Source organism: Gouania willdenowi, chromosome 21 (genome assembly GCF_900634775.1).
Source record: "Gouania willdenowi chromosome 21, fGouWil2.1, whole genome shotgun sequence".
Classification (NCBI taxonomy): Eukaryota; Metazoa; Chordata; class Actinopteri; order Blenniiformes; family Gobiesocidae; genus Gouania; species Gouania willdenowi.
Window position 1 is genome coordinate 27,749,648 of NC_041064.1, and position 217,824 is coordinate 27,967,471.

A 217,824-nucleotide genomic window follows, 5' to 3' on the forward strand; every position below is an offset into this window, starting at 1 on the left:
TCAAAGACGCTTTACAGAATTAAGGCATTATTCTTTCACTCCACACTTAGTGGTGGCAAACTACTGTTGTAGCCACAGCTGCCCTGGGGCAGACTGACGGAAGCGAGGCTGCCATAGTGCGCCATCGGACCCTCCGACCACCACCAAAACTCACTCACTACGTTCATACTCGGCAATGTAGGTGAAGTGCCTTGCCCAAGGACACACTGACAGATGCGACTGCCACCCCACTGTGGCACCTGGAATTCTCAGTGGTCTCCCATCCAACTACTAACCAGGCCCAGACCTGATTAGCTTCCAAGATCTAACAGGATCGGGCAATGACAGGCTGGTGTGGCCACGTTTTAATGATATTTACTGATATTAAATGAATAATGGTTTCTGTACGTGCTTTGAATCTCCTCAAAAAAAACTGCTATTATTATAATTATTCCCCCCACCCAAAAATTATGTGGGTCCTCATGGTTATGGCAATTGTTATAATAGAGAATGCTATGGTAAGGAGGAAAACAAATTGTCAGAAGTGGGATTTGAACACGTCGCCAGGTGAAGATCAGAGGGATATTCTAGAAAGGAAGTTCAACAAACTCTGAGTCTATTAATGAATTTTGTGTCGTGGCTCAGGTAGTAGTGGGTCGTCTTCTGATCGAGAGGTTGGGGGTTCGATCCCAGTACCTGACTGTGTCGAAGTGTCCTTGGGCAAGACACTGAACCCTAAGTTGCTCCCAGTGGTCGACTAGCGCCTTGCATGGCAGTCCTGTCCCACTGGTGTGTGAATGTGAGAGTGATTGGGTGAATGAGCTGATATGTAAAGCGCTTTGAGACTGCTTCAGTGTGGTGATAAAGCGCTATATAAATCAAGACCATTTACCATCAACATACCCTGCGATGGGAAACTCTGATTCCATTACAGCTGGTATGAAGTGGGTCAATTAACTCTTGAGGATATAAATCTTGAGTTCCATAAGTGCACCTGCGCAATGAAAAAGCCATCATCAATGGAGCAAAGAAAACACAAACTACCATGGCAACAAGCCAGGAGAGAGTGATTTATTCATTCCAATGGTTGAAATAAGCCTATTATAAAAGTGCGTTCACACAGAACGCCACTTCAGCGACTATAGTCACTTCAATCGCCCGTGATGAATCGCTTGTCGTGCTTTTTGGTCACTTCATCACTACATCACTCCAGTGACGGGGAATAATATGAATTGTATGTCTGCAGAGTTGTGGGCTGCACTGAGAGGGCTGATCACTTCTTCTACAGCCGTAAGTTTACAGCACTTATCATAGACAGCTCCACTTGTACTTACGGTTAAAATGATCAACTTACAGAGTTACTAAAGGATGAGTTCACTCACAATATACTTGGAATGTAAAAGGCTTATGCAGGAGTATTCCACTTTCATTTGTCTCCAGTAAGTAGAAGTGTACAACCCTCCCACTGCAGTGAGAGGGCTAAAGCCTCGGCTCCACAGACAGTGACGGCCGCTTTAAGTTGCATCATTTACATTGATTTTTAATGTAATGTAGTCACCAGAGTCGTCTGAACGTCCAAAAAAGACATTCTCGACGTCATAAAAATTAAAACCCAGGTAACTTGATTTGTACACTACATCAAACGAAATAGCCTCCATTCTGTAGGTTGTGTTTTACTGATCGTGAAAACAGGCCACGCTAACCACAGACGTAATTTACGTAGATAACCACCGCTCTAGCTTGGTTTGTCAAACCATAAACCATACATTAATCAGCTGTCCAAAGTATAGGGAGAAAATTGAAATACTTCAACAACAAAGAAATTGATTAAAATTGACACTGGATATTGGGCCGATCTTACAAAAGAATTTCAGAGACAGTTGCAAAAAATCTTTGTTCCTTTCCTTTAATAAGTGAAAAACAGAATACAGTTTTGCTGTTTTTTGTTTGTTTTAAATAATAAAACAACGGTCATCTCTCGTATTCCGATCCACACAACTGACCAGTGGTGGCGGAAAGCATCTACAGGCTCTTACATTATTAGTATTTTCTAGACTTGCTTCATTTATGAAAAAAAAAAAAAAACTTGATATTTCTCATTAGCCTAATCTGTTTTTTGATTGTAAGTACATTGTTTAGCCCCTTGGTTCTTTTTTTTAATTTTTTTTTTTAAATTACTTTATTAATCCCTGAAGGGAAATTACAATGCACTGTTATTTTTAAGGACATGCTTCTCACACACAGGCCCGAATCATACACATGCATAAACAGGACCTGTGGACATTAATGGAGAGATGTCAGAGTAGGGCTGCTTTTACAATGAAGGGAGCGCACCAGAGCAGTGTTGGGGTTTGGTGCCTTGCTCAAGGGCACCTCGACAGTGCTCGAGAAGTGCCCTGGCACCTCTCCTGCTACCAGAACAACTTCCGTATTTTGGTCCGCATTGGGACTTGAACCGGCCACCCTCCGGTTTCCAAACCATGTCTCTATGGACGCTTTGTCTATATCTATAATCTGTATTAATGTGAAATGTGCCTTTTTGTTTGTATATGTACTTGTTCCATAAAAAAAAAAAAAAACGAAACGAAAAAAAAAACTTTATTAATATTATTTTCAGAGGAAGAGGAAGTTCGGTTTGTCATTTTACTTCCGCGGGTCAAACACGTGATTCAATGACATGCGCGTCTATTGTATGCTACGATTGCCTCATCCTTATGAAACCAAAGATGGACTGTGACCAGTTCAGATCATATATTTGTTGAGGACCCAGCTGCTGTACATGTTTGAAAATGTCCTTTTATAGGAATGCCATCTGGTTCATGAAAGGACTGCAGGAATACACGAAGTAAGTAATCCTCAACATTGTCCTTACTGAATGTATCCTAAATTAACGCGTCATATAAATTGGCTTCAGGAATTACAATTGTTTTATACTTATATTTTACAGTTATTTTATACTTATATTTTATAGAAATTTTATACTCTTGTCATTAGTGCGTCTCGGCCTAACGTAGTCATAGTTGCGATATTTTTTAGATATCAATAACTGGACTTAAACATTTCGTCCTTTTACGTGCTTTAATGAAGAACCAGCACATCAAATTTTACGCATGGAGGGTTGAGATTACTCGATCCATCAGAAAACAACATACACTTCTTATAAGCCCTTTCACACTCTGAAACTGCGCATGCGCGACCTGCGGGGGTCACAGGTCGAGAGGGATAAAAACATAAACAAGCTCGTCCACTCAGTTGATAATTCCAACCTAACAGCGTTTGCAATGTTTTTCCAGATATAAATAGTGTTTTAATAGGGTTAATTTTATTAATATTACACACATTCGGACTCGAGGAGGTGTCCAGCGTTATCCGCTGATGCCGATTTCGGCCGATCCGATCACTTTTAAAACCTAATGGGAGCAGCTCAGCAAGGCAGTCCCCTCGCTTCCACCACTGGTGGAAAAAGAAAAAAACACCGACTACCTGCGTCTCCAGCGGGCGGATTCGGACTCTACCCGAGAATGATGCACGTATCCGAGCACTTTGGTAAAACCGGTGGAAGAAACAGTATTAAAGCGACAGGTCTCTTCTGCTTCCACACTCCTCTCCCATTGATGGGACTCACTGAACGACAAGCCTCGACTTCCATGGTCTCCAGCGTACTCTACCCGGGAACGACGCACATATTCGGACTCAGGGAGACCATGGCTTTCCTCTTATCTGAGCACTTAAATAAAACCGATGTGAGAAACAGTATCAAAGCGACAGACCTCCTCTGCTTCCACTCCTACAAGCTTTTAACTTTTGTCATGTATTTACTTTATTGTTGGTTTCTTTTTTGACTTGTGTAATTGTTTTAACAAGAGTTTTTGAAAAGCGCTTATAAATAAAATAATTATTGATGGGACAAGTGAGATTTCCGAGTGTGAAAAGGATGAGTTCTCACTTTGAAAAGGTAAATTTACAAGGTACACCATTAACTAACCAGTTCCATAATTATTTTTATTAAGCTATTATTTTAATTCAATTTACAAATTTGAAGGAAGTGCACAAGATCGACAGGTCGATAAGTGAACTGGAGTAACGCCATCGGCTGAAACAGTTTGAAAAGTCAGGAAAAAACAGAAATGTTAGCTCGTGTGCAGCATTAGCTTTCGCAGCTAACTCGGTCTTACTGCCTCGGAGACCTGGATCATCGTGAGACAGGTTATTTTTACCCTACTGATGTTGTGTTGTTGCAATAGTAATCTTGCTAGTAATCATACTATTGTAACAACAGAATAGTATGTGTTGTTACTATTGCAACAACACATCATCAGTAGGGTTAAACTAACCTGTCTCACGACAGGTTATATATCAGCATAATAATAACTTTTGTAAACCTTTTTAATGATCTATCACCCTCTGTGATAGATCATGTGCCTGCTTTTTATCCTCTCTCCCTCTATGCTTTTATTCTGACACGATCACTTCCGCATGTCGGCTGAAAAATTAGCCAGACCTCGTGTCACGTGACTTCGTTTTTTGTTTCAGAGTTCAGAATGTTAAAAGGAAACAGCTGATTTTCTATTTTCAATTCTAAAAGGGGGAAGAAGAATGAAAAAGACAAACTGCTGTTTTCAGTTTTCAATTGTAAAAAGGAAAAGGAGAAAAGGACACCAACAGTTTGTTTTATTTATTTATTTTTTTCAAATTAAAACGGTAAAACGGTTTTCTTGTATTTTGTATGAAAAGGAGCGGAAGAAAAACCGTTCTTTTATGTTGGTTCACAGATGAATTAGGGATTATCCAACGATACCCAGACCAGTGGCTGAAATAACAGGTCATTTCTTTCATATAATTTTAAAAGACATAACATCTTTTATAAATAACAGCAAAGAATAACAACAGGTTACATGTATTTTGTTTTTTTTATTTTGCAGAAAGGCTGTACTGGAATTAAGTTAGCAGTAGCATAACCAACTTAGCATCTGCATTAATTCACCCCATGGAATTCAATTCAGAGAGTCCAGCTCTTAAGGCTGTTTTATGCTTGACGCATCAACGTGCTGTGTGGAAATGAGACACACACGGAATCCGCATGAAACAAGCATGTTGCATTTACACTTCATGCGGCTTCTGCTACCAAAGTGCAGGGAGTAGTGTATTACAAACACACGCCAACCACGGTACAAAAGTACAGTAGAAGAAGTAGCCGTTGTTTAAAACATGGCGGCGACGGCTAGACTGTGCGTCTACTTCTCCTATTTCTCCTCGAAGAAGAGGAAATTTGTTGTCGTTTGTTACTACTGAGACAGAAAGCGAAGGTGGTCGACTCGTCCTTTAAATCGTAGGAGCCAACCTTCCAGGAACTACAGTCCCTGATGCTGCATTTCCTCTTCAACAAAACATGATGCGCCAATTTCCAGGTATACTGTATATCTATTGGTGATCTTGTTAAAAATGTTTTTGTATGTCAACTGTTAACACAACATAGATCGTTTTTTCTTTTTTTTCCACATGGTTTTCTCTCTTTCTATCTGTACTGTGTATAACCTGAACATTGGCAAAGCATTATTATTTAAAATTATTTGTAGAGTTGTATACTTATATATTCTGTTTTTTATTTTTATTGTGCAAATTCCTTTCTTGCAACATATTTTTCCCTTTTTCTATCTGTACTGTGTCCAGGCCCATATATAAATATATTCCTGTTTTTCTGCTGCTGAACCTCTGCAAATCCCCCCTTGTGGGATAAACAAAGGACACATTATCTCATCCTCATCTCATTGTAATAACAGGAAAAAACCTCAGCGATGCCCAGCAAATCTACAACTACCGTCACTCATGTGCCAGGAGGGTGATAGAGAACAGCTTCAACATACTGGCAGCACGATAGGGAATCCTGGGACAACCGATGGAATTCCACCCACGGAAAACTGAAGGCATGTGAAGCCCTGCACAATTATTTAAGCAGCACAGATGCTACCAACTCCCAGCAACGAGTTCCATCCCTCCCAAGTTCACAGACTCCTCTACACACACGGGGGTGATCCTGTGAGTGGAGGGCAGTGGTAGCAGGCCACAACAACTTGTTGGACATTGGCCGTCTCAGCAAAGCACTCTCGGCTCCGAATGATCTCAGGTCATTGTTCCTGACACCACAGGGACTGGTTCCCTGGCAGGAGAATGTAATCAGAAGGTATGTTGAACAGGAATGAAGAAAATACAGGACTGCAGTGAATTTAAAATACAAAACTGTTTTTATTGCAACACACTGTAACAAAAGAAATAAAATATGCTAAAAAAAGAATTGCACTTCTTTGTGACCTCTATTCTATATTCTCATACAGCACTTGGTAGATTGTATGTTTGACTGCCTCAACTTTGTGTGCTGGGATGGATTCTAGCATGTCAGCAACAACACAGCCAAACCTTGTGTGTGCTGTGTCCTTAATGGTGGCTGTAACAGTGGCTCAATATTCTAAGTTCTCAATATCTACTAATCTATTTTCAAGCAGGTCAGCATCTCCCTTCTTCAACTCTGGTCCGGGCAACACACTCCTTGAGGCACTCCTTTTACCTGAGCAGTAAGACAGAAGTGATCAGAATCAGAAAAAATGTATTTATCCCAGAGCGGTAATTAGGCACTGAGTGACATATAAAGAAACAATAAGAATAATGGACCAACACTAATAATATATATATATATAATGTTATCCAAATAATATACACACATGCAGAAAACATGGCGGTCGTGATACAAGTATATAAATCAGGCCACTTGCGGCCATCGGTTTAATTTAATGTGGCCCCCAAAGTAAATGTACAGTAATCAGTGTTGGGAACGTTACTTTAAAAAAAGTAATTAGTTATAGTTACAGTTACTTTTTGGAACAAAAAGTAACTGTAACTAACTGTAATTTAGTTACTAACTGTGTTAGTAACTAAATTACTCTCTAATAAAAGTAACTCATGACCAAGGAAAGTAACTATTTGCGTTTCTGTTAAAAAAATAATAAAAAAGTTGCTATATGTCAAAGAATTCACATTTTTTAGATGCGTGTGTCGTGAGGTGCTTCATTAAATTTGAGTAGCTTACAGCGGATGTCGACAAAGTCTTCTCTCCTGGATATAATGAACACTTCACATACACGTTCTTGCATTTGACCACAATTAATTTAAAGTAGTGTTTGTATCGTCACCTTAAAAATGGCAACTTTTCATCAGACTGCTCCACGCTCGCCATCACTGCTGCTTCATCCAATCTGCTCTGTGTGTGTGTGTGTGTGTGTGTGTGTGTGTGTGTGTGTGTGTGTGTGTGTGTGTGTGTGTGTGTGTGTGTGTGTGTGTGTGTGTGTGTGTGTGTGTGTGTGTGTGTGTGTGTGTGTGTGTGTGTGTGTGTGTGTGTGTGTGTCGTGTGCGTGTCGCGTGTGCTGGCACGTCGCCTTAGCCAATCATAATCGCTCACCTTGTTTTTAACTCGCCTCCTCTTGCTGGCACATGTGTAAAAAACACTGGCTCTAAGTAAGAAGCCAGGGTTGCTTTCGGATAACAGTTTATTCAATCACTGCATGGAACGCACCGCATTTAACGTTCAGTAACGATAACGGCGTTGTAACGGCGTAAAAAGTAATTATATAGATTACCTCGTTACTGAAAAACAAACGCCGTTACCTAACGCCGTTATTCCAAACACAGACAGTAATACACAAAATTACTCAGAAAAATATATACAATTACAGAAAATGACAACAAAAGTACACCAAAAGACAAGAAAAAAAACTCAGCAAACCCACAGCACTAACAAAAAAGCAAGACAACAGAAATACCAAAAAAAAAAACTCAAACACATGGCAGCACAAATACACAATGACTCTAAAAACATGTTTTACAGGAAAAATACACAAAAGAACAAATGCACAAAATTCCTCCTAATGAGCAAAGACAACATACACAGAATGACAGAAAAAACCACACAAAATGACTAAAAACTCTTTGTTCTTTCCTGTATTAATGCTCATATCACTCATCATTCTAAATGCTGACATTAATGTTGATGATGTGACTCTCCGATCAAACGCATTTTTGTGGCCCCGCTGTGATAAAAGTTGCCTACCTCTGATATATGTAAAGAACAACATAAAAATCACTCGAGTTCAATAGGGGAAAAAATTTTGGCTGCAAAAATTGCGTCATTTGTACGCACGGAGCCGTGCGGACCTCGCGGATAAAGCATAAAACAACCTTTATAGTGGGGTCTCCTAACCCTCTTCCCCTGGTCAGGGGTCTGCAACCTTTACTCTCAAAGGAACCATTTTGCCTCAACTCACCTGGATTAAAGTCCTCCTGGAGCCGAAAAATACCTTCTCAATGAAGACAATACAATGTATTAAATTCTATACAGTTAAAATTATATAGAATAATGTTTGATTTAGTTTGATATGATTTATATTGATCATGTAAATAGCAACTTAAAACAGTTTCAAATAAAAATGAATTGACATCAAGAAATAAAACAGTATCTTGCATCTTCAAATTATTGCACATCTCAGTTTAAATGAACACAATGTTATATAAAGAAGATTTCTTTTTAGTTCATGTATTTGAAACGCTACAAAAAGTAACTTGAATTTGATAAAGCATGATCAAGTGGGCAACACATGCTAATTTCTTGCTACACATGAAGCATGCATATTTAACCTGCACATTGGTGGTTAAACAAATATGTTCCCACACAATTAAAATCTCTATTTTCTTCCAGAATAGTGTTTTTGTTAGTTTAGTTATCTTACTAGGGATTTAAAAGGTTAGCCACAGGTGCAGGAAAGTTGATGGTCTGTAGATGTTGCAGGAGGTGAAGTAGGAAGGTGGCTGAGTCATTGTACAATGTGATTTATTTTAGGTCAAGGAAAACCAGCCTGTCCACTGCTTCCGGCTTAAGACATAATCTGTTGCCTTTAACAACTCCTTCCTGGTTCGCTGGACCATATGTCTGTCATTGCAGAAAAAACGATCACCGATCCGATCATATGAATTCAGGTTTTTTATTTAGGTACTACCTGATACAGATTCATGGGTAATCAAACGGTACCATGTTTCGGGACCTAAAGGCAGACTTTGTGACTGTGAGGGAGTGGAAGAGTTGAAGAATTTCCATGCATGACCTGAACATAATATTGCATGCACAAGAGTGTCATGGCTCTGCTTTTTAAAATGCGATGCAGACTGAGCACTTTCAAAAAACATGGCAGCTGTAAATGTGAGCTTCACTCCAGCACTTAAAAACCTTTTCATTTAGTCTGGTTAACAGTGAGCTGTGTCCCTGCCAACTTCAAAAGAGTTGGAGATTAAACTGCGGAGGAAGGCCACACTGGAACTACGTGAAGCCTCCATCATCATTAGTGAAGCACAGGCATATTTCTTGACTGTGGCATTGCAAAACCCGCTGTAGCTTATTGTCCGCATTCACAGGTGCACAGCGGAAGTGGGGTGCATTCACGCTCACGCGCACGCTCACGTCTGTGTCTACCATTACCCTGAAACGGACAAAAGTGGCGTAAAGCAAAAGTAAATGGGAGCGCATTGCTCCACTCAAGGACTTTCCCTTTTAACATGCTCGGGCTGAATAAACAAAACAAGCGCGCACACTAGGGTTGTCACAATACTATAATTTCAAACTTGATAACGATACTCTGAGGGGGAAAAAAACTTGATACCATTTTCAATACTGCGGGGCAAAAAAATACAATTTAGAAGCATCATTTCTTTTAATAAAGTTAATAATACAAACTGAACAGTACACAAAGTATTTTTAAATTAGTGAAATGTAGTGCTGTGGAGCCGAAGAAAGGGAGTCGGAGGTGGAGTGTTCAGCATAGAACTCCAATCTTTATTTTCCATTAACACAGCTCTTATTCACCACACTAACACACAGGGGTGAGCATGTGTAACACCAAAATACTTCCCCGTGGAAACACCCTTCACAATACCATAAGTTCCCCCCCGGAACTCCTCAGTTATTGGGTGGATTATGAACCTGAAAACATGAGCACCACATGAGCCCCCCCAGAATTCACCCATACACAAAATCACTGTGTCGAGGAGGCACAACGATCCGGCCTCTACGACTCCGCGCACCGAAGGAAAGGGGAAGTGACTCCGGCGAGTCCAAATCAGCAGCCACAGGGCTGCGGGGGGGCGCGTCAGGGAACACTGCAGGGCGATCAGACGAACGAGACACCGCGGGAGGGCGTCCCCGCCGCGGGGGCTGCGCCAACTCCACCGGGAGGCTTAAGTCCAGGTGAAACACACTCCGGCCTGCCACCTTTATCCACCACCAAATGCTTAACCCCGTGATCCAGGACCCGTCGTACGGGGGCTGAAACGGAGCACGATGCGCGTCATGTCGAATGAACACATGACTCGCCGAACGCAGCTCCACCGGGACCCTAGACACAGGCGTGCAGTGCTGAGAAGTAGGCACCGGGGCGAAAGTCTTAGCAATACCCTGCAGAGAGGCACGTTGGACCGACGCCGACCAGGGAGCGGTAGCGCTAGGCAAGAAATCCCCCGGAACCCACAACGGCTGCCCGTACACCAACTCAGCCGACGAGGACTGGAGATCTTCTTTGTGCGCGGTTCTGAGGCCCAGCATGACCCACGGAAGCCTATCAACCCACCCACAGTCCGTGAGGGAGGCCCGGAGAGCAGCTTTCACGGAGCGATGAAACCTTTCGCAGAGGCCGTTGGCCTGGGGGTGATACGCGGTGGTACGATGGAGCTTGACCCCCAAACTCTCCGCCACAGCATTCCATAGATCGGAAGTTGACTGCGAACCGCGGTCAGAGGAAATGTCAGCCGGGGTGCCAAACCGAGCTACCCACGTCCCGATAAACGCACGGGCTACATCAACTGCTGACGTCGCCGCCAGTGGGACAGCCTCAGGCCAGCGGGTGGTCCTGTCCACCATCGTGAGTAGGTAGGTGAAACCATGTGACGAGGGCAGGGGACCCACCAAATCTATGTTAACATGATCGAACCGCCGCTCCGGGACCGAGAAATGCACTAAAGGAGCCTTCGTGTGCCGGTGCACTTTAGCCCGCTGGCAAGCTACGCACACGTCCGCCCAAGACCTCACATCTTTTTTAAGACCCTGCCAAACGAACTTAGCCGCCACCAAACGCACAGAGGCTTTTCTGCCCGGATGCGAGAGGTTGTGGACCGCCTCGAACACCGAATGCCTCCAATCGATGGGAACAACTGGCCGCAGCCTGCCGGTGGACGTGTCACACAGGAGCACTGCACCCGCGTCGCCGTAGGGTACCTCCGCCAGGTGTAGCCCGGAGCCTGAGTCTTTAAGGGCCAACACACTGGAGTCAGAGATCTGGTCTTTTGCCATGTGGACGTAATCGAGCCCCAACTGAACCGTCCCTAGCATGACCCTGGAGAGGCAGTCTGCTACCACGTTCGACTTGCCGGCAACGTGACGTACGTCAGTGGTAAACTCCGAGATGTACGCCAGCTGCCGCTGCTGGCGTGCGGACCACGGCTCCGCCACCTTGGACATAGCGAATGTCAGGGGTTTGTGATCCACGAACGCTGTAAACTCCCGACCCTCAAGCAAAAAACGGAAGTGCCGTACCGCGAGCCAAAGCGCGAGGAGCTCCCTGTCAAACGCGCTGTACTTGCGTTCCCTGGCAGTCAGTTGTCTGCTAAAAAAGACAAGCGGTTGCCAGGCGCCCCCCACCCACTGCTCGTGAACGGCGCCGACTGCGTAGTCCGACGCGTCCGTAGTGATGGCGATCGGGGCCGACGGGGACGGGTGAGCCAACAGCGTCGCCTGTGCTAGTGACGTCTTGACGTCTCTGAACGCTAGATCCTTTTCCTCAGTCCAGTCGATTGCCTGACCAGGGGATTTACCCTTAAGAGCCTCATACAACGGTCGCATGATGTGGGCAGCCCGCGGTATGAAGCGGTGGTAAAACGTCACCATACCAAGGAACTCTCTAAGTGACCGTGCGGACTGCGGACGTGGAAAAGCTACAACCGCCTCCACTTTCGACGCGAGGGGGACCGCCCCATCCTCTGTGACGGGGGTGATGACCGCCGTCTTGGGAATGTCCGCTGGGTGCACCGGAACCTGATGATATCCCAACACAGACCACACGGCAACCTGAAGCGTGGCTGCTCATCAGAAATATGAATCTGGCTTCAGTCTGTCAGAGTAGAGATCCTCTGCATTTCATCACCACTGTACTTGGTCCACATTATAAAGATCATTACTTGGATGGGATCAAACAAGCATGCACAATAAATTATGCACGGTGCAATGAATGCATTGAATATGCTTCGAGACGACCACAGAAAAGGAGAATAGAGCTCACAGAGTCAGGCTGAGTGTGGTCCGTGTTGACGGAAGGCTACACGTCTCGTAATTTCATGAGGCATTGTACCACTTGAGCAGGGCTGGCCTTGCCGCCAGGAAACACAGGTGCTTAGGGCACCATCTGTTGGTGGGGCGCTAAATTGCAGAGAGGATGGAAGAAGTTGCCGGGGAGTGGTGGCCTAGTGATTAAGAAGTGTCACTGGTTCGCATCTCAGCTGGGCCATCACTGTGGGATGTTGAGCAAGTCCCTTAACCCTAACTGCTCCCTGGGCACTATGCTGTGGCTGCCCACTGCTCCTTAGGGATGAGTGATGGGTGTAACGAGCTACACACACACATTTTGTGTGTGTAGTTCTACATATATGACAAAGTATATGTTATTATTACAACTTCCACAGACATTTAGTTCATGGGGAAAAAAACAAGAAAACGTTGTCGGTGGAAAGTCCTTGCCTCAAGTGGAGGAGTTCAAGTATCTCGGGGTCTTGTTCATGAGTGAGGGTAGGATGGAGCGTGAGATCGATAGACAGATTGGTGCGGCGTCAGCAGTGATGCGGTCGCTGTATCGGACTGTTGTGGTGGAGGGAGCTGAGTCGGGGCGCACAGCTCTCAATTTACCGATTTATCGATCTACGTTCCTACCCTCATCTATGGTCATGAGATTTGGGTAATGACCGAAAGGACAAGATCGCGGATACAGGTGGCCGAAATGAGTTTCCTTCGCAGGGTGGCTGGGCGCACCCGTCGAGATAGGGTGAGAAGCTCAGTCACCCGGGAGGAGCTCGGAGTAGAGTCGCTGCTCCTTCACGTCGAAAGGAGCCAGCTGAGATGGCTCGGGCATCTGTTTCGGATGCCTCCTGGTCGCCTCCCTCGGGAGGTGTTTCAGGCATGTCCTATTGGGAAGAGGCCTCGTGGAAGGCCCGGGACACGTTGGAGGGACTATGTCTCTGAGCTGGCCTGGTGTCGCCTTGGGGTCCCCCAGAATGGCTGGAAGAGGTGTGCGTGGATCGGGAGGTCTGGGCATCTCTGCTGAGACTGCTGCCTCCGCGACCCGGCCCCGGATAAAGCGGAAGAAGATGGATGGATGGACGTTGTCTTGACATTTTAAATAAATAATAAATGTGTATACGCTGCATATAGACTTCTTTTTTCTTTGAGGGGTGCCAAAGTCCACTCTCACCTAGATTCGAGAAGGGTTTATTTTCTCGAAGCTTCGCGCGCACACAAAACCACCTACTGGCTATCTTTATAATCACAGACAGCTGTACCTCAACCACAAACAGTGTGATGCATTTAATTTTTGTGTTTGTTAGGAATTTTTGTGACTCTTGGGAATTACTATGAATCGCTTAAAAAAAAGAACAATTCATTTCTACATTAATATTTACATGCCAGAATATTTGTCAATGTATTATCTGTGTGTAATTTTTTAATCCAGCCCTTTCAGTCCTACAACACTTCTTCCAGCCGTTTTCTGACCGTTAAGCCACCGTTCTTTTAACATGTTGATATTAGAGGTGGGAGAAAAAAATCCATTCTTAGATGCATCGAGATTCAGAGGTGGACGATTCTGACTCGATTATTTAATTTCCAGCAATCGAAAATCTAAATTTTAGAGGCCGTTTAAAGGTCTGAACAAAAAGGCCGTGGAACTCTGGCGTGCAGTGCGTTTCCAGAGGGACACTTTAAAGAGGGCACCACAACAAGGAAGCATAGACGTGCGAGAGTTAAGACCAGCCCCGTGCAGCTTATAATCTGATGTTTGGAAGCACTTTGGCTTCTTTAATGTCCACGGTGGAAGTGAACTGAACAAGAGCCACACTGTATATAAGACGCTGGGCTTCTAATCGAAGGGTTGCCGGTTCGAATCTCACCCAGGCCATCACTGTGGGATGTTGAGCAAGTCTCTTAACCCCTAACTGCTCCCCAGGCACCTCAAAAATGGCTGCCCACTGGTCCTCAGGGATGGGTTAAATGCAGAGTACAAATTTCATATCTGTAATAACATACAGTATTTGACTAATAATAGCGTTTAATGAGAAGTCCTATAGCTTTCATCCAGAGGAGGAGGCAAAGTCGGCTGGTGCTGTTGCTAAAAGTACCTCTACTAACCTTCGAACAATTGAACAAGTCACAACAAGTCACCCTCTTCGGAAAAGGTAAAGTGGATGAACAAGTCGATTGCAATATTTATTGCTAAGGATTTACGTCCTTACATGGTCGTAGAAAACCAGCGCTTTCGTGCGCTGCTGCATACTTTGGAGCTGAGATATAGCATCCCTTCTCGACGATACTTTACTGATACGGCCATCCAGAAGCTTTACAACCAAACCAAAACAGAAGTCATAGCATCGCTGCAGAAAGCGGGTAGTATAGCAGTGACGTGATGTGTGGACATCTTATAATCGCACACTTTATCTCTGATGACTGTAAGATAATGTCATACGTTGTCTTTTTTTCTTTTTCAATTGAAGTTACAAGGAAGGCTGCTACTACCTTTGTTTCAAAAAACTTGTACATTTTCAGTTCACATACTTCTTCCATTAGTTTAATAAAGGATAATTAATGGTAATGTATCTCTTTTTTTCCAACAACAAATAATATATATTTTTATACAGTGAGTGGACACAGTGAATACAACAGATATTTTGTGAATAAAACATGCATCAAAATACATTAATAATATATTTAGAATTGAATCGTAGCCCCTTGAATCGTAATGGAATCGAATCGTGAGGTGCCTAAAGATTCCCACCCCTAGTTGATATGTTGTGTAATGTTATTTTTGTCACTTTGGGAAAGTTTTATTGCGATATTGTTTTTTTGGGTGCCGATTTTAATAATTGATTCTGCTTCCCAGTATCGATTTTTTTAAAATTGTATTTTTCACATTTTCGTGGGCAACCACTGGGTGGCTGTAATGCACCAACAAGTGAGCGCAAACATGAGGAAGACTTGCAGCATGAAGAAGAGTTGCAGCACCTGGGACTTCACCTTAGCAAACAAACCAACAACCGTGATTAAACCTGCACCTGTACAATTCCATGGTGAACAAATTTAGATATGACCAAAGCTGTATTAATCTCTGCTCCGGACAAGTAGCGTTATGTCTAACACAACAAACATTACTGTACATCTTGTCTGTCACCATCCGGACAGAAAGCTAAAGCAAGGGCAGTGGCTATCCGCACGGTTGCCGTATCAATATACCAACATTCTATTTTTATGCAGCGCCCCTCATTGGCCAGTTTAGGTCACGTGATAGGTCAGTTATTGGCCAGTGTAGGTCACGTGACTAGGACTAAACCTAACCGTAAACCTTTTTGTTGGAAGGATGGTGGCTGCTGCGTCGCAAAGCAAATCAGCTGTGTGCCGCGGTGTGCACATCACCTGCAGCTTGTGAAATGAAACTCTGACAGAGCTCAGAATGATGTTCATGCTGGTCAACTATTTTAACACTGTGTCCAACGTAAAGCTACAGTTTGATCACACTACAGAGTAAATAACAAGGGTAACATTGATGACAGATGATGATGTCTATTGTGCGCTGATCATTTCTGAATGTAAGTTAATAAAATCAGGCTTTCCACACAAACAAACGTTATTCTGTTGTTAGTATGAAGGGGAAAAAGAGAACATTAACTTGTGGCAGAAAAATTAGGCTGATCTTCACACTGCAATACATTGTGACTTCTCTTTTGGAGCAGCCTAACCACCAGCATGTTGACTGAATAAATTATGATAAATCAGTGAATGACTGAATGTGATGTGCATTGTTTTTTGGAACCGTGACATATTTCTAGAAGTTTAGGATTCAACTTGAGTGTTTGGATATGGAAAAATTTATGACAATCGTCACTGTACTTGTGACCCCACCTACTGCACATTACCACAGCAACCAAACATTGCATCACACATACACACACATACTACATTAATGGCTCCTACAATCTGATTGAGCTGAACTCATTAAAGAGAAGATTACCTCAGCTTTTCCCTCACAAGTACACAAGTGCATATCTTCCTTTCAGTGCTTGTGTCCAATCTCCTCACTGGTGTGTTTTATTTGACCAGGAGCGGATATGAAGCTGCAGCCAAGAATTTTGCTCGAGCTGACCTGGACGTGATCCTTACAGGAAGGTCCTTCATGATTACGGGCGCTAACAGTGGAATTGGCAAAGCTGTGGCGCAAGAAATTGCAAACAGAGGTGAGAGAAAGCTGTTGGACTATTGGTCCCAATTTGTTTGCTTCTAGATTATTGTAGAACTTGAAGGAAAGAAAGCCTTAAATGTGTAGTGTATGTGCTTGTGTATTTACTGTATTTGCATACAGTATGTGTTAATACTGATATATAAGGGATGCGGCCAACTGACCATTTTTCTTGCTTAAAGCTGAGATCTTTTTTAAATATGAAAAAATAACTAACTAGTCTTACTATTGTGTACTGCCGGTGGTCATTTATATACATTAATGTATATAAGTCCCTCCTTTGTTCTGTTGACCCTTATACAAATGGAAACGATCAATAATACAAATATACAAATGTACAAATATAATACAGATATATAATGTACAACAATCAAAGCTGACAGGTTACAGAGATGCATTGTAGAGTTTGATTGCCACTTGCAGAAAAGATTTCCTGTGGCGTTCTGTGGAGCACCGTGATGGGATCAGCCTGGTGCTGAAGGTGCTCCTGTAGCTGACCAGCACATCATGGAGTGGGTGGGACTCGTTGACCAACATTTGTATTTGTACTCCTCCACAATGTTCACACTGACCCCCTGGATGGAGACAGGGCTGACTGGCTTCTTGGTCCTCCTCAGGTCCATAATCAGCTCCTTAGTGTTTGTCACATTGAGCTGTAGGTGGTTCAGCTCACTCCATATGACAAAGCTGTCCACAGCAGCCCTGTACTCCACCTCGTCCTCCTCCCTGATACATCCAACTACTGGAGAGTCATCTGAGAACTTCTGGAGATGACACTTCACAGTGCAGTAGCTGAAGTCCGTGGTGTAGGTGGTGAAGAGGAAGGGAGAGAGGACAGACCCTTGAGGGGCCCCGGTGTTGCTAACCACTTTGTCAGACACACAGTGTCGCAGGCGTACATACGTGGTCTGCCAGTCAAGTAATCCACAATCCAATACACAAGGGAGGATAAAACCACATCTCAGTTAGATTCTCACCCAGTAGAGCCGGACAGATGGTTTTAAAAGCACTGGGAAAAGTTTAAAAAAAACATGACTCTCACAATGCTCGCCGGCTTGTCCAGGTGAGAGTAGACGCGGTTGAGTAGGTAGGTAATGGCTTCTTCAACTCCAACCTTGAGCTGGTAGGCGAACTGCAACGGGTTCAGATATGGTCTGACAGATGGCCAGAGCTGCATCAGAATAAGTCTCTCCAGGGTTCCTCGTGGGAGGTCAACGCAACCGGTCTGTAGTCCTTGGAGCCACTGGGACGTGGCATCTTTGGAACAGGAACCAGGCAGGATGTCTTCCACAGGACAGGGACCCTCTGCAGATTGAGGCTCATGGTGAAGATATTCCACAGAGCTGGGGGGGGCACAAGCCTTCAGCACTCTGGGGCTGACACTATCAGGGTCTCTAGCTTTGCCATCGTGGAGCTTCACCAGTTGCCTTTTCACCTGGTCAGCTGTGATGTTAATTGACCTTTCACAAAACCCCGCCCACAAACAGTAATTGTCCAAACATACATCCGAGCAACCGTTATTATGTAAACAGGGTCCAACATGCTCTAACATGTTCAGAGCAGGCACAATAGTGAAGCATTCATCAACATCAGCAGGCTCCGCTCCCGGAAGTCCTTCTCATGCCGAGTTAGCACCGCTAGCTTGTCCATCTTATTGGAGATAGATCTAACATTCCCCATGATGATGGACGGGAGGACAGGCTGATATTTTCTTCTACTTGGCGCTTTGCCCCCGCCAGCCTATGCAGTGAGACTCGAAATCCCCCGTGACCTGAGGAGAAAATGACGGGGATGTTACGTCTCGCTGCATAGCCTGGCATAGGATTAGCACGGAGTGCTAATTGCTGAACTCGGGTGTAAACAATACGACCAGTATTTCCCAACACGATCGCAAAAATTGCAGACACAAGCAGCAGAAAAAATAGTGCGGTTTGGACGTCCACGTTAGAAAGACATATAGGAACACATTAAGAATAAAAATATAGGTAAAGAAGGTAAAATGAAGGAAAAAGTTGTGGTCAGTTGTGAGTTGGAGCTGCTGCTGCACCCATTCGGTGAATCACTTCGATACTTTTGTTGTTGTTTGTTTTAATATGTTGAATATATCCCTCCACAACATTTTGTAACCCCTTTTGCCTGGATCTGGAGGATATCGTGCAGGTATTGCTCCAGAAAGAGTCACCGGCGGTTCATTTACACGGCAATGGCATTTTGGTGCTTGAAAACGGAACTTTTCAAAAACCGCTATTATTTAATTATTAATATTTAATTTTTTTGATACTTAATCAATATTTTTGTGTATTTATGCAATATTTCAGTGGTGGTTACATTGCTTTCAATGTGTTGCAATGGTTATTTGATGCACTTGATTTTATGATGACAGTGTGTAATGCCTGCAATATTTATGTATGCACAGACATTTTATTTTCATATAATCTGTTCAGGTCAGTGTTTAAACTTACACAAAATAGGAGAAATTATTTTTTCTTATTTTTGTGCATTGTCAGTAACTCAGGGTGTTTTATCCTTAATGTTCTCGCTTACAGTTGTTACAATGTCGTCATTATGTTACTTTGGTTACTTTGAGACTTCTGCACGGTAGTTTCAGTGAAAAGAAACTTGTTGCACTTGATTTTATGATGGCAGTGTGTAACACTGCATTTTCTTTTTTTCAGTGAAAATGGGCAAAAACACTAATACTGTAAATAATAAGTAAGATGTTTTGAAGAAAATGGTTTTGACTCAATTTGTCTTCTGAATGATAAATATCTTCTGATGAACATATTCTTGATTTTTAATCTCTACGTTTAATTTTGATATTAACTGAGTAGAATATCGTGATATATCACAATAATATTATATCGTGACCCACGTATCGCGATACAACCAGAGTCCATGTTAAAAAGGTAGAAATTAAGCCCTAGGAGTAGTAGGAGTGCAGCTCTGTTATTGTCATTCAAATCTGGTGCAGGCATGAAAAACGTCTTCGCTCCACTCCAAGTGATGAAGTAAATCAACACTTTGTTGGAGAAATTCAGTTTAAATCCAAAGAGTGATGCACACAAACACTTTTACACCCCCGAAGTGGATCCGCCAGGACAGGATCCACCGGCCGCGCCCCCACACACACCCACCCAGTACGCCCCAGGTGGGGCCCCAGCACAGGCGAGGCCCCACAACTCACTTTTCCCTCCCCCCGACGCTACACAAGCCGGCCCCTGCGGTCCCCCAAGTGAGCCCCTGGGGAGGGGGCAAAGAAACACGCAGGCCCCCAGCCCCAAGGGCCACCCAGACATGCACGGAGGGGGCAGGAGAGCAACACCAAACCGCCCAGGGACCACAAGAGCACCTGAAAGGGACGCACGCCTGCGTAGAGGCACCCAAAACACCCCAGCAACCCACTCAAGCCACCCAGGCCAAGGCCACTTCACAAGCCCATGGAGGTCCAGGACTACAGTTAGATCAGTGTGTTATTAAAGAGTGGTGCTGGCAGTCACTTGCAGGCTAGATCATCAGGCTAAAAATGAAAAATCAAGATTCAATGCAATTAGAAAAAGGAGTCCAATGCTCCTCAAAGCAGGTTATTTTATTTTTTCTGAGAGCAGACATCTTTTCCATGGAAATAAATTCTATGAGGCGATTTCACCATTGGTTTATGCTTAACGATTTTTTATCTTTCCAATTCACTAATATTGTTTTTTTTGCTATGGCAAGTGCCACAAGGATGGATTGCGATTGGTTTGCTGGAGTATCAAGCATAGTCAGGTCTCCTAACAGACATAGATTTGGAGATAGAGGATTCCTGCAGTCCAAAATGGAGGACAGTTTTTCAGTGATTAGAAACCAAAACTGTTGAACTGGCGAACAAAGCCAGACGGCATGTAAATATGAATCAGCTGTTCCCTGGGTGCACTGAGAGCAGATGTCTGTTGCGGAGAAGCCCATTTTATACATTTTCTGTTGGGTAATGTGGGATCTGTGGAGGACCATGTATTGAATTAGCTGAAGATTTGTGTTTTTAGTCATCTTCAAAGTATTACAACAAATTTCTGTCCAGGAATCGGTGTTCGTGGTGAATGAGAGTTCAGCTTCCCATTTAGTGATTGGTAAGTGATTAGAGTTAGTGTTCAAGAGTGCTCTTTATATTTTTGAGAGTTTTTTTTGTTTTTGTTGAGATTTTTTTCATATATATGGCCAGTTCTGGAGGTTGCAAGGTGATTAAATCTATTGCCGTATTTTTCTTAAATGTCTCTGTTACTTGTAAGTACTGAAGAAAATTACTTTTATTGAATATTATTTATATTGAATGTTTGGGTTAGATTGTTATATGTCCTGAGCTTATTATTTTTGAAGAGGTCTTGGAGATGAATAATTCCGCTCTCTTCCCATGTTTTTAGATAAAGTTTTTCTGTTTCTAAAGTCGAGGTTGTGCCAGATTGGAGTCAGCATGCTAGTTTTTGATTGAACATTTGTAATGTCCAGGGCTTTTCACCACGCAGTTAAGGTGGAGGCAATTAGTGGGTTTTTAAAGCAGTTATGACGTTTGAGGGTCGCAGTGATAAAAGGGAGATCAGAGAGTTTAATATGTTTGAAGTCTAGCTGTTCTATTTCTAGCCAGGTGTTGTGGTATTTTCTTGTTTTAGCCATTCTGTTAAATATAGAATTTGGTTTGCTAAGTAATAATGCGTGAAATTAGGGGCTTCCAACCCACCCTCGGTTTTGTTTTTTCGAAGGGTTGAAAGGCTTATTTTGGCTTTTTTATTCCTAGCATAGAATTTTGTAATTGCAGAATCTAATCTTTTGAACCATTGCCTTGGTGGTTTCAGTGGGATCATAGAGAACAGAGAGTTTATTTTAGGTAAGATTTTCATTTTAACTGAGGCTATTCTCCCAAGGGGTGAGATGGGGAGATTGTTCCATCTCCTCAGGTCTTCTGTGACTTTATCCAACAGCGGATCTAGGTTCAATTTAATTAATTCATTTTGGTTTGGTGATAAATTTAAGCCTAGATATTTAAATGTATTTGTGGGAGAGGGGTATTGTGGGTTTTGTCTTGCCAGGTTCCATGAATTTTTTGTTAATGGAAGGATTGATGATTTTGACCAGTTAATGGAATAGTCTGATAATTTAGAGAAGCTGTTCATTAGTGTAAAAGCTTCTTCTAATGAGGATTGGGGTTCTTCCAAATAGAGTAAAATATAATCCACATAAAGATTAATTTTGTGTTCTGAAATGGATGAGTGGATTCCTTTAATAACAGTATTCTAACGAACAGCTGCTGCGAGAGGTTCAACAAATATTGCAAAAAGCAAGGGTGAGAGTGGGCAACCTTGTCTGGTTCCCCTCTGTAGTGTGAAGCTTTGGGATGTTATTTTGTTTGTGGTTACTGAGGCCTGAGGTTTAGTGTACAGGGTGGAGATCCATTGTATGAATGATTCTCCAAAGCCAAATTTGCCAAGGACAGCTAGGAGGAATGACCAATTGACTCTATCGAATGCTTTTTCTGCATCAAGTGACAAGATTGTTGTTTTCTTTCTAGAGTTCTGTGCCATGTTGATCAAATTAAACAGTCTTCTAACATTGTCTGTTGAGTGTCTATTTTTAATAATCCCTGTCTGGTCTTAGTATATAATTGACTGTACTACTTTCTCTAACCTGGAAGTGAGTGCTTTGGAAATTATTTTTATGCCTGTGTTAATAAGTGAGATGGGACGGTAGCTTGAGGGTAACATGGGGTTTTTGTCTGGTTTAAGTAGTAATTTAATGTTTGCTGTATTCATGTGGCCTCCTACGTAACCTTTATTTTTAATCTCAGTTATTACTCTGAAAAAGAGCGGAGCCAGCATTGACCAGAAGTGTTTTAGGAATTCAGCAGGGAACCCATCTGGACCGGGTGCTTTGCCTGTTGACCTGCTATCCAAAGCATTTTGTAGGTCTTGTAAGGTTAATGGTGAGTCTAAGGTGGTTTTCTGATCTATGGTGAGCTGTGGTAGGTTTAAGTTATTGAGGAAGGTTTTAATATCTTCAGGGTCAAGGTTTAAGTTAGATGAGTATAGGTTTGGATAATAATCATGAAAAACCTTATTAATGTCCTGAGATAAGTTTAAAGTTTGACCTGAATTATCAGAAATTGCTGCTATGAAATAGTTCTCTTTGTTGTGTTTAAGCTGATTTGCTAATTATTTGCCTGATTTATTATTGTGGTCAAAGTTTTTGTACCATAATTGCTGCAAAATAAAATCAATTTTTTTAGATACAATGATGTCCAGATTAAGTTTTGTTTTGGAGTTTTTTCCATAACGGTTTAGTCAGGTTAGCTGCGTATTCTTCCGTAAATTTCTTAATTTTTTCTTTAATCGTTTTTTCTGCAATCTGTTCCTGTTTTTTCTTGTCATCCCTCTGATGACAGCCTTGCCGGTTTTCCAGAGTAAGAACGGTGACACTTCCAGAGAATCGTTTGTTAATAGAAAGTCCTCCTGTAAAGGCCTTGCTAGAAGCAGATCTAGCTATCCAAACAGCTAAACAAAGATCCAGAAACTCCACAGACTCTCGAAGATGATCAATGTCGTTTACTGAACATCTTTTTTGTGAAACTGCAACAATAAAGAAAAACAAGAAAGATACCTGTAAGTCTTGTGCTAAAATAACAATAAAGGGCTATAACTAGCACATTTACATATAAAAGAACCAAATTGCCTCCGTTAGCATAGCGATTAGCATTAAAATTAGCATACAGATAAACACATTTAAAAGCACATCAAAAAACGTCCTGACTCTCAAATGTGCCACTAAAGGTCAATAAATTTAGTGTCTAATCCTTCTCACTCAGCAATACTTACAGACAATGCTTAAACAAACAAAAACATAGGAAAAACCAGGAAAGTGGAGCTGCCTTGTACTGCAGTGAGATCGTTCTGAACAACTTCCTGCTTGAGTTCTTCTTCTACTGTCTCAAATAAAACGGACTTTAAATCAATCAATCAATCAATCAATCTTTTATTTGTATAGCGCTAAATCATAACCAATGGTATCTCAAGACACTTTACAGTAGAGCAGTCTTAAGGACGGACTTCATTTTATGGATACACACATATGCATATATACGTATATACACATACATATGTATCCCACACCCAACATGAATTCATCATGGTGGCAAGGAAAACCTTCTGTTAAGCAGCAGGAACCTTGTGTGGATCCCATTCCTATGATGAACAGCCATCCACATTATGCTGTGTTGCGTGTGTGCAGAGGAAAGGGTGGAGACAGAGTTGTTAAGACTCTGTAACTCCACACTGAGGATCCCACGGACCTGCAAGACAAAAGCCAGAAGGAGTACAGGAGCAAACACACAAGGGAAGAAGCAGACATAGAGGGAGTGTTTGAGAGAGGAATGGGACCCTCTCCGGTCCCTCTCTAACCTAAATGACATCTCTCTTAACGCCCTCTCCAACCTCTCTCCAACCGAGCATGCCAGACCCCCCCACCGGCAGTCTATGCCTATTGCATCTTAACTATGAGCTATGAGCTGGTTCCTAACTAAAAGCTTTACCAAAGAGGAATGTTTTGAGCCTAACCTTAAAGGTAGAGAGGGTGTCTGCCCCCCAAACCGTGGTTGGTAGATGGTTCCAGAGAAGTGGGGCCTGATAACTGAAAGCTCTTCCTCCTATACTACTTTTAGAGACAAATGGAACAACGAGTAGTCCAGCATTTTGAGAGCGTAGTGTTCTGGGGGGATTGTATGGCACTACAAGCTCCTTGAGATAGACTGGTGCCTGTCCATTTAGGGCTTTATAAGTAAGAAGAAGAATCTTGAATTCTATTCTATATTTTATGGGAAGCCAATGCAGAGAGGCTAATACAGGAGTAATGTGATCTCTTCTCCTAGTTTTAGTCAGTACACGTGCTGCAGCATTTTGAACCAGCTGAAGTGTCTTAAGCGACTTGCTCGGGCAGCCTGCTAAAAGAGAATTACAATAATCCAGTCGAGAGGTAACAAAAGCATGGACTAGCTTTTCGGCGTCGCTCTGAGACAGGATAGATCTGATTTTAGCAATGGTACGGAGATGAAAGAAGGCAGTTCTTGAAGTTTGTTTTATGTGAGAGTTGAAGGATAAAGCCTGATCAAATAGAACCCCAAGGTTTCTAACAGTTGTGCTTCGTGCCAGAGTAATGCCATCGAGGGCAGTTAGGCTAGCATAGGTTTCTCTAAGGTGTCGTGGGCCCAGTACAATGACCTCAGTCTTGTCTGAGTTAAGAAGAAGAAAATTTTGGTCCATCCAGGCCCTAATGTCCTTTAGACAGGCCTCAAGTTTAGATAGCTGATTTGTCTCACCTGGCTTCATTGATACATACAGTTGGGTATCATCAGCATAGCAGTGAAACTTAACAGAGTATTTTCTCATAACATTACCAAGGGGGATCATATAGATACAGAAGAGGATTGGACCTAGCACAGAGCCCTGAGGAACCCCGTAGCTTACTTTAGTGTACACAGAAGACTTATTATTCACGTGTACAAACTGGTACCTATCAGATAGGTAGGACTTAAACCAGTTTAGGGCAGTCCCTGTGATTCCAAATAATTCCTCTAATCTCTCTAGTAGAATATAGTGATCTATAGTGTCAAAAACTGCACTAAGATCTAATAAAACCAGCACTGAGAGTCGTCCTTCATCTGAAGCCCAGAGTAGATCATTAGTTACTTTAACTAACGCAGTCTCTGTGCTGTGTTGAGCTCTAAATCCTGACTGGAGGTCCTCGAACAGGTTGTTGTTTTGAAGGAAGTCACAGAGCTGAGCCGCCACAACATTCTCAAGAATCTTTGAAATAAAAGGAAGATTAGATATAGGCCTGTAGTTTGCTAAAGTGCTGGAATCAAGAGTAGGTTTTTTGAGAAGGGGTTTAATTACAGCTACTTTAAAGGACTGTGGCACGTAGCCTATTGATAGGGATATATTTATTGTCTCCAACAAAGATGGGCAGACAAGGGGAACAACTTCTTTAAACAGCTTAGTTGGGATCGGATCTGAAAGGCAGGTCAATGGTTTGGAGGATGAAATAATAGAGTTAAGTTCCTGAAGTCCTATATGTGTGAAACAGTTTAGGTTAGGCCTATTTACATTTAATGGTACAGCAGGCCCAGGTGAAGGCAGGGAGTGGCTAATTTTATCTCTAATCTTGTGAATTTTATCGTTAAAAAATGTCATAAAGTCCTCACAGCTGAGGGCTAGAGGAATCATGGCTGACTTTGTGTTAGCCTGGCGACAGTGCTGAAAAGGTACCTCGGATTATTTTTATTTTCTTCAATTAGTGAGGAGTAGTATGTAGATCGACTATGTCGTAGGCTGTCATGTATTTACTATGGCTTTCTTGCCAGAGAATTCGTGACTCCTCTGTTTTATTGGAGCGCCACATTCTCTCTAATTTACGGGTTGTTTGTTTGAGTGTGCGAGTTTCAGAGCTAAGCCACGGAGCTTTCCTCTGACATTTAATAGTTTTTTCCCTCAATGGGGCAATTGAGTCCAAGGTGGATTTTAGTAGACTAGCAGAGCTATCGACAAGCAGATCCAGTTGAGAGGGGTTATAATTAATATCATAGCTATTTATTGGATGGTGCACTGAGTTTAAGGCAGCAGGAATGGCCTCTTTAAATTTAGCCACAGCACTATTGGACAGATTTCTACTCGTAACTATTTTATTGCACAGTGCAAGATCCTCTAGGATAATGTTAAAAGATATTAAAAAGTGATCTGATAGCAGAGGATTTTCAGGGTAGACTTTTAGTTCATTAATATCAAGGCCATATGCTAGAACAAGATCAAGAGTATGATTTAAACGATGAGTAGCTTCATTAATAGTTTGAAAAAAGCCAACTGAGTCTATTAGGGACATAAAGGCTGAGCTCAGGCTATCACTATCTTTGTCAACATAGATATTAAAATCTCCTACTATCAGTATTTTATCAGAACTGAGGACTAAGTTTGATATAAACTCAGAATTCTGATAGAAATTCAGAATAAGGGACTGGAGGACGGTAAATTATCGCAAATAAGACTGGCTGGCAGGTTTTTGATTCGGTATGAGATAAATTTAGAACCAGGCTTTCAAAGGAAGTGTAACTGGCCTTTGGTTTAGGATATATTAGGAGAGAGGAATGATAAATAGCTGCTACACCACCTCCACGGCCTATGTCTCGTGGCATATGAGTATTTAAATGACTGGGAGGAGTGGCTTCATTTAAACTAACATATTCATCTTGATACAGCCATGTTTCAGTTAAACAGAATGAATCAAAGTTATTTTCTGAGATAAGGTCATTTACTAGTAGAGATTTGGATCTCAGTGATCTAATATTTAATAGAGCACATCTAATGGTTTTATGTTTTGGTGTTTCTAGATTTGAGATTTTAATTTTTTTCCGATTTTTATAATTGATAGCTCTTTTATTTGATTTTATGTTAAAATCATTGTGAAATTTGGGTCGGGGGACAGACACCGTCTCCATAAAATAATATTAATCACCATCACAACAGTTGTCATGGCGATGAACACAGCTATCATAATAGCAATGGGAGGGAAACTGTCCTAAGGCAAGCGCAGAGGGGCGTGGAGGACTCCGGCCTGTGTAACATGGTCTCATTCATGAGATGTCATAAAAGTGACTGTGCCATGTTTTCTGATAGTAGAGATGCTCCCTCCAAAGTAGGGTGGATTCCATCTCTTCCTATCAGGTTCGGTTTTCCCCAGAAGGATCTCCAATTACAATGAAGCCCACCTCGTTTTCTGGACACCACCTCGATAGCCAGCGGTTAAATGATGACATGCGGCTATACATGTCATCACTGGTCAGATTTGGTAAGGGACAAGAGAAAATTACGGAGTCCGACATTGTTTTAGCATAAGCACAAACTGATTCAATGTTCACTTAGGTTGCTTCCGACTGACGACGTCGGGAGTCATTAGTGCCGACATGGAGGACTATCCTATCAAACTTACGGTTACTCTTTGCCAGCAACTTTAGATTTGATTCTATGTCGCCCGCTCTGGCCCCTGGGATGCACCTCACAATGCCCGCTGACTTCGCTAGCTTCACGTTTCTCACTATGGAGTCGCCAATTATCAGAGTTTTTTCCCCGGTGAGTGTGTTGTCCTCACGGAGGGGGGAGAACCTGTTTGAGACGTGAACATGGTGGTGTCCCGAGCGGCTTTTTGACCTTCGACTATGCTTACCACGGACAGTAACCCAATCATTGCTGGCCGGGGGGGAAGCTAAGCTAGAGCTAGCAGGGTCCGCACCGGCTAGGTCCTGCTTGCTAGCTTCGGTTTTGGTATCAGGGGTGCGGAACCGCTTCTCCAGATTGTTGATCCTCGCCTCCATATCTAACAGTACGCTACACTTTATGCAACTACCATTGTCCCTAAAGGAGGACAAGGAGTAACTAAACATCTGACACACCGGGCAGGAGAGCGGAGGGGAGGAGAGAGAAGCCATAGGTGCTAAATTTAAGCTACGCTAAGCTAAGGACAAAAGGAAGTTTAAAGGAGATTACACTGCCTATAAGAGGCGAGATTGCGTTTTACTTAACCTTCGTACGTTTAACTGTACGGTAAAAAATTAAAACAAGTGTTTTCAAGGCTAAAATATCAATGACAACAAGTTTGATTAGCGTTAGCAGAACACAGCGGTAGAGCGTAAACAGGAAATGATCGATACGTCACCACGTCAGCACTTTAAACAACCACTAGATGGCGCATTTTACCAAGCAATAAACATAACATTACTCACAGTGAACATAACACTCCCCGTCTGGGATTACAATGATTCCACATTTAAAATATTCAATGAAAATGTTTTTTCTCTGGGGACAAGAGCAAAACAACTTCAGTTATAGGGCGGCAGAAAACCTTTTTGTTGCCTGCATGAAAAGTTGTTACTTCACCTTTCCTGACGAGTCCATCTTGGCCTGGAAATGTTTTGGTGATTTTAGACATGGGCCACTCATTTCTTTTCACCTGAAAGTCTTTGAGCAAAACAATATCTCCTTCTTTGAGATTTGGTTTCTTATCCTGCCATTTGTGACGTAACTGAAGCATGTGGAGGTATTCTCGTCTCCATTTGGACCAAAACGCATCGGCGAGACTTTGTACTCTTTTCCACTGTTCTTTCAGCAGCATTACATTTTCAAAGTTGCCAGGAGGTGGTGGCAGTGATCCTGTTTTCATAGTGAGCAACATTGAAGGTGTGAGTATGAGGGGTGACTCAGGGTCAGTTGACACAGGAAGAAAAGGGCGAGCGTTCATGATGGCAGACACTTCAGCCATAAATGTTGACAACAGTTCATGAGTTAGCTGTACCTTTTTACAGTCTTGGAACATGGAGTCAAGAATGCGCCTGGCAATTCCGATCATTCGCTCCCAGGCACCGCCCATATATGATGCATGAGGCGGATTGAAGATCCAAGAGCAGTTTTGCCCGTTGAGGTAGTCTTCAATGTCTTTTGTGTTGAAGTTTGTCTTATCCATTTTCAGTTCTCGAGAAGGGCCAATAAAGTTTGTGCCGCAGTCAGATCTTATTTGTTTCACAGGGCCTCTGACTGCGAAAAGACGTCTCAGAGCATTGATAAAACTGTCAGTGCTCATTGCTTCAATTAACTCTATATGGACTGCTCTTGTTGACATGCATGACAACATTACTCCCCACCTTTTAGAGTTTGCCTGTCCTCCTCTTGTGCAACGTGTTACCACTTCCCATGGCCCAAAACACATCAACACCCACGTATGTGAAAGGGGGTGCTACTTGCATTTGCTCTGGTGGTAAGTTTCCCATTTGTTGACATTCTACTTTTCCTCTCAACTTTCTACAGGTGACACATTTGTAAAGAACTGAGCTGATGCTTCTTTTTGCTCCTACTAGCCAGAATCCTTCTGCTCTGATTGCGCCTTCTGTGAAATGTCTCCCTTGATGTTTCACAGCCTCGTGGTAATGGCGAATTAAGAGCATTGCAAGGTGGTGTCGAGCAGGAATGATGAGGGGATTGGTGGTGTGGATGCCTAGTTCAGACTGTGTGATACGGCCTCCTACTCTTAAGAGTCCATCTTTGTCGAGTATAGGGTGCAGCTTCCAGAGGCTGCTTGAGGGGGGTATCTTGGTCTTTTCTTGTATACATTTCAATTATTCTTTGTCGTATTCACTTGGAACACTCTTTACAGCACAAACCTTAGCCTTTGTCAGGTCCCCTTCTGTAGGTTGACAAAGGTGCCAGCCATGACACCTGGAGGTTTGGTTGGAGTGGACAAAAGAACTGACAACATGAATCAAACAAGCTAATGCTTTGATGAGAGTACTGTAGTTGGAGAATCTTTCAAATCGCTTGGGACTTATTGTGCGTTTTATCACAAAAGTGAGACACGTCAGCTGGGGACGTATTTTTGTGTCGCGAGCAGGATCGATAAGGTCATATGCATCTGGAGATGAAAACTGTACAGATGAGTTGACAAGGAAGGCTGGTCCTTCTAACCATGTTGTGCTGCTCAGTTGTGCTGCTGTTACAGATCTTGACCCATGGTCTGCTGGGTTGAGCTCGGATGGAACATATTTCCACTGATTGGGACGTGCTGACTGAGGGATGCGTTGGACTCTGTTATGTACATACACGTAGAACCTTCGAGACTGATTGTATATGTACCCTAGTACAACTTTACTGTCCGTGTAATACTCAATGTTGTCAAATGTAATGTCCATTTCTGCTACAACCAGCTCTGCAATTTCAACTGCGAGTACTGCGGTGCATCGCTCTAATCTTGGAATTGTAAGACTCGGTTGTGGAGCTAACTTTGCTTTTCCAAATACAAAACCCACTTCTGAGTTATCTGGTGTCGATACTTTAATGTAGGCGGCAGCAGCGATGGCTTTCACTGATGCATCAGCAAATACACACAGTTCTTTTTTTTGAGCACTTGTTGTAGAGAGGGATGTATATGGTCGTGGTATTTGGAGGTTTTGTAAATCTTGGAGTGAATCTTTCCATTTACTCCACTCCGCTTTCATGCTGTTGGGAAGAGGTGCATCCCAGTCAGCGGTAGCGGTGTTGAGTTCTCTCAGGATGAATCTGCCTTGGACTGTGATAGGGGCAAGAAACCCAAGAGGGTCGTAGAGGCTATTAACTGTAGAGAGAACACCTCTACGTGTGAAGGGCTTTTGTTCATCATCGACTTTGAATGTGAAAATGTCTTTGCTGATATTCCATAATAACCCTAGACTGCGTTGTACTGGTAAATCTTGAGCACACAAGTCCAAGTTCTCGATGCCTTTAGCTCGGTCCTCTGGGGGAAAGGCCTTTAGGATAGCAGAACGGTTGGAGGTGACTTTGTGTAGTCTGAGGTTTGAAGATGCGAGAGCGAGTTGGGCTTGTCTGAAAATGTGTACTGCTTCTTCTTCCGTAGCAAACGACTTTAGAGCGTCATCAACGTAAAACTCTCGCTCGATAAGTTGGCGCACGTCGCTACCAAAATACACTTCACCACTGGTTGCAGCTCTTTTCAAATCATACATGGCGACGGAAGGTGAGGGACTATTCCTAAAAAATCTGCACACGCATCCGATACTCAACAACTTCGGAGGACATATCATTATCTTTGTACCATAAGAAGCGGAGAAAGTCTCTGTGGCTTGTTTTGATGACAAAACAGTGAAACATGTGTTCAATATCAGCAGTTATTGCGACTTGCTCCTTTCTGAACCTCATTAGCACGCCTACTAAGCTATTGTTGAGGTCGGGGCCTGTAAGCAACACATCATTAAGTGAGACTCCCTTGTATGGAGCACTTGAGTCGAACACAACCCTGATTTTATTAGGTTTCTTTGGGTGGTAAACCCCGAACAGAGGCAAGTACCAGCATTCTTGATTCTCACCAAGAGGGGGCGCAACCTCTGCATGTCCTTTGCTGAGCATGTTTTCCATAAACTCCAGAAAATGTGCTTTCATTTCAGGTCGTTTTCCCAGACTGCGTCTGAGTGACGTGAGGCGGTCATAAGCTAGTTGTCTGTTGTTGGGTATCCATTGCCGTGGCGACTTGAAAGGCAGAGGACCCACCCAACTATTGTCACTGTCCTGATAAAACTCAGCGTCCATTATTTGGAGAAACTGTGTGTCCTCGACTGAAGGGGCAAGTTTATGATCATCCGCTGCGCGTAAAAATCTGTTGGCCAATGCTGTCCATGTTACATCCTGACTCATGAATGCTTGTAGAGGTTTGACCTGAGTTGTGACAGTATTCTGGAACCTTTGTGAATGTCTCTTTGACTTTGATTTGGCCGTTGCATGGCTGAAAATAACTCGTGCGACCATTCTCCAGAATAAAGGTTTTTTAGGTGTTCACTTGTGGGGGTCTGTGTACCCCGTCCAGACAGACGTCACCTACCACCACCCATCCTAGATCGAGTCTTTGAGCAAATGGGGAGTTGCCAGGGCCATTTATTTGCTCTCTGACCTTATGAACCCTCAGTACATCTCTGCCGAGAAGAAGTAGTATGTCTGCCGTGGGATCTATTGACGGGATCATGTCAGCGATCCGTTGCAGATGGACGTGGTGACAGGCAGCTTCTGGGGTTGGGATTTCTGAGCGGTTATTGGGAATGTCATTACATTCGAGGAGTGTTGGCAGATGAAGGCTTAGCTTTTCGTTCACTGATTCCACCATAAAGCCGCAGGCTCTTTTTCCTGCTACTGATGTGAGTCCAGCACATGTCTTAAGCGTGTAGGGGTGACTTGTTCCTTGGATCTGAAACAGGTCAAAGAACTGGGAGCGAGCGAGTGAGCGGTTACTCTGTTCATCTAAGATTGCATACATTCTCTTTGTTTGCTCTTTGTGACCAGCGGGGTATACGTTCACTAGCGTTATCTTTGAGCATTCCCTGGCGCTTACTCCCTCTCCACAAACTCCAGTGCAGCTTGCAGAAACTTCTTGGGTGTCTGCTTTGTCATTCTCCCCGCCTTTCTGTGCGAGGGGAGAGGACGCTTCAGACTCCCAGCGGGCTGCGCCTGGATGGAGAGCAGAAATGTGAGTATTGCTGTCACATTCGGTACATACAATCTCTGTGGTGCAGTTCTTTGCCAGGTGATCAGTGGATGAGCAGCAACGAAAGCAGATGTTATACTTCTTAAGAATCTGTTTGCGTTCTTCCAGAGCTTTCTCTCTGAATCCCCTGCACCTTTTTAGAGGATGAGGTTTATTGTGTACCGGACATTGCTTGTTTGGGCTAACTGAGATTTTGATTCTTTCTTCCTCTGATCTGACTGCTGAAGATACTTGAGTTTTGTGAACAGATATAGGCACTTTGGAAAATCTTTCTTGACCCTGTTTTCTCTCAGATGGAGGTTGGTTAAAGCTGTGCAGGTTGAAGCTGGGGTCAGTTCGCATTTTGGCTTCAGCGCGTATGAAGTTGGCGAAAACAGTGAAGGGGGGAAAGCTGAAACCATGGTCACGTTTGTACTTTGAGCCGTAAGCCATCCATTTCTCCTGTATGTTGTAAGGTAGTTTGTCAACGATTGGTTGGATCCCTCTGGATGTGTCCAAGTATGACAAGCCAGGTAAATAGCCATCAAGCTTGGCAGCCTCAAGCTCTAACAGTAGGTCAGCGAGGTCGTGGAGTTTGAGAGGTTCTCTTGTTGTGATTTTGGGGAAGCTTTCTACTTTATGAAACAGGGCTTGCTCTATGGCCTCTGTGGAGCCGTATGTTTCCTCAAGTCTCTCCCAGGCCATCATTAAACCAGCTTCAGGGCACCTTATGTTGACGGCTTTCATTTGTTTGGCTTGTTTAGCTGAGTTTTTACCAAGATACCGTACTAGCAAATCAAGCTCTTCTCCAGCAGATAGGTCTAAACCTGCTATGGCGCTTTTGAAGGATGATTTCCATGCCCAGTAGCTCATAGGCTGGTCATCAAAGGTGGAAAGGCCTGTAGTCACGAGTTGACTGCGCGCTAGGTATTTGGCAAGATCGTAGGTTGGTTGAGTTGGCACATAATCATTGTGTGTATTGTATGTTTTAGGAATAGTTTGGGTCACAGGTGCGAGTGGTTTAAAGCTGGCGGACGGTGAACCATCGTCAGACACAGCGTAGTTTGATATATCATTTGGTTTGGTTTCTAGCTTTACAACGACAGATTGAGGGGGAGGCGCTGGAGTAACACTCTCTGTCTTTGGTGGAATGGCCTGCTGCGCTGCTGTGACAGCTGCTTGTCCTAAAACATATTGAGCAGTGCGCTCTTTTTGGTTTTCAGTGAGAGATGACCCATATGTTTCACTGCGTGTTTCAAGGCTCATTAGTCCAGCCTCTAAAGTATTAGCTTCTGCTATAGCAGCTTCTTTCTCTTGCTCAGCCCTAAGAGCATCAAGAGTGGCTTGTAAACGTGCTTGTTCAACTTTAATTTCAATTTCTTTATGTGCATAGGAGGCTCTTGTTTGAGCAGCTTCTGCTTTTGCCCTTAGCAGTTCAATACTAGCTTTTGAGCTTGCATGAGATGAAGGCTTTCGTGAGAGGATTGATCGAATGTCACCTTTTTGGAATTTGGATTCAGTCATTTTGAGTTATTAACTTAATATGTAGAGGAGAAAAGTTGATGTGCGGGCTTCCGATAGCTGTTTGCACATTACTTAGCTCTTTGAGATGGCAGTGGCTCCACGTGGCGGCTTCTGTAGCTTTGATGTTTGTCGTGGTGCTGTCTTTTCACTGTAAAGGCCTTGCTAGAAGCAGATCTAGCTATCCAAACAGCTAAACAAAGATCCAGAAACTCCACAGACTCTCGAAGATGATCAATGTCGTTTACTGAACATCTTTTTTGTGAAACTGCAACAATAAAGAAAAACAAGAAAGATACCTGTAAGTCTTGTGCTAAAATAACAATAAAGGGCTATAACTAGCACATTTACATATAAAAGAACCAAATTGCCTCCGTTAGCATAGTGATTAGCATTAAAATTAGCATACAGATAAACACATTTAAAAGCACATCAAAAAATGTCCTGACTCTCAAATGTGCAACTAAAGGTCAATAAATTTAGTGTCTAATCCTTCTCACTCAGCAATACTTACAGACAATGCTTAAACAAACAAAAACATAGGAAAAACCAGGAAAGTGGAGCTGCCTTGTACTGCAGTGAGATCGTTCTGAACAACTTCCTGTTTGAGTTCTTCTTCTACTGACTCAAATAAAACGGACTTTAAACAACCACTAGATGGCGCCTTTTATCAAGCAATAAACATAACATTACTCATAGTGAACATAACACCTCCCATTCTTTTCTTATCATTTTACCAAATTCACTGTCATTAAGTAATGAAGTATTAAAGCGCCATAGAGAGGATAATTTTTGATTAAAGTCACACTTCAGGGTGAGGGATATCGGGGCACAATCGCTAATGATTATAGGATGTATTTTAGAGGAAATCTTATGTGCGATGGAATTATTTGAGAGAAAAAATAGGGTTGTTCAATCTTCATACGTATTGTCACGGCAAATTGCGGTTGACCTGATTTGGAGACATGTTTTATGCTCTGGTTGAATGATGGAGTCCAGTCGAAGCATTGATGATTTTATAAAAAAAAGGATTTATTATAAAAACTAAATGAAAAAGAGTACAAAGATGGACAAAAATGAGTGACCGTCCGGCCGGACGTTCGAAGGACAGAGTGGAACACAGTTCTAACCCTTCACGTATTATTCCCCCTCAGTCCCCCTCCCTCCTCCCCCTAGGAGATAAAGAAGAGAGAGAGGAGGAGGTGAAGGAGACAGTTTCTTCTTAGGTCAAAACAACCAGTTCTCTGGTATCTCCTGATTGTCATTGAGTGCAGCTGTGCTGGAGGTGTGTGCGTGTATGGTGTTTGTGTGTATGAATGGATGTGTATTGGGTGTGTATGTGTGACTATGTGAGTGTGTGTAGGCATGTGAGTGTGTGATAATAGAGGATGCCTCTGTGTCTGGCGTTGATGATTCCATATGTTTTGGGGAAGTTGACCTGACCAGAGAAGAAGTAGAGCTGAAGTCATGAAAAGCACACAATGGAAAGTTACAACCTAAGCCTTAAAGGAATAAGGTATATGAGCTGTTATGTAAAGCGCTTTGAGACTGCTTCAGTGTGGTGATAAAGCGCGATATAAATCAAGTCCATTTACCATTTACCATCATTCTTGCCGAATTGCGTACCATCCCAAGTTCCCAACCTTAACTTTTAACCTGGATTTTCTGTTGAAAGTGTTCAAATTTGCCAATGATAGGGCATGGGTGGTTACCTCTGCGTGGAACGAAACGATGGACACTGTGAAAGGTGATGTTTTTCACGGTTTCTGCCGGGATTTTAAGCGCAGACGACATTAAGTTTTTCAGCAGAGCCGCTGGGTTGTCGTTGGGGATTTCTGGGATGCCTGAGAAGACTACGTTGTCTCGCATACTGCAAGATTGGATATCCAGGACTGTCTCTTTAAGAAGCTTGTTTTCATTTTTCAGTTCTTTTACCTCCGAGGTCACTGCAGATGAAGCCAAATGGATATCTTGATTGACTTTTTGTAATTCCTGAATTTGTTGGTATGCAAATTCCAGGCTGGTTTTCATTTCCTGAAAATCTTGGTGCAGTAAATCGACTACACCCAGCCTCTTATTGATGGATTTTAGGACCTCTGTGTGAGATTCTGCCTCCAGATCTGATGTGTCTGTCGATGTCGATGATTAATTTTTTCGGCGTTTTGCAGACTTACGTGATGTGCTCGCGGCTTTCGGTCCGGTTTCCATCATGTACTCGGCGTAATATCGGTCGATGAACTCTTCGAGGTCCTCCACTCTGGCTGGTGAGAGGACACGTGGTCGGCTCTCGTTTGTGGTGTGGATTTAACGGTAAGAATCGTTAATATGTGCAGGTAAAACAAGTTGGTAGACTCGTCAAGGCAGAGAGCCGCCATGTTGAATTTTCACAAACTGTCACGTGACTCTCCGAATATCTCGCGTGACTTACCTCTCTCCTCTTCCGTCAGCCTGTCCTCTCTTTCCTCCTGTCCTCTCCTTCCTCATCTACACATAGCTCTAATGGGCTGCAATGGGATGATGTCCAGTCAGACACAGTTGTGCCGGGTTGTAGACAACCCCCCACTTCTGTCCCTTCTTGCATAACCCATCATACTGCTCACACTGCTTCACACCATTTACACTGATTTCCACCCCATATATATATAGTTTTTTTTCCCTTTCGGTCTGTGCCTTCTCCTCGCCCTCTGCTCTCTTTTCTGTTTCAGGTGTCTTGATGCTGGAGCTGGCAGTCCCTGATGGATGGGTCATGGCTCAACTAGTCTGGGACACTCAGATGGACTGATCAATGGTTCGCGCCTCAACTAGTCTGGAACACTCGGATGGACTATCCTTCTATCCTATTCTGTTTGCCCCTCTGTTCACTTACCCCAACCGGTCAAAGCAGATGGCTGCCACCTCTGAACCTGGTTCCGCTGGAGATTTCTTCTTATAAAAAAGAGGGAGTTTTTTCTTCCCACTGTCGCTAAATGCTTGTTCATGTGGATCTTGTTGGGTTCTTTCTTTTTTACTATGGGCTTTATATTTTGTTCAGCGCTTTATAAATAAAGTTGAATTGAATCAAACTTGGTTTGACAAAAAATACTTGTTCAAGAATTTTAATGGATTTTTTATTAGCAATAAAAATCAATAACTTCATTATTATGTACAGTAGAACCTAGGTTCCCAAAGTGGGGTACGGGTACCCCCAGGGGTACTCAAATTGTCATAGGGGGTACATGAATAAAAAATGTAACTTGGAAACTAGAATATAAATGGACCAGCAATCCATGCTTTCCCACAAATTATACATTAGCCAATGTAAGACTGTGACAGAGAAACGATCTCATCAAAAAAGCACTAATATGGCGAGAGCTACATTGCTTTACGGATTTACATTACTTGCAGATCATTATTCTTTTTTTTAAATTACTATACATTATTCCTCAACAGGATAGGTAAAATTCAGAGACATATTTTACTGTAGGGCAACATTGTATATGACATTACATCAGTGGTTTTCAACCTTTACAAATTTTTGGCGTCTCCAAAATTAGCTTTTGATAATGTATGTTGTAGCCAGGATTAGTGTACATAGTAACAAGATGCGCCTGCCCAGATATTTTTATACTGCATTTTATTTTAACTACATTTATATCTAAAAAATGTGAGAGTTCAGAACACAATTATTTAAGATAATTGTATGTGTTGTTATAATTTAAATAATAATTAAAATTCATTGAAAAAATTTTTTTAATTGTTTTTTTTTTTTTAATTATTTTAAATTACCAGACATTTTAGGGGCTGTCATTTCAATTCCTGGTCACCTCACATGGGGTCACAACCCCAAGGCTGAAAAATATTGCATTACATTATTATGTATTTCAAGTGTGCAGCAGTTGGTGAACACTATGGCTTCAGGTTAAAGGTCTGAAGGGGAACAGGACTGTGAAAAGTTTGGGACCCAATGCAGTCGACTAATGAAACGGTGCACCATAATGAACAGAACCATTTCCCCATAACAAACATTCTTTGCCTCACAATCACAGCATTTTATCCACTTTCTTTCAATTTCCGCATTCAAATCCATGATTCTGTCTACGATTCTGTTAACGTGGAAATCATAGGGCCCTATTATAGACAATCAGTTCGGCTTAAAGCCTTATACATCCTGCTTCTATAAGCAGTAATTTTATAGTCTCTTAGAGTAATTTTTGCAGCAATTCTATTTTTTAAATGAATGAAAATCATCAACTTGCATGTAGAACTCGATAATTTTGAAGTGCAATTGATATTTATTTTCACCTATTCTTACATTTTTACAGGTATCTTTTTAAACAATTTCACTCTTGTATAATCCACAGGGGGAACTGTCCACTTGGTGTGTCGAAACGAAGGACGAGCCCATGCAGCCAAAGAGGAAATCGTAGACCGCAGTAAAAATCAGGTAATTTTGAAAGAACCATCTGCTAATTCTCCTCCACAAGCAGCTGTGCTGTCCTCCGTGCTGTGTTTGTTGCATCTCGGGTGCTACGCTACTCACTTCCGGGTTCTGTACACTCGCGCTAAAGTTGCTTCTTGCGTGGACTTTTCTTCCGAAAACAATGAACTTCAGCAAGAACACACACCTCGTCTATAGTGTATGTCCTCATAACAAGTAATCAAACACAAGAGGCGGACTGGTACGATCATTGTTCTTAGTTTGCTCTTTCACGCGTTCACACACACGGCTGATGACGTCACATGAAACAACGGGGACAGCGTTTCTGAAGGTCCATTTATAGAAATGTAAACAAAGGCTAAACTAAAGGTTTATCGTTCAAATACATACTGTAACGAGTGCAGCTGTACTTTTGGTGAATATGTTCTTTTTTTATAGAATAATTATTTGTTTTATGTCTGAATTAGTTTTGGATCAAGTTGTTCAAGTTCAAAAGGAACCCTGTAAATATTCTCAAATGTTTGTGGCCAAAATGTCATATGTAATAATAATAATGATGATGATAATGAATCAATTTTATATATCGCTTTTGTATATATTATTATCTAGTGAAAACAATCTATACCTGGTGGATTAAAAGAGAGCTGATATCTCTGGAGGAAGTTCAAGAGACAAAGATAATATAATAGAGTTAAAGCAAACAAATCTGTATTATTTTATTCTTTCACCCAATGAGAATTGGTAAAGAATCGAATTGATAAGCAGTATCGATAATGGAATCAATCGCTATAATCTTATCAATTCCCATCCCTAATTGTGGGAAAGCTCACGGTTTTACAGGAAGGCACACAGTTTGCAGCAAAGCTAACAATAACAAGAATGATGATCATTGAGAAATTCTGTTCACTATTTTGACAGTATGTATTGTCATACTTTTAAATTGATGAAACTTAATACTACAGAACAGATACAGATTATTTAGCTAAAGTGCAATAATTCTAATCAAGTCAGGAACACTGTGTAAGGCAACACAGGTACAGAAACAGCCTAGTAACAATACTTTTATTAATCTCTTCATAAAAGCAAAAAATATCTGTCTGTGTGTGTGTTCCTCATATCTCTGCAGATCAGGATCAAACTGACCTGAGAGTTTAAACATGGTTGCTGCTTGGTGTGCGATAGGGCTGCACAATTTTGACAAAAAATTGCGATTTTTCTGACCGATATTGCAATTGCAATTTGATTTACAATTTTTAAAGAATATTTTATACATTTAAATGCATGTTTTATTTTTTTCCAAATTCCGTTTTATTTTGTTCCAAATTCCATGTTTCTACAATTTTTTTTTAATTCCATTTTTTAGAAATATTAATCATTTTTTTCAGAAAATTTTAGGTTTTAACTCATGTGATGAAACAAAATAAATACTAATAAATTAAAAAAAAAAACCCTTAATTAAACAAAAAACGATGTCAAAAATGTAATTTAAAATAATGAGTAAGATACAATTAAAAGGTATATATAAGTTGTACTGACATGGATTGTTCTGACTTCTCCTTTTTCCCTTCACTTGTCTGCACATGCTGTCAAAGATCAACACTACAAGAAGTGCAATCATTATGAGACAGGAATGCATGTTTAGTTATTGCAATGAAATAAATTAATTTATTTTATTGCTTGATTGTGGCCATCACCAGCCCTCCCTAAGAAAGGGTAAGAAACATTTTATTATAGGGAGGATATAAAAAGGGAGAGCAGTGGTACATCTAGGTGAGGGGTTGGTGGGAGAGGGGGAAGGGAGCAGGGAGGAGAGACTCAAGGCAGGAAATAGAAAGGGTGGGGAAGAATTGATTATTTTTAAAGTGAGTAGACAGTGACGTGCCATCAGGGTAGGCAAGGTGGGCAGTGCCTACCCAAGGGTGAATTGATATTTTGATTAGTTGTTTTAATTATAATATAATTGTAATTTTTTTTTTTCCCATTTCCAATAGCCTACAGTACTTATAAAGTTTGAAAGTGTCCACATTTTGTGCATTTCATAGCCCAAATTACTAAATAGCGCTATTTCCTGGAACAGCTGCACAGTCTCACTCCGCTGTAAGGCAGAGGGAGGCCACGCCCCTCCCAAATGCACGTTGCTGCTCTGCCTCTGTTCCCATTACGTGTTTTTATGTGTTTACGCATACGCAGTCAGTTCCCCAAGATGACAACCATTTACGTCCAAAGGTAGCGTAGAGAGAGAAATTTCCTTAAAATCCTACATTTCCCAGAATCCTTTCCCCACAATCCAGTTCCCACAATTTTTTGCGTGCCGTTTACATTTTCAGTCATGGCGGCCTACACTGACAACGAGGAAGAGGAGCTGCTGTTGTTGCTTGCTTTACAAAAGTGAAGGACATGCAAAGTATGTACGAGGAGAAACACTTTCTGTACTTCCGAATGACGCGAGAGAAGTTTGATGATCTAGTTGGGCACATAGCTCCACTCCTTCTCCATCATGGCACTCACCGCTCACCCATCAATGCTGAACAGAGGACGGTAGTCGCTCTCAGAGTTTTGGCAACCGGCTGCTCCGAGCAATGTGTTGCAGCCAGTTATCGACTGGGCACATCAACTGTGTCTGCAATAGTTTCCGAGGTGAGTACTGGAAAGTATTTTACTCACGTTCGGTTTCCCTTATATCCTACTGAATGAAAATTATTCATCACAACAAATTTGTTATGAATAACCTGTTATTTATCCCCTTGTGCTTAGAAATGTGTGAGGAAGAATCAGCAGTTGTTTTCTTTATGACAATTGTGTAAATAAAGGTCAAACCGACCATGACAAAAGTGAATCAGCTGCACAATAGATCATAACATGTTGAAATATGACAATCTGAGTCACATGTACATATTTATCTAGTTATAACTATGTATACCTATCTATCATTAACCAACTTTTTTTTTCCATCCATCACTTGCTAACAATTCTGTCTAATCTCATCTACCAGGTTCCTTGGATGGGAAACTTCTGAGTACGTTGCCCTCCAAGATCTGGGAGTGATTTCTTCACCTATAAGAGGTATCACTCCCTAGTCTTCATGTGGGAGCCTATGGACGCCAGAGTGATGGTGGTGTCTTCCACGACAGTGAGTTTGGTCACAAACTCACGAATGGCACACTGGACAAACCACCACCTCAGGATGTGCCTGGAACAAACACCACCATCGGCAGTACATCCCACCAAACTAAGCTGATACCATTTCGCCATCAAGAGATATTGTGCCAGGTTAGCGCACACACATAGTAAAATTAGTATATGGCTCAACTTCTATGGTGTAATTGGTTAAAGTATTATAAGATTCTAAATAGAATTCCTGTTCTCATTTCCTATCCCTGCAGGTGAATGGAGAAAGACAGCTGGAGCAGACGACCTCTTTGTCCCTGCGACCAGAAGATCCAGAGCTACCAGGATTGCTGAACAGTGTGCTGTTCGGAACAATCTGCAAAACTTCTTTTCTTTCCCTGAAGGTCTTGTGCTGTGGCAAACTGCCACCATTAGAAGGGGCAGATTGAACATGCAGCAGCATAATGGTGAAAACATAGTAAATGAAAGGCTACATATGCAAGTTTGCTTTTGTTGTTGTCATTTCATGTTAAAGTTTTGCCACTGCTTTTTGCAGTAAATTAAAATGGTCTGTTGACAGTGTATTTTCAGTTTGTATACATTTCTCCTGTTTTACCCATCTCCTACACTGTAGTCAATGCATCATGCACAGAGGTAGAAAGAGTACTGATACTGTATATCCTACTCAAGTAATAATACTGTTGCTTGATTGAAATTATACTCAAGTACAAGTAAGTCATACATAAAATATTCAGTACAAGTAAAAAGGTAGCACAATTAAATAGCACTCAAAGTTAGTTACTTTCATCCCCCGCACGCATTACGTTTCATCTGATTGGTTGGCTACGATTTGATGTATTTGCTTGCTGTCTTTTCATTTCATTTTTTGTAGTCTAACATGGTCCATTGATTGATTAAAAATAAAAATTTACTTAACAGTTAGGCGTTGAAATGTATTGTACTTTATTTCTTTTAAAATGTACTTAGTAAAATTACCGATTTAGAAAAATTATCAAAAGTACAAGTACCCGTAAAAACAACTATTCAAATGATTAGGATCGTTATCAGGCTTCTGCAGTGCTGGATGAGGAGTTGATCATTTGAATCAGGTGTGTTGGAAGAGGGAAACATCTAAAACATGCTGGATAGTGGCCCTCGAGGACCGGAATTGGACACCCCTGCTATACATCAACCGTTTAATATTACAATATTTACAACGACTGGTAAGTCTGCAAGCTGTATGAGGGGTCACTTAGTATCATATATAATCAGGACTGCAGAAAAGATCATTGGTGTCGATCTTCCCTCCATCCAAGACTTATACTTGTCCAGGATCAGGAAACGGGCAGGTAACATCACTGCAGACCCCTCACACCTTGCACACAATCTATTCAAACTCCTCCCCTCCGGCAGACGCTACAGATCACTGTACGCCAAAACTACCCGCCATAAAAACAGTTTCTTCCCCCAGGCTGTCACTCTGATCAACGCTAAACAGTCAAAGAGTGTCAGACCTGTTTCTGTGAAATAACCCTGGAACTAAACATAACAACCCTGGATCAATCTGTCACTGAGAATGTTCATGTACATACTATTTAATTTAAATGTTCACCTGCATTACTCATCACTGCACTATTATCTTATTATTATTGTTATTACTAGTATTATTATCTTATCTTGTTATATTATTTTATTTAGTTTTGCACATGTTTGTCTAACTACTGTTTATATTTATATTTTATTCTAGTTAATTGTTATTATTTAATGTTTACACTATTGGAGAGAGCACAGTTCACCAAGTCAAATTCCTCGTGTGTATAACTTGCATAACTTGGCCAGTAAAGTTGATTCTTTTCTATTCTATAAGACTTACCTCACTGGGAACATTACACTCCGTCTCTAGGCATTTCACGTCGTAGTCAAAAGGAGTGTATATATTGAGGGAATGCCAGCTGCATTCGCCCCATCTCCACTTCAAATACAGGTTGGTGCTACATTTAATGCGGGTCGATACATTCCGAGCAGTGTTTTTTGTGACACTATGTACGTGCACAACTTTCGAGCGGCAGTAAAATGCTTTGCAGATAATTGGCTCGGCGCACATCGCGCAGATTCCACAGTAGTGATGTACGCCCGAGTATGTTTCAGAATTTTGAATGATCTCAGCGTAGAACAAATTGAATCATCTTCAAAAAAGTTGAGAAGCAGCCTGTAACCTGTCATGGGGAGATATTAATGCCGGAGGATTTTATCTTCTTTGAAGATGAGTCATCAGCAGACAGCAGACCCCCGCCACCCTGTAAAGGAACAAGCAGGTCAAAAAATGGTTGTCAGGAATCTTGTGTTCAATATCCTCCAAAAGACATGTGGTGTTGCATTTTTTGTTTGGATAAATCAGCAATGTGCTTGACATATGCAGCTGTCAAGTCAGACATTGCCAGTAATGATGTATTCAATCAACTTATTGGGTGCTCTGTTGACTTGAGTTGCATTACATTCAGTTGAGTCACATCCAACAGTTTCTGTTTTTTTTATAGAGCCTTGTCAGGCATGCACAATGTTAAACAGCATTAATAGCGATCATGTGGCCATTAGCTATAGTTCTGCCAATAGATGCCTGTCACCCACCACCTGAGCACATCTTTTTACATTTCTATCCAAGCCAAAGGTGGCAGCCCTCCTCAGTTGTTTTTTGTTGCCCACTTCACCCACAGAAGATAATGTTTATTGAATGGTTCACATGATAACATTGAGGGTGTGGGTAAAGCCAATGTAGTGGACTTCTCACTCATGCTGTGTTTTTACTGGGCTTACAGACTCTACATCCTTTTTGTTTTCCTTGCTTTCTCAACTTTTTGTTTTTTAATAGCATTTCTGCAGCTTTTGTGCCACAACACAGGATTTTGAGTCATCAGACAAACTACATTTATTTTAACTATAGTTAACCAGGTAAGTCATTACTCTTTTGCAATAATGCAAAGAAGAAAAGACGGTCCGCACAACTGCGTAGTTAGCTGCCAATTTCAGTTTTTAACATGCACCAAAAGATGTGATGTTTCAGACTGACCGCCCTTCATCAGACATGAGTTGCAGCTTACCGGCACACCTGTTTTTATAGTGTACATTATTAAACAGGGTGGTCACATGACACGTCAGCATAGGCGGAAGGACATTTGTCTCGCATATATTTACAGTCGCCCTGTGTACTAACTTCATACACTATATATAAATATATACAAAAAATATATATACACTACATATATGCAAAAATAGACTATATATATTTCTAAAAAACCTTTTTCGCTATTTATAAATAGAATATTCTTAGGATACAATTTTGCATACATGATCATACAAACATCAGCGTACCCATATTATTGTATGGAAGTATTATACTTTATGTAGGTGTGTCCTAAACTAATCTTAATATGGTGTAATGACCACAATTGCAAATACAGAGAAAGATGAGTGAATTACAAAATGCAATAATGACCCGGAAGCAGTACTTGCTCAATGGCCCATAGTGGATTTGAATTGATGACCCTCCGGTTACAAGCATGCTTCCTTAGCCATTAGGACACCACTGCCCAACATCCTAACTAGCACTACTGATGTCCACTGTAAGCGCAGGAAGATCCTCTAATGTCTTCTGCTCCTGGATATTTTCTACAGCTTCTTTGTGTTAGGATTGTTTCTCAGTTTGAATGATGAGGAAGGACTTAATGTTTTTTCAATCTTTTGGGCAGAATGACGTAGGAAATATAATCTCCAATCACATTCTATTCCATTAGAAATAATCTGAAGTATAAGAAATAAAGTTGTGTGCTATGGATGAGCAAGCATTTAGAAAAGTAAAAACATATTAGATGATGAAGTCAACTAACTAGTGAACATTGGTCCTGCCCCTTTTCCAACAAATTGTGGAATGACATATGTAAACTGATCTCTGCTTTTATTTGATTGGATCTATTGTCTCCCAAAATATACATTTTGACATAAAATTTGTCATCTCTAACAGTCTATTTCCGATACAAAGTGTAATATCACTTGTGTCTTAGGATACATTTATTTGTTTGACACTAATGTACTTTCTTCCCAAAGGTGACCTTTGCATCATGAGTTTGAAGTCAAAGCCTGTTTTTTGTGCTAAACCTCCCTACAAATATCAGGGTCTACAAAAATGCAATGGTGTGAACTTATTGTATGTCAGACAGAAATGGGAATCAGAGTTGAACATTAATGTGTCTAAAAGTGAGTGGCATTCTATGTGTAAAACACAACAAACGTCTATTAGTTCTAAAAGCTGGCGAGAATTAGGCTGGAAAAAACGTATTATTTATTTATTTTTTTTATCACACCAAATATAAAAAGTAAACAGTTAGGAACACAGCAGCAATGCTGGAGAAGATGTGACCATATGAATGACAACCGCTCACATATCTTTTGATTTTGCACAAAAATGCAAAGGTTTTGGAACAGTGTGTGATATTAAAATCCCTGGACTATGTACTTAGGTTTGATTTCTGATGTTATTAAAAATATTAATCATTGCCCGTTAAAGGTCACAATAAACTGGGTAAAGTGATGATCTTCAACAACAGCAATGGTTGGACATTATAGAGGAAATATATTGCATGTAAAAGTTGACTTTTCACTTGAGGCTTAATTGAAGATGGGAGAAATGGACCACATTCAATGACACCACTACTTGCCATCAAATCCAAATGCTACCAGCCCAACAACTAAAATCATGACCTAATCTTAGTACCCATGTACCTCTCACCAGTCATAACTCTCGGGGTAGTATGCCAAAGGGCAACTAGGAGCAGAGAGGGCGAAACTCCCCACTGACAAACTATGATGCATGGTGTTGTAGTGGTTAGCACATCTGCCTCACAACAAGAAGATTCACGCAATGGTGGACAGTAACAAAGTAAATTTACTTAAGTGCTCTACTTAGTAGTCATTTAGAGTATCCACACTTTTTTTTTTACTTTCACTACATTAATGAAATCTTTATAATTGTAATAATTAAGCATGTGAATTTCCATCACTGGCAACAAATCGTTACACGCCTCGATATACTTACTACCAGCGATACAATACATTAGAGATACAGTACATTGAATCCCCTGGCAATACGATGCGATTGATTTGATGGTGATTCAATTCTATACAATGCGATACAATGTGATTCAACATTATGCAAAGAAAATATATCTAACATTTTAATGTAAAATAAGAAGCTGCAATTCAGTATTGTACCAGAGGCAGTGCACATTTTGCTTCTAATCTCTACTAGAATATTGTGTCAGTTTATGCAACTTCTTTTTGACCTCCTAAAAAGCACAACAAAAAAAAAAACATAACTTTTCACAAGTAGCGTTGGGATTTGGCAGCAATTTCATCAATTTGATTTATATCAATCTCAATCAATCAATAAATCAATCAATCATATTATATATACACACCCAAAAGCTTCTGTTCTCACAAATGGTATGATTGGCCCACCTTTTGAATTGGGGAGAGGCACCAGACAGGGAGACCTATTGTCATCTCTTCTGTACGTCCTTGCTCTCGAACCATTGGCAGTTGCCATTTGAAAAGAAAAAAAATTCCCCGGCATCTCAATAGGGCATAGCTGGGATAATTAAATGTTGTATGCAGATGACATTTTATTTTTTGTGTCCAATGCACAAAATTCCCTTCCTGCTCTGTTTTTTTTTTTAATTAAACCACATTTGAATATATGAAGTATCAAGTCAAAAAGTGATCAAGTCCGCCACCTACTTACTGACTAATATTGACTTTCTATGCCTTTCTGAGACCTGGCTTCATGAAACCACACCCTCCGCAATAATATCTATACCCGGTTATAAAATGTTTCGTAAAGACAGACAGGGTTCAAAGGGAGGGGGGTCATGCCAAGGACACTTTTATCTGTAATGAAATTCATGTTGCAGATGAGAATGATTTGGAATTTCTTGGTTTAAATGTAACTTTGTCACAGCAAATGTCCTTCACTCTTGTGGTTTTGTATAGACCTCCTTCTTCCAATGCAGATTTTTATGAAAAGCTAGACATTTTATTAAAACAACTCAACCTTGCAAAAGAACTTATAATATTGGGTGACCTAAATGTTAATTGGGAAGTCAAACAAATCAGGAAAAACTTGAAAAAGGTTATGGATAAAATGGATATGGCTCAGGTGATTAAAGGCCCCACGAGAATTACAAACTCTACGAGCACTCAAATTGACATAGCTTTTACAAACAGGCCAGAAAGGATTTTGAAATCTTACAATATGCTTACTGGATTGTCTGACCACAATCTCATCATGGTCACCAGAAAATTAAATAAAAAGCGTTTTAAATCTTTGCCAGCCACAGAATCCTTTAGAATACCAAAGCAGGAACAACAAACCTTCATGGACTCAATCAATGATGTAAATTGGGATGAATTACTCTCTGGCATAGACTTGGACAAGGATTGTTCTCAATTCTCCAACAAAATACAGCAAATTATTACACAATTTACACGGAAAATTAAATTAAGGGCTAAAAAAAAATGGTCTTCCCTGGGTAAATCAATCTATTCTGAAACTGATGAAAGAACGAGATAATTCCTTGAAGTTGGCTGTAAAATCAGGATATAACAGACATCAATTTATCTCTAAGAAATAGAGTAGTGAAAGAAATAAGAAAATCTAAAGCTGACTTTTTCATCACTGCTTTGAATAGTGCACGTGGAAATTCTAAAATAACCTGGCATTATATAAAAAAAACTGACAGGTGACTCCCTCAGAAATAAGACAAAACAAATGCAAATTGAACTAAATGGAGACATTTCAGCAGAACCCAAGGTAATAGCTGATGCCTTTAACAACTACTTTATTGATTCTGTAGCAGAAATCTCTGGGAACTTTACAGTAAAACAAAAAAAAGAATACTCATTGTCTGCAACACAGTCTTTTTTCATATCAAACATCACTGAGACCAAAGTCATTAACATAATTAAAACCCTCAAACCATCTAAGGCCAGGGATGTATTTGGAATGGACACGAACATGCTCAAAGATTTGGGATCCGCTCTGGCTACTCCCGTTGCTTCTATCATTAATCTTTCAATTTCCAGTGGTCACTTTCTCCTTTAAAGCCCATATTGACAAATTATGTAAAAATATCAAGTTTAATCTAGCAAATTTCCGCTCAATCCAAAATGAAATGTCAACCAAAGCTGCAATAAGTTTTCTAGGTTCCATGATTTTCAGCCACTTTAACTACTGCCTAACAAGTTGGTCTCAGGCAAGTCAGAGTGCAAAAGGACCTTTGGAAACATTATACAAACAAGCCATTAACGTCTTGGATAGAAAACCAAGGCACTATCATCACTGTGAAATCCTAAAAAAGTACCACCTTTTAAATTGGGACAGCCTCCATAGATTTGCAGATCTGAGTCTCATATACAAAGTAACACATGATTTGGCCCCAGCTCCTCTGGCAGAGTTCGTCAGCCAAAGAAACAGCTCTGAGCGCGTCACTCGAGGCTCTGTAAGAGGCGATTGTGTCTGCGCACGAGTGCTTTCAGTCGCTCAGCCTGGTCAGTTAGGGGCGCTGCTGAGTGGAACTCAATACCTGAGGAGGTTAAACAGCTAACCACTTACAAGGCCTTTACAAAAAAATTGAAAATTTGTCTTATTAACATGTACAGTATGTCTGCCAACATTAAAAGTCGAGCATGCTGCGCTGCATTGTATTGTATTAGATAATGTAGCCTTTTGAACACGTGTTTTTTGTGTGTTTTAATATTGTAACAGGTACTGTTATTGTTGTTATTGACTTGTACATGTATTCTCATGCTTGTATTTTAATGCCTTTTTACATCTTGGCCAGGGGACTACAGATGAAAAATAGCCTTCTGGCTAACTCTGGCTTTTTTTTAACCAAATTGCACTGTCCCCTTTCAAATAAACCAATGAAAAAATAAATAAATAAATAATAATAATAATTAACAACTTTTCAAATATTTGAAAAGTTGATTTTACAAAGTCAGACCTCTGCCACTTACCGCTCACTGCCGTGTCTGTCTGTCTGTTTGTCAGGCTATGGTTTCAGTTTGGACCGCGGAGCGTAAGAGAGATAGGAGCTAATCACCGGTAAAACAATCACCAGGAATAAATAGTTGCTCCCTGGTAAAGATCGTAGTTTTAACAACTGGTAAAATGCATTTACTCAGACTTCGGGTCCGAGTGACAGCCGTCCGTGTGTGTTTAATAGGTCTGTGTGAAAGTCTGCTTGTTTATGCTTCATTCCATCCGCTCTTTTCATTATATCCATGTCTTTTAAGGCTCTTATTAAAATAGTCTCGGCTGGAGTCCGGGCCGCCGCCATCTTGGATTATGTCATCACCAGCGCATCATCGCCGCAAGTCGCGCAGGCGCAGCGTAATTTGGTTAACGAACCAAATTAAGTTAATTTGATTCGTTAACCACGAGCGCTCTCCATCTCGCCATCTTCAGGGAGAGAGAGGTCAAGCACTCTGGTGTACCAACTGAGAGAGGTGCCAATGGCGCCCTCTCCAGAAGGTAGACCATAAGCAACCAAAGAGCCCCAAAGTGGCATGATGGCGCCCCCTTTCGGAGGCCACCCGCACTGCCCGAGGCGGCCCAACCATACAACGGGGAGCCTCATTGTTTCGCTTTTTCTCCTCGCAGCGCCGCTGCATGGAGGACAAAGCGGAGCCGAAAATCCCCTGGGGAACAACGGGGGCATCCAGGATGTCGCTCTTTTCTGCGTCAGACAGTTTAGCAAGGTCGAGCCAACGGGCTCGCTCTTGCACAACCATGTTGCTCATTACCTTTCCCATAGCCTGCATGGAGCAGCGTTGGTTGTGGAGACACATGTCGGCAACCGTGGATATTTCATCCATTCTCGCAGGGTCCTGAGACAAATGGATTTGTTTGCTTTAACTCTCTATTATATCATCTTTGTTTCTATAATTTCCTGCAGCTCTCTTTTAATCCATCAGGTATAGATTGCTTTCACTGGATAATAATATATACAAAAGCGCTATATAAAATGATTTATTATTATTATTAGTATTAGTACAATATATGACACATTTTGGCTACAAACAGTTGAGAATATTTACAGTACTCCTTGTGAACTTAAACAACTTGATCCAAAACTAATTCAGACATTAAACAAATAATTATTCTGTAAAAAAAACATATTAACCAAAAGTACAGCTATGTATTTAATTGGTAAAGCTTTAGTTTAGCCTTTGTTTACATTTCTATAAATGGACCTTAAGAGACGCTGTCCCAGTTGTTACATGTGACGTCATCAGCCGCGTGTGTGTGTGTAGTGTGAAAGAGCAAACTAAAGACAATGATCAGTACCTTCTCCCATGTCTGATTATTTGTTATGAGGACAAACTGGCGATGAGGTGTGTGCTCTTGTAGAAGTTTGTTGTTATCGGAGGAAAAGTCTGTGCAAGATGCAACTTTAGCGCAAGTGTACAGAACCCGGAAGTGAGTAGCGTAGCAACAGAGAGGTGGATTCTCCGCGGTGGACAGCAAACAACTATATGGTGGAAGGAGCTTCACTTGGTGCTAGCATAAACACAATAACAGGACCTGGGGGAGTGTATCGTTACGTATTTGTGACGAAAGAGGAACCGAGTGGAATCGTTAGGCAAAGCAAACAAATGATTCCTAGGAATTGGATTACTGGGAACCCGTTCTAAGAAATAACTGCTTTTCGATTCCCATCCCTAACCCTGAGACGCTTGCTGGAAATGCCATGAGAACACTTGTTCACATGTTCTGGGAATGCCCGAAAGAGCAAGAATTTTGGTTATTCGTCCAGAATAGAAGAGAACAGTAGAGAAGGTTCTTGGTTTTACATCCCCTTCTGTAGTATTCTCGGGGATCTCTCGATGCTGAATATTTATCATTCATAATGGGCACAAACTACTATTATGCTATGGAGAAAATTACGGTCTAGTGAGTGGAAATCCCCTTCAGCCCCTTCTGTTATTCACTGGCAAACTTCTCTTGGTCAACTCACAGCATTAGAAAGATTTTCCTACAGGTTGTCGAATAGAACCAAGGATTACAATCGTAAATGGTCACCTTATTTATTAGACCTTCAATGAATTAAGTTTCCAGCTCAAGTAAATATGTTAATTTAAGTATAAGTGTTTTTATGGTGTTTATTTGAAAATAAAATAAAACTACAAATCATAAAAATAGTGCAATGTCAATATTCCTTGGCTCCTTGGGGCTTTCTCGGGTGTGTGTAGGGGGGCAGTGGCTGCCTCTAGGCCTGTGGTCGCTGGGGCTTCTGGTTGAATTTTTAGAACCAAAACTTTTCAAAGTCTCTGATCACAGCCTAGCTGAATTAAATAAAAGTGGTTATTGTTTCACATGCATTTTATATTTATACTGCTATTTGTGTGACATCAGAAATGTATGTTCCCAGAACGTTCATGTCCACATCGTCGACATGTCCAGCGCAAGGCAAGTTTGGGAGTTTGCGCTGAGCTTCACGCAGAACAATGACTTAAATGTGCTGGTGAGTCTCTGCAGCTGTTTTATAGACTGTTTTACCTAAACATGCTCACTGAGTGTCTGCCTGCGGTTCTTGCCAGATCAACAATGCAGGCTGCATGGTTAATCAGAGGGAATTAACGGAAGAGGGTTTGGAGAAGAACTTTGCAACAAATACGCTTGGTGAGAAAAAGAGGATTTTACTTCTAATTCCTCTCATCTTCTATTATCGGGTCAACTTCATGATCTTTGTACTGAGAAACAGCAACTTCTTACTGAAGCAACGTATAGCGGCCCTCGCCTGTAATTACCATTTCAAAGGAGTAAAGAAGTTCTTTTTCAAAAATATTTTTTAATGGTTTGCTGGATTAGTATATTTTTTAAAAAATTACAAATTATTGTAATTGAGCCAGAATCAGTGCAAACCAAAAAATACTAACTACAATTTTAGAATAACAAAGGCATTGTGGTGAACTTGAAAATGAATAATTGTACTTTAGTTGAAGAAATTATTATTATTTTTTTTAATAAGAACATTGAGATACAGAACACCTGAAAAGATTGAACAGTCTTCATTTATAAATGCAGACATTGGACCTTAGGGGAAATTATTTTCCACAACACTGTACTTGTCAGACAGCAGGAACATACAATATTAAGAACATGAACAGCAATTCATCAATGACAAATGACAGCAGTACACACAGACCTAGTTAGCAATGAAAAGTTGTTAAATGACAGAAAATAGAGCTTCAGTTATGGCCAATAGAGAAACTGACGAGAGTATTTGCTCAATTTTGCAACAACAAGTCTCCTTTTATTTTTCTCATAAAACTGACAGGAGTCAAAAAATTTACAGATTAAAGTCTAGAGAACAAATTGTGCCACTCCCTGACTTTGGTAAATATAAAAATAATAGCTTGTCTAAATTTCATTATAGCCTTTGAAGTTTCTGTTTCAATGATTTCTTTTAAAAGACTGTGGAGTGAAGTCATTCTAATTAACCAAATTGAAATCTAATGGAATAATTTACAATGTGACACATGTAAATGAGGTGTATTTATATGACATGTAAACTGTAGTTAAGAACTGGACAATGGACAGCTGATCAGAAGACAGTTAACTGTGTATTTCCAGTGGTTTGACAAATCAGATTTGAGATGACCTCAAAGTTCTCGATCATTTCTTTCTAGGCACATGCATCCTTACTTTAGCACTAACTCCTGCTCTGAAGAAGGCCGAAGACCCTAGAGTGGTGAGTTAAAATGCTCACTGTATTTACAAATAAATACATACTTCAAAAAAACATCATTTTCTTAAATTATGTTTATTTATATAAAAACCTTTTTTTTTTTTTTTTTTTTTTAGATAACCGTATCGTCTGGTGGAATGCTCACTCAGAAGCTGAATGTGGATGACCTTCAGTTTGAGAAGGGAACGTTTGACGGCACCATGGCTTATGCTCAGAATAAAGTACAACAAATTTACAGCAGCTGTGCGCAACTGCAGCCGTGATGCCACAAACCTGTTGCTTTAATGTGTTTTCAGAGGCAACAGGTGATCCTGACAGAGCGCTGGGCCTCCCATCACAAAGAGATCCATTTTTCTTCAATGCACCCCGGCTGGGCCGACACCCCGGGTCAGCAAAATCTAATTATTGACAAAAGAACTACAAGCTCTAAATACTACAGCCCAGAATACCCCCCATTTTACTTCTATAGATTAAGATCCTCTTTTTCAAATGAGACCTGGCAGCCAAAATGGGCAGCAAGGTCTTAAGTTACCCCTCATGTTGATTTAAGCCCTGACAAAGTTTCTTCTCTGCAGCCGTGCAATCATCTATGCCTTCGTTCCACGCCAAGATGCAGACCAGACTAAGAACGGAGGCCATGGGGGCTGACACCGTGGTGTGGCTTGCTGTGTCTGCAGCTGCCGCCAAGCAGCCGAGTGGACTCTTTTTCCAGGGTCAGTATCAAACTGTACAAATGATGTACATCAAGTATGAGTTAAAAGTTAAACTTATAAGTTAAAAGTTTAACTTATAACTTAAACTTGTTAGAAGTTTAAATGTATAGTAGTTATATGTATTTAAAAATGAAGCTTCACAGGTTTTAATGGCGTACTACAATAGTTACTTCCAGGGCCGGTTCTACGGGGGTGGCAATGGGAACAATTGCACCGGGCACGGGGGGGGGGGGGGTGCACTTCCCCAATCCTCCCAAAAAATAAAATTCTGATTATTATTAATTTTTTATTTTTTTTGTCACTCAGTACAAGAGGCCCTTTATGGTGCGCTTAGGGTTTTTTTTCCCCTCCATAACGAGTTATTTTCAAAAATGTGTCAAAATGTGTGTCGTCACGCCCCTCCCTCCACCTTTAGTTAGTATTGCCCATGCGCAAGAGAGACTTGAGTCAACGCTAGACATTCAGACCGTGAAGGCAGAATATACTAAAAAGGTTCACGGTTCATGGTTTAACTTTCGGGCAGCCGCAACAGAAGAACAAGAAGACACTGTGGATGTCCCTCTGAGTGAAACTCAACACACACACGCTTACCAAACCCCCCTCCTCCACTCACTCACAGCAAAAATATTAAGACGGAGTTGAATGAAGAGTTAGTTCGTAAAAAAAAAAAAAAAATGAATAAGGGTTAAATTTGGAAATGGTTTGGCTTCAGAGTGTCACTGTGCATGAGTGAGTGCGTGCGTACTGTATAGATCCAGAGGAGTCGATGAAGTTATAAACAGGACTCAAAACAACTGGTTACCGTCACACTGCACGTTTATTGAAAGCAGGGGAAGATCTGCTTCTATGTCGTTTCAGATGGGACGGTAACAGAAAAGTAACATAAAGCTCCGTCCATTCGCTCAGTACAAATTAGGAAGTAAGCAGGTCTGACTCAACTCTGGCATTCCGTTACCATGGCTCCCTTAAAGGGACATTCCTCAGAAGGCCATCATTACAGCACGTATGTGTGTGTTAGTAGTGGTAAGTGTTACATCATAATACTTCTTCTGATAATAGCATCTGATAAATTCACAATTGTCAGTAATAATAAATCAATAATTGATAGTTAATTGTTAATTATAGTAATACAATGGGCCCTACGCAATGGTTTTGCTCCCCGGCCCAGAATTTCTTAGGACCGGCCCTGGTTACTTCCATTGTTATTATAGATTATTTGTGGTATTCAAAGTTATTTTACAGTTCTCCAAACTTTGGTTCAAAGTGAGTGTAAATTTTAGTCAGGTTGGTAAAAAGGGAACAAACCAGTGTTTTTATGGTCTGCGTCTGCCTCCTTGATCAAGCTATAAATGAGTTGACATTATTCTTCTCTTTAGGGTCTTTAGACTAAAGAATCACATTACCAGTGATGTATAATGAATAACTTAAATTCCAAGTTTCTGTTACGCAAAAATGTGTTGCCTCTAATTTTACACAAGTTTGTTTGCATTAAGAAAGCTACAAGAAAGAGTTTTAAAATTATCTCAATTAGACAAATTAGATAGATATTAGATAAATATTCAGGAGTGATTTAGAACTATCAAGTTCCTACTGTCTAACTTTGTGTTTTTCTGACATCTCCACTGATGTCTTACAGATCGTAAAGCAGTGGCCACTCATCTTCCGCTGGCCTTGTCACGTTCAACTCCACAGGAGGATGACAAGCTGCTGAGCACACTGGAGGAACTTGCCCTCAAGTTTAAACCCTAGTAGTTTGATACCTGATGGATAAGCAGCACTTCTTAGAATAAATGGCTTGCATGCTTAAATACTTTGGATTCATTATGTCCTTACTTGCAGCCAGGGCGACCGTGGCTCAGGTGGTAGTGGGTCGTCTTCTGATTGAGAGGTTGGCGGTTCGATCCCAGTACCTGACTATGTGTCGAAGTGTCCTTGGGCAAGACACTGAACCCTAAGTTGCTCCCAGTGGTCGACTAGCGCCTTGCATGGCAGTCCTGTCCCACTGGTGTGTGAATGTGAGAGTGATTGGGTGAATGAGTTGATACAGTTGTGTGCGAAAGTCAGGGCACCCCTTTAAATACAGCATATTTTATATATTTAAAAAGTTATATTCATATTTACTGTCTCTCTGGTATATGTGAAAAAAAGACAATATTGTCAGGAAACATTAATGCATAGTTACATTTTATTTTATAAATTGAACAAAATTACAAAAATGAAAAACATAATTTTGGCATGTGCAAAAGTCGGGGCACCCTGAGAGTTTCAAAGTGTCAGATTCTTTTTACAAGCTCAGACCTCTACCAGCTCATTGGTCCTGAAGCATGTGTCAACAATTGTCATTAGGGAGTGCCAGCTGGTGCCAATTTGAGGGTTTCTTAAATACGGCGACTCCACAAACCTTGTACAAACACTCAGCAACCATGGGTTCCTCTAAGAAGCTGTGTAAGACAGAAAAAATGAAAGTAATTGATGCCCACAATGCCGGGGAGGGCTACAAGAAGATAGCAAAGCGTTTTCAGCTTGTAGTTTCCACAGTGCGAGGCATAATTAAGAGATGGCAGGTGAGGGGAACTGTGGAGGTCAAGAAGAGATCTGGAAGACCAAGGAAACTCTCGGAGAGAACAGCTCGTAGTCTGGTCAGAAAGGTAAACCAAAACCCACATTTGACTTCAAAAGACCTCCAGGAAGATTTAGCAGACTCAGGAGTGGTGGTGCACCCTTCCACTGTGCGCCGATACTTGCACAAACAAGACCTTCATGGAAGAGTCTGTAGAAAAAAACCTTATCTACGATCTCATCATAAAATACAACGTCAAAAATATGCAACAGAACATCTACAGAAGCCTGATGACTTTTGGAAACAAGTGCTGTGGACTGATGAAGTTAAAATAGAACTCTTTGGCCACAATAAGCAAAGGTGTGTTTGGAGAAAAAAAGGAGCAGCATTTCATGAAAAGAACACCTTGCCAACTGTTAAATATGGGGGTAGATCCATCATGCTTTGGGGTTGTGTTGCAGCCAGTGGGACAGGAAACATTGCTCGGGTGGAGGGAAGAATGGATTAAATTAAATACCAGCAAATTCTGGAGGCAAATATCACAGCATCTGTAAAAAAGCTAAAGCTGAAAAGAGGATGGCTTCTACAACAGGATAATGATCCTAAACATACCTCCAAATCCACCATGGACTACTTCAAGAAACGCAAGCTGAAGGTTTTGGAATGGCCTTCACAGTCTCCCGACTTAAACATTATCGAAAATCTGTGGGTAGATCTTAAAAGAGCTGTGCATGCAAGACGTCCTAGGAATATTGCAGAACTGGAAGCCTTTTGCAAGGAAGAATGGGGAAAAATCCCAAATAATAGAATCCAGAGACTTGTTGTTGGCTATAAGAAGCGTTTACAAGCTGTGATATCTGCCAGAGGGGGTGTTACTAAGTACTGAAGGTACTGATGCTGTAGGGTGCCCCGACTTTTGCACATGCCAAAATTATGTTTTTCATTTTTGTAATTTTGTTCAATTTATAAAATAAAATATAACTATGCATTAATGTTTCCTGACAATATTGTCTTTTTTTCCCATATACCAGAGAGACAGTAAATATGAATATAACTTTTTAAATATATAAAATATGCTGTTTTTAAAGGGGTGCCCTGACTTTTGCACACAACTGTATGTAAAGCGCTTTGAGACTGCTTCAGTGTGGTGATAAAGCGCTATATAAATCAAGTCCATTTACCATTCCATTTAACAGACATGGACTGGCCATCTGGTATACCGGGCAATGCCCGGTGGGCCGTCACCCTAAAGTGGGCCAGTTCGGTCTGCTACATTTTGTCACTGTGAATCAGTCATGAGCTGTCAATCACTATATGAACCGGGCGGGATGGGAAATTTGTTTTTTAACTTTACCTAGTCAGGAAAAAATACACAAGAGGAAAAAATGCTCAGATGGCGCTGAGAAACAGCGGGCCAAAAAGATAGTCACTAAAGTTAGCACCCCAGCAGTGCTACTAACAACATTGTTAACACTGCTGCTGGGCCAGGAGGAGGAGCTGACTCAGCATCAGGAGCTGATGGTGATAAAGTCAGTGACTGGCCATGATTCAAGTGTAAGTAAAGTAACAAATATGAGTTACAGGTGGCATAACATGATCCAAAATCAGCAATAATGTTGCAAAAGTGAAAAGTGACGAAAATGGGCCAAAAAAGTCAGTTGTGGCAAGAAAGTGGGCAAAAAATGGGAAACAGCAAAATGTAGCTTAAATGAGCAAAATGTGGCAAACAATAGTGAAAAAGGGCAAAAATGTGGAATAAAAAAAGGAAAATGTAGTAAAAAAAAAAAAAAAAAAAGGAAACAATTTATTTTTTGAAAAGAAAAGGTATTTATTGGGTAAAAAACATAGCTTAATTAGATGAAAAATGGCACAAAAAAACATTCAAGCAGTCAGAAAAACTGTCTGATGATAGCTCGCATTTGTAATAACAATAATGAATTAAAACAGAAAACATAAATAGTAAGAAAACTGTTGGAATTAATACAATTGCATTATTATCAAAGATTAGAGACATTATACAAATGCTCAAAATAATAAATTATAACAAGACTCAATGTCTTGTTGCATGTATTGCATTTTTATTATGCAATACATGCTTAATAAAAGTCTATAGAATCTTGTTTACAACGTTGTCTTTTGCTGGTTTGGAGATGGTCACCATGGTGTGTGTGAGAGAAAGAGAGAGAGATCTATATTATTTTACATGGATAAGTGGTGTTACGGAGGGCACAATTGTGTATTTTAATAAACAGTATATTTCATTGAACACTGAAAAGACATCTCTAGCCGTGCTCCTTTGACATCCACTTTCCCTTCAAGATCAGCTCTCCCAAGAATAGTAACTAAACCCCTGCTTTCTGCTGACCTGCCACTAGGACCCAAAAAGTGTCTTGATTATGGGAGTTACTGCTGTAGCAGTAAGACACACACATAGCAAGGAGAAGTGCATGCACGTCCGTGCACACGCAGAGACAGATGTAAGTAAGCAAGTAATGTTTATTTATATAGCACCTTTCACAGACAGAGGTCACAAAGTGCTTTACATGGGGACAAACATCTGTCTCTGCATTAATGTATTAACATTTTTTCATCCCAATACAGTATTTTCCACCCGACAGCTGATTGCCTCTGATGAACATCCCAAACTTTTCTCAGTCCCTTACCCCTTCAAACATTTAACCTGAGGCCATGTACCCCTTACTTCTGCACACTTAAAACATATAATGAAATGCAGTGTTTTTCAACCTTGGGGTCATGACCCCATGTGTGGTCGCCTGGAATTCAAACGGGGTCCTCTGAAATGTCTAATAAAACCACTGATGTAATGGCATCAGTGGTTCCCAATTTTTTTGGGTCCTGACCCCATTTTAATATCACATATTTTTGGTGTCTCTTTTTTCTTTCTTTCTAGAATTAGCTTTTGACAATGTTTGTTATTGCCAGGATTAGTGACAAAGTGACAAGATATCACATATTTTTTTCCGAGTATGCTTCACGACGACTGTGTCCTCTTGAACTAAAGTAAAGGTAAAGTAACAAAAGCAAGCAAATCTTTAATATCTTTATATTTTAACTTGCTTTCAAAGTAAAAAAAAAAAAACAATTAACGGATGAATATCCAGCACTGTGAATGACGCCATTGCGATGAACTCTGAACCAGTCTCAGTAACTCGCAGTGCGAGATAATTAAGTCGCACTTCGAGATATTTTTTTTTTTTATCCATGTCACCTCCAGGGCTCCGTAATTTAGGCATCAATATATATGTATAATCCTTTGAAAATGACTGAAGTTTTTAAAAACAAAACTTCAGTCATTGATTGCAGTGCCTTGATTAAATATATTGAAACAATGAAAATACAGTACATTTGCATAGTTGACACACAGTGAATGACACATGCATTGTATAAGTCAGGATCATGACCTTGATAAGAGAAGCAAAGTGAGTTGCAGAAAACAGTGCAAATGTCTACATAAATGTCCTTTGTAATTGTTGTTGCAATTACTTGTGCAACAACACATCATCAGTAGGGTAAAACTAACCTGCTATATTATGGAAGCCCGTTTTCCGCCACAAAAAAAAAAAATTAAATTAAATTTCCCCAAGGGAAGTCATAATTATGAGAAAGAAAGTCATAATTATGAGTTAGTAAAGTCACAATTATGAGATAGAAAGTCAGAATTTTGAGTTAGTAAAGTCCTACTTATGAGAAAGAAAGTCATAATTATGAGGTTGAAAGTCATAATTATGAAATATGAACTGCAGCAGTCTACCGATGTACGGCTTTGGCACAACACTGGGCTGGGCACATGGACTACTACAAAGGAGGAAGGATCTTTCTTTTATCTTATACTGGATTTTTCAGTGATACTGGAAATTAAAGCTCCTTGACTTAAACTTATCCTTGTATCTTGACGATGTGATTAATATAATCAGAGAATCAGAGGCCTAAAAAAAGCCAGGCACCAGCGTATGTTGTGTCACTAACAAAGTGCACTAAAGTTAGTTATAACATTGATTGATCCCGTTGATGATACAGGATGCTAAAGTCATAGTGATTCTCTCTCCAGCGTTTGCGTTTATAGCTCATCTTTACTAGTTTTAGCTGGCGTGAGTACGGGTAATTTTAGTGATCCTACAGTGTGGCGGGATGCGGATGTAAATAAGTGTTAGTACGTGTGTGCATAATACAACCTGCGTTGCGTTGCATGCTCTTCTGCAAGTGCGGTTTTAGAATCTTTTAATAAACATTCACTTCTTTCCTTTGAAGTGAATGTTTGCTGCTGCTAACTATGGAAGCCCGTTTCCACCAATAAAAAAAAAAAAATCACCACAAAAAGTCATATTTGTGAGAAAGAAAGTCATAATTATGAGAAACAATGTCATAATTATGAGATATAAATGTATGTAGTATGTTGTCTATAAAACCCATTCAGATTTAAACTAACAAAAGAGAAAAGAAGGATTTAAACCTTTTTTGAATATGTTTTGTCTTTCACTCAGTTTACAATTTTATTGGTCATCATTATACTGGCTCTGGGTAGCTGTCATAGTTTACAGGCAACTCCAAGAAACAGCCACACGTATGAGCAACAGGCCGTCTTTGAAAGCCCTCTAGTTGTGTGAAAGTGACACTGGTGGTCTTTTCAGTGAACAAATGTGCAAAATCGCAGGAATTAAGAGAGATGTTGGGTGTCGGACTATCGAAAATAAGCTTTCACATACTTGACAATCTGTTTCTCCTGTGCATTCTGGGCACTTGGGTAAGTAAGGAATTTTATGAGTGATTGGCTGGAGTGCATCATAGGCAGCTCTAATCCCTTTCAACTCTGATCGTACTGGTGCAAGCATATTACTCCACTGTTCAATTACAAAAGATGGCTCCTGAATATGTTTTTGATGAGTCAATTCCCTTAAAATGTGCTCAAAGTTAACAGCTGTTGGAAGCCTGTGGCAGCTGTGAATATCAAATATTTCCAACAATTCTTCTTGGTCAACACCATCAAAATTTGTATGGCAAGATTAAAAAATGATTTGTTCAGACTCAGACACACACTTGAGAAAGCTATCCACATCACTCTCCACAATACCAAGAACAGCTTGCTCAAGTAGTACTGGTGCAAGCTTTATTGGTAGATGTTTCTCTTTTTGCCAGCCGAATAAATTATCCGGCCAATGCTTTCCCATTCAGCTTTACCAAAGTCGGTAGAGGAACTCGTTTCCCATCATACACTGAACATAGAAATTGATCCAGAACTCTGATAACACATCCCTCAAAACACCTCCATCATCAATAGACTTTTCAAGCTTTCCATCAGGAAGAACAACTTTGAAGTAGATGTCACTTTCCATACCATTGACAGCCAGATGTTTCCACATTTCACACTTTCAATAATGTTTTCCTCAGTAAACACTTGAATAAGTTCTTTAATTATCTGCCCATGGTGAAGCACAACAAGTTTCTTCACTTTTTCTCTCTGACTGAATGGTTCATGTTGCAGTTCTTCAGTGAGTGGAAGGGTATCATCAAGAATCCGTGTATCATTCATTCATTCGTTTTTCATTATATAACAAAAACAAGAAAAATGAAAAAAAAAAAAACACTCATTATTTGATGTTTGTTTCCAAAACCAACACAGAAAACACCTTGTTTTTCAAATTCAAGCTCTTTTGCTTCCGTACAGAAAACGAAAAACGAACACCTTTATCCATTTTCTCCATTACCGATTGGCCAAGGTACGTGACCCAAAAATGTACTCTCATCCGACGCTAACAGCTATGCTAACGGCAGTGTGACAGAATAAGCCTTTTCATACACTCGCACTGGCTCATTACTTCCGCATTAGGTCAAAGGTCAAGAGGGATATACTCGTCATGGCTGACGGTGTAGGAAGCGAGTCTGACAGCGATTTAGATTATTTTTCCTGTTGTAGTGTTGATTCCTTGAAAGATTATTTGCATGAACGCAGTATCGGTCTCTGGGGCAGAAAGACCGAGTTAGCTGCTAAAGCTAAAGCTGCACATGAGCTAAAAATTCGTTTTTTCTTTCCTGACTTTTCAAACTGTTCCAGCTGATGGCATTACTCCAGTTTACTTATGGACTTGTTCACCTTGTGCACTTCTTTCAAATTTGTAAATTAAATTAAAATAATAGCTTAATAAAAAATAATCATGGACCTGGTTAGTGAATGGTGTACCTTGTAAATTTACCTTTTCAAAGTGAGAACATACAGTTTCCTTTTCACAGTCGGAAATTTCACTTGTCCCATTGTAGGAACCCTGGTCGATGTCCAAAAGGCGGAAAAACACTGTCTCACATTTGGAATTTTATCACACTTTTATGACTCAAAAACAGACACCGAAAATTTCTTCAAACCCCAGCCATTCTTCATCCTGCCCTCATCCTGCAGACCCCCTGCCGACGACCTGCAGGCCCCATTGCTGACACTCACTTCATCTTTCAAAGGAAATGTTTATAACTCTTCATATTACGTGATTATTGATGAAAGTGTTTTTGTCTTCTTTTGTTATGCTGAAAGCTAGAAATAATTCAATCAATTTTGAGAAATTATTTAAACTTATCTCCAGTCAGGAAGTGGTTGCAAGCCAGGAAGTGGCTGCATGCCAATTCCTGACTAACTTTAAGTTTTGTCTCCATTTTTTAAATTAGCCAGGCAGCTTTTTCCCATTTTTGGAGCCAGTTGATTTTTATAGCTTCCCATAAGTAACCATTAAACAAACTCTAGCATATTTGATTTGAGAACTTGTTGGTTAAACTACCCATTGACGCCCAGGAGTGGTGCCGTGTGAGAAGGAGAACCAGAACCCACCCAGGCCGACAGTATCCCTGCGGGCCCGTACAGTGAATGATTGGAAAACATCCTCGGAAAAGCTTTTTCCCCACACACTGCTGGTTACGCAGAAGGAGCTGTCGTCATCACGCCTGTTCAAAGGAGAGTAAACTGCATGCACGCACAATTCTGGCAGAATTGTGGTTTATAACTTAACAAATTCTCTCAATCGAAAATTCTAGATTCATAGTCCATAATATAATTTTGGTAAAGTTTCATTAATTTCATTACTTAAACTTTCCATTTTCCTTCTTCCTCCTCCTCGTCAGAGCCTTAGAAAACCCCTTTCACGTGAACATCTAAAACACTCAGAATGTGTATATACCATACATTTGTGTTTAAAATGTATATTTTGTGTGATACCAATGAGTCAAAATAACTGTGAAGAATTGTGAAACTGCCTAATTTATCATCATGTTAATAGCCTGTGAAATAAACATGTACATATTGTAAACGCTATGTTTTTATTGACATTTAAACTTTTATTAAACCTCTATTCGGACGCCAAGAACCCACTACAAAAACATGGAACTGTAACAATTAATTAAAATAAAGTGATCGAGGACACTTCAAAACTCAATTCTAGATGGCACCTCTGGCAACAAACATATTAAAATTAATAATTAATATTCTTGAATATTAATTACCCTTTGTTCCCCTACACCATCAATAATAATAATAAGAATACATTTTATTTACAAGCGCTTTTCAAAAACTCTAAAACACTATACAGTTGTTAAAACAACTACACAAGTCAGAAAAAGACGACAACAATAAAGTAAATACATAACAATCAAAAGTTGAAAGCTTGGGGAGAGGAGTGTGTAAGCAGTGGAGGTCTGTCTCTTTAACACTGCTTCTCCCATCGGTTTTATTGAAGTGCTCAGATACGTGCATCATTCCTGGGTAGAGTCCGAATCCGCCCGCTGGAGACCTAGGTAGTTGGTGTTTTCATTCACCAGGGGTGGAAGCGAGGGGACTGCCTTTCTTCAATAAGGCTGCTAGCTGCTCCCATCGATTTTTTAAAAGTGCTCGAATCGGCCAAAATTGGCATCAGTTGAATACCGTGGACATCGCCTCGAGTCCGAATACGGATAAAGGTGTTCGTTTTTCTGTACGGAAGCAAAAGAGCTTGAATTTGAAAAACAAGACGTTTTCCGTTTTTTAATTTTGGTTTTGGAAACAAATGTTAAATGTTTTTTATGTTTTTGTTACATAATGAAAAATGAATGAACGAATGATACACGGATTATCAAGAATACCTTCATAATCCATCCCAGAGAGATTTTCTCTGGGATGGATTATGCAGATTATGGATCCACTATCATCTCAAACTTCCACATGAATAAATGAACCAGTTAGGTTGACATTGGCATAAGCATGGGAATTACTCTCATACGTATTTCCCAAAAATGTGCTGCGTTCAACAAACACAACGTCCAATGCGTCTGGAGAATGGTGATGGACATCAGGTTCGTCGTGTGACCTTTCTTGCTCTTCCACAGTTGCCTCACTTGTCTCATTTAGAATTGCCTCTCTCTTCTTGGTGGTTAAGTAGAAACGTAACAAAAGTAACTTAACCTTTTCGTATAATTCCCCAACTGAGGGAATTAGCATCAAGAGGATGCCGTTGAAAGTCAGTTATATCAATGTCAAAATCATTGATTTTGACATTGATCAAAATTGCGCCAAAATTGGTGACTTCATCATTAACACACACAGTGACAGGTTCAGCAATAAAACCATCCTCCACCTTCCTCCTCCGGCTAAAATACACCGCCATCTTGGCCTGCCCTAAAACAAAGTTTAAAAGCTGGCATTTGTTCTTGTGTCGGCGTGTGTACTTAAAACCCAGGATAAAAGACTTCTTGGTAAAAACCTCTCCACATTTGGTAAAAACAGTTTCTAAAAACAGAAACAACAGTAAAAGACGAAGACAATGATAAAAAACAGTGAAACACAGTCTCTCTTTGGTCTGCTGGGTTGATTGTGGACACAAAGGAGTTCACTGCGATGATTCTATGGAGGACTCTCCAGTGAATGTCTGCATGCCTCTTGGAGAGTGAAGGACCTCCACTCAGGTCTGGCTGCAGGAGCCAGCTGCAGATGTTTCCTCCATGGGGTGTCAGCTCTTTTGTCTAGTCTCGTTTTGTTAATTGTTTTCACCATTAGTCTGTAAAAAGTTTTCCTCGTGGTCCCATCCAGTGGTACAGGGTGTATATGTTCCATTAAAGGACGAGAACAGTCTTTAAAATCTGGTGCCCGGAAATGGCAGGAAAAGGGTCTTGATCAGTCACCGTCCGAATAAAAGTGGAGTTTAAAAGCAGGCGTCGTGTCCCGTGAGTCTCTGTCTCCAATGTTCCAAGAGCTGTTTTGTGACTTTTACTGACGTCAGTCCCAGCAGCGAGTCCAGAGGGGTCATCCATCCGGGGTCCAGCCAGCTCCACTACCTGCCCCAGAGTAACAACCCCTGCAGTCTGCAGTCTCGAGGCCAGACTCTGGCCTGCCCAGCTGGGAAGGTCCAGACAGGTCCCCCACAGGACCGGCTCTTGGAGGATCCAATACAGAGAGTTCACCTGCCCCCTTCTCTCCTTCTTCAGCAGGTTCCACACTCTAAAACACTCTAAAAACACTTTTCATCAGAGCCTCGCTTTCCCCCAGTTCACTCTAGCAGATGAAAAAGAACCAAAATTTTTCACAGTGTCAGTTAAAATGTCAATATCTCTTTGTGAATTAACTAAAACAATGAGATCGTCAGCATGCACAGACAGTTTAAAAGACACAGGACATTGGGGAAAACACACACCTGTAAGTTTAGCCCTAAGGCTGTGGAGCAGAGGCTCAATGACTATTGAATACAACATCCCAGGGAGAGAGCAGCCCTGCCTCACCCCTCTCTTGATCTCAAATGGTGCGCTCAGCCTGCCGTTAATTTTCAGAACACTCGCAATGTCACTGTAGAGAACCCGGACCATGGCTTTCATAGCCCAAAAGCAGCCAGAGTCTGCCACAGGTACTGATGTTCAACCCGGTCAAAAGCCTGTTCCTGGTCTATCACAATCAGACCAGTTTCAACACCCAATGACCTGGAGAGCTACAAAATGTCTCGAATTAAAGTGACATTGTCACCGATGAGCCTGCCAGGCACACAGTAGGTCTGGTCAGAGTGGATGATGGATGCCATCACCTCCTCAGTCTAAGGGCCAGAGCTTTAGACAGGATTTAGACAGGACAGCAATGAGACCGGCCTCCAGCTTTTCAGTTCTTGCAGGTCTCCCTTTTTAGGCAGTAGGGTTATGGCAGCCCTCCTGCAGCTTAGAGGCAGTCTGCTGATCTTTATACTTTCATTAATCACCTCCAGCATATCTGGTCCTATTATGGACCAGAAAGACTTGTAAAAGTCAGCAGGAAGGCCGTCCATGCCTGGAGCTCTGGCGCTCTGCAGGCTCATGGTGACAGCGTGAAGCTCGAGCAGCGTCACCTCTGATGCCAGCTCGCTGTTGTCAGCCTCGTTGACTTGAGGGAGACCGCTGAGGAAGCTGCTGTGCACATCCGGATTGTGTGTCCACTCACTATTAAACATCCATCCATCCATCCATCTTCTCCCGCTTAGCCGTTTCCGGGTCGCGGGGGCAGCATCCCTCGCCTGCAGGGAGGCCCAGACTTCCCTCTCCCCGGCCACTTCCTCCAGCTCTTCCGGGGGGACCCCGAGACGTTCCCAGGCCAGCCGAGTGACACAGTCTCTCCAGTGTGTCCTGGGTCTTCCCCGGGGCCTCCTTCCGGAGGGACGTGCCCTGAACGCCTCACTAGGGAGGCGTTCAGGGGGCATCCTAATTAGGTGCCCGAGCCACCTCATCTGGCTCTTCTCGATGCGGAGGAGCAGCGACTCTACTTTGAGCCCCTCCCGAATGACTGAGCTTCTCACCCTATCTCTAAGGGAGAGCCCAGCCACCCTACGGAGGAAACTCATTTCGGCCGCTTGTACCCGTGATCTTGTTCTTTCGGTCATGACACTATTAAACAGGTTCTTGTAAAAAGCGGCAGCATGCTTCCTAATCTCAGATGAGTCTGAGACTTCGGAGCCGCTACCCGTTCGCAAGGAGTGGATGGTCTTCCTTTGTCCATTTTTTTGCTCCAGCCCAAAGAAGAAGCGAGATGTGGCATCCATCTGTGTGATGTTCATAAACCTAGACCTGACCAGAGCCCCCTGTGCTGAGACGTCCAGCAGGTTGGCTATGGCTGACTTTTTTGACTTGAGGGAGTCTAAAAGCCCTTGATTTGCTGTGGAGTCCGCTAAAGTCTGCAGCTCCACTACCTGCATCTCCAGATCCTTCATCGACCGGGTTAAACCCGTAGTGACACTGCAAATGACACTGCTGACAGAGCTGTTTTATCTGGGTTTTACCAAAATCCCACCACTGTTGCATGCTAGAGAAGCCAGATCTGCTCTCCCTGTGGGATTCCCAAAAAAAACTTAAAATCAGTTCTAAAAGCTTGGTCATGTAACAAGGTCGTGCTAAAATGCCAATAGGCGCTCGTCAAACTGATATTTTTAATAAAAACACGACAGGAGACAAATGATCACTAAAACTCACAGGCTGAATAAAACATCTCTTGAAAATATTTAAATGGTGTTTAAAACAATAAAAGCGGTCCAGTCTGGCCAGAGATAAAACCCCCTCTCTGCTGTGGCTCCAGGTGTACTGTCTGTCCAGACTGTTAAAAAACCTCCACACCTCACTCAGTTCCTGATTCTCCATCAGCTGTCTGAGTGTGTGAGACGAAGGGGGGTGTTGGCTCAGGATGGTTCTTGTCTAGGGTTGGATTTTCTGTGCAGTTAAAATCACCCCCTAAAAACATAAAACCATCATCCTCACAGTTCTTAACACAGTCACAAAAAATGTTTGTGGGAGAATAGACATTTAAAAACACAACTTTCATATTTTCAAAGACAGCTTTAACCTTCAATAAAATACCTGGAATGACTTCATCAACAGTAAAAGAAAAAGGTAGAAAATGCTGAGCAAATAAAATACCCACCCCTCCACTCAGACTGGACCCGTGGCTTAAAATCACCTCCCCTTTAAAAGCCCTCTTTTAGTCACTTTCATTGTCTGTGGTGCTGTGAGTTTCTTGGACAAACAAGACATCAATTCTCCGAATCTCCATCAGTTTAAAAAGAGCAGCTTGTTTAAAATCAGACCTGGCCCCGTTCAGGTTTAAGGTTCTGATATTAAAGTCACACATGGATAAAAATGAAACAACAGTAAGAAGAGTAGTCAGTAAAAGGCAAAAAAATTCAAAGAATCATCTTCATCATTGACGATCTGATTATTCACCCTTAGAACTAATTTTTTCAGTCTGTATATCTCCGGCGCTGTTAAAACCTCTTCCCCTCCACTACTCTTCCTGGCTGACCTAACGAATAGGGAAAAAATCCTCCACGCTAGGCAGCCTGGCGCTTTTAGTCTGCCCAAGGAAAGTTTTTTTTTGTTCTGCAGAGTAGACAGACTGAGAGTCCTCCTGAGTCAGTGGTCATATCTACACTCATTTTCTTTGTTTTATTACTCTTTTTTTCTGATGAGAGAATTTTTCTTTTCTGAGACACTTTGAGGAGATCATCATCAAACATATCCTCCTCCATCATTTCCTGAAAGTCACACTGTTCATTCACATCTGCCATCATGGCTTCACTTTTTTTCTCACAAGACACCACAGAAACCACGGGGACCGGTGCTGCGTGAGGAGCCCCAGCAACAGAGGGCTCCACCGGAGCAAGAAAGAAATTCGGCCTCACAGCAGCGGGCTGATCCCCGCCCGGAGCCGCCGCGGCAGCACCTGATCCGCTCCTGCCGGATTCCACTTCACAACCAAAACATGTCATCGTCTCTGAGGAGGCAAAAAACATGTAATTGAAACCATCCACTTTAAACGAGAAAGACAGGTTCAGGTCGGTGTTTCTTTCTTTAAGGATCATGTAGACCTATCTTCTATGACACACAACGTGCTTCAGTTTCGTAGACTTACACCCGAGAGAAACCATTTTTATCGGTGACACGAGCTGTCTGTATCTGGACAGCTCTTTTCCCAGCAATTCATTTTTAATGAAAGAAATCATTATTTTCATGGCTGGGTTAACGAGAGGGGAGACAGCAGTGAAGGTGTCACGGATGACCACTCCCTTCTCCACCACCTCAACAAATTTAACTGTGCTATCTAAAAACAGGGTGAATAAAGGGGAAAGTTGAGGACACTCTGAAAAACCGTCTCTCTACACCCACAGAAGGGAAAACCATCAGTGACCGACGAGTTTAACTTGAATACAAAGTAAATGGTAAATGGACTTGATTTATATAGCGCTTTATCACCACACTGAAGCAGTCTCAAAGCACTTTACATATCAGCTCATTCACCCAATCACTCTCACATTAACACACCAATGGGACAGGACTGCCATGCAAGGCGCTAGTCAACCACTGGGAGCAACTTAGGGTTCAGTGTCTTGCCCAAGGATACTTCGACACATAGACAGGTACTGGGATCGAACCCCCAACCTCTCGATCAGAAGACGACCCACTACCACCTGAGCCACGGTCGCATACATATAAAATTATATCCTAAGAATGTTATATTTATAAATAATGCAAAAAGTTTTTTAAATATATAGTCTATTTTTCAAATATATATTTGTACATAGTAGTATATATATTTTTGTATATATTTATATAGTGTATATAGTTGTACACGTGGTACACGTGGCAACTGTGAATATATGTGAGGCAAATGTCCACTCACCTACGCTGACATGTATCATGTGACCACCCTGTCCAATCATGTACACTATATAAACAGGTGTGCCGAAAGCTGCAACTCATGTCTGATGAAGGGCGGTCAGCCCGAAACGTCACGTTTTTTGGTGTTTATTAAAAACTGAAATTGGGAGCTAACTACGCAGTGTTGCGGACCTTCGTTTCTTCTAAGCTTTATGCATTTAACATTCACTCTCTCACACTCAGTCTCTAATGCACTCTAACGCTCGCTCACTGAGTAGGAGGTGGGGGGAAGCTAGCTAACAGTTCTCTCAAACCTCACGCTACTCATAATCCATTATTTTTTACTTTTTTGGTGATTAAATTTCAAAAATTTTATTTTAAACTAAACGCGAGTTAAACCGAAAGAAACTTGTGAGGTGGGAGGAGCATCTGAGCCGCACGCATTGCTATTACTACTATTACTATTCGCAAATCACGTTTGGTTGTATCTTGCCAAAAATTGACGCGTAGAAAAAGAGCGGAAACGTGAGGCAAGGTGCCAGGCACGTGATGACCTGAAGTCCGAAATGCCCGCCGTGCGAGGCAACACGTTGTGCAGCAGAAACAGGTGAAGAACGAAATAATCGGCTGGCAAGCAACGCTACGCACAATGCAAGACGTCATGCAGCAGAAACAGGTGAAGAACGAAATAATCGGCTGGCAAGCAACGCTACGCACAATGCAAGACGTTGTTACGGCTGAATTTACGGTTGACCTCATTTGAAGACATGATTCATTGCTCTGGTTGAATGATGGAGTCCAGGAGAAGCATTGATGATTTTATATAAAAAATTGTTTATTCTAAACTAAGAAAAAAGGTACAAGATGGAACAAAATTAGCGTCCGTCCAGGCGGACGTCCGAAGGAAGTGCCGCGCCCTCTAACAGTTTCAGCTTAAGCTTTTTATACAGATAAGAAAAGGTCCCAACAGTGAGAGACAAAAGGGAGGGAGTCAGATGCCCATAGTGGAATTGTTGGAGGATGATGAAGATGTTATGAGAAGGTTCTGCTCCAGTCTTTATCTGTCTTGATAAGTGTGTGCGTCAGTGTATGTCTGCATGTGAGCAGAGATTCTGGCTTGGCAGAGACTGTGCTGCACTGAGAATAATACGATCTGTACTGTTTAATCATGATTCAGCTGTTCAAAAGTGTAAAGAGTAATGGAGTCGTCATGTATTAAAACATGACAAATTGTACACATGAACATACATTTGAGGATATGATGATGAATATAAAAATGACCATAACATTCCCCACTTTTGGTCGCCTCAACGACCAAATCAAGAAACAAAATTATTATATTCCACCTTTGCTGTCTGTCAGGGTTAACCATTAGCATCGTTATTGTCATACATTGGATATATTCTTCTTTTGTGAGGCACAGATATATCAAGAAAAATGTGGAAATAAACCTTAAAAAAAACTTCATCATTATTATCAATGGCATGAATCATCAAAAATCATCCTTTGTTACATCTAGATAAGCAAAAATCATCATTTGCATCAAGGACATCACTCGTCTTCATCGGCTGAGTTCAGTGGTAACTGGGGTAACCAATAGCCATGGTTAGAATCACCGCACTTGATTGGCGGCATCATGAGTGAAGAACCTTGAGTATTTTCCTCAATCGTAGCAGAAGGGTTTATGACTGTATTCCTGCAGCTAGGTGTGAGGTTGTCCTCCCTCAACCTAGCTATGAGCATTTGGTGTGGCTTATAAACAAAGCTAGGCCCTTGTTCTAGAGCGTTTTCTTGTGTGTGTCTCAGTGGCCTTGTCGGTTCCCCCTTCATTGTTCGGTCAGCCTCCGTCTCAGCATCAGCTGGTGTCGGCAATCATCTTGGATCCATGTTGCCTGCTCCGCGACCTTCACTGCCGTGTGGGTCGTTCGTTTCCGGTCGGCGTTATAGATGATTGGTTGTTGTCTGAGGAAGGGTAGTCTCCACACACCTGGCAACCTCTCTTGGGATCGGAAGGTACCTGAACAGAAGAGGGGGAAAAACACCGAAACAGAACTCTTGGGATTGGCTGGTACCTGAACACAGGCGCGATCCCACTACTGAGGCTTTAGCTGGTACCTGGTACCTGGTAGGCTTTAGCTGGTACCTGGACAGAAAAAAGGGGGGGGGGGGGGGGGGGGGGGGGGAACAAAACAGAACAAAACGAAACGAAACGAAACGAAACGAAACGAAACGGAACGGAACGGAACGGAACGGAACGGAACGGAACGGAACGGAACGGAACGGAACGGAACGGAACAGAACAGAACAGAACAGAATAGAATAAAAGTTTAGGGGTGTTAGGTTTAGTTAACTAACTAAATGAATAGTTAGTATGGCCAGGAAGGCAGAGACAGGTCAGAGGTCAGGATCTGAGAGCTTTTCAGATCCTAAAAGGTGCTGCTGCACAATCACACAATGGTTAGGTGTGGGTTAGTGAGCTTTTAGCCATGCTAGCTCTGTAGCCCATTCGCACGCGAGTGGGAAAATATGAGGCTGAAAGAAAAGCAGGAAGTATTAATTCGATTTTCTTTTCCTGGAGTAAGGAGAAGCATAGCTGGAGTTGCAGTGATTATCTGTGGTACATCTACTTACCTGGTGAGAAGCAACAATTTGAGAACCACTGTTTACAAGGGCATGCAAGTCGGACGGAGAAGGACATGCAAGTCGGACGGAGAAGTGTGGAGTGTGATTACATGTCTTCTCAAGATGAATACATACAATTGGGAGACATGGAGATGTGAGAAAGCTAAATGAGTTTAACCAAATAAATAAATAATGTTATTTATTTATTTAAATTGTTTGTTTCATTTTTCGTTGCTATCTCTTATTTGTGAAGGAGAAATCTTGTTCTATCCTTTATTTATTCTGAATAATGTTAACACTCCACACCTATTTACATAGCCTAATTCTTTTATAGAGCTGAATTTGTCAGTTCATTTATTTCATTCATTTCCCTCATAATTATTATTTGAGATGTAATTTACTTAATTTTGAAGGTCAATTGGTGGCAAAAGTGTCTCCTATTCTGTGTCTGAACCAGAGTTTAGCAAGATTATTGGCCCTTTAAGGTTAGACAGAATTAAAGTTAAGTTGAGTCGAACAATCATATTGTCTTTTGCTCTCTGTATTTATCCCATTCGTAGGGGTGACGAGCCCCAGCACGGTTTGGAGAGCTTCCTTAAATACTTGGAAGTTACTTAACTTTAAACTATCTCTTATTTCAATCAATTATCAAGAGTTTCAGGAGGACCCTTTTTAAATCTCAGGCGACCCAGATTGGGCCACCAACCCAATGTTGAGAACACTTAATTTTTCCCTTAAACGTGTCTAAACCCAGTGAAGGTGTTTTAAGGTCTTGCACGCTAAGTGCTGTTGGAACAAGGAGAAAATGGTTGGAGGGTTTGAGGTATATTTTCCTATGATAAAATATAAATCAAAAATCAGAGGGACGTTGGTCCCTCCCTTCCCTTTTTTACATAAGAATACATTTGGATTCTTAAAACCATATGATAAATATCATTGGAAAATCACTTATCTGATCATTTTGGATGTGTCTCCGTTTTCCTCTCTCTTGTGTCTACCTGCCTTTGTGCCCTCCAGCCTCCTCGACCTCCTCCTCCTCAGCCTTAAAAGGTCAAAGCCTGGGTCAACTGTACGCTCCTTTTGGAAATTTGAAGATCTGTCCCCACTTTCGCAGTTGGATTGGAAGTCTCTGTAGTCTCTGGAATAGATATTATGTTAGAACATCCACAATATGTCATATTGTCACGTGTCTATTTCAATCTATTTCCCCTTTGTTTCCCAGTTACAGTTATGGACAATACTTCCCTTTAATTCTCATCCTTCATCATAAGAGCAGTGACCAGGCATGGCGGCTGGGGGAGGCAGGATCGGAGTCGAGAAGGCGGTGGCATTGTCTGTTAGGAAACACTCAGAAACAGAAAGAGAGGAAAACATTAAGACTTAAATGAATAATTTAAAATATCTCTTTTCTTTAGTTGGATCTGATTCGTCTCCTTTGAGTATACAGCCAGCGACCTGTATTTTGGAAAAAGCTACATAATAACAACAACTAAGACGAAGACGTAGACAAGTGCACACCACAACGAGTATACACATAAAATAACAAAAAAAACATGGACACTGAACATGAACAGTAAGGTCAGTCAAGGTCAAAGCCAGTCAATCCACTGAAAGTGGTATCATATATAAAAAACGTCGTTTGGTGTTTTTAAACACCCAGAAAAAAACCTTTAAAACCTGGTAAACTTTTTAGAAGGCCCAAGGCCTAAAACCATAGTTCTTTTAACAAGCAGCAGTGTTTTCTGAACACCCCACTACATAATTGGCAAAAACAGGGAGAAGATCTAGTGCATCAAAACCCAGGAGGAAAGGAAGGTGAAACAGAGGAACATGTGTAGTCAAACAGCCATTCATCGGTCAATCACTCAATGACACGTCCACGGCACATTCGCACTCACAACGCGGTTCTCTCAGGCATACGTAACGTGTCATCATTCAGTCACTCATGCACCGCACACGTTCATGCCTCAATTTTCACGTCCATGCATTCACAAGGTTTTGTTGCATAGTGTCTAAGTAGAATATAGGTCTCATCTAACTCACCAATGGCGATAGCCAGTCCACCTCGTCTCTCGGGGTCAATGAGCTCTTATTGCCCCCCCATGCTTGGCAACCTTTTAGTGTTAATTAATTGCTTTTTACTGGTATCGTCTGATTACTAAGAGGTACGCTCCTTTTTACTTCCGCCTTGGCGGAGTCTTAGATTATCGCCTGTGGTACTGACAGTCTGCTCATCTGCTGATCAGGCAGGAATAGCACAGCCGTGTCTAACTCAACAAACTCAACCGCGGTGCCAAACCGCGGGAAATTCACCCGCCGTCCGTCTCCAGAAATGTAAAAAAGAATCTCTGAATCAGCAGGGCTCAACCACCGCTCTTGAAAATAAGAGTTTGGGAGAATAATTCAACAGTACCAAACTGAAGGAAAACATCCCCGGTACCAAACCGAAGGAAAACACAAACTCAACCGCGGTACCAAACCGCGGGAAATTCACCCGCCGTCCGTCTCCAGAAATGTAAAAAAGAATCTCTGAATCAGCAGGGCTCAACCACCGCTCTTGAAAATAAGAGTTTGGGAGAATAATTCACAACAGTACCAAACTGAAGGAAAACAACCTCCGGTACCAAACCGAAGGAAAATTTCGCACAACTGTCAGGACTTTTATTGGGCACCTCTAAGATTGAACGGAGCACGCAACCTCTAATAACCCTCACTCTAAGGGAACGTAGAAATTTGTTCAGAACGGTATTCGGTTACCAAGCATGTATCAAATCAGGTGGACCGCTATCCCCCAAAGAGCGCTTTCCCTAGCAAGGTTTATCCTTTTTCTGCACATTAAACCAGGACTTCTTGTTTGAAAAGTAATTGCCTATGTACTCATAGCAACTAATGGGACATTTTTTTTTTCTCAGGAAAAATTTGGTACCCCCCCCCCCTGCTGTCGAGTGGCTTTGGGCCGGCCAGACAGTCCGACGCGGTAAGGGGGAGGCGCGCAAAATGAAAACAATGAATGTTGAACTAGGCTGTCTGTCGCAAGCAGCTTCAAAAAGGGTAAGGTACAGATTGTTTACGAGGGTATCGGTCAAAAAATGTCAAAATGTAAACTTGGTTGAGGCTGCAGTCCTCAATCTCTGTCTCAATTTTCCTGAAATTGAGTAAAAACAAAAGAGAAAAAGAAGAATCGTTCAGAAATAACAAAGGAGAAAAACGTGTGAGCTCAAAAAAATCATGGCCAATAAAAATTAAAACTTCAGCTCCAAAAGCTGAGGCAACAGAGGGCTCTTTCTTCAGCGGATGTAACCATATCTTGCATTGTGGGGGGCCTCCCCTCAATCAAGAAAATAAATGAAAGAAAAGCAAACAAAAAAACAACCTTATCAGTAACACTATTTTCTTCCCCTTTGTTTGTTCTTTTCTCATAAAGGCAACAGCAGTGTAAATAAATGAGCAACATAATGAATAAAAGCAAAGATAAATGATGGGCACACTTGATCTCATGTGGCAAACAGAAGGGTTCTGTGTGAAGTTCTGGTGGTCCTGTGTTTCTCATAGTTATGAATGTGGGTGTGTGACTGTATGTCTGGTCTGTCTGCGTGTGAGAGAATAAATGAAAACAAAATAATCTACTGCACAGTCAGAAGATAGAGGGGTTAGTATTGTGCGAAGGAGAAGCTTGTTGGCTATTTGCTAGTTGTCCCCCTCCATGCCAAAGTTCAAGGCTAAAGTGATTTAGCACTACCACCAAAGGCTGTGGTGGACTTCTTGTGGCTTGGTATCCTTGTGGCTTTTGAAACAGTGTCTTTTTTGGTGAAGATATTCCATCAGACGTGTGACCAGTCTGCAGTTGCTGCCCATCGTTCAGGCAGTAGTCGTGGCGTTTAACTCGCAACTCATTGGTGGGGGAGTGTCCACTCCGACGCCCACAGGTTCTCAGTCTTTGATGATGAGGCAGGATGTGTTAATCCCAGCATGCGGCCCATTCATAGACGATGAAGAGTTGACTTGGGACTGAGCGAGTTATTTCAGCATTGCTTTGCTGAATGGGAGTTGAGTCCTTGAGTCCTGAAAGGTCACAGACCTTTGATTGTCCATTTCCTTCTGATGCTTGGTCCTTTGAATGATGTTGACATTTCATTAGCGTAAGAGTTGAAGGTGATTTCATTCTTTCATTGAAGATGTCGTTTCTTCAGGGGGGGCAACCACAAAGCCAACAGAAACTAACAATTTAAATAATAAAAAATGATAATGATGGTAACAGTAATATTAAAATAAAATAAAATGAAATACTGTATTCATCTGTGTGTGTGTTTGAGTGTGTGTTGCTCATATTCATTTTAGAGTGAACCCATCAAACATGAAATCAAAAATAAAATTTAAAATAAAAATAAAAATAGTGTCTGTGTGTAATGGCACTATTCTGTAGGCAGAGGAGAAGTGAGAAATCACAATGTTGTGTCACAAGTGTGTAGTGCACTAAACTGGCCAGTGAGGGGCGCCACCTCTCTCTTGTTTGAGTGTGTGTTGCTCATGGGTGTGGTTCTCTCTCTCTCTTTGCGTGCGCGTGCCTGTGCGTGTGCGTGCGCGCGCTTCCCTCTCTCTCTTGTGTGTGTGTGTGTGTGTGTGTGTGTGTGTGTGTGTGTGTGTGTGTGTGTGTGTGTGTGTGTGTGTGTGTGTGTGTTTGAGAGAAAACCAAGGCGCACAGAAGTCAAAAGCTGACACTCGTCCAAATGAAAGCATTAAAGCCAAGCCAAAGGGAGAAATCTGATTCCACGTTTAAACAAAATAAAAACAAAGATAAAAAAAAGTAAAACTCGCCTGAAAGCATGATCTGAGTTCACATCATACCAAGATTGTATATGCGTATGCATATATTATTTGTTTATTGGGTTGTTCATCTGTTTGATTCACAGAAACACAATTTAGGTTAGATTCGGGGTTTTAATCTTTCGGTACAGAGGTGAACTCAGATCATGGCACCGCTGGGATGTTTTGGAAACTTTGGTTGCCCGTCTATCTATGGTCAGGACCTCACAGGCTGTGGGTGTCCGAACAAAACAAAGTAAATAATGACCAGCCGTATTTTATGCCTAAACAAAATATCCGAGCCCGAAGAAAACCAGAGGGAACCTACAGCATTAAAAAGCATAGAACCTCAACCATTTGAGCCCTTCTCATGGCATTCTATTCACTGTCAAAACACAGAACAGCTGAGGATCAAAATCAAAGCTCAAAGCTGAAAATCAATACAATGCTTGACTGGTTCCAAAAAAAATCAACACAGAGCGAATATATATGTAAATGAAAATTTATATATATATGTTTATAAAGGCAGCTTTACCTTAGTCCGAATTGGTGTTTGAGGTTCAACCGATGGTTCGTGCTCCAGTCTCTGTCCGAGGGCGGACCACCGCGGGCCAGCCCCGGGGCTTCAAGTGTGTCGACCCAGTGCTGGTCCACGGTCGACGCCCACAGAGCAGAAGATGGATCCTGTTCGTGACGCCAATTGTTACGGCTGAATTTTGCGGTTGACCTCATTTGAAGACATGATTCATTGCACTGGTTGAATGATGGAGTCCAGGAGAAGCATTGATGATTTTATATAAAAAATTGTTTATTCTAAACTAAGAAAAAAGGTACAAGATGGAACAAAATTAGCGTCCGTCCAGGCGGACGTCCGAAGGAAGTGCCGCGCCCTCTAACAGTTTCAGCTTAAGCTTTTTATACAGATAAGAAAAGGTCCCAACAGTGAGAGACAAAAGGGAGGGAGTCAGATGCCCATAGTGGAATTGTTGGAGGATGATGAAGATGTTATGAGAAGGTTCTGCTCCAGTCTTTATCTGTCTTGATAAGTGTGTGCGTCAGTGTATGTCTGCATGTGAGCAGAGATTCTGGCTTGGCAGAGACTGTGCTGCACTGAGAATAATACGATCTGTACTGTTTAATCATGATTCAGCTGTTCAAAAGTGTAAAGAGTAATGGAGTCGTCATGTATTAAAACATGACAAATTGTACACATGAACATACATTTGAGGATATGATGATGAATATAAAAATGACCATAACAACGTCATGCAGCAGAAACAGGTGAAGAACGAAATAATCGGCTGGCAAGCAACGCTACGCACAATGCAAGACGTCATGCAGCAGAAACAGGTGAAGAACGGAATAATCGGCTGGTGAGAAACGCTGCACGAGTCAACACGCCGTGCAGCGGAAACGAGTGAAGAACGGAATAATCGCCTGGTGAGAAACGCTGCACGAGTCAACACGCCATGCAGCGGAAACGAGTGAAGAACGGAATAATTGCTTGGTGCAGCAGAAACACCTCAGCAGCACTGAGATCATCCCGGGATGCCTAACCATACTGCCTTCCAAGATTTATGGATCATCAAGATGGTACGCCAAAGAATTCCAAGATGCCATGGCCTTGCTCAGAGTCAAAGGCAAACCAGACTTCTTCCTCACCTTCACTTGCAACCCCAACTGGGCTGAGATTAAAAGACCGCTTTTTGAAGGTCAACAGACCCATCAAAGACCAGACATCATTGCCAGAGTATTCCACATGAAGGTGGAAGCTCTACTCACAGACCCTCTGAAACATGACATACTGGGACATGTGGACGCATTTGTGATGGTGAAAGAAACTCAAAAAAGACATTTTCCTCATATACGTACGCTCATCACCATGGTAAATTCAGGACCTCCACTGATATTGATCGCATCGTATCTGCAAAGATTCCAAACAAAGACACAAATCCACATCTACATCACATTGTCACATTACATTGACAGAAAGTGTTCAAAGGACTACCCCAAAGAGTTGCGACATACCACAAGCTTCTCAGACAACTGCGATACTATGAGCTGACGCGCTATGAGTTAGGTCGGTACATCACTGCATCTGAGGCCTACTGGCGAATCTATGAATTCCCCATCCAACAAACCCCCCCCCCCCGTAAAAACGCTGGCAATTCATTTAGAGAATGAACAGGTCATCACGTTCAATGATGACGGCGCTGTCCACAACTTACTGGACGCAGGACCACCTACAACTACACTGACTGCCTTTTTTAAAGCAATGTCTCTACATCCACACATGCGACACATTGTGGACCCAGATGTATTTCAACACTTCACATACACAGGTAAGACATTTCAATTACGAAAAAAAAGACTAAGTTCCCATGATTATTGCATGGCCGACACCGTTGGACGCATTCTAATGATTGCCTTCAACCCACACACTGCTGAACTGTTCTATCCCTGCATCCTTTTATACCGTATCCCAGGACCTACTTCCTTCAGAGACCTCCGTGAAGTTGGAGATGTGGTCATGGACACTTATTAGTTGCCTGCATTGCACATGGCATTGTTGACAATGACCAGGAAGTGGATTCTGTTATGGAGGAAGCAGCAAATGTGACCTTTGCATACCTGTCAAGTATCCCGTTTTGGACGGGAAACTCCCATATTTTATACCCCTTTCCCGCCACCTTCCCGTATTATTATTTTCCCGGTAAAAATCCCGTATTTTAATGTAATCATCATTAAAAGATAGATAAAAACATTCCTCCGCCTCTCCAAACTGGACGCTATCACTAACCTCGCAAGAACTGCCGCCTCATGTGACCTAGGTTGCAGTTCACTTCTCACGAGAGTAGATGCAACTTCCTACAGCGGGAACAAACCCGGAAAACATCAGGAGAGATGGATGGATGTGAAGAAGGCGCTCCGGCGAAAAAAAAACTAAAAAGTCATGTAAATACGATGAGAGATGGGACAGTGACTTTACTTTTATAAAGAAGAGCAGGATGGGGTCCAATTACAGGTTCTGTATGATTTGCAACTGCAATTTTAGCATCGCCCACGGAGGAAGGAGCGACGTAAATCAACACAAAAAATCCACTAAGCACAAGCGCTTGTCAAAATGTCAGCATTTGTGACAAGATATCCCAAAGAGGAAGATGAGGTCAATAATGCGGAGGTGAAAATGGCAATGCTGTGTGCCAACAACAACGTTGCTTTCACCTTCTGTGATGACTTCAACAAGTGTGTAGCTCAGATGTTCCCAGATTCTGCTATATCACGAAAATACTCTGCTGGAAAAACCAAAACTACGCAACTCATCAAAGGTGAATTCAGTCAAATTGAGTATGAATGATTATGTCCTGCATGCATATTGTAGATTAATTTTTACCTAACATTATTAACTGGTCATGTGGGATAGAAAATGGATGATATTAATTGGGCACTCACTCAACAGGTGCCATAGCAGCAGAACTGGATGACGAGTTGGCCAAAACATGTCGATCTCAGCCCTTTTCACTTTTGTGCGATGAATCGAACAACAGAAAAACAGAAAAAGAATTTGTCATCCTGGCTAGACTCTATGATGAGGCCACTATGCAGGTCACTACACGATTTATGGAGATGCCTACATGCAATGTGGGAAATGCTGAAAATCTGTATGAAAAGTTGAGTGAAGCATTGAGGTAGGGGAACTGCAGTTGTATTGATGTGTCTTGTAGTTTGCATTTAATCAAAACTTCATATTTTGTCTGAATGTTTTTCCTGTTTGCAATAGAAAAAGAGGCATCCCATGGGAGAACCTGATAGCCTTTAACTCTGATAACGCGAGTGTCATGAAAGGCAGACACAACTCAGTTCTCAGCAGACTGAAGATAAGCCAGCCCCACGTCCAGGACCTTGGCTGCATTTGTCACCACGTACAGCTGGCCACTGGCTGTGGCATCAGAGCAGCCCAGGTACCAGTCAAAGGCATCCTAGTGGGGATATACACCCACTTTGATAAAAGGTCAATGCATATAAATGAAATAGGCATGCAGTTGATATTCTTATAAACACAAAGACATTTCCAACTTCCAAAAAAATTGTTTTCTATCTTTCAGTGCAAAACGCTGTGAAACATACAAAGACTTTGTAGATTTCACTGATTCAGACCACCTGAAGCTCCTCAGGTACTGCAGCACGAGATGGCTGAGTCTGATAACCTGCCTTCAGAGAGTGTTGAACCAGTGAGATCCAATACAGGATGTTTCCAATTTAACCATGAATTGCACTTTGTGTCCCTTTGTACTATAGGCCTACTTTAACAGTCATGACGAGGTGGAGAGGAGTGCCAAAGTGCGTGATCTGGCAAGACATCTGCGTGATCCAATTGTGAAGACCTACTTCCTTTTTCTGAGTGCTGCTCTAAAGCCTCTATCATAATTTAATATTGCCTTCCAGGTGGGCATCAATAACATTGAACGAGTGAATAATAGAAAAGAAAAATCACTTATTTTTGTTGTGAAATCTCCTGCAGTCAGAGGGAGTACAAATTCACAGACTTGAAGATGAGATGTGCAGGCTGATCAGGAAGTTCCTGGGCTACCTCATACCAGCCAGGGCCATTGTGAGTGTACCTCTCAGGGAGGTGGAGAAGGACATTAGTTGGCTGATGAAGAGCTCTTTATTGGAGCAGACACAAAGGCTTACATGAGAAGCAGTGACGTGCCGTGACCACTAGGGCTGGGTAGGCACGTTGCAAATCGAGACCACCAATGACAATTTCATGTTTCTGCTGTCAAGTGTTAATTCAATTCAAATCAATTTTATTTGTATAAAGCAATTTCCAACAAAGTCATCTCAATGCGCTTATCAAAATATAAAATTCATGATAAGAAAGAAAAAACCCAATAAGATCCACATGAACAAGTGTTTAGCCATCTAACAAAATCAACATCATAAACACCATTAAAGAAACATAAACAATTATTTAATATAGCCTCCATACTCTCCAACAAGATATACAGTATCTCATGACATGACAGCACATCTGTTGTTTGTGTTGGAAACACAGAAACACGGAGAAAATGACAACTTAGAACAGCCTCAGTGAGGAGCATCCACAAAGCCAATCCTTCCTTTTGTACCATTCACTGTGAAAAGTATGAAACATGTTCAGACCTTACCTTTGCTGAAGGTCTGGTAGCTCAGGTGTTGGTCTCCATCTTTCAAAAGCTGTCGTTTTTCCGCAAAACAAAGTCTCTCTATCATCTCTAGCGCTGTCACCCGCCCACTAGCTAGAGAACGTAGCAGCAGCAGTCACGTGTCATCTATTTACTAATGTGCTGTGAACTTACGTATAGCATTTAGCATAGCTCAAAGGCAGCTCTCTACACTGCCTTTACGTGTAAATTGATGTCACATTGGGGACCTGACTGCGCATACGCAAACACGTAAACTCACGCAATGAGAACGGAGGCAGAAGAGCGACGTGCCATTGGGCGGGGGCGTGGCCTCCCTCTGCCTTACAGCGGAGCGAAAAAAAAAAAAAAGACTGCAGCTGTTCCAAGAAACAGCGTTGTTTAGTAAATTGGGCTATGAAACGCACAAAATGCGGACACTTTCAAACTTATAGGTACTGTAGGCTATTGGAAATAGAAAAATAAATAATTTATAAGTAAAAAAAAAAAATTATAATTAAATAATCAAAATATCAATTCACCCTTGGGTATGCACTGCCTACCTTGCCTACCCTGACGGCACGTCACTGATGAGAAGCATAGAGCCAAGAAGAAAATCTTTCAGTTATATACAGTAATTATATGATCTTGTGACAGTATGAGAGTTTAGGCTGTAGTGTGCCTAAATGTTGCCATTAATGCATGTTTTACTGTTATGCTGTTGTCGATCTGTGAGAAGATTCTCTGAAGCAGTGCTTCAGAAGATGTTCTCCTTTCCCCTTGACCACCCACTCCTGAGGGACATGAAAGTGCTGGACCCTGCTGCTCGCCTCAACATTACTCCAGGGACAGGTAGATGTTAGTCACTACCCCATTGATAGAATTAAATATTGTGATGTGTAGTTTAGATCTGCAATATTCAGTCAAACACTTGTTTTTTTCCAGTGGAAAGGCTAGGTGCCTTGTTTCCTCAGTTGTGTTTGAGTGAAGATAGGCTGAGAGAGGAACTCATTGACTGACAGATGGCAAGCTACTCCCCCAAGAAAACCAAATTGACACATTCTGGGGACTGGTAGGGAAGGATGTGAGGTTCAGTGAGCTGCCAAGACTAATGAAGGCTTTACTATGCATTCCCCACAGCAATGCCAGTAGTGAAAGGGTGTTTAGTATGGTAAGTAAGATTGTTACTGAGAATAGGATGTCATTGGACAACAGCATTGTTTGTGCTTTACTGTCATGTAAAATAAACCATTCTGGCCCAGCCCACAAATACACTCCTTCCAAAAAAGTGTTGAAAGATGCAAAGTCAGCAACAAATCGGTATAACACATTATTAGTGAATGACAGAGAGAGAATTAACTGTTAATACGCAATGTGTTGACTTGTATGTTAAATAAAAAAAATCTGCTTTTTATACTCTTGTTTTCATTTAGGCTGTATTATAACGTAGGAATGTTCACAGCATTTCAATGTCAACAAAGGTATATTTTATAGTCATCTAATTGTGTTTACTAAGTGCTTGACAAGTGGGTATTTTAGATTTCTTGTCATCTGTCTTAAAACATAAGGGATACTGGAGCTTGGTTGGGCCGGTGGGTCGTTTCGTAGCGGACGCCAGACAATTTCCCTTATTTTCAAATCCAAAACTTGACAGGTATGGACCTTTGGCCCAGCACTACGTGAAGTATTTGCCACCATGCTCATGTTTGTGCTTAGAGGAGAGCACTTGCAGTTTTGGGAAAGGCACATAAGTGTTCTTTGTGAAGACTTAATGCACAGGGGCTGCAATGAATGAGCCAAATGAGAACATTCTGAATCAAATGCTACTCGACCTCAAGGACCACTTTGAAAGACATGGCTTCACACTGAGTACAAACTTTAGACTCCCTGAGCCTAATCAACTTCATGATCAAAATCAGACTCCCCGCATCATCCAGCACGAGACAGAGCACAACATGGAGGAACTTCACTCTCAAATTACACAAACAGAAAACGCACTTAATCACGAGCAGCAAAGTGTTGTCAAAACCGTGATAGAGAGCGTGGAACAGGGACTTGGAAAGATGATCGCGCTTGATGCAAGTGGTGGGAAAGGAAAAACCTTCGTATTGTGCCACATCCTGAACAAAGTCCGTGCAAAAGGCAAAGTGTCTCTTGCAACAGCCGCAAGTCGCATCGCAGCAACCCTACTCCCAAAAGGCACCACCATTCACAGTAGAACAAAATGTCCCCTCATTCTCACTGCTGAATCCACTTGCGCTGTCAGTGAACATGACAACACTACCACACTCATTAGGATGGCACATCTCATGGTTGTGGATGAAGTGACGATGATGGATCACCGTGCATTAGAAGCAGCAGACCGTATATTTCGGTGGCTTCGTAGATCAGACAAACCATTTGGTGGCATCATAATGGTCTTTGGTGGCGACTGGAGGCAAATACTGACCGTTGTGCCACACGGTAGCCGAACCGAGATCATAGGATGGTGTTGCAAGAGCTCATACCTATGGAAAAATGTTGAAACTCTAATCCTAACAATAAACATGAGAATCTCTCAAGCTACAGAACATCAACAAGCTGAAGAATACTTTGCCAAATTCCTCTTAGACCTTGGCGAGGCAAAAAATTCCAATAGTTCCAGAGGAAGGTGAATTCGCAATTAAACTCAACGACACACTGACAATTTCTGGTGACAAACTAAAAGACATTGTAAATTGGGCGTATGAAGACATGCTGGCCAACATTTCCTGTCCAACGTGGCTATGTGAACGTGTCATATTATGCCCAACTAACTCTGAAGTCAACACAGTAAATGAGTACATGACCAAGATCTTTCAACAGCGTTGACACAGCAGATTCTGAGGGTCATCATATGTATCCAACTGAGTTTTTAAACACACTCTGCCCTTCCGGAATGCCTCCTCATTGCATTTCTTTAAAAGTTGGAATGGTGATCCAACTTCGGCCAACAAAATGGACATTGTAATGGCTCAAGATACATTATCAAAGAAATCCTGCCACACCTCTTAGTTACAAAATCTGTAATTGGTGTAAATGCTGGACGTACACTCTTAATTCCACAAATCACAGTCATATCATCTTCCCATTCACCTCAAGACGCAAACAATTTCCAGTCAAACCATGCTTTTCCAGGACTGTGAATAAGTCACAGGGTTAATCTTTGCAGCACAAGAGATTTCTTCAGCCATGGACATTTTTATGTTGCCGCCAGCAGAGCTGAAAGATCAAACAGACTTTGTATACTTGCTCTAGACAAAGAAACAAAAAAAAAGCGACACTTTCTAAGCAATGTATATGTTATTATGTAATGTTGTATATACTGACTGTAAACCACTCTCTCATGCTCACTCAGTAGTTGGGGGAGGCTGGAAGCAGTGAGAGGTCCAAACAGGCACAGTTGTGATGAACCCCAAACAGGCTCCCACTTCTGACCTGGCTTACAGTTCTCTTTTAACCCTCATACTACACAGAATCTGAGGGTGTGTTTCCATTATTTTTAACTTCTTTAGTAATTATGTTTAAAAACAAGTATTTGGATTTTGAAATCAATACAAATTAGACCATAAGAGGGAGGAGCGTCTGAGCGGCACGCACACTGATACTACGTACTATTACTACTAAGAACTAACACACTAACAACTAACAAACTAACCTCTAACATGGTGTGGTGGTGGGAATCCAGCCGCAAAATGACTCACTTAATGTGTTCCTGTGAGCCAGTCCCAAGCCTGGATAAATGGAGAGGGGCACCTTTAGTGTAAAATCCACCAGTTTTCTGTGTCTCTTCTCTATGGTCGTATGTTGGATGTACATGACATGTTTGTGTGTAATTAATTTTCCAACTGGGTTTTGTGTTTTTCCTTGCCAAGGTAGGGTCTAAGGACGAGATGCTCTGGTACATTTATTATTCATTTACCTAAGTCCAGCAAACACTGGTGCAACCTTTAGAATTAAATAGAATTAAAACAGGGAAATCACATGCTATTTTACTTTGCACCCACAAATGTACCCCTTTAGAACACCACAAAGTATGTACACCTCTTCAACCTTCAAACACATGCTCATTTGACCATAATTGACAACTTTACTTAAGCTCCTCCCACTATATGAATACATACTTCCAACGGGCACTGTACTAGTCTATACTATAATGACAGAAAGATCTGTGTGTGTGCATTTGTGTGTGTGTGTGTGTGTGTGTGTGTGTGTGTGTGTGTGTGTGTGTGTGTGTGTGTGTGTGTGTGTGTGTGTGTGTGTGGAGCAAATATCTTCCCGACGCAGTGTCTGTTCCACCTAAAACTTTGTCAACGGCTTCCAAATACTCCGAGTTTGTGTATCTGTTATTTTGGAGTAATTTGGTCATTTCCAAATGTTTATTTTAATTTTATTTCACTTCTGGGTGGCAGCTTTTGACCTCAAGAGTGTGAGGGCACGCTAGCGCACCATCTATATCTATTTCACTGCACAGCTCACTTCCAGTGCGTGCCAGCTGAGTTTGGCCCTGATCTCGCTGTGGACTTCTCTTTTGAGGAAAAATACTTTTTTACTGTAACTTATTTGGTGATGACGTCGTTTCAAAACGTTAGTTTGAGCATTCGCTATTTAGACTGGACGGACCTCACCCGGAAGTTATTGACGGCAATGGCTGCTGTGTTGAAAGCTGCACATTTCTTTGCGGCAAGTGTGTGTGAGAGAGAACCAACGGAGATTAGAGTCCCAGGTAGAGAGTCTAACACACACACACGTCGATCAGGTGCGCTTCACTATCGATCACCGTCTACGTGACATGCGTGCAGGTATGTAAGTGTTGAGTATAACTCATCCATAGGGTGGTAGTGACTGTAGTGTTACGCTCTGAGTCAGATGTAAGTGTTTACATGTTACGTAGATGGTGCTACATCGTGAAGGTCACCTGATGACTGCAGCTTCACTTACACCACACCTGCCACTACACCTAACTACTGAAAATAGATACGTTCAGTGAAAGTTAGGCAGGTACACGTGGATGGACTGGTGCCCATAAATATAGAATGGATTCACTCCCCTACTCACACACACACAACAAACACGACAACAAAAATATGAAAATGACACACAAAACTAAATATTTATACAAAAAATACACAAAAGTCAACAGAAATGCAAAAAACTACACTAAAAAAGACACAAAATGACTCCAGAATCACCCTACAAATGCAACAAAAAACAGTAATTATACAAAAAATGCACAAATGATGTAAAACAAAAAACTAAACAAGTATACAGGGAGTACACAAAACGACAACAGAAATGCACAAAAATATACAAAACGGCTCCAAAAACACACAAAATGACGCCAAAAAACATATATTACAGAAACTAAAAATTTATACAAAAAAATACACTAAAATGACAACAGAAATGCACAAAACTACATTAAAAAAGACATAAAAATACACAAAATGACTCCAGAATCACACTACAATGGCAAAATGAGCATCCGCGCTCACACTGATATACTAGCAAAGCTCTCAAGTCTCACTTATTGGGTCTGATGTGAGTCACTGATGTGCATGCATGTGCGTGGCTAAAGCCCGTGGGTGTGGGTGTGTGTGAGTCACAGAGTAGCGAGTCACACACACACACACACACATTTTTTTTAATTTTATAGTTACTCGATTTCATATTATTTTGACAACTCTACTTAAGCTCTGCCCACTATATGAATACATACTTCCGACGGGCACTATACTGGTGTGTAGAAAATATTTTGCTTGCTTAAACAGCTCGCTTTTTGAAAAAAAAAAAAGAAAAAAGAAAAAAAAATAAGACAACAAAGGTTCCTAAATCTGTTATGGTATCAGCATCTAGAGTTCTCCTTCTCAGACTTTAAAAACAATCCCAAAAGGAAATCTATCTTTACGTACTTTTTTCTTTTTTTTTTTACAAGAGACTCATTCAAGTGACAAAGTGAAATTTTGGAAAGCACAATGTTATCTCTCAACAATCATTTGAGCTATTCTCCTAAACATATTTAAAGGTGACATATGAATCATTATTTTCAGATGAGGGCAGGTGGATCACTCTGGTTTTTAAATTGGATAATACCTTCTTCATAATTTGCAATTTTATACAATCATAACAAAAACAAAAAAGAACAAATGTCAGAAATGTAGGGGTTCAAAGGGTTTTAAAAAATGATAATACTGACAAGTAATTGTTATTTATGTTAGGAATAATATTTGCCAGGGAATGCCATCTACTGTAAAGCCGATTTAAATTGTTGTAGGGAACCAAACCCTCCATGTTGATCTTTGACCTAGGACACTAGTTTCACCAGTCAATGGAGTCAGAGAGTCTGTCTCCTACTGTGAAATGCAAATGTGCCCCACAGGGGGATCTTCTCCCTCATCCTGTCCGAACAAAAGAACAGGAGAATCCAAGAACAGTTTTGCTCTTGTTATCACCTCTCTGCTACATTACAATCAAAAGGAAACAGTCAGTCAATGTTTACATGCTAAGTTTTCAAACTCTGGGCTCCGACCCCCTGCAGACGTTGTCACCTCCAGAACCCAAACCAATGGTCACACAGGACGGTGGAATAACACAAGCTCTCCTGCTCAAATGAGAACAAAGAACATGTGCTGGTTTGGAAAGTCACAAAAGAAAGGATTATTGTTACGGGTTCCTGCAGAAATTGAAATTACAAATATTGTCTGTCCTATGCCACTCTTTTCATGTAATTCAATAACCAACAGAATGCTATTTTAAAATGTTTATCATTTAAAAGGTTAGTTCAAGGTACCCAATGTTAACCATATGATAAAGAAAATTCCTTAACCCAAATTTTGACATTCAGGTTTATTAACATCTGAATCGTGGACCAAACCGTGGTCCCTTCTCTTAGTCTGACACCGGCTGCGATCATCCCAGAAGAGGTTGTGGATCGGCCAATAGAAACGCTGCTGTTTAACGAAACAGATTTCAACGGCGGCACGCCAGCGCAGCTATACTGCCACACGGACGCTGTTCCTGCAAACCCAGAACGTCTCCAGGTCCAACCAGACCGCATCTCAAGGTATGGACCAGTGAACAATGGAGCAGCAGAACTGACTCACTCAAACTACAATACAACCCCATACTTACACTCCACTCACAATCCACCACATATATGTTTGTCCGTCTTCCCTCTTTGTTATGATTTTATTCTTTGATTTTACAATAGTTAGTCTATATTAGTTTAGAATAGTGATTCACTTTACTACATGTAATCCTCACTTTTGTTAGCTTAGAAATGCATTTCATCATCGTTTAATCACTGCATTGTTCTCGTTTCTTACTGGATTATGCAAATAAAAAGTTAAACGTAATCTTTGATTCCTCTGATTCATTAAAGCTGTGATGATGGTGTAGATTTGCTGTTAGAATTCACTTCTCTGATTTAATACTTTGTTTACTCTGAAGAAAAACTTCGACATATTTCCTCTTTTTAAGAGGTGGCACCCAGTAATTCGTTGAGCTAATATTAATAATCATAATTAATATCCTCATTCATATAACCCATTATTAACTACCGTTATCCTCCTACAGTGTCTTAGATCACCCTCAGGTGGGTTTGTCTTTGGTTCAGAGGTCTTAGAAGTTATTATATTAATAACAAAGCAGGTAGAATTTATGCATTTATTATAACAAGTGAAAATATTGATATTGTACAAGCATGATATTAAGTTAAGTCGATGATTCCTAAAATATTACTACTAGTTGATTGGTATAAAAATATACACATTTTGTACAGATTTATTTACATTATGAATGAAATGTATGATCTGTGTGAGAAAAAATTTCAATAATAAAATAAACTAATAAACAGGGATACTAGAAGATAGGTTGACTATAATTTTGGAAATTAGCACTTTACCATAGGGCTCTGCATACCCTCCTTTCATCAAGCGATGTGGTAAAGGCTCCCAGGTTCGTAGTTGGCAAAAGTGGGGAAGTTCTTTCATTTCCACAGAGTTGGAGAAGTTCTTTGCATTCGAAGGAGCATGACTCGTGGAGATACCGTCTGGGCTTGTTGGTTCTGAGGATCTCTGATATCAGCAGCACATTTTGGCGGTGATGGTCATTCTTTCAAACTATGTTCTTAATAATGTGCAAAAAAGATTGTTCTAAAACTTTACTGGTTGCAAAGTTGTAAACAGTTCTGGTTTTAATAAAATGAAAAAGTTGCTTGAAACATTAATTTCAAAATAAAAGTTTGCTTAAAATAAAACAAGTTGCTAGTTAAAATCTGGAGGTGGCAAAGGCCCAACCTCAAACAAAGAATGCTCAAAGTTTCATGGTTGCTTTGCTACGAGTCTGCTGGCTTGGGACCTGAACTGAGACTGCATTCACACCGATCATTTGCTCGGAAGGTTGGCTTCGTTTTGGCCGTTGTGAACACACAAACAAGTTTAGAGAGGATCAAACAGGCAAATTCTAGATTAGTAGCGAAGTGAATACAACTGCTCTTAGAGCGGATCAAACACAAGAAATATCAGCGATAACGTAGCGCGCAAGCATTTTGGGTGGACAAGAGAGCCGGTGACGGTGCAAAACAGGGCTTTACAACCACCAAAAGCACGGAAACATGTTGCTGCTCCATTGTAAAATGTTATGAAAGAACAAACGAAAAAGGCAAAAGTTTCTGCGCATTTTTAAGTACTTGCTTTGAGCCATTGTTGAGATCCTCTTCTTCGGGTAATTGTTTTTCTGCCTAGAGAAGTCTCTACTCTAATAAAAACACCCTCAAGAAATTAGCTCATGCAACTGCACCAGAGGCTGTTTGGTGAGCACCAGGAGTTGCGCTCTGAACACAAACTGAGCCAAACCAAGGTGATAAAATTTGGACCGAGTCGGCCGGGACTAAAGTAGTGTCAATGCACCCTGAATCACAACTTCCAACTAAATTGAACTGAAATCAGGGACTTCAGTTTTTAAGGTAGGTAGGAAGACGTCTGATTGGCTATAGGTCCCCTGTTGAATTTGAATATTGCAGGCCTGACAGGTTACAATAAAGAAGGCAATTCTAACAAAGAGCAATAAAACCAAGATGGAGTATGAGAGGGGGTTGAGGCATGGATGGAAGTGACCATGTGCTGGGTAGAATGTATGTGTGGATTGGTGTGCCTTCACAGGGCACACTACAAAATCACATTCCTTAAAAAATGTAAACTATTCTTATATTATTAAAACACAATTCATATCATTCACGTTGTGCTAATAACCATTTCTGGAAAAGGGACTGTTCCTATGGTAAACATCTTAAAGAGATCCCACTTCAACAAAAGAGGTAAGGAGAAACTCTTTGGTAGATAAAAATGTGAATAATTAAATCTTGAAAACTTTTCTCAAGAAAAAAATACATTTAATACTTGAATTTTGCAATCTAAATTAACATATAAAACAGGAAGGTCCCTAGGAGGTAAAAGATTAGGTGACCTACTTTAACACCTTCTAATATTAAACAAAAAAGCAAAGATCATAAACAGTTATGGTACATTTAATTTATTCAATCCGTTGATAGTGAATATTGAGTCTGTGGAGAGGTCTCCGGTTGTCTTGTTCCGAAATTCCAAAGAAGGTTGCGTTATCTGTTAAATGTTCCTTTGGACCTGTAAGTAAGAGGCATAAAAGGTCAAAGGTCTCAGGGAAAAGCAGGTTTTGGAGAAGGGAGGTGGTGTTTGGATCCACACTTTGGGCCCCTTGGTCCTGTAAAAGTTCTGCTCAATGTTCAAAAGTGATATTTCAATGAATTTGGGGGAAGTTTGTTAGACAAAGGAGTTTTTCACTAATCCCGTAGTGGAGTTAAAGTTGAAAATTCAGTTATCTCTTCACTAAGATCATTACAGAAACTTGAAGCCCTCAAATTGAAATATAAGAAGGCTCTTTCAATTCTAGGGGGAAACTATAATGATGCACCAGATGATCTTAACCAGTAAGAACAATTCAACTTTCAAGATTTAAGAGCACTGCTTTTTTTTGTGAACAACTTTCAGTTAGTGGTAAGCAAATATTTATATACATTATGTAAAAAGACATATACAGATTTATTTTTTCACTGTGCAACATAAATCCAAAACAACCTTTTCCTGTTTTCGGTCAAATATTTCTATTTGCTAAATTTCCAAATAACATGAGGAGGAATTGTTTACACATATATAGAGATTAACAACTACTGTTGTTAATCTCTATATTTTACTAGGCAAGTTTCACATTCCTAAATTTCAAAACACAACTAGATTATTTAAGTTGTTCCTGATTGAGATTATTATTATTACATGTCTCTTAAGCTAATTACAAATAAGAAATGCGCATTAATGGTTGATATTCATGCAGAGGTATTCAACAAATAAGTTGTCACAAATATGAATTATATTTAATATGAAATATCACGAAGGTCTGCCACATAAAGATTCTTTATGCTCTTTTTTCTGTCATTTGTTAATGTTGCTTTCATTGACCTTTATAATACTATGTAATTGTAAACTGTGTTGCTGCTGTTGCAGTTCAGATAGTGAAGTGGAATGATTGATTTCTATATTTTTGTATACTGCAAAATTGAATTTGTTTAAAAAAAATTTTTTTTTAAAAAAAACGGTTGATAAGAGGTTTGGACACTCCTGCTCAAAAGCATTTGGTGGCAGATGTGAGGACTATCAGCTCAGGTGGTGTGTGAGTCAGATACCCAACAACATGGTTGTTCTCCACTTTTCTAAATTTGTTTTAAGAAGTGTAGGAAACATTCATGTTTGAAAACACAAAGAGAAATAAGAAATTTCACAATAAGATAAGGGGACATGATCATGTTTTTTTTGTTTATTAACAGTGATCTTTGTAGTTTTATACAAGCGTTCAGATTTATTACAACAGTTCAAATTATGCATGTTGTATCTTTGAATGAAAATAATATAATTAGTCAAAAATCTTGCACACAAAGTGAGAGATGCACAATGATCTCTCTTCACACAAGCAAACAGCAACTACTGTCTGTTGTTACCTTGATCCATCTAAGGCCAGCACTGCCTGCAGTGTCTTCACAATGAACGTGTTTGTTCTTCAGGAATTTGATTTAAAATATTTTCAGAATGTCAAACAACTTCCCTCTTTGTCCTCATGTGCAAAGTTTGCCAAAGTGACACACTCCTACTTCCAAAGCTCAGGCCACCACTGGAGTCATGTCCCATATCTGCAGAAAGGGAACACGCACACACACACGCACGCACGCACGCGCACGCACACACACACACACACACACACACACACACACACACACACACACACACACACACACACACACACACACACACACACACACACACACACACACACACACACACACACACACACACACACACACACACACACACACACACACACACACACACACACACACACACACACACACACACAAATAAGTGTACAAAACCAACAGCTGTTTTCAATTTAAATCTGAGACTATATATTATTATTAGAACAACAACCAAAAATAAGTCATGTTGTGGGGTCTTGTCTATTTTTGTGTGTGTCTTCTCTTGTTGGGTCTTCCCCGTCTTCTTTGTGTTTGTGTCTTGTTGTCCTTTTTGTGTCTTGGCTTTCTTGCCTTTTCTTCTGGTGTCAGTTCCCTTTGTCTAATGTCCTGTATCTTGTTGCTTCTTCTTTTGTTGTGCCTTCTTATAATAATATATCTTTTATTGTTTCCTCTTTCAGTCTTGTCTTTTAATATCTTGTATTGTCTTTTAATGCCTGGTCATGTCATGGGTTTTGGTACCTTGAATTTCCTTTTTGTGTCTTATCTTATATCATATTAATGATAACAAGAACCATCTTCAGACCTTCATTGATAATAAAACCAATTAAAGCCGCGAGCGGCGTCATAGAGTCCGATGAAGCGGCCGGGGGCGTGCGTTTTCTGGACAGAAAAAACGTTTTCTGTCCGTTTTTTTTCACGCCACCAAATGATCAAATTTTTCGCCAGGCCTGAGGTGCGTGCAAATTTCGGTGAGTTTTCGGGCATTTTTAGGGGGTCGAATTAGCGATCAAAGGCGGGCGGGGTATAATAATAATAATAATAATAATAGGAAATAAAAGCGAAAACAATAGGTTCCTCTGTCCCATTCTGGGACATCGGACCCTAATTAATGAATATCTGAAGTGAAGGCTGGCAATGATTGATGACTGGTTGCTTTGATAGCAACAGTTTTTAGGATACTCTGACAGGAGTATGGCCGTTCTAGCTAGGCTTTACACGATCAGGATTTTTGGGCTGAGCACCGATCTTCGATCAGTGAGTTAAAAAGAAAAAAACGATCATATGAATTCAGGTTGTTTTTTTTAAGTACCGACCAAATTCCTTCAATATTACCTGATACAGATGGACAGAAAATGAAACGTTGTTTCAAGACCTTAACGCAGCCTTGTGATTGTGAGGGAGTGGAAGAGTTGAAGAATTTCCATGCAGGACCTGAATAAGTGTGCGGAGTGAGGGAGCGTGTGTGAACAGGGCAGATCGACTATAAACTGTATGTCGTTGTTTAGTGATTGGCAAAATAAACGTTGTAGCTGTTAAATTAAACCAGAGTCCCATGTCATATTCAATGACTGTTGTGAAGCTGAAAATAGCTTCAACTACAAGAGAGTTAGAGATGAAGGTGTGGAGGCAGACCACACTGGAACTACATTAAGCTTCCTGACTGTGGCATCACACAACCTGCTGTTAATTACAGTTCATATTCACAGGTGCACAGCGGAGGTGGGGCGCATACGCATACACACACGCACGCTTCTGTGTCCACCATCGCCCTGAAATGGAAAGAAAGTGAATGGGAGCACATCGCTCCGCTGTAGGACTCTCTCTTTTAGCACGCTCGGGCTGAATAAACAAAACAATCGCACACACACATACAAACACACACACACACACACACTAATAGCAGACACTTGCCAAGCTTTCAGAGCCATTAGACTGGATAAGAAGTCTGACGCTCAGCCACTCCGCCCCAACCGAGAGACCATTTTGCCGTTTGCTCATAGGTTTTACCTTCGTGCACAAATGCAAGTGAAATAAAGCAGTGTCACGTAAAGAAAACAACTCTTTGGTGTAAATGAGACAATAAAACAATGCAATGAGAGCATCTACAGAAAGTTTCATCACGACAATTACCTCATTGATTGGATCGGCAAATTAAAACATTACAGATGATCACATTAATTGCATAAAACGTAAAATATCAGCCGATCCAATATAGCCAATCAGATCGGTGTAAATCCTAATTCTAGCCATGTGGCCTAGTTCCATTAAATCCAATTCTTCATCTTCTCTGTTTTTTCTGCTTCTAACATATCCACTTTTGGGATAAAAAGGTAATCACTATATATTTTTTACCCAATAACACGCAACATGATGAGGGTCATCATCTGTGTCAGGCTTTTGGTCAATATGCACCATCTTGTGTTGTATCCTTTAGCTGAGCATTGAGCATCTGCCTGCCATTATTGTGCTAACAGATGCTGCATTGTTTCTAACAGTAATTTCGCATTAAAAGCTAAGTCCATTAAAGGGTAAACCCACACAATATCGGGGAGTAACAACCCAACACTCATGCTGACCTTGATGACCTTGTCGGTGCCAGAGGTGAGCAGACTCCCTGTGGTCGGCTCATAGTGCATGTAAACAATGCTGTGCTTGCTGTCGTGAAAGGTAGCTGTGGGTGCTCGGCTAGGAAAAACAAAAAGAAGCAAATTGACGACAGATCCAAGTAAATAAAAGGTTAGTATAAGAGTGCAACTCACTCCTCGTCAGTAATGGACTCGTGGCAGACATCGCACACTCGCACCTCAAATTCAAAACCCATGAGTGGGATGGTGGAGCGCTTAGAAGAGCATTTACCACACAAGGCCTGGCCACATTTCCTGCAGTGGTGCTGAAATGTACAGAGGCACTTCAAGAACCATTTCATTACGAGTCACATCTTTTCCTACTAGGACAAAGCTACAAACTTCTGGAATGCAAAACAAGCGCTACAAAAACACCCACAAACATGACTGTTTATTGAACTAAAAGGTGCATAATTTCAGAGCACATGATAAAGCTAAAAGTTAAAGAAGAAACACGGAGCTAATTCCTCTCTCAGTACTGTAAAATTCGTATTTAGTTACACGAGGATTTAAGCATAAAGAGGACACTAAGGTTAGTTTGACACAGAGTATGTACCATTTTGATAGCTCAGTTCCCATGTCTGCTATCTTCTTAAATGGCTACTGTGTTATCCATTCTTACACGTGGTGTTTATATTCAATATCCATGTTTTGTGAATACTTTGCAACATCCAATGTGTATGAAGTCCACAAAAGAGATTCCCTCCTCAGGCATTTCATCAAATTGTAACTAACTGTGAGAATGCTGCCTTCTCTGTCACAAGGAAATTGAAGTCATATCATAATACTGTAATCTACAATCTGGGGTGCTTAGCACATGTTTTCAGCCACAGTACTCAGCCAACAAGGTTAGTTTTTGTCTAGAAGTCAATGTAATAAACAACTGCCTTTTTTTTCCTCAAGCTAATTATTATTTAATCTGCATATTTTAGTTTTCATGATGGTTTTATATGGATCATAATATGCTAATAAATTCATCAGTTGAGGAAATCACTTGTGTCTGTGCTACCTGAGGGACTTATATTTGGTTTCAGACAGTAACGTAGCGATTGGCACAGCCTAAATAAAGTAGGTAGGAATGAAAAAAAGAAACTGTACAAAAAGCAACCCTGAAATGAAACTTTGTAACATTTTACAATGTATTGTTGTATGCTTTACCTGTCGAAAGCCAATCTTTTTACTGTCCCACATCTGCTTAAAGTTCCAGAAGAACGGCTGTTCACACTTCTGACATGAGTCGCTGTCCAGCCACTCTGGTGTCTGTGTGTGCAAACAGTTTAAAGGTCAGATGTCCTCTGTGAAACATGTCAAAATGTGTTCCATCTGTGTATCTTTTATAATTCTATTCATACTGGTGATCTTTTTTAATGTAAACTGAAGTATCAGCAGGACACAAACACAAGCTTAAAGACAACATGCAAAGTCTTCAAAGGGGTCCTGCCTGGCAATGTCCATCTCACCTCCTGTCGTGTCACGTCCATATTCCAAATTACAATACCTCCATCAGAGCTGCAGGAGATGAGCTGACGAGTGTGTGAGGCGTAGCAGAGTCCCTGAACTTTGTCACTGACACACACACACACACACACACACACACACACACACACACACACACACACACACACACACACACACACACACACACACACACACACACACACACACACACACACACACACACACACACACACACACACACACACACAATTTAGGACCTGTCAAATGTGCCATTGCGGCGGGTTCAATCGTGTACACGGAGCTGGCTACCCTGGAGCTTGGCAACCATCGACTACAAGTTGGAACTATTTATTGTGGCAAATGACCAGATCACAAGAGCCAAAGTAAATTTATGGCTCAGTGGTAGAGTGGGGCATCCATTAACCGAAGGGTTTCGTGTTCGAATCCCGCTCTATCTAAGTGATTGTAGTTGTGTCTCTGGGCAAGGCACTTTACCCTCATTGAATGGGTAAGAACTGTGCATGAATGTTGGTGGTGGTCAGAGCGTCTGTAGGCGCAAAATGGTAGCCATGCTTCTGACAGTATGTACACTACATTATAGTTTAATACTACCACTTGTATGACTGATGTGAGTGACTGGTGTGAATGAAAAATGGTTTCTGTACGTTTGAATCTTCTTGAAAAAAAGCGCTATATAAACTAAGCATACGCGGTTCCTAGGACCAGCGGTGCTAGGAACCCTGTTGTAATCGTTCCGATTATTATTGTTACCTTTTATAGTTCTGTTGGTAAAAGTGGTGCTGCAGGCTAAATCGTGCAAGATAGGGCGGTGCCCTTTGGTGGGTGGGTCCAAAACCCCCAGGGGACCTTGGATGCAAAAATTCACACATATCCGCCAGCAGGTGGCGCTATAACAAAGGTCAACGCATTTTGGTCCATAACTCCCACACTGTTTGTTGCACATTTAAAACCTTTATCTCCACAGTTTCCTTGAATAGCACTGACTCACTTGAGCCTATGCCAGTGCCAATGCCACGCCCATTTCCGCCTAAACTTTTGCTGGAACAAAATCACAAAAACTAAAAACCTACTTTTTTTTAACTCCTCCTTGGGGTTTTGTCCAATCAGCATGAAATTTGGCACATAGTCTTCAATTGGACCTGATCTAAGGTTCAGGTTCGGGTAAAATATGCGCAAATTATTAAGGACTAAAGTTTTCTAACTGGCTATAAAAACGCGAACTGGCGCATATCTTGGTCACAATATATGCTAACAACACCAAATCTGAGATCCTTAGTTGGCATGTGAGGGTATGCGCCAAATTTGAATAATGTAGGCCACTAGGGGGCGCTGCAAATAACGAATATTTATATCTCTTAAATGGCAAGACCAATTTTTACCAAATTTGGAGGGTATGATCTTGGGTCCCTCCTGAGGCAATATCTCAAAGTTATTTGCGATTGGTCAAAGTGGGTGTGGCTTATTACATCATAAATAAATAAACATACAATAAACAAACATTTATTTCAGCTGAATTATTATGTTGAGAGCAGTGAAATTTACAGGGTAGATATAGAAGACCACACAGACTACCCATACAAAAAATTGCGCTACTAGGTGGCGCTATAATTGCAAAAACCTTTTGACCTCTAACTTTCACAATTTAATTCACATCTTCATAAAATTCATATTCACATGTTCCCAACATAGAGTCGCATCTTCTGACATAGGCCACGCCCACTCCCACAGCACATTGCTCTTTGTAAGTCACTCCATATCAAAAACCTACTTTTTCAAATTCCTCTTTGGGGTTTTGTCCAATCAGCGTGAAACTTGGCACGTAGAGTCTTCAATTGGACCTGATCTAAAGTTCAGCAAAAAAAATTGTTCGGGCAAAATATGCGCAAAATATTAACGATTAAAGTTTTCTAGCTAGCTAGAAAAACGCGAACTGTTACATATCTCGGTCAAAATAATTGCTAACAACACCAAATCTGAGATCCTTGGTTGACATGTGACTGTGGGGGTATGAGCCAAATTTGAATAAATAAGGCCTTTAGGTGGCACTGCAATTATAAGAAATTTATATCTCCTAAATGGCACAACCGATTTTTACCAAATTTGATGGGTATGACCTTGGGTCGCTCCTGGGACAGTATCTCAAAGTTAATCCCGATTGGTCAAAGTGAGCGCGGCTTATTACTACATAACATATAAATAAACAAACCTTTATTTCAGCTGAAGTAATATGTTGAGAGCTGTGAAATTTACAGGGTAACTATGGAAGAGCACACAGATCACCCATACCAAAAAGTGCACCACTAGGTGGCGCTATAATGGGTGCAAACGCATTTTGGCCTGTAACTTTCACACTTTAAATGACATCTTCCAAAACTTCATATCCACCTGTTCACAGCAAATGTCACTGACAAAGTGTCCTGACGCTCGCCACAAGCCCATCATCCTTTGTGACGTACTTTCACGGGCTCCGCGAAACCTGGGGGCCGAGTCGCATGGGAAGGCTTGGCCCCCTTTCATAACTGCTTGCAGTTCTAGTTATTATTGATCCAATTCCAACTTTTTAAATCTTAGTCAAATAATTTTCATTTGGTGTACTTTATTGTAAAATGTAAGAGTAACTGCCCTTGAAACCCAGATACTGTATTACAATTGGATTTTGCTAGCACTGTTGGCCCTGCCCCTTCTAAAAAAGATGGTAGGAGGGACTTGTATTTCCTCCGCTCTCAGCCGTCAATGAGCATTAACAGCTCAAATGTGGACTGCATTCAGCTCCTGTGTTGTTTGTGACTCTGTGCTTCTATAGAGAGCTAATTCTTGTCTAATCAGAGAGTTAATGTTATGTGTGTAGGTAAAGCCACCTTGTGTGATTTATCCCCATCTGTCTGCATGTGCATGCACTATGCTGCATCTTCTTGTTGCTGTGTGTACGTCTCCCTGGTATGTGTGTGGATGAGTTGGTTTTCCGGGGTGCATGACTGGAGAGCAGGGGCTGTTTGCCCATGCGTGCTATAGTGTCTGTAGGTGAGCTTCACGTCCGGATTGTGAGTGCGTGTGTTCATACACCGTCAGAGAGTGACTGAGCGTATTTTAACTGCTCCAGGGTGCAGCGCCTATAATCAAGGCATTTTTTTTAATTTCAAGGCAAATGCACATCAGACAATTAGGGCAATTAGTAACACTTCAAATGAACCACTGAAGAGATTGTAAAGGAGAAAGGGGAGCCAAGCAGGGATTTTTTAAAATGAAAATCAGAGAAGCAGATTGTGAGGCATGCTGGTGTTGGCGTGTGTTAACATCTGCCGTTTATAACAGCAAACCTTAGTTGGTAGGTCTGCTTCATTACCAAGTGTCTCTTCCTCAGCTGTGGCTTTTTTGCTGATATCAACAACATGCTGTAAGTCAGGCTAATGACACAGCAGATTACACAGCTATTTTAAGTCTGTTAAAAACTAAGACCAATTTAACCAGTCACAAATCGGTAGTGGACAGGTTTGTGAACTGATGCAGTGCTTACTAACTGCAGATCAAATAGATCAAAATAGTAGAGATGGTGGTGGATCCCAAGTCTACAAATATCTTGGGATTCACATTGACAGTGATTAAAGATGGCACACGCAATTAGAAAGCATTTGTGCCCGTATCCACCAGCGGATGCACTTTTTTCGCAGACTCCGATTGTTTTGTGTATGCCAGAATATAATGATGATTTTTTTACAGGGCAACCATTGAATCTGTCTTACTGTATGGCATCACTTTTAGCAGGCTGCCCGAGCAAGTCGCTTAAGACACTTCAGCTGGTTCAAAATGCTGCAGCACGTGTACTGACTAAAACTAGGAGAAGAGATCACATTACTCCTGTATTAGCCTCTCTGCATTGGCTTCCCATAAAATATAGAATAGAATTCAAGATTCTTCTTCTCACTTATAAAGCACTAAATGGACAGGCACCAGTCTATCTCAAGGAGCTTGTAGTGCCATACAATCCCCCCAGAACACTACGCTCTCAAAATGCTGGACTACTCGTTGTTCCATTTGTCTCTAAAAGTAGTATAGGAGGAAGAGCTTTCAGTTATCAGGCCCCACTTCTCTGGAACCATCTACCAACCACGGTTCGGGGGGCAGACACCCTCGCTACCTTTAAGGTTAGGCTCAAAACATTCCTCTTTGGTAAAGCATTTAGTTAGGAACCAGCTCATAGCTCATAGTTAAGATGCAATAGGCATAGACTGCCGGGGGGGGGTCTGGCATGCTCGGTTGGAGAGAGGTTGGAGAGGGCGTTAAGAGAGAGGTCATTTAGGTTAGAGAGGGACCGGAGAGGGTCCCATTCCTCTCTCTAACACTCCCTCTATGTCTGCTTCTTCCCTTGTGTGTTTGCTCCTGTACTCCTTCTGGCTTTTGTCTTGCAGGTCTGTGGGATCCTCAGTGTGGAGTTACAGAGTCTCAACAACTCTGTCTCCACCCTCTCCTCTGCACACACCCAACACAGCATAACGTGGATGGCTGTTCATCATAGGAATGGGATCCACACAAGGTTCCTGCTGCTTAACAGAAGGTTTTCCTTGCCGCCATGATGAATTCATGTTGGGTGTGGGATACATATGTATGTGTATATACGTATATATGCATATGTGTGTATTCATAAAATGAAGAGTCCGTCCTTAAGACTGCTCTACTGTAAAGTGTTTTGAGATACCATTGGTTATGATTTGGCGCTATACAAATAAAAGATTGATTGATTGATTGATTGATTGATTGATCACCATTTCGTTCGGCAACTTAACTGTTAAACTGAAAACTCAAATACTAAACCTGTCTAAAACTGCAGGCAAGATCATTGGCAGGGCAGTACAAGTGCTGTTTGAGTATTCAGTCCTCAGACTGGTAAACAATGTTTTAGCAGATTGTTCTCATGTACTGCACTCAGAATATATCTTACTTAACTCGTGCAGGAGGGAGAGAGTTCTTCCTGTAAACACAATCAGTACAAACATTAAAGAAATATTTTCTTATACTAGAAAGGTTCTTTTATCCCACCATCAGTGAAGCTCATAAATGAGCAGATCTCCCAGGATGGACAGAAGTCAGACATCAGGCATTACTGTATTGCACTTGTATGCACTTTATCTGTGTCTTAGCAATGAACTTTTATATTAATTCCTTTAATTAATTAATTGTTTTTATTTTAATTTTTTTACTATGTGTGTCACGGAGTGAGCCGTGACGCTCACACTATAACTGCAGTTAGTTACTGACCTCAGCATCTATGCAGGGAAAGGCCTACCAGCATATGTGGTTGTTGGTTAGCAGCTAACTCACCACCGTGGTCACAGGAGCACTTCCATTTTCAGGAAACCAGAGGGACTAACCCAACTCATGTAAATAGGGGTGTTTGGTGGGCTGGTGTTGGGTCAAACCATTTGTACAGGGGTGTTTGTGTAATTTTTGTTTGTTATGGATTTTAAAAACATTTAAGGTGAATTAATTTACATGAAGTTATTATGTATGATTGAGTAATTAAGGTTTGTTGTTTTGTGTGTTGCTTGTATGATTATTTGGTTTGTTATTGAGTTAATTGATTTTAGATGGGGTTTGGTTTGTCTGTGGGAGGAGTTACAGTTAGAGGCTGCCTATAAAGGAAGCACAGCCTCAGTTGCTGGGGAGGACCCTGAGTGAGCAGACCTGTTAAAAACTGATGGCAAACAACCAGAGGGTAAAGTCCATGTTCAGGATTTGCAAAAATATAGCCTGGCATCTCAATGCCCTTTTCTTTTTGTTTTGCTCAAGTTTTTGGTTTTCTGTTTTGGGGGTTTCACTGTAAATATATTGCAACTGACAAGGAAGAAAAATAAATAGAAAAAGCTTGAAACATATTTCTACTCTCGAGTCTGTCTGTCCCCTCCGCTGCCGGTCATCCTTACCACATTTGGTGTCAGAAGTGGGATGAAGGAGGTGGACTGAAGAAGGACAGGCAATAATAGAGAAAGAAGAAAAAAAACAAAAAAAAAAAAAACAAAACAAAATGGAGACCAGGAAGAAAAGACCTGAAGAGAGCGCTGCTGAGGTGACAGAGGTCAGTGGGCAACCAACTGCAGGTGAAGCACTTAGTCACCTTGGAAAAATGTTTGAGTCTTTCATGGAGGTCCAGCGAGCCAGAGATGAGCGGATGGAGAAGGAGTCAACCAGACAAGCCAAGCAGTTCCAGGTTCTCAACCACCAGGTGGTTCAGCTACAATTGGACTTGGAAGCGACCAGAGAGAGAGCAAGGACACCTCAACCACCTCCATCCCGCCCCACAACGCCAGAGTCGCCAGCAGTTAACCCCAGGGGTCGGGCCTACGAGCTAAAGATGGCCAAGCTTGAGGACTCTGACAATATTGAGCACTACTTGACCACTTATGAGCGCCTCGCAGGGGTGTATGAGTGGCCGAAGGAAGAGTGGGCCATTCACTTGATTCCGCTGCTGACAGGCAAAGCACGCAGTGTATTTGTGGCTATGGACCCAGACAGCACAACAGATTATGACCTGCTCAAAGAAGCTGTGCTGAAAAAGTACGAAATAAACTCAGAGACTTATCGCCTACAGTTCCGTGCCATGGAGACCAGCCCAACAGAGACACCGCAAGAACTTTACATTCGCCTCAAAGACCTCTTCTGCAAATGGACCAGGTTCGAGCAGTGCACTAAAGAAGGCCTGATGGAGAAGATGGTGCTGGAACAGTATCTGCGTGTTCTCTATCCTGAATTAAAGATCTGGGTGAAAGAGCACAGTCCAGCGACAGCAGCAAAGGCAGCCAAGCTGGTGGAAAACTTTGTGGCGGCGCACAGGGGCCCAAGGACCTATCGCTACGCTGGGGTGATCGACAAGCAAGCCTGGGGTAAGTCTGATGGTGTTGGTAGGGGTGGCTCTGATGCAAGATTTAGTCATAAAAGCAAAGCTCCACCCCCCTCCCTGAACAGGCCCAACCCCTTAGTCTGTTTTGAGTGTGGCAGGGAAGGTCACAAAAGTCCAGCTTGCTCTCTTCGAAAGTCAAAATATAGTAATCTCTGCTATGTGCCCAGCCCCTCCCCACCCCTAAAAATCTGCCAACTTAAAGATCCCATCATCACCATAGAACTTAATGGTAAACCAGTTACAGCCCTCATAGACAGAGGATGTTCTCAGTCATTGGTTGAAGCAGAGATAATTTCTTCCAAGGAATGTAATTTTGGTGAAACTGTTGAAGTTTGCTGTGTGCATGGTGATAGGACAGAGTACGATACGGCAGATGTGTATGTGAGAGTTAGTGACCAGACCTTTCTTCTAAGAGTGGGAGTGGTGCCAAAGTTACCCTATCCAGTGCTGTTAGGGCAAGACTTTCCCTTATTACCAGAGCTGGTGGGTAACACAGCTTGGTGTGGTGTAGTTACCAGAGCCCAAGCTAAAACAGAACAGCAATCACACCTCTCAGAATTGCCTTACTTTGAGGCTGATGTCCCGGTTGAGTCTAGACAGCCAAGGGAGACGCGTTGTGAGAGGCACAGGAAGGATGTTGGTGAGATGATAGAGCATGCCAACATGCAGCCAAACACTGATGCGACACACCCAGATATAACTGACAGAGTTAGTGTTCAGTACAGACTTAGCAGAGGAACAACGTCAGGATGTCACACTTGTCCCTTGCTTTAAGAGAACTGCAGATAGTTCAGATAATTATTCTTTGCTGGGCAGGGATAAATATGTAGTGGAGAACAATCTTTTATATCGAAAGAGTGAAGAAGGTCTCCAACTGATTGTTCCAAAAAAGAATAGACGAAGTTTTAGAACTTGGACACTCAATCCCATGGGCGGGCCATCTAGCTTGCATGAAGACTTTACAAAGAATCAGCAAGAGGTTCCATTGGCCAGGCCTGTATGAGGATGTTAAAAACTTTTGCAAGTCTTGTTCCCAATGCCAGAAGACAGGTGGGAAAGCTCTTGCTCCAGCCCCTTTGATTCCCCTACCAGTTTTAGACACTCCATTTGAGAGAATTGGGGTGGACATTGTGGGTCCCTTGGAGAGGAGTAAGGCGGGGAATAGATTTTTTTTGGGTTATTTGTGATTATGCCACGAGATATGCCTTACGTGACATAACGGCAAAACATGTTGCCACTGCTATGCTCCAGTTCTTTTCAAGAGTGGGTATTCCCCGGGAGGTGTGAACAGATCAAGGCCCAAACTTCATGAGTCGCACTCTCAGGCAGGTTTACAACCTCTTAGGTATCAAACGCATCAGAACGACCCCATACCACCCACAGACCGACGGACTTGTCGAAAGGTTCAATCAGACTCTGATCAGCATGCTCAAGAAGTTTGTTTCAGAGAATGCTAAAGACTGGGACCAGTGGTTGCCATACCTGATGTTTGCATACAGAGAAGTTCCGCAGGCATCCACAGGCTTCTCACCGTTTGAGCTCCTGTACGCACATCATGTTCGTGGGCCACTGGACGTCCTCAGAGAATCTTGGGATGGAGAGATGCCGAACAAGATGGATGTCATCTCCTTTGTGATGAAGATGAGGGAGAAGCTCTCAACAGCAGCGGGACTGGCACAGCAGAACCTGCGGGAGGCCCAGAAGAAGCAGCAGTCTTGGTACGACCGTGCAGCCCGTTCCCGCACATTCCAGCCAGGTGATCGAGTGCTGCTGTTGCTGCCCAGCTCTGACAACAAATTACTTGCAAAATGGCAGGGTCCGTACGTCGTATCAAGGAAAATGGGGCCAGTGACTTATGAAATTGATATGCCTGATCGTCGGAGGCAGCACCAGGTGTTCCATGTCAACATGCTGAAGGTGTGGAACGAGAGACCGGAGCCTGCAGCCACATCAGTAGCAATGCTGATCCGGACGGTCCAGGAAGAGGATGATTGCAGTGAGCAGTACCTGCCGGGCCAGGAAGGGAGGACGGAGCTAGACCTGAGTCACCTGCCAGAGGCTCAGCGGAGTGAGCTTCACAACATCCTGCCTGATGATCTCTTCATGGAGCGGCCAGGAAGGACAACGCTGGTGGAGCACCGCGTTGTGCTGACGGACCGGGGGCCAGTTCGACAGCCATGCTACAGAGTTCCTGAACGTCTTCTTCCAATATTGAAGGGGGAACTCGACATGATGCAGGAGTTGGGGGTAATTGAGCCCTCGAGTAGTGAGTGAAGCAGTCCCATCATTCTGGTCCCAAAAAAGGATGGAGGCCTGCGCTTTTGCCTGGACTTCAGGAAGGTCAACACCCAGGCAAAGTTTGACCCCTACCCCATGCCGAGGGTGGATGATCTGGTTGAGCGCCTCGGCAAAGCAAAGTACCTGAGCACGCTGGACTTATGCTAAGGTTACTGGCAGGTGCCATTGGCGGAGGACAGTAAAGAGCTGACCGCTTTTAGGACACCATTTGGGCATTTCCAGTTCACTGTACTTCCTTTTGGATTGCATGGGGCACCCGCTACCTTCCAGCGGTTAATGGACAGAGTCCTCGGGGGGACGGAGGGCTTTGCAGCTGCCTACTTGGATGATATTGTTGTGTACAGTACCAGCTGGGAGGAACATTTACGTCACCTGGGTCATATCCTGTCTTTGATAAAAGAGGCAGGCCTGACCATTCACCCCAATAAGTGCACCTTGGCAAAGGAAGAGAATTCTTACCTCGGCTACATATTGGGTCGGGGTGTCATCCGGCCTCAAGTGGGCAAGGTGGAAGCCATCATGTCTGCAGAGCGACCTACCACCAAGAAGCAGGTACACTCGTTTTTGGGGTTGGTGGGTTGGTATAGACGCTTCATCCCAAACTTTTCAGAAGTAGCACTGGTACTGACTGAACTGACACGGAAGAAGCAGCCCAACAAGGTTATTTGGACTGAGGACTGTGAAACAGCCTTTTGGGCCCTAAAAAACTCTTTATGCCAGGAGCCGGTGCTGATCAGTCCCAACTTTGATGAGACATTTACACTTCAGACGGATGCATCAGAGCGAGGCTTGGGCGCTGTGCTGCTGCAGGTGAGCCATGGACAGCTACGCCCTGTGACTTATATTAGTCGCAAACTCCTACCAAGGGAGTGTAACTACTCCACCATTGAGAAGGAGTGCTTGGCAATCAAGTGGTCCTTGGACTCTTTCAGGTATTACCTGATGGGTCGTAAGTTTGTATTGGAAATGGACCACAAGGCACTGTCATGGTTGGGGCGTATGAGAGACACAAATGCACGTATAACCAGGTGGTTCTTGGCTATACAGCCTTTTGACTTTCAGGTGTTGTACCATTCTGGGAAATTGAATTGCACTGCAGAATTTCTCTCCAGAGTGCCACAGGGGGCATCTCGAGAAGGGGGGGGAAATGTCACGGAGTGAGCCGTGACGCTCACACTATAACTGCAGTTAGTTACTGACCTCAGCATCTATGCAGGGAAAGGCCTACCAGCATATGTGGTTGTTGGTTAGCAGCTAACTCACCACCGTGGTCACAGGAGCACTTCCATTTTCAGGAAACCAGAGGGACTAACCCAACTCATGTAAATAGGGGTGTTTGGTGGGCTGGTGTTGGGTCAAACCATTTGTACAGGGGTGTTTGTGTAATTTTTGTTTGTTATGGATTTTAAAAACATTTAAGGTGAATTAATTTACATGAAGTTATTATGTATGATTGAGTAATTAAGGTTTGTTGTTTTGTGTGTTGCTTGTATGATTATTTGGTTTGTTATTGAGTTAATTGATTTTAGATGGGGTTTGGTTTGTCTGTGGGAGGAGTTACAGTTAGAGGCTGCCTATAAAGGAAGCACAGCCTCAGTTGCTGGGGAGGACCCTGAGTGAGCAGACCTGTTAAAAACTGATGGCAAACAACCAGAGGGTAAAGTCCATGTTCAGGATTTGCAAAAATATAGCCTGGCATCTCAATGCCCTTTTTTTTTGTTTTGCTCAAGTTTTTGGTTTTCTGTTTTGGGGGTTTCACTGTAAATATATTGCACCTGACAAGGAAGAAAAATAAATAGAAAAAGCTTGAAACATATTTCTACTCTCGAGTCTGTCTGTCCCCTCCGCTGCCGGTCATCCTTACCACAATGTGAATGATTGAATGTTTTAATTGTAATAAATGAACAGTGTTGGACAGAGGGATCCACTGTCCAACACGAATTTCTTCCTCGGGAGACTAATAAGGACACTTTGACATTGAACATTGTACTATACTGTAAATTATGCAGCTGGTCAGCTGATTCTGGCCTGACGCTCCTTGCCATTAATGCGTCATGAGAGTTTGACGATCAAAACATGGAGGGGAAGACAGAGGAGCTCACTGGAGCGGTGCGTCAAGAGCGACATCCATGGAGCTCTGTGCACAGCATCCTCTAGGGACCGCATACACCAAACTCCAGCTGTTTCTCTCCCTCACACACACACTTTGCTCCGCATTTTCATTCAGTGGCTGTTAATATTGACTACTGTTTTATTTAAAATTATTTTCTTATACTAGAAAGGTTAAATGGAGCTTTTTTTTAATCTTTTCTGTATATTGTGTCAGCATTCACTGCAGCCATGATCTCTGTGTGAGAGTTTGCACCCATCTGTGGATCATACTCTTTTCGGCGCAGAAACAATCACCGCAAACAGCTCCAGGTTTGATCAAATCTGCGTCTACTGCATTCATTTATTTGCATTTCCACCTCCCATTTTTTTGCACCCCTTATGAGATCCCCCTACATTACATATTCATCAGAGGGAAACACGCTAAATGGATTGTAATGCACGGAACATGTGCAGTCCAGATTCCCTGGGGTTTGTACCCCTTATTATTGCGTGGAGTGACATTTGCACACATTTTAATACCCCAAACCTGTGAATTCGGCCCTTAGTGTTTAATAGCTAAACTGTAACTTCTCTGCTTACTTTTGGAAGACTTTTCTATAACAATTTCCACTTTATTTGTGTGGGTCCAGTGCAGTTGAACATAGTGAATAATAAAGAATAATGAATTCTATAGGTACAAGTAGATATTGCTAGATATTACTAATCTTCTAATACCTAATGATGCAATTTCCATTTCCTTTGTGTGGGTCCAGGGCAGTTGAACGTATAAAATAAGTTGAAGTTGACGTACTGTAAAATCATGTAGATGTTGGGAGATTGATATAGATTTCCGACCTTCATTTTGAACAACTTTGTCTATTCAGACTTCATCTGTTATTTACTATCCTATATATGATATCATACTATATTATGACATCATAAATAGGATAGTATTACACCTAATCATTTATCGGTATCACATAATAATTAGCTCTGGTAACAAGTACTGATTGGGAAATACTATGTGCAATGGATGTCTAAAAAAGAAAAAATATGTTTCTTGGCAATGTACACAAACATTTGAATATGAAGGGATAGTAGATTTTTAAATTTGCCAGTCACAGTGACTGGTGGACAGAAAAGTTAACACACACACAAAGTCAGCCTGTTCAGCATAGCAGCGCCTGTTTCTTTATTGCGTCCTCTTATTTCATTCAGACGTCCACATTATTTTTTACATGTTTCCTCTTCTACAGAAGATGCTTCCATAATTCTAAAGTTATATTCTTCATCACTATGAATAATCTGTTTGTTCACATGCATTACACAGGTTTGATGGATTACAGTTTGCTTTGGATACATAGAAATACATTGTTTAGCCAGTTGTGCTTAAACAGGTTGTAATTCAGAGATTGGGATTCTTACTTGTGGCCTTGCAATTCGATGGCAGTGCCTTTCCTCCCGCCGATGTCCCACATGATGATGGAGTGATCAGAACTCCCGGAGAACAGAACCCTCTGAACGGGGTCCCAGCACAATGCTGTCACATTACCTTCAGGAAACCAAACAACTTCTCTTTTTATGAATTATTGACAAGCTTCTGTTCAGGACATTCCCACAAATAGGTTTGGATAATGTTTGGAGGCTGTTTAGAGGCTAATTGGTACTGCTTTCCTAAAGTCTATTCTGTTTTCTGTTTGTATGTCATTCTTTTACTGCTTCTTTTAACATTCTTGATAAGTATTCCAACACATCTGAATTGATTAATTGTGTCATCATGCAGCTCTACAGAAAGCCTGATAACAAGCTCACCCTTATAATCAGGTGTGGTGGACCAAGTAAGCATAGTTTTACCTGTATGCCCTTTAAATGTAGTAACCAGACTGCAGCTGTCCTGCTCCAGCTTCAAGATGGTCACCTGACCCGACTGGTCTCCCACAAAGGCGTGTCTGGTCTCTATGTCAAATCTGAGGTCAGATTAAGGTCACATACTAAGAAATGCATGCATAAGTTTTACAATTATTTGAAAAAATCCCGCTAAAGTTCAATACAACCGTGAATGTTAAAAGGAGGTTCTGTAAAGACACAAAAAACATATTATTGCGTTACAATGGATGTCATTCTGTGATTATTTTGATAGTGGGTCTGTTTACCAAAGCTGGTCTGTATTTTTAGTTAGTCTTTAGTAAAATTGCAGCAATTGATGCCATTCTTGCCAAGTAACATTTTCTCTCGAGTATATTTCTATGGCAATGACCTCCACATGCTCATTGGTATGGATCATTGTCATTGATCAGCATTCACAGCTTTTCATCTGTTCAGCCCGTTACCTTGACAACAGCAGGACTGATCTCTATTCCCATGAGGCCAACCTTACTATACCCTGATCTTTATCATATGTTCTGACCTATGTATTTAGAATTAAACTGTGTTGTCATAAAAGACAACTTTAACCCTTGTGTGTTTTTGTCTGTTTTTGACTACTTCTCATGATATAAGTTATTCAAAGTTGTTTGCTTGATTATGGAGGGTAATGACTATTTTCAAAGCAAACATGTTTCACATTATTATCCTCAGTTTTTGTAAGTTAAATGGTTATTGATAAATTGCCTTAGAGAGATTATTATGTGGGTTGTACTTATTTTGAGGGTTATAGTCGCAGATGTATTCTGACTCAGAGTTGTTATACTCAGGTTTATATGGACTTCGTGGGGTTATTCTGACTCAGTGGGGTTATACTCAAGGTTATACAGACACTAAGGGGTCACTCTGACTCTGATGGATTTCACAGAGTTCAATGACATTTACAAGCGTTGGAAAAACTCCATGTTCCATAATTTCTTACAACCCAAAAAAAATCACTGCCTCCTTTCCTTCAGCCCGCCTTCATTCGTAGACTACGCGGTTGAAATTTGTTTCTGTTCATTTCCTTTTCTTGTTTTAACGTAATTGTTTAAGACATGAGGCTTGTTCGAGATGAGCCAGACGGACGCAGTTTTATATGAAACGCCCAATTTAATTCCGGCACATGTTCATGTATTAGTTTAGAACTATCGATCGAGTCATCAAATTTCATGGTACCCACAACAACGACGACAAAAAAAGTAAAATAAACAAAAGTGGACTTGGATAAATAACCCTGCAAGTGAAATACACAAAAAGAAAAAGTGAAAAATAGAATGTAAATCATTACCATTATCATTATTGCACTGTGTGGCTGGTGAGAAACGTTTGGTTTAAGCTTGTGATTTTGTAAAAGAACCATTCCATCTATCTATTTATTTATCATATACGTTCAGATCTTAGATTTCAGTCCTTCGAAAAGGCTTGCCAGGCAGCACACAATGTCATAACTCGCATTTGTCTTTGTTAGTTTTTATTCGAACTTCAATGACCACAGGTCATAAACCTGAAACAAAATAAATGCTTTATTACAATATATTCATTAAATATACTAAGCATAAACAAAGAAACATATCAATTCTGTAATACTGCCTTAAATATAAGAGAGCTGGCTCAGAATAAACATAACTACAATTCCCAGAATGCTTAGTGTTCAGTGAGCCTGCGCAGAGCAGATCTTCTCTGCTACCAGCAGCCCCACAACAGCCCGCATTCATACACACACAGTGTATCAGTGCGATCAGGCTGTTTTAGCAGTCTCTACTTACCAATGAGCTGTGTGCTCCTGACAACGGTCTTGCGCTCTTGCACACGTGACAACCAATGTCATTCGAAAACAGCACTTTGATAATAGCATTCAAAAATGACACTTTGATAATAATGTAATGTCTGTGTATCCTACGAATCACCAGACGGGTCAGGTCAAACCAAACAGGCTTTATTTAAACTTGTCTTATCGGTAGCTGTGACTATACTGGCCTCTTAACACAGGCAACACACTTAGTGCTGCCTCCTTGTGACTAAGCTGTCACTGCACAGTGAACACAAACAATGAACTCAACGGTCATTACACTGGCCCCCAACAATAACTCCCTCGTTCCCGAGGGAACAACAAGGTCTCTGAGGTATGGTGGCAACTGCCGGAGTCTCCTCCTTTTTGTAGGAGGCGGAAGAGAGGTGCAGCAATAGAAGAAAAGCCCTTCACAAACCTCCTGTAGTAGGAGGCCAGTCCCAAAAAACTCTTGAGCTGCGTTTTGTCAGCGGGGATGGGCCAGTCTTTTATGGCGCAAGTTTTCTCCTCCAAGGTGCTGATGCCCTCCTTCCCCAGCTTGTGGCCTAGGAACTCCACCTCTCGTCAGGAAGTGGCAATTGTCGGGGTGCAGCTTCAGGCCTGCATCTGCCACTCTCCTCAGCACTAAGTGCAGCGCATCCAGGGCCTCCTCAAAAGAGTCGCCGTGGACCAGGAGGTCATCTGAGTACACCAGGCACTTCTGACGGGGGATACCAGCCAGCACTCTATCCATAAGTCTCTCAAAAGTGGCTGGAGCATTGCAAAAACCAAAACTGAGGACTTAAAACTGCCACAGTCCCCTGGTCATGCAGAAGGCTTGGTCTTGGGTTTGGACTCAGCAGACAAGGAAACCTGTCAGTTACTGCTCCGGAGGTCTACAGATGAGAACCATGAGGAGCCAGACACCAGATCCAGGGTCTCGTCAATCCTGGGGAGGGAGTAAGAGTCTTTTTAGTAACCTTATTCGGTGGTCTGTAATTCACACAAAACTGCATCTTAGAGCCCTTATTTTTAGACACCATAACCACAGCAGAGGCCCATGGAGTGTCTGAGGGTTCCACTATTCCTGCTCTCAGCATCTCCTCCAGCTCTCTGTGTCCCTGGTGTGCCAGTAGGAGGCGACATAGGCGTACTTTCACTGGTCAAGCGTTGCCAGTGTCAATCTTGTGTCTCACCAGGTGTGTTAGGTCCACCTCACTGTCAATGAAGGCAAAATGCCTTATATTCCAGCAGCACCTGTCACAAACTCTCTCGCTACAGGTCGTTCAGCCCCTCATCGTTCTTGAACCAAATGTCCTGCAATGCAGAAAGCCTCTCCTCTTCTCCTGTTGTCTGGTGCTGCGGGGGTCGGGGGGGGGGGTTGCTGACCTTCGTCCAGCCCACAGTTATCTCTGTTGCGGCTGGTGACGATGGAAACCGGTGGTCCTCTGCTTCACGGGCCCGTGTTCCACCACTAACATGGGCCCTAGGCTGTTTATCTGCACAGGTATAAACTTGGAGCACTGCCTGAGGAGTTGACCGGGCTGGCCACATCCCCAACAAAGCCTTGGGCGACGCCGTATGCCCTCATCCTGAATGAGTGAATGAGGAGGGACTACTCAAACTACGTCCTGCATGACCACTGGTTGCACTGCCCAATAGCCTGTCATCCTCGCAACCCTCATCACCGACATGTCCTCAAATCGTTCAGTCCCTCCGCTCACCATCTCTCTCTACAGCCAGCTCCAGTGCCTCACTCAGCATGGACGGGTGGGCCAATTGTGTCTGAATGTGCAGCTCTTTCGAGCTCACCCTCTGACCTGTGCGCGCATTAGACTCCTTGGCCATTTTTACAGGTTAGTCAACTTCAGGGCATCTGTGAAACTCTGGGCCTTGTTGCCACTCTGAACCTTCATTAAGCTCTTCAGGAGTTGCTCCCCTTGTAATGTTTGCTATGTTGAGACTGCCCTCAACCCACCTCCAGTCTTCCACTGGTCCAGCCTTCTGGATCTCACCAATGGGGTTGGCAAAGAAAATCTGGTAGCCATAAATGTCCGTGTGGATTGCTCCCTTCTGTTTTGCAGGTGTAGCAAGACCAATGGGGTGGTAGAATCCAGCAATCTGGCTTAGCAGTATCCAACGGGTCAAAGGGTTTGGAGTGTTACTTTTGACGTACTCTTCGGACAAATCCAATCTTGTACTCATCTTTCCTTTCTTTTTGGAGATATTTATAAATGTCATCACACGAAGTTGCTCTGTCTCTGGTTAGAAACTGACTCCTAGAGCTTTACTATCCTTGTCTTGCATCTGGTTAGGTGACTGATTCATGATGTCTGGACCCTTGTGCAATAAGTCGTTCAAACTTAATCCCATGAATTCTTGGCTACTATTCCAAACGATCTTTACAGGGGTAGTGGTTGAGTGAGGATTTGGAGCGACTAGGTGACTGATGTACCACTTCGGTACTTTCCAACTGTTGATCTCCTCTTCTATTATTTTAACGGCAGCTCCTCTCGAAACCATCTCATGGATTTGCGCTCTGTACGCAGCCCTTCCACTGCACGTCTGTTGTCCAGCAGTGTCGCAGGGTCCACCTTCCAAGGGTAAGCAGCATCCCAGTGAGGGAGTTTGCTGTGTTTGTTGGCTTGGATGGAGTTGAGGCATTATTTAATCTTTTCCATTTCTCGTTCCTCTACTAGGGTCATTTCTTTGCCTCCGGGGGTGCAACTACCACACCTGAGGGTCACACTCCGCACCCACACTGTCCCACTTGAACCATTCAAGGACTTCTTTATTGGTAATCATGGTACTTCAGAGGATTGTTTCTCGTCCTTCCACCTGGGCTTTGCAAGGTTCTGATCAGGCTACCTAAAGTCACTGATCTGATGTTTGGAATTATGTAGAATATAGGCTACAGAGTGTGGCTTGATTATAAATCCAACATTACATCCTGCAAGTGAAAACTTGTTAGGGAGATCAACAAATGTTGAACAACATTGCATTATGGCATGAATGATGAAGGTTTGGTGCGGTATTTGGGAAATATAAAAAATCATGGCACTACTTTCAGGAACTTTGTATTTCTATAATAATGATAATAATCATAATCATTTATGCTGGATAGATAGATAGATAAATAATTAAATGATAGATAAATATTTAAGATAATTAGATAAATACTTAGATAGATAGATATAGAAATAAATAATTAGATAGACAGATAGTTTATATATATATATATAGCACTTATAAGGATACAAAGTGCTTTCCAGAGTGTAAAGAGAAAACAAGATTTAAAACATAGAAAGAGTAAAAATTGTTGCATAAAATGCACATCAAAAAACATCTCTCTAAAAGCAAGGAAAGTCTGTGTGCATGTGTGTGTGTGTGTGGAGCGAATATCTCCCCGAGTTCGACCTGAAACTTAGTCGACGGCTTCCAAATACCCTGAGTGTGTGTATCTGTTATTTTGGAGTAATTTGGTCATTTCAAAATGTTTGTTTTAATTTTATTTCACTTCTGGACGGCAGCTTTTGACCTCAGAATGTGAGGGGGCGCTAGCACACCATCTATATCTATTTCACTGCACAGCTTCTCACCCGAGCAATCGCTGCGCACACAGCAAAGCGTCTGAGCAGCCGCGCTCGCACTGATATACAAGCAAAGCTCTTAAGTCTCACTTAATTTCCCATTGTTTAAACCATATAACTGTTGTTCAATAACGCGCTGTAAACCCGTTCAATACTCCATCTGGAAAACTGCGGATTCTGTGTAATGCCGTGCATGGAAGCTAAGCTCTGACCACTCGGTTCGAAGGTAAACAATGATTTTTGTTTTTTAAAAAGACAGCAGAATAGTAGTAGATAATACTTTAATTTACTTACTCACTCATGTAGTTTGGAGCTTTACATTTTGTTTTGCGCAGTTTTGTTACATTTCTGATTGGCGCTACAATCACTATGGAGTTTGGTTATCAGCGTCTCAAACATTTCACGGAACACACAAAAAACATTAACACACATAAAAAAAAATACACATGACTCCAAAAAAATACATTACAGAAAAATACAACAAAAATATGAAATTGACTCAAATACACAAACCTAAAGATTTATACAAAAAAATACACAAAAAAAGATACAAAATGATTCCAGAATCACACTACTTAAAGCAACAAAAAACAATTATACAAAAAATGCACAAATGACGTGAAACAAAACAACAATATTTTTACAGGAAGTACACAAAACAACAACAGAAATGCACAAAAATATACAAAAAGGCTCCAAAAACACACAAAATGATTCCAAAAAACATAAATTACATAAAAATACACCAAAAAACAACAAAAACATGAAAATGACTCAAAATACACTAAACTAAATATTTATACAAAAAATACACTAAAATGACAACAGAAATGCATGAAAATACACCAAAAAAATAAACACAAAATTATTCCACAATCACTACAATGGCAACAAAAAACAATATTTATACAAATAATGCACAAAAAGACAACAGAAAGATACAAAAATACACATAATGACTCCAAAAACATACACGACAGAAAAATAAATCAAACAAAAAAAATATAAAAATGAGTATAAAAAAACAACAAACACATTTATCATGCACATGTCCCATAAAATTAAACCAGGGAAATCACACAAGCTATTTTACTTTGCACCCGCAAATAAACCCCTTTACAACACTACAGAGTACAGAGTATGTACACCTCTTTGTACATCCAACCTTCAAACATATTCTCATTTGGCCCTAATTGACATCTCTACTTTTGCTCCCACATGAATGCATACTTCCAACGGGCACTGTACTATCTATCTATGAAGCAAGGAATCACTGTGTGTGTGTGTTCCTCAAATATCTCTGTGAATCAGGCTCAGACAAAGCTGAGACTTTCAACATGGCTGCTGTAGAAAAGGCTCCAAAGTTAATAAGTACAGTTGTGGAGGTCTTTATTTTTGTGTGCGGAAGATGTTTTCACCGCTGTTAACGCGAGAGGTGGACTTACTCACGTGACCAGTACGAGACTCGGAGAACGGGTGTTACGTAGTAAGTGGTTGACAAATTGATCAGTGGGCTCCGGCGGTAAAGTGACGAGTTAACTAGGAGTCGTGTGCGTAAATGAAAGCGTGAGTACCCACCTCTTGTATAGTTGTCATATTGTTAGTGTTTACTTGTGTTCATGTGAGTTTGGTTGGTTAATGTGAGTGAAAGCACGAGCCTGCGTGCTCGCGGTGTGCGCGGTGCGTTCATGGGGGCGTACCTGGCTCGGTGCATCCGTTCTGCATGTATTATGTCTGATTGAGAGCATGTTTCTTTGTACTCTTATAACGTAGTGTTAGTATGGGTTATGTTTGAGCAGTAGTTCCAAGTTGTAAGTGTGAATTAAGTGTGTCTAATTAGGCTGCTGGTCAGTTAAGTGAATTCAGTGACAGGATGTAGTAACATGCTGGGTATTTCACAATAAAAGCAGCCTGTGAGTTACTGCAGTTAAAGAGGTTCATAAAACTGGAAATGTTACATAAAGTTGGTTAGCAGTAACTTGATAAGATTGGTATGTTTAAGTAACTGTGATTTCTGTGTTTTGTATGTTAGTTCATAATGGTGTGAATGAGGAGAAATGTGATACTAACAATTGAATTACTTTATCTGTGTGAGTATATTTTATATTAAGTTGATCCTGTTACTTTACATAGGTGAAGTCAATTTATGTTTGTTATTCTTTATTATTGTAATTGTATTTTGTTATTCTGTCTTTATAGAAACCACACACACACACGCACGTAAATCAAGTAAAGAAGAAGTTAAGCCTGAAACCTCTCTCGGCTCTTTTCTCCATTATACTTCGAACGGTGGCCTTAAGTGGTGTTCTGGCCGACACCCTGGTGTGAACCTAGTGCATAACATAGAACCAGTGCCTAGCCTGAGCTATCATCATCATCTCCACTACAGCTGCTCTTGAATTAAAGGTGCGCAATGTTGGATTTGTTTGGACTGCAATGATACCATTAAAAAATTATTTCATAAAAATGTCCATCGTGAGCCGACAATTTTATGACATTTTAGAACTGATGACATAATCACTGTGGAGTGAGCCTTTGTCGCGTGGCTCAGTTGGCCGGGTTAGAGCCAATCACTCTATGGGAAGAGGGGCAGAGGGTGGACAGTGTCAGCCGGAGGCAGCCTATCCCGGGTGGAGGCAACGCAGCAGCCCGGGGTGCCATCCGCGTGTGTGTGTGTGTGTTTTATTCAGAAGTAAATGTGCATCAGGAATTAAGTGTTTATAAGGTCAGTTTAAAGATAATTTAACTTTTATTCTGAATTAAAGAAGAAATAAAGCTCCCATGTAAACCATCCATACTTAACCTCCCACCTTTCTATAGCAAGACATAGTTCCTACGGGCACTGCACATATATAAAAATGAATAAATAAATACATTAAATTAAAATACAGGCCTTTTTATAGAGTTAAGTTTTAAGCAAGGATTTCCATGGGATGAGGAACTTAATGTTCAGTTTAACTGCTGTATTTAAGGGTTGAGTTCTTCATCAAACTTTAGCATACAAACCTTAACATAACATATATATACAGTATATATATATATACTGTATATACTGTATGTCAATATGAAATGATTTATGTATTTTTGTATTTTTAGGTTCAACTGTAAACGTATTTACATGATGAATGTTCTTGATAAACTTCAACCATGTACATGTGACAACTTCGACAGTGAATAATGGGGAACTAAAGTTTATTTGAGCAATTAACATTCATAATTTTTTTTTACCAAAAACAAGATAAATCATTAGAAATGAAAGCTCAAAAGGAGTAGGCTGAAGCAGAAAAGCTTATAGGTGCCTACCCCATATGCAATTACTATTACAAATATACAAAAAGCAACATCAACAAGAGAAAAGAAAAGAAAAGCCTTTCAGTACATTTTCACATCATAAAGAATTATTGCAAACTACACACATTGATACGTACATTATATTGGTGTTTATGATATAGCATTTGTATTCATTTCAATTATTATGAGGTTACCTACAGTTAATATTTGGAATTGATACAAATTCTATATCTTAAATACTTAAACACATCACCACAATTAGCGCTCACTTCAGGGGATACTCCCTCCGTTGGCGTAAAACGAGTAACTCCAGCAACCAGAAATAACCTGAAATCATCACAAGCATATATTTAAATGTCTTTTCTCACATAAAATAACTTTTAAGTATGTATGTATATGTCTGTCTGCCTGTCTGTCTATCTATAGTATCTATCTATCTATCTATCTTGAGCTTTATCCCTCAAAGCCCCTAAGCTCTGAAACTCAATCTCGCCATAGATTTGAAATCTTTGCTTAATACTATAAGAAGGCCTGTTTTTAACTTAATGTATTTATTGATTCATTTTTATGAATTCTACCAATGTATTTTTATGTGTATTTTATGGAACAATTTTTACTCTGCCTATATTTTTTCTCTTTGCACTCTGTAACCTTATAAGTGTTATATGTACATATATAACACTTATCTCTCTCTCTATCTATTTATTTATTTATTTAATTATTTATTTCTATATCTACCTACCTACCTACCTATAACTACCTACCTACCTACCTAGCTATCTATCTAATAATCTTATTTATCTATCATCTAATTATCTGTTTATCTATCATCTAATTATTTATCTATCTATCTATCTATCTAGCTTCCTTCCTTGGGCTTTTAGTTTGATGCTTTTACTTTAACTTCTTGGTCATGTGACAGTCTTTATTCATGTCTTAAAGGGGACATATCATGGTTTTAAATCCTTCCTTTTTACATATAAATCATACAGTTGTGGTCTATATAAAGCGGAACAGCAATGCTTGGGTCTGAATTCCTCATTATTATAGCTCCACAGGCCCCTTTTCTACCCCTTTTCTGATGTGCTTCTGAGAACAACTCGTTTTGGTGCGGTCTCTTTAAATGCAAATGAGACACTCCATACCCCGCCCCCTCTTCAGGTGACACTCGGTTCAACTCCACCCTGCTCTGCCATTTTTGTAGTTTGATAGAAGAGATACGGCTATGTAGCGGCGCATACACTTTTTATTCAGAGGTTATTTACAAAATGTCAACAACGGAAGACTTGTCCATCCAGCCTTACATGTTCGAGCCAGAGTCGGACCCGGCGGAGCGAGATGAAAATGAAGATGATGAACCTGCAGAACCCTAACAAGTGAGCTAACACAAGCACCGAGCTAACGCTAGCGCCAAGCTAACGTCACAAAATGCATTTTAATACAGTCTTTTCAAAGACAAAAACGGCAAAATGAAATGACTAATGGAAACTTTAGACTTAAATTAAATCACGTAGGCCATATCATCAAGGATCTAAAACGAGCACACAGCGCTAACATATGAAGACGGTGCAACTGCTAATGCTATGACAAAACAATGACAGGGAAGTCTTAACATCACACTTTTTAGCGTTGTTGGGGAGAAATTATTAGTTATGCTTTATAATATATTTACTCATATATTTTAATCCTTAAAGTGTAACTTTCCATTGTGTGATTTTTCATGTCTTCAACTCTGCTTTCCACTCCGGGTCAGAACGCCTTGTCCAAGGTTCTCAAAACAACCCCAAGGACAGCTACACACACTCACATAGTCACATGCACTCCCCATACACATCCATTCACACACACAAACCCATAAAACGCACACACCTCCGTTTCCATGGCAATCAGATAACGGGGAACAGACTGTTTTGACTCAAAGGAGAAAACTGTCTCTCTTTTCATCCACTGCCCTCCCTCCTCCCCCTGTCTCTATCCCTATCTCTCGGGGGGGGAGGAGGGAGGGGGGGGACTAAGGGGAGATATACGTGGTTTTAATATTGTGTCTCTCACTCTGTCTTTGAATCGCCTGGCCAGGTGGTCACCATTTTTGTTTCCACTTTGTATTCTTTTATTTAGTTTAGAATAAAATCATTTTTTATTAATTCACCAACTCTTCAGTCTGGTCGTCATCACTTGCCAACGCAGAGGGTGTCATACAGCCAAAACGAGGTAACCTTCCTTTTTTCCACCGTAACAATTGGCGTCAACGAGCGGGAACCCTGCCCGGCCGTGTGCGCGGTCCGCGACCCTGTCGCGACGGTGACGGACGCATCAATAATCCTAAGCCAGTATTTAATGTGCAGGATACCTCCGTGGAGGCTCGCATTGGACCGTCTCACGGTTGGCACGGGACAAAAACGGACCACGGTGGACCTCAAACAATTCGGCTAAAACAAAGGTGAGAGGCTGGTTTTTTGTTTACAAAGCCTTCATGCTTCTTTTTGTTTCTGTTTCATTTTGACACCTCTGCTGTGGTGCGTGATTAGGGGCACTCCGGTCCAGTTAAAGTTGAGGTGTCCAGTAAAGTCCTGACAGTCTGCGTTGGTGTTTATTGTTGTTCTCCCCAGCCCTATATTTTACAGAGCCGGAGGTCGAGAGTTGAGAGTTTGTTATTGTTGTTCTCCCCAGCGTTAGCCGGAGGTTTAGAGAGTTCTCCCCAGCCCTATATTCTACAGAGCCGGAGGTCGAGGGTTGTTGTTATTGTTGTTCTCCCCAGCGTTAGCCGGAGGTTTAGAGAGTTCTCCCCAGCCCTATATTCTACAGAGCCGGAGGTCGAGAGTTGTTGAATTTGGTTATTGTGCACGGCCGTGCTGTTTCTGCCTGATCAGCAGCTAGTTGACTGTCGGGACCAATGGGCAATAATCTAAGTGTAAACTCTGCGAGGGCTGAGGTGGACTGGAACGCGCCCCTCATAGATCAGATGAAGAAAAAGTATGGTGAAAGTTGCTGTGACAAGCTACAGGTTTGGGTGGAATGCTTTGGTTTTCCATCCCGAGGCAGCCTAAGCGAACGCCAGCTCACACAGCTGAAAGACGCGCTATCTGAACATAAACAACAGCTTCTATGCAAAACAAAGGTTAAAAGCAATTATGTGAAAGAAATGATGGCACATGAACGCTGTTTACACATTTGGCAGAAAGAAAATGCACACAGGGCAGCAAGGGATAAAAAAGAAGCTGTTATAATGTCAAAACAGGAGAAAATTAACACTGATGCATTTTCACACACAAGCAAAAATCCTTTTTTATCTCCTCAAACCACACCCCCTGCTTCATTGTATCCGGACGTCACGGCTCCACCCTCCACCACGTCACCGCCTGCCCCTACTGTTTCTACCACGGCTCTCTGCCGCCCTCTGGTGGCAGAATTGGGTAACACAAGTAAAAATTTGAAAATTCCAAATTCACAGTGTAATGCTATTGGTCATCCGGCAGAGGGAGCCAGAGCTCCACCATACATTTACCCACAGGCCACAGCTGAAATCCCAGGCCAAATTATGACACACAATGGGGCCATAGAGACTTCATCTACTGCTTTTCCTCCAATTTCATACACTTTGCCGACAATTCAAGTTCAGCCACCATCACACAAACCCACCTTACATGACGACGACGCTGGCGTAGGACATTTGGCCCGTTGGGCCCCACAGGCATGTCCACATATTCAACCTCCACAAGAGCCGCAATCTACAACCAATTCTTCAACGCAAAGTACACCCACCATCAACCACGGTTGCCACTGTGGACCGCTGACACGATCACGGGCGCTGGTGGACTCCACCTCTGATTTGGACTCTCCAATCCAGAACTTCCGCCTTCCAATGATCGAATATCCAGGTGCCACAGACAGTGTTTTGGTTTACAGACACATGCTGCCTGAAATGCTTACAGCAGCAAAGGATAAGTTTCCACCCATCTCAAATGGAGGAGGGCCATTTGGGGATGCTCTCATCGCATTCTGTAAAGTTTGGCGACCAATTGGGTCAGAAATAAACAGACTTCTCAAGACTCTGCTGACTTCAACTGAATATGCCCACATTCAGATCTTCATCGAAGCACCCCAAAATGCTGGGCTACGTCAGACGGTTCTGGGCTGGAACCCCAATGGAGAGTGGGAAAAACACGTCCAAGCCACCGCCGCACTCCTCGCTCAGACTTTCAGCGTCCGCGTGGACATGAGCCAAATTCAGGCCTGCACGCAGTTACCTACTGAGCGGGTTGACGACTACAGCCGCAGGCTGACAGCCTGTGTCGACACCTTCAGCGGCCACGTCAAGCCGCCACAAGGCTACAACACGCAAGATGAATCATCCTACGAGGCCCTAGCTAAAAGCTTCCTCGTATCGGGGCTCCGCCCCTCTCTCCGCTCCACAGTCGAAACAACATTGATTGGAGGATGGCAAAAGAACCGTTGGACTGACATTTTCAAATACGCCTTACATGCTGAGGACCTTGAAAACAAAGCAAAACAAGGCAATGATGGACTTATGCTGGCAAATGCCTTTCCTGCCCTCACGTTGTTCCGACAACACCAAGACCACATACACAACGATATGCTGACTGTGGCGGGATCCAAAGAAGGACAGATGAGTGCTTCATCTGCGGCGCACTGGACCACTGGTCAGACACATGTCCACAAAGGCAACCCCGGAAAATGCCCAAACACAACAACAAAAAGCGGTACCCTGCCAAACGGAGAGGTGGAGGTCGTCCTCCAAGAGAGAACGACCGACAGGCAGATTGACTGGCGGACGCGGGTTTGGGAGAAGCCGTGAGCGTCCAACCGAAGGATACAACGCTTACTCCTCCGACTAACAATGCACCGGACACATCATCCATTTTAGCCCCAGACACACATTCTATAGAACTGATTAACACAAAGAGACACGCGTTGCAACACCCGGATTTTCACACTGATGATGAGTTATTTAGGCTTTTTCCAGACCTAGCTGAAGAGGTGCAAGCTCAAAAAGCCCCCCAAAGAGATTTGTTGCATGAAAGGTTGTTTTTTGACTCGGAGGCCTCCCTTGATGGGCCGACATCGTGTCTGTTCATGAAGGCCGACGCCTACGAAAGGTTACCGGTAACCAAAATCATTGTTAACGGTACTCCGCTTCAGTTTTTGATCGACACTGGCGCTACAAACTCGGTGATTAAACTTTCCGAACGCTGCCGTCTACAGCTCATCCCATCTTTCGTTTATTCGATTTGTGCTAATGGTGCTACTTCTCGCGAACCCGTGTCCACACTTGCTTATTGTATTTGGCCAGCAGGGAACACACACTTCTCCCATCAATTTGTGGTTTCAAACGACTGCCCAGTGAACCTACTGGGCAGAGACCTGCTTCTTAAACTTAAAGCAGTTCTCACCTGCACCGATGCCGGCATCGAGATCTCACGACCTTTAACCTCAGCACAAATGTTCCTCAGACTGTCAGACTCTGTAGAAGAGTCTGCTGGCACACTTTTTGTTTACAACTGGTGGGTTAGTTTTGATGATGCGTGCACGCTTAAATTTTGGGCCGCACAACATGTGCCTAAGCACCTCACATTTAAGAAACCTGAGTACAGCCACTGCACAGTACACGTCTCACAACACCCAGACCATCCCTTTGCTGAGACCTTTTACGGGGACACCTGTATAAATGACACCTTAACCGCCGACTTTCTCTACTTTGACTCTCGACACGCTGCTGTTGCTGTACAGCTAACGGAAGACCAACTACCTCTGTTTGACGTACCCAACTCTTTTCCTCACATCACGGTGGCAAAAATTCCTAACCTTCAGTGGAAGGACTTGGGCCCTTTTGTTCTGCGCTGTCATCTGACCACTGACTGGCAACAAACTCCAACCCTTTTGACGTGGTATTCACCGGCCGCGAATGCCTATCGGGTTAAGGTTCCCCCACTGATCATTGACTGCCTCCGTTCGGTTTTTGCCATCAGCCTGTCCACGGGCTATCGACTGACCTCGCTGACAGCACCGCAAACAGGAGACATCTCACCCCTGCTGTCTTCAGTGCCATCTGGCCTGTGGGCCAAGCACAAGTATGACGTTGGCCTCATCAGAGACTGTGCTCCTGTGGTGATCACACCTAAGTCCTCCTACAGGCCCCACAGGAAACAGTATCCCCTTCGACGTGATGCCTTAGATGGTATCCAACCGGTCTTCGACTCTCTCTTAAAAGAAAAGGTGATTGTGCCATGTGCCGACTCCCCAGTTCTGACCCCCATTTTTCCGGCGATGAAGATTCGCCCAGAAGGCCAACCGACCGAGTGGAGGTTTGTGCAGGACCTACAGGCTGTTAACTCAGCCATCATCCCTCCTGCTCCCCTTGTCCCAAGTCCCCACACCATTCTTTCGCTGATTCCACCATCAGCGAAGTACTTTTCGGTTGTGGACCTGGCCAACGCATTCTTCAGTATCCCAGTACACCCGGACTCACAGTTCTGGTTTGCCTTCATGTTCAAGGGACACCAGTACACGTGGACCAGACTGCCACAAGGTCTCACGTGCAGTCCTCACATTTACTGTTCTGCCCTTGAGCAGAGCCTCTGTTCCCTTGTCCTCTCGCAGGGCTCTTCCCTGCTTCAGTATGTTGATGACATACTCCTTGCAGCTCCCTCCAAGGAACAGTGTGAACATGACACTATATCTCTGCTGCTTCACCTTCATGAACATGGCCACAAGGCTACACTTTCCAAACTTCAGTTTGTCCAGGAGGCCGTCCAATTCATTGGTCACTCCATTTCACGTGACGGGAAAACCTTGTCCAGCAAAAGAGTGGCTTCCATTGTCGCGCTCCCAAAACCTGCAACCAAAAAGCAAATGTTGTCCTTTTTGGGCATGTGCTCATTCTGCAGAAACTTCATTCCTGACTTTTCCAGCTACGAATGTCATTTGAGGGCAGTGGAGAAAAACTCACCCCCTAAGGCCCTTGTCTGGACCCCTGAAGCCCTCCGTGCTTTTGAGGGCTTAAAAACGGTTCTCCAGACATCCCCTACGCTGGGCATCCCTGATCTCCAACGCCCTTTCACACTGTTTGTGGATGAAAAGGGTGGTTGCATGACCTCCGTTCTGTGCCAGCTGCACGGGGACAAGCTGAAACCTTGTGGCTACTTCTCAAAGAAACTTGACCCAGTTGCGAGAGCCTTTCCACCCTGTCTGCGCTCAGTCGCGGCTTGTGAGGCTGCTGTGTCCTCAGTTCGTGAAATCACTGGCTATGCTCCCCTGCATCTCCATGTGCCTCACTGTGTCACCTCCATTCTGAGAGACATGCAGACCTCACACGTCTCAGCGGCCCGCTGGCTCAAGTACCACACTACCCTGTTGGGTCTTCCTGATGTGCATGTCCGCCGTTGTTCTACTTTGAACCCTGCTACTCTCCTACCTCTCCCGGAGGATGGAGAACCTCACTCTTGCATTGCTGCTCTCTCTCAGGTCCTGGTTCCTCGCCCTGACCTCTCCTCTGTCCCTCTCACTAACTCAGACTTCATTTTCTACGTGGATGGCTCTGCATCCCGAGACCCTGACACCGGGACTAACAAGGTGGGCTTTGCTGTTGTTTCTGACTCAGCCACTGTTTCCTCTTCCTCGCTCCCTTCTCACTACTCCGCCCAGGCCTCCGAACTCTGTGCCCTCACCGAGGCGTGCCGCTGGGCCTCCGGTAAGTCCGCTACAATCTACACTGACTCTCGCTATGCTTTTGGGGTAGTGCATGACTTTGGGGCGCTCTGGAAACAGCATGGGTTTCTCAAATCTGATGGCTCTCCTATCCTTCACTCTACCCTTGTGTCTGCTCTTCTCGATGCTATTCAGCTACCTTCCTCTGTTGCTGTTTGCAAATGTGCAGCTCACTCCTCTGCTACTGACAACGTCTCTCGTGGTAATGCACGCGCTGACGCGGCGGCCAAGTCTGCGGCCCGCACATGTGTTCCTCCCTCTTCTTCCTTTCTCTCCACTCCTCAACCGGTCGCCTCTCTGTCTGAACTCTCCGCCTTTGTCACTCCAGCCGACCGCCGCAAATGGCAGGCCTCAGACTGTCACCAGGTGAGTGGGGTTTGGTACGGCCCCGATTCAAAACCTTGCCTACCGACTGCTCTTTTCCCTGCTTATGCTAAATTGACACACGGTCAAGCCCATGTGTCAAAGGGTGGTATGATATTAGCTGTTCAGACAGTGTGGTACACAAAGGGATTTTCTTCCTTTGCAGCTGAGTTTTGTCAGAAATGTATGATCTGTGCTAAAAACAACCCAGGCAGAAAGAAACCTTTGACTAGCCAGACAGCCCACCCTCAGCCATCCATGCCCTGTCATCACTTGCAGATGGATTTTGTTGAGCTAACACCATGTGAGGGAAAGAAGCACTGTCTGGTCATCATAGACATGTTCTCTAAATGGGTAGAGGCCTTTCCAACCAAACACCAGACAGCCACAGCAGTAGCCAAAGCACTGCTAACTGACATCATTCCTAGGTGGGGCATTCCATACAAAATCTCTTCTGATAACGGCACACATTTTGCCAGCCAAGTGATAACAGAGTTGACATGGATCTTAGAAAACACTGCAGCTATCACCCTGAGTCCGCTGGGGCCGTAGAAAGAGCTAACGGTACTCTGAAAAACAGGTTGAACAAGTGCATGGACCAGACAGGGCTGAACTGGATCAAAGCTTTACCGCTTGTCCTCCTTCAGATGAGACAACAGGTTCATCCAAATTCTAAACTTTCACCCTTTGAAATCCTTTTTGGACGCCCATCCAATGTGGGTCTATCCCCCTCTGTTTCGTCCTGGGCTGAGACAGCGCTCCAGGACGACAGTTTGATAAAATACTGTGCACAACTCTCTACGATTCTTACTTTCAACAGGTCCAGAGTACGAGCGGCCCTCCCACTGACTACCACCGAGAACCTCCATGACATCCTTCCAGGTGACTTTGTGATCGTGCACAACGCGAGACGAAAAAGGTGGACCGACCGAAGGTGGATCGGCCCTTTTCAGGTTCAACTGACGACACACACGGCTGTGAAGGTCGCAGAGCGAGCCACGTGGATTCACGCATCACACTGCAGGAAGGTGCCAACACCAGTCGACCCTGATCTTGAGGCGACTGGTCCAACGGAGGAAGTACCAACATCACCACTGATCGTGGAACCGCAGTAAGGAGCGTTTCCTCTTTTCTGGATTAGGAGCAGTGTTTTGAGGAGCCTTTGTTTGCCTTGAAAGTTGCAACGAAAGGCAGAAAGAAAAGACCCTGGGGGGTTACAAGCTAACCTTTCTAACAGGGCATATGGTCTGTTGAAACCTTTGAAATCCAACCTTGAGGACATCGTGGGAGATCACAAGCATTTTCTCGCTGTGATTGAAGAGGTCACGAGCCCCTCTGTTTATGCCCCAGGAGCAGGCTGGAATTATGCCACTATTCTGTCGTTTCATGTCACTCGTGTTCTGGTCATTGATTGGCGCGATGGTCCTGTCCGCAATTCCAGTACTCCTCTGGCTCCTGGCCTCCAGGGGGACAATCGAGGACACTGGACTTGAACCAATGAATGCAAGTGTTGTTCCTAATGTGAATGCTTCTTTTTACAGGGTGACTAATGCAAGCAGAAATAGACGCTGGATAAACGATATCGTCCTGCACGACACTTTAGCTGCGACCAATGTTACTCATCCGTTTTTCACAAACACCTGGTACCGATACGCGCACTATAAAGCTAAAAGTAGGGGCCTATCCAACTGTTATGTTTGCTCTTACATGCCTGTGTCATCAACACATCCCCGCTTAACCGCGATACCAATGGATGCTTCCGACTCCTTTTGTTATTTGTCTTACTCTAACTTCGGCATGGGGGACCCCAACCGTTGTTCTAAACAGCCAGTAAAAAAACTGACTATACTGCGCGATGATACATCTTCCGCTATGTATGTAGATTACACGCGAACCACACTTTTTCCCTTCTGTTTCGCCAGAAACGGAACTCACAAACTAGGCCAGATTCCCGGTCACAATTGCAATTACACCATGGGTCCTGAATGCGACACCGCACATAATTCGCACACCTGTGCCCACGTTCATACACCCGGGACTAATGGCACGTTCAATTTAGCAAAAGGGTTTTGGCTATGCGGTTACAGACTGTATACACACCTTTCCCCCAACTGGGATGGGGTGTGTACACCCGTGCATGTGACTGATCACACATACGTAGTCTCAACTATTCCCCTTTCGTCACGACGTAAACGCGAATCACACACTCCTTTGGGTTTTGATCCACACGACGCAATCTGGGGCACGGACGTTCCCCCCGAACATAAAATGTGGACGACAGGCCAGAAGGTCTTTCGCTGTTTCCCTGGGCGGGTGTGGGCAAAACACTGCTGCGCGTCGAAACCTTAGACTACAGGTTTAAGTCCTTCGTTAACGCATCATTTTTGGCCCTTACTGGCCTCTCGGGGGAGGTCACGAATATACGTTTAATGGTCCTGCAAAATAGAATGGTTCTAGACCTACAGACCGCGGCCAAAGGAGGCGTTTGCGCAATGGTAGGTGCATCTTGTTGCAGCTTTATCCCAGATAACACGGCAGACGGTCAGATCATAGCAGAGGCAGTCAAAAACATTTCCAGGCTACGCGATGCCATGAATAAAGATAGCTTGGCCGGACCGGATTGGTTTTCCACTCTACTTGCAGGCTGGCGCCCTCTCTTGGTTAAGATCGCTATTACACTGGTGTCAGTTCTTCTTCTTCTCTGTTGCGGTATTCCGATCTTGCGTCGTATGGTAGAGGGTTTAGTGCAGAGCGCTTTCCCAAGCCGGCACGTCCGCATAACCGTTCCAGAGATGGAGATCCAGCCTGAGGTGCTTATGATGCATGTTTTTGCTGATTCTGATGATGACTCTGCTCAGTGATGCCACCTACACATGTTGTTTTATTTGTTGTGCTATGCTATGCTGACTGACATTGTTTTTTTCCATGTGTATTTTTGCTATTAGTGATATATATAGTCCATATTCATTGCCGTGATTGCCAATGATTTTAGTTGCTAAGGGTATTTGATTTTATTGTGATGGCCTTGTCTCACGTAATATTCATTATGTGTTTATGGGGTTCTTTGACTTTTCCTCCTTTTTCTTGCTCCAACTTTGGGGATGCCTGTGTCCCCTGAAAAAAATAATGCTTATATTCATAGTGTTATAACGGTGTCAATATCATTTGTCCTACGGACCATGAGGTTGCGCTAAAATTACACTAATTTTGATTAATGTTTTATGTGTTTTGGGCTGTGCTTGGCTAAAGTTAAACAACTTACTAATTAATTTCGCTTTTTTGTGTTGGACTTTGTCCAAAAAGAGTGGATTGTTGGGGAGAAATTATTAGTTATGCTTTATAATATATTTACTCATATATTTTAATCCTTAAAGTGTAACTTTCCATTGTGTGATTTTTCATGTCTTCAACTCTGCTTTCCACTCCGGGTCAGAACGCCTTGTCCAAGGTTCTCAAAACAACCCCAAGGACAGCTACACACACTCACATAGTCACATGCACTCCCCATACACATCCATTCACACACACAAACCCATAAAACGCACACACCTCCGTTTCCATGGCAATCAGATAACGGGGAACAGACTGTTTTGACTCAAAGGAGAAAACTGTCTCTCTTTTCATCCACTGCCCTCCCTCCTCCCCCTGTCTCTATCCCTATCTCTCGGGGGGGGGAGGAGGGAGGGGGGGGGACTAAGGGGAGATATACGTGGTTTTAATATTGTGTCTCTCACTCTGTCTTTGAATCGCCTGGCCAGGTGGTCACCATTTTTGTTTCCAGTTTGTATTCTTTTATTTAGTTTAGAATAAAATCATTTTTTTATTAATTCACCAACTCTTCAGTCTGGTCGTCATCACTTGCCAACGCAGAGGGTGTCATACAGCCAAAACGAGGTAACCTTCCTTTTTTCCACCGTAACAGCGTTATTTACAGCTTACCGAAGTGCTCTGTTCGTCGTCTCCAAAGATAGAAGGAATTGACCCCTCAATCAGACAAAGTCTTTCGGCAAATCCTTCTTTATACTGGCGGAGGTTGCAGAAGCAGTCATCCTTGAAATGCTTCGTGCACACAAAAATGACTTTACCCACAGATGTGGGTACATTTCCCTGAAAAATAAAACTCAACCAGGCACTTCGAAAAGGTTCTGATGCTGGGAGACGGTGTCAAGAAGCGTGTGGGTTACTACATCCAACAACCGAACATTTTGACTTATCCTCTCGTAACTTCGTCATCCTTGAGCTTGGACTACAAAATAAAAGCGAGAAATAAAAATGGCGGATTGCTCGAAGTGTTGGACCTGGAGTTGATGTACTAATTTGGCAGTTCCGCTGCAAATACTGTGATATAATAGTTCAAAAAACGTAATAGAGAATAGAAAAATCGAAACAGATTGAAAAATATGAGCAAAACAGAATATAAAGATATCTACGGAGAACCTGAAGAGAGTAATTTGACTTTTTCTGTACTTCTAAGCACTTTAAATATACAACAAAATGCATTTAAGGGCTAAAAAAGTGGATTCAGCATGAAAAGGCCCCTTTAAACAATTACGGTAAAACAAGAAAAGGAAACAGAAAACAAATTTCGACCTTTATTTTGAAATTCTTTTTTTTTTTTTTTTTGGTTTCCTGTAACCCAAATGAAAAAGGGACCGACTTCTCTGTTTGCTGCACACACATTGAATAATGTAGAAAACAAAATAATCAAATAAAGATGTTTTGATAAACTTTAAAACCTAATGATATTTTTCCCCCTAATTTAATGAGTGTGCTCCGTCAGTTACTGTAACTTCGCTCTGTCATACACACATTTTGTGAACATTTTGCCATCGCTGCTTAAATTACGCAGCTGGTCAGCTGATTCTGGCCTGATGCTCAAACACGACACGAGTTTGACGGTCAAAACATGAAGAGACAGACACAGGAGCTCATTGGAGCAGTGTTTTAAAGCATTCTCTCTGCACCGCAGCATCACCAGACTCCACACGTGCAGCCTCTGCTGTTACTCTCCCTCACACACACACACTTTACTCTGCATTTTCTTTCAGTGGCTACTAATATTAAGTATTGTTTTATTTGAATTATTTTCTTATACTAGAAAGGTCAACTTGAGCATTTTTTCCCACTGTGTTTTGTGTCAACATTGTAATGCACTGAACACGAGCAGTCCTGATTCACTAGGGTTTGAACACCTTATTAGCATGCGGAGTGACGTTTGCACACGTTTTAATACCCCTATCCCTTTAGTGAATCTGCCCCATAGTGTAGTTCTCTCCTGTGTTAATAAGCCTGGAAGACACTAATGTCATCTTACAAAGGCCCGATACACATTCTAACAGATTTTGCAAAAAAAGAATTGTGGTATTATTCATCATAATTTTGGTTTCACTTGGCCCATTTGAATAATTTAAAAAGTGGTAAAACAGCAACATGTCATTGTAAAGCAGTCATGTGGATTGGACGCACCAGAGAGGGTTAAGGCCAAAAGATGGCTCGTCAGGTACCTTAAAATCTCCGCACAGCCTGCTATCTGACAGATAAATGAGCTCAAAGGATACTGAAGTCCTGAAACGAAGGCCATGGTGCGATACGTCCCCAGCTGCTGGCCACTCTCTGAGCAATGCCAGGTGAGGTTTTTGTCCTGGCCAGTGCTCAAGAGCCACTCCATCTCCAGCACGAAGAGCACCACGCTCACTCTGCCCTGATGGGCTGCAGAGACATATAAATGCAGATAGAGCTGGGCCTCATCCAAACATTCCAAAGAAAGAAAACAAAAGTGCATAAAAAGAAGCTAAGAATTAATTTGCAAAAACAAATAAATGCCATTTTGGAAAATAAATGAGCTGAGGTTTGTCCCGTGATTCTTTGCAAAGTGCTGTTTTCAAAGCCCAAATCAGTTAAGGAACTTTTAATTTTATTGAACAAATACTGTATTCAGTATATACAGACAAGGTACAAAAATACAAACCATACAGAGGAAAGAAACAAAAAATAAATAACGGTATAGATTTGATTTAATGGTTTTAGTGTTAAAATGGTTGTGTTATTTTATTTTATTTTTTTATTAATTAAGGGATTATTAACACTAGAAGTCCCAGGGATTTCTATATCCCCCCAGAAGTCCCAGAGCAGGGTCAAATGAACTCTAGGACCAAACTGACGACTCTGATGGCTACAATTTGCATCTATTCATTTGTAAATGAATCACCTGAGAAATCAGCAGGGGGGAGAGCCTGACTCTAACAATGAAAGTCTGGAATGTTAGGGGGAAGTGCCCTGGAAGCTAAAGTCACAATGCCCCGTTTATTAACTCATTCTGCTTGATGCTGGGGGAGAACAAACACAGACTACAAACATTGAAAGAAACAGAGTCACTTGAGGGCAAAAAAACATCAGATTTAATGTGTAGTGTAAATGGGGCCTGAGACAAATCCAGTAAGGACATTGTTACTGAGCACTTCAAGAACCTGGGTGTGCCTCTCAACAATAAACTGTATAATAAGGGCCATAGTGTAAAATTATATATATATTTTTTTTATTATCACAATCCCTTCACAACCTGGTCAAGACACTGATGTGCATCAGAATTTATGAACTTTGATGAAATCATAGCATGTTCAGAATGTGTTCAGAGTATGTTCACAGGTTGGGGTGGGGTAGGGAGGAGCTGGGATAATTTCCATACCTATAGGAACAGCCTATTTTCATGCAGCCTTTTGTGCTGTGGGGAATAAATAGCTGACTGCTTCCACCACACAGTCATTAAAAATAAATAATTTTTGTGTTGTTTTTGAATGAAGCTTGTGTTGGAAAGTTGGCATTTAAAAATAAAAAAAGTAACCAGAAAAATTGTAGATGTTATACAAAAAATTACAAAATCAGGAAAAAAGGTTGCTGTGTCATAGAGGGTTAAAGCCTCCACCTTATGAGAATTTTAAATATATATTTCTTACATAGTCCATTAACACATGTAAAAAAACCCAAAAAGAGTTAAAATATCAATGCAACTGTATATAACTATATATTAACTGAAATTCTTCCTGAACCCAGGATGCAGGGCCCCTCCTGTGGTGCGACACTTACTGCCTCATTGACATAACAAAAGCAGCTGAGGACAGGCGTTAGCTCAAATCCTTTGGGTCGAATGACCCCTCTCTGGGTTTTATAGGTAAAAAGTTCATTTGACCCCTCTGTGGGACTTCTAGTGTTAAGGGATTTGTAAGGTGTTGAAATGAATTGTGAAATGCAGTGAAATGAGTTTTAACTTTGGAATACTTGGCATTATAACTGAGTATAATTATATTGTTGAAAATGAAGTCATGGTGTGTATTGTATATTATGAGACTGAAGTTGATATCATTTTCATAAATTCATCCAAATGAGGTATAGTGTACTTTAAAGCTGATATCCGTCGTTTCTGAGAAATCTATGTTTGTGTGATTCTTTTGAAATGCGAAAAAAATACCTAACTAGTCTTTACTATCGTCCACTGTCGGAGGTCAATATATACATTGATGTATATAAGTCCCTCCTTCGTCCAATAGACCCTCAATACAAAAGGAAACAATCGCCGTGTGCGCCCAGCCAATAGGCTTCGACTTTGTGTTTTTGAGACTGTCAATCAAAGTGAATGCGGATCTGTGCACGGAAACAAGGCAGCGCGTCACAACAGCAAACAGGTAAATATGATTTAGGCTCTTACCTTACCCATAGACCTTGTTATGTTCCGCAATGCGCGTGAAGAAAACTAGAGGCGTGGTTTATTGTAGATTGGGGGAGGCAGTGAGGCTGTTAGGGGCGGGACATCGAGACATTTCTCAGAAACTCCGGATAGCAGTTTTAATGTATAGCCAGTCATGAATGTCAGACCAGGTAGCTTTTAAAAACGAAAAATTAAGAAAGATGTTTCATTGTTCCTTCGTCAAAACAAAATATACAATTGCTTTGTCTCACAACCAAATATTAGCATCAGCAGCATACAAAACCCTGAGAGCACAGAACAACTACAGATCCATTGGAACACACACACATGGAAACTTCTGAATCCCAGGCCGGTCTGCCTCTAAAACCCTTTAACTCAAAGACACAGGACACCTACAACTTGACTTTGTCTCATTCCATTCAAAACCGCCACAACAGTAACAAAAGTAACACCGCATTTCAGAGAAAGAACATCATACCAAAAAAATCTACTTAAGTAAAAGTACTTTGATTACATTTTACTTAAAGTAAAAGTAAAGTTACTGGTGTAAAAATCTACTCAAGTAAAGGTAAAAAGTAGCTCACTTAAAACGTACAAAGTAAATAATACTTAGTTGTTTTTTTTTTGGTTCTTTTTTCTCAGATACTTTTCCTGAATCAGTGTTCAACCTTATGTAATTGATCACTTTGATGAGAGCTGTTTCTATGTTGTGATGAGAATGAAAGCCTGACTGAAATGTATCAAATATTTTGTTGAATGTTAAGAGTTGACTTAGTTGGTTGAAGACCACCTTCTCAATGATCTTGACTATGAATGGAAGGTTGCTGATTGATCTATAATTAGCCAGTATAGAGACATTCAGTGTTTTCTTTTTTAACAGAGGTTTCACAGCAGCTATTTTCAGTGATTTTGGTACAGTGCCTGACTGGAATGAGCAGTTAATTATCTGACACAAATCAGTGACAATTGACTTTACAACAGTTTTAAAGAAGTTTGAGGGTATTGTGTCAAGGCAATACTTTGATGGATTCAGTTGCTGAACAGTTTCCTCTATTGTTTTTGGGTTCACTGTAATAAACTCTAACATTTTAGTTGATTCATCCCTCAGTGGTTGTCCTGATGTTTGACCTTATTGGTTGTATTTTTTCATTGAAATATACAGCAAATTCATTGCATTTTCCAGTTGACAGTAATTCAGGGGCTCGCTGATCTGGGGGGGTTGTGAGCTTTTCAATTACAGAAAACAATGTGCGAGAGTTGTTGACATTTTTAGCAATAATTTCAGAAAAGTATTGCTGCCTCGCTTTGAACAAGTCATCATTGAATTTATACAGACTTATTTTGTACAGTCCTAGATTAATTTGGAGTTTTGTTGATCTCCATTTACGCTCAGCTCTTCTACAGTCAGCTTTCAAATTTTGCATTATCTCAGTCCTCCTCCAAAGTGTTTTCTGTGTGTTTGGATTTCTTCTAGTTTTGATTGGAGCCACCACATCTGACATTACAGACTTTTGTATTAAACTCATCCAAAAGATTATCAACTGTCTCAGCACTCAAGGTTGGCGTCATTGCTATGGCTTCCATAAACTGTGCACGTGTTGTCATTTATGTACCTTTTCTTTAAACGCACAGAAGTAGGGGGAACAGATGTTACAGTTTCAAAGTAAAAAAAAAAGACACAGAAATGATCATATAGAGCTAAGTATCTTACATCAACAGCAGAGATATCAACACCTTGAGAGATAATCAGATCCAAAATGTGACCTTGAGTGTGTGTTGGACCAGTTACATGTTGTATAAGACCAAAAATGTCCATTAAAGCATATAGTTATTTGGCAGTATTGTCCATATTATTGTCTACATGAATATTAAAGTCACCTGTTATTATTAAAAAGTTGTATTCAGTGCATACAACTGACAGCAGTTCAACGTGTCACAATGAAGTGAGCGAACCAGAGCAGTGTTGGGGTTCGGTGCCTTGCTCAAGAGCACCTCGGCAGTGCTCGACAAGTGGCCTGGCACCTCTCCAGCTACCAGAACAACTTCCGTTTTTTGGTCCATGCCGGGACTTACGCCGGCAACCCTCCGGGTCCCAACCCATGTCCCTACTGACTGAGCTACCGACCCGCTTGCTCCATCTCAGGGTGGCCGGAGTCTACAGGTGCCTATCTCCAGCTTTCTTTAGGCACTGGGCAGAGGTACAGCCTGGACAGTGCGGCAGTGGTTTGTATTTCACATATTAATATTGCAATTATCCATGGTTGAATCACAATAATCTCTACAAAAGTGAAAGATTTACAGGGCAGGGCTAAGTCTATTTCCTTCTGCTCCTCTCGAAGGACACAATTAACTGTTTGTATGGCTTTGAGGTTCTCTTTGTATTGATCACAACTCGCTATATCGCACCATTACGCGTGAATTAGTGGGATTTCCTGAGTCGTGCTGCAGCAGATACGCAGCACAGACTGAGGCGGTGGGGATTGCCAGACTGCAGATTGTGCTGCAGTTACGCAGGGGAGCAGTTTCCAAACAGTTATGCATCCAGTGGAAATCCGGTGTCACAAAAGGTTTTCCAAACCTAAAGCACACTAAGATATTGTTTTACCAAGAACTTAGTTGTCAGAGTGCAATGATTGTGCAATGAATGTGTGCAATGATTTCAGAATTGTGAAATTTCTCTGTATACTTTTGACAGAGGGATTCACTTCAGCATTGCTATTATGTTGTGGTGGTTTACTTATGCTCTGGAATCAGTGGATGCATTTTGTTTTCCATTTTTAAATCTATTACTGCTCATTCATTTGTTGTTTTATTGTATGGTTGTATTGGTCAGCCTGGAGACTGAACATGGAAATTAGCTCTTGCTGATTATAGATTTTGTACATTTACATATTAATGTACCTTAATGTGTATTTTTCCCTTTCTAAATATATAAATCTAAAACCTTAGAGGCCAGTAAATTAATTATTTTCATTAAAGGAAATAATAAGACAAGTCTTCCCTGAGTGTGTCAGTTAAATTTGGACAACACACAACCCTTTTTCCTTTTCCAGCTTTTCCTTTATTTGAACACGTTTTGATGGATATTAACCTTTTCAAGACTGGGAGCTTCTCATTATATCTCATTTTGCAATGATGCCCCTACCTAGTCTTTCAGGGTTTTTTTCAGGTGATGACTCATTTCATCTGTCAATGGTCCTAATTTTCATAGCTTGATAAATGGACATTTCACGTCGTATGCAAGAGGTCCTCAAACTGTGTCTTAAATTAAAGTTGAATTATTACTACATTTGTAGGAGTTTATGTCAGCCAGAATGGAGGATACAAATATGTTTATCTCCTAGGAATTAAAAAAAATAATGGAACCTTTTTTGTTGGGTTTGGATTTAAACAGAATGATATATACATCGTCAGTAATTACAAAGGGGGCGTAATCTCATCCTCGACCTAGATAGTAGCAATAGTTCAGTTACTTTGAATTATTATTAATATTTTTGTTATAGGTGCTGACCAAGTTGCACACATAAAACACACACACTTACCCTGGTAGGTGCGTGCTGGAATCATCTTGTTATAATCTTCAAACAGAATAAACTCCTAAAAAAAAAAAAGACATTTTACAAAATCATCCAATAAAGTCATTACAACTTAATGATTTTATTCATTGCTTTCATCTCCATATCAAAGTTTATACCAGTGCATGGATCATCAGATCAAAATGTGGTTGCAGCATATTAAGCAGCCCTGTAATGTTGTACAAGATCCTGTGAATTTTACAACAATCTGTTAGGGATGCATGCAAGGAGAAGTGGGGGACCCAAATGTACATAATGAAGAGGCAATAATGCTTAGTAAACAATAGTCATGAAAAGTAAGTAAATGTGCCTGAGAAGAAAAATGGAAAGGAACTGGGCCTGGCTGTGTTCAACACACAGCTAAAGCTCATTCAGCCATCTCACAAAGTGCATGTCCGTCCTGTGGCACTGGCTGTGAACACCGTGCGCCAGGTGAACGTTAGCCTGTGTCTGCATTCTGTACCGGACCCTGTCAGTGATATAAAACACCTTCCTCCATGAAGCAAAGTCCATTTACTAATCCGATATCGTATTGCACATGGTGTGCCGTGCTGTCCTCCAACTGAACTGCGCTACAAAATCTCTACACGATGCCTAATTTTTAGGTACATGCCTAACAACATGGGGAGCAAAGGGCTAATCTGAGAAATCAGGCGCTGTGATCAAAATGCTTTAGGTCATCAAAATATGGGCCTCAGTGTACAAGCACTCCTTAAGTGCACTGTGCAGGGAAGGTAAATTGGATAACTTTCCCTTGAGTGTAGACAAGATGGAAATCTGTAGAACAGGGGGTGCTAAACACAAGAAGACCGTCTGAAAACAAGAGTGGGAGAAACACAGAGTAACTACAAAAACAAACCAGGAACTACAATAAAACATGATCAGAAACAAAACACACCCGAAAAACACAGAAACTAACACAGAACATAAAATGGCTATAAAAAGAAACAAAAAAAATAAACCTACAGACCTTATGCTATACGCCATGACAATAATATTTCCTTGGATTAAAAATAATGTTTCAAATATGGACAAATGTGATTACAACACCCCTAAAAGTCCTAAGTTCACTGGAGACAAGGCACGAAAAAGGCTATGGGTCTGTGTTAAAAGGGGAAGCTTAAAGTAGTTTGACTTACACAGATACTACCAGTGTCCATCCCCACTGACAGCCTTCTGGTCTCTGGGTTAAAGGACATACATGAGCAGGTCGCTAGAAATCAAAAGACAAGCAGGAACAATAATGAGTAGTTTTAAATCTTGGTCAGTTATGAGTTACAAATGAATTACTTTTTTTTTAAATAACAGAACAGAATAAGCTTTACATATTTGTGATATTTAAGTGCACCTTTTTTCTTGCTGATGCTAAATTCAAAAAACACAGCCTAAATAGTGTCAACAAAGTATTTTAAATTATTATGTCCATTTTAACGTTAAATTTAGCATTTTAATGTTGCTTTTTGGAGAATAACCATATATGGTTTGCGATGCAACTGAGAGGATCCTGCAAGGTTTTCCCAGTTTCACTGCAGCATTGAAAGCCCACACTCGACGACACCTAGGAAAATAGGTAGCATCATCATTATCATCATTACATGAACTACTCAAAAACAGAGGTTCTCAACCCTGTGATCACAAACACTAAGAAAGGGTCGCTAGATGCCTTCAAGAAACCAGGAATATTTTTTGAACATTTTAAACTCTTTTTGCTTATTTTTACCCTTTTTTCCGCAATTACACAAAACTTGCCATATTTTCACTCATTTTCATCCCTTTTTCTTGCCATATTTGTGCTCCTTTTAATGCATTTTTGCTATATTACTCCCATTTTTACCACTTCTCCATCAAATTGCATTTTCTGCACACTTCCATAACATTTTCGGCACTTATAAACTCTTTCCACCACTTTTCCCCCCTAAGGTCACATATGTTGACCCTATATTGTCACTTTTAACCTCTTTTCACCATATTTCATGCATATCTTTGCCAATTTTACCACATTCACGATTTGTCATGCCCATTATTTGTCAGTTTAAACTAATTGTTCCTATTTTTTCTGCCACTTTTAAGCCAATATTGACACTTTGAACCTTTTTCACATTTACTCTCATTTTTGTAGTTTTTAAAATCCAATTTCACCACCTTTTCCACCATTCTTGGTCACTTTTAACTCATTTTATTTCTGATTACAACAAGGATTTACATCTTTAAGATTACTATATATTATGGCCCAAATAATAATAAACTTCCTGTATACAAGTGGATATTATTCAGATAAATAAATAAATGGCTATCACAGAATCATAGAACAATGAACCATCATTTTACTGACTTTATGAATGGGCCCCAAAAAGCTTTCCCCTTTTTTAGCCCTTATAGATGGCCCTGTCTTCATCTGACTGTTCAAACACCTTCAGGTACATTGGGAGTCCACAGTCTCTGGCACCTTTATTTTGGGGGTTGCGGGCTGAAAAGGTTGAGAACCACTGCTCTAAAACAGCGATTCTCAACTGGTGGGTCGGGACCCAAAAGTGGGTCACGGACCTATACTGGGTGGGTCGAGGACAGCTGGTCCAAAAAAAAAAAAATAGCCTACTTAATGTCTCTCATGTTGGACTTGTCTTTTATTTTGAAAGAAACGTTTCTTTTGACAGGCATGCTGTGAAATGCGTGTTGCACATGAAAATATATAAGACTATGTTTTAAAAAAGATTGCATACGTGTTTTTCAACAGCTATTTTTAAAAAACTGAATTTGGTTGAATTCTAAAAAAAAGTGGGTCATGATTTAATTACCGTGGCAAAATGTGGGTCCCAGGGTGAGACCAGTTGAGAACCCCTGCTCTAAAAGATGCCTTAATGCTATGTAGCAGCGCATTGTAAAACTTCCTCGAATGGAGTTTCCTTATTTAAGTGGAGCCAATGGCTGCGAGTCAAAGTGTACGTCTCCAGAAATTACATTTCCATGTGCTTCACTTCGGACGTATCGTTTGCAAGCTGAGTTGCTCCGCTGATGTCACAGTCAGGCTGCTGGGATTTCAGCAGCAGCACGCAGGCAGAAGTAAAAATTTACAATAATAAATAAAGATTACAGAAAAACCAAGCATCCTTTTATTATTGGATATCAGTGTGATTCTTATTTCATAAAATAAGATGGTGGTAAAAACATAAGATGTCCAAACTTGTCATGTGCCCTTTAATGTTCAGTTGTTTTTACTGTTATCAGGCTGCTGCTGCTCCATTCTCTGTCTGTCAGCTCTAATATTCAATATCTTATATTTAATCAAAATGTAAAAGCAAAGGTAAACACTTACACGGCATTGTGTGGAAGACACTTGGCCAGTACTGACCACTGTCTCTCTTCAGCCACACTCGGATCGTCCTGTGAGGAAATACCAAATTATTTTAGCTCTCGTTGCATCTGATGTGGACCAAAATTGCCCTAAAGAACATTTCTGATTTTTTACAACGGGAGATTCCATTAAAAGTGGAAAAGAAAGGTTCCAGAGACACATTATGTACTTTTAGCACACACAAATAAACATATTCAGGCAAAATACTTTAAGCCTACAAAATACACACAAAAAACCCTAGTTATATAGATTTTTGAAGGGTTATTATAGCCATATATTGAAACTTTGAACAGTTCCAATAATTCCAGCTTGTCCTCGTGTATACAAAAACAATTTATTTTAGTTAATTATCAAATAATTAAATTATTTGTATTTTCAAAGGAAAATATCCTCAAGGTTTTTTTGCAACAAAATCAAGTGATTACAATATATTTCAAGAATATGTTGTAGAAGTCAAAGGAAAAGTGAGAGCATAATACTTATTCTGTGACCATATTTCATAGGAACTACCTGCAATTGGTTTTAAGTGAGACCAGCTTTTGCAATTACTGGAGACACTCTCTCGACAAGCAAGGTGTTATCCAACGGGCAAGGACTGGCCGAGACATGCTTGCTTATTGCAGTGGCTGACCGGTAGGTAGGTATATTTACCTCCGCTCTTGAGGGTGCCGCATATCTCCTCTGGGGATGGTCCACCACAGACCATAGATACAGATTTTCTTTTCATTCTGCAAGGACGCCCAGTAGTCCTCCTCACGAGTGAACATATCTGTGTCTAGTGGGGTGTCAGTTTAGTCGCCGATTACATGACCATGAGACAGGTTGTGCTGGATTACATGTTACCAGTAGCATCTTAATGTTTTTCTTATTACAGTAAGTATAAAACAACCTTTATCATGGCCCTATTCCAAGTCCCTGGATTAATGGAAATGCTGGTTCTGTTCAGGTTGAGATAGGGCAGGGGTTGCAACCTTTAGCATCATAAGTACCATTTAAGCCTTATATAGCAAAATGGATATATCATATTCATTTATATATCTTATTCATAAAATGTGTGCCTACTTATAATAAGTTGTGATTCTTCTTTCGAGATGTGTTTTGCCTTCTTTCCGGGAGGGAGTTAGATGGCAGGGTCACATTCCTTCACCAGGCCTCCACATACCATAGCTTTCCCTAATCTTCAAGGCCAGAGGCAAACTCACACACACACACCCTCACATTCACACACACACCCTCACACCTACACATCCCAGCACACCAACTGATGCACACACATTATCAAAACAGATATCAGTGGCGCCAAACGTCTCAACGTCCCAAGGTCAGTTTGGCCATCTGACCCCCTCCTTTCTTCCTCATCTTAGGGTGAGGTTCTTCCTATCAGTAAAAAGTTTGTGCTCAGAAAACTTTCCAGTTAGTTAGCTGCCTTGTCCCCGGGGAGAACTGCCTTTTTTTGCTCCATTTGTATTCTTTTATTTAGTTTAGAATAAAACCTTTTTTTATTAGTTCATCACTTTCTTGTCTGGATCTCATCATTCAACACAGAGCTTTTACAATTGGGTTTAAAATTAGGACAGCCATAAATTTGAAGAGAAAATTTGCCCAAACAAACGGGAGGCTGATTGCTATAAATCAATCACTGTTAATTGATAATTAATAAAACACCCATATGTACTCTCTTCTTTAATGTGTGTTAGCAAAGACTGAAAGTTAATTTATTGATATTTACATTAATACAGTAGATAAAAATTAGTTTGCATTGTGGGCAAGAGTGTCTCAGAATGAATGTGTTACTCTGTGAACAACTTTATTAAAGGTTTTAGCAGCTTCACTCAGCATCACAGAATGAGGGTACTGATGCTCAGCTGCGATCCTGTGGCTCAGAGGGCAGAGCTTCACTGTAGCACATTGATCAAAATGAACACTCCTGCAAAGTTTACATATTTGACAAGGAGAAAAGATGTCTCCTCTTTACGTCTTACGTTTATACGGCAAACTTGCATCCCAGAGCCGTTTAGAGAGAGAGTTGCGACAACTCTGTTCACTCCAGTGGTCCATTTTTTTTTTTTACAACGTTCCTCCATGTTTACTTCCAGAACCAGTTACGGACTTAAATCTTTTGGATAGAAAGCATTAATGGGTAGAAAATTATAGATATATTGCGGGACAATTGGTAAGATAATCTTTACAAAATAGTTCTCACACAAATGTATGTGATGTATGCAAGCCAAGTCAGTGAAAATCTTGAGCATATTATGATAAAGTGTAGTAAGTATGGAAGGGAGAGAAAGGCAATAAAAAACAGAATATATAAACTACAATGACCATAAAGCCTAGAAGGGATTCTTGGACGAGGGGAGGAAACAAGAGAATGCCTCAAGGCTCTATTGTAGTTTATGAATATAGCAGGACTGGGGGAACGAAAATATAAATTTTTTTGGATATTGAGACCTTGCAATGACGATAGACTGCTTTAAGATTTGTAGCGTACTAATGCGTACCACTACTGGATTTGGGGTGGAACCCTCCGTGCATGGTTAGGAGCTTTCGCGTCTTAACATCTGTAGTCTGTATCTCATCCTTTGGCCAGCTTATTATTCCTGCAGGGTATCTGATTACTGGCAGGGCGTAGCTGTTTATTGCCCGGGACTTGTTCTTGCCATTGAGCTGGCTTCTTAGTACCTGCCGTACTCGTTGGAGGTATTTGGCCGTAGCCGCTTTCCTTGTCACCTCTTCGAGGTTGCCATTTGCTTGTGGGATTCCGAGGTACTTGAAACTGCCCTCAATGTCTGCTATTGTTCCTTCTAGGAGTGAGACCCCTTCTGTGTGGACTACCTTCCCGCTCTTAGTCACCATCCGACCACATTTCTCTAGTCCGAATGACATCCCAATGTCTGCACTGTATATCCGTGTGGTATGGATCAGTGAGTCGATGTCTCGCTCATTCTTACCGTACAGCTTGATGTCAGCCATGTAGAGGAGGTGACTGATGGTGGCCCCGCTCCTGAGTCGGTATCCATAGCCAGTCTTGTTGATTATTTGGCTGAGGGGGTTCAGACCTATGCAGAACAGCAGTGGGGACAGGGCGTCTCCTTGGAATATGCCACATTTGATAGAGACTTGTGCAAGTGGCTTGCCATTGGCTTCAAGGGTGGTTTTCCACAGCCTCATCGAGTTTGCAACGAAGGCTCTTAGAGTCCTGTTGATGTTGTATAGCTCCAGGCATTCAATGATCCAAGTATGTGGCATTGTGGCCTTCTTGTAATCAATCCAGGCAGTGCTCAGGTTAGTATGTCAGGTTCTGCAGTCTCGAGCGACTGTTCTGTCAACCAGGAGCTGGTGTTTGGCACCTCTGGTATCTTTACCAATTCACTTCTGAGCTGTGCTCATGTATTGATCCATGTGCCCGCTTATCTTAGCCGCTATGGTGCCGGACATGAGCTTCCACGTTGTGGAGAGGCAGGTTATTGGGCAATAGTTGGATGGGACTGTACCCTTTGAGGGATCCTTCAGGATCAAGATTGTGCGCCCTTTGGTTAACCATTCAGGGCGGTTCCCATCTCTCAGCAGCTGGTTCATTTGTGCTGCCAAGCGCTCATGGAGTGCCGTGAGTTTCTTAAACCAGTAGGCGTGTATCATGTCAGGGCCTGGTGCTGTCCAGTTTTTCATACCTGAGGCTCTTTCTTGGACGTCTGCCACTGTGATGGCAAGGCTTGGAGCCTTTGTTTGGCAGTTTCCAATGCTTCAGGTATGGGCATCTGGCTGTACCTTTTGGGTACTTGCTTTGTCATTGCACCTTTCAAGGCCTCTGTCAATTGACTCACTTCTCTCCGTGCTGCCTTGATGTTAGCCTCCAGCCTTCTTTTCCATGGTGGGTATTTTATCTCATGGTTGGTCTTACGATAGCCAAGCGTCTCTAGGATCATTGCTGCTGTGGAGTATATCAGCTCATTGGTTTCAGTGATGGTTGATGTAGGAATTGCTCTCAGAGCTGCATTCACATCTTCTAGGAGACTTTCTGACGGTACTTCTCTTAGCCTCTGTAATTGGCTTCAGGGTTGCCTGCTGGACATTTTTGACATGATCTTATTTTTCAGGTCAGTCGCTGCCTTGTTCAGCGTGATTGCACTTATTGGGGCTTCGTATCCAATCTCCATTGGGGGGGCTGGTGTTAACTCCCCTCTGACCTGGTGTCCTGGCTCCCCGTTGCCGGAGCATTGGTGTTGTACCTCGTCAATCTCAAGTTGTGATAGCAGTTGCCGTTTGTGGATGTTGGAACACTGAGCTACTGGTTGTTTCGCCGTGAGTTTGGACTGTGGGTTTCGAAGTAACTAGGGTTACTGGAGTAGTAGCATTCCATCAGAGCCCTGTTCTCGCATCTCGCCCATTTCCTCCTTGTTCCAGTAGCCCATTTTACATCGAGGTGCTCTGGTTCCCCAGCACCTGACGCAGACCTTGTTTGGCCGGGCGACGTCTGAGCCGGCATGTCATTCATTTCATTGTCTCTCATCATTGTATGAGGTAGGCAGTAGCGTGAAGGGTCTTGCCTAAGGACCCACACTGGCAACCCATTACCCCAACGGGGATTCGAACCGGGGTCTTCTGTCTTCTGTCGGGTGACTAACCACTTGAGCTAGCCAGCCGCAAATATATATATATATATATATATATATATATATATATATATATATATAAAAACAAAACACTGAGACCAGGCTTTTGATGGCAAAATTATTATTATTTATCTATCTGGGTCAGAGTTGAATGGATTTCTTACTGTATTTTGGCGTTCCTCCAAGTTTCTCTCCCGTCATTCTGCACACACGCAACTTCCTCTTCCTCCCGGACATGCAGAGTGTCACTGCGTTCCCCGTTTTTTTTTTATGGTTTTATCTCACCATCTCCACACTATCCATGAGTTCCACACATGCTCTGGTCGAGTATGTGCTGCTGTGCGCTGCTGGGAACGTCAACACTCGTATGTAGCGCCATTTTCTGTCTCATAAACGCCTTTCCTCCTCCCCCTCTTAGCTCTGCTGAGCATGGATGATCTCTCATCCAAAGGTACACTGCTACCTCCTACATGTCACCTATTATTTTGCTATCTGGCTCACAGGCTGGGGGTATTTTGTATATTTTGGATATTGAATTTAAGTGTAGCAGTGTAACATTTTCAAAACTCAATGGGTAATGAGTAGAATCAACATGGCACAGGTTAGTTGTTCTGACACTTATTTCAGTCACTTGTAGCTACATTAGGGCCAGCTTTTTCTTGATGTCCAATGCCACGAACTTCATCATTTTCTTCGTAGTTGCTTTGCAGCGGACCACTGGCTCTTTGCTCCACTAGCTTTAGGTTTAGCATTAGCTTGATTGCTCACTTCAAATTTTGCATACTCTGTGTTGTGGCGGTATGAAACGGCAAATGAGGTGGCATTTTGTTTGCAACCCCATCAAGATTTATTTCTGCACTACAAATTGCAATAGTTTGCTCTCTTTTTTTTTTTGTAAAAATGCCAAACTGTTAACATGCCAGGCCTATCAGTCATGTCACTACACAAGAAGATAGCGGCTGACTTTAAGACGGACTTAAAGACCTTTGCAGAGGTAGAAAAGATTAGCGGAAAAGATCGGTTGGTAACACTTTATTTAAAAGGGTATACATAAGGATGACATTACACTGACATTATTATAACATGCCACTTGTCATCTAACTAAAAAGCAAGGAACGTGCGTGTGTGTGAAACAAGCCAGAAACAACTCTTCTTAAGCTCCCACTATATGAATACATATTTCCGACGGGCACTGTACTCGACTTCAAAAAAACTTACTGTCAAAGAGCAACCATAGCAGTGGAGGCAATCAATGAGGCAACCAGGCTCCAGAGTTTTGATGCATCAGGTTTTTGTCTTTTTATTTTCCATTGGCACCACAAGCACAGTGCATTTCAATCTCCACTCAACCAACTACTGACCAGAATGGAGGTCCCTATATACAGGTGCATCCTTAATTAGCCTGTACCAAGCATGGGGTGACATTTGATTTACATATTAAAAGTACAACATAAATATTTACACAAATAATTCTTAACAGACACTATCATAAACAATAACCCTCTATTAATATAATTACCCTTATTCAGATCCCCTAAATGATTAAACTAATTATTTACATTGATTTCTAAACATCAAGCTCCCCTGTTCCTTAGTCCCTCTTGGTCTCTCCCACCTGGAACTATAAAAAGGTGTCCACAGCCCCCGGGGAATTCTTTCACCAGGACACCACAGGAAAGAGGAAGAGACCATGCACAGGTAAGCATTGCTGTATATTGCATTTCAATCACACCCAGAATAAGAGAACATATTTAATGGTTTTATCTATCATGTCACTGCTAAGTTATTTATCAATTATCTTAAAATGTATTTTCTGTTTTTATCACTAGATGAATGCTGAAACCCTGTGGCCTGAACCATGTGCTTCATCACCTGTCCTCATGATGTCAATTTAAACAAATTCATTAAATCAATACAACAGAATGTGTCTTCTTAATTTCATTAAGCACTGCCAGTCTGTTCACACAATTTACCATGTATACATTATAACAGTCCATGTGTAACGTCACCTCGTTGTTACACTTACATTTACAGAAAAATATGACAAAAAATTAAAATGGCTCAAAATACACAAAACTAAAAAGTTATAAAAAAAAATACACAAAATTACTCCGGAATCACACTACAATAGCAACAAAAACAATAATTAAACAAAAATACACATGACTCCAAAAAACATACATGACAAAAAAAATTTAAATAAAAAAAAAACAGCAAACATTTATGCACAAAAAGACAACAGAAAGATACCAAAATACACATGACTCCAAAAAACATACGTTACAGAAAAATACACCATACAAAAAATATAAAAGTGATGAAGTCATGCACATGTCCCATAGAATTAAACCAGGAAAATTGCACCCACATTTTGCACCCGCAAATATACCCCTTATGCTACCACATGAATACATACTTCCGACGGGCACTGTACTAGTCTAGTCTAAAAAGCAAGGAACGTCTGTGTGTGTGTGTGCGCGTGCGTGTGTGTGTGTGTGTGTGTGGAGCGAATATCTCCCCGACGCGGTGCGAGTTCGACTTGAAACTTGGTCAACGGGTTCCAAATACCCCAAGTGTGTGTATCTGTTATTTTGGCGTAATTTGTAATTTTCTTTCACTTCTGAACGGTCCCAAAATGAAATCTATTCAGCTTTTGACCTCAGCGTGTGAGGGGGCGCTAGCGCGCCATCTATATCTATTTCACTGCACAGCTCACTTCCGGTGCGTGCATGAGCTCCCATGGACATCTCTTTTCTCTTTTGAGGAAAAATACTTTTTTACTTTTCTTTATTTGGTGATGACATTTCGAAACGTTTATTTTCATGTTAGTTTGACCGTACGCTATTTAGACCGGACAGACCTCACCCGGAAGTTATTGACAGCAATGGCTGCTGTGTTGAAAGCTGCACATTTCTCAGCAGCGCTCGCGTGTGTGAGAGAAAACCAACGGAGGAGATTTGTGTCCAAGGTAAAGAGTCACGCGCACGCGCGCACACGCACACACATGCGCAAATATACCCCTTCATAACACTACAGAGTATGTACACCTTTTTGTACATCCAACCTTCAAACACATACTCATTTGGCTATAATTGACAAATCTACTTAAGCTCCCACCTAAATACATACTTCCAATGGGCACTGTACTAGTTAGCATTAATAAAGTGTCATGAAGGCTGTCATTAAGTGTTGTTTGCTAAAATGTGACACCTTTGGAGTTATGTTGGCATTGTCATGACAACCTGTCATTAAGAGCGTACAAAATGACCAATAATTGTCTTTGTCATGACAACTTGGGCAAAATAACCATAAATATGCCATAACAGACCTAATTACCAAACATCCATCCCTTCATCCTCTGACCCACTTATTTCAGGGTCGCGGAGGTCTGCTTGTGCTCATCACAGATTCCTATGAAAGATAGGTGGGGGTACACCCTGGACAGACAAGAGAGAACCAGTCCAAAAATGAGAAAACCAAGGCCAAAAACCAAAACACCGAAATAAATTTTCATGCCAATTATTGTGAATGACGTGTACTAACCTCACTAAAATGTAATTAAATATTGTAAAATTAAATATGTTCTCTCATAAAAATACAAAGTGCATTCAAGTTCTTAATGCAGCGTCTCTGCTCTCCTTTCCTACTTTGCACGTCTCCAAGCAGGTTCTCTCCTTTCATTGTGGCATGCATCATTTCTTGCATGCACTGGTTTAATCTGATCCAAGCAATGATCTTTATAGAGCGGAGTAAAGTCATGATAAAGTGCAGAGAATGAAACGTGTGCTGGCCGCGTGTCGGGGTGTAGGGGTCCGTGTTGACGGAGGGCTACACGTAACTACAGAATCGACGTGACACAGAAACATAAATTACACTTATGTGCTCCATCTCAACCTCTGTTTAGAAGACGCTTTAGTGCTCAGAGATATTGAAATACAGCCCTTCTGTGAATCCGTGGACAAGTTGGCCCATATGCAGACAAGCGCGCGCTGACAGTGACGTTTGCTTTCTTTACAACATCCTGTTTTGATATGTAAGTTTTTTGGGCGAAAACCTAAAATGCACTTCTGGGCTGAAAATTTTCTTTGGTACATCAAATAGCAAAAGAGAACGGCAATTTTAATTACCCTAAATTACCTTAAGCGTAAGCCATGATGGTGGTAGATGCCCCCAGAATTTCACGCATTCGCCAGAGCTTTACTTTTTGCGCATTTACGTAGAGGAATACAACAAGGAAAAAGAAGAAAAGCAATGCAAAAAGAGAAGGCGAAAGAAAAAGGACCTTACAGGGACAAACTGATACCAAGCGCAAAAAAGATGTATTTGGAGAAGCTAGTGGACATTCGCAACATCGACCCGTACGAGCTATCTGTAGCGGAATGGCACAGAGACCTGGACCTTTTACCTCCGTGCACATACATGGACCTAGTTTTTGGTGTACGTTACTACACAATGCAGGAGTTCAAAAGCCACAAGTCTCTGGAAAGTTACGAGACTTTCTGCTGCGGCTGGGTCCAGGACTTGGTCACCTACAAGCCTCCAGCTGGTGAAAACAGTGTTGTACTGGCAAAAGTAAGTTTCTTCACATATGTGTTTTAGTGTGTCAGAGACAAAGGCACTACAGCGTCCACAATCACATAAGGTAACCTACACTTCCTAGCTTTAAGAGACAACTACATAAAGACATTTTAAGAGAATGTTCCAGAGTGAAAATGCAGAGAACACACTCTCATCCACGGGGGTGTGCGATCGAAAGTAAGGTCCTTTCTTCTAATTGCAGCCAACCAAGCAATCCGACGTCTCCTCGTCCGGTCAGACACTTGCTCTCCTAGATGCTGTGTCCATTTCGGTAACCTAAAAAACTGTATCCCGTTGTTCCTCCGTCTTCCATGGCTATCGTGGGAGGTATTGGAGCAGTTCTTAACGCAGCAGTGACTTCCAGGCATGGTCAAACAGTGCGGAATAGCAAGTACCTCCGCTACTGCTACTACTAAAAACACATGTAAACAATCTGTTTTGCCGCGGGACTTATGCCAACATGGCGGCGGGGAGGATCGGGGGAGGGGCTCTGGGCCGTGACGACAACTCCTCATTCTCAATAGTGAAAATGTAACCTTTCACTTTCAGCATCACAGTAGGGCTGCACGATTTTGACAAAAAAACCTAATTGCGAGTTTTCTGACAGATATTGCGATTTTTAAAAATATTTTATACATTTAAATGCATATGAATTTTTTTTTTTTTTCCAAATTCTGTTTTCCACATCATTTTTTTATTCAATTTTTTTTAAAATATTAATCAAATTTTTCAGAAAATATTAGTTCCTGTGACTCCTGTGAGGAAACAAAATACTAATAAATAAAAAACCCATATTTAAACAAAAATGTATGTCAAAAATAAAGTAAGATACACTTAAAAGGTAGATATTAGTTGTACTGTGAGAAAACAAAAATAAATACTAATAAAAAAGAAAACTATAATTAAACAAAAATGTATGTCAAAAATAAAAATGTAATTTAAAATGAGTAAGATACAATTAAAAGGTAGATATAAGTTGTACTGACATGGATTATTCTGACTGCTCCATTTCAATTACTTAAATGTCATATAAAGTGTATGAATGTATGAGAGCAGCATTGACACTCAATTTACCCTCAGGGATCAATGGTTTACTGAATCTGATCAGGTTTATTGATTAAGTTTTGATCAACTTAATTTAAATTAACCCAATTTAAATGATCCTAATGACATCATTCCAAACCAAATGATTAAACAAAAATAAATGTGCAAGACCTACTTGGCTACCATGACGCGTTATTAAAGGGCTGAGTGGCTGACGCGCCCACCGTGTACACGTTTCACTGTCAGGTTGAGTTAAATCACGTACAACTTCTTGATGTATACTTATTTTCTCTTTATTTTATGCTTAATTGATTCCAAACCAATGTGTCCATTAAAACAATCAGTTCACCTGTAAACCTCTGCTCTTCACATGGTATACTATCAAACAGCGTTGGTGGTATTCCGGTGTTGCGGTCAGAAACCGTTTGAGCTCCACCACGTCAAGCAACAAACACTTGTCCAGGAAGTGGCATCACATATATAGTCAGTGACACGCTCAATTAAGACCCACACTTGTATACAACCATAAAATGGCTATTACAATGCTACTGTTAATTCAAGCACAGCATTTCTGTAAAATAAAAAAAATAAAAAAACAGAATACATGTAACCTGTTGTTATGCTTTGCTGTTATTTAAAAAAAAAGTTACTTCTTTTAAAATTATAGAAAGAAATTACCAGTTATTTCAGCCACTGCTTGTTGCAGAAAAACTTAATATTGCCACTAAAACATGATGCAAATATATCTCAAGTCATTGTCAATCTTTACTTCATACAAAAGTATGGTACACCATCAAGTCAACTAGTCATCAGCATGCATGGCTATGCTGTACACTCTCCCCACCCTGCCAAAAAAAAAGAAAGGAAAACAGGGTGCAACCAAATTCTGTGCTGGTGCGACCAACTGAGAAAGTTAGTCGCACCAGTACCACCACTGTAAACGACAGGATTAGTGAAATAGCAACTAGACTAATAAGATTTTGATGGGCTGAAGTTGTAGTATTTTCTGATCGCCTGAGCTGCAGCCAATCAGACAATACAGTCCGCCCTTTTTCAGACACATGACTCAGCACTGGCCAATGATAGGTTATCTGTGGCAGAGCCGTATAAAGAGAGAGTTGCGACAACGGAAGTCCAAAATGCTTGACCGTCACGTGATTCATGTAAGACTGAATTTGTTCCCGGAAGTTTGTTCCTAGTGACATAACTTGGATTTTCAGCAAATTCTCGTCAATAACTGCATTGACTGACAATATTTATACAGTAAACCGTCATATGTATGTTTATATACAATATATTTTTATGAAGTTCCATAAATTGTTTTTTTTTTTCGTAACGTAAATTTGTATTAATAATTAGTGTAAACAGCTTACCTGCTTTTTTGACATAGCTAAGGTCAACATTAATTTGGTTAAAAAATGTGTTAATATGTATTGTATACAGGATGTATTGCTATGAATTTTCTTTAATTTTCTGAAAAAAAGGTGTCATTAAAAACACCACATCTAGACAGGACACATTGAAAACATATTATGTTCATACATATATAAAAATAGACATTAGATTTTTTTTACTATGGACTTATGTACAAAGGTAAATTCATTAAATAAATGTCTACATTAGTAACTTGTCATGCAGTTTGCTGTGCTGTATGGGGATGCTCCACTCATTCAGAAAAAGACAGAGAGGAGAAAGAAATGATTAGCCAAAGTCAGCAGGAGCAACCTAAAAAAAAAAGAAAGGATTATAAAAAATCAGGATTATAACATTAAAAAAATCTGTAAGGCAATCATATTCAAACACTTAATTTGCACTTTTTCTACAAATAACACAATTGAAAAGGTTATTGTTTGATAAAAAAAAGAAGATATGTAGCCTATGTGAGTTGATAAAACTGTGTGAAGTAAACACTGTGTATCTGCTAATGATGCCTTAATTTTCTAAGAAGAATTTAGATCTTTTTTCTTTTGAACATGAAAACAGCAGTAGTGTATCTCACAATGAAAAAAATAAATAAATAATAATAATATGAAATAAAAATACAAAAAATGAAAATAAAAATTTAAATTTACTAGTTTAGCGGGGGATAATCCACTAACATGCCTTAATGCACACGTTAATGGGTTTAGATACGCTGATAGTAATAATAATGTCTTATCGTTCAAAAGTGCATCACAAACCGTCTAATCCGCTCTAGCTCCAATGACTACAATAGTAAACTGATCACTTCCGGGAACAAATGTGAGGCTCCATGAGCCGCCATTGCTGTAAAAAAACGAACCATTGGAGTGAACGGAGTTGACGCAACTCTCTCTCTATACGGCTCTGATCTGTGGCACTGCGTCACATGATGACCAAAACACTGCAGCTCAGCCATTCAGACTGACCATAGCTCCCAGAAAGTCAAAATTCTTAGTGCTCTTGATTGCTTCACAAGCATTTTTTTTTAACTTTACTTTACTAAACCTTTTATATTATACATTGTATGATACAGCTTTCTCTTTGCTCAAGGGGGAGCAAAATATGGGAGGGGGAAATGCAAATAAAGTTATGCAGGGGGAGCAATGTGATTCATACACACGCAGAGATCATTCTTGCAGTAAATGTGGACAGAAATCACAGCGGAGATTAACAAAAGGCAACAGTGTGTGTGTGTGTGTGAGAGAGAGAGAAAGAAAAAGAGGTTTGCTGTGCGCAGAGATGGATATATGGACATGACCATAAATCGACATCACTTTGGACTCACTGCTCCACTGATCTCCGTTCTCACCTTGTTTTGACCGTCAAAGTCTTGTGTCGTGTTGCTATCAGGCCAGAATCAGCAGCTCAGATGCGTAATTTATGCATCATGACTGATGGCACAACGGTGACATATGAGTGTGTGTGTGACACAGCACTGCTGAGACCTGCGCTGGTTGATGGTCAGTTGTTCATCTTCAGCGAATGCAGACTGATTGACAGACTGTGTAGCTGTATTAACTCAGATCAATGGCAGACCAATAGAATGGTTTCTGTCCTAATCTGCCTATTTTGCATGCATTGATCAGAGCAAAGTTACAGGACCAGATGAAGCACCCACATTAAATGAGGGGGAAAATATCATTAGGTTTTAAAGTTGTTGTTTTTAAAAAAAATAAACAAAAAACTTCCTCAAATGTCAATGTGCTTGTGTGCACTGACGTCTCCACATTTAACAAGCAAAAAGCTCATTTAAATAGGGGCGGTCTGCAACAGTTCTGCTCATGCATTAATGATTGCTGCAATTGCAGTGAATGCTGCGCAGTAGGTGAGGAAACTGCGTCACTAAAGGATTTAGGGAAGCAACTGAATTACCACCATTTATTTCAGATCTTTGTGAATCCGGCCCTAAGAGACGTTTGAGAAAACTGCATGTATTTCTCTTCTGTAACAAACTCTCTGTTGCTCCACAACAGCTCTGCTGCTGCTTCTTAATGGGGCCACATTGTAAATGTGGTTTACTTTAAAAACTACTTTCAGCAACTCAGAGCTGTCCTGAAAGAAGCAGCACTACACAATTCAATCACACATTTCAGCTGTAATGATAAAGGAAAAAGTAAAAATTGGCATAAAATGTTGATATTGAGCTGCTAGGGATTAATAAAAGGGTCTTTGTGGCATTTTTCTCCACTGACTTTTACCTATTCTTGTTTTTACTTGAAAAACTAAATTGAAAATAAAAATAAATAAATAAATTGAGTTTATATCACCTGTTGCCATTTTGAGGAAAAATATTGAGATATGAACATCGGTCCAAATCACCCAGGCCTAATGGAACCAAACATTTTATCTTGTAAAGGATATGATTGTCCAAACTGTGTGAAATGACAGGTCCATAAGACTGCTTAAAGTAGGAATTTACTGTATGTATGTGTGTTACCTCAATAACAAATGGAAATCAATAGATTGAAATGCTGTCTTGTTGTGTTGCAAGTGTTGCTAATGATACACCACTTTTGTTAAAGTAAAAAGACTGTGACTAAAATAAATTGTCAGCCTTTTTGTTTGATGTTAATTGTACTTGGAACCAGTTTGATAAAATGCTTATATAAATTTTTTAAAAATGTTTGAAAATTACCCCGACTTAAATTATATTTTTTCTATTTAGGGTGATAATTTTCAGTAGGTAAATTGGTTTGTTTTATTGGTAAATCATTTTTAAATAATCTAAATGAAAAAAATAGTGATAAAATCATGATTTTACAAAGAAAAAAATGTTTTTTTTCTATATCGCCCACCCCTAATTAATACCGTACATCTGAACTTTTATGAGCATATGCCTGTCTCTGGATTCTAGCGTACGCCTGTTTCAAGCAGTAGAGGAATAAATCAGAGCCGGGCCGGGGGCGGGGCAAATGATCGGGCCCTTTAATCCCAAATAATAAAGCTCATGATAGCATCATTTTACAACATACACATGCCCGCAACAGGGGGGCTTACAAGCTTTGCATCATTTTGAAGTCCATCAAATGGACATGAAGTATAACAAAACAAGAGAACAACGAAAACATTAGAATGGTCACTAATGCAAATTCAAAGCATCTCAGCACCATGGATAGCGACCGCTTTATTTTGACACCCACTTTAACCATTTCAACTCAGAGCCTGTATCAGTAGCTATAAAGTTTAGTAAAACTAGCACAGTGGCCCACATGTTCACAAACACAATTTCAATATGAAGTACTATAGACCTACTCACCACTATTTGAAGAGCATACAACAAGCCCTGCGCTACGCGAACTCGTCCACGATGCTCTGTATGTTCATTTTCTTTGCTCTCTCATTCTCTATGGACAACATGGTAAGTCCACTCAGTCTCTCCTGTCCCATTTTGCTCCTCAACTGGTTTTTAATGAGTTTTAACTTGAAGAATGAGCGGGACACATGACTGACGCGCGTGCGCATACTCTGTGAAGAAACCATGTTGTTTACCGATGTGACGCTTGAAAAATGGCAATGAATGAACCGCTGTTAAGGCTCGAAAATAGTTCGCAGTATGTAGAAAGCTTGTCACCCGAGGACGCAGCCGCTTATTTAAAGAAACTCACTTTAAGTACAGGTGAACAATTGCAGGACCCATGCAGCATTCCTGAAAACAAGTGTAAGTAAGTAAAGTTTATTTATATAGCGCTTTTTTCAGACCAGGGTCACAAAGTGCTTCACAATTTACAGTTTAAAAAGGGCACAATGCATATAAAAGTCCACTACAATGATGCTACAATGTATAAAAGAGTCCATTCACAAACAGGAGTGTGTCAAGAAAGCCTCCATAAAAAAGTGAGTCTTTAAATGACTTTTAAAAACATCCACAGAGTCCAGCATCCGCAGAGTGTGTGGAAGAGCATTCCAGAGACGAGGAGCTACCGCCTTAAAAGAGTGATCACCTCGTGTTTTAAAGCGGGTGCGGGGGACCATCAGCAGGTTTTGAGAAGAAGACCTCAAGCTCCTGTTTGAAACATAGGGCTGGATCAGACCCTCAATGTATTCAGGCGCCTGGCCATGAAGGGCCCTGAAAGTCAGCACAAGGATTTTAAAATTCATCCTGTAGATGACAGGGAGCCAATGTAGAGTTTTTAAAATAGGAGTGATATGGGCTCTCCTACAGGTACGGGTCAGGAGGCGTGCAGCAGAGTTCTGGACCACTTGAAGACGAGCCAGATCCTTTTTGCTAAGGCATGTAAACAGACTGTTACAATAGTCCAACCGTGAGGAAACAAACGCGTGGATGACCATCTCAAGCTCAGGACCAGAGACTATGTGTCTCAGCTTTGAGATGTTTCTCAGGTGGAAGAAACAGTTCCTGATGAGCTGCTTAGAGTGACGTTCTAGGGACATCCCTTCATCAAAAATTACTCCAAGGTTCCTTATAGAACTTTTAACAGTGCTACTTAGGGCGCCAAGGTGCTGTTTGATAAGGGGAGCAATAATGTCCGGGGCAACGACTAGGGTTTCCGTTTTACTGGAGTTCAGTTGGAGGCTATTTTCATTCAGCCATTATTTTACCTTTACCAGACAGTTTGTGAGGGAAAGCACGTTTTGGGGTTCGGAGGGCTTAAAACTGCAGTACAGCTGGAGATCATCTGCGTATAGGTGGTAGGAGACATCAGGGCACTGCTGGATCAGCTCACCGAGAGGGAGTAAATAAATCAGGAACAAAAGCGGCCCAAGGACCGAGCCCTGAGGTACACCCCACTTTAAATCCGCAGTTTTTGACGTTTCGTCATCTGATGTGTGCTCCAGGCCCGATGTTCAATGGCCAGACATTTATGCATATCTGATAGAAAAACCCAGTGTATAAATGAAAGAAAACCTAAAAGCATTAAGTCTGTAGATGCTTATAACTGTTATGAACGGGCAGGTAGGCGGGCTGCTGTAATCCTGTTAACGAATGTTTCCGTGTATTTCTGCGTATTCTGATCAATTTCAATGGATGAGTTTCCATCTCTACATTAAGTCTCCTCCTCACTGTCCCAGGTCTGCATATCAGTCTATTTACAGATTTTTATGATCACTTTTTACTGGATCCAGACTGAGATAACACTCCGTCCACTCCTGTGCACTATCGCCTCAGCAGTCGGATGTTTTGCACCGAGCCTGCGCACACATGCACCTACTTTAGTATGCATAGGTCACACTAAATGGGTCTATATAACCCCTGTATAAATCTACATGATGGTTGACTGCCCATACTCTGGGCGCCTCTGGGAACAAGTCATGGAGGGCCCGCCTTGTCCAGCTCCCCTGAGCCCAGGCCGGGGGCATGCCGCCCTCGAAGCCCCCCTCCAAGCCCCCCCATAGCTCCGCCCCTGGTTTCAAGCCATTTTTCACGGCAGTCTTTGTATATGAGGCCCCAGGAGTCCGACCTACGCATGTTCTGACCCCCCTGTCGTCCAATTATCTTCAATCATAATGAGCAGTCGATGACAACAGAGGGGGGAGTGAGAGAGAAACAACAACACGATGACAGCACAAGGAAAAAAACTGTGAAAAATTAAGAATACAAATAAAAAACGAAAAATCGGGACAGAGAAATTAAGAGACAAGAAATATCCTTCTTCAGACCAAGTAAGCAATGCACACACACTCACAATACCAGCCACTACAGCTCTACAGACAGAAATTGTGACAAATTATGTGATCCAATCCAATGGTGATTCCAGTCGATATGGTAGCACAGCATGGCTGAAGTCCGTGAGTAAATGCAGTCTCCAGCCACTTTATGTCAGCTACCATCAGCCACAATCAGCTACCAGGGCCAGCAGCTGATGGTTCCTCCACTGGAGTGCCCAAAGTCACCATTTGGTGGGTCACATACTGTGTCACAACAGCCAATATGACTCTTTTCATCAAAATAGCAGTGGACATGTCTTACGAACAGGCATGTTTAATTATCTTCTGCTGCTCTAGAAGGACTTTTAAAGAAAATAACCTGACTAAACCTCTACTATTATACATGACTCTTTGATTAAGCTTAAAATTAATTGCAGGTACCATTTCAATTTTAGATTGTAGCAGTGGCCAATATCATTGGTGCTTGCATCCCCTGGTGGTATCCCAATGCACAAATTTACAAATCACAGAACACATCCAATCTAGAGGCCGATATTTACAGATCACACATCGAACACTTGCAAATACTTTTGCTACAATGACGGTCCCATAGTATATACTAGAGATGTCAGCGGTGTAGGAACCCTGGTCGATGGTCAAAAGGTGGTAAAAACACTGTCGCACGTTTGGAATTTTATTACACTTTTATGACTCAAAAACAGACAATGGAAAAATGGACCAAGGAACATTTCTTCAAATCCCAGCCCTTCTCCCTGCAGACTCTTTGCTGACACCCATCCTCCCCAAAGAACAGACACCCCACAGAGATAACAGGGATCTAACCTGACACCCTACACCAGAGACACCCTTTTCAACATGAAGATTAAAAAGGAAGAAATAAAAATAAAACCTATACACCATCTGATGCTTTAAAGGCAGAACTGTAATTTAAACGAATTTCAGATATGGGACCTCGATTTTGACCATTTGTCTACAGGAAAGAGACTCATCGTGTGCCTCCATCTGACTTATTTAAGCACTAATGCAATCACATTTCAAGGGAAATGTTTATAACTTCATATTCCATGATCATTGATCAAAAGTGTATTTGTCCTCCTTTGTTATGCTTAAAGCTAGAAATAATTCAAATCAGTCATTTAAGGGATAACCAATTGAAAGTCATTTTTCAAGGGTTCATGCAATTGGCACACACCCATGCTCCATTTTAGACCTAACAGGTAACACCCTATCTAGTTTTATGACTCTTTGTTTAAGAAGCACATGTGGGATAGCCCCACCATTTTGTCTTCTTTACAGGAAAGTTAAGCCTCCCGCTTCTTTCTGCCAGCCAATCAGGTTTCACTCATTCCCACACTGCAGATGTGTTTTGACCAATCAGATAACCTCTTGACATGTTTATAAAAGGCCTCGCTCCCCCTTTTCTCACTCTCTTACTTCTCTCTTACGTCTCTCTCTTACGTCTCTGTCTAGTCCTCCTCTTTGCATCTGACTTAACAGTTAGATGTTATTCAGTTTAGTGATGCTGAATTTTTGAGATATTGATTGAACTTCTCTCCAGTCAGGGAGTGGCTACCAGCCATTCCCACAATGACTAACTTTAAGTTTTATCTCCATTTTTTAAATTAACCAAGCAGTTTTTAATTTTTGGAGCAAATCAATTTTTATAGCCTCCCATGAGTAAGCTTTAACGAACTCTAGCATCTTTGATTTGAGAACATGTTAGTTAAACTACCCATCGACGTCCAGGAGTGGTGCCGTGTAGGAGAACCAGAACCCCAGCCAGGCCGACAGTATCCCGCGGGCCCGTACAGTGAATGAGCGGAAAAAGTCTTCGGAAAAACGCAGGAAAAGCTTTTTCCCCACACACTGCTGGTTACGCAGAAGGAGCTGTCATCATCACGCCTGTTCGAAGGAGGGTAAAACTGCACGCACACACAATTCTGGCAAAAAGGTGGTTTATAACTTAACAAATTCTCTCAATCGAAAATTCTAGATTCATAGTCCATATTTTTCATTTTGGTAAAGTTTTATTAATTTCATTACTTTAACTTTCCATTTTCCTTCTTCTTCTTCCTCAGAGCGTTAGGAAATCCCTATAAATCCCAAATTCACGTAAACATCTAAAACACTCAGAATGTGTAGATACCATACAGCTGTGTTAAAATGTACATTTTGTGTGATACCAATGAGTCAAAATAACTGTGAATAATTGTGAAACTGCCTAATCTATCATCGTGGTAATAGCCTGTAAAATAAACATGTACATATTATAAACGCTGTGTTTTTATTGACATTTAAACCTTTATTAAACCTCTATTCTGACGTCAAGAACCCACTACAAAAACAGGGAACTGTAACAATTAATTAAAATAAAGTGATCTAGGACACTTAAAACTCAATTCTAGATGGCACCTCTGGCAACGAACATATTAAAATTTAATAATTAATATTTTTGAATATTAATCATCCTTTGTTCCCCTACAGCGGTGGTGGCATAATGGTTAAGGAAGCAGGCTTCTAATCAGAGGGTCACAGGTTTGAATACAACCTGTTCCATCATTGTGGGATGTTGAGCAAATCCCTAAACCTTAATCGCTTGTTTTGTACATTGCTTTGGATAAAAGTGTCTGCTAAATGTAATTGTAATTATAGAGATGCACCAAAATGAAAATTCTTGGCCAAACCAAAAATGAGGAACTAAGGCCGAAAACTGAAACATTGAAATAAATTATCTTGTATTATGTATACAATCATTAGTACAATTGCATTAACGGCTATGAATGTGTACAAACCACACTACATTAAGGAATTGCAACTACAAAAAAAGCATTATTAGTTCTGATTATATCTTTTAAAATTAAACAATGTATAATATAAAATAAAATAAAATACAAAATAAAATGTTTCGCTTGACTCCACTCATGACTCATGATGTACAGGCCTATAACTGACTGGGCTGGGATGGAAAAATTAGATATGTTCGCTAATGAAAACACAGTGTTTATATAATAATGACCAATAATAACTTGAGTTTAATGAGCTGGAACATAAAGGGCCTCAATAATGCTGTGAAGAAAAGGAAAATGTTATACTTTATTAAATCTAAAAAAATGTGATACTGTCAATGTTCAAGAGACACATATGACCCTACAGGAATCTCAAAAGCTTTGTTCAGGATGGGTGGGCTTTGTAGGCTTTAGCTGTGGAAACAGGAAAAGTAGAGGTGTTGCCACACTGGTCAACAAAAATTTGCAATTTAAATGCCTGAAACAGAGCAAAGATGATGCAGGAAGAATCTTACTTATGTTGTGTAAGATTCAAAACACCAATGTTATTTTGGCAAATGTTTATGCCCCAAATATTGATGATCCGACTTTTTTTGGGCAGTTGGAAAAGAAACTTACTTATCTTGGGGATTATTCTGGGAGGTGATTTTACTGAGGTGATGGATTTGACACTGGATCGAAGTACAGGTACATCCAAGTCAAACACTGCCCTAAGAGGAATGTCTGAAGCATGTGCTCTGGTAGATATCTGGCGTTTACAAAATCCTTCAGGTAGAGACTACACATTTTACTCTGCCCCACATGGTTCCTTTTCAAGAAGACTTTTTTTTTAACATCTCAATCTTTAATCTCAGCAGTCACAGCAAGTAGTATTGGGAATATCTCTGTACAAAGTCCTAGCTAGAGACTGAATTCTAGCATGTTATTGGATGATGCTTTTAGACACTCACTTAGATTAATCTACAGTATATATTGAAACTAACTTGCCATCTGCTTCTTCAGCCGGAGTGGCATGGGAAGCATTAAAAGCCTTCCCGAGAGGCCACATAATTCAGCATGCCTCCTTTAAAAGGAAAGAAAAGGTCCATGGAAACATATTTTAAAACAAAAGGTCCTTCATCATCTAATTTGAATAATTTAACAAAACTGAGACATAATTTCATTGTATTCATATTTCAGAGAGCAGAATTCAGTCTGTTTCGTGCCAGACAAAAGCACATTGAAGAGGGAGACAAAGCAGGCAGACTACTGGCAAAATACATCAAACAAAGAGAAGCCAGGAGCGCCATTTTTCTGTCAAGGATATTAGCGGTCAACTCCTGTCGGAGCCTAAAAAATTAATGCTGTATTTAGTGACTCTTATATGCATCTCTATAGCTCAGAATCCTAAATAGACCTAAATCTTCCCTTGGTAACTAAGGAACAGATTGAAGGTCTTGACTCACCCATCAGTATTGAAGAAATAATTAATGTTATTAAACATCTTCCCTCTGGTAAGGCACCAGGTTTAGATGGTTTTACGGCCAAATTTTACAGATCCTTTCCTGAAGAACTGGCTCCGATGCTGCTAAATACAATGGATCCTTCCAGAAACAAAGTATGCCACCCTCTCTAACAGAGGCAATTATTAGTCTTATTTTGAAAAAAAGACAAGGACCCCTCGGACTGCCGAAATTATCGCCCTATTAGTTCAACGTCCTATGATAGCAAAATATTGTCCACAATTTTAGCTAATCATCTTGATTGGGTTATAACCTCTTCAGTTCACTCAGATCAAGTTGGTTTTATACATTCCCACTCATCAGCCAATATAATCAGAAGGTTGGTAGATATATGATGTGGGCAGTTCAGGACAGTCAGACTCATATGGCGTTGTTTCATTGGATGCGGAGAAGGGATTCGACTCTCAACTCGCGATACTTCCAGATGTGTCACCTATTAGTGAATACTTTTGGCTCAGCAACTACTGGGCCTTATAACTCTAATACCCTGAAAGACATTAAAAAGGCCTTTGGGCGGGGACATGAAGTGACAACCTACTACAAAATGTTACTGATAACATCTGATCCACACTCAAAGTCCCTTAAGTCATCCTGGGAGACAGATTTAGATATTACTATCACAGTGGAGGAGGGGAATGGGATACTTAGGAACATAAAATGTCAAGGATGCTACAAACACATTTAGTGTAGTTTAAAATTTTACATAGAGTATATTGGACACTTTATAGGTTGCACAGAGCGGGTCTGGCAGATAAGCACACCTGCTGCAAATGCCAGGAGAATATTGGCACACTGGTTCACACTGGGAATGCCTGAAAGCACAAGAATTTTGGTTGTTCGTCCATGCAGTGATAGAGAAGGTTGTTGGTTCTGACATCCCCTTCTGTAGTAGGCTTTACATTCTCTGGGATCCCTCGATGCTGAATATCTTACCCTCGTCTCTTTCACAATGGGCACAAACTGCTATGATGCTAGGATGAAAATTACTGGCGAGTGAGCGGAAATCCCCTTTAGCCCCTTCTGTTATTCAATGGCAAACCTCTCTTGGTCAACTTGCAGCATTAGAAAGACTATCCTACAGGTTGTTAAATAGAATACAAGATTACAATAGTAAATGGTCACATTATTTATTATACCTGCAATGAATTAAGCTTCCAGCTCAAATAAATATTTTATGAGTTTGAATAGATTTGTATTGTTGGATTTATGCTGTGCAAATTCTTAATAGATAAGACATCTCGAAACTAGTATGATTATTATAATTTTTTCAATTTTTTACTAATTTTTTATAATCATTTATTTTATTATTATATTATTTACTTATTTTTTTCTTTGTCTGTGTTAATGAAATGTATTGACACCCTCATAATGACATTTACACATGACCCCGCCTATCATGTTAAGTTTAAGTGCCTGTATTGTGTTTGTTTAGAAATGGAATAAAATTACAAATCATAAAAAAAGATAAAAAAAGACAAAGTGCATTTAAGTTTTTAATGACGAGCAACCTTTCTGCTTCATCACAGTGAAGTCTGTTCATCTTCTCATTGCTGTCCTTCTCCTGCTCTGTGCGCGCCTCTGTCACTCTCCAAGCTCTCCACACTGCTTTATTCCCACATCCAAGTAATTATCTTTATAACGCATATCAAGTACAGTCGCCATGATGAAGTGTTTAACACACTGTACTGAAAACATTTAAAATGTGATGGAAATGAATTATCCATATCATGTCAAATTGTTTTTGTAATTTAACCAGTTTATGCAAAATTATGGAAAACAATAAAGCCTTAAAATATCACAACTTTTGCTTTTGATTAATGAGGCAAGTTGGCACAGTATCTTGTAGTCCACCCCATTGTAATATACTGTGTTCATGTTGTGTGCAGAATAATAAACATTTTGAATCTTGATAGATTTTGTCTATTTGGAAAATGATTCATATTAGATTCAGTGTAAGAAGCACTGAATTAAAGTAGTGATGTATTACATTAAAAGCTTTACAGAATAAATTGTAATGAGCAGTAGCGTGCACAAGTAGACACTAGGTGGTGCTAAAGCACCTGCCCTTTGCCCTCTGGACCAAGCAAGTGCCCGTTTGACATTTTTTTTTTTTTTTTTTGTGGCTCTTGCTTACATGATCATCTGTAAAGTGCTCCACCGCCACACACCTCTGTCAACGTTTAACAAGCTAGACGCTACCCAAAATCAATAATAGATATGAAGTGATGATGACCACCAGTAGTTTGTCATTGGTATCCTACAGCATGTGAATCTATCAGTATACTTACTTAAGATTAATATTTAGTAGGCTATTGTGGTTTACATTAGGCTACATAAACCTAACAGTCTTAATCATATTGTTGGTATCTTTTAATTTACCAATTCACCAATTGCAGTATAATGCCTAAAAATGAGAGGATAAGAAAGGAAAAAGAAAGGGAAACACAGCAGGCAGCCCAGGGAAGCAGCTATTTGCACTCCTGGATAAAAACATCCACCAGCAGCAAGAAGGAAGATGAAGATGAAAGGTCAGAGTCAAGAGTCATGTTCACTGTTTAGGGCATTTAAAAGTAACTTAACAGTAAGAACTGTTCCTCTAATTATACTGAAATATCTTAAATATCTGTCCACATCTTATTTGAACTACACAAAGTGGTTTGGCTGTACTAAATTAGGCATTAAAGTATTTTAGCTAATTATATTATTTAGTACCAACAAGTTATGTTGGTATATGAGAGAGAGAGAGAGAGAGAGAGAGAGAGAGAGAGAGAGAGAGAGAGAGAGAGAGAGAGAGAGAGAGAGAGAGAGAGAGAGGGAGGGAGAGAGAGAGAGAGAGATATGAGACTGTGGGGCTTACCTGTCCTCGGATACGCTGATCACCCCGTCCTCTTTTGGAAGGATGACTGCCGTGCTAACGACCTCCTGGAAAGCATCGATGGAGCCCAGCAGGTACGGTTTCCGAGCCTGTGGCCGTGGCTGCGCGGTCTCTGTCGCCATGATGGTGCTGCACATTACTCGGGGCTTGTCTCCAGCACCGAAAACCAGAAGCGGTGCCAGTAACCCCCTCCCCAAAAGTCCAAAGATCCCAGGGCTGCAGGTTCACCGTTAGCAAGCTGGCACGGCGTGTTGTGCGTGTATCCGTCAGCTGACAAAAACGTTCACACAAACCCCGCCCACACATGTTCTACATCACGCTAACAATGCAGTTCCGGTTATCACAATAAAAGTTATTATTATTATAAATATTCAATAATGCCCATCTGGGCATTACCTATCTGGATATAGCAAAAGGCGCTTTTGAGACTTTTATGAAGGTACTGTAAACGCTGGACCATGTACTAACTGGGAGATCCCGAGCCTCGCATCATGGTTGGGCTGTTGCAGGCTCGCTTGTCACAGTTCTGACCTCAATGCCTAAAAAACTCATGACTATCTCCAAAGCTCAGAGTAAACTATGGTAAACTATGAAGACGTTCCGTTTGGGATAAAGGTAGAGTTTGCATTTGAGCTCATGTCCAGCTTTGCATTATTATTATTATTATTATTATTATTATTATTATTATTATTATTATTATTATTAGTAGTAGTAGTAGTAGTAGTAGTAGTATTTCTTGATTTTAGCAATCAAATTTTCCACCTTCTTTTTTGTTTTGTTTTGTTACTAAAACTGTTTTTGGTTTGATATAGGCCTATAGTACTCTTTGGTAAAAATGGTTTTGCATACAGTTGGTATGGATAATAAATTCTGACAATATAAATGTTTTATTTTTAATTTTCAACAAGTAGCCAATCGGCATGTTTGTCCTGGGTTTGATCGCAATTGGAACTAAGCTTTGAATTCAAAATGAGTTTATATGTCGTAACTGGTGGAGAAAATGGAAGTTTAAAATAAAGTGATAAATCACTGTGCTATCAGGGTGGAGAAAAAAATTACAAAATCATTGAAACCACAAACTCTATTTCTCAGGCTACTTAAATAATACTTAACGTTGTAGAATATATACACTGAAAATACAAAGACGATACAAACAGGACACGTACCATAATACGTTTTATTCTGAAAAGCCTTTCAGTGGAGCAAGTGATTACATTAGTACAAAGATGATTACAGTAGTACTAAGAGGGTATCAAGCAGGAGGTGATGAAGCGTCCGCCACTGGGAGTTTCATCTTTTTTTACGGAACATGATTTTGCCAAGAAGTTACATTATGTAAATATGGTTGCACGTCATGTCAAAAGTCATGTGGTATCGAAAAGTAGCTATTTTCATGTCTAAAATGATCTGACAGATCTTTATTAATGAATTATTTTCACACACTATTTGTTTGTCCCAAGCCAAAACTGATACACAAACAAAAACATTTGGGATACATATATACTATTACACAGTGCAATGTTTTGCAGTGATAATTGTGTCAATCATTTGCAGTCACTCTTACGCTTAACCTGTTCTCCTTAATAGAACGTCCTACATTTTGTCATCGTATAGAGAAAAACGAGACCAGCGGAACTATGAAGTAGTTAATGTGCTATCTCGTTTAAATATTCCTCAAGGACATTTCTTTGCCTTCGTCTTTCTTTGTATTCTTCAAGGGGTTGTCTTTAACTGAAGCCCACGCCCTTTGCATAGGATGAAGTGTTATGTAATAAGCCTTTCCACACTGTGGAACTGCGCATGCACGACCTGGGGGTGGTGGTCATAGGTCGAGAGGGATAAAAACGTAAACAAGCTCGTCCACTCTGTTGATACTTCCTACCTAACAGTGTTATTCCAGAGATCGTTAGTGTTTTAATAGTGTTCATATTATTAATATTACACATATTCGGACTCGAGAGGAGCTGTCCAGGGTTTTCCACTGATGCCGATTTCGGCCGATCCGAGCACTTTTAAAAACGGATGAAAGCAGCTCAGCAGCAGTGTGGAAGCAAGGCAGTACCCTCGCTTCCACCCCTTGTGAATGAAAACACCGACTACCTGGGTCTCCAGCGGGCGGATTAGGACTCTACCCGGGAATGATGCACGTATCCGAGCACTTCAGTAAAACCGACGAGAGAAGCCCAAATCGACAGACCTCCTCTGCTTCCACTCTCCTCTCCCAAGCTTTCAACTTTTGATTGTTATGTATTTTCTGTATTTACTTTATTGTTGTTGGTTTATTTTTCTGACTTGTGTAATTGTTTTAACAATTATAAAGTGTTTTAGCGTTTTTGAAAAGCGCTTATAAATAAAATGTATGATTATTATTATTGATGGGACAAGCAATATTTCCGTGTGAAAAGGACAGTATGCCTTTGAAAGGTAAATTTACAAGGTACACCATTCACTAACCAGGTCCATGATTATTTTTACTAAGCAATTATTTTAATTCAATTTACAAATTTGAAAGAAGTGCACAAGATGCACAGGTCGATGAGTGAATTGGAGTTACGCCGTCAGCTGAAACAGTTTGAAAATCAGGAAAACAGAATATTCAGCTAGTGTGCAGCATTAGCTTTAGCAGCGAACTCTGTCTTTCTGCCTCGGAGACTGATACTACGTCTACGCAAAAAAAAAATGTTTTCAATGAATCAACGCTCAAATGGGAAAAATAACATAATTCTCTGTAAGACTCGCTTCCTACGTCGTCAGCCAGGGCGAGTTTATCCCTCTTGAACTTTGACTTAATGCGGAAGTACTGAACCAGTGCGAGATTGTGAATAAGCTTTCAGGACAAATGCGAAGCGGGTCCTGGCCTATATCCCCGCTAATAATGCGTCAATGCTCCATGAAATGAGTGCATCGCCACATATGTAGCATTCTTTGACGTACACATGGTAACTAAGAATTTTTCCCTCAAGCATTCTTGCCTCGTTGGACATAACGCATGCTCAGAAGCAGCTCTGCTTTAGCTTTTTTTGGATATGGTAATGAGTGGCTCAGAGCGGCCAATGGAAATCATTGGAACTGGCATGTGATCATCAGGAACCACTCAGGAGGCGGGGCGAGACGGGAGCCTTTGTTTAAAACCAGCGGACTGGCCAGAGCGAATTTATAGGGAGAAGCAGGGACTCCGTGTGAGGCGTTATTTTGTTACTATGAAACTTAAAAATATTTACCATTTAGTGTAAAAATTACTGAAATTCCTTCTGAATCAATAAGCAGCCCCCGGAAGTTAAGGTTTTAGGCTTAGTTGGCCCGCAGGGGGCCTTAATACTCACTATTCTTACACTTTTTTGAAAGAATGTGTGAGACAGACAGTTAGCCGGCTAGGCTAGCTCGCTAGCTAGCTGAGAGGTGCCACAGGCGTTAGGAGAACAAAAGATTTTTGAGGACGGTTGTACTGACACCAAGTCAATGTAGAACGTGTCACTGCCACTACAATGCCCGTTTTACTTTTTCTGATAGACACGTCCGCTTCCATGAACCAGCGCACCCATCTGGGCATTACCTATCTGGATATAGCAAAAGGCGCTATTGAGACTTTTATGAAGGTACTGTAAACGCTGGACGGTATACTAACTGGGAGATCCCGAGCCTCGCATCGTGGTTGGGCTGTTGCAGGCTCGCTTGTCACAGTTCTGACCTCAATGCCTAAAAAACTCTCTACTATCTCCACAGCTCAGAGGGAGAGATCCGGCCAGCCGAGGGGACCGGTACATGTTGGTAAACTATGAAGACGTTCCGTTTGGGATAAAGGTAGAGTTTGCATTTGAGCTCATGTCCAGCTTTGCATTGCGCAGACTGCCTTGTCCTGTCATCGCTTCCCACCACGCCGTGATCATACATCAATTGTATTGAAGGAAATCTTCCAGAGGAGATACTATACCCCTTTTAAAACATGGCCGACATTTTGTTTTAGTGAAAGCAGCAAGGAACTCTGGGTGTTATTTATACAGCGAAGTGATACCAAAGGGGAGGAGGAAGAACAGCACTGACAGAGCAGCCTACTTGTTTAGACCAAATTCAAACATGAAAACTAAAAAAGTGATTTCAAGCTGCTTAACTGGCCTGTTTGACGCTGTCAAGTATTTAGTTTATCATTAAGGGTCTTGTCTACAAAAAAGTGCAATATTCACATAATTAATGAAATTCTTAAAGATTGTTGTAGGTAAAGATAGTATTCTAAAGCTCTCTTTAAAAAAAATGGAGAAAAAGTCAAATAAACTGCAGTTATGTTTATTCAGTGGATATGTCACAACACAACTTTTTTCAGACTTTTATTTGTTTATATAAAATGATAATGTTTTGTGTTCTGCATCAGATGTTGCAGGGCCTCTCACCATGGGGCACTAGAGATTAGATTTTAAGTATATGGACATGAGGAGTCTGCGTTGATATTCACATTCTTTAAGAGGTCGTGTTGCCTCTTTATGACATGGATCACTTGGAAGTTATAGCCCTGACATTTACCTGTTCACATCTGTCATTATTATTTATTCTAATTAGTGTGGTTAATCTGCATTATTGAGAACATTTACAGATCTATCTAACATAGGTCAGGCCAGACTCTAATGGTTTCTGTAGAAATTACCTTACAGCTTTGGGTGTTCATCAGATTTGACACAACTAGATAGAATGATATCAGTGTTTAGACATTTAATGAAAACAGTTAAATCTGACCATTCATACCTTTGGAGGTGTGCTACATCTTTAGCCACAGCTCATAGAGGCATAGCTAGAAGTCTGCACATTAAGACCCTGCTGACCACTATCAAATGTATTCATGCATTTGAGTCATTGTTGGAGGAGGAATGTTTCTGTTCAAGCAGTCCAAAAACAGGACTTTTTGAAGATTAAACCTGATCCAAGCTTATGAGACCTGTTATGTCAAATTATTTTCAGTCAGACACTATTAACATGTGCTATGGACATGTACACATTTTATAAAACAGCAACTTGAGTACAAAATTATATGATTACTGCTTTATTTTTGCTCTGAAAAGGCTGGATGGAAGGAGAGCCACGCCACCTTCATGACAGAACTGAGGAACCTCCAAGCAACTGGACTCACAACTATTGGCCAGTCCTTGAGGACCGCTTTTGATTTACTCAATCTCAATAGATTAGTGACTGGCATAGACAACTATGGACAGGTATGTAGTCATTGAACAGGCAGGGAAGGTAGTCAGCTGACTAAAGTGCAATTAAAAGTGTCATGTCCCCTCCACATACCCCACCCTCCAAACCCCAGTGCTCATCTTCCCCCAGTCTTACAAGCATCAACCACATGCATACTTTGGAGCCCAAACATCCTCTGTCACATGACACAAAAATACCAGTGCACAAGGTATTACAGGCTACAGCTTAAATTTTCCACATCAGTAGCTAGTATTGTTAATCACTGAGAACTAATTTGTCTCTGCTCTGTAATATCTCATATGTTTATTTTAAATTGGGTTGGTCCTTTAGCAAAGTGGAACAAATAACAACTCAAGATTTCAGCCTGCAAGACAATTGTTTAATAAATGTGTCCTATTCTTTTTTCATTGGTATTTTAAGGAGGTTGGCATTCGTTGCGTTATTTCACAACCACCCATTTTTACTCCCATCCACTATCCTTTTATCAGTCCTGTGGATTTTAAACATCTAATTACGGGTCTCAATGTACTGTTGTTTTTTAGAGATACCCATCTATAATCAATGCAATGTAGCCCAGTATGTGTTATTTAATTACTTGTGGCCCGTACTACAAAGCTGGATAAATATATCTTGGATAACTCTCAGTTAGCAGGCTTCACGTAACCAAACATTCTCAATCCCTGAGCAGCTGTACTACGATTAAGCAATATCACAAGAGAGGAAGCTCTGTTTTGCTAAATATCAGCACTGGTGTGATTGGCCGCACATAATCACACCGGAGCTGATATTCAGCATGACCTCGAGTGTGAAATTGCTATTAATACAACAGTTCTTCAAGCGCGTTTTATTAGTCAACAGTGTTACGTGACAAGATATTTGATTATTTAATCATTTATTTGGCTCCACCAACACATAGTTTTGCAACTGGAAGGGAGACAAGGCTGTTGTCAGGCATCACTTAAACTTTTCCTACTCTGTCTGCATATTTCCGCTACTTTGTATCATTTTATATTAATGCGCCTGGTTTGAGCTGATGTATCGAGGCCTATTTCTATTTCTCTGCGTCTAATGTCCATAATTTATATTAAATGTTATTTGTGTGATTTATGTCCATCTTTGCTATAGAAAAGTTTGCCACAATCTAAGATATAATTATTAGAATGTCTTTACAGCCGGATAACGTCTAAAAACTAAATAAAAAATATCACAGTGCTGTTATTCTATATTGCCACTCCTAAAATTTTTGTTGTCCAATCAAATTACTTGTTCAGAACTAACTGTTGTATAAAGCTAACTTAAGTCACGTGATTCCCACCTGGCTGCGTGCTCATTTTCACCCCCAATTTCCACTGGATGCATCTCCGCTGCGTTGCGTCACCGGAGCTGATAGGTTTCCACTTTAGTCTATGTGTTAATTTGCACCGGGTCCGCTGCGGTGCGTCTGCTCCTTCTCAGCTGCGGTAGTCCGGTGCCCTCCGCCAGATATACGCAGGGCTTCTATTTCTGGCGTACACTGGAGCACGACGCATCAATCAACACAGAGCAATGAAGCTAAACAGGAAATTAAGCATGTATTCCGCAATAAAATACTGGGTTACTTTTCAAAATAAAACACTTCAGATTATATTTCAAGTAAATACATCACCAAAACGTCATAATGTGTAAAAACAAATTCACATTCACTATATTGTTTCCTCTCATACTGTAACTGCACTGTATTTGTACTTTGATTTAGTTCATATTTTAATGGTGCAACTTTATCTCTTCTCTGTTGGCTGTTGCTAAAAAATGTGGCCATGACAAATCCAGAGTCCAACCTTCTTCTACTTCTTCGTTAGGAACACTGACCTGTTTATCTGTTTATTGTTGTGTTTATAACACATACATTTAACTGTGTTGTCACGCAATTATATAAATATTGTGAGAACTGCTCTGTCTCGTGACATCACAGTCGTTCAACTGGAGTGCACCGTGGCGCACTCAAAACACAACCGGTGTGGATTACCGGACGGCGGACAGTGAGGCAAAACCGGCTCGGTGCCGTGGCGCAGCGAAGATGTATTCAGTGGAAACCCCTAGTTAGTGTCTGACCAATCACAAACACGGAGAAACTGTGCAGAGCAGACTACGTTACGTACTATAGAGGAATAGACAATTATTTCTTAAAAGATGAAGAATTATAATCCAGGTGCTGCAGCAAAAGCAGGAAGGAAGGGTTGCAGGCAGAGAAATAAAACTGATTTTATACGTGGATACAGAGAGCGCCCGACACACACAGCCTCAATCAGCTGATAAATATAGACCAGTCCATCAGATGAAAATCTATACCATTTCTTATAGGATGTCATCGGGTAAATTAAAGAATTGCAGCTATTCATTCTTTTTTTTTTTTTTCGAAACACATCTGTCAGATCTGCACCAACAAGGATCTTCTAAGAATGGACAGGTTATTTCCCAAAAGTACTGATTGGTCAGGAAGCAGTGCTTTTATATCCGCTCAGATCTTATTCACATCTTAACCTGGTCCGAACCAGGTTAGCCATTCATTGTAAATGACCATTATTATTTACCCCATTAAGAAGTTATCAGCTTTGTTGTACATGCCCTGGATGTTTAGTGCTTACATTATAACTTAAAAGTCAGTTTTTAGAGGCTGCTTAGTTGTATTATCTTGTTTTTCTGCAGTACTCCCTTGAAAAATAGGTTTTATACCTCAATGGGACTTTTCCTCGATAAATAAAGGTTAAATAAAAAATCTGGGATTAAATGTACTACTTAGTCTGTCTACGTTGACAATATTTGACTACACCGTTTTAATGTATTCATACAGTATTATGGAGAGAGAGAAACAAAAACATATCTTTCCAAATATTCTTTTTAATTTGGTGTTCAAGTTTTTTTTTATTTACAGTATGTCCTAAGACAACAACCATAATTTGGTAGAAAGAAAAAAAGCCAAAATGATCTAATCCCTGCATTTATTCCCCTACCTTATAACCACAATTAAAGAGGTGAAAAAGTTAGTTCTGCTTTAAATACCAGTATTTTTTGTTGTTCCTGCTACCAAACCCTTTTAGCTGCTGCCAAGGTTTAATTTGTCCTGGCTCTGTTACTTTTAAATTGTTATTGATGTTATTACATGGGCTGCTTAGTAACTTAAATGTCAGCAATGCATGAAGATTGTGGGCTCTGGTTTTCTCTCGCAGTCAATATGGATGTGCTCAACTTGTGGGTCAGAGGGGTCTGTATCTAACTGCCATATCCAGTTACTTTCCTCAAAATTTAAGATTTTAATGGGAAAATCCACACTTCAGCTGCATGCCTGTATGTTGGGCTGCTTTGAATTGACTAATTGCATTCATGCATGTCTGTTTTCTTATGCATACAAGGCTGAGGTGAGGGGATCCGTCTCCTCAAAATGCATTGTGGAAAATCATTATGTATAGAGCCTTTCACTTCATTATCCACTTGAAATCACAGACTGTACGTGACAAGCCAAAATGCATTTATAGAGTTATGTATTTTAAGTAGTTAATTTCCCAGCAACAACCTATGCCATATCTGCTTATGTGATTAACGGTAATATTGTATATGTATACTACACCATATTTTTGGAATGTTTTCTTTAGTTTGTTTCGTTGCTTGTTAAAGGGGGGTATCATTTTTTTTTTTTTTTTTTTTCTTTTTTTTTTTTCAGGCTTATAGTACCATTCTATAGCATACTCAAATAACTATGTTACCCATTTTTTTGGGGGAAAATGCAGCAAATATATAAAAAAAAAAACTTGTAAAATAAATAAATAAATTTCCCTCTAGCACACGGTTCATGACGCTTCGATTTTGCCTGTCTCTTTAAGAAACTCCAAGCTTGTCTGACGCACCCATGAACACTTCCCCTTCAGTACGCATACAAACATGCATGGATTTTGTTTACTTTTGTTTTTCTGTGTGCTATATTTGGCTACTTTCTACATTTTGAATGGTTATGAAAGTGAGGAATGCTAACATACGGTCAGAGGAGAAGTGATCTCTCCCTAGCTACTGGCTCTCTCTCTCACACGCGCGCACACACACACACACACACACACACACACCCGCTTACCCATGCTGCTGCTGGCTCTGAAGAAGTAGTCCAGAGTAGGGATTGCATTGTTTTTTAGTGTCAGTGTACTTATTAATCCACTTTCAAATAAAGCTTTTATTTTAAAGCAGTCATCTGAAAAGTGTCTGGAACAAACATAGCAGATTTTTTTGGGACAAGGGCCACTTCCAAAGATGAACTCCAACAATTCTTGACGAATTGTTTCATCCAAAAGATGGCTGTTTTCTTTGCACCCAAAAATACATTTTCTTGCTGAAGGCATTTATAAAAACTAAAGGCAGGCAGCTACTACGATGAGCAGAGTAGAGGCAACATAAGCCATGGGTTTCTCACAAAAGTATTTAAAATAAGGAAATTAAAAGCTAAATCTGCGGAGGCGGGTGCTGTGGGCTGAACTAAGGAAGAGAACATAGGAGGGGCCTCGTCCCTAAGGCGGAGCCTTGTGTCCTCGACCATAACATCAGGAAAATGGCTGCTAGCAGGAGATTTAAAGATTATTCAAAAATACGTGGATCAATCTGAGAAACACTGGAAGTATGTTTTTGAGGAGGGAATGACACACTAACATGAAATAAAGCTTAAAAATGTGATTTTTACATGATACCCCCTTTAAGTGACAATATTGGGTCCTGAAACAAAAACGATTGATAGGCACTGGTGTCATAGTCAGTAAGTTAAGTGTTTCTAAATTACCTGTAGAACTCATTGTGTGCTTGTCATTGCGTATTTTTCCCTGTAATGGAGTTTTTACTTGTAGAAAGCGTTCTCTGCCTTATTGCTTTTGTATGCGAGTAAATCAGGTTTCACTGCAGTAGTTATCACACATTTTAAAATGGTATTAAATTATATGTATTGTGCTTTTATAATTTTAATTTAAATGCCTTTTTGTTGTTGTTGCTATCATCAGGGAAGGAACCCTTTTTTCCTCGAACCTGCCATCATAATTGCAATCACTGATGGCAACAAGTTAACCAGCAGTGGTGGAGTCCAAGATGAGGTCAGTTAAAATCTCAAATGATATCCCTGCCCATCAGGAGAAATATCACAATACAATTGTGAAAATTCAACCATCCTCTACTGCCACTGCTCAATTTGGGTTCTTATGTTTGAAGTTGGTTTTGCTTCCTACTCAAAATGATGCTAAAAATAAAAATTTCAATTATCTTAACATAATGAAGTCTTTCTAAATACATAATCAGCCATAAGATTATGCCCACAGATGATTTTTTTCACACATGTTAAAGTAATGCATATGTTTGAAGCTTACACAATAATTAGCCTCATTCTGTTAGAAGTGCAAAAAATAGTAAAACAAGAGTTGCGCTGAACAGCACAGATTTTCTACAATATATACAGTATGTGCATATTGTCTACAAATATACTGTATATATATACATGTTAGTTTAAATGAAGTATTGATAAGTTTGTTATTTTGCTGAATTGTCACTGTCACCCACCCTCCCTAGGGAAGGCTTAACTATACTTTTTTGGAGGAAAATACAATGTTACTCCTGTGTAATGGGGTAATTACAAAGAAAAATAAGTTTTGGTGGACAACAAAAAGTATAAGAGCTAAGCAATTTTTATGCTGTTAAGAGTGAAAACTGCTCTGCCAGTGTAGTGACCAAAGTGGTATTGAAGGGAGAATATCCAACTGCTCAGACACTATGAAGACAGAAGTGAACAGAGGGGAAGAGTGTGTGCTTACAGGTGTGACAAAGCCATTTCTAAGTTGTCAAACAGTGTAAGCTGCTCTGAAGTCCCAAATATTCTGGGAAGCCATTGCGTCACCCAGGGGCACAAGGGAGAACCGGCCCCGTACCAGCAGGGCAGCCAGCGGGTGCCCGCTGTAGACCCGGCTAGCCAGCACCATTCCATTTTTAACACAGAAACTGAGGCTAATATGTGTGTAGGCTTTGTATATGTATGTGTGTGTTATATACCTATAGCTCTTGACTATAAATGAATGTTTTCTAAATATATAAAATCTGAATTAAGGTGGTTTGAGCTTATGACTAAAGGGAAAATTGACCCTGTAAAAAAACAATATGGCTAAAATGTCCATCTCCTTTCTGATCTCCAGCTCCATCTTCCTCTGACTACGCCACTGCCTGGCAGTGAGCTGACGAAAGAGCCCTTTCGCTGGGACCAGCGTCTGTTTGCATTGGTATTGCGTATCCCAGGCAATGCCTCAGTGGAGCCCGAGCCTCTTGTCGGTGTTCCACTGGACGATTCTCCCATAACCCCCATGTGTGAGGTCACAGGAGGTAGATCAATCCTTTTACTTTTTTCACAAAAAATACAAATACAGAACTGCATTTTATGTCTGTCTGATAAAATGCACACATTTTTCTTTTAGTTTCATCAAAGATTGTGTAAAATTTTAAGAGTATCCAAAAACTCCAACACAGTTTTTGTTACATGTCTTTAGTTTTTAATGCGTTACCACACGCAAACAAAAGCTTATAACAGAGTTTTTAATTTCCTTAAAAGTTTTTTTTTAGGGGAAAAATGACGTCTAAAGAGTGTCTCATGAGAGAAAGATGAACTTACTTTATAGAGCACAGCCTTGTTCCGCATGCTAGAACAAGCTCAAAATATTTACCGGACCAGATTAAACTAGCTTTTTGTTAAAAGGATAACATCGCAAATTAATTATTGCCAAGACAAAAAAAAGGGAGTTTGTTATTCTGTTTAAGAAGTCACACTTTCAATTCTGAGTATCAAAGTTTCACACATGTTCAGTTTGGCTTTTATTTTCAATATTGTTCTGGTTTGGTTTTGATGGTTTTAGTTCATGAAATGATGGTATGATTATGAACATTGTCAGATGTTGATACATCTGACAACCGTGGCTCAGGTGGTAGTGGGTCTTCTTCTGACCGAGAGGTTGGGGGTTCGATCCCAGTACCTGACTATGTGTCTAAGTGTCTTTGGGCAAGACACTGAAACCTAAGTTGCTCCCAGTGGTTGACTAGCGCCTTGCATGGCAGTCCTGTCCCACTGGTGTGTGAATGTGAGAGTGATTGGGTGAATGAGCTGATATGTAAAGTGCTTTGAGACTCCTTCAGTGTGGCGATAAAGCGCTATATAAGTCAAGTCCATTTACCATTTACATCTGATACCTGTGTTAAAATGTTTTGACCCTATTCAGATGAGCCCTATTCTGTAAGTAGCACTGCACATTAGCTTAAGAAAATAAAACTGGAATTCAAAATGTTTTAATTATTTAATTTAAATGATTTAAAACTGGAAAGGCTGTGACTGGTAGTAGTGTGAAACTACAAACTGTGACCGGTTTGTGGAAGCATCTGCTCAGAGAAACTGTCAGGTTTAGCTCGAAATGCACCGAAAACAGAACACACCAGCGCTCTGTGGTGGCTGAATGCAGAACACGACAAACCTTCATTGTCAGTGACACAACCTGCTCCCTCTTTATGACAGTTAATGTCTATTTTAACTCGAAACCGCCACTTATTGAAGTGTTTGAATAAGTGCAAAGAAAGGTCACTAGAGGTGAAGTTGGAGGCAGTGAAAAGCTAGAAGTTTTATGCAGTTGTAGTGAAAAGCTTTTTATGTACTTCTACTTTTTTGAGTACTTTGCTACATTTGAAATAGATTCTGTTACAGAGTAAAATAAATCCCACACGTGGACGGGAGTCTGCTACATTTGTGCTATTGAACGTACCCTAGAGCTGTTGTTAGGATCAGCCAATAGAATGTGTATACGGCCTGCTCTGTTGATTCACGTGATGTCACTCACATTGCTGCAACGGGACAAAGCGAAAGAGCTAAATTCAGATGGAGAGCAGAAAACATGAGAATCTGCCGTCTGAAATTATGAAATGCCCATGTTTTGTGAAGTTTACGGCTGCTCCAATCGTTCTAACCGAGACAAGGAAAATGAAGATTGTCATTCACAAAGGTGAGAAATGTAAAAAGCTCACAGAACAACTCCGTAAAAAGTGGATTTTAAACCTAGGTCTGCGGTCAGGAGGAGCTGAGTCTGCTGATGCCCATGTTTGCAGCGACTACTTCGTCTGAGGTATGTTCGCGAGCTAACTTTGTTTTTGTGGCTGTGTTTATATAGCATTAGGTTGTGTGCGACTCAGAGCGGAGCATTTTTGTGCCCCCCGAAGTTTTCCTAGTGCCTCTCCATGTAATACTGCCTGGCGCCGACTCTGGTCTCCCGTGCGACTCGTCCTCCAGCAGTGCCAGATAAGCCACTGTGCGTCTACGCATTGTGTGCGCGATTCTTTTTATAACAGCTACAGGTGTTGTAGTCAATCTATCAGCAGTTTTGCGCAATGATCCTGTGATTTTAATTACAATTATTATTACTAATATAGAACTGTATTTGTAGGTGCGCGCACGTCACCCTGGTGTCAGTATCATTTTTTCCTCCTTCCTAGAATGTTTTATAGACTTTATATAGCATACTGTACGCATTTCTTGCTTTCAGAGGTGATTTATTGGATGCTCTGACACATTGGATGTATTGACACAAGCACTTACTTCATCAAATTGACACCCTTGACATTTATTTTATGTTATTTATCCAGGTTAGCCACACCATGTCTTGTGATTTTTTATTATGATTATTTATTAGAGAATATATATTAGAGAATATTTCTAAATAACGTGCATGAGAATGCACGTTATTTTGACATTCTCTAATAAATAATCATAATAGAAAAAAAATAACCTAGTTTGATCTGTACACACAACTTTTTATTTTTTTATTGCATGGAAGAGATGCCCCCCCAAAAGAAAAAACTAAGTAACGTTTACTCTGAGTACATTTTGAGTGAGCTACTTTTTACTCTTACTTAAGTAGATTTTTACACCAGTAATTTTACTTTTACTTTAAGTAAAATTTTATCAAAGTAACAGTACTTTTACAAAAGTAGATTTTTTTTCTGTACTCTTTTCACCACTGCTCCATAGCAATGTGTACCTAACCCACATAAAATGTTTTATTAGATAAAAATCATAGTGAGGCCTCATTAATTACTGAATCGAGCAACATTTACTGTAAAAAGAAAGGAAAAAGGTCAACATTGCCGCTTGAAAGTTGTTTTTCAACACATTGCATTGTGGATGTAAAGTCTTACTGTGAGTTATTGTTTTACGCCAGAAAAGGAGGACAGTGATTCACATTTATTCCTGGTATTCGCCGTGATATCAGAATGAAGTAAAAACACTTCTATGTATTACATTTCTGCGACTCCACAATGCAATGCACAAAAATGTTAACTAATGGAGTATTTACAGTGGAGATGAAAACAACCATTCAAGTGGCAATATCAATCTTTTATATTTTATTTTAGAGCAAATGATTTTCAATTTATTTATCAATGAAACCCCCACTATTATATTTATCTGACAAAATTGTTGTGGGTAGCAGCTTTAAGTCGAGAAAAAAAAAAACTGGGATCTAGGGCTGGGCGAAATCTCAGATTTTTTTAAAGAAAAATTTGAGTTTTGATTCGATTTGCAATTTTTTTTCAATGCACTCAAAATGACTGCAGACATCAGATATATTGTCAAAAATGCAACTTTATTGCTGTGATTGTTCTCAAGAGTTAAAATGCATAGAACAATCCCAAAATGCAAAGTAAATGAGGCTCTGTCATTCAACAATTTCAAGCTTTAACCCAGGTTTAAGCAAAAGTGCAACAGCACACAGTAGCTTAAATTTTTTGATTAAGAAATCAGATAGCTATATATTTTATAACATTACGATTAAAAAAAATAAACTTTTTCTTTAGTATCTCAGCATAGTGCGAATAAAAAAATTAAACTTGCCTGTGGCACACACGGCCTACTCAAGGGTAAACAAAGAGGGGGCTGGCTCACATTGCACTATGGTACTCCAGGATTGAACGCAAAAAAATCCCAAAAAATTGTGGTGGGAAAAAAAGTTAATTTATTATTTATTTATTTTTTTAAACTCAAATTTGCAAAATAAAAATTGTTTTTATCTACAAATTCGATAAATCGATTGAATCAATTTTTTTTTTGCTCTGCCCTACAGGGATCTTAAGATGATTTTGGGCCATAATAAAACTTCTCAGCCTATTGTAATATATAAACTGCTTTAGGAGCACTGGAAAGTTCTAAGTTGCTGACTGAGATTAGAATATAAAATAAACATTTTCAGTCTTATTGTTCATGTACTCCAGTTAAAGGTATTTTATGCTGCTTGTACAGCTTTGGTAGCGCTATTCTTATCCACACCAAGAGACTGTTGTTTCTGCCTTTGCTCTGTAATGGAATGGGGACCTCATGTGTACCTTGACCTCGTGCCAATTGTTTTGTTTCGACCAGGTGAATAATTACCAGACTTGAGACAATAGACAAATGACCCACATCTACACAGAGATATTGACTTTTAAATCTGTAATTCTTGTCCGTTTGTCGCAGGGCGCTCCTACAGCGTCTTCTCTCAGCGAATGTTAAATCAGTGTCTGGAGTCTCTGGTGCAGAAAATCCAAAGTGGAGTGGTGATAAACTTTGAGAAGACGGGACCAGACCCTCCCCCACTCGAAGGTAAAAGTGACCTAAATGACAAGCTACACTCTAAATTCTAATGGGGAGAAACCATTGTTTCATTTTCTCATCTACTTTTATAAAGGGTTTAATGTCCATGTACCGATAATTAACAAGTAAGCAGATATTTACAACTAACACATCTTTTGTATATGATCTGGTGCAGATGCTCCAGCTGAGGCAGTGAAGTCTGGGCTTCAGCCTTGGCATTGTTGCCACAAGCTGATCTATGTCCGACCGAACCTTAAAACCGGGGTTCCTATTGGTCACTGGCCAATCCCTGAAGCTTTCTGGCCAGACCAGAACTCTCCCACTCTGGTAAGAAATGTGTAGACTAGGGTGACTTAAAAAAAAAACACAATGTTTGCCTATAAACAAATACATATAATTTTGTTTTATATAATGTATTTATTTTATTTATGCTTTAAAAATCCTTTCTATCAGACGATCATAGTTGCAGTTTCTGATTATTCTAATGATGATCTAAGACCGCTGCGCTGCCCATTCACAATATACCAGTATCACAATAATGAAATATCAGATATTTAGGTGTAAATGTTCCTCCCAGGTTAACAGAAGTAATAAAGTTAAACTATGTTCAGCTTTTAAAAACAATAGAGGGTGATCTTTTATGGTGGAGGGCAGGCGCTTACTCATATCACTAATGGGGAGAGTAGCCACCATTGAAATGATGGTTTTACCAAAAGTTATCTGTTTTCGGTTTTACCATGAAAAGATGTACATGAAAGCTGCTTCTATTTATTATTGATCATAATTATAATAATGAAATATTAAGTTATGAAAAAAAAAAGCCAATGAGAGGCACACATTAAAGAATAAGACAAATTAAGTTAAGTTGTGGTCTGATGACAGGGCAGTTTAAATGTATCTTCTGATTCAAATTTTAAATTTATTGTAGTATAAACACAAAGTTAGTGACTCATTTTATGTAGAGCAGTATTACTGCTGCATTAACCAGTCATCAGTGTGGTTGAAATAACTTGATTCATCCTGCTCTATTTCCAGCTCATTTTCATCTAATCTTGCACATCATTGACTGCTAAACTTGTCCTGTGTTGCCCATGCAGCCTCCTCGCTCCGCCCACCCTCACGTGCGTTTTTCCTGTCTTGATGCTGAGCCCATGGTGATAGACAAAGTTCCTTTTGACAAGTATGAGCTGGAGCCTTCCCCACTCACCCAGTACATCCTGGAGAGAAAATCCCCACACACCTGCTGGCAGGTACAGTGCAGCGCATCAACAATGCAACAAACTTTAACTGCTTGCATACCTGGTTGACATTTCTGCATCTTCAATCAAATTAAATATGTTTTTGCGTGTTGTTTTGAGGTGACAAAAGGTTTCAGGTAAAATTCAATTTCACATTTTTTCAATCCATTTTTTTAAATCACTCACCAAACGCAAGGCTTGCTTGCCAAATTAAGCTCTTCAAATACAGTCAATACACAGATTCTGCACACAATAAGAACCAAAGTAAAGATAATGCAATATTTATAACATAAAAGTTCATACAGTTCTGTTTCAGATGGTTGTGACTTAAATGTTTTGCAGAATGTCTACATTGTACATAATAATTTACATTTAATAATAATGTAACCCAATGGGGTACATAGGTTACAATAAGTTAGTGCAGCATATTGTTAAATATGCACTTAGTTGTTGTTGATATATATATATCTATGTATACACGGTACATAAGAGATGCAACAATACAGCCAGCCCACACCTCGTTTTTTTGGTCACTGTTAGGTACGGTCCTGATGGCTGGGGCCCTTAAAGTGTCCCCATTGTTAAGTGTTTTAAGTAAATTTTAAAGAACAGCAAGGGATAAAGAAAGATAGTTACTTTTTTCATTTTAAAGCTTTTTATTGTATTTTGAAGCAAACAAAATTCATAGACATTCATGTACAGGTATATGGTGTAATTTGTGATGGAAAATAAACACAACTTTTTGTAATTAATTAACACTTCCAAAGGACAGTCATGCTAAAAGTAAATAATGTCGTTGTCAGTGTAACTTTAGTGCATTGTGATTGGCTAATAACTCACTTGGCAGGTTTTCCTCACCCCTGATTGCTGACACACAGGCACAGTCAGGCTCCCACTCAAAGCCAATTTAGAGAGACGTATAATGCGCTGAACCTAGTTAAACGCAAAACTGTAAAATGCGCAGTTTACAAGTCAGTATTGAACCGTGGATGTCGTACCGAACGCTTCAATATATTGTTTAAAGTTTTTGCATGCCTGATATGTATATATGTATATATATATATAAAATGCTTTTAATACTCTCTTGATGGGTTGGATCTTGCTTCTGAAGTCTAAACTGAGAAACTGTCAAAGTAAATTAAATTTCATTGCAGTTATATTGTTAACAAAAACCTCTTTAGCCACTTGTGGATTCGTTTGTATATTTCTTAATACTGTGATGTCAACCTATCAGCTTGTTCCTTTAGTTCTTTAAAACGAGATTGCACATTGGTTTCAGCCACATTTTTGTCCTTACAAAATGTAAACAAAGTTGCATTTAGTCAAATTTAGTTGTTTAGTTGTTCAGCGTTCACATTCACTGAATATTATAAGCTGATTTTGCTCATTCCTCACTTGCTGCTGGAGCAAAGGTAACAACTATGATTGCGTGCTTCAGTCAGGTCTGCGCTCATACTGTAACGGACTGGGTTCTTAGTTCTGGTTATGTTCCACTTGTGTGTATTCAGTGGTTATCTGACGTGCAACTTTCTCTGCCAATGTGTGTCTTTGTTTACATGTGTTCTGAGTGGTGATTGGCTGGGAGGCTGGGGAAAGGGCGGGTGTAAGCGGGGAAAAGACTAGTGAACAATTCTGTTCCCACGGTAGTGTGATTGTATGACAGTGTAAGACGGTTCTTTGTGTGTTTGATCATTTATTTTTGGCGTGTTACTACAATCTCCATTAAAGCCTGTAAAACTGTGATAACAGCTCGAGTCATGTCATTACAATACCTTTTGGGCTGCGGTGAGTGTGTGCGTGCCCCCCCATTGCTGTGCGAGGCACCGTGCTACCAATCTACCGGCTGCAATACGTTCAGTAAAATAATGATTTACGTTGGGTTTGCTTCAGGCCCGATCTAAACTCTAGTGGAAATTCAAAAAATGCCTTGATTATTGCCGTTGCTCCTGGAGCAGTTAAGACATGCCCAGTCACTCTGACAACAGCCCACAGCTGGGCTGGGCTCAACACCTACGTACACACGCACACACAATCCTGACATGATGCGCACCCATGCACACACAGCCCTACAGACACTATAGCATGCACCTGCATGCTACAGTGTCAGCGTCAAACTTTAATGCTGATGTTTCCAATGACCTGGACAACTCAATTTCTTGAGTCAACTGTGATACCAATTAGCTTAACTAAATCTGTTATGTAATGGGTGAGGTCTGACACAGATAGGAAAGTTGTAGGAATATTTCCACTACAATGTGGCACACTAAGATCAAATGATATGGATACTGCATGATAGGATTTTGAGAATGCTGTGGGCTTGGCATTCCCACAATCCAACACTGCCATCACATGGACAACTATGGTACTACAAGATTCACTGTTCTCACAGTGGTACCTTGATATTTATTAGAAGTGCCTCTGACATAAATTTGGTACATCTTATTCTCACTTGCATTTTCATGGAAATGCATATTGTTACTAATTTTCATTCTGTCTTTTGTATGATTTTTTTTTTTCTTTGCTGGTAACTTGTCCTCCACTTTTTGTCCGATTTTACCATTGAGGGTACCTCTGCATTTTGAATACTTGGAATCTTGATATGTCCAGGCATTTTCTCAAGTTTATACTTATTGACTGAATTTTTTAACAACATTTTTCAGCGGGGTTGCTGTATCGACTCTTGTTAAAGGGCGCTTAAGGCCTAAAGCTCAGGCACTCTTATTTAATTATCTATTATTATTATTTTTCCATTTTACTTTACTTTATTTTAATATATTTATAATCTAATACAATATTTTTATTTGCCATTGTGTGTCAATGTCAAATACAGCATTATCACTTGCATTTTCTCTGTAAATACAGTTTGCGTAGTTCTACTTTTGTTTTTCTTTGTTTGATAGTTTTGTAGAGATCAGTCTTTGTTTGAAGGGAAAGTTGACCTTTTTTATTAGAGTGAAGTATGTGCAAGTTGAATGCTGATGCCGATAGATGATTTACATCCAAGGTACATTGAGAGTTGGATAGACTTTATATAGATTGTATTTGAGGAAATGTGGCTAAAACAAATCATGCAAGCAGATGTTTGTGTGCCTTGCAATTGGTTAAAAAATCTTTAATCTTCATCCTTGTTTCTTTAGGTGTTTGTATGCAACAGTGCCAAATACAGTGACCTCGGACAGCCTTTTGGTTACCTGAAGGCCAGCACAGCTCTGAACTGTGTCAACTTGTTTGTAATGCCCTACAACTACCCTGTGCTTCTGCCACTTCTAGGTAAGAACTATAGATTGTTCACACTAAACATATCCTTTCTTTACAGGGAGTAATTTACAAACTATAAGGGTTTTTCCCGAAGTAAGAACTTAATCTTTACATCCTTTGTGGCATTATAAAACATGGAAACAAATTGACTTTCAATGTGCCTGCATTTTATTAAATGCCAGCTAAAAACAACTCACTGTATTTTTCTGTTTGCCCATGGCAGACGACTTGATTAAAGTGCACAAATTCAAGCCCACTCTAAAATGGAGGCAGTCCTTTGAGAACTACTTAAAGACCATGCCTCCTTATTACATTGGAGTAAGTAAACTTCATGTTTTTCTTTTTACCAAGCTTTGTTCAATATGACTTAAATTTGCCTAATATGCCTTTTGTTTTCTTACACAGGCTTTGAGGAAGGCCCTCAGAATTATGGGAGCACCAAACCTGCTAGCCGACAACATGGAGTACGGCCTGAGCTACAGTGTGGTGTCCTACCTGAAGAAACTCAGTCAGCAGGTTTGTTGTTGACCATTTGTTCTTATTTGTTCTTTTACGCAATTTTTTGGTACATCAATCAATCAAAGCCACATTCGGCCTTTGGTGGAGTGAGGTAAAAGCAAGGCCAAATAGTAGAGTGTGACGCAATCAAACAACATGCAGTGACGCGGTGTCCGACGCACAGATTTTTTAAGCAATTTATTTGGGGCTTGTCATACAGGCACAGTTGTTAATGGTTTTTTTTTTTGTTTTTTTTAATAATTTTATTTATGAGTTGCAAGTAACAGACACCATTGTATACAAAAGTGTACAATTTCTTTTCTTTTTATACAGTTGAACAATTTGGACATAAAAGAAAAAAAAAACTTTATCCAAACAAAACAAAGAAAGCCCCCTCTCCTCACCCCAAACCCCCTGAGCCTCTTAAATAATTACAGTGCAAATATGACTACAAAATAGAGATGATGGAAATATACATATACATAAAAAAAAATATGTATATATATATACATGTACATTTACAGACGTACATCTGCACAGCACATACACCCCCACATATACACATGTCCACACACACACTTAAATGCACACGTGCAGCTACACATCTAAACACATGAATCATGCATGTGGACATCCGCATACCTGCCTGAATAGCTGTTATCAGCAGTACAAAATGGATATCGATGGCTGCCTACTCCCTGGTTGTTGATGCGGAACCGTTATGCTGGCATATTTTATAATGAATACGTTGTGGGGGGTGGTCATCTGCCACCGGTGGACCGACAGAGGGAAGTAGTGCTCACATATGACCCCACAGTGGGTGCTTACAAATAGACTTCCGTAGCTAGGAGCCCATCTAAATAGGAGAGCAATGGTCTCCAGTGGGAGTAAAATCTATTAGATGAGCCTCTAAGTGAGAACTTGATTATTTCTAGTTTAAGAAGAGAGAGAATGTTGTGTAACCAAACTTTGACTGATGGTGGTTGTGGAGACTTCCATAGCGAGGATTATTCTACAAGCAATAAGGGAGGCCATCAAATTATATTAATGTCCAAAACATCTGGAATTGTTTTGAAGAGTAGTTGCCAAAATTTGGACAGTTTAGGACATGACCAAAACTTATGAGTGAGATTGCATGGGGTTTGTGAACATCTATGGCAATTTTGGTTAACTGTGTCTGGATAGAGCGTTGAAAGTTTCTCCTTGCCATAATGTAATCTGTGCAGGACCTTAAATTGTATGAGAGAGAGTCTGGCGCAACTGGATGACGAGTTAACAGCCCTCAAGGCCCCCTCCCAGAAATCCTCAGAGAAATTAAGTTGTAGTTCTGACTCCCAGTGTATCTTGATTTTATTAACAATTGATTCATTCATAGGAGAGAGTAATTATAAAAGAATGAAACATGGCCTTTTGTTAAGGTTTTAGCCTTAAGAACCAAGTCTATTCCACTGGGTGTTGGAGTCTGTGGGAATGATGTAGTGTGCGTTTTGCAGTTGAAAGTACTGGAAGAAGTAAGATTAATTGATTGAAACTTGCAAACACACCATCCATATACAGGTCTCCCAAATTACATAATCCCTTTTTTTCTAAGGTAGCAGATCATAGGTCGGCCTTCGCTGGAATAAAGAGATGATTATTGCAAATAGGAGATGCTAGAGGGACAGTGAGCCATCCAAGGTGGTGTCTTATTTGTGCCCAAATTTTAAGCGTTCCAACAACAACCGGATTAGTTTGTTAGTTTGTTCACAGTGGCTGCCCAATAGTAACCAATAAGATTGGGTAGCCCCAGCCCCCCAACTGATCTATCCCTGCAGAGCAGTGTTCGATTTGCCCTTGGACGTTTGTTAGCCCAGATGAATGATGAAATAATACCATTTATGGCTGTGAAAAACAATTTGGGAAGAAACACGGGGAGGCATTGGAAAACATACAAATATCTTTGTCGTACTTTCATTTTAATTATTTGTATCTTACCTGCTAAAGATAACGGTAGATAATCCCATTTTTGTAAATCAAATTTAACTGCTGTTGTTAATGAGGTCAAATTCCTCTCACGCATAGTTCGTATAGATTGTGTAATTGTAATGCCAAGGTAATTAAATCCTGTGTTGGCTGGTTTAAAAGGAATAGATGAGGGAGGTATGTCTTTGGCTGATTGGTTTATTTGGAAGTATTCACTTTTAGAAATGTTAAGTTTATATCCAGATATGTGACCAAAAGAGTTCAATAGTGTCAGGATTTGTGGAATGCTTTTCAGAGGATTTTTGACATAGAGAAGCAGGTCATCTGCATATAATGAAACCCGATGTTCTGTGCCCCATCTTTCAATACCCTCAAATCCTGCCTTCCTTTTCAGAGCAGCCGACAATGGATCAATCGCCAGTGCAAACAGCAATGTGGATAACGGAGACCCCTGTTGGGTGCCCTGAAAAAGTGAAAACGGTGTAGAGCGTTGATTATTCGTGCACACTGAAGCATAGGGAGAAGAGTTGCGTAATTTAACCCATGAGATAAGATTACTATTAAACCCAAACTGTCACAGAGTAAAAAAAAGATATTCCCACTCCACCCTGTCAAGTGCCTTCTCAGCGTCTAGAGATAATATGGCCTCTGGAACATTGTAGGGGGATGGTGAGAGGATCTTATGTTAGAATATGAATGTCTTCCTCTTATAAATCCTGTCTGGTCATCTGAAATGTGTTAGTTAAGTTAAATTTTCTGCTATAAGTTTCATAGTGATTGACTTAGTTCATTTGATTTAGTTGATGTTCAGACAAGAAGATTTTGGTGACAATTCATTTTTTGACTCAGTCATGTTTAATTTCAGATACATTTTGAACATACATGAATATGTCTGCTAATTATAGCCATATCATACCACCATTAAAATAGTTTAACACTACAATTTAAGAAATAGAAGAATATAAGAAATAGAAAGAAAGAATTTTTTTTATTGGGGACCCATTGAATTTCCCAGTGACCCACTCAAATCCCCACCTGCGGGTCCTGAGGACTCACTACATTTAAAACCTATCAACATCACTGATCTACTGGAAGGAGTGATATTGGGCGGTAGGATTTACAGTTTAGTGGGTCTTTACCCTCCTTGAAAATTAAGGAAATGGAAGCTTGCGTTAGTGTGGGTGGCAGGGTGCCTTGTTGAAATGAATGATTAAACATGTCGAGTAAAAGTGGAGCTAACTGATCTGAGAATTTTTTAAAGAATTCGACCAGGTATCCGTCGGGATCAGGTGATTTGCCAATGTTCATTAATTGTATTGCTTCCTTGATTTTGGACAGAGTGTTAGCAGTGTCCAGTTTCAGATTATTTTGAGGTGAGATCTTGGGTAGGTCTAGATTTTCAAAAAAATTATTTAGTTGATTTTCATCCGTGTGAGATTCTGATGTGTATAGCTGGGAAAAAGAATTATTTGAAAGTGCTATTTATTTTGTCCGGGTCAAAGGTTATGGAGCCTGATTCTTCCATTATCTGGATAATTTGATTTGAAGCTGTTCTTGTTTTCAGCTGATGTGCTTATAGGCGTCCAGTTTTGTCATCGTGCTCATATACTAGTCCCCGAGAGCAAAGGAGGAGCTGTTTAGCTTTAGTGGTGAGAAGGAGATCTAGTTCGGTTTGGAGTCTTATTCTTTCTTTGTACAAGTCTGGTGTACCTTTAGTTGAGAGTCGGTTATCCAAGTCTCCAATAGATTCCTCTAGCTATTTCTGCCGGGACCACCGCAATTTATTTGCATGTGAAGTGAAAGAAATTATTGTACCCCTCTGATAGGCTTTGAGAGTGTCCCGTAATATAGACGAGGAGGTTTCATTATTTATATTCGTTTCACAGAAGAATGTAATAGAGTCAGAGATGTACTTACAGGAGTCGACATCTGCTAGTAAAAGAGGAGTCAGACTCCAATGTCTGAATCCTTTCGGTTTCATGCTAAAATGGAGGTCCAAAATTACTGTGGAATGATCCGACACTGTGATGGGTAAATATTGAGTGGAGACAATTGCTGAGGAAAGTTTTCTATCAGGAAATAGTCTATACGGGAGAAGGAACGGTGTACATGAGGAAAAAAAGGAGTATTGTTTAATGGAGGAATGTAAAAGTCGCCAGGTGTCAATAAATCTATATTGTGGGACATTTTGGTTGGTGTGGCTGATCGTGTGACAAACCTATCCAGTATTGGGTCAATTACTCAATTCATGTCTCCTCCCATTATTAGCAGATGAGAGTCTAAATTGGGAATGGTAGCAAATAGTGAGCTTACAAAATTGTGATTGTCCCACTTGGGAGCATAGACTGATACTAGGATTACTTGTTTTTTGTATAATTTCCCCGTGACAACAACATAACGACTGTTTGAGTCTGTCAGTACTCTATCTGGGTTAAAGTGTACATTTTTCCTGATCAATATAGCTGTGCCCCTTGTTTTCACGTTAAGTTGAGAATGAAAACATTTGTCAATCCAAGGCCTATTTAATTTTCTGTGATCAGCATTACATAAATAAGTCTGGGCCATCACCGCACGGTATTTAACCCATTCCTCGACGATCTCTGGAGTGTAATTCTCGAAGATCTAGATTGGTGACCCCCCGGTACTGGAGCTTCCGTCGGATTTTACGGGTGATCAACTCCCTGGTCTGATAGCGATGGAGACAGACTATCACCGGTCTCGGTCGGGAGCCTGGTTGTGGTTTGGCGGTGAGCGTCCTGTGGGCCCTGTCCAACTCAGGAGGAGACTGTAGAATCTGGTCACCAAGTACCTCTGCCAGAACGTCGGCAAAGAAACTTGTAGGTCTGGGGCCTTTGATGGATTCAGGCAGGCAGGCCGATTATCCTAATGTTATTTCTGCGGCTGCGGCCCTCCAAATCGATAGCCTTTGCTGTTAGCTTGGTGTTGCTAGCCTCAATAGCTCTGTCATCGTTGACTGTATTTTGTCAAGTCTCATTTCCAAAGCAGCGAATGAGGCTTTAAAATCGGCTGCAAGGCTGGCTCTGTGGGCCTCCAGCATGGCGGCTATGCTAGTTAGCGCTGGGTCGCTATTAGTCGCAGAGGCATTCATTTTTGTCTTTTTTGCCAACTTTGTTGCCTTTGACATCTCTCTGGGCTGGTTGAGGTTCAGATATTAGTTAATACACTCGTAGCAGGTTGGGGTTTTGAGGAAAAAGTAGATTTTCAAAGTTGTAGCTAGGGCTGGGCGATATATCGAATATACTCGATATATCGCAGCTTGTAGTCTGTGCGGTGTTGAAAATGACCATACCGTTAAACTCGCGGACTTTTTTTTTTTTTTTTTTTTTTTTTTTTTTTTTTTAAATATCTTAGTGGCATTATGCACAAAAGGTGCACTTAAATTTAGTGTTGTTTTGAAATGTCATCTTAATGACAACATGCACAAAAGGCACTATTTGTTTTAAAATATTGTAGTGGCATTATGTACAAAAAGTGCACTTTAATTTTGTGTTTTGAAATGTCTCTGTGACAATTTTGCACAGAACGTGCACTTTCTGTTGACAATTTTATGTTTGAGCCACTCACTGTTTAATAAATACAGTTATGTCAACTTTGACTTAGTTGTGATATCCCCTTTTTTGCATGAAAGTTTAAAATTGGCATATATTAATGCAGTATGATCAAGAATGTTTTAATGTAGACATATAGAATCATCATACTGGTGTGATTTTGTGCATCAAAGTGTTAATTCAAGGGTAATACAAAATATCGAGATATATATCGTGTATCGTGACATGGCCTAAAAATATCGCGGTATTTATAAAAGGCCATATCGCCCAGCTCTAGTTGTAGCTGCGGGAGACAGACGACGCACCCTATCCCATGCTCACCCAAACCGGAAGTCCCAGTTGTTAATGTTTTTGTCTGTATAAAACAATTTTAAGATGTCTCAAATGTCAGTTTTCTTCTTTTTAGTTTGAAGCTGAAGTACTGTTATTGGGATATGTTGTGTACCTGTATAAGTGTTTGTTGTTACAAGCACACCATCACTGACTGCTAAATACAGAGCCACCAGTGCCCGTTTAAATTTGCTGTGCTCTGTCCCTTTTTCGTGTAGCGCAGCGGTGCTCCGTGAAAACTTGATCAGCTTTAGTCATCTTCCCCTGCTCATTGTTCAAACTGTTGTGCCTGGCTAACTAAGAATAACTCAGTTCGTGTTGTCCTTTAGTTCTTTTTATTCCAGCCTTTTGTCCGTGCCTTGTAGGTACACATTCATAGTCAGCAAGTACAACCAATTCAGTGGAAACTTACGGTTCACAAAATAAAAGTCAGTTGGAGAAACGTTATTAGAATGTTACATTTGAACAACATCGCATCAGAGCTACAGAAGGTCTATGGGACAAGTTGTTCTGTTGTGGATGAGACCATTGATGCCAGGGATTGTAGAGTCTTAAACATAGTAGGTTAATGATAACTTCTGATACTGTCAAATATTCTGACCCCTACTGGTTAAATAACTGATGCATCCTTGTGTCCATTTAGTTTTGTGTAATCATTACGTTCTGGAATGATGTCATAATAATTTAAATTGGGTTAATTTAAGCTAATGCTGCCTTCACACCGAATGCGTCTTCTGCGGCACCGGACGCATCTGCCGCATGAAACGTACTACAGGGTCCGCAGGATCAAAAAATGTGCCCAATCATACGCACATCTGATGCGAAGCCCCACCCACCAGCAACACATCCAACCCGGTGAGTTTCACTGCCTGCTGAAGCGAGGAGCTGTGCTCCTTTTTTTCCTCTCATAAACATGAACCACCAGTGAAAAAAGCCGGTGTGATTAGCAACTAATGCTATCCTAGCTCAGTGCCGACTTTCTTAGATGAAAACTACAGAGATAACTTTTACCTGTTACTACCACCTCTTCGCTGATTCTCCTCCGCGTCAAATCCTTCCTAGTCCGGTCCCGGTTATAAAGGCCGTGTCATACAGCTCCAGGTGATCACGCACAGCTTCACACACAGCTTCTACTCTGCTCTTTGTAGACGATGATGGCCAGTCGCAGGAGTTCAATATTTTTAAGTCTTGCGGATATGCATAAAATCGGCAGCATGCTCGTACGGCCAACGCACTTGACGTGTGGATTGGACCGCAGTGGAAAGATTTTGCATCTGCTATCCATTGACTTTGTATGTAATCTGGACGTACGGACATTTCGTGACGCATCTGGTGTGAACGCAGCATTAGTTGATCAAAACTTAATCAATAAACCTGATCAGATTCAGTACATCATGATCCCTGAGAGGAAATTGGGTGACATTAAAGCTGTTCTCATACATCTTTATATGACATATAAATACTTAAAAAGGAGCAGTCAGAATAATTCATGTCACTACAACTTATATCTACTTTTTAATTTCTTACTTTTTTTTTGACATACATTTTTTTATTTATAAATTTTTATTTTGTTTCCTCTCAGGAGTTAAAAACTAATATTTTCTTTAAAAAAAGAAAAATATATAAAACTTACAGTCCCAAGTTTTTAGATATGTATACAGTATAAACAAAAAAAATATGCATACATAGTTGTATATTAGCAAAGTAAATAAACAAACAGATCAACAACATTGTGCAACATTGTGCATTCACCTTTCTTTTCTTTTTTTTCTTTGCCCCCCTTTTTTCTCCCAAAATTTTTCATACAGAAGAAACAAAATAAATCAATCAATCTTTTATTTGTATAGCGCCAAATCATAACCAATGGTATCTCAAGACACTTTACAGTAGAGCAGTCTTAAGGATGGACTCTTCATTTTATGGATACACACATATGCATATATACGTATATACACATACATATGTATCCCACACCCAACATGAATTCATCATGGCGGCAAGGAAAACTTTCTGTTAAGCAGCAGGAACCTTGTGTGGATCCCATTCCTATGATGAACAGCCATCCACGTTATGCTGTGTTGGGTGTGTGCAGAGGAAAGAGACAGAGTTGTTGAGACTCTGTAACTCCACACTGAGGATCCCACAGACCTGCAAGACAAAAGCCAGAAGGAGTTCAGGAGCAAACACACAAGGGAAGAAGCAAACATAGAGGGAGTGTTTGAGAGAGGAATGGGACCCTCTCCAAAAAGAAAACTAAGACAAAAAAAAAACACACACACACACAAGAGGTGTACATAATACAATGATATGATTGTGTTACAGTTATACATGTAATAGAGAGGATCATACTAGGGGTGGGTGATATGGGAAAATTATCATATCACGATTTTTTTATTTGTACGATCACGATTTTATCACGATGTTTTTCATTCAAATCATTTGGACTATTTTAAAGTTATTTACTAATAAAACAAACCAATTCACCTACTTAAAACTGTATATATTATAATTTAATAGATAATTTTTGAAAATGTATGTAAGCAATTCATCAAACTGGTTCCAAGTGCAATTAACATCAAACAAAAAGGCTGACATGGTATTTTAGTCACACACAGTCTTTTTACTTTGTTTAACTAAAGTGGCGTAGCATTAGCTTTAGCAACACTTGCTACATAACAAGGCAGCATATCAGTCTAGTGATTTCTATTTGTTATTGAGGTAACACTCGTATGAATAAAATCCTACTCTCAACAGTGTTTGAACTCCTCATTTCACACAGTTTAGACAATAATATCCTTTACAAGATGAAACGTTACTGCTTTGGTTACATTAGGCCTGGGTGATATTACGGATTATTCTTCTGCCCTGTTTAAGCGCTTAATAATTCTTTGGTGTCTGTAATGCTGACATGCTGATGAGTAGTGGTGCAACGGATCAAAAAAACTCACGGTTCGGATCGTGTCATGGATCGGATACTTTTTCTGATCAGCAGAAAAAGAAGAAAAAGACCAGACAAATTACTGTGCGCTCCAATTTATTTTGTAGAACACTTACTGCAACCTTTTTCTGCTCATTAAATATAAACAACATTTAACTTGAGGTGTCAATCCAACGCTTAAATAACATTTTGAATCGTATAAAAACAAATTAAAGTGCAATATAAGGCATGACACCATCATCTTTTAAACAGGTAATTACCTGTAATTACCATACACTTAAGTGTATAGAGAAAAGAAAAAAGTTATGACACCTTCTTTTTTAAACATGGAGAGTGAATTAAAAACTAGCCTATGCCCACATCATCAAAAAGAATGAAAGAAGGAAAAAAAAAAAGCAGATCTGAGTTTATAATTTCAAATTCCTACAATAGTCAAGGATGGCCATCCGGACTAGAGCTAATATTTATTTAATAAGAGCTTTAAAAGACATAGATGGAGGAGGCATGACGCCGCGCACGCACACAGAGCTGTTCCTTTCTCTTCCTCCCTCCGTGTGTGTGTCTCTCACTTCAACTTCAAATACACGACCAGGAGCACGAAAAACACGTGCGTGCGTGCGTGTTTGTGTGTGTGTGTTGGCACGTCGCCTGAGCCAATCATAATCGCTCACCTTGTTTTTCGCCCACCTCCTCACAACAGCTGTCAGAAGCCGGGGATACTTTCGGGTAACAGTTTATTCAATCAATACATGTAACGCACCGCATTTAACGTTCAGTAACGATAACAGTGTTGTAAAGGCTTAAAAAGTACTTAGTTAGATTACCCCGTTACTGAATAACAAACGCCGTTATTTTAAACGCCGTTATTCCAAACACTGCTCACGACACACCTGCCACTACACCTAACTACTGAAAATAGATAAGTTTAGTAAAAGTTAGGCAGATACACGTGGATGGACTGGTGCACATAAATTTAGAATGGATTCTCTCTCCCTGTGTGTGGAGAGTTGGTGGATCAGCCTCTGTGGTATGATGGTGTTGATCCTCTGTGGATTGGTTGGCGTACTGATGTGGATCCACAGTGACCTTTATCTGGGTCATGACCAGTCTCTCGAAGCATTTCATGACTAGGGCCACAAGCCAATAGTCATTCAGGAATGTCACTATTGAGCCTTTGGGGACAGGAATGATTGTGGTAGTCTTCAGGCAGGTGAGGCAGCTGCCTGTGTGAGGGAAGATGTTTGTCATCACTTCAGATAGCTGGACTTCACAGATCCTTAGCACATCCCCAGGAATGTTGTCTGGGCCAGCGGCTTTGCCAGGGTTAGTCCTCTGCATAGTCCCCCTCACCTTGCTGTGATCATGCTGAGAGGCTCTTCTCCTGGTGTTGCGGTGAGTCTGGTGGTGGAGGGAAAGGTGTGAGGGTCCTTGAAGTGGCCCGTTGAACCGGTTGAGAGCGTTGGGCAGAGAGGGGTCTCTGAGACATTGTGCACCCCTGGTTTTTAACTACAGAGCCAAGTCAAGTGAGGTGAAACGAGTTGGCTCTCTAAAATAAACTCTTACCTCAGTAATATGGTAGAAGATGGATACCCGACAGCCCTACAAGACCCAACAGTACCAACAGATATTGGACAGATATTTAGAAATGATGTTGGGGTTCAGGCACAGTCACATTAGTGTTACCGTGCTGCGTGCACCAATGTGCTTTTTTGTTGACATTTCTGAATGCCTTCCTTGGAGGAAGCTGGATTGATGCCTGTGTCGGGCTCTGCTCAAGTTCAGTTGGGAAGATGTAACCGAAGCAGTAACGTTTTATCTTGCAGGATATGATCCCCATCTTAACCGAGGAAAATGAGGGGTTCAAAGGACTTAATGGATTTTATGACCATGAGTGTGTTAACTCAAAAACAAATTGAAGCATGATGTGCTGCCTTGATATGGTGCAAGTGTGCACCTCACTTTAGTGTTGTGTTTAAGTTGTTTTTCATTTTGAATTAAGCAAAAGAAAAACACTCTGTGACCAAAAGAACTTGATGTTTTGTAATGTTAACTGTAGTTGGGACACTTTTGCTTACCTACATTTTAAAAATAATTTTTAGAAGTACCCTGTTTTAAATAACTTTTTCTTCTTTTTTCGTTTAGAGCTATTTTAAATTTGGTGAATTGATTTGATTTACAGGTAGAAAACTTCAAAAATAGTCTAAAAAATCGAAATAAAAAATTGTGATAAAATCATGAAAGTTTTTTTTTCCATATTGCCCACTACAAAAAAATGAAAAAGGCTTGTGTATTTTTGGAAGAAGTATCTATCTCAGCCATCCTGATATTCCAACTGTTTTTGAAAGATAGACATCAAATTCTTAATTGATTGAGCAAGAGCTCTCCAAAGCAGAGGGTCTCTCTCGAATTGACCATGCTAGTTCTTGATGTCTCTAAAGATTTATGCACTAACCCCAACCTTCAAAATTAATTAGATCAAAGCCTATTTGACAAATCCTAATTCATTATGAAACTTTTTATCAATACCTATTTTTGAAACCCCAGGAGGTTTAAATTTTTTTTTTTTTACAATGTAATTATATTATATGCAAGTTTCCAAAATCAAATTTTCATAAACTGTTACTTGTGCATGGTTTACAAACATCACTTTTCATCATAATAGTATTTTATATAACTAGTACAGTGCCTGTCAGAAGTATGCATTCATGTGGGAGCTTAAGTAGAGTAAATTATGGCCAAATCAGTATGTGTTTGAAGGTTGGATATACAAAGAGGTGTACATACTCTGTAGTGTTATGAAGGGGTTTATTATTAATGATAGATGTGTTTGTTGTTTTTTTTTTTTTTTACCCCTTTTTTTATTTTTTTGGTTTGGTGTATTTTTTTTTTGTAGTGTATGTTTTTTGGAGTCATTGTGTATTTTTGTATCTTTCTGTTGTGTTTTTGTATAATTATAGTTTTTGTTGCCATTGTAGTGTGATTTTGGAGTCATTTTGTGTATTTTTGTGCATTTCTTTTGTCATTTTGTGTATTTTTTGTATAAATATTTAGTTTTGTGTATTTTGAGTCATTTTCATATTTTTGTTGTATTTTTCTGTAATTTATGTTTTTTGGAGTCATCTGTATTTTTTTTTATCTTTCAGTTGTCTTTTTGTATATTTTTTGTACAATTGTTTTTGGTTGCTAGTAAAGTGCCCATCGAAAGTATGCATTCATATAGTGGGAGTTTAAGTAGAGTTGTCAATTATGGCCAAATGAGTATGTGTTTGAAGGTTGGATGCACAAAGAGGTGTACATACTCTGTACTCTGTGTTATAAAGGTGTATATTTGTGGGTGCAAAGTAAAATAGTGTGTGTGATTTCCCTGGTTTAATTCTATGAGACATGAACATGATAAATGTGTTGTTGTAAATTATAGTTTTTTGTTGCCATTGGAGTGTGATTCTGTTGTCATTTTGTGTATTTTTTATCTTTCAGTTGTCTTTTTGTAAATTTTTTGTGTAAGTGTTTTTGGTTGCCATTATAGAGTGATTCTGGAGTCAATTTGTGTACTTTTTGTATAGATCTTTAGTTTTTGTTTTAATTTACTCATTTAGTATATTTTTATTATAAATAAATAAATACCTTGTGTGTGTGTTCCAGGGAAATGTTTGAGACGCTGATAACAAACTCCATAGACATTGTAGCGCCAATCAGAAAAGTAACAAAACTGCGCAAAACAAAACTTAAAGCTCCAGACTACATGAGTGAATAAGTACAGTAAGTAAATTAAAGTATTATCTACAATTCGGCTGTCATTTTTTACCTTCGAACCGAGTGGTCAGAGCTTAGCTTCCATGCACGGCACCACAGAGAATCCGCAGTTTTCTAGATGGAGTATTGAACGGGTTGGAAACGTATCTGCAAAAGACTCACCAGTGGCCGACGGTTTCAAATGATCTATTCCGAGAGCTCCTGTGTCTCGGTCTAAACTATCTTCTTCTCTCTCACTCGTGTGTTTATAGTCCTTGTCTGCTTGGCTGTGTGCGCAGCGATTGGCTCTGGCTGCACACGTGACTCTTGCTCGGTTGAGGAGCTGTGCAGTGATATAGATATAGATGGTGCGCTAGCGCCCCCTCACACCCTGAGGTCAAAAGTTGAATAGGTTTCATTTCGGGGTCGTCCAGAAGTGAAATAAAATTAAAATAAACATTTTGAAATGACCAAATTACTCCAGAATAACAGATACACACACTTGGGGTATTTGGAACCCGTTGACCAAGTTTCAGGTCGAACTTGCACCGCGTCGGGGAGATATTTGCTCCACACACACGCACGCGCACACACACAGACCATCCTTGCTTTTATAGGTAGATTAAGAAATATTTTTAAACACAAAACATTGTATTATTTTAAGAAGTGGGTTGACGATGAAATCATATGGGTCAGTCAGCTGTTTAACAAAGAGGGTAATTTGTGGTCTTTTGTTGAATTTCTAAATTCAGTATACTGGTACATCACAAATGGTAAGCTATTGTTTTTGATTCTGTTCCATCGTGTGTGAAATTCCTTATCTCACCATCAATTGCTTAATTTAATTATCAGAATTATTTTTCAGCGTTGTACATAGGAAATCCTAATCCCTTCTGTACAAAGACAAACAGTAAATGTAAACAAGAGAAATATTGTTCATAAGCCTGCTTCTTATTTCTTTTTCTGGATTAATGTATAGTATGGTGTTTACTGGTAAATAACATGGCCTTCCAAAAAATGTGTAAGAATTGTCTTTAAAAATCTTGCAACAACATTACCTTGTTAAAGCATTTGTTGTAAAATTGTACATATTGTTACCTACGAGGAATCCATTCTTCACTTGACAGTACTACCATTTAAAAGGAAGGTTTTTTTTAGGGTTTTGTTTGACTTTGATTAAAAAATAAAATGCTAAAATGGACAAATGTAGTTTAAAATAATATCAATAATGCCTTAAAACTTATTGAACCCAATGACACAAATCAATTTGAGACCTCTTTCCTCTTCTCATAATGCAGTTCTTTAAAAAAATTATATGAAGATTCTTTTTTCTGCATGCTGCTGTTTTTAGGTTTCTTTTCTTAGTTTAAATCAATAATTTTAGTGTTTTTTTTTTTGTTTTTGTTTTTTTTTTAAAAACTCACATTACTTCCCACTTCAACTTAAATTGTATATAACCTTAATGTACAATTGTCTATTGTTCACCTTTGAAGAATGTCGACTACTCTGGTTTGCAGGTATAGGCATATCTGTTCAATAATGTACTATTTTTCATATATCTGTATGGCTCTTTTTGTTGACATGGTGAATAAATATAAGGAGGAGACCACAGTTGGCCTAAAAAAGTACTGCAGAAGGGGTTCAGCACTTGGTGACTAATACTGTAGAGGGGTTAAATTGTCAATTATTAAGCCTCCCCCATGGGAATGGAACCAAATTATAATAATAATAAAGGATAGAGCTGCCACAGAATTACTATATCATACAATTCACTCACTTTTTCTGCTCTCTCCCTCAATAAGTTAAGTGAATGCAACAATAATCTGATGCTGTGTTGTATTAACTGTAGTAACTAAATTGCTGAATTTTCCAGACAAAGATGGAGTACGATCGCCTCATCGCCACCATTGGTAAGAAACCCACACCAGAGGCAGGCATTAAAGTGCGGTGGCGTGGCAGTAGCATTCCTCTGGCTCATCGCCGAGACTTCATTCAGCAGCTGCAGAGTTTGACCGGAGAAGCACCAACTCTGCCCATGGAGCTGAACCCCAAAGAGTTTCAAGGCTTTCATCTTGCTCTGCTCAACAAGGTAACGATGGGTTACTGTTAACTTCAAAATAAGGACTTGTCATGGTTACACACTTTGGATTTTTGCTATATAGACTGTCCGCTTTTACTGTCAGACTTGGACGACAAACCTTCATCAACATTCTAATAGGAAATCATTTTTATTTCAATTCAAATAAGAAGCATCATAAGACTGATGTCCTCATCCTCAGGGTCTGAAACCTCAGAGCTTCAGAAATCCTTATGACATCCCGAGAAGCCATTTGCTTGACCAGCTGAGTCGAATGAGGAGAAACTTGTTCAACACCACCGTCTGCGCTCTACGAGGACAGGACTCTGGTAAGTTGGTGTAAATATCAATTTCCTCACAGGCTGAAAATGTGCCTGGAAGACATTCAGTCAGTAATGTATTACATTTCTAAATTTGTGTATTCTCATTTCTCAAGACCAACTTCACAGTGTGCCAATTGCCCAGATGGGAAACTATCAAGATTTCCTCAAAGCTGCTCCTCAGCCACTACGAGACGCAGACCCTGAGCAGCCCAAACGTCTGCACACATTTGGAAATCCTTTCAAGCTGGATAAGAAGGTAAGGATTAACCTGATTTCAATTAATTTCAAAACAAGGGGGCCCAAGATTAAACTTATCTGACAATGTAAAGGTAATTACTTTTGACATTTTAAACAATAAAACTATGGTCCCATGTTCAAGGGCGGCATTCACATAAACTACCAACTTCACCCCTTTGTAATATTCACTTCTAATTAACAGATAAACTTAACTGTTTAGAAAATAGCATTGGTAAATTGCTTACATTTACTAAAACGAGCACAATTACCAAGTAAGGAGAAGTGTTTTTGCTTACTTACTGGTGCCTCTCCTGCAGGGAATGATGATTGACGAGGCAGATGAGTTTGTGACCAGCCCTTTGAACAAAGGTAAGAGACCAGCAGAGGGAAACAACATGCCCGGTGGAGGTCCAAAGAGGCGGCGCTGTATGTCGCCGCTCCTGCGTTTGGGTCGGGCTTACACTCCCCCAGTGTCCCCTTCCTCCAGCCCCCAACATTCAGCAGGTGAGATAACATGCCAACTGTGCCATCTCATCACTGAAGCCTTCATTGTTGATTTAAGCTTTAGTTATCTTCCATCAGCCAGCAGTTCTCAAACTTAGATTTAACTTCAGAACTATATCCTGCCTTTTTTTTTAAATCCAAAAAGAATGAGCAGGTTAAAGCAACATTTTTTGACATTTCAGATCATAATATGATTCTCTTTACTCGACTCAAAGCCAACACTACATTTGTAATCTCAAGGCCCAGCGGTGTAATTTAGCGCACAAGAGCGTCAAAACTGTCCCATGAAATGACACTGCTCGGGAGCAAAAGGTTAATGAAAATATGACAGGGGCTTGCTTTATTATTAATTGTATTGTGGCTGTCCTCTCCTTTAGACATGGACAACGAATCACCCATAACTGAAATCATCATTAACCACCTAAATCAGAACCACTACAACTCAGATGGAAACTTCGACCTGGATGTCCATCACCCATCAGGTCCAGCTGAGCTTTTGGAGAACAACATGGCCACAGCAACTTATCCTCAGAATCTTCAGCACATAGAGGAGAACGGGCAGCCACAGGGAGGAGAGCCATCGCCACCAGGAAGCAAGGGAATGGCGGACATGGTGCTGATTGAGGACCAGCCACCACGCTACTTGTCACCGACGGCTCTGAAGAAGCACATTCACAGTGAGACGACAAAGGTCAACAACGAACTGAGGGCGCTCATTACCAAGGAGATCAGAAAACCTGGCAGACGTGTGTATTCCTTCTGCACTCATGTTACATAAAGGGTGTTAGAGACGGTTTCCATTCCACTTAATTACTGTGTTTTATTAGGATTTAAACAGGTAATCCCTTGGTTTTTAACTCGTGTTGCCTTTATTGCTGTGTTTTTTCTTTCATATTCTCAGATACATTTTATTCTCTAATTAATGACAAACAATACTAAATAAATAAACAATACCAATTGCATATTTGCAATAAACACATGCCAGGGAAGAATAATGTATAGTGCACACACCGATTCCCATTGGTGTGTGAATGAGCGGATATGTAAAGCACTTTGTGACCTCTGTTTGTGAAAGGTGCTGTATAAATAAACATTACTTACTTACAGTTGATCAGAGGTAGTAGGTGAGTTGAAACAGATGAAATTTGAGTTAGTGAGTCAATATTTTAATGTTTAATTTTTTTTTTTTAATATGCTGTTTAAACTTCATTTGAATTAACTCTGATCTTTTCAAGTTTCAACATGTTAATTTTATAATATCAAATGAATGAATCCATTTTATTTACTTTTTTTTCCCTTTCAAAATATTGTATTGATTTTGGATGACATTTTTGGATGCAATCATTTGACTTGCTTACCCCCGCTTCTGTGTGGAAATTATATTAAATTAAGGAACTAAAGGACCAACAATATTATGAAGGAAATAATGAGTGCACTTTGCTTTTCAGATTATGAGAAGATTTTCCTCCTCTTAAAGCAAATCCAGGGCACTCTGGAGACCCGACTCATTTTCCTTCAAAACATCATTAAAGAGGCAGCCAGGTAAGAGGTCTAAATCACATCACCCCCTCCTCATTACATGGACCGTAAACCAGGGGTTTTTAACTGTGTTTTCAACACATTTGTTTCTGTCCTGTCTTAAAGGTTTAAGAAGCGTGTTCTGATCGAACAGCTAGAAAACTTCCTGGAGGAAATTCACAACAGATCCAACAATATAAACCATGTGGATATAATCTGAGATCTATCCATTCCCAAACTGCACTTATTTTGGATGGAGCAGAACTTTCCCACACATCCAGCCCCAGAACAAAGAAGAAAAATAGCATTTAGCTCTTAAACTGTCTTCTTCAGTGCAATCTTCATGTATTAACACAGGTGATGGTGTTGTTGGAAGACTTTGGAAAAATCTGATCTGAAAAAGCAAGGAAAGATTTAAGTATTTCATGGTTTCTTTCTGAACTTCAATAATCTCCACATTGGTCAACACTAAATGACACATAATCATCTCTCCACTTTTAAGGAGGGGTAAATATCCAACTTATTCTTCAGGGAGGACGAGTTATTAACCTGAGCTTGGTTGTGTTTTGAACAAGTTTGGAAACATTCAGACAACTCAGGTTTTTATGGGGTCATGAATCGGTTTGTTCACTTAATGCCTCATCTTTGAGACATTTTCATTCAGGGAAAGTCCTAATGATTTTATTTGGTCAAATAAATTAACTTTTATGTTAAACCTAAAATGTACACTCCAAGAGCAACACTCCCATAGCTCTTAAAATCTATAAATTAGCTCCAATTTAAACTTCGACTTGTGATAAACCGCCACAATATTAAATACTAACTGATGGGTCTGTTTTCTTGAAGTGAAATGAATCAGTTTTCAGAGCTATCCTGATTGACTACAACTCCTAATGATGAAACAGCTAAGCAGGAAGTTGTATTTGTAATAGCAATAAGTTTGAATCCTTGCCTAAAAGCCAGTCTAAATATTAATTAATATCCTTAAGGGTCTGATATGCAGCAACCCAGATGTTGCCAAATAATTTGACCTATTCCTCTATCAAAGCTTATCCCTGCTATGAACCCCAAACCAACCACTTCTCCCCATAATTGCACTTGTGTATATTTGATAAGCCCTATTTGATGTAATTAGAATGAAAAGCTACTTTTTTCCTGCTTAGATTTTTTTTTTCTAAAATAGAATCAAACAAACAAGCAATGAGAAGTTGATTTTTGGATTCAGACGGCAACTTTCTCCCTTCTCTCCCTCAGGACAGGGACCAAAATCTGCCATACTGTTTGTGAAGCGGCCGCTACCAAAAGAGTATTTTGAATACACTGTAAAGCTGTAAATAACCTTAGAGTAATATTTAAAGACAAATGTCTAATGGAAAATTGTCGTTTTGTAAGTATTTCCATGAATAAAGTTTCTATTTTACACTGTGAAAGGCCATGTAAATAAAATCTTGCATAAAAATGAGACTCTTGGTGCTTTTTAAATGTTTTGTTAATTCATCAACTGTGAAGTGAAGTGGAATAAGAAGATAATGTCAGGTTGGAAAAAACTTTTTTATTTACAGGTATGTACAAAAACAATGTCCCTCTTACTGAAGTAGCTGCAGACCCTTCTTTGGTCCACAAATAAATACTAACTGCTTGTGATCCTCAGGGTGCTTGGTAAGCAGGGTTTGTGATTCGGCCCATGAACAAGATGGATCCTGAAGAGAAGAGGAAATGTAATTATTCTGCAAGCATGGATTTTTATTAGTGATACCAATTTGGAAGTTTTGTGTTCTAATTGCTACAGACTTATCGACTAATACTTTTTCACGTTATCTTTTTCTTTTTTGTGTGTGTGCATATGTCGTCCGAGGTTAACACTATGAAGTATAATCTTTTTGTGACATGAATACATTTTTTGTATTTTGAAAAACAAATTAATGTTTATTCTTTTTGCTTAATTGTGACTACCACTTGAGGAAAGGGTAAACCAGACAAAGTGTTTCAGCTGTGAGTGCTGAAACTATGCAAAATGCAGGATGACAAACACTAAATGCATGACATTTTATGAACAGGGATGTCAAATCCTCGAGCCTACATAAGCAGAGCATGAAACGGGGCTCTCAAGTTTCGAACTCAGTTCAGAGGGAGACTGCAGTGGCAGTTAGGGTACAATCTGATAAAAGACAGATTCGTACAAATAAAAATATTAAGCGTTCAACATTTATTACTGCAGGGTGCTTATTGCGTGTTTTTTTATGGTTAGTGTTGTTTAACGTAGATGTCAGTGGCAGGTTTTGACGCCTTCAGCCAGGGGCGTCGGACTCTAAGGGCCCAACAAGATGGTTTGTACCCAGGGCCCAAAATGTGGTGCTATGCCCCTGCCTGCAGCACATGGGAAATACCTAATTTGATTAATTGATATTTGCATGTAATTGTAATGGACACTGCAGGAGTAGAATAACCTCATGGGAAAGACGAAAAGTTATTTTTTTTCTTAAATCTGTTTAGAACTACAAATGAACTTTCTGTAGTTAATTTTTGTTTTGTTATTTTCTTTATTTTGCCATTGGAAGAGGCAAAATAAATTAATCTTTATTTGTATTGCGCCAATTCATAACACGTGTTATCGCAAGTCACTTCAGAAAGCAGGTAAAAGACCTTACTGTTTATTATCTAATTATTTCATGACTTTGATGCTTTAGATCAGAGGTAGGCAACTTTTATCACAGCTGGGCCATAAAAATGTGTTGGTTTGGACGGAGGGTCACATGATCAACATTCATGTCAGCATTTAGAATAATGATCAATATGAGCATTAATTCAGATAAGAACAAATCGTTTTTTATAGCAATTTTGTGTGTTTTTCTGTCATTCTGCGTGTTTGTTGTTGACTTACTCGTGAGGCATTTTATGCATTTCTGTTGTCCTTTTGTGTATTTTTTCTGTAAAATATGTTTGTTTTTGCAGTCACATTGAGTATTAATATTGTTGTTTTGCTTGTTTGTTAGTACTGTGGGATGGCAGAGTCATTTTTTTTGGTGTTTTTCTTGTCTTTTTGTGTACTTTTGTGGTAAATTTTTGTAATTTTTTATGCAGAAAAAATTACTCGAAATGATTCTCTTGTGTATTTCTGTTGTTGTTTTTCATTTTTGTAGTATTTTCTGAGTCTTTTACTGTATTTTCCTGAAATGTTTTTTTTTTCTCTCTCTTTCGCTTTTGTTTTGTGTATTTTTCCGTCATTTTGTACATTTACTTTGGGGGCTACATAAAAATAGACCGAGTGCTGCATCTGGCCCCCGCCAGTTGCCTTTGTCTGCTTTAGTACCACATTACATAAATCAATTATGTCCTGTATTGTTAAATATTAGAATATCAAATTTATTGACTTTTATGTGGGTTGGAATTGCAAAGCTTTTTGTTTTTTTTAAATATATTTTATTATTAATTCATTTTTTATTTATTTTTTTGGGGGGGGTGGGGGCTCAAGAAAAAAGGCTCAATGCTTCCTTTTTTACCTCCTTTAGCCTAGGAAACACTGATGCGACCTTTACCAAAGGAGACGAGATAATGAATAATGACCCACAATTTCTTGCGGCGACAACATTTAAAGGGACACGCACACCCGAGCGCCGACAAGTAACGGAGATCATGTAAGTAACCAATGCAATAACATGTCTTGAACAACTTTAAATAATCTACAACCCATATCTTATATGTAAGACATATTATGAGATTATAACTGACATAAAACAGACACTCTCTGGTTCAAGTATAAGAAATCAGACATTTTTACACATCATCCACATCTTCGTAACGGTTCTGGAACCGGACTTTAGGAACCGGTTCCTATTTGGAACCGGTTCTCGGTGCCCAACCCTAGTTTTAAAGCAGTCGTCTGAAAAGTGCCTGGAACAAACATAGCAGATCTTTTTGGGATAAGGGCCAAAGGCTTTTAAAGATAAATTCCAACCATTGTTGACAGATTGTTTCATCCAAAAGATGGCTGTTTTCTTCACACCCAAATATAAATTTTCTTGCTGAAAGTAATTTTAAAAAGTAAAGGCAGGCAGCTACTACGATGAGCAAAGTAAACTGATCAACACACAGTTATCTCTCAGCTGTTTGCTGTGACTGCAGCTGTTTTGACGCAGCTGGAAGCGGGGGAGGGGTGCATGTTTTATTTACATTTTTATTTAATTTTTATTTTAATGCATGCATTAATGAGTAGAGGTAAAAGTATTTAAAACAAGTAAATTAAAAGCTAAATCTGTGGAGGCAGGTGCTGTGGACTGAACTAAGGAAGAGAACATAGGAGGGGCCTCGTCACATTGAGCATAACAGCAGGAAAATGGCTGCTAGCAGAAGATTTAAAGATTACTCAAAATTATGTGAATCAATCTGAGAACCACTGGAGGTATGTTTTTCATTAGGGAATGACACACTAACATGATATAAAACTTGAAAAAGTGATTTTTACATGATACCCACCCCAGTTTTTTGTATGATTGGTTTAAAAATGTGATGTTTGGAAAATATGGTGCTATATATTTTGAGAGCTTGTGGCTTTAGCTTCGTTTTGACGTACCCTTAACTTTCATATCCATTCGGCTTATGTATAGGATCCATAGTTTGCTCATTTTGACGTACATTCATCATGCTTTATCTTGTTGCTATGGTGTTGCTAGGACGCTTAGAACGTACCGGAAGTGACGTTGAATTAGGTTTTTACTATTTAAAACCGTGAATTATTTATTTTCTACTTTTGTATTTTCTTTAATATTTATATTCATTCACATTTAAATATATTTCCACACCTTGGGCAATCCCCCGTGAGGCAGGGTGTCGGGGCCAGAATAGGGGGCCACATCCCGGCGGGCGGTCTGGCTTGGCCTCTGGAGGGGGCCCTGGCATTAAAGAACTGAAGCTCGTGGCGCAGGCGGCATCAGCAAAGGGCGATCTGGGGCGCCGGGGGGGGCTAGGTTGGGGTGCCTGGGGGCCGGCGGGGGGACTCCCAGCGGCCCCCTGGTGCCTTATGCGGCTTGGGGTGTGGTCGTCCGCCCTGGGCGGGCTGCTCCTGGTGCTGCATCCATTCCGGGTCCTCCTGGCCTGGGGTCGGGTCCCTGCTGGCTCTGGGCTCGCCGGCGGGTGCCCGCCGGCTGCCCGTTCGGCGTGGCTCTGGTCGTCTGCTGGGCGTGGGCTTCGGCTCTTCCGCTGGGGTCTCTGGCGGGGAGTTCTCTGGGCCCTCCCCTCGGGGGGCTGGGCGCGGGGGTGTGGGTGGTGGTGGGGGGGTGGGGGGCTTGGGGGCCTAGGGGTTGGGGGTTGGGATCGGTGGCGTGGTGCGCTGGGTCCTTGGCTCCTTGGGGCCTTCTCGGGTGTGTATGGGGGGGCAATGGCTGCCTCTCGGCTTGGGATCTTGGGGGCGTTCGGGGGGCTGCTTGGCCGTGGGGTGGTCGCCGGGGGCCCCTAGATTTCCCGCTCTTTCTGCTGGCCCGACTGCTTCTTCGGGCCCGGGGGCGGCTCATGGGTTTTGAAGTAGCGGTTCTTGGAATTACATTTGTCATGGACGCACTGGCCTCGGGCTGTGGGATAACACTCATACTGGGCTCAACCATATGTGGCAAGAGGGAGTTACTCTCCCTACCACAGGGGGGCAGTGCGGCCATTCAGTAATTAGTGCACTGCATATAAACGCACCCAGCTGGCCTCTTCTTCTGTTTCCCTCTTCCTCCTTCACGGAGTTGACGTGTGTGTGTGCGGGGAATCTGACGCTGTGCCGGTGCGGAGCTGCGTGCATAGCAAGTGGTGTGGCTGGGAGCGGAGCTGCTTCCCGGATCTCGTGTGTGTGCGCAGTGCTAATCCTGCAGCCCTCCTTTGTGGAGTCTGAGCCGTATGTTTACCTCCTCCTGCAGCGCGATTACTCAACCTGACAGCTGGGTTTATGTGGTCATCAGCTGTCGGTTTCTGAGTCCACGCTGCTGTTTTGGTTCTCCTCGTTATTCCATTCACATCACTGTGGCATTCTCAAGTTGGTGTCTGTGGCTGCTGTGACTCTGTCCTTCTGTGCCTGGGACAGTAGCTGGCCTCCGCTGCTTAAAGCCACAGATTCAACATTTTATTATTTACTTTCATTATAATTTGTGTTTTCATAACCCAATGTGTTGAGTTTTTGACATATTTGTTTATTTGTATTTTCCATTTGTGTTGTTTTATGGTTTATTTTGGATTGTACTCATTTGTGTTTTTTTTGATGGTATGAGGGCTGCCATTTCTGTATTTTTGATGGTGTTTTCTTTTTGTTTGCCAGGTGCTGGGAGCCTGTAGGCGACAGCGGTTCCGTGGTGGTGGTTCCGTGTGTTTCACTTTGTCTGGTTGCTGTCTCACGGGTGTTGTTGAGTTTGGATCCTCCCCTTTTGTTACCGCTGTCGTGGTAAGCCCCAGCCCTGTCTCTTTCTTTTTCTTTGCAGGTCCTCGTACCATCTGGTTCGCTGTGTTTAGTTTGTTTTTATTCATTATTGTTAATAAAGTAGTTTTAATTGAGTGGAACCACGTTCTCTGCCTGTGGGTTTTATTCTGAACCTTGTGCCTATTTTGTCAAGGGTTATATCCCGGGGGTGCAGGCCCCCAGGTGGCGTTGTCCTCCAGCATTGCTACAATCTGGCGTTTGTCGACAGGACCCACAATTAAATGGCAGAGATGTGATTTATTTAATTTAATTATTTCTTAAGTTTTTAGGTTGTTTATTGACTAGTTACTCGAGAGCCAAGACAGCAGTATTGCCTCAGAACTTACACTAGTTAACCTATTTTTTTGTCTGAAAATATTTTTTTTACTAGTGCTGTAGAGTGGTTGTTTTCAGTATGGAGGAGGAATTACATCGTCTCAAGGAGCATGTGCTGCGTCTGACGGCAGACAATGAGCGCCTGAATCGGGAGCGGGCTGTGTCGCAGGTGGGCGCCGGTGGGGTGGCTTCAGGCCCCCCCGCCCCAGCTGCTGTAACGGAGCGGCTGGTGGTTATTCCTAGAGAACGCAGATGTCCCATGTTTAATGGTAAAACAGGCATTGGGGTAGCCGAATGGCTTGAGGAGATACAGGCATGCATACGGGCCCGCCACCTCATGGCTTCAGATCAAGTCCTCTTTATCATAGATCATTTGGAGGGAGAGGCACGGGAGGAGATCAGGTTTCGGCCGGGTGTAGATAGGGATGACCCTACTCGCATTTTCTCCATCTTACGAGAGCTTTACGGCCATACGCACTCCTATGTCACTCTACAGCAGGCTTTCTTTGCCAGACAACAGCAGGAGGGCGAGACACTGCAGGAGTTCTCCTTAGCCTTGCTGGCTTTAATGCAGGACATCCAGCAGTGTGCCCCTGATGGGATACCCAATGCCGCAGCGCTGCTACGCGATCAGTTTGTGGAGCATGTTCTCGACAGCTCTCTGCGACGTGAACTAAAGCAAATGGTTCGACGGCAGCCTACAGCTTCGTTGCTTGATGTGCGTAGCGAGGCTATAAGATGGGAGAGGGAGGGTCTTCCCGGCGGTTCTCGTGAGAGAAGCTATTCTCTTCCTTCCGCTCATGGTCATCAGTTTAGTGTTCGGGGCAACCCCCGTCCAGCTCCTATGGTTGCTTCTCAGGGGCCGGATTTGACTGAACTGATGGACCTCTTGAGATGTCAACAAGAACAGCTTAATGATCTCACCCATACAGTAGCTTCCTTGCAGGCTCCCCGTCCCCAAGGGCGGATGTCACACAACAATACGGTGATTTGTCGTAGATGTCAGCAGCCTGGACATTTTGCCCGTGATTGTGATGGGGAGCGTATACCTTTTCGGTCTCGTGCTCACTCTGCCACCGATTTATCCCCTAGCCTTCCCAGGCCGCCTTTCTCCACTCAGGGGGCGGAAAACTGAATCCCGCTGAGTTTAGGAGCCACAGCTCAGTAGGGAAATTTTCGGGCTCTGTAGAAGGTAATCTGGTTGGTCTCATGTCATCTTGTCCAACTGTTGAGGTTTTCATGGGTGATGTGTCTGTGTCATGCTTGGTGGATACTGGCTCAATGGTGTCCACCATAACGGAAAGCTTTTTCTTGAAGCATTTCGGTACATGGGGCCAGGACCGCCTCCAGTCTTGTCATTGGCTACGACTACAGGCGGCTAATGGCCTAGCCATTCCATATGTGGGTTATCTGGAGCTGGATGTGTCCCTTTGTGACAAAACAATGCCAAGATGTGGAATTTTGGTTGTTAAAGACCACCTTGGAACGGTGGCGTCGGTCCCTGGAGTTTTGGGGATGAATGTAATTCGACGTTGCTATCGTGATCTTTTTGGGGCATACGGCCTCTCTTTGTTTGATTCATCCCCTGTGTTGCAGGCTCCTTCCCCAGTCGTGGAGGCCCTTCAAAAGTGCCACCAGGCCGCAGCCCAAGTACAGAGAGACCCCACCAATATAGTTAAAGTGCATGGTAAACGGGCACTTCGAGTCCCGGGTGGAGTGATGCAGTTTGTCCCCAGCACATGCTCCTCACACTTAACGGATCTACCGGTGCTGTTCGAGCCCCGGGACTCTGGACTGCCAGCGGGATTGTTGGTGTCTCCTTGTTTGGTTCAAGTTGTGCAGGGAATGGCTTATATTCCTGTGGTTAATGTAGGTAGTACTAACCTTCTCTTGTACCCACGGACCTGGCTAGGTGCACTTGTTGGAGCACAGGTTATTAGCTTACCCAGAGGGGTAACCGAAGTGAGGCCTACTATGGCTACAGTTGCTGCACAGTCAGCAACTAGTTCCACCTTGGAAGTGGCCCCACCTGTTGATCTGTCGATGTTGACTGAAGAAGAGCAGGGGGAGGCGAGGTCTGTGTTGCAAAAATACAGTTCAGTCTTTGCAACCCATGAGGGAGACCTGGGCTGTACAAATCTTATTGCACATGACATTCCCCTTCTTGACGACGTCCCTGTTCGCCAGAGGTATCGTCGTATTCCACCTTCGGAGTATGAAGCTGTTGAAGCTCATATTAATCAGCTTCTGGAATCACAGGTGATTAAAGAGAGTAGCAGCCCCTATGCTTCGCCCATTGTCTTGGTCCGAAAGAAAGATGGGAGTCTACGCTTGTGCGTTGACTACCGTCTTTTGAATAGTAAGACAAGAAAGGATGCTTTTCCACTACCTCGCATTGAGGAGAGTTTGGATGCACTCTGTGGTGCCCGCTGGTTCTCAACCATTGATCTTGCTAGTGGGTACAACCAGGTGCCAGTGTCAGAATCAGACAGGCCTAAAACAGCTTTTTGTACCCCTTTTGGACTCTTTGAGTTTAACAGGATGCCTTTTGGGCTATGTAACGCCTCCAGTACTTTCCAGCGGCTGATGCAGAGGATGTTCGGAGATCAGCAAGGTCAGTCCCTTCTCCTGTACCTTGATGATATTGTCATCTTCTCCTCCTCTGTGTCCCAGCATCTACAGCGGCTGGAGGTAGTACTGGGACGCCTCCAAAACCAAGGTCTAAAGGCCAAACTGGAGAAATGCACCTTCTTCCAGGAAGAGGTTAGGTATCTGGGCCATGTTATTTCAAGTAAGAGAGTGTCTACAGACCCGGAAAAGATTGAGGCTGTGTCTAACTGGCGGCGTCCCTGCCATGTTGCCGAGCTGCGCTCCTTTTTGGGGTTTGCCAGCTATTATCGGCGTTTCGTTGAGGGCTTTGCCCAACTGGCCAGTCCTTTGCACCAGTTAGTGGTTGAAGTTACAGGTAAAAGGTCTAGGAAAAGTGCTCGGCTGGACCTGGGTTCAGCTTGGACACCACAGTGCGAGTCCAGCTTTGAGGCCTTGAAAGCAAAATTGGTCTCGGCCCCGGTGCTTGCGTACGCCAACTTTTCTCGTCCTTTTGTGTTGGAAGTGGATGCTAGCCTTAGTGGCCTTGGGGCAGTGCTCTCGCAGGAGACGGACAAAGGACTTAAACCCGTAGCTTATGCCAGCCGTGGTCTACGACCAACCGAGCGTAACATGGACAAGTACAGCTCTATGAAGCTGGAGTTTCTGGCACTCAAGTGGGCCATGACAGAGAAATTCCGTGAATACCTGCTTGGGCAAAAGTGTGTAGTGTTTACAGACAACAACCCACTGAGCTATTTGCAGTCTGCCAAGCTCGGCGCCACAGAGCATCGTTGGGCTGCTCAGCTGGCCGCATTTGACTTTGATATAAAGTATCGGTCAGGTCGCAGTAACAGAAATGCCGATGCACTCTCCCGGCAATATCTGTCTGCCACTAGTCTGGAGGAGGCTATTGTTCCAGGTACCTTGGTCCCCAAGGCCCTCCAGCATGTAGCATGTCCAGACCCTAAGACGGTGGCCACCCAGGAGACAATGTCTGTTTTCCCATCTTTTACTCCTACTGACATGTGTGCTCTGCAGGAGGCTGATCCTCTGTTAAAAGAGGTTCTGGTATTTTGGAGAAGGCAGGCTCGGCCAACGCAGGAAGAGAGACGTCAGGTTTCTAAGCTAGCAATAGCAATGTTGCGCCAGTGGGACCGCTTGGTTGAACAGGAAGGTGTTCTTTACCGGCGTGTCTTCCAACCTGATGGTGGACATGAATCCCTCCAGCTAGTCTTGCCTGCAGCCCTTAGACAAGAGACTTTGAGTGCTTTGCATCAAAACCATGGCCATCAAGGCATTGACCGAACAGCTGGCTTGATAAGACAACGCTGTTACTGGCCAGGGATGTCAGCAGACATCAAAAGGTGGGTCCAGGAATGCGAGCGGTGCCAAGTCACTAAAGACTCTGATTCAGTGCCTCACAGCTTCATGGGCCATCTGCTTGCTTCAGAGCCCAATGAGATATTGGCCATTGATTTCACTCTGCTGGAGCCTTCCAGTAGTGGTATTGAAAATGTACTTATAATGACTGATGTTTTTAGCAAGTACACCGTCGCTGTCCCTACCCGAGACCAACGGGCCTCTACAGTGGCCCAGGTGCTGCTGACAGAGTGGTTTTATAAGTTCGGTGTCCCGACCCGGCTCCATTCAGACCAGGGTAGGAGCTTTGAAAGTGCTTTACTCCACCAGCTCTGCTGTTTGTACCAGGTGGCGAAGTCTCGCACAACCCCATACCATCCTGCCGGTAATGGGCAGTGCGAACGGTTCAACAGAACGCTTCATAACCTCCTGCGCACTGTTCCAGTCTCTAGGAAACGGGATTGGGCCTCCTGTTTGCCTCAACTATTATTTTCATATAATACTACGTCACATCAAGGGACAGGAGAGTCACCGTTCTACCTAATGTTTGGTAGAGAGCCCCGTCTTCCTATTGACTTCCTTTTAGGGCGAGTTCAAGATCCTGTGCGTGGAGAGGTAAAGGATTGGGTTGTTGAGCATCAAGCCAGGCTTCAGGTGGCTTTTAAGGATGCTCGGGAACATTTGTTGGCCGCGGCTAGCCGGCGGAAGGGTTTTCATGACCAGCGGGTTCGTGACGCACCGTTCCAGACAGGCCAGTTGGTGTACTTAAGAGATCATAGTGCTCGCGGTCGTCACAAAATCCAGGATATCTGGAGCACAGTAGTCCATCAGGTGTTAAAAGCTCCAGAAAATAACGGGGCTGTATATACGGTTGCTCCAGAGAATGACCTGCAGAAGGCACGAACAGTACATTGGGACATGCTAAAACCTGTCCTCAGACCGAGGTCTCTTCCTGTTCCCCCGAAGAGTCCCTCACCATGTGGCCTGGGACAGGTGGAGAGGGACTTCCTCGGTGATGGAGATTTGTGGCTTTTGATTCCCGACACATCTGCGCCACCAGCTAAAGTACCTAGTTGTAGAGGTCAGGAAACTTCCTATGCTGTAGCTCAGCGGGAGTTCCCGGACGACTCAGAAGCACCTACTGTATCAAGGAGCAACACATTGCCTCCATCAGAGCAACCCGGCCCGAGCCAGCAGGGCTTACGGCGGACTGCTCGCTCCACAGCTGGACACCATTCTAATGTGTACCATCTCCCCTCAGCCGTGGGCGCGGATATTAGGCCAACGCAGCCTGTGTTTAATTCCCAAATAGCCGTTTTTCAACCCTGGTGCTAGGGTCTAACCTGCAGATCATCGTCGGGACGACGATGCAAAACCTGGGGGTAGGTGTGGCAAGAGGGAGTTACTCTCCCTACCACAGGGGGGCAGTGCGGCCATCCAGTAATTAGTGCACTGCATATAAACGCACCCAGCTGGCCTCTTCTTCTGTTTCCCTCTTCCTCCTTCACGGAGTTGACGTGTGTGTGTGCGGGGAATCTGACGCTGTGCCGGTGCGGAGCTGCGTGCATAGCAAGTGGTGTGGCTGGGAGCGGAGCTGCTTCCCGGATCTCGTGTGTGTGCGCAGTGCTAATCCTGCAGCCCTCCTTTGTGGAGTCTGAGCCGTATGTTTACCTCCTCCTGCAGCGCGATTACTCAACCTGACAGCTGGGTTTATGTGGTCATCAGCTGTCGGTTTCTGAGTCCACGCTGCTGTTTTGGTTCTCCTCGTTATTCCATTCACATCACTGTGGCATTCTCAAGTTGGTGTCTGTGGCTGCTGTGACTCTGTCCTTCTGTGCCTGGGACAGTAGCTGGCCTCCGCTGCTTAAAGCCACAGATTCAACATTTTATTATTTACTTTCATTATAATTTGTGTTTTCATAACCCAATGTGT

The 217,824-nt window shown here is 41.1% G+C and overlaps 4 protein-coding genes, 1 long non-coding RNA gene and 1 pseudogene across 12 annotated transcripts; 4 read left to right on the plus strand and 2 right to left on the minus strand.

Moving 5' to 3' along the window:
- Positions 1 to 227: 227 nt before the first annotated feature.
- Positions 228 to 345, minus strand: LOC114455765 (uncharacterized; annotated as a pseudogene).
- A 2,282-nt stretch (positions 346 to 2,627) lies between these two features.
- On the plus strand, positions 2,628 to 55,988 carry dhrs12 (dehydrogenase/reductase (SDR family) member 12). Its single transcript, XM_028435320.1, has 10 exons — positions 2,628 to 2,824; positions 16,421 to 16,554; positions 38,477 to 38,559; positions 52,146 to 52,238; positions 52,315 to 52,396; positions 53,407 to 53,468; positions 53,582 to 53,686; positions 53,762 to 53,852; positions 54,041 to 54,178; positions 55,815 to 55,988. Exons 1-10 carry the CDS (start codon positions 2,769 to 2,771, stop codon positions 55,925 to 55,927), a joined length of 957 nt encoding a protein of 318 aa, XP_028291121.1. The 5' UTR covers positions 2,628 to 2,768; the 3' UTR covers positions 55,928 to 55,988.
- LOC114454691 (uncharacterized) lies at positions 40,662 to 42,245 on the plus strand. The gene is made up of 3 exons (XR_003672580.1): positions 40,662 to 41,190; positions 41,546 to 41,823; positions 41,937 to 42,245. It is a non-coding gene; the product is annotated as an uncharacterized LOC114454691 (long non-coding RNA).
- A 22,971-nt stretch (positions 55,989 to 78,959) lies between the features above and the next one.
- On the plus strand, positions 78,960 to 82,571 carry LOC114455414 (uncharacterized). Of its 2 annotated transcripts, none has more exons than XR_003672679.1 (5): positions 78,960 to 81,115; positions 81,247 to 81,475; positions 81,568 to 81,748; positions 81,893 to 81,961; positions 82,086 to 82,571. XR_003672679.1 is itself a non-coding variant. In XM_028436646.1 (5 exons), exons 1-5 carry the CDS (start codon positions 80,911 to 80,913, stop codon positions 82,165 to 82,167), a joined length of 816 nt encoding a protein of 271 aa, XP_028292447.1. In that variant the 5' UTR covers positions 78,960 to 80,910; the 3' UTR covers positions 82,168 to 82,571. The 2 variants fall into 2 exon arrangements, 1 of the variants encoding a protein (XP_028292447.1); XM_028436646.1 differs by having other exon boundaries at positions 81,568 to 81,798.
- A 10,017-nt stretch (positions 82,572 to 92,588) lies between these two features.
- wdfy2 (WD repeat and FYVE domain containing 2) lies at positions 92,589 to 167,459 on the minus strand. Of its 4 annotated transcripts, XR_003672691.1 has the most exons (14): positions 167,150 to 167,459; positions 142,642 to 142,709; positions 140,468 to 140,541; positions 139,296 to 139,350; positions 133,610 to 133,760; positions 111,264 to 111,376; positions 110,835 to 110,961; positions 103,065 to 103,094; positions 98,110 to 98,215; positions 97,808 to 97,909; positions 96,785 to 96,915; positions 96,602 to 96,710; positions 93,993 to 94,181; positions 92,589 to 92,607 (listed from the first exon to the last, which is right to left on the minus strand). XR_003672691.1 is itself a non-coding variant. In XM_028436846.1 (13 exons), the coding sequence occupies exons 1-13, from the start codon at positions 167,302 to 167,304 to the stop codon at positions 94,152 to 94,154; spliced, it is 1,251 nt and encodes a 416-aa protein (XP_028292647.1). In that variant the 5' UTR covers positions 167,305 to 167,459; the 3' UTR covers positions 93,792 to 94,151. The 4 variants fall into 4 exon arrangements, 3 of the variants coding, with proteins under 3 accessions (XP_028292647.1, XP_028292649.1, XP_028292648.1); XM_028436846.1 differs by lacking the exon at positions 92,589 to 92,607 and having other exon boundaries at positions 93,792 to 94,181; XM_028436847.1 differs by lacking the exons at positions 92,589 to 92,607; positions 103,065 to 103,094 and having other exon boundaries at positions 94,152 to 94,181; positions 167,150 to 167,458.
- Positions 167,460 to 167,595: 136 nt separating this feature from the next.
- ints6 (integrator complex subunit 6) lies at positions 167,596 to 206,642 on the plus strand. 4 transcript variants are annotated; one of them, XM_028436843.1, is made up of 18 exons: positions 167,596 to 167,606; positions 170,891 to 170,968; positions 172,216 to 172,365; positions 177,361 to 177,450; positions 178,537 to 178,720; positions 182,880 to 183,005; positions 183,172 to 183,323; positions 184,094 to 184,246; positions 187,372 to 187,504; positions 187,716 to 187,810; positions 187,898 to 188,008; positions 202,395 to 202,610; positions 202,801 to 202,927; positions 203,035 to 203,177; positions 203,476 to 203,662; positions 204,040 to 204,408; positions 205,111 to 205,204; positions 205,307 to 206,642. In XM_028436843.1, the coding sequence occupies exons 1-18, from the start codon at positions 167,601 to 167,603 to the stop codon at positions 205,398 to 205,400; spliced, it is 2,508 nt and encodes an 835-aa protein (XP_028292644.1). In that variant the 5' UTR covers positions 167,596 to 167,600; the 3' UTR covers positions 205,401 to 206,642. The 4 variants fall into 4 exon arrangements, with proteins under 4 accessions (XP_028292644.1, XP_028292645.1, XP_028292646.1 ...); XM_028436842.1 differs by lacking the exon at positions 167,596 to 167,606 and adding an exon at positions 170,302 to 170,763; XM_028436844.1 differs by lacking the exons at positions 167,596 to 167,606; positions 170,891 to 170,968 and adding an exon at positions 167,746 to 167,782.
- Positions 206,643 to 217,824: the final 11,182 nt, after the last annotated feature.

Excerpts from the sequence above, each read along its gene's own strand:
- dhrs12 (XM_028435320.1), top strand. The coding sequence starts at position 2,769 with ATGTCCTTTTATAGGAATGCCATCTGGTTCATGAAAGGACTGCAGGAA. Across the intron at positions 53,469-53,581 it reads AGGCCGAAGACCCTAGAGTG|ATAACCGTATCGTCTGGTGG; the intron begins GTGAGTTAAAAT and ends TTTTTTTTTTAG. Across the intron at positions 54,179-55,814 it reads GAGTGGACTCTTTTTCCAGG|ATCGTAAAGCAGTGGCCACT; the intron begins GTCAGTATCAAA and ends GATGTCTTACAG.
- LOC114455414 (XM_028436646.1), top strand. The coding sequence starts at position 80,911 with ATGTCAGCATTTGTGACAAGATATCCCAAAGAGGAAGATGAGGTCAAT. Across the intron at positions 81,116-81,246 it reads AACTACGCAACTCATCAAAG|GTGCCATAGCAGCAGAACTG; the intron begins GTGAATTCAGTC and ends CTCACTCAACAG. Across the intron at positions 81,962-82,085 it reads GACCACCTGAAGCTCCTCAG|GCCTACTTTAACAGTCATGA; the intron begins GTACTGCAGCAC and ends TTTGTACTATAG.
- wdfy2 (XM_028436846.1), bottom strand. The coding sequence starts at position 167,304 with ATGTGCAGCACCATCATGGCGACAGAGACCGCGCAGCCACGGCCACAG. Across the intron at positions 139,351-140,467 it reads TGGACACTGGTAGTATCTGT|GAGTTTATTCTGTTTGAAGA; the intron begins GTAAGTCAAACT and ends TTTTTTTTTTAG. Across the intron at positions 96,711-96,784 it reads GAGTCCATTACTGACGAGGA|CCGAGCACCCACAGCTACCT; the intron begins GTGAGTTGCACT and ends TGTTTTTCCTAG.
- ints6 (XM_028436842.1), top strand. The coding sequence starts at position 170,653 with ATGCCCGTTTTACTTTTTCTGATAGACACGTCCGCTTCCATGAACCAG. Across the intron at positions 170,764-170,890 it reads CTATTGAGACTTTTATGAAG|CTCAGAGGGAGAGATCCGGC; the intron begins GTACTGTAAACG and ends CTATCTCCACAG. Across the intron at positions 183,324-184,093 it reads ACCAGAACTCTCCCACTCTG|CCTCCTCGCTCCGCCCACCC; the intron begins GTAAGAAATGTG and ends TTGCCCATGCAG.